The 270,003-nt window shown below is 41.9% G+C and overlaps 15 protein-coding genes, 1 long non-coding RNA gene and 1 pseudogene across 41 annotated transcripts; 6 read left to right on the top strand and 11 right to left on the bottom strand.

Moving 5' to 3' along the window:
- Positions 1 to 5,956: 5,956 nt before the first annotated feature.
- On the bottom strand, positions 5,957 to 11,742 carry LOC139559401 (small integral membrane protein 13-like). Its single transcript, XM_071375401.1, has 2 exons — positions 11,228 to 11,742; positions 5,957 to 9,720 (listed from the first exon to the last, which is right to left on the bottom strand). The coding sequence occupies exons 1-2, from the start codon at positions 11,301 to 11,303 to the stop codon at positions 9,530 to 9,532; spliced, it is 267 nt and encodes an 88-aa protein (XP_071231502.1). The 5' UTR covers positions 11,304 to 11,742; the 3' UTR covers positions 5,957 to 9,529.
- An 830-nt stretch (positions 11,743 to 12,572) lies between these two features.
- On the bottom strand, positions 12,573 to 19,517 carry LOC139558893 (sulfotransferase 2A1-like; the record flags this gene model as incomplete). The annotated part of the gene is made up of 2 exons (XM_071374406.1): positions 12,573 to 12,778; positions 19,319 to 19,517. Coding segments are annotated over 2 exons (405 nt in total), but the record flags the coding sequence as incomplete, so codon positions are not given.
- A 10,356-nt stretch (positions 19,518 to 29,873) lies between these two features.
- LOC139559400 (ribonuclease ZC3H12A-like) lies at positions 29,874 to 44,197 on the bottom strand. Its single transcript, XM_071375400.1, has 6 exons — positions 43,063 to 44,197; positions 41,141 to 41,765; positions 36,107 to 36,246; positions 34,159 to 34,393; positions 33,833 to 33,933; positions 29,874 to 33,649 (listed from the first exon to the last, which is right to left on the bottom strand). Exons 2-6 carry the CDS (start codon positions 41,506 to 41,508, stop codon positions 32,622 to 32,624), a joined length of 1,872 nt encoding a protein of 623 aa, XP_071231501.1. The 5' UTR covers positions 41,509 to 41,765; positions 43,063 to 44,197; the 3' UTR covers positions 29,874 to 32,621.
- An 18,252-nt stretch (positions 44,198 to 62,449) lies between these two features.
- On the bottom strand, positions 62,450 to 65,783 carry LOC139559399 (skin secretory protein xP2-like). Its single transcript, XM_071375399.1, has one exon. It carries the CDS (start codon positions 65,711 to 65,713, stop codon positions 64,157 to 64,159), a length of 1,557 nt encoding a protein of 518 aa, XP_071231500.1. The 5' UTR covers positions 65,714 to 65,783; the 3' UTR covers positions 62,450 to 64,156.
- A 4,795-nt stretch (positions 65,784 to 70,578) lies between these two features.
- Positions 70,579 to 79,405, top strand: LOC139559394 (protein OSCP1-like). Its single transcript, XM_071375394.1, has 10 exons — positions 70,579 to 70,895; positions 72,088 to 72,242; positions 75,577 to 75,744; positions 76,430 to 76,510; positions 76,655 to 76,758; positions 77,199 to 77,327; positions 77,459 to 77,513; positions 78,034 to 78,176; positions 78,321 to 78,381; positions 78,760 to 79,405. Exons 1-10 carry the CDS (start codon positions 70,784 to 70,786, stop codon positions 78,895 to 78,897), a joined length of 1,146 nt encoding a protein of 381 aa, XP_071231495.1. The 5' UTR covers positions 70,579 to 70,783; the 3' UTR covers positions 78,898 to 79,405.
- On the bottom strand, positions 79,404 to 81,351 carry LOC139559396 (glutathione S-transferase A-like). The gene has a single exon (XM_071375395.1). It carries the CDS (start codon positions 81,349 to 81,351, stop codon positions 80,662 to 80,664), a length of 690 nt encoding a protein of 229 aa, XP_071231496.1. The 3' UTR covers positions 79,404 to 80,661.
- Positions 81,352 to 82,089: 738 nt separating this feature from the next.
- Positions 82,090 to 83,382, top strand: lsm10 (LSM10, U7 small nuclear RNA associated). 2 transcript variants are annotated; one of them, XM_071375397.1, is made up of 2 exons: positions 82,090 to 82,242; positions 82,543 to 83,382. In XM_071375397.1, the coding sequence occupies exons 1-2, from the start codon at positions 82,090 to 82,092 to the stop codon at positions 82,741 to 82,743; spliced, it is 354 nt and encodes a 117-aa protein (XP_071231498.1). In that variant the 3' UTR covers positions 82,744 to 83,382. The 2 variants fall into 2 exon arrangements, with proteins under 2 accessions (XP_071231498.1, XP_071231497.1); XM_071375396.1 differs by having other exon boundaries at positions 82,090 to 82,257.
- A 2,331-nt stretch (positions 83,383 to 85,713) lies between these two features.
- Positions 85,714 to 90,010, top strand: LOC139559393 (protein eva-1 homolog B-like). 2 transcript variants are annotated; one of them, XM_071375393.1, is made up of 4 exons: positions 85,770 to 86,072; positions 86,373 to 86,466; positions 88,624 to 88,819; positions 89,319 to 90,010. In XM_071375393.1, exons 3-4 carry the CDS (start codon positions 88,753 to 88,755, stop codon positions 89,747 to 89,749), a joined length of 498 nt encoding a protein of 165 aa, XP_071231494.1. In that variant the 5' UTR covers positions 85,770 to 86,072; positions 86,373 to 86,466; positions 88,624 to 88,752; the 3' UTR covers positions 89,750 to 90,010. The 2 variants fall into 2 exon arrangements, with proteins under 2 accessions (XP_071231493.1, XP_071231494.1); XM_071375392.1 differs by lacking the exon at positions 86,373 to 86,466 and having other exon boundaries at positions 85,714 to 86,072.
- Positions 90,011 to 91,256: 1,246 nt separating this feature from the next.
- On the bottom strand, positions 91,257 to 137,928 carry thrap3b (thyroid hormone receptor associated protein 3b). Of its 8 annotated transcripts, XM_071375372.1 has the most exons (15): positions 122,095 to 122,411; positions 111,790 to 111,935; positions 102,977 to 103,828; positions 101,749 to 102,405; positions 101,388 to 101,563; positions 100,582 to 100,693; positions 99,217 to 99,292; positions 98,950 to 99,072; positions 96,145 to 96,329; positions 95,654 to 95,930; positions 94,780 to 94,941; positions 93,901 to 94,211; positions 93,576 to 93,633; positions 91,517 to 92,038; positions 91,257 to 91,477 (listed from the first exon to the last, which is right to left on the bottom strand). In XM_071375372.1, the coding sequence occupies exons 2-12, from the start codon at positions 111,903 to 111,905 to the stop codon at positions 93,978 to 93,980; spliced, it is 2,970 nt and encodes a 989-aa protein (XP_071231473.1). In that variant the 5' UTR covers positions 111,906 to 111,935; positions 122,095 to 122,411; the 3' UTR covers positions 91,257 to 91,477; positions 91,517 to 92,038; positions 93,576 to 93,633; positions 93,901 to 93,977. The 8 variants fall into 8 exon arrangements, with proteins under 8 accessions (XP_071231473.1, XP_071231475.1, XP_071231477.1 ...); XM_071375374.1 differs by lacking the exon at positions 122,095 to 122,411 and adding an exon at positions 137,894 to 137,928 and having other exon boundaries at positions 91,257 to 92,038; XM_071375376.1 differs by lacking the exon at positions 122,095 to 122,411 and adding an exon at positions 122,779 to 122,829 and having other exon boundaries at positions 91,257 to 92,038.
- LOC139559392 (uncharacterized) lies at positions 120,573 to 136,545 on the top strand. The gene is made up of 3 exons (XR_011671752.1): positions 120,573 to 120,653; positions 120,788 to 121,016; positions 136,086 to 136,545. It is a non-coding gene; the product is annotated as an uncharacterized lncRNA (long non-coding RNA).
- A 6,168-nt stretch (positions 137,929 to 144,096) lies between the features above and the next one.
- map7d1b (MAP7 domain containing 1b) lies at positions 144,097 to 196,151 on the bottom strand. 11 transcript variants are annotated; one of them, XM_071375380.1, is made up of 18 exons: positions 195,734 to 196,125; positions 168,624 to 168,842; positions 166,917 to 166,985; positions 166,485 to 166,505; positions 161,651 to 161,814; positions 161,255 to 161,363; positions 159,541 to 159,645; positions 154,176 to 154,304; positions 153,586 to 153,740; positions 153,324 to 153,463; positions 152,136 to 152,374; positions 151,221 to 151,524; positions 150,108 to 150,288; positions 146,759 to 146,863; positions 146,488 to 146,541; positions 146,015 to 146,084; positions 145,539 to 145,796; positions 144,097 to 144,691 (listed from the first exon to the last, which is right to left on the bottom strand). In XM_071375380.1, exons 1-18 carry the CDS (start codon positions 195,798 to 195,800, stop codon positions 144,681 to 144,683), a joined length of 2,400 nt encoding a protein of 799 aa, XP_071231481.1. In that variant the 5' UTR covers positions 195,801 to 196,125; the 3' UTR covers positions 144,097 to 144,680. The 11 variants fall into 11 exon arrangements, with proteins under 11 accessions (XP_071231481.1, XP_071231483.1, XP_071231482.1 ...); XM_071375382.1 differs by having other exon boundaries at positions 145,551 to 145,796; XM_071375381.1 differs by having other exon boundaries at positions 152,136 to 152,371.
- Positions 196,152 to 204,980: 8,829 nt separating this feature from the next.
- On the bottom strand, positions 204,981 to 211,026 carry stpg1 (sperm-tail PG-rich repeat containing 1). 3 transcript variants are annotated; one of them, XM_071375363.1, is made up of 9 exons: positions 210,778 to 210,828; positions 210,436 to 210,534; positions 210,226 to 210,347; positions 210,024 to 210,122; positions 209,593 to 209,772; positions 206,443 to 206,554; positions 206,144 to 206,312; positions 205,701 to 205,891; positions 204,981 to 205,520 (listed from the first exon to the last, which is right to left on the bottom strand). In XM_071375363.1, the coding sequence occupies exons 2-9, from the start codon at positions 210,467 to 210,469 to the stop codon at positions 205,447 to 205,449; spliced, it is 981 nt and encodes a 326-aa protein (XP_071231464.1). In that variant the 5' UTR covers positions 210,470 to 210,534; positions 210,778 to 210,828; the 3' UTR covers positions 204,981 to 205,446. The 3 variants fall into 3 exon arrangements, with proteins under 3 accessions (XP_071231464.1, XP_071231463.1, XP_071231465.1); XM_071375362.1 differs by lacking the exon at positions 210,778 to 210,828 and adding an exon at positions 210,933 to 211,026 and having other exon boundaries at positions 205,315 to 205,520; XM_071375364.1 differs by lacking the exon at positions 210,778 to 210,828 and having other exon boundaries at positions 205,315 to 205,520; positions 210,047 to 210,122.
- On the top strand, positions 210,795 to 216,113 carry LOC139559388 (chromatin modification-related protein MEAF6-like). 4 transcript variants are annotated; one of them, XM_071375367.1, is made up of 9 exons: positions 210,795 to 211,117; positions 211,618 to 211,733; positions 213,368 to 213,455; positions 213,577 to 213,622; positions 213,758 to 213,926; positions 214,696 to 214,725; positions 215,268 to 215,336; positions 215,526 to 215,559; positions 215,701 to 216,113. In XM_071375367.1, the coding sequence occupies exons 1-9, from the start codon at positions 211,028 to 211,030 to the stop codon at positions 215,713 to 215,715; spliced, it is 657 nt and encodes a 218-aa protein (XP_071231468.1). In that variant the 5' UTR covers positions 210,795 to 211,027; the 3' UTR covers positions 215,716 to 216,113. The 4 variants fall into 4 exon arrangements, with proteins under 4 accessions (XP_071231468.1, XP_071231469.1, XP_071231470.1 ...); XM_071375368.1 differs by lacking the exon at positions 214,696 to 214,725 and having other exon boundaries at positions 210,914 to 211,117; XM_071375369.1 differs by lacking the exon at positions 215,268 to 215,336 and having other exon boundaries at positions 210,918 to 211,117.
- A 3,952-nt stretch (positions 216,114 to 220,065) lies between these two features.
- On the bottom strand, positions 220,066 to 247,030 carry LOC139559387 (four and a half LIM domains protein 3-like). Its single transcript, XM_071375365.1, has 6 exons — positions 246,837 to 247,030; positions 225,002 to 225,181; positions 223,782 to 223,956; positions 221,891 to 222,060; positions 221,554 to 221,740; positions 220,066 to 220,938 (listed from the first exon to the last, which is right to left on the bottom strand). Exons 2-6 carry the CDS (start codon positions 225,155 to 225,157, stop codon positions 220,778 to 220,780), a joined length of 849 nt encoding a protein of 282 aa, XP_071231466.1. The 5' UTR covers positions 225,158 to 225,181; positions 246,837 to 247,030; the 3' UTR covers positions 220,066 to 220,777.
- A 1,903-nt stretch (positions 247,031 to 248,933) lies between these two features.
- Positions 248,934 to 255,872, bottom strand: LOC139559385 (ras-related GTP-binding protein C-like). 2 transcript variants are annotated; one of them, XM_071375360.1, is made up of 7 exons: positions 255,364 to 255,872; positions 254,948 to 255,151; positions 253,752 to 253,951; positions 253,120 to 253,234; positions 252,826 to 252,968; positions 251,984 to 252,132; positions 248,934 to 251,773 (listed from the first exon to the last, which is right to left on the bottom strand). In XM_071375360.1, exons 1-7 carry the CDS (start codon positions 255,547 to 255,549, stop codon positions 251,616 to 251,618), a joined length of 1,155 nt encoding a protein of 384 aa, XP_071231461.1. In that variant the 5' UTR covers positions 255,550 to 255,872; the 3' UTR covers positions 248,934 to 251,615. The 2 variants fall into 2 exon arrangements, with proteins under 2 accessions (XP_071231461.1, XP_071231462.1); XM_071375361.1 differs by having other exon boundaries at positions 251,468 to 251,773; positions 253,752 to 253,855; positions 255,364 to 255,695.
- A 4,218-nt stretch (positions 255,873 to 260,090) lies between these two features.
- On the top strand, positions 260,091 to 265,062 carry LOC139559383 (c-Myc-binding protein-like). Its single transcript, XM_071375359.1, has 5 exons — positions 260,091 to 260,311; positions 260,669 to 260,741; positions 260,940 to 260,988; positions 264,420 to 264,549; positions 264,800 to 265,062. The coding sequence occupies exons 1-5, from the start codon at positions 260,297 to 260,299 to the stop codon at positions 264,842 to 264,844; spliced, it is 312 nt and encodes a 103-aa protein (XP_071231460.1). The 5' UTR covers positions 260,091 to 260,296; the 3' UTR covers positions 264,845 to 265,062.
- Positions 265,063 to 266,818: 1,756 nt separating this feature from the next.
- On the bottom strand, positions 266,819 to 268,924 carry LOC139559384 (gap junction alpha-9 protein-like; annotated as a pseudogene).
- Positions 268,925 to 270,003: the final 1,079 nt, after the last annotated feature.

The following is a 270,003-nucleotide window of genomic DNA, read 5'->3' as shown; positions in this document are numbered from 1 at the left end:
GCTATAAGGGACTGGTAAAGGGGTATGGAGGAGATGCCTATGCCAAACCCCTATCAGCTCCCAATCAGAAAACTTAACTCACAGAGCCTGGGTCTTAACAGGCCATCAGTGGTTTTATCACCTGCTGCATTCCATTCACTGCTATCCCAGGGGACGAGAAGAGAAAACGGAATCCGCTATGGAATGGCTTTTAAAACGTTTTAATTTAACCCAGAATGCGAATTGACACGGTAAATCAGGAAGATGTGTCATTTCCCCCAAGTCTCAGGTCCCGGGTGACAAGACTCTGTACTGATTTATCGTCAGCTAATAATGGCATCCAGGCACATCTCGTGGTTGGCTCCGAAACAAACAATAGAAAGAAATGGCCCTTGGGAGACTGAGAGTCTTAGCTGAGTTAACACTGCAGATCCGGAGACTGGGAGCCTTGGCTGAGTTAACACTGCAGATCTGGAGACCGAGAGCGCTTGATGAATGAATGAGCTATTTCAGGACTGGAGGTCGGTCGGTGCTGTGTTGCTCGTCCCAAATGGCACCCTACTCCGTATATAATGCACTACTTTTGACCAGAGCCCTATGAGCCCTGGTCGCTCCTATCTGTGTCTGTGGAGAGAGAGGCTGCTTGCCAAACAACTTATAAATGCCTGCCTCTGGTTCACCACTAACCCACAGTGTAGGAAGAGTGGGTAACGCAGGCAAGCTAGGTGCTCATGAAGGCAGATATACTGAACAAAAATATAAACGCAACATGCAACAATTTCTAAGATTTTACTGAGTTACAGTTCATATAAGGAATTCCGTCAATTGAAATAAAAAAATTAGGCCCTAATCTATGGATTTCACAACTGGGAATACAGATATGCATCTGTTGGTCACAGATACCTTTAAAAAAGGTAGGGGTGTGGATCAGAAAACCAGTCAAGATCTGGTGTGACCACCATTTGCAGCGCGACACATCTCCTTCGCATAGAGTTGATCAGGCTGTTGATTGTGGCCTGTGGAATGCTGTCCCACTCCTCTTCAATGGCTGTGAGAAGTTGCTGGATATTGGCAGGAACTGGAACACGCTGTCGTACACGTCGATCCAGAGCATCCCAAACATGCTCAATGGGTGACATGTCTGGTGAGTATGCGGACCATGAAAGAACTGGGACACTTTCAGCTTCCAGGAATTGTGTACAGAACCTTGCTACATGGGGCTGTGCATTATCATGCTGAAACATGGAGATGGCAGCAGATGAATGGCACGTCAATGGGTCTCAGAATCTCGTCACGGTATCTCTGTGCATTCAAATTGCTATCAATAAAATGCAATTGTGTTCTATGTCCGGAGCTTATGCCTGCCCATACCAAAATCCCACCGCCACCATGGGTCACTCTGTTCATCATGTTGACATCAGCAAACCGCTTGCCCACACGACGCCATACACGTGGTCAGCGGTTGTGAGGCCGGTTGGACATACTGCCAAATTCTCGAAAATGACGTTGGAGGAAGCTTATGACAGAGAAATTGACATTAAATTCTCTGGCAACAGACATCTGTGGCATTGTGTTGTGTGACAAAGCTGTACATTTTAGTGGTCTTTTATTGTCCTCATCACAAGGTGCACCTGTGTATTTATCATGCTGTTCAATCAGTGTCTTGATATGCCACACCTGTCAGGTGGATGGATTATCTTGACAAAGGAGAAATGCTCACTAACAGGGATGTAAACAAATGTGTGCTCCAAATGTGAGAGAAAGAAGCTTGTTGTATTTATGGAACATTTCTGGGATATTTTATTTCAGCTCATGAACAATGGGACCAACACTTTACATGCTGTGTTTATATTGTTGTTCAGTATATATAGGGTTTCAAAAAATTTCAGGCATCTCTAATATTAAAATGTCTTCAAAATTATTTTTAAACCTAACCCTTTCCCCATTGGCCATATAACTGCCAGGGATGCTCATCTCTCCTCCAAGTGAAGCAAATGATAACTTTGTTGGCTTTTTTTCTCAACAACACACAGTCACTAATCAAATCAAATCGTAATAGTCACACGCGCCGAATACAACAGGTGTAGATCTTACAGTGAAATGCTTACTTACGAGCCCCTAACCAATAATGCAGTTAAAAAAACATATACAGTGGGGCAAAAAAGTATTTAGTCAGCCACCAATTGTGCAAGTTCTCCCACTTAAAAAGATGAGAGAGGCCTGTAATCTTCATCATAGGTACACTTCAACTATGACAGACAAAATGAGAAAAAAAAATCAGAAAATCACATTGTAGGATTTTTTATGAATTTATTTGCAAATTATGGTGGAAAATAAGTATTTGGTCAATAACAAAAGTTTATCTCGATACTTTGTTATATACCCTTTGTTGGCAATGACAGAGGTCAAACGTTTTCTGTAAGTCTTTACAAGGTTTTCACACACTGTTGCTGGTATTTTGGCCCATTCCTCCATGCAGATCTCCTCTAGAGCAGTGATGTTTTGGGGCTGTTGCTGGGCAACACGGACTTTCAACTCCCTCCAAAGATTTTCTATGGGGTTGAGATCTGGAGACTGGCTAGGCCACTCCAGGACCTTGAAATGCTTCTTACGAAGCCACTCCTTCGTTGCCCGGGCGGTGTGTTTGGGATCATTGTCATGCTGAAAGACCCAGCCACGTTTCATCTTCAATGCCCTTGCTGATGGAAGGAGGTTTTCACTCAAAATCTCACGATACATGGCCCCATTCATTCTTTCCTTTACACGGATCAGTCGTCCTGGTCCCTTTGCAGAAAAACAGCCCCAAAGCATGATGTTTCCACCCCCATGCTTCACAGTAGGTATGGTGTTCTTTGGATGCAACTCAGCATTCTTTGTCCTCCAAACACGACGAGTTGAGTTTTTACCAAAAAGTTATATTTTGGTTTCATCTGACCATATGACATTCTCCCAATCTTCTTCTGGATCATCCAAATGCTCTCTAGCAAACTTCAGACGGGCCTGGACATGTACTGGCTTAAGCAGGGGGACACGTCTGGCACTGCAGGATTTGAGTCCCTGGCGGCGTAGTGTGTTACTGATGGTAGGCTTTGTTACTTTGGTCCCAGCTCCCTGCAGGTCATTCACTAGGTCCCCCCGTGTGGTTCTGGGATTTTTGCTCACCGTTCTTGTGATCATTTTGACCCCACGGGGTGAGATCTTGCGTGGAGCCCCAGATCGAGGGAGATTATCAGTGGTCTTGTATGTCTTCCATTTCCTAATAATTGCTCCCACAGTTGATTTCTTCAAACCAAGCTGCTTACCTATTGCAGATTCAGTCTTCCCAGCCTGGTGCAGGTCTACAATTTTGTTTCTGGTGTCCTTTGACAGCTCTTTGGTCTTGGCCATAGTGGAGTTTGGAGTGTGACTGTTTGAGGTTGTGGACAGGTGTCTTTTATACTGATAACAAGTTCAAACAGGTGCCATTAATACAGGTAACGAGTGGAGGACAGAGGAGCCTCTTAAAGAAGAAGTTACAGGTCTGTGAGAGCCAGAAATCTTGCTTGTTTGTAGGTGACCAAATACTTATTTTCCACCATAATTTGCAAATAAATTCATAAAAAATCCTACAATGTGATTTTCTGGATTTTTTTTTCTAATTTTGTCTGTCATAGTTGAAGTGTACCTATGATGAAAATTACAGGCTTCTCTCATCTTTTTAAGTGGAAGAACTTGCACAATTGGTGGCTGACTAAATACTTTTTTGCCCCACTGTATGGATAAGAATAAGAAATAAAAGTAACAAGTAATTAAAGAGCAGCCGTAAAATAACAATAGCGAGACTATATACACAAAGGGGTACCGGTACAGAGTCAATGTGCGGGGGCACCGGTTAGTTGTGGTAACATGTACATGTGGGTAGAGTTATTAAAGTAACTATGCATAGATGATAACAACAGAGAGTAGCAGCTGTGTACAAAGGGGGAGGGGGGCAGTGTAAAAAGTCTGGGTAGCCATTTGATTAGGTGTTCAGGAGTCTTATGGCTTGGGGGTAGAAGCTGTTTAGAAGCCTCTTGGACCTAGACTTGGCACTCCGGTAGTGCTTGCCATGCGGTAGCAGAGAGAACAGTCTGTGACTAGCGTGGCTGGAGTCTTTGACAATTTTTAGGGCCTTCCTCTGACACCGCCTGGTATAGAGGTTCTGGATGGCAGGGAGCTTGGCCCCAGGGATGTATTGGGCCGTTTGCACTACCCTCTGTAGTGCCTTGCGGTCGGAGGCCGAGCAGTTGCCATACCAGGCAGTGACGCAACCAGCCAGGATGCTCTCGATGGTGCAGCTGTAGAACCTTTTGAGGATCTGAGGACCCATGCCAAATCTTTTCAGTCTCCTGAGGGGGAATAGGTTTTGTCGTGCCCTCTTCACAACTGTCTTGGGGTGCTTGGACCATGTTAGTTTGTTGGTGATGTGGACACCAAAGAACTTGAAGCTCTCAACCTGCTCCACTTCAGCCCTTTCGATGAGAATGGGGGCGTGCTTGGTTCTCTTTTTCCTGTAGTCCACAATCATCTCCTTTGTCTTGATCACGTTGAGATAGAGGATGTTGTCCTGGGACCACATGGCCAGGTATCTGACCTCCTCCCTATAGGCTGTCTCGTCGTTGTCGGTGATCAGGCCTACCACTATTGTGTCATCAGCAAACTTAATGGTGGTGTTGGAGTTGTGCCTGGCCATGCAGTCATGAGTGAACAGGGAGTACAGGAGGGGACTGAGCATGCACCTCTGAGGGGCCCCGTGTTGAGGATCAGCGTGGCGGATGTGTTGTTACCTACCCTTACCACCTGGGGGCGGCCCATCAGGAAGTCCAGGATCCAGTTACAGAGGGAGGTGTTTAGTCCCAGGGTCCTTAGCTTATTGATGAGCTTTGAGGGCACTATGGTGTTGAACGCTGAGCTGTAGTCAATGAATAGCATTCTCACATAGGTGTTCCTTTTGTCCATGTAGGCAAGGGCAGTGTGGAGTGCAATTGAGATTGCATCATCTGTGGATCTGTTGGGGCCGTTTGCAAATTGGAGTGGGTTTAGGGATTCTGGGATAATGGTGTTGATGTGAGCCATGACCAGCCTTTCAAAGCCCTTCATGGCTACAGATGCGAGTGCTACGGGACAGTAGTCATTTAGGCAGGTTACCTTAGTGTTCTTGGTCACAGGTACTATGGTGGTCTGCTTAAAACATGTTGGTATTACAGACTCGGCCACAGAGAGGTTGAAAATGTCAGTGAAGACACTTGCCAGTTGGTCAGCGCATGCTCGCAGTACACATCCTGGTAATCTGTCTGGCCCTACATCCTTGTGAATGTTGACTTGTTTAAAGGTCTTACATCGGCTGCGGTGAGCGTGATCACACAATCTTCTTGAACAGCTGGTGCTCTTATGCATGTTTTAGTGCCATTTGCCTCGAAGCGAGCATAGAAGTAGTTTATCTCGTCTGGTAGACTCGTGTCACTGGGCAGCTCTCGGCTGTGCTTCCATTTGTAATCTCTCATGGACAGACTACCAATCTGACTGAATTCTAGATTTTAGTTCTGAATTCTAGATTTTAGTTCTGGGTTAACTGGGATTACACAGTCACAACACATGGCTTGATAGACTTTAAATACAGCTACATCTGAAATATAAATTGACTGGTTTTAAACTCTTCAAATACTCCCTTTGACTACAGTTTGGAAAACAGTTATTTACTCCATCTGTTTCATGTTGGGCAACACTGCCCCCTGTTGTTCAGTCACTGTATGCAGATATGACAGAGTATGTGCAAAACAAAATAATACACTCAAAAAGCTGTACAAGTCTTAAAATGTGTCTGTGTTGTGACATGAAATTAAACATGCAGTTAAACATAGGCTTACAACCCCCCCCCCCATGTCAATTCTATATTCTTGAATAACCAGTTTCAGCTTTGAAACAATGCAATTCAAAGAAATGTATTTCTATACAGGAGTTAAGAAATATATTTATTCTGAATGTAAATTACAGCAATAGCCCAAAACAAACTTGAAATTTGGACAATCACACGTTAAACAATTACATAGAGAATTAACATGTTTTACAATGTCAGGCGGCTATAGGCTTATAGCTGGATCAGAGATAATGTAATGAACTACAGGGAAGATTGCCATCTTTATGACTACGGAAGCTAGTGACGACCCTTTAGCATGGGGTGTAGTCATTGGGGCACACCATAGCGAAATGCTTTACAACGGAAAACACAAATTATTATTTTTGGATAAGTTCAGGTTCTCCCAGTTTCAGCTTTTCGCTTCCATTTGGTAACTATTGAATACACCCCAGTTATCACCACCGGTAGGCTAGCAAGCCAGAGCAATGAGCTATAGCCTATTTATTTGATGCCTTAATAGGGAGTTCTGGGGCAGTATGGATCAAGCATATCAGAGTAGGAATGCTGACTTTAGGTCAGTTAAAATTTTTGATCACAATTAATAAGATTATTTGGACAGGGCAGAGCCTGATCCTAGATCACCACTCCTACTCTGAGATGCTTGATAGAGTTGAAGTCAGAAGTTTACATACACTTAGGTTGGAGTCATTAAAACTCATTTTTCAACCACTCCACAAAATTATTGCTAACAAACTAGTTTTGGCAAATCGGTTAGGACATCTACTTTGTGAATGACACAAATTAATTCACTGTATCACAATTCCAGTGGGTCAGATTACATACACTAAATTGACTGTGCCTTTAAACAGCTTGGAAAATTCCAGAAACTGATGTCATGGCGTTAGAAGCTTCCGATAGGCTAATTGACATCATTTGAGTCAATTGGAGGTGTACCTGTGGATGTATTTCAAGGCCTACCTTCAAACTCGGCACCTCTTCGCTTGACATCATGGGAAAATCAAAATAAATCAGCCAAGACATCAGAAAAAATCTGGTTCATCCTTGAGAGCAATTTCCAAACACCTGAAGGTACAACTTTCATCTGTACAAACAATAGTACGCAAGTATAAACACCATGCAGCCGTCATACCGCTCAGGAAGGAGACGCGTTCTGTCTCCTAGAGATGAACGTACTTTGGTGCAAAAAGTGCAAATCAATCCCAGAACAACAGCAAAGGACCTTGTGAAGATGCTGGAGGAAACAGATACAAAAGTATCTATATCCACAGTAAAACGAGTCCTATATCGACATAACCTGAAAGACTGCTAGGCAAGGAAGAAGCCACTGCTCCAAAACCGCCATAAAAAAGCCAGACTACGGTTTGCAACTGCACATGGGGACAAAGCTTGTACTTTTTGGAGAAATGTCCTCTGGTCTGATGAAACAAAAATAGAACTGTTTGGCCATAACGACCATCGTTATGTTTGGAAGAAAAAGGGGGACGCTTGCAAGCCGAAGAACACCATCCCGACCGGGAAGCACGGGGTGGCAGCATCATGTTGTGGGGGTGCATCGCTGCAGGAGGGACTGGTGCACTTCACAAAATACATGGCATCATGAGGTAGGAAAATTATGTGGATATATTGAAGCAACATCTCAAGACATCAGTCAGGAAGTTAAAGCTTGGTCACAAATGGGTCTTCCAAATTGACAATGACCCCAAGCATACTTCCAAAGTTGTGGAAAAATGGCTTAAGGACAACAAAGTCAAGGTATTGGAGTGATCATCACAAAGCCCTGACCTCAGTCCTATAGAAAATTTGTGGGCAGAACTGAAAAAGCGTGTGCGAGCAAGGAGGTCTACAAACCTGACTCAGTTACACCAGCTCTGTCAGGTGGAATGGGCCAAAATTCACCCCTTATTGTGGGAAGCTTGTGGAAGGCTACCCAAAACGTTTGACCCAGTTAAACTATTTAAAGGCAATGCTACCAAATACTAATTAAGTGTATGTAAGCTTATGACCCACTGGGAATGTGATGAAAGAAATAAAAGCTGAAATAAACCATTCTCTCTACTATTATTCTGACATTTCACATTCTTAAAATAAAGTGGTGATCCTAACTGACCTAAGACCGGGAATTTTTACTAGGATTAAATGTCAGGAATTGCGAAAAACTGAGTTTAAATGTATTTGGTTAAGGTGTATGTAAACTTCCGACTTCAACTGTACATACGGGGCCTGGATGCCTGGATATCGTCTTCGTTGTGTTATTGTAACCCCACCATTCCATAACAACCGTTATACAGTGCATTCGGAAAGTACTCAGACAACTTGACTTAACATTTTGTTACAGCCTTATACTAAAATGGATTACATTTTTAAAATCCTCATCTACACACAATACCCCATAATGACAAAGCAAAAACTGGTATTTAGACATTTTTGCAGATTGATTAAAGAGAAAAAACAGAAGTACCTTATTTACATAAGTATTCAGACCCTTCGCTATGAGACTCAAAATTGAGCTCAGGTGCATCCTGTTTCCATTGATTATCCTTGAGATGTTTCTACAACTTGGGAGTCCACCTGTGATAAATTCAATTGATTGGACATGATTTGGAAAGGCACACACCTGTCTATACAGTTGACAGTGCATGTCAGAGCAAAAACCAAGCCATGAGGTCAAAGGAATCGTCCGTAGAGCTCCGAGACAGGATTGTGTCGAGGCACAGATCAGGGGATCTGTGTTTCCCCTTGATGAGGGCAAAACATTTTTTGCCAATTTTAGAAAAAGGCTGTAACGTAACAAAATGTGGAAAAAGTCAAGGGGTCTGAATACTTTCTGAATGCACTGTATACATATTAATTACTGACCAACAATAAAATACCCACAAAAAATAAACATTCTTTCATTGCACTTTGGTTACAAATAAAGGTGAATGAACACGAGGAACTTTGTCAGTTAAACAAATTGTTTCATTACGTTTTTTTCCCTTCTAGTAGTTGTTTTGCTTCTGAAAGCAAATGCTAACAAATGAGCCTGTTTTATACAACAGTTTGTCTAGATTTGTCAGAATATAGGCTTTGCTATAAAAACATGTATGTTCAAATAATCAAACTCTCAAAACACACACATACACAGTCATGACAGAGAATTCACTTGTGTGATCATGGAGAAACAGATTCCCTGTGCAGGTGTTAGCAGCGATTCCCTGTGCAGGTGTTAGCAGCATGACAGCCAGTGGGAGCTGACCATATTGCAGTGTCAGCCAGTCAGAGCTGACCATGTTGCAGTGTCAGTTAAGGCCAGGTGAAGAGACTGGACGTGCTGCTCAGTACATATACTGTGAACAGCTAAAATACAAATTTGAAACGTGAACAAGTGGTACACAATGTCCCATGATTTGATGGCTTGTGCCTTTATAACATCAGCAGCTATGTGTAGTCTAGTAAGAGTGTCCAGGAGAGAAAAGTAGAGTATCAAGTGTCTACTAAGAGGACATCGTAAGGTAGCGGAAAAGGGAGTAGTATGCATGAACATGGGAATAGTATGACATTCGACATCATGCCATTTAGTAAGGGGTTTCATTTTGTTCACCACGGTTTCCTAGAGGGACGAGGGTTGGTGAATAGGGGGACAGGGTGAGACTGAAAGCGGATGGGTGTGGTTATCTATGTAGTGCTTTCAGGAGGAACGACCCTCTGGCGGGCAGTCTTGAGCCTCTGGCGTTGGGTTGGAGGAGAGGTACGCTTGCTCTTTGATTCGGACGGCTGGGTCTCTGTCTGTGGAGATCCGGTGTCGCCCAACATCTCACGCAGGAACTTGAACTTGGACAGGAAGAGCTGCCAGACAACATACCAACCTGAGGAGCCAAAAAGAACAAAAGTCCTCAATAGGAAGTCAACAGTGACCGTATATGAATCAAACAATTAATTTGTATACACACACACTGAACAACAATATAAACAACATGTAAAAAAGTGTTGGTCCCATGTTTCATGAGCTGAAATAAATAATCCCACAAATGTTTCATATGCACAAAAAGCTTCTCAAATTGTGTGCACTAATTTGTTTACGGCACTGTTAGTGAGCATTTCTCCTATGCCAAGATAATCCATTCACCTGACAGGTGTGGCATATCAAGAAGCGGATTAAACAGCAGGATCATTACACAGGTGCACCTTGTGCTGGGGACACTAAAACGCCACTAAAAAGTCCTGTCACACAACACAATGCCACAGATGTCTCAAGTTGAGGGAGCGTGCAATTGGCTTGCTGACTGCAGGAACGTCCACCAGTGCTGTTGCCAGATAATTACATTTCTCTACCATAAGCCGCCTCCAACGTCATTTAAGAGTTTGTCGGTACGTCCAACCGGACTCACAACCGCAGACTACGTGTTACCACACCAGCCCAGAACCTCCACATCCGGCTTCTTCACCTGCAGGATCATCTAAGACCAGCCACCCGGACATTTGATGAAACTGTGGTTTGGCACAACCGAAGGAGATGTGTCCGGCTGCATGAAGTAAATGGTGGCCACACCAGATACTGTTTTTTTTTTTTAAAGGTATTTATGACCAACAGATGCATATCTGTATTCCCAGGCTTGTGAAATCTATAGATTATGGCATAATTCATGTATTTCATTAACTGGATTTACATGAATTGTAACTCAGTAAAATCTTAAATTGTTGCATGTTGCATTTATATTTTTGTTCAGTGTATATACACAAGATAAAGTCCAAAACTTAACATCAAGTAAGTCATTGTTTTCCACACACAGGTATGCATAAATTAATGTAATTGGGCCTCAACAATTGATCCTCACACTTTGGGATTATTATAGACAGATAGGGTTATTATTATAGGTCAAATTAGATGTAGCCTACAAAGATATGATAATGAAACAGTGGCATTCCCCTTAGAGGAGACTGCCTGACTGGATGATGCTGCATTACAATCCTGTCGAACACTGCTCAAGCACAAAAAAACAGAGACTCAACTGATATGTATCAATTATTTAAACTGATCTAATTAATAACAACTATGAGGGACAAACCTCTAATAACATGATGTATTGAGGTCTTGAGAGATTATTCTTTGTATAGACAACTTTGACCTACCTACTCAACATTTTGAGAAGGAAAAAGGTCAAGACAGTCACTGATCACTAAAGAAAAAGATAGATGGCAGGTAGCTGGATATGCAACACCATGGCAAGCACTAAGTATAATCATGGCTGAATGCTAGCTAAATAGCTTACTGTACCTAACCGCTAATACGTTTCACAGCTGTGTCCGAGTTATGTCATATTTTCCATTACATTCAAGAAAACTGAAATTAAGGCAAAATATTATGTTACTTACCAAACACCATGAAGAGCAACGCGCACACGAGGGTGGCCACAATAACAAGCACAGTTAGACCAACGCTTTGCCACATGTTTGTCTTCTTGTCAGGGCTAACTAGCCAGCTAGCTTCTAGTTAGCTAACGCGTTACAAAGTCAAAGTTGTTGCCAGCTACGTTAACTCCCCAATTCGCTTTACCGTTCAGTCCATTAACTCATTCACCAGACTGACAGACAGTTTACAACTGTTGTTTGCCACAGAAATAACGTTACAACATAATTCCTTGCTTCAACATGGGTGGAGGATACCTAACTAGCTACTGCGGCGAAGGAAAAGAAACCCCTCGTTGCTGAGTGATGCGGTCTCGCCACCTGCAAAAATATCAACGTCAGTTTGCAGTGCCAAAATCATGGACGGATAAAGTACCGTTCATATCTAGCTGCATTATTGCAACCTGAACGACTACATTTGGAAAAGAACGTAGATATTACAAAATCGGTGATCGAAATGAGCATGCGCAGTAGGCTCAAGATACGCGTTGCATTTTGGGTACTGTAGTCAATAGAGTTCGCCAGCTTTTAGTTCTAAAACCCGGAAATGATTTTCGTTCAGCCGTTCCTATGTGAAAATGAATGGGGAAAGAATAGGGTTTTGGGATAAACGCCGAAAACAAGGTCTGAGGTTAACAAAAGCTTAGGAGATCTTATACGTTTTGTTCTATGCGATAATATCAAACATGACATTTATAAATTATGAAGCCTTTAAGTGCTTTTTAAAATTACATTTATTTTATATAACCTTTATTTAACTAGGCAAGTCAGTTAATTAAGAACAGATTCTTATTTACAATGACAGCCTAGGAACAGTGGGTTAACTGCCTTGTTCAGGGGGAAAACAATAGATTTTTACCTTGTCAGCTCGGGGATTCGATCTAGCAACCTTTCGGTTACTGACCCAACGCTAGGCTACCTGCCGACCCTACATAAATGCATCAGAATTTACTAAAAGGGACGTTAGCTGATGAAGATTATCTCATAGAACAAAACGTATACGATCTCCTAAACCTGTGTGTACCACAGACTTTATTTTTGGCCATTATACAAAAACGCCATTAATCTCCACAGGCATTGTCGAACAAACCATGGCTACTAAAGTACATTTTCTCGTAGCATATTATGTAGATATGAATTATGAAAGCATTTTAATAACAATGTATATGTATGTTAAACTTTTGCATGTGCTTCTTTTTACAACCATGGTGGCAGGGCAGTTATTTCTTCCAATCTAGTTAGACCTAGATCCCCCAAAAAGTGACATATTTAGAGTGATTCCCACAACTGGAGTACAATTTGACAAGTCAGATCAACAACAACAAGCATCTGGATCCGTTTTTCTGACATCTTCAACCAAGCTGATGAAAGCTTTCACTACCATTGTGTTCAGGACACGTCTCTTTTCACAGCTCCCAGTCAAATTCAAGGGAAGATCTTTCATTTTCTCCATGTAGATCTTGTCAAACATCTCACTCTGGGCCACTGTGAACATAGTCTTCCAGTCCCCCACCTTCCCTTATTAGAGACCTATCAGACAGTATGGTATCACTTTATAGGCCTTTTCACACTGCATTGGTCTTAGCCCAGGGCTATCTTAGCCCCAGGCTAGACTGGCCCTGGGCTAGCTTAGCCTGCGTTTGCACAAGCATTTATTAAGCCTGGACTAAGCTTTAGCCCTGGCTAAGGATTTAAGCTTGTATTCCAAAACCCTGAGCTAACGGACAAACAACATGCTACCAACATTCTTTCTCTGACACGCAACCAATGTTATAAGCAATAAGACATTTATTAGCACATTATTTGCTCTTGCTTTTAGCCTATCGTTTAGTTTCCAACAGTGATGGTTTGTTTCTATAAACATTGCTGTCTGCCTATCTGACCTCGGAAACAATCAATATGTTTCACTTTTGAAATTCGATCTGGCCCATTATTTATTAGATCTGGCCCGCTATGCACGTTATTTGGGTTTTTGTCCTCAGGGATGAAATAGTACCAATTTCCTTATCAAAATAGCATGCAGAACGCATTACAGGCATCCCGAGCATATGTAAATTAAGTAACAGTGCAGATTTTGTGATTGGACATTGAGCATTCTAGACGTAGAACAATCCAGTTTCACTGGATATTTTGGCACTGTGTTTCTGGGGCTAACCCCAAAAAGTTTGTACTAGCCAAGGGCTAAGGTTGGTGCTATCCCACTTTAGAATGTGCAAGAACACTTGCTTACCCCAGTGCTAAAATCTCCCTTAGCTCAGGGCTTGGAGGCTCTTAGCCCTGGGATAAGGTGCAGTGTGAATGCGCAGTATTTGGATAGTCCAAAATAGATTATTTGTATGTTCAGTAGTCAACTAACTGTCAACAACATTTCAACTAACTATCCACTAGTATTTTTATATTTTCTTTGGTGAATTTTTTATCATTAATTGAAATTAACTTAATGATTAACCCAAGCATGAGCATTATTAATATGAATATTGTCACGTTCTGACCTTAGTTCCTTTTTTATGTCTTTATTTTAGTTTGGTCAGGGCGTAAGTTGGGGTGGGCATTCTATGTTTTGTTCTGTATTTATATTTCTATGTGTTTGGCCTAGTATGGTTCTCAATCAGAGGCAGGTGTCAGTCGTTGTCTCTGATTGGGAGCCATATTTAGGTAGCCTGTTTTCTATTGTGTTTTGTGGGTGATTGTTTCCTGTGTTAGTACCATACGGGACTGTTTCGGTTTTCATTTATTCTCTTGTTCTTTTGTATTTTGTATTCATTCTCGATTAAATGATATTATTGTCAGGACCCGGTGCGAGAAACAGTCACTAAATCGGCAGAACCCAGAAGATGAGGCAGACACAGCAGTACTAGAGATGGTGGTTTAATAAAAAATAGATATCTTCCAAAATACAAAGAAAATCCACAAAGTGGTAAAAACAGCAAGGGAAAAACAAACCTCAAAAGACTAATCCAAAATACAAAAGAACAAAACCAGAGAACCTCTGGAAAATCCAACAAGAGAAAAATATATGTTCACAACAAGGCTTGGGCTGGGGCTGGGTGCTAACATACAAACACTGAGCAAGGAACTGAGGAACACACAGGGATTAAATACTAACAAGGGAACGACATACAGGTGCAAACAATAATTAGAGCAAGGGAAAAACAAAAGGTACAAAAAAGGTGCAATGGGGACATCTAGTGACAAAAAACCAGAACAGTCCTGGCCAAAACCTGACAGAATCCCCCTCCTAGGAACGGCTCCTGACGTTCCTACCAGCCTTCTCAGGGTGGAGGGCCCTGAACTGACGAATGAGGTCAGGGTCCAGTATGTCCTTGGCAGGAACCCAGGAGCGCTCCTCGGGACCGTAGCCTTCCCAGTCCACCAGATACTGCCAGGACCGCTGCACCCGGCGGGAGTCCAGTATCCGGTGGACGGTATAAGCCGACTGGCCTCCGATGACACGGGGCGGAGGGGGAGGTCTGCCTGCCGGAATAAGGGGAGAAAAAACAACAGGTTTTAATAAAGAAATGTGAAATGTGGGATTGATTTTAAGGGATCTGGGTAAGTGCAGGCGAAAAGTAACGGGATTGACTCTCCTGGCAATCTTAAAGGGTCCGATGAATCTCTGGGACAGCTTGCGAGACTCCACCCGTAGCGGTAAGTTTTTTGTTGAGAGCCATACTCTCTGGCCGGGGTACAGGGTAGGACCGGGACGGCGACGTCTGTTGGCTTGTCGTTGGTACTGCTGTGAGGAACGCAGAAGATTAAGACGGGCCTTCTTCCACGTAAGCCGACAGCGTCTGATGAACCTCGAGGCTGAAGGCACTCTGACTTCTGCCTCCTGGTCCGGGAACAATAGAGGAGCATAGCCAAACTGACACTCGTGCGGGGATATACCAGTGGAGGAGGAGCACAAGGTGTTGTGCGCGTACTCAGCCCAAACAATGAAGGATGACCATGTGGATGGGTTGTTGGAAACCATACATCTGAGGGTGGTTTCCAGCTCCTGATTCATCCTCTCAGTTTGGCCGTTGGACTCCGGATGGTACCCTGAAGATAAACTGGCCGTGGCCCCTATGAGTTGGCAGAAGGCCTTCCAAAACCTTGAGGCGAACTGGGGACCTCTGTCGGAAACCATATCTTGCGGGATGCCAAAGACTCGGAACACATGGTTAATCACCAACTCAGCTGTTTCCTTGGCAGAAGGTAATTTGGTCAAGGGAACAAACCTGGCCGCCTTAGAAAACCTGTCGATGATGACTAGGATCGTAGTATTACCATGGGACGGAGGAAGGCCAGTAATAAAGTCCAGCGAGATATGGGACCAGGGTCGGTGGGGAATAGATAAAGGGTGAAGGAGTCCTTGAGGGCGGAGGTGAGAAGATTTGCCCTGGCAGCACACGGAACAGGCCTTGACGAAAGTGGCAACGTCTTCTTTTATGGTGGGCCACCAGAACTTACGCTGGATGAACTCCAAGGTGCGACCTACGCCCGGGTGACAGGTGAGGCGAGAGGAGTGCCCCCACAGAAGGACTTGGGACCTTGCTGCCTTGGGAACAAACAACCGATTAGCAGGACCTCCTCCAGGGCCCGGTTCGATGGCTTGAGCTTGTTTCACGGTATCCTCCACTTGCCACGAGATCGGAGCCACGATCTTAGCGGCAGGAAGAACAGTCATGTCAGTATCTTCTCGAATGGCAGGAGAGTAGACTCGTGACAAGGCATCCGGTTTGAGATTCTTCGACCCGGGTCTATAGGTGAGAATAAACTGGAATCGGCTGAAGAAAAGAGACCATCGAGCTTGTCTGGAGTTCAACCGCTTCGCCTGCTGGATATACTCCAGATTTTTGTGGTCCGTAAGCACTTGAAACGGTTAAGAAGCCCCCTCGAGCCAGTGTCTCCATTCCTTCAATGCCATCTTAACCGCTAGGAGTTCACGATCCCCCACATCGTAATTCCTCTCGGCCGGGGTAAGCCGGTGAGAGAAGAAGGCGCAAGGATGAAGCCTCTTGTCTTCACCCCTCTGAGACAGGACAGCTCCAACACCAACCTCTGATGCGTCTACCTCCACCACAAAAGGTTCATCCGCCGTCGGTAGTGTCAGGATGGGAGCAGAGAGGATGCGCTGCTTGAGTCCTTGGAAGGCCGTCTCAGCTTCTCTTCCCCACAGAAACCTTGTGTTGCCACCCTTGGTTAAAGCTGAGAGAGGGGCTGCCACCGAGCTGAAGTTCTTGATGAACTTGCGGTAGAAGTTAGTGAAGCCCAGGAAACGCTGAACTTCCTTAACGGACTTGGGGGTGGGCCAATCTGCTACCGCCCCTACCTTCTTGGGGTCCATCTGGACTCGACTGGGTTCCACTACAAATCCCAGGAACTGTACTCGAGAGGAATGGAATTCACACTTTTCCGGCTTAACGTACAAATGGCTGTCTAGGAGGCGTTTGAGCACTTGTCTGACATGCTTAGTGTGTTCTTGAAGGGAGCTCGAAAAGATGAGGATGTCATCCAAGTAAACAAACACGAAAATGTTAAGCATATCCCTAAGCACATCGTTTATGAGCGCTTGGAACACAGCCGGGGCGTTGGTCAGGCCGAAGGGCATCACCAAGTATTCGTAGTGACCAGTAGGCGTGTTGAAAGCGGTCTTCCACTCGTCACCGGGTTTGATCCGCACAAGATGGTATGCGTTCCGCAGGTCAAGCTTAGTGAAGACCACTGCTTCATGGAGCAGCTCAAAGGCTGTGGCCATAAGGGGTAGCGGGTAGCGGTTACGGACGGTTATGGCATTAAGTCCCCGGTAGTCGATGCAAGGACGTAATCCCCCGTCTTTTTTGGCCACAAAGAAAAACCCTGCTCCCGCCGGCGAGGTGGATGGACGCATGAGGCCTGCTGCCAGAGCGTCCTTGATGTAGGTATCCATAGCAGCTCGTTCGGGAGGAGATAGGGAAAAGATCCGACCCCTGGGGGGGCAGGTGCCCGGAAACAGGTCGATGGGGCAATCGTAAGGTCTATGGGGTGGTAGTTTGGTGGCCCTCTGTTTGCTAAATACCGGTTTGAGGTCATGGTAACACTCGGGAACTCGGGACAGGTCGATGGATTCTAGAGACTCGGGAGGGGAACTCGGGGAACTTGGGAAGATACAAGTGGCTTGGCACGTAGGACCCCACTGCTTGATAGTGCCCACAGACCAGTCGATGTGAGGGTTATGGCTGTGAAGCCAGGGGTATCCAAGGACGAGAGGGAACTCGGAACACGAGGTCAGATGAAAGTTCATCACTTCCTGGTGTTGGGAAACTGAAAGACGCAAGGGGGTAGTGACACGAGTGACAAGTCCAGATCCCAAAGGGCTTCCATCCAACGTAGTAACCCTTATGGGGTCACTTAGAGGTTCAGAGGGAACGCCATTCTCCTTCGCCCAGACACCATCCATGAAGTTACCTGCGGCTCCAGAGTCTACCAAGGCTTGAAGGGGAAGCTCGTGGTTGTCCCAGGAAAGGGTAACTGGAATGAGCAGGCGGGAGTTGGATGGATGAGAGGAGGTTATGTTTCCCGTTACCGTCCTCCCAGGCCTGCACGGGAGAGTGCGTTTTCCCTGGAGCCCGGGACACGTGGAGAGGAAATGGCCCGGTTTGCCGCAATATAGACAGCATCGCTCCCTCATCCGGCGGTCTCTCTCAGCCTGGGAGATGCGTCCAACCTGCATGGGTTCCGGTGGAGTCAGCGGGGATAAAGGTGGAGACTCGGAGCTGGGACCGATAGGAGCTAGGGTGAGAGATCTACGGTTGAGCTCTCTCTCTCTCAGACGCTGGTCTATGCGTGAAGCCAACTTGATCAGGGACTCGAGGTTGTCCGGTGGTTCCCGAGTGACCAGTTCATCTTGGATGGTGTCGGAAAGACCCTTCAAAAAGCACACTGTGAGCGCCTCGTCATTCCAGCCACTCACTGCTGCCACCGTGCGGAACTGGATGGCATAGTCCGTCACGCTGCGCCGACCTTGGCGGAGAGTCAGGAGCTGTTTGGCTGAGTCAGGACCGCTGGTAGGACCTTGAAACACTCGCTTGAATTCTTCAGCAAAGGTAGAGTAGCTGGCACAGCAGGGACTTTGGGCATCCCACACAGCAGTAGCCCAGGCTAGGGCTTTTTCCGACAGCAGGGTGATGATATATGCTATCTTGGACCGGTCGGTGGGAAATGACGAGGGTTGCAGCTCGAAGGAGAGAGAACATTGGGTGAAAAACCCCTTACAACCACTCGGATCACCTGAGAACCGTTGGGGAGGCGGCAGACGAGGTTCAGCCAGGGGGTTAACTGCCACGGGCACTTGAATCTGATGAACTGGAGCAGAAGCGGTTGCAGGAGAAAGTTGATCAGAAATCTGCTTTATGGAAGTCATCATCTCCGACAGAAGTTGAGAATGTCCAGCCATTAAGGACTCTTGCTGAACCAGAGCAGCTTCGTGACGTTGGACAGTCCCCTCGTGGTGGGACAGCATGGGAAAAAAGTCCTGGGTACTGGCTGCCTCTGGGTTCATTTTAATGGCTCATTGTTTCTGTCAGGACCCGGTGCGAGAAACAGTCACTAAATCGGCAGAACCCAGAAGATGAGGCAGACACAGCAGTACTAGAGATGGTGGTTTAATAAAAAATAGATATCTTCCAAAATACAAAGAAAATCCACAAAGTGGTAAAAACAGCAAGGGAAAAACAAACCTCAAAAGACTAATCCAAAATACAAAAGAACAAAACCAGAGAACCTCTGGAAAATCCAACAAGAGAAAAATATATGTTCACAACAAGGCTTGGGCTGGGGCTGGGTGCTAACACACAAACACTGAGCAAGGAACTGAGGAACACACAGGGATTAAATACTAACAAGGGAACGACATACAGGTGCAAACAATAATTAGAGCAAGGGAAAAACAAGGTACAAAAAAGGTGCAATGGGGACATCTAGTGACAAAAAACCAGAACAGTCCTGGCCAAAACCTGACAATTATAGATACGTACCACGCTGCATTTTGGTCCTCCTCTCCTTCCACCAACGAAAGCCGTTACAAATATACCATACCTTTTCGAATCAAGGATCCACTTTGTTTAAAAAACGCAGGATGCTGTATATCATTTTGAGCCTGTGGGTTTTCTTTCATGTTATTGAAGGAGGATTTGTTCACTATTGTGTCAATGGTTTTGTCATCCAGGTTTTTACCCAAGAAGTTTGATATCCTAACAACTGCACCTCGTGTGTCCTGAAAGCAATTGTTGTTGTTTGATTAGTCTTACCAATATGCAATCCATTGTTTTGTGATCTTATCATTATGGAAATTAATTTACCTTGATCATATCCTCATATGTCAGTGAAAGGGTATCAAATTCATCTTTCTGAGCATACCAATCAGCAACATGGTCAAACCAAGAGCCCCCGAGAACTAAGAAATAAATATATTTAGGTTATTTCACAATGACACACTTATCATGTGCATTGAAGAGGCTATAGATGTGTTTGATCAATCAACTAAATCAATTGCATGCATTTTATTAAGCCCTTTTACATCAGCAGTTATCACAAAGTGCTTTACAGTTACTTGACTTAGACCCCAAAGAGCAAACAAAGCAGATGTGAAAGCACAGTGGCCAGGAAAAATGGAGATAACTGAAATTTTGAGTTATGATTGCCATTCCCCAAAAGAAAATGAATAACAAATGTATCAAAGTCAGGTTCGCTCTCAAGGGCTTTTGTGAAATTGTGGAGATGAAATAAGGACACTGCAACATCTTTTAGGTTCCTGGCTATGTAGACCACCTGAAACAATTTACACAGTTAAAATACAGTCTTATCAATAGACATTTAATACAACAATAAAACAAATATAGTAGATTTTCACTCACAAATACAATGTATTTTCACTCACAGATAAAGTAGATTGATGTAAATTAACTTGTTTCTTAAAGTCTTATTGTTAGCATGCAGGATTTTTTAAATTATGTCTCTCTGAAGATGTTTTTCAAACATAATCTGTGTACAGTTTTATACATTTTACACTACAGAAATAGGATATACACTAAACTGTATCATACCATGGATTTCACTGGCAGTTACCATTTTGCCTTCATTGCATGTGATCTCTCTCTCTCTCTTACCTTTCCCTTCTCTCTCAGTCCTTGAGGGATTGAAGACAAATGCAAGTGAGACGCAAACGTCCTTGGTGATGGCATGTTGTTGTAGTCCATTTATATTCTCCTCAAACCAAGGCACCAGTTGTTGGATTGATTGTTTGTTACATCCCTCTGTCATTTGATCGCCATGATACAATAGGGACAAAACATTCTGTATCCATGTAGTTCCTGTGTTTTGTAAAGAAATATAATCTGGGCATTTGTGAGATTATGTTGAACATTCACAGTACAATCCCTAAATTCATGCAGAATTTCATATGTTTTGTAGTGTAGCCTACATGTCGCTCTGTAGTAAGTACTGTATAGTTCTATAACCTACACTGTCAGATGCATGGTTTTACCTGACCGTGGGTAAGTAACAGCAAATATGTCATCATCATGTACTTCAAATGTCTCCAGAGACTCAAGGTGTTCAACTTGATGCACCCCTCTGATCAGGTTGATCCCCTTGTATGGGAAAAGCCCAAGGGCAGTCTTTTGAATCTTCTGTTCCTCTCCCATCCTTCAGTTAAAACAGGTATAACCACCTATTACGGCTGTTAGGTTCTAAATAAACAGAGTAAAAACGAACGTTGTCTCCACAAGTACATATATACCCTCTACTGGGCAGAGTCAACTCTTTGCACATCTCGACAGCCACTACATCTCTGTTGCTAGGCATTAACTTAAGTGATGTGTGTGATAAAACTGTCCTTCTCCCTTCAAGTGACCTGACCTCTGCCCACATTCCTCACTAATCCACAGCTATCCACCTTTATCAGTGACCACAACCATGTGATTGGCTTTTCCCTTAATTAGTAACTCTCCAAGCCCCTAGCTCTTATCCAACCTCCATTGACCCCACGATATACATTACTCATACATGTACCCATTAACTTCTAGTTTAGCAAGTATTTCAAACTAGAACCCAACGCGGCCTACAGAATGTTTCTGAGAAAATTCCACACTTTCAACAAAGATTTAAGATCAGTTTTGGAGGAATCTCTAATCTGGCCTTATTTCACCATGTACTAAAGTATAGAAGTTCTAGTAACTGATTACAGCAAGTCCAAGTGATTGGGAGTCTTCCTGGCTGCCTAACAAGCATGCATTGAGGTCGCACTGAGGTCATGGGAAACAATGGTCAATGTGAAGTTGATACAGGCAGAGACTATAATTTTGTATATATAATTACCCCTTCCCTCAAGACGTTGAATCATCAGTCATATTTGATACATTTCCGATTCATATGTAACAAAGTCATATATTTGCTCTTAAGGACTTTTGTGCAATTGTGGAGATGAAAGAACACTGCAACATGTTCGACACATACAGTCCCTCAGAGAGTCTTTCTGTCCAACAAGATCACATCATCTCACTGACGGGCTGCTGTCCATCTGTTTGTCCATCATCATCAGTCCCGCAGGGGGTGTTACATCCACATCTGAGATTGTTTGAGGCCCTATACTTTTTTCCCAAGCTTTACACGATACTACACTGTTCATGAAAACTTTGTTATTGCTTATGCTTCCTTCCTTATGACAGCGCAATTCGTGGGATGATGGCATGCAATATCTCTCTGTTGGTTTCTGTTACACCTCTGGTAGCTTTGTTATAACAAGACCTTAGATCAGTAATCCTGTAACCACCATACATTATAACAGTCATTAACATCATAACAGTTGACATCAGCTAAGCTTGTATCAACTGTGACGGACTGTCTTAAGTCAGTTTTCACTAGAAAAAAAGTTAATAACAGTATTAACTGTTTTTCTGTCAAGTCAACATTATGGCTTCGTCCCAAATTACATAATAATGACCACGGCCCATAGGGCTCTGGTCAAAAGTAGTGCACTATATAGGGAACAGCGTGCCATTTGAGACGTAACATTTATTCCCCAGTCAGTCCTCATGTGACCCTGCGGCAGTAAATATGTTTTAAACCTTTAAAACTGTAACAAACATCTCTCTGCCTTCTTTGGAAAAATGACAGGTCAAGTCTGGACGTGTGTTTGTTCAGGTGTACATCTGTGTGAAACCGGGTGTGTTTGGTGAATTCTAAACCTTGCATAAATGTTTGCCCATGGTAGAAGTGGTCAGAAAGGGATTGTTTTGGACCTGAGATTTGCCAAAACATTCAGGAGATGGTGCTCCATTTTGAATACCCCACCCTACCATGAGACATCCATGTCTTCATCACTGAAAAAGATGAACAGTTGAGTTTGATAAAAAAACACTCCTGGTCTAGCTTCTCGTCATGAGAAACAGTGTGTGTGTGTGTGTGTGTGTGTGTGTGTGTGTGTGTGTGTGTGTGTGTGTGTGTGTGTGTGTGTGTGTGTGTGTGTGTGTGTGTGTGTGTGTGTGTGTGTGTGTGTGTGTGTGTGTGTGTGTGTGTGTGTGTGTGTGTGTGTGTGTGTGTGTGTGTATTGACAAGCGACCTAGTCAATATTTTATTAGTGGAAGTACAACGTAAGCACACTGATGGCATTGTCTTATGTCAGATATAGCACAACTATTCCTCCTGCACTGATTGAGGGACGAGCGTTGCGAAGGAGTGACAACATAAAGTAAGACAATGCAATAATGGAGAAACTGTTTCCTCAAAATGAGACATGAATTTATTAAACCCCTGCTTCTCTCCACAACAGCAGTTTGGTGAATTTCCTCATTCTCAAAATAACCATTATATTTTCCCATCAGTAATAATAGCAGTGAATAGCACCTATGAACAGCTCACAGCACAGTGAGTCACAACAGAAGTATTGCAGTAGAAAGACAACTCCCCCAGAAGATGAAGGCTTATCAGTACCACTACCAAACTGTGACAAAACAAAATAACTTTCTTACATATTATCCATTGTCAAATCATGTTTCATCTGTAAAGGTTTGTCTAAAACATTATAAACATTTGGGGAGATAAACTATCACAGACTAATTTATAACATTTAATTCTGATACTCCACATCAGATTCCATCTGTTAAGGCTGTTTTGTTTCTTTCATCACCACTTCATGTCTCTGTGTTGCTACTTCCTGTCTCTGTGTTGCTATTGGGTCACACTGTGCTTGATCTAACCCATCTCACGTCTTGATACGAAAACTGCAATTATTATTATTATTTATAATAGGCTGTTACGTTACAGCCTTGTTCTAAAATGGATTAAATCGTTTTTTCCCCTCCTCATCAATCTACTGTACACAAAATACCCCATAACGCCAAAGCAAAAACTGTGTTTCAGAATTTTTGCAAACGTATTAAAAATACAAATGTTTACATCAGTATTCAGACCCTTTACTCTCTACTTTGTTGAAGCCCCTTTGGCAGTGATTACAGCCTCAAGTCATTATGGGTATGATGCTACAAGCTTGGCACACCTGTATTTGGTGAGTTTCTCCCATTTCTCTCTGCAGATCCTCTCAAAATCTGTCAGGTTGGATGGGGAGCGTCACTGCACAGCTATTTTCAGGTCTCTCCAGAGATATTCGATCTGGTTCAAGTCCAGGCTCTGGCTGGACCATTTAAGGACATTGAGACTTGTCCCGAAGCCAGTCCTGCGTTGTCTTGGCATTGTGCTTAGGGTCGTTGTCCTGTTGAAAGGTGAACCTTTGCCCCAGTCTGAGGTCCTGAGTGCTCTGGAGCAGGTTTTCATCAAGGATCTCTCTGTACTTTGCTCCGTTCATCTTTCTCAGGATCCTGACTAGTCTCCCAGTCCCTGCCTCTGAAAAACATCCCCACAGCATGATGCTCCCACCACGCTTCACCGTAGGGATGGTACCAGGATTCCTCCAGACGTGAAGCTTGGTATTCAGGCTAAAGACTTCAATCTTGGTTTCATCAGACCAGACAATCTTGTTTCTCATTGTCTGAGAGTCTTTAGGTGCCTTTTGGCAAACTCCAAGCGGGCTGCAATGTGCCTTTTACTGAGGAGTGGCTTGCGTCTGGCCACTCTACCATAAAGGCCTGCTTGGTGGAGTGCTACAGAGACGGTTGTCCTTCTGGAAGGTTCTCCCATCTCCACAGAGGAACTCTGTTAGAGTGACCATCGGGTTCTTGGTCACCTACCTGACCAAGGCCCTTCGCCCCCAATTGCTCAGTTTGACAGGGGCGACCTGCTCTAGAAACAGTCTTGGTGGTTCCAAAACTACTTCCATTGAAGAATGAAGGAGGACACTGTGTTCTTCTTCAATGCTGAAGACATTTTTTGGTACCCTTCCCTCGACACAATCCTGTCTCGGAACTCTATGGACAATTCCTTCGACCTCATGGTTTGGTTTTTTTTCGACCTCGTGCACTTTCAACTGTGGGACCTTATCTAGAGAAGTGTGTGCCCCAAATTACACTCTAATGACCACGGCCCATAGGGCTCTGGTCAAAAGTAGTGCACTATATAGGGAAAAGGGTGCCATTTGAGACGTAACCTTTGTTCCCCACTTTGTCCTCATAAGACCCTGCGGCAGTAATTATGTTTTAAACCTTTAAAACTGTAACAAACATCTCTCTGCCTACTTTGGAAAAATGACAGGTCAAGTCTGGACGTGTGTTTGTTCATGTGTACATCTGTGTGAAACCGGGTGTGTTTGGTGACATGAGAATGTTTGTTTGCATATTTGCATAGTGTGTGAGATCTAGACAGACAACCTCTCAGTGATGACTGTGTCTGAATGATGTTGAGTGGCATCTCATTGATGGTGAGAACACCTGTGTTAACAAAGCTTGAGGTTGGCATGACAGAACACAAAATGTTTCAGGTTGGCACGATTCAAACCATATCTTTCATCAGAGGGATGTAGCCACATTGGAGCCTGGCCAAAGTGTTCTATTGAAGTACCAGAATCAAACACTTACGGTAACACAGTAAAGTCCACTGTACAGTACATCTCACTTAGCGATACTACAGGTTCTTACCAGGAAACTGTAAAATTGGCAATTTTTTGGCTCAAATACCTACGAAAGATACAATATGTTTCAATTAGAAAAATAATCTTATTAGTTATTTTTCAAGTCAGTTTCCAAGAAACAGAGATAGAGATCTAGAACATTGGTGTTGATTTGCAACTAATCATGCTCACGACATCTTGTGCAGGAAACTCTAATTCGCTGCAAATTCTGATGAAGAGTATAGTGCCTTTTGTCACCTTGAATGTAATAACTTAATTTAAATGTAAAGTAGTGTAATTCATGCAAAAGTGATTTCATGCAAAAGTGATTTATTGTTAATCATGTAATAAGAAAATAAGCTTGTATACAAATTATGGTTTTATTGGCAGTACAATGTTTCAAAGCCAAGTTCTGCTGATAACAATCAGATGTGGGATACACAGGCCTGATAGTAAGCATTAAGTCGGTCTGAGGGTCAAATATTTTCATTTGGTAATCATTCTGGGTCCTTATTTTAAAAAGTCTATAGAAACGTGAAATGCTTATTAAAACAATGACTTCAAAAATATATTTTCTTCAGTTAAATGTTTCCAATGACAAGCTACCACAGATTTTGCCAAGACAGACATTTACCACTGAGGAGAAATGTTACTTAGGTGAGGGCTGAGATACGAACCATTGTAGGGATTGGTCTGAAGAAAGGACATTCACATGAGCACAACTATGCCTATTTCCATCATGCTCTACCAAGGTTTTCCAGCACACAGCTTTGACCTACTACAGTAGCTCTGTTGGTCTATTGTACTTCAAACAATGTACAGGTTGGTTGCTTAGGATTCAAACCTTCTCAAACAGCCTAATTCATACTCTTAGAGAAGGTGCTCCCACAATAATATTATTTGTACTGCATACAAGGTAACTTATTGGATTCTTCCCACCCCACACTAAGACATTATCCCATTCCACTACCTTTAAAAAAAATACTTAGTGGCCTGGGGTGATCTAGCTGTCTAAGCCACTGCCTTTAGATCACATGTACTGTGTGTACTGTTGCAAGCATGGGTTCAAATCCAATGATGTAGTGTATATAAACCCTGGATTGCTGATGCTATGTATGGGCCAAGGAGAAGCTTTGAAGCCACCTGACGACCATATTGGAACTACCCAGAAAAAGCAGTCCTCAATGGCATTGTTTCCCAATTCCAGTCCTCCAGTAACCGCAACAGCACACATTTTTGTTCTAGCCCCGGACAAGCACACCTGATTCAACTTGTCAACTAATCATCAAGCCCTCAATGAGTTGAATCAGGTGTTTTTGTCCAGGGCTACAACATAAATGTGTGCTGTTGGGGGTACTGGAGGACTGGAGTTGGGAAATACTGTGCCATCGGAATGAATGGAATTGAACAGCATTTCAATTACATTTTTTAAAATTACATGTATTTAAGTATTTTTGTTGTTGTAGTGGGGACAGTAACATTAGAACTTTCAAAAAAATATACTTTAAGGACATTTTTTTATGTTTCGCCCACATATAATTTAAAAGTATGCATTGAGGTGTCTGTAATAGAATAAACATGGCAAAAAAACAAATACAGACAATAAATGCATTCTTTTGCATATTTCTTCAAAGGTGGAGGAGTAGCAGGATGGCTTCAAAACAGTGCACCCTGTCAGGCATCTAGTGTATATACACTGCTCAAAAAAATAAAGGGAACACTAAAATAACACATCCTAGATCTGAATGAATGAAATATTCTTATTAAATACTTTTTTCTTTACATAGTTGAATGTGCTGACAACAAAATCACACAAAAATTATCAATGGAAATCAAATTTATCAACCCATGGAGGTCTGGATTTGGAGTCACACTCAAAATTAAAGTGGAAAACCACACTACAGGCTGATCCAACTTTGATGTAATGTCCTTAAAACAAGTCAAAATGAGGCTCAGTAGTGTGTGTGGCCTCCACGTGCCTGTATGACCTCCCTACAACGCCTGGGCATGCTCCTGATGAGGTGGCGGATGGTCTCCTGAGGGATCTCCTCCCAGACCTGGACTAAAGTATCCGCCAACTCCTGGACAGTCTGTGGTGCAACGTGGCGTTGGTGGATGGAGCGAGACATGATGTCCCAGATGTGCTCAATTGGATTCAGGTCTGGGGAACGGGTGGGCCAGTCCATATCATCAATGCCTTCCTCTTGCAGGAACTGCTGACACACTCCAGCCACATGAGGTCTAGTATTGTCTTGCATTAGGAGGAACCCAGGGCCAACCGCACCAGCATATGGTCTCACAAGGGGTCTGAGGATCTCATCTCGGTACCTAATGGCAGTCAGGCTACCTCTGGCGAGCACATGGAGGGCTGTGCGGCCCCCCAAAGAAATGCCACCCCACACCATGACTGACCCACCGCCAAACCGGTCATGATGGAGGATGTTGCAGGGAGCAGAACGTTCTCCACGGCGTCTCCAGACTCTGTCACGTCTGTCACATGTGCTCAGTGTGAACCTGTTTTCATCTGTGAAGAGCACAGGGCGCCAGTGGCGAATTTGCCAATCTTGGTGTTCTCTGGCAAATGCCAAACGTCCTGCACGGTGTTGGGCTGTAAGCACAACCCCCACCTGTGGACGTCGGGCCCTCATACCACCCTCATGGAGTCTGTTTCTGACCGTTTGAGCAGACACATGCACATTTGTGGCCTGCTGGAGGTCATTTTGCAGGGCTCTGGCAGTGCTCCTTCTGCTCCTCCTTGCACAAAGGCGGCGGTAGAGGTCCTCCTGCTGGGTTGTTGCACTCCTACGGCCTCCTCCACGTCTCCTGATGTACTGGCCTGTCTCCTGGTAGCGCCTCCATGCTCTGGACACTACGCTGACAGACACAGCAAACCTTCTTGCCACAGCTCGCATTGATGTGCCATCCTGGATGAGCTGCACTACCTGAGCCACTTGTGTGGGTTGTAGACTCCGTCTCATGCTACCATTAGAGTGAAAGCACCGCCAGCATTCAAAAGTGACCAAAACATCAGCCAGGAAGCATAGGAACTGAGAAGTGGTCTGTGGTCACCACCTGCAGAACCACTCCTTTATTGGGGGTGTCTTACAAATTGCCTATAATTTCCACCTGTTGTCTATTCCATTTGCACAACAGCATGTGAAATTTATTGTCAATCAGTGTTGCTTCCTAAGTGGACAGTTTGATTTCACAGAAGTGTGATTGACTTGGAGTTACATTGTGTTGTTTAAGTGTTCCCTTTATTTTTTTGAGCAGTGTATAAGTTATTGTTAGAATCTGACCTACTGCTCTTGCACCCTATCTTCTTCCAGGGCTGTGGTCAATTCGAATTGAAGGCAATCAATTCAGGAAGTGATATTAATTTTAAAAAATCTAAAATAGACAAACTTTTGAAATAAATAACTTCTACACATTCGTTTGAGAAGTTATTGAAAATATAGTTTCTGTCAAATTTGGAATTGTAATTTAAGTTTACTTCCTGTAGTAACTGACAGTCAAAGGTCAGGGAGTTATTAAGGGAACACATTCATTTTGTTTCATACTGTTATGGACCATGATGTCATAGGTATTGCCATTTCTGGAAGATGACATTTGAGGTTTTTCTCAGTTATCAAATAGAGGATGGTGGGTTTAGGGAGGGGAGGGATTTGTTTTTTTATAGAATTAGTATCAAGAAGAGAGAAGAAATTCTGACTGCCAGTGTTGGTCATATTTGAAATGACAGGATAATGTTTCCGAAGATCAAAGTTAATCATGAACATTGATGGTAATAGATGAGGGCCCATTTGTATTAAGAATCTCAGAGTAGGTCTAAGATCTGATCTAGGACCAAGTCTCCCCTGTCCATGTAATCTTATTCATTATGATCTAAAAGCCGAAAGTGATCCAAAGTCAGCACTCCTACACGGAGATGCTTGATCAATATGGCCCCGATCACAGTGAATCATTGTTTAGAGTTACAGATCAGACAATATATATGTAATTAAAGTGGGGTGTATTGAAGGATTGGAGAGAACAGTGGAGTCATTTCACTGTCAGAGATCTAATTCCTTCATTGTTTTTCCAAAAAACTAAAACACCCCTGGTGCCCCATTTAGATATTACACAAGGGGAAAAACTGGTTCACAATAGGGTCGTTACATATGTTTTCAATCATTTGACTGAACCTTTAATTTGAACTAAACCTTCCATAAATGTTTGCCCATGGTAGAAGTGGTCAGAAAGGGATTGTTTTGGACCTGAGATTTGCCAGAACATTCAGGAGATGGTGCTCCATTTTGAATACCCCACCCTACCATGAGACATCCATGTTTTCATCACTGAAAAAGATGAACAGTTGAGTTTGATTAAAAAAAACACACCTGGTCTAGCTCCTCGTCATGAGAAACAGTGTGTGTGTGTGTGTGTGTATTGACAAGCGACCTAGTCAATATTTTATTAGTGGAAGTACAACGTAAGCACACTGATGGCATTGTCTTATGTCAGATAGCACAACTATTCCTCCTGCACTGATTGAGGGACAAGCGTTGCGAAGGAGTGACAACATAGTAAGACAATGCAATAATGGAGAAACTGTTTCCTCAAAATGAGTCATGAATTTATTAAAGCCCTGCTTCTCTCCACAACAGCAGTTTGGTCAATTTCCTCATTCTCAAAATAACCATTATATTTTCCCATCAGTAATAATAGCAGTGAATAGCACCTATGAACAGCTCACAGCACAGTGAGTCACAACAGAAGTATTGCAGTAGAAAGACAACTCCCCCAGAAGATGAAGGCTTATCAGTACCACTACCAAACTGTGACAAAACAAAATAACTTTCTTACATATTATCCATTGTCAAATCATGTTATCTGTAAAGGTTTGTCTAAAACATTATAAACATTTGGGGAGATAAACTATCACAGACTAATTTATAACATTTAATTCTGATACTCCACATCAGATTCCAACTGTTTAGGCTGTTTTGTTTCTTTCATCACCACTTCATGTCTCTGTGTTGCTATTGGGTCACACTGTGCTTGATCTAACCCATCTCACGTCTTGATACGAAAAATGCAATTATTAATTGCCTGTATTCACACCATAACTCCATGCACACTGAAGAATATTTAAAAGACTACCTTGGCAGCTAATGAAGACCTACAATGCAATAAGAAAGTATTCAGACCCCACATTGTTACTTTACAGCCTTATTCTAAAGTGGATTAAATTGTTCCCCCCCTCATCAAACTACACAAAATACCCCATAATGACAAAGCAAAAATAGTGTTTCAGAATTTTTGCTAATGTATTAAAAATACAAATGTTACATAAGTATTCTGAAGCTTTACTCAGTACTTTGTTGAAGCACCTTTGGCAGTGATTACGACCTCAAGTCTTCTTTGGTATGACGCTACAAGCTTGGCACAACTGTATTTGGGGAGTTTCTCCCAATCTTCTCTGCAAATTCTCTCAAGCGCTGTTAGGTTGGATGCGGAGCATCGCTGCACAGCTATTTTCAGGTCTCTCCAGAGATGTTCGATCGGGTTCAAGTCCAGGCTCTGGCTGGGCCTCTTAAGGACATTGAGACTTGTCCCGAAGCCACTCCAGCGTGGCTTTGTGTTTAGGGTCGTTGTCCTGTTGGAAGGTGAACCTGAACCTCAGTCTGAGGTCCTGAGCACTATGGAGTAGGTTTTCATCAAGGATCACTCTATACTTTGCTTCATTCATTTTCCCCTGGATCCTGACTAGTCTCCCACCACGCTTCACCATAGGGATGGTGCCAGGTTTCCTCCAGTCGTGAAGCTTGGTATTCAGGCAAAAAGACTTCAATCTTGGTTTCATCAGACCAGAGAATCTTGTTTCTCATGGTCTGAGAGTCTTTAGATGCCTTTTGGCAAACTCCAAGAGGGCTGTCATGTGCCTTTTACTGAGGAGTGATTTGCATCTGGCCACTCTAACATAAAGACTTGATTGGTGGAGTGCTACAGAGATGGTTGTTCTATCTCCACAGAAGAACTATGTTAGAGTGACCATCAGGTTCTTGGTCACCTCCCTGACCAAGGCCCTTCTCCCCTGATTTTTCAGTTTGACAGGGGCAACCAGCTCTAGGAAGTCTTGGTGGTTCCAAACTACTTCCATTGAAGAATGATGGAGGCCACTGTGTTCTTGGGGACCTTTAATGCTGAAGACATTTTTTGGTACCCTTCCCCAGATCTGTGCCTCGACACAATCCTGTCTCGGAGCTCTACGGACAATTCCTTTGACCTCATGGCTTGGTTTTTGCTCTGACATGCACTGTCAACTGTGGGACCTTATATAGACAGGTGTGTGCCTTTCCAAATCATGTCCAATTAATTGAATTTACCACAGGTGGACTCCAATCAAGTTGTAGAAATATCAAGGATAATCAATGGAAACAGGATGCACCTGAGCTCAATTGCGAGTCTCATAGCAAAGGGTCTGAATACTGATGTAAATAAGGTATTTCTGCTTTTTTTGTCTAAAGAAATATTAAATTTGCACAATTTTCTAAAAACCTGTTGTCGATCTGTCATTATGGGGTATTGTGTGTAGATTTATAAGGAAAATATTTTATTTAATACATTTTAGAATAAGGCTGTAACGTAACAAAATGTGGAAAAGGGGAAGGGGTCTGAATACTTTCCGAATGCATTGTAGCAGGGCACTGAACGATCTGAAATTATAACAATAATACACAAGCCATCTGCTCTCACATTGCTGCACACAGTATGAATACAAAGTAGATAGTGGTAATGGCAAAAAATATTATACTGGTCTATTTCTATTGACTTTAATACAAAAACATACAAATAGATCTAGAGGTATTTTTTAAATTAAGAATGCAATTATACTTCTTCTCTGGACATTAATGTTCTTCAATGAACTTGACCCATAGAGCATCTACTTCACTACCGTACTAGACCGTACTAGACAGTTAGCTGTGACCACCATTATGGCACACTGTGCCGATAATACTCTTTATGCCATAATTCATCTTGATACATGTGTCTATATTAGTGCCCTAAGGCCTATGAACATGCATTCTGTAAGAATATTGCTCCTAGAAAGATTTATTAAATAGATACAACTTGCATCAACAATCATTTGCCTCCGGTTTTATGTTAGAGGCAATTTAAGCGACCTAGTTCCTGAAACACTTGGCAAAAACACATTTGGCAAAGCAAATACAGTAGGAAGATCAATGTTTCCCTAAAGTGGAAACACAGATCTTTACAGTAGCTTGGACAGTTTTTCAAGAGAGACTCTTTCAACTGAAAAAAAACTACAAATCCCTCCATCTCAGAGCAACGAGCCAATCACAGGCCCTGAGAGGATCTCAGGGTGAGGATCTCAGCAGCCAGTCTCTGTGGGTCCATGAGATGGGGGAACATGTCCATGGCCCTGTCCACCAGATGTCCGTTAAAGATGGCCAGCAGCTTCTTCCTGACATCCTCCCTCTCCCTGCCGTCCTCCCTCTCCCTGCCCTCCCCATGGGGGCTCGGGTGTGTCTGGGCAGGGGACCAGTGTCTCTGCTGCTCCACCTGAGCAATGCTATGGAGAGTCTGAGGATAAGTCCCGAACGGGTCCGACCAGAAGGTCTGCTGTGAACGGTGGACCCTGCCCTGCTGTTGGAAGTCACTGGGGTGGCTGTACTGATGCATACTAACTGGATACATTGGTGTTCCATAGTTGGGGTAACAAGGGGGGTAGTAGGTCATCATGTCTGGGTTGTGGGTGCTGGCTGGGCCCATGCTATGGTGTGGGCTGTGGTGTTGTTGGTATCCTGCACTGGGGCCCAGTGATTGCTGAGGAACATGGGAGCAGCAGCTACAAGGCAGGTTGCTAGGGAGAGAATAGCATTGTTGTTTCATACTGGGGGAGGACTTTGACTGGCAGTTCCTGTACCCAGCGTTGCCATAGTGATCACAGTGGTTTCTAGAGGGGTCAGATGCCTGGCTCTCGAAGGAGCCCAGCCCAGAATCTAGCCTCTCTTGAGAGCCACTGGCCAGGGCCGAGTCCAGGTCGGTCGGGGAATGTCGGTTGGTGCTGGCTTTCTTAGCTGGGGACCTCCAGCTGGAGCGATGGCCTCCCTTGAGAAGAAGAACATTCTCACTGGTGAGGCCTTTCTTCAAGGAGCCATTCCACTGTTCTAGGGTCAGTTTCTGAGCCATCTCCTCATCCAGGGAAAGGCCATAGGCAAGTCCAGGACCTGTGGTGGGGTGTTTCTGTTGTGACAAGGGCAGCTTGGCCTTCTCTCGCAGCTCGTCAGCCAAAGAGCGATTGGATTGATTGACTCGCTCCGGGTGGTAGAATTTACACTTTATTCCGTAAGTGCATTTCCTTCCTGGATTCATGAAATATAAACAAGAGTTAATTAGTACCGCTGAGTTTAAGCACATACAGTACAGTACATTTATTACATCCATTACAGTATTTGTGTCCGTTTGTTAATAATTATTTGGAAATGTTCCCCCCACCCATATGTAAGGTCAACCACAGGATGACCCCAGTAGAGATGTGATCTCACCGTAAGGACATGGCTGTTTGCGTGGTAACCGAGGAACCTTCCGTAGAAAGTTCTCCAGGGTGGGACCATGGCGACCCAGGGGGTCATCAGGGGGCATGAACCTGAGAGGGGGAGTAGAGTTTAGATTCATACTACACTGTGGCTAATGTATACTAAACAATAATGCATAATTTGCATATATTAATAGTTATAAACATTCATAAGCATTTATAATGTCTCATTCATGAAAGTTATAGAACTGTAACAACTGCATGATCAGTTATAACATGAGTTATTCATCCAGTGTGCGCATTTCAGGGTTAATAATAAGCTACCACAAGACTTACTTGTCATTGACGAACGAGTACATGAGCAGCCTCTCCTCGATGAAGCGCTTCCACTCCTGTCTCTCGCCCTGAAGGTCACGGTATGTGTCGTTGGATACGATGACACCGTCTGACTCGTACGCCAGCTTGACGATGAAGCGATCGTCGTAGCAGACCACACGTTTGCCCGCTACACGCCGCGAAGGGGTGAACACCATGATTTTCTTTCTCTCCAGCTCACGCAAAATGTGTTGATCTTTAGAATAGAGAAAAATATTAATGTTAGATAACCATTCAATTAGTTAATCATCAATTAAGTATTAAGATCAATCATGCATTCACATACTAATTCACTTGTTTCCCCCTGATCTTTGTGTAAGATTTTTTTTCACCAGGCAACAAATTCTTCACAACACTTTCTCTCATGTTCTCGCTCTCCTGGGGGAAACATGTCATCCTTTCTTGACAAACTTTATTGGAACTCGAGCAACTAAGATGCTCTGACAGTGTGCCGGCTATAGCATGTATGCTCAACGTTGATATGATATTTGGCACACACATATTAAAAGGACAAAGTTTAATTGAGGAGCCTCAGATATTTTACATCTTTCAATTAAACTCAGTTGAACACTATCTATATGTATATATAGATATATATACACATATATCTATATGTTTGAGACAAACATCATATAAACATTTGAGCATACAGGATATAGCTGGCTTTTGGCATAAATTGGCAATGGATAAGGCATGAGGATAATTGGCTATGGCAATAACAGTTACTGTAAGTCAGCCAAGTCAAGCATCCTGCCATCACAGCAGCAGCTCATCGTTAGAGGACAATTTTTATGTGCTACTGCAGGAAGTAATAAAGATGTTGAGAAAAGTCCCTAATTTAATCAGATGAATAAGAGGTGGTTTGGAGATAAAGTTCAGCACAGGTTGCAATTTGGAAACAGAAAAATACTGTATCTGTGTCAGGTTTTCCCCTCCCGCTCTCTACACTGCTCTCACCAAGAGTAGGGAAGTTGCGTCACATTGAACCCTAATCCATTTCGTGCCCAAGTTGTTTGCCTCAAGTTCCATAACTGACAAAGGCCAAGGCCAAATGGCAAATTGTTTCTTGCTCAAACACAAAAATGTTTTACCTTTCCAGACCAAAGAGACACTCTCTACTCAATCATTGAGATTGTATGCACATTTCCTGCAGTCAATATATCCCATAAGGTATTCAGTAGTAGTGAAGTACCCAATTGTCATACTTGAGTAAGAGTAAAAGATACCTTAATAGAAAAGTACTCAAGTAAAAGTCAACCAGTAAAAAACTACTCAGGTAAAAGTTTAAAAGTATTTGGTTTTAAATATACTTTAGTATCAAATGTAAATGTAATTGCTAAAATATACTTAACGATTCAAGGTAAAACATTATTTCACATTCCTTATATTAAGCAAACCAGACAGCACGATTTCCTTTATTTATTTATTTTTACAAATAGCCAGGGGCATACTCCAACATCATTTACAAACAAAGCATGTGTGTTTAGTGAGTCTGCCAGATCAGAAACAGTAGTGATGACCAGGCTCTTGATAAGTTTGTGAATTGGACCATTTTCCTGTCCTGCTAAGCATACAAAATGTAACAAATACTTTTGTGGGTCAGGGAAAATGTACAGAGTAAAAAGTACATCATTTTCTTTAAGAATGTAGGAGTTAAAGTAAGTTCTCAAAAATATAAATAGTACTTTACACCACTGAAGGTATTATATAATTTTCTCTATGTGCCATCTCTGATTTAAAAAAGCATATAAACTCAAAATTCCATTGAGTGCCTAAAACAAAATGTCCACCCACTATATGTATTGAGGAGGAAATCTACTGGATTACATAGGCTACAATGAGTGATGTTGTGTGATACAAAAAAGGAAGTAGACATTGGGCCCTGTGTGGTGTATTCCCGACATCGTACCTGTGATGGGGACATCTGGTCTGGGCTGCTCCTTCCTCCATGAGGGAACAAACACAGTGATATCAGTATGACCTCTGTCCAGGAAGAAGTTCACAGCCAGCTGGATTCCCAGGCAGGAAAACACTTCCCTGTTCCCGTGGCTACAACAGAGGCAATAAAAATAAATATTGCTGAGCAAGCAATCCAATCAAATCCTTCTTTGTACACTACACTTCCTTGTTCACGTGGCTACAACAGACGGGCAATAGAAATAAACTGTTGAGCAAGCAAACAAATCACGTTCGCAATGACTTATTTGTGTGGTCAGGGTAAGTGGCACCCTATAACCTACATAGTGCCTATGACTCTGGTCAATAATAAGTGCACTATACAGGGAATATGTTTAGACTGTTGTTGTTCATGTTTTGCTGGGTTCTAGTGTACTATGGAATATATTGCTTTCTTATTCTTGACACTTCTCCCAGTCATATTTAAGGTTAGAACTACCTTTAAGTGTTCTGATATTTCTAGCTTGGAGTTGTATTTTTATGATAACATAGCTACAGTACTTCACTTTTTAATGTGTATAGTATTGCTTACTAGGTGTGTCCAATCAATTGTGTAACCACTCCCTTTTCAAATTAGGGCTAATTGGAAAAGCTGTTTAAAAGAGGACATTGTATTATTTCTTTGTACTCCCTGACGAAGGCCATGCAGCCGAAACGCGTCGGATTTAAAAAATCTTGTTTCTATTGAACATGCCATACAAATAAAGGCATTTTAATTAATTATATGAAGAGTGCCTTGGTCCTTCTTTCTTTTTGATGACCAATATTTAAAAAATCTATTGAACTTAGTAGGGAAAATTTTTAAAGTTTATCATAAGACATGAACAGAATGCATCAGTGATCCGTATTTCCAAACTTTCTGAAGTGGCATAGGTGCTTCTACACCTGCATTGCTTGCTGTTTGGGGTTTTAGGCTGGGTTTCTGTACAGCACTTTGAGATATCAGCTGATGTAACAAGGGCTATATAAATACATTTGATTTGAATTCCCCCAGATGATGCTAATGAAAAGTATTCTAGTAGATGGAAAAGCTTTCCCAAAAACCTTCTCAATTAAATGTTAACTACAAAGTTGCCTATGCTTGCTTACCTAGCAGAATGATCATGATTATTTGTATCAATCCAGTGGGTATTTATTTGGCAAACCGTACCATATGTGCGCACATAAACACAGCTAAACAACAGCATCTTGCTAGGTGAGCACTGGAATTAAAGGGTAACTTTACCCAAAAATAAAAATTACATTATAATTTTTTTTTTTTAACCAGACTTCAAAAGTGGTCTCCTGATGTGGTAGAAGAATTGTGAACTTCAAAAAAGAACTAAATTGGAGTTTCTATTGATAAAGTGTAACCTTGAGAGCAAAAACCTGAAAACACAGGGGGAAACTTAAACCTGGAAAATTACAGAATCAGACAAAAAATATATTTTATAGGGCCCTACACTATGCCGTTTACTTTCTGCATCTACATCATATCGCTGAGTCTACCTTTAACAAAAACGTGTTATGGTAAAGATTTACTGTTGCACTGGTAAATGTATACAGTGCATTCTGAAAATATTCCTTATTCTAAAATGGATTAAATTGTAAAAAAAAAAAAAAAGCTATTCAGGCCCTTTACTCAGTACTTTGTTGAAGCACCTTTGGGAAAAGGAAAGGGTATACCTAGTCAGTTGTACAACTGAAATGTGTCTTCTGCCTTTGGCAGCAATTAAAGTGTTCTTGTGTATGACGCTACAAGCGTGGCACACCTATATTTGGTGAGTTTCTCCCATTGTTCTCTGCAGATCCTCTCAAGCTCTGTCAGGTTGAATGGGGAGCGTCTCAGCACAGATATTTTCAGGTCTCTCCAGAGATGTTTGAACGGGTTCAAGTCCAGGCTCTGGCTGGGCCACTTAATGACATTGGGACTTGTCCCGAAGCCCCTCCTGCGTTGTCTTGGTGGTGTGCTTAGGGTCAATGTCCTGAAGCAGGTTTTCATCGAGGATCTCTCTTTACTTTGCTCCGTTCATCTTTCCCTCGATCCTGACTAGCCTGACTGGCTTCCGTCTGGCCACTCTACCATGCAGGGCTTAATTGGTGGAGTACTGCAGAGATGGGAGGACCTTCCAGAAGGACAACCATCTCCACAGAGGAACTCTGGAGGTCTGTCAGAGTGACCATCGGGTTCTTGGACACCTCCCTGATCAAGGCCCTTCTCACCCAATTGCTCAGTCGCAGGGCGGCCGGCTCTAGGAAGAGTCTTGGTGGTTCCAAACTTCTTATATTTTAAGAATGATGGAGGCCACTGTTCTTGGGGAACTTCAATGCTACAGAAATTATATTTTTTGGTAACTTTCCCCAGATCTGTGCCTTGACACAATCCTGTCTCAGAGCTTGGTTTTTGCTCTGGCATGCAATGTCAACTGTGGGACTTTATATAGACAAGTGTGTGCCTTTCCAAATCAATTGAATTTACCACAGGTGGACTCCAATCAAGTTGTAGAAACAGCTCAAGGATGATCAGTGGAAATTGGATGCACCTGAGCTCAATTTCAAGTCTCATAGCATAGGGTCTGAACACATATGTAAATAAGGCATTTCATTTTATTTTTTTTATATACATTTGCAAACATTTCTAAAAACATGTTATTGTTTTGTCATCATGGGGTATTGTGTGTAGATTGATGAGGAAAACAATTTATGTCATCCATTTTAGAATAAGACTAACATAACAAAATGTGGGAAAAGTCAAGGGGTCTGAATACTTTCCGACTGCACTGTACATGTATTATCCTCATCAAAGGAGGACAGGCAGTAAATACAATGCAATCAAGCCTGTTCCTGTTAGACTGTGAACTGATTTGCATGCTCAGATTTGCATACCTGAGCAATAAGGGAGAGATGTGCCTGTACGGGTGTGAGTGTGTATCAAAGTGGGAAGGAGGCCAAAGAAGACCGTGGAGCAGTGGATGGGGGAGTGAGAGAAAAGGTTGAGGCTTCCTCCAGACTAACTCCAGCCACCCAAGTCATAAACTGTTCTCTCTGCTACCGCATGGCAAGCGGTACCAGAGTGCCAAGTCTGGGACCAAAAGGCTCCTGAACAGCTTTTACCCCCAAGCCATAAGACTGCTGAACAGTTAATCAAACGGCTACCATTACTACTTGCTTTGACCCCCTTTTTATTTGCACTGAGTCTCTTGCACCAGCTCTATGCACACTCACTGGACTCTACCCACACACACATACTACAGTAACACACCAACACGCAAACTACCTGCCCTCCAGGACACCTACAGCACCCGATGTCACAGGAAGGCCAAAAAGATCATCAAGGACAACAACCACCCGAGCCACTACCTGTTCACCCCGTTATCATCCAGAAGGTGAGGTCAGTACAGGTGCATCAAAGCTGGGACCGAGAGACTGAACAGCTTCTGTTTCAAGGCCATCACTAGCACTGAGAGGCTTCTGCCTACATACAGACTTGTAACCATTGACCACTTTAATAATGTTTACATATCTTGCATTACGCATCTCATATGTATATACTGTATTCTATCTATTGCATCTTAGCCTACGCCGGTCTGACATTGCTCATCCATATATTTATATATTCTTATTCCATTCCTTACTTAGATTTGCGTGTATTGGGTATTTGTTGTAGACGTGTTAGATACTACTTGTTAGATATTGCTGCACTGTCGGAACTAGAAGCACAAGCATTTCGCTACACTCGCAATAACATCTGTTAACCATGTGTGTGTGACCAATAAAATTTGATTTTGACTATGACTATATACACACACACATGCATATTGATGCCACACACACACTTTCACATATGCTGCTACTCTATTATTTATCCTGTTTGCCTATTCACTTTTACCCCTACCTATACGTACATATTACGTCAATTACATCATACCCCTGCACATTGACTCGGTACCGGTACTCTGTGTATATAGTCTCGTTACTGTTATTTTATTGTGTTACCATTTTATTTTTCTTACATTTTTAAGTCTGCATTGTTGGGAAAGGGCTTGTAAGGAACCATTTCCCGGTAAAGTCTGTTGTACCTGTTGTATTCAGTGCATATGACAAATACAATTTTATTTAATTTGACTGTGTCACCTGATAGTGACTGAGTATTGAGGGCTGAACCACCATCCCGACTTCTAGCTAGATCGTAATTATTAGGTCAGTGCAGGAGTTTAGCGTAATAAGGAAATGATCTGTTCATGAGGACAGGAGGGGGAATTCTGCCGGTACAGTACAAACCACAAGTTCCTTCCTAGAAACAGAGATTAGATTAAAGCTGGTCGAAGCCTGTATCTACGTGTTTTCCATGAACATTATCCGTTAAGAGTGATTATGTCTACATTATGTCCACCCCTCCATTTTCTGCAATTAGAGCACAGATCTGAGAGCACGACTGATTTGTTTGTAATGTTCACAACTGAAGAGCACTTTAATGCTGACTCAAAGACTTATTAGTAGTGGAGGTGGAGGTACGAGGAGTCCTGATGAGTGGGCAGTAATGTACATAACATGCAGATGTCACAGACCCGATACCTTCCTCAATGCTAACCAATTAGGTATCCTCAGGACCCTATCAAAACACAGCTGAATAATACATTCTGCTATAACTATCACCAGCAAACAGCAATTCAAGACACAAGTCGTTTCCCAGACACAGATTAAGCCTAGTCCAAGACTAAAAAGCACTTTCTTTGAAGAATCTCCATTGAGCATGCTTTTTACATTTAAGTAGACACTCTTATTCAGAGCGATTTACAGGAGCAATTAGGGTTAAGTGCCTTGTTCAAGGGCACTTCGGCAGATTTTTCATCTAGTCGCTCGGGGATTCGAACCAGCAACCTTTTGGTTACTGGCCCAACATTCTCAAATCGGTACGCTACCTGCCGTCCCTTTTAATCTAGGACTATGCTTAATCTGTGTCTGGGAAACCAGCCATCAGACCCACAGTATGTAATTCTCTACTCACCTCATAGCCATATTACTCCCATCGATCACTATGGGTTTCAGGTCATCTCCCTCCTCACTGGCTGCATCCTCCCAAATTGGTGGAGGGGTGAGGGGCAGGCTACTAAGGGTCTCCCCTCTGGCAATCAGGACAGACATGGTAGTTGGGGCTCCCTCCTTCTCCATCCCTTCTGGGCTGGCTCCAGTCTGCACCAGCTCCCCCAGAATCCTGTTAGTGTCTGTGTTCAGGCCAAACTTCTGCAGCACGGTCTGGACCTGCGCTGGGGAGTAGCCCAGTTTACGGTAGAAGTCCAGCTGAGCCTCTCCAGGGTCTGTGGCGGTCTTGCCGCTCTCCTCTGGGGCAGAGCATTGTGTGCCACTCGGGTGCATTCTCTCACAGATGGGATAGGGTGGATGATTGTGGAAGGCAGGCAGAGCGGAGAGCCATCCGTCTGTGTCGTGGGGCTCTGTGGGGCTCAGACGGGCTGTGTAGGAGAACTCATTCCATGGGAAGACCTCTGCGACTGGGCACAGCTTTGGGATGGGACTGACTCGCTCTGGATAAGAGCGTCTGCTAAATGACTTAAATGTAAATGTAAATGTAAATGTTCATCTCTCCCCCTTCGGGCAGTGCTCATATGTCACACCTGTTTAAAAAAAAACATAGTTTTGGTTGTGTGAAGTGGTATAAAAAAATGGTTTCCCCGATCATATCAATACCATTAGGTTTAAAAACACTACAATCTGATGACAGATCACATCTCACTTTAGTATTGAAATTGATGTCTGTATTAGTTCTCACCACAAATACCATGAATAATCAGTTCATTTTACAGTTGTCACAAAATACTCATGGTTATTTGGTTATAACCAAGGTTTAACAGCATGGTTTAACAGCATCCCCGCTCATGTCTGTCAGTATCATATAATGAAGCCTAAAGAATTTATTGTATTCTTTCATACACTGTACATTTACAGTAGCCTTATTTTGGTCAGAAAATACATGTCTGTTATTGATATAGTTCTACTGTATTATATTTCGACTGGGCTACACTCCTATTCAATGGATAATGGCGATTATTGATTAAGTCGGCCTATAGTGTCTTGGTTAATTTTGTCATTGCCTATAATGTCTATTGTCAACCACTCCAGTATTTTCAAGAAATTAAATACATTTCAGGTGTTCATTACCAGAGACATGTAAAATGTATCCTACCAACCGGAGTTCGCCTTCTTTGATTTGTTCTACAGGTTAGTTTTGGAAAATCTAAAAGTCTGACTTCATGAGATTTTGACACCGTTATCTAGCCCAATGTCGGACTGATAGGTTACTCCTTAGTCCAAAGACCGTACATGTTATGTTTAAAGGGCGAATTGGCTCTGAAACAGCCAAATACTCCATCTAAACGTGAATCGATTCTCAATTGCGGTACAATAAACAAATCCCTATATTTTCATATCAAATCGAAATAAATGTAACAAATACAAAATCTACACTTACTGTACCTTGTGTTAACCGATTTTAGCACAATTGTAGCAGATGGTATTTTTCAGTGACAACACGTCTGTGGCATCAGTCTTCCGTTTACACACAGGTGTTGGGAGTTGCAGATATCCAATTAACGTTAGCACAGGTAGGCGAGTCCACTCACTGTCTTCCGTGGACAAGCGCTGTAAAATGGCAGTGTCGGAACCCTAACCCTACAATAGGTGTGTATCAATTTAACGTTTTGTTTTTTGTAAATTATCTCTCGCCGATATGAAAGATAAGGTACTTATGCTTTCAAAACCGTACCCCAAGCGATGCGTCTTTATGTTCCGACCGACCGTCGCGCTTCTTAACAAAAGTCCCCCATACAGAAGACGCCTTTGCCCAATGATCAAGGGCTACATGTTCCCAAATAAGAAACGAAGTAAACCCGTTAACGTAGTTATCCTACTTACCAGTAATTTATAGTCCAACAGTTTCGGCCATTAATTGTATATGTTCGTGTTGCTATCCATGTGAAATATATTGTTCTCTATGAGCAGTTTCACGGTGGACAGTAGGCTACAACAGCATATTGGAGGCGGTGACGTCAATCATACGCTTCAAACTCTGAACAAGGAAATAGTGTTTTGTTTCGCTATACTTTTTTTGTACACGTTTATTTAACTCGGCGAGTCAGTTAAGAATAAATTCGTATTTACGATCCAGCAACCTTTCGGCCCAACGCTCTAACCACTAGGGCTACCTGCCGCCCCTATTTGATGTAGCAATGTAAATTGTTGATCATTTTGTTTTATGAATAAACGAAAAAAAAATGTCAACAATGAAATAGGGGGTTTTCCGTCTTATTTTATTTTGGTAAGGAAAGGAAACAGGCCAACTGCAGTTGATCATTTATTGTCTGACTAAACACTTGATTCAAAGCCTTTTACAAATAAGTTTCAAGGGCGCCTATATTGTTATCAACTGATCGATGATATGATAGAAAATGTATTTAGGCCAGAGGCTATTATTGCTACTGCCTATCCTATTTTTGTAGGCTAGGTTACCATAAGACATTTTGATTTATGCTTGTTTATTATAGGTTCACATCTTCCCTCTCTACCTGTATTTACCTCCTGGTAAAGGAACAGAGTCAATATGGGGTATTGAGCCAGTAGTGTCATCAGTTTTAAGATTGCCTAACTTTGATTACCATTGATGGGTAATTATGTTTTTGACTCACTTCATATAGTTAATCAAGCATTATTTTATATCTGAAGTGATCATTAGATGATACAATAAAGTATGATATCTTCTTATTTCTGTAATGTATAGAATATGGATGGATCTTCCTTTCTAAGACGTGTTGTTGTTGATGTAAAGGGCAAAGGCTGGTAGTATTGGTGAGTTTTTCCCTTTACACTGTCTGTAAACACTATTATAGGGCACTGTCTTTTCTACTGTCTATGGCCTACTGTACGGCTCACAATAAATACAGGAAATATGCGTTTGAGATTCCATTGACAACATTGGTAAATAACTGCTCTAAATTTTCCTTCAGCATAAAAGGAAGATAAAGGCCAACTGTATAAGCTTAGACCAGACAGAGAAACAGACAGAAATCAGCTGTGTGGTCTGATGACCTGTGACTGAACAATACACCCTTTTTCTGCACTTGTAGTTTTCCTAAAGCTCTTACCTGATTTAGGCATGTTCCTGAGCTGTTTTTCATACTCAAGAGAAACTCAGAAAGCCCTTTGTCATTATTTGCATACAGTTTAGTCTGAGGAGTAGGATAAGGAGAGGCCTGGTTGCATTGATGCTTGGGCTATTTTCTTATGGATCATACTTATGCATTAAAATGAATCATGTTTGTCTGCTTGCTTGCAATATGTAATTAGTTTTGCCTTACCTTAAGATATAAACATTTTAGAATCTGTGTCGTATAATTTTTATAAATTCTTTCCTGTTTCATCACAGCAAGGGAATATAAACCCAAAATCTTTGGATATACTAATTTAGACAGGGATGATCTGATCACCTTGAACTTAAGACTACACTTAAAGTAGTATTTCCAGTAGTACTATTACATTTAAACTTAGAGGACTCACTGACTGGGTTTAGTTCGGGTGGGCACTCCAGTCCTCGGGGGCCTGATTGGTGTCACAGTTTTGCCCCAGCTCCAGCTAACACACCTAACTCCAATAATCAACTAATCATGATCTTCAGTTTAGAATGCAATTAGTTGAATCAGCTGTGTTTGCTAGGGATGGAGAAAAAGTGTGACATCTATCAGGCCCCCGAGGACTGGAGTTGCCCACCCCTGCCCGGGCGGAACTAAACCCACAGTCAGTGACTCCTCTGAGGGGCTAAGCCCCCTTATGGAGCTGGGCCCGTGTGTAGTGGATAACAGAAAATAGGAAAACCTGTCAGTATTATTGATGTTTGACGAAGAATAATCTCCCTTCACATGTGAAGCTGGGTTATGTGAGATATATGGTGTGAGCTTTCGCATCCAAGCCGTTGTTTTTCTGGAATTGCAAAAAGTATGGCCATGTATCAAATGTGTGCTGAAGCAATGTTGAAGAATCTGAGGATGTACAGTGTTGCAATTGTGCTGGAAATCAAGTTCCCAATTCCCTGGAGTGCCCGGTTAGGGTAAAGGAGTATGAAGTGGCAAGGGTTTGGGCAGCAGGTCTCCTACACGGAGGCACACAAAATAGTTGAAAGAGCGAGTGGAGCTGAAGATATGGTGGTGGATACCCCGCAGCCTGTGGAAATTCAGTGTCCAACCGTTGAGGGAAACTGATATGCTGAACGGGAAGAAGGTGGATTTTGTGTCGTTTATTGCGCATGTGATTAATTGTACTGCCCAAACTAACAAGAATTAAAAGAAACTGGCCATAATTGAAACAATATGAGTAGTGTTCTGCTGGTTCAGGCTCCCCAGATTCTGCTCGTTCATGTTTTCATTCAGGCTCTGGTTCAGGCTCTGCTGGTTCAGACTACTGGTTTAGGCTCTGCAGGTTCAGACTCTACTGGTTTAGGCTCTGCAGGTTCAGGCTCTGCTGGTTCAGGTTTATCTTAAGGCTCTGATTCAGGCTGTACTGGTGATATAGGCTCCCCAGGCTCTGCTGGTTCAGGATCCTCAGGCTCTGCTGGTTCAGGCTCTACTGGTTGTTCAGATGAGCTGCTCTGTGGTAGTCTATTGTCTATCAATGATGTTCTGAATGTTCCAGACTGGGGAAATTTATACTGATTACCCCCAAGCAGTCTGAAAGTTCAACTATGAGCTTATTGAGCTGATCATTAACAACTCTGGCCACAGCTTCAGGGCCTTTTAAAATGCCTGTGGCAGAGGTGTCGGTCAGTAAAATTGCATGAGTACTTGTGATCTTCTTTGATTCTGGCTCTGGTTCAGGCTCTGCTCGTTCAGGTTTTGATTCGGGCTCTGGTGGTACAGTGAAATTGCATGAGCAAATTTTTATTTGTGCTTCTTTCAGATGTTTTATGATCTTCTTCATCTTGTGTTCAATGTCTTTGAACCAGCCATCCGTGTGACTAAAGTGTCAGTGTTTATTGATGGGCACAGTCACTCACATTTGATTCCATGTCATAGAGGTTTATAAGTCAGTATTTGTGAATTGGGTTGTGTTTTTCTGTGGATTCATTTTTTTGTATTGCTATTGAACTTTGAACATTAAAATCTGAGAGACCCTCAGATTAAGATAGTTGGGTGCACCCTAGTAAACTATAGGCAGGATATATGGCCGATATGTAAGTATTTTGTACTATTGATGTATTTCATTCATATTGAGCTCATTGTACAAATTTCACATCTCAATATTTACTCAAGGTGATACATTTTTTGTACGTTTTTATTTACAAAATACAAGCCGGCATTATTTTTCTAAAATATTCAGTTGTGCGATTTTCATTTAAGCTTAAACGTACAGTAGCCCATACTGTTAAGCAATTGTTACACGTTGGGTTCCCTACATGCGAGAGGCGAGAAGGAAGATAGTCTTTGTGCAGAGTACAAATTTCAATGTTGGAACCCTTAACCATGTAAGGTGTTTAAGTGTAGCATGTGCTTATAACAATCCCACAGCAATGTATGATGCAATGATGTCTTGCAAGAAAAATCCTACAACACCGTTGTATGGCAGTGCAAATTCGGTGTCCTCAAAGGAAAATAAATCTTTGCATGCAAATCTTCTTATTGATGTCCTGGGTTCGGTGGCTTGCCTTCCTTGGTGGAACTGAATCCATACTCAAAAATCCTGACCTGTTTTACAAACAGGATCACACTATATATATACCATGACTACCTTAAATATAACCATTAATATAGTGCTTAGCTTTAATCTCTTACAGGAATAAGAAAATAAAACTTAGTCAAAATGCTTTACACTTTAACTACAGCACTAGTCTCACATGGACTGAACAATAACTAGCCTGGGCAATGCAAAGGACTTTACACAACTAATGTACAGCACCAGGCTCACGTGGACTGAGCAATAGACTAGCCTGGGCAGTCTGAAAAGTACTGAAAAGTACTAGTGCTTACACCTACATGTCATTTCTTATAAAGTCATCTAAAACATAAGTGTACCAAAATGGATTATGATACTAGTTAATCACATTTTTAAAAAGTATGAAAACTAAAATAGTTTGCCATGCATGATTAGCATGATCACTAACGTTTGCTATTTCAATTGATCGATAACTGAGCTAGCCTAAATGTTAAAGGCTTGTGCGTATGCTTGGTTCAGTATAAACACGCACAAAATGCTAGCAATAGCTTAGCTAGCCTAATCTCTAGAAGCTCGTTTTCCTTATGAAAACTCACCAAATCCTGGCGTCAATCTTTCCCTCAATCCCTTCACAGCATGTTTGTATAGATTAGTGAGTGTTAATATCCAGTTCTCTCTTTTTAGTTCAGTTTTATACAACTTTTCAACAATTTGAAACTTAGTTTTTCTTCCTGGAATGGCGGTAGCTCTACACGTTCCGTTCTACCTGTTTTAGGAGAGGGACTAAGAGAATATTGCGTTTTGATTGGCTCAAAATAAACTGCTTGTCATGCAGCTTCTGACAGCTGATTTGTAATAGCTGTCAACTTAAACATATCAATACCAATATAGTATAATATGATTGGTGACTGGAATCTCACAAGTAAGATAAGTATTCAACATTAGTTGACCTGCGTTACAAACGACTTCAACCATACTTTTTCTTTGGATTCCTTAATCAATTCCTTGATAGATTTTTCCAGCTTTCTTCATGCTTGTCCCTTGCAGTGTCACTCTGAAAAGCACAGTCTCACTGTCATGTTTGCTCAAGAACTCCCACAGAATGTTCAGGACCTCATGGAAATTGGTATGTTTTATATGCCCATCCATGACATCAAGGAGGTCGGAACATACTGGCCTCTACACGTATATCGAAGTATCGCAATCCTGCTTTCAGCTTGTTCTCCAAGGTCCAAGCCTGACACTGTATAAGTGGTCCACCGTACAGAGTTAGGCTCTCATGAGTTCCGGGGATAGTGAGAAATTGAAGGAGTTTGTCATCAAGTATATATGTCACGATGAACCACAAGCAGTTGTGAAAATCCTGAAAGGTAAGAGACAGAAAATCACATTTCTATCAACCGACATTAATATCATGATGATGTCATTTTATTTTATATAACTAACTCCATGTGGAAAAAGAAAAGTATGCAAGTAGGTAACTCTGACTTACAAAGAGAGAAGACATAGGCATAGAGGGAAGCCCATGGTTGTGGTATTTCCAAAAAAGCCAGTCTGGGAAAGGAAAGAGTGGATATGGTGTTGTGAAAATTCTTACACAGGGACACTCAAAGTCAATCTTAAATTAATCATAATCATCCAGCGCGCTGGAGAGGATCCAACAAACGTGATGCACCTCTGTCTGTCAGGAGCTCTAACGTGGCAGTCCCGTTTACATCTCTTTTATAAACTGGGTGGTTGGAGCCCTGAATTCTGATTGTCTGAAAGCCATGGTATATCAGACCGTATACCACGTACAGTTGAAGTCGGAAGTTTACATACACTTAGGTTGGAGTCATTAAAACTCGTTTGTCAACCACTCCACAAATTTCTTGTTAACAAACTATAGTTTTGGCAAGTCGATTAGGACATCTACTTTGTGCATAACACAAGTAGTTTTTCCAACAATTGTTCACAGACAGATTATTTCACTTATAATTCACTGTATCACAATTCCAGTGGGTCAGAAGTTTACATACACTAAATTGGATGTGCCTTTAAACAGCTTGGAAAATTCCAGAAAATTCTGTCATGGCTTTAGAAGCTTCTGATAGGCTAATTGACATATTTTGAGTCAATTGGAGGTGTACCTGTGTATGTATTTCAAGGCCTACTTTCAAACTCAGTGTCTCTTTGCTTGACATCATGGGAAAATCAAAAGAAATCAGCCAAGACCTCAGAAAACAAATTGTAGACCTCCACAAGTCTGGTTCATCCTTGGGATCAATTTCCAAACGCCTGAAGGTACCACTTTCATCTGTACAAACAATAGTACGCAAGTATAAACACCATGGGACCACGCAACCGTCATACCGCTCAGGAAGAAGACGCGTTCTGTCTGCTAGAGATGAACGTACTTTGGAGTGAAAAGTGCAAATCAATCCCAGAACAACAGCAAAGGACCCTGTGAAGATGCTGGAGGAAACAGGTACAAAAGTATCTATATCCACAGTAAAACAAGTCCTATATCGACATAACCTGAAAGGCCGGTCAGCAAGGAAGAAGCCACTGCTCCAAAACCGCCATAAAAAAGCCAGACTACGGTTTGCAACTGCACATGGGGACAAATATTGTACTTTTTGGAGAAATGTACTCTGGTCTGATGAAACAAATACAGAACTATTTGGCCATAATAACCATCGTCATGTTTGGAGGAAAAAGGGGGTCGCTTGCAAGCCGAAGAACACCATCCCAACCGCGATACACGGGGGGTGGCAGCATCCACCCCCCGTGATGTCCTAACTGATGTCCTGACTGACTTGCCAAAACTATAGTTTGTTAACAAGAAATTTGTGGAGTGGTTGAAAACGAGTTTTAATGACTCCAACCTAAGTGTATGTAAACTTCCGACTTCAATTGTATATACTGTATCTTAAACTATCTATTGCATCTTGCCTATGCCGCTCGGCCATCGCTCCTCCATACATTTATATGTACATATTCTTATTAAATCCCTTTAGATTTGTGTGTATTAGGCAGTTGTTGGGGAATTGTTAGGTTACTTTTTAGATATTACTGCACTGTCGGAACTAGAAGCACAAGCATTTCCCCACACTCGCATTAACATCTGCTAACCATGTGTATGTGACCAATAAAATTTGATTTGATTTGACGTTATAGCTACTCCCCCTCAGTAATTTATAGCTTATTTTCAATCTTTTTATCCATATTTCAATTAGTTGAATATCCAAATTCCAATCTTAATAGTAATAATTTCAATCCATTTATTATCCAAATTTCAATCAGCCAAATTTCAATCAGCTTAATTTGTCATATCTCACAATCACACAACTTTCACATCCACATTCACTTAGTACTATTCCCAAAGACACTCGGTAATCTCCCTCATTACCCCATGTGTATCTTCAACGATTCTCTTGTCGTTACTTGCTATGCACCATATGTATTGTCAACGGTTCTCTTGCCGCTACTTGCTATACATATAAATAACACCCCGTATTCAAAAATACCATGTGTTATTTTGTAGTGGCTGCAGACCATTTAGACGTTTTTTATAAATGCCTACAGACAGCTGTCAGCTGGGCTTTCCATGGTACCGTTACACCCTCGCTCTAGTCCTCTCATAAAACTACTGAATAGTCTCTTGGTACCTTTTTTTATACGTTACTCGCCTTGATTTTATTTTTATTATACAAATTAATTTAAATTGACTTACTAAAATCAGTTGCCGTCTCTCAATTGTTTGCGTATGATGTGTCTCCTCCTGGGCAGCTCACAGTAAGGGTCTGTTCTTGGCGGGTCTCGACGTCTTATGGTCAGACGGGAATTTCCCTCCCGCTTCATAAAATGAGTCACTGGTTTTCCTTGCAGAACCCCACTGGAAAGCTCCACAGGCTGAATCAATCATCCTGTTCGTTGACGCTAAATTGTTGTGGAAATTCTTACACAAGGACACTCAGTCGATCTTAAATGAATAATTGTTTATTGTCAGCGCGCTGGAGAGGTTCCGACAAACTTGATGCACCTGTCTGTAAGGAGCTCTAACGGTCCAGTCCCATTTAGTTCTCTTATATACTGCAGACAAGTCATATTTGCATGATTTAGCTTATTCATAATTAATTAATCATTAACGTTTGCTTCATTCATGTGACCGACCAATACTTGGTCATGCATGTGACAGACCAATACCTCACGAGGCTTCTTCTCTCTAAGCTGAGACCTTGAAACTGAGATATCCCTTTCTCTAAACAAGGTTCTGGGCGTACTGCTAAATTGCAGACACTGATAGAGACGATTTGTTCAATCAGTCACTTGCATGAACATGGAAATAGAAAAGCACCAACATAACATTTTTGATCACAATGGAAATACAGTACACTCATCTTCTTTACTGTATAACAATGACTACCATACATACTAAACTCCTTTACTGTATAACAATGACAACATTCTAAACTTCTTTACTGTTTAACATACTAAACTTACAAAACCATGAAATGCAATAGCTCAAACTCAGATTGTGACAATTGTTTTAGCTATTTTAAACGCAAACCATATCCCCCTCAAAAGCTACAAGGCCAAATAATCACAGAATGTAAAGTGATCTGAGTGCTATCAAAATATTCTCAACACTAATGTAGAATCAATTCCATTATATTTCCTTACCTGTAAGGTTGTTGTATAGTTGTCAAATTTTCCAGTTGGTAGAAAAGGTTGACTATGATCCTGTTTGTGGAACCATCTCTTGGATAACTATGACTGTAAGACACTGCTATGTGTCTTACAAATGCACATACAAGATTGATGCAAATTCCTTATTTCTCAAACCCATTCACACACTACATCCCATAATAACACATAAGAAGGTATACACTTCTCATGTAGATTTCAAAGAATGTGGAAAATTTGCTGCTGATGATGATGATGATAGTTGAGTTATGGGACACTATCACTTTGGAAGGTTTCCTTTCAACAGTACAGAGTTGATAAGTAGACACCCTAAGTAAACTGTAATGTTTGAGTGCTGATCAGTGATATCTATGTTTACGGTCATGGAAATAGGAGCCATTCATACTATACAATTTTATTTTCATATTGTAACAGCCATCAGAGGCATGAAAGGAACTATTCATTTCAGTTTTTGGTTTTCAGGTTATAACACTTTACAGGTTATTCTCATGACTCCTTTCCTGGGGAAGAGACATGAGAGGGATCATCTAATGTTGAAACATCTACAATTACTACCATGCTTATATTAGACTTTTTTATTTACATTTTATTTTGAATACTCACAATATTTAACCTCAAAGTCTAAACCAAAGGGGGGTACTAAGTTAACATATGGAATGGTTTTAAGATGGTTATACCATGGATCTTTATATATTTGATTTTGAATTTTAGGACACCTTTAGGTATATAAAAATAAATGTATTAAATATTGAATTTGGCCTTTACTACAATTGCCCATAGAAATGCATTGAATAACACAACTCATAAATGGCAAAAACAACCGTCAAAAAATAAATCATATTGAATAACGTTTTGAAGTGTCTGTCCTATTGAGAGCATCCTGTCGGGCTGTATCACCGCCTGGTATGGCAACTGCACCTCCATCAACTGCAAGACTCTTCAGAGGGTGGAGCGGTCTGCACAACGCATCACCCGGAGGCAAACTACCTGCCTTCCAGGACACCTACAGCACCCGATGTCACAGGAAGGCCAAAAAGATCATCAAGAACAAAAACCACCCGAGCCACTGCATGTTCACCCTGCTACCATCTAGAAGGTGAGGTCAGTACAGGTGCATCAAAGCTGGGACCGAGAGACTGAAAAACAGCTTCTATCTCAAGGCCATTAGACTGTTAAACAGCCACCACTAACACAGAGAAGCTGCTGCCTACATACAGACTCAAATCATTGGCCACTTTAATAAATGGATCACTAGTCACTTTAAATAATGCCACTTTAATAATGTTTACATGTCTTACATTACTCATCTCATATGTATATACTGTATTTTATACCATCTATTGCATCTTGCCTATGCCGCTCGGCCATTGCTCATCCATGTATTTATATGTACATATTCTAATTCCATCCCTTGACATTGTGTGTATAAGGTAGTTGTTGTGGAATTGTTAGAATACTTGTTAGATATTACTGCACCGTCGGAACTAGAAGCACATGCATTTCGCTACAGTCGCATTAACATCTGCTTACTTTTTGTCTGTGACCAATAAAATTTTATTTGATATATCTAGGAGATATAAGAAAGCTTAGGAAATATTTTTTTTTTTTTGGACACATATTTAACCCCTTATTGTTGGCCTCTGTTGGCACAGAACTATCTCCACACTGCCATTTGTTTGTATGGGTTACCTTAGCTGGAAATGTTTCCTTAAAAGAATCAGAAGAAGAAGCATGCCTTTTAAAAATATATATTTTGTCTTTTCTCTTCCTTGAGATTTTTGGTAACCTGAGATATACTGTTTATGAATAGCAATATTAGCAACTTGGTTAGCCTGGTCTCTTGGAACGTGAAAGTTCTCAACCATCTATTTAAAAGGAATAAGGTTCTTACCCATCTCAAGCACCTGAAAGCAGGAATAGCCTTACAAGAAACTCACTTTAAAAAATGTGATAGAAATAGGATTCTTAAAGGTTGGGTGCATTAGTTTTACCATTCCAGTTTCAATGGTAAAGCATGAGGTGTTGCAATTTTGATTGCTAAAAATATCCCTTTTGTTACATCAGAAACCATTGTACACCCTAATCGTATTCATGTTATTGTTAAAGGTACTTTACAGGGTAACCAATTTACTCTAGCTAACATACAGTATGGGATGATCATATATTTAAATCTAGAATAATCCCTTTATTGTCTGATCCACCTTCAAGTAATCTTATTCTGGGTGTAGACTTTAACTGCATTTTGGATCCAGTACATGACAGATCAAGCAAGCTACATCGAGTAAATCATCACTGACCCATGGCGATTCTTACATCCAACAAGTAATGAATACTCTTTTTTTTCTTCACTTATTCGCCAATTGACTTTGTCTAATAAAAATATTGACTCCTATCCAACCTTCAGGCATGTTTATATGAGGCCATTGTGATTTTGGACCATGCCCCTCTGTCAGAGCAGCTCACAGATTACTGCACCTGTACATAGCCCATCTATAATTTAGCCCAAACAACTACCTCTTCCCCTACTGTATTTATTTATTTATTTAGCTCCTTTGCACCCCATTATTTATATTTCTACTTTGCACATACTTTGCACATATCTCACCTCATTTGCTCACATTGTATATAGACTTATTTTTCTACTGTATTATTGACTGTATGTTTGTTTTACTCCATGTGTAACTGTGTTGTTGTATGTGTCGAACTGCTTTGCTTTATCTTGGCCAGGTAGCAAATGTAAATGAGAACTTGTTCTCAACTTGCCTACCTGGTTAAATAAAGGTGAAATTAAATAAATAAAATGTAAAAAAATTATGACCTCAAGTTGCTTAGACCGAGCAGTCCCTCTAATTCATGGCGTGTTAACCCTCTGACCTTAGCAGATGCTGAATTTGTAAAAGTGGTCTCTGAAAAAAGTATTTCTTTTTTTGAAAATAAACACCTCTCAATATCTCCTATGGAACCCTGTGGGAGGAAGGAATCCGAAAAACAAATACTGAAATCTAGATATAAACCTTAGGAATCTGGAGAAAAAGACAGCAAAATACTAGCTCACCAACTACTGTCGATCTTCCATATCGCATACAATTGGACAAATAAATGACAGTGATGGTATGCCCACCTGTGACCATAATGAAATAAACAGTGTTCAAAAATGTATATTCTAATTCATATCAGTCAGAATCCATTGGAGACACTCCCCTAATTGAATCATTCTTTAACAACCTCCCATTACCCACTCTGTAATATCATTAGATGCCAAAAAGGTATTTGATCATGTGTAGTGGGATTACCTCTTTGCAATGTGAGACATTTGGAGTTGGCTGCAATTTAATTTCCTGGGTAAAATTATTGTATGCTTTACCATGTGCTTCAGTAAGAACGAATGGCCACAAATCACAATATTTCTAGGCAAGGGTGTCCCCTCTGAGGGCTCTTATTTACCATTGCGATAGAACCCCTGACCAGTGGTGGAAAAGTACCAAATTGTCATACTTGAGTAAAAGTAAAGATACCTTAATAGAAAATTACTCAAGTAAAAGGGAAAGTCACCCAGTAAAATACTACTTGAGTAAAAGTATTTGGTTTTAAATATACTTAAGTATCAAAAGTAAATGTAACTGCTAAAATATACTGAAGAATCAAAAGTAAATTGTAAATAATTTCAAATTCCTTATATTAAGCAAACCAGACGGCACAATTTTCTTGTTTTTTTAGCCAGGGGAACATTCCAACAAAACATCATTTACAAATAGCCAAGCGCACACTCCATCACTCAGACATGATTTACAGATAGCCAGGGGCACACTCCATCACTCAGACATGATTTACAGATAGCCAGGGGCACACTCCAACACTCAGACATGATTTACAGACAGCCAGGGGCACACTCCAACACTCAGACATGATTTACAGATAGCCAGGGGCACACTCCATCACTCAGACATGATTTACAGATAGCCAGGGGCACACGCCATCACTCAGACATGATTTACAGATAGCCAGGGGCACACGCCATCACTCAGACATGATTTACAGATAGCCAGGGGCACACTCCATCACTCAGACATGATTTACAGATAGCCAGGGGCACACTCCAACACTCAGACATGATTTACAGATAGCCAGGGGCACACTCCAACACTCAGACATGATTTACAGATAGCCAGGGGCACACTCCATCACTCAGACATGATTTACAGATAGCCAGGGGCACACTCCAACACTCAGACATGATTTACAGATAGCCAGGGGCACACTCCATCACTCAGACATGATTTACAGATAGCCAGGGGCACACTCCAACACTCAGACATGATTTACAGATAGCCAGGGGCACACTCCAACACTCAGCCATGATTTACAGATAGCCAGGGGCACACTCCAACACTCAGACATGATTTACAGATAGCCAGGGGCACACTCCATCACTCAGACACAACTTACAAACGAAGCATGTGTGTTTAGTGAGTCCACCAGATCAGAGGCAGTAGTAATGTTCTCTTGATAAGTCTGAATTGGACCATTTTCCTGTTCTGCTAAGCATTCAAAATGTAATGAGTACTTTTGGTTGTCAGGGAAAATGTATGAAGTAAAAAGTACATTATTTTCCTTAGAAACGTAGTGAAGTAAAAGTAGTTCAAAATAATAAATAGTTAAGTACAGATACCCCTAAAAACTACTTAAGTAGTTCTTAAGTACTTTGCACCACTGCCCCTGACCATCTCAATCAGAGCAAATGAAAATATTAGTGGAGTGAAAAGAGAAGAAAACAGAAAGTGTCTCTATGCAGGCTGTCACATTAGTCATATGAATCGGACCAAGGTGCAGCGTGCTATGCGTACATTCTTCTTTATTAAATAAAGAACACTGAACAAACTAAGAAAACAACAAAACGAACGAAACGTGAAGCTATATGAAATAGTGCAGACAGGCAACTAAACATAGAATAAGAACCCACAAACACCAAAGGGGAAATGGCTACCTAAATGTGATTCCCAATCAGAGACAACGATAAATAGCTGCCTCCGATTGGGAACCATATCAGGCCACCATAAACATACAAATACCTAGACCTACAAAACCCTAGACATTCAAAAACCCTAGACAATACAAAACCCCTAGACAATACAAAATCTAACGTAATCCACCCTAGTCACACCCTGACCTAACCAAAATATAAAGAAAACAGAGATATCTCATGTCAGGGCGTGACACAGGCAACTTGCTTTTATACATTTCAGACCCGGTTGCTTCCATTCTTCTGGTGTTTAATATTTTAACTCAATTTGGGAACTCAGGATACAAACTAAATTACAGCAAAAGTGTACCCAATTACAAAGACTGCTCTGTCTAATACTACTCCTAATTTCTCATTCAAAATTGTTACAGATCTTTTCGATATTGCTGTTAGGAATTACTGTTACGCACTCCCCGTAATTCTTTCCTGGTGTATCCCAATTGCTATACCTAAAACTTTTTGTAAGGTGCAGGACACAATGATTTCAGAGTTTATATGGTATAATAAAAGGTCAGGGATCTGTAAAGCCATACTGCAAAAAAACTAAAGAACTAGGGGGTTTGCTGAACCCTCATTTTCAGAAATATTATTGGGCTGCAAACATTTGTAATATCATGTTGTGGATTCAGCCCCATGACTCTAACTCCAGAGCGGGCAATCATAGAATCCAAATGCCCACATCTTTAAGAGCTATCGTATGCTCTCCCCTTCTAGCTCATTTTACTACCTTCAGTAAGAATTACCTGGTCATACAGATATGGAGAAACCTAAGGCTGAACCTACACTGAACAAAAATAAAAATGCAACATGCAACAATTTCAAAGATTTTACTGAGGTACAGTTCATATAAGGAAATAAGTAAATTCATAAGGCCCTAATCTATGGATTTCACATGACTGGGAATACAGATATGCATCTGTTGGTCACAGATACCTTAAAAAAAGGTAGGGAGGTGGATCAGAAAACCAGTCAGGATCTGGTGGGACCACCATTTGCCTCAAGCAGCGTGACACATCTCCTTCACATAGAGTTGACCAGGCTGTTGATTGTGGCCTGTGGAATGTTGTCCCACTCCTCCTCAATGGCTGTGCAAAGTTGCTGGATATTGGCGCGAACTGGAACACGCTGTCGTACACATCGATCAAGAGCATCCCAAACATGCTCAAAGGGTGACATGTTTGGTGAGTATGCAGGCCATGGAAGAACTAGGCCATTTTCAGCTTCCAGGAATTGTGTACAGATTCTTGCGACATGGGGCCGTGCATTATCATGCTGTCTGTCATCTACTCGCTAAGGTTTTAACCGTGATTCATCCGTGAAGAAGTGAGAATTTGCCCACTTAAGTCGGTTATGATGCCGAACTACAGTCAGTCCAAGACCCTGGTGAGGATGACAAGCACGCAGATGAGCTTCCCTGAAATTACACATATGGAATCATGTAGAAACCAAAGAAGTGTTAAACAAATCAAGATTTAAGATTCTTCAATGTAACCACCCTTTGCCTTGATGACAGCTTTGCACACTCTTGGCATTCTCTCAACCAGCTTCATGAACACATTTCCAACAGTCTTGAAGTAGTTTCCACATATGCTGTGGAGGCCAGGGCATCTGATGCAGCACTCCATCACTCTCCTTCTTGGTCAAATTACACAGCCTGGAGGTGGGTTTGGGGTAATTGTCCTGTTGAAAAACATATGATAGTCCCACTAAGCGCAAACCAGATGGGATGGCGTATCACTGCAGAATGCTATGGTAGCCATGCTGGTTAATTGTGCCTTGAATTCTAAATAAATCACAGACAGTGTCACCAGCAAAGCACCCCCAAACCATCACACCTCTTCCTCCAAACTTTACGGTGGGAACCACACATGCGGAGATCATGCATTCACCTACTCTGCGTCTCACAAAGACACGGCGGTTGGAACCAAAAATCTCAAATTTGGATCGAATCAACAAACAGTGGTCGAAAAAGTACCCAATTTTCATACCTTAATAGAAAGTTACTCAAGAGAAAGTCACCCAGTAAAATACTACTTGAGTAAAAGTCTAAAAGTATTTGGTTTTAAATATACTTAAGTATCAAAAGTAAAGTATAAATAATTTCAAATCCTTATATTAACCAAAGCAGACGGCACCATTTTCTTGTTTTTAAAGTGTATGTATAGCCAGGGGCACACTCCAACACTCATTATTAACAGAAGATGCAATTGTGTTTAGTGAGTCCGCCAGGCCAGAGGCAGTAGGAACGACCATGTGTTCTGTTGATAAGTGCGTGAATTTGACACTGTTCCTGTCCTGCGAAGCATTCAAAATGTAACAAGTACTTTTGGTTGTCAGGGAAAATGTATGGAGTAAAAAGTACAGTATTTTCTTTTGGAATGTAGTGAAGTAAAAGTTGTCAAAAATATCGACACCCCAAAAAATTACTTAAGTAGTATTTTTACTTAAGTACTTCACACCACTGTCAACAAACTATGTTTAATAGTTACCCGATTTAAATGAATCATGTAACAATTAACTCATTAGGATATGGGGCACCACGAGAGCGGTGGTCACATCCATAAAACAGTCAATGTATTAAATCATAAACTCTTATCATATTATCATTCTGAACAGTCGTAACCTTCTTGGATCTGCAAAAAACCCAATCTTAGTCATGATTCAGCCTGTAATCGAACCCACAAATGCTGATGCTCCAGATACTCAACTAGTCTGAAGAAGGACAGTTTTATTGCTTCTTTAATGAGAACAAAAGTTTTCAGCTGTGTTAACATAATTGTAAAAGCGTTTTCTAATGATCAATTAGCCTTTTAAAATTATAAACTTGGATTAGCTAACACAACGTGCCATTGAAACACAGGAATAATGGTTGCTGATAATGGGCCTCTGTACGCGTATTTAGATACTCCATAAAAAAAAATCTGCCGTTTCCAGCTACAATAGTCATTTACAACATTAACAATGTCTACACTGTATTTCAGATCAATTTGATGTTATTGTAATGGACAAAAAAAGTTGCTTTTACTTCAAAAACAAGGACATTTCTAAGTGTCCCCAAACTTTTGAACAGTAGTGTGTGTGTGTGTATGAATGTATGTATGTATGTATGTATGTATGCGTATGTGTATGTGTATGTATATATATATATATGTATGTGTAAAGGTGCCTTCAGAAAGTATTCACACCCCTTGACTTTTTCCACATTTTGTTACGTTACAACCTTATTCGAAAATGGATTACATTTATGTTTTGCCTCATCAGTCTACACACAATACCCCATAATGACAAAGCGAAAACATTATTATTATTATTATTTTTTTTTTACATTTGAGCAAATTCATTAAAAATAAAAAACATACCTTATTACATAAGTATTCAGACCCTTTGCTATGAGTCTAGAAATTTTAGCTCAGGTGCATCCTGTTTCCATTGATCATCCTTGAGACGTTTCTTCAACTTGGAGTCCAACTGTGGTAAATTCAATTGATTTTACCTGTCTATATAAGGTCCCACAGTTGCCAGTGCATGTCAGAGCAAAAACCAAGCCATGAGGTCGAAGGAATTGTCCGTTGAGCTCCGAGATAGGATTGTGTCGAGGCACAGATCTGGGGAAGGGTAATAGAATATGTCTGCAGCATTGAAGGTCCCCAAGAACACAATGGCCTTCATCATTCTTAAATGGAAGTAGTTTGGAAACACCAAGACTCTTCCTAGAGATGGCCGCCCGGCCAAACTGAGCAATCGGGGGAGAAGGGCCTTGATCACGGGGGTGACCAAGAACCCGATGGTCACTCTGACAGAGCCTCAGAGTTCCTCTGTGGAGATGGGAGAACCTTCCAGACGGACAACCTCCTCTGCAGCACTCCACCAATCAGGCCATTATAGTAGAGTGGCCAAACAGAAGCCACTCCTCAGTAAAAGGCACATGACAGCTCACTTGGAATTTGCCGAAAGGCACCTAAAGGACTCTGACCATGAGAAACAAGATTCTCTGGTCTGATGAAACCAAGATTGAACTCTTTGGCCTGAATAACCAAGCGTCACATCTGGAGGAAACCTGTCACCATCCCTACGTTGAAGCATGGTGGTGGCAGCATCATGCAGTGGGGATGTTTTTCAGCGGCAGGGACTGGGAGACTAATCAGGATCAAGGGAAAGATGAACAGAGCAAAGTATAGAAAGATCCTTGATGAAAACCTGCTCCAGAGCGCTCAGGACCTCAGACTGGGGCTAAGGTTAATCTTCCAACAGGACAACAAAATTAGGAAAAAGTCAAGGGGTTTGAATACTAATTTTATCGTGTTTAGGCCTACATTTTAAATTGACTGCATTTAGATTTGTTTGTCACTGGCCTACACACAATACCCCATAATGTCAAAGAGGAATTCTGTTTTTCATTATTTTTTTATAAACTGAAATATCTTCAATCAATAAGTATTCAACCCCTTTGTTATGGCAAGCCTCTTAAACACTTCTTAAGTATAGGGGGCAGTATTTTCGTTTTTGGCTAAAAAACGTACCCATTTGAAACTGCCTATTTCTCAGCCCCCGAAACTAGAATATGCATATAATTGTCAGATTAGGATAGAAAACAAAGTTTTCAAAACTGTCAAAATATTGTCTGTGAGTTTAACAGAACTGATATTGCAAGCGAAAACCTGAGGAAAATCCAATCAGGAAGTGCCTCTTTTTTTGAAACCTCTCTGTTCTTATGCATCCCTATCACCCATTTAAAGGGATATCAACCAGATTCCCTTTTCTATGGCTTCCCTAAGGTGTCAACAGCCTTTAGACATAGTTTCAGGCTTTTGAAAAATTAGCGAGAAGGATCACATTGCGTAAGTGGATAGGTGGGGGCTCTCAGAGTGAGTTTTGCGCAACAGAGAAAGGCGGCCATTGTTTCACCCGGTCCTATTGAAAAACCAACACTCCCGGTTGATATATTATCGAATAGATATTTGAAAAACAACCTGAGGATTGATTATAAAAAACGTTTGACATGTTTCTGTGGACATTATGGATATTATCTGGAATTTTCGTCTGCGTTGTCGTGACCGCTCTTTCCTGTGGATTTCTGAGGATAACGCGCAAAACGAACGGAGGTATTTGGATATAAAAATAATCTTTATGGAACAAAAGGAACATTTGTTGTCTAACTGGGAGTCTCGTGAGTGAAAATATCCGAAGATCATCAAAGGTAAACTATTATTTTGATTGCTTTTCTGATTTTCGTGACCAAGTTACCTGATGCTAAGTGTACTTAATGTTTTGTCGAGCGATCGATAAACTTACACAAACGCTTGTATTGCTTTCGCTGTAAAGCATAATTTCAAAATCTGAGACGACAGGTGGATTAACAAAAGGCTAAGCTGTGTTTTGCAATATTGCACTTGTGATTTCATGAATATGAATATTTTTTTGTGATATTATTTGACTGTGGCGCTCTGCTATTCAGCGTTGCTGATGACAATTATCCCGATACCGGGATGGGTGGTTCAGAAAGGTTAACAAGTCACATAATAAGTTGCATGGACTCACTCTGTGTGCAATAATAGTGTTAAACATGATTTTTGAACGACTATCTCATCTCTGTACCCCACACATACAATTATTTGTAAGATCCCTCAGTTGAGCAGTGAATTTCAAAGACAGATTCAACTGCAAAGACTAGGGAGATTTTCCAAAGCCTCGCAAAGAAGGGCACCTATTGGTAGATGGGTAAATATAAAAAAACAGACATTGAATATCCCTTTGATCATGGTAAAGTTATTAATTAGACTTTGGATGGTGTGTCAATACACCCAGTCACTATAAAGATACAGGCCGTCCTTCCTAACTCAGTTGCCAGAGAGGAAGGAAACCGCTCAGAGATTTCACTATGAGGCCAATGGTGACTTTAAAACAGTTACAGAGTTTAATGGCTGTGATGGGAGAAAACTGAGGATGGATCAACAACATTGTAGTTCCTCCACAATACTAACCTAATTGATAGAGTGAAAAGAAGGGATCCTGTATTCCAAAACATGCATCCTGTTTTCAACATAGCACTGAAGTAATACTGCAAGAAATGTGGCAAAGCAATACATTTTTTTTGTCCTGAATACAAAGTTTTATGTTGGGGGAAATCCAATACAACACATTACTGAGTACCACTTTCCTTATTTTCAAGCATAGTGGTGGCTGCATCATGTTACGGGTATGCTTGTAGTCGTTAAAGACTGGGGAGTTTTTCAGGATAAAAAATCCTGGAGGAAAACCTGTTTCAATCTACTTTACACCAGATACTGGGAGATGCAATCACCTTTCAGTAGGACAATAGCCTAAAACACAAGGCCAAATCTACACTGGAGTTGCTTGCCAAGAAGACAGTGGCCGAGTTACATTTTTTACTTAAATCTACTTGAAAAATCTAAGGCAAGACCGGAAAATTGTTGTCTAGCAATGATCACCAACCAATTTGACAAAGCTTGAATAATTCTGAAAAGAATAATGGGCAAATGTTGCACAATCCAGGTGTGGAAAGCTCTTAGAGACTTACCCATAAAGACTCCCAGCTGTAATCGCTGCCAAGATGCTTCTAAAAAGTATTGACTTAATGGTGTGAATACTTATGTAAGTGGGAGGGAAGGATTTGGACACATGGTGAAAAAAAAAAAAAATTTTTTTATTACTATTATGTTATATTAGATTAAGGCTCTGCCATAAGTGACTATCCTTTTTTCTCTTTCATTTTTTGAATTCTAAGCCATCTTAGAACACTTCAGTTTGGCTGCGTTTGGACGGGCGGCACGATTCTGGTCTTTTTTCACTGGTTGGTCTTTTGACCAATCTGATCAGCTCTGAGAAAGATCTGGTTTGAAAATGTCTGGTATGGTTGGTCTGGGGATCCATTGGTGGGAAGGGATATCAGAATTGGGCTACCTATGTAAACGCAACCTTTGTATCTAACTATTTATGTTGACATTATAAGCTGTTTTAGATACATTCTTTGAAGCAGCTCTTCTACATGCATATAAGAGAGATTTTTTTTAGAAAACATTTTAAACTGAAAGGTTACATGCATACATTTTTAAGAGGGTGTAAGTGATTGCCTTAGAGACTTGAAATCATTTACATGGCCAGATGAATCACCATCAAAACAAGCAGTAATATGCATTGTAACCTGTAGGTGTCACTGTGGGTTTAGATACAGGTTTCTGAAAGGCCCTGTGCTATTTTATTAAACGTATTGATGGGAAACATACCCTCAGACAGATCTCAGCACAGATGGGTTAATTTTAAAGTAACTATCAGATTTGTATATTCCAACTGCAACATGGAACAGTTGGTCTTTCCTAGTTAAGCATACAGTTAATATACAAAATACCACATAGTAGACAATTGTTTTACTGTTTGAAGGGAGGATTTGATTTTGTATTTTTCGTTTTAGATGTGATTCTTCTTTACTGAGGTTAATTGGACAATAATTGTGTTTTTTAATCTGTTCAATGTTTCTCATGGCATCACTTCTTCCTTGGTTATTCCATTAGGCTCCTTGGGCTCCCCTGGGGGTTCAGGCCCAGGTTCTGCTGGTTCAGGCTCTGCTGGTTAAGCCTCTACTGGTTAAGCCTCTGCTGGTTCAGGCTCTACTGGTTCTGGCTCTGCTGGTTCAGGCTCTGCTGGCTCGTGCTCTACTGGTTCTGGCTCTGCTGGTTCAGGCTCTGCTGGTTCAGGCTCTGCTGGTTCAGATCCTGCTGGTTCAGCCTCTGCTGGCTCAGCCTCTGCTGGCTCAGCCTCTGCTGGCTCAGCCTCTGCTGGCTCTGGCTCTACTGGTTCAGGCTCTGCTGGTTCAGGCTCTTCTGGTGGTTCTTCTGCAAGCTGGGGCTCTGCTGGTTCAGCCTCTGCTGGCTCTACTGGTTCAGGATCTACTGGTTCAGGCTCTGCTGGTTCAGGCTCTGCTGACTCTGGCTCTACTGGTTCAGGCTCTGCTGGTTCAGGCTCTACTGGTTCAGGCTCTGCTGGCTCTACTGGTTCAGGCTCTACTGGCTCAGGTCCTGCTGGCTCAGCCTCTGCTGGCTCTGGCTCTGCTGGTTCAGGCTCTGCTGGTTCAGGCTCTGCTGGTTCAGGCTCTTCTGCTGGCTGAGGTTCTGCTGGTTCAGGCTTTTCTACTGGTTCAGGCTCTGCTGGTTCAGCCTCTGCTGGCTCTGGCTCTACTGGTTCAGGCTCTGCTGGTTCAGGCTCTTCTACTGGCTGAGTTTCTGCTGATTCAGGCTCCGCTGGCTCGGGCTCTACTGATTCAGGCCCGGCTGTTTCAGGCTGTGCCGGTTCAGGCTGTACTGATTCAGGCTCTTCGGCTGGCTGAGGCTTTGCAGGTTCCGGCTCTACTGGTTCAGGCTGTTCTGGTTGTTCAGATGAACCACTTCCTGGATTTCTGTTTATCTCAATGATGTTCTGGATGAGGTCTGGACTGGGGAAGTCCATGCTGATTACTCCCAAGCAGTCTGGTTTGTTAGAGCCTGTCTGTAGTTCAACTATGAGCTTACTGAGCTGACCATTAACCACTTTGGCCACAGTTTTAGGGCCTTTGAAAATGGCTGTGGCGGAGGAATCGGTCAGTGCCAATGCATGACCACAATTCTCTTCAGCTTCTTTCAGATGTTTTGTGATCTTCTTCATCATGTTTTCAATGTCTTTGAATGTGTCGTCGCCTGTGACAAAAGTGTCATGGTTAAGTGTTCCAACATTGAAATTGGTACTCTGCACGAAGATGATCTTCCCCCTTGCTTCTTGCATTTTGGGGACAAATATCTTTGTCCATACTCTATCTTCAGAATTCTCAATCAATGTTTTGATACATTTTCCAGCTTTTTTCATGCTCATTCCTTGCAGTGTCACTCTCAAAAGCACAGACTCACTTCCATGTTTGTCCAAGAACTCCCATAGAATGTTCAGCACCTCATGGAACTTGGTGTGTATTAAATGCCCATCCATGACATCAAGGATGTCGTGGAACATACTGGCCTCTACACGTATATCAAAGTACCGCAATCCTGCTTTCAGCTGGTTCTCCAAGGTCCAAGCCTGACACTGTATAAGTGGTCCACCGTACAGAGTTAGGCTCTCATGAGTTCCGGGGATAGTAACAGCCGAAAGGAGTTTGTCATCAGGTATAGACTCCATCCACTTTTCCTTATAAGAGTTTTCATTAAGTGTTGAGTCGTCACTAAAACCTGAACCACAAGCAGTTGTGAAAATCCTAAAAGGGAAGAGACATGACATCACATTTCTGTCAACCTACATTAACTAAATGATCATGTAATTTTTCTTTCTATAAACAACTCCAGTACCATGTGGCAAACGAGCCTAATGCAAGCAAATAACTCTTACTTACAAAGAGAGAAGACATAGGCATAGAGGGAAGCCCATGGTTGTAGTATTTCCAATGAAGCCAATCTGGGAATGAAAAGAGTGGATGCACTTGTCCCATGAACTGTATAGTAATGACACACACAATACAAAAAGTGAACTTACAAAACTTTTTAATAACAATATCCCATGTTAAAATCCAAGCTGTATCCTATTCAAAAGCTATGTTACAAATACTGCTCAGTAATTTTCAATCAGCCAATTAGTCCATGATATATACTGAGTGTACAAAACATTAGGAACATCTTCCTTATATTGAGTTGCACCCTCTTTTGCTCTCAGAACAGCCTCAATTCGTCAGGGCATGGACTACAAGGTGTCAAGTGTTCCAAAGGGATCATGTTGACTCCAATGCTTCCCAAAGTTGTGTCAAGTTGAACCATTCTTGACACACATGGGAAACTGTTGAGCGTGAAAACCCCAGCAGCGTTGCAGTTCTTGACACACTCAAACCGGTGCGCCTGGGACCTACTACCATACCCCGTTCAAAGGCACTTAAATATTTTATCTTGCCCATTTACCTTGTGAATGGCACACATACATATTCCATGTCTCAATTGTCTCAGGTTAAAGAAGGATTTTTATTCCTTGTCTCCTCCCCTTCATCTACACAAGTGGATTTAACAGGTGACATCAACAAGGGAACATAGCTTTCACCTGGATTCACCTAATGTTTTGTACACTCAGTGTATATATATTATAATTTTTCCCCCCATGATATTTCCTTACCTCTACAGGTGTTTAAGAGTCTTCTAATCCCCCAGTTTGTATCAAAGGTTGACAATGATCCTGTTCGTGGAACTGTCGATTGGATAACTGACTGTAAGACTATTAGGACTACACCCACACTGCTCTGTGGCTCACAAATGTACATAAAAGATATTAGGAATTTGCATCTTTCACTGTACCTGTCCTAAGTCACACACTAATACATCCCATGATACTGTACTGCAATAAGTTAATATCGATTCCAAAGAATGCATAAAAGATGACGATGAGAGAGTTGTGGGACAATATGGCCTTGGAATGGTTCCTTTTAGCAATACAGAAACATGATGAGTAGACATAATAATTAAACTGTAATGTTTGAGTGCTGATCTACCCTTTGATGATCATGGAAATACGAGCCAGTCATGAATGGGAATATTTTCATATTGTAACACAGCCATCAGTGGCATGAAAGAAGCTATTCATTGCAATGTTTGATTTCAGGTTATACAACTTTTCAGGTCATTCTTATCGACTCCTCAACAACAGGTACCAACCATGCTTACATTCAACTTTTATTTTATATTTTGAATAGTCACTATTTATAAGCAACAAGTTTTTTTTAGGTTTGGCTTGATCATCCCCTACCAGATATGAGATGAGATGTCCTGTCAAAAAAGTATCTCAGAGGACAAATTTGTTTCAAAGGGCATCAGTGGCGACCCATCATTCAGGGCAGGTGGGGCACCTGTTTTTTTTGGGGGGGGGCTTTCCTGTTTTGCATGTTATTTTGGCATTAATACATGTCACATATCAGTTTGCAAATAATGTAAAAAAATATATCATTGAGTTAATAAAGCCGCATACAAAGATGGTCTCTTTTGTTTTCTTGAGTAAGGGAGCTCCAAATTGCAGGTGTTTCAACCTAGCTCAGTGCTTTCTGTGATGGTGCGGCAAGCTAGCAGAAAACCCGGAGAGTTGGGCCGTGATTGGCTCAGTGTTCTGTCACTCATGGGGACACAAATGTCACTGCCAAGTCTAAGCGTAGACTTAGAAAATTCTAGCCACTTGAATGCTGCCACAGAGTTACATTAGAAGTGCCCATCCAAGAATGCTCAAGGATAAAATGATGTCAAATCACATTATCTACAGTGGCTTTGATTGGACTGATCATGTCAGTCCAATTAATTTTTTTTTGCTAGCAGTCATCATCATGAATCAAGTCGACAATCTACTGGCAAATCCTTTTTAATCGTTGTCATTTGAAGAGAAATAAGGAATTGAAATTATAGATAAAACGTATCGGTGCTCATCGGCCATTGGACATAAACATTACACAACAAGTGGGAAATCGCAAATTCAACACTGAGTGGTTTGGAAGGAATCAGTGGCTAACTGTGAGTTCAAGACAACTGGGAACTCGGGGAGAAACGAGCTATGACTGGGAAAATACGTTTTGAACTTTCATCCAACTCGGAATTGTAAATCGGGTACTTAGGCCTCTTTCTAGAGCTACGACCTGAAGATCACTGACGTCATCATGATTCTACCTTTTTTTATTAATTTTTTGAGGTCCCTCTTGTCTTGAAAGCACCATAAATCCAGAGAATGCCAGACTTTGATGACAATGTTTGATAACAAAATTTGCCCACGAAGGACCTCCGCGCCACCTTCCTGTTCAAGTAAGTACAGCACAACAAGATGAGTCCAAAAATGTCTTGTATGTTGCTGCATAAATTATGTGATATGCCAGGGAGATATGCATACTGTAGCTAAGAAAGTAATACTAAGTGTATGTTGTGTAGCAAGCTGTTAGTAGCCCATGTGCCTCACCACACAATCAACCTGATTGTAAGAGATGCTCTGAAGTGGATGAAGCCCACCGTGGACAAAGTGAAAGCAGCTGTGGAATACTTCCACAGGAGCACAGTAGGTGTTGAAAAATTAAAGTCTACACAACGCCATATGGGGATGTCTGAGCTAAGGCCTAAACAAGACTGCACTACAAGGTGGAATTCAACATTTTATATGTTGAAGCGGTTTCTTGAGTCAAAGGATGCCATCATCTCTACCTGGCCATTGTCAATGCACCTGTTGATGCTCTGACCCAAGAGAAATGGGAGGAGGTGTGCAGAGTCCTGGAACCCTTTGAGCAGGTCACTGTGGAGATCAGTGGAGAGAGGTAGAGTAAGCAGTTATTACTACATCATTATTTAATCTAGTATTATATATGTATATGAGCAGTAGATGAGAATGTAGTATCAGTAGACAAAACATGAACCTGAACTAAGTTACTCTTCTCTCTTTTCAGCTATGTGACAGCCTCAAAAATGATACTCCTGTGTAAGGGTCTGCAGCGAATCACAGCCAGCCGCCAGAGAGAAGCAAATGTAACCACAGGACAGAGTTGACACCCTATGTTCATCAATGGACAGAAAGTTCCACAGAATGGAATATAATCACGTGCTATCAGAAACCGCTGCACTTGACCCCAGGTTTAAGAAGTTAGCCTTCAGTGATGCCAGAGCGATTGATGAGGCTCTTCAAAGAATAACCTCAGCAGCAGGGAGGGACAGCCCCAGCAGTCAGCTGGCTCAAGCACCAGGGCAACAGGAAGAAGAGGGAGCAGAAGCACCAGCAGTAGTGCCACAAACGTCTGCTGTTTGGTTGCTGTTTGACGAGAGAGCAACTGGGGATGCAGCGTGAAGGAATCCCTCAGCAGATGCCATAATGGAGGTCCGGTCCTATTTGGAGGAGCCGCTCCTCCAAAGATCTGCAGATCCTCTGAGCTGGTGGAAGAACAAGGCCTCTGTCTACCCACGGATTACTAAAGTCATGACAGGGAAACTTGAAAACAGGACAAATAATTACTGAAAGAAGAAACTGTATCAGCCCCTTGAAAGTGAAGCAGCTTGCAATTCTGGATGCAAATCTCTCATAAAAGCTAAATATGGTCAGCATTGCTGTGTGTTGCTGGTTATAACATGGCAATAAAGAAGAGAGAGAAAAGAGGGACCAGTTTAATGTTTTAAGTGGGATGCTGCAGTTTTGCACATTGTTATTTATCTTTCTTTGATATGGTGCAATATTCTATTATTATGTTGTTCAGATTGTATTCGTTTTGAATTGTTACATTTATATGCACTTTGTTTATATACATTAAAAAAGTTATACTTTAAATGCACATGTGTAATATCATCCTTTTTTACATTTATTTCAATTTGTGGGATGCTGCAGTTTTGCAAATTGTCATTCATTTTCCTTTGATATGGTGCAATATTCTATTATGCTGTTCAGATCCTATTCGTTTTGAATGGTTAAATATATATGCACTTCGTTTATATACTATAACGACCCTGGGTTTATAAGCGGGGATATCGACTCTGCCGCTCGAGCACGCTTTTCTGGCACAGTCGATAGCACGCTGGACTTCGGGCTAGAAGGTCGAGGGTTCGAGACCTGCCCCCTGCTTGTTTCATTACAATATATTATAGAATTATACTTTAAATGCAAATGTTTAATAGCATTACTTTTCATAACAAACCAATGCATTTTTAAATACATTGTGGTTAAGGTAGAGTATGATTTCATTTAATAATTTAATTCGAATTGTTTTAACACCAATCATAGTCAAACTATCGCAAACTGTTTGACTTGAAAAAAAAATATATATATTTTTTTTAAGAGCCGTTTGGGAGCCAAAATAGTTGGCTCTTTTTGGTGAGCTGAGCAGAACGAGCCGGCTCACTGAAAAGAGCCGGAATGCCCATCACTACTGGAAAGATAGAGGTTGGTCTATGATGTGGTTCAATTTGTCTGATTGGTTGTGTTCTGCTGTGCCACGTGACTTTGAGCGAATCAACTAGCCACCTGTCATGCGCAACTGTTGCACTTGTCCACTTTGTGATTGAAGAGCGGAGCAGAGGTTGAAGAACCCATCGACTAACTGTTACCTGGACTAGGCTAATTTAAACGGTGTAGTTGAGCATTTTGACATTATGCATTTACTACAAGGTTAGCAGATAAAGGTAGTTATCCACAGTCTCAGTACAGCACGGTCCACAAATACAGCAAGTGAGCTAACTAGCTTGCTAGCTAATCCTCTGGTTCTACAAGATGTCTATGAGAACACTTCCTCTAGTTTTTATTAACCTCGGCGGAGAAATGCTCTATATTCTGGACCAACGTCTTCAAACTCAGAATACCGCCAATGATAATACACAGAAAGGTAGTCTGTAACTAGATTAGCATAGCTAGCTACTGAAGGCAGGTTAGCTGCGCACACAGTAGACTCCCAATTAATCCTAATAGCCCTTTCTAATTAGCCTAACTAGTTAGATGACTAACCTCAGTCACACATGAATAGGGGAAACCTATTCATCTGGGCCAGGGGTAGACAGCCCTCGTCCTGGAGTGCAACTTCATGTTTTGGAAGACCAGGTGTTGAATTCAGGCAATCATTGAACTGATCAATTAGCTCAGTTGGTCAGGTGTGGTGCCTAGTTGAAACTAAATCCTGCGGTACCTGCGGCACTCCAGGAACAGGGTTGCCTACCCCTGATCTGGGCAATTCTATGGTAACGGAGTGATGCTGATACTCAGATTTTTTTAGCTTTAAAATGTATGTCAAACAAAAACCAATGATTGCAAAGTTAAACAAACAACAAAGCACTATGCTCAATGACTACTGTTAACAATTTCAACAGAATATTTTACAAAAACACACTTACTTGAAGAACAGTGCAGATGTAAAGTTTGGTAACAGAATGACTGTTTGTGCTGTCATTTTGTTACCAAACTTTGCATCTGCACAGTTCAAGTTTTAAAAAAAGTCTCAGCATCACTCTGTTACTTTGCCAATCTTTAAATGTATGAGTTAATTGCAAGTATCTTTGGTGTAGTAGCAGTTTGAATTTAACCATCTTACCCCCCCCCCCCCTCAACATATTATATTTTTGCCCTCCTTGACATATGTATTTCCCTAAACATCACTTTATTGCAGGTGTATGGTCAGATGACGACAGAAAAAGAGGTATCTTCCTAGCCAGTCAGATCCCTCTCCCATGTATCCTAGCTGTAGCCTATATTCTGTACTACTGTACTATTAGTCAGTGTAGCCCTAGGTCCAATACATTAGTGAAAAATGGGACTGGTTCAGAAAGCTTGTTATACAAGACAGCACTGCAATTCTATGATGTTCAACAATCTTATATATTGGGCATGTGTTGAATTTATCAAATTAATTATTGCTGTCACATTTGCAAAATTTTTGGATTCCTTTCTGTACCTCCATTTTATCACCTTTATTTTGTATCACCTAAAATGCATTCCTAACCAAAATGTATGACTTTTTTAACATTTTTGTTTTGTTCAAGTGCTTAATAAATTAACTGTTTCTGTCTGTCCTATCATGTCTATAGTTATGAATGACATCATAGCCACCATGTTCAGTAAGGCCTTTATGGAGGAACTGCTGAAGCCTCAGGACCTCTACAGTAATAGGGCTCTGAGAACAGTGCTAACACGACTAGCCCATGCCTCCATCATGAGGCTCAACCCCGCCAGCATGGATAGGGTAGGCAACATACAGTAGACTAGAGGCCCTAATTCAAATAATCCAAGCTTAGAAATTACTTTATTATTTAAAGCCTCCATGTAGTCTGTTTACTGTAAATCATTACTGCTAATACATCACTTTATTTCATGAAAATAACTCAAAATATATTTTTTGCCAGTGAATTTACATACACAGCCATGATTGGCGGATTGAATCAACCCTACCCCGCTTACTCCTTCAAAGTAGGAGGATACATATGCAAATACAGATGACTGGTCATTGGTCAGAATAATCAGATCAGATTGTGATGTCATGCTATGCGCCAAAAACTCCATCCCACCTGAGCAGGCTGAAATTCTAGGAATTCTTTTCAAAAAGCTCTTGCACTAAAGGGCATTATCATCATTTTCACAATTTCAGAGTGTTACGTCAACCTCATAGGGTGAAGAAAGAAAAAAAGGGAAAATACGTTTTTGACTGCACTGCCCCTTTCAATCTGCCCCTTTAAATCAGCTGTGTAGTGCTAGGGGGAAAACTAAAGCTGTGTTCGAATACCCATACTAACATACTGTGTACTATACTTAATGAGTATATACGACATACTATATTAGTTCATTTTAGTATACTGTAAACGAACGGTATCATTTCAGTTGAGCGTACTAGGGCTTCGCCTGTCTACTGGAAGTTGATACGGTTGCTATGAAACCTCTTGCTAGCTTGTTAGCATAACAAATGACTAGCTGAACATTTTATGATTTCGATTGTGTTTGTAAATTCAATCCGGAGTGCCAGAGTGCGCTCTAGGCGTTCGTAAATCTAGAGTGTTGTCAGATTCTGTTCATAAATTCGTAGCATTCAGAGCGCACACTGGAAGCTCTGGCCAAGGGTTGATCCGAGCGTTCAACGGCAGTCAAGCACCCAAGCTAACTGGCTAACATTGGCTAGCTACTTCCAGACACAAATGAGACTGAGAACACCTCACTCTGACTATTTTACTCGCCCTAGCAGAGCTGGTTAGGCTGTTTTCATGTTGTCTAGAGCGTTGATGACTAACTATGCTGCTGGCAAATTTTTTATTATGATTTTTTCCCCCCAACGTTTACTGACACCGGCCATATTCAACGGGTGTTGAGTGTTCGTAAATTCATCAGTTATTCGGGCCGAGAGTGCTCTGAAATCGGAGTAGAATGATGTGAATAATCAAGTCAATAAACGTTGGGTAGTTAGTTAGATAGCAGATAGCTAATAATACTGCCTGGCAAGTTCGATGTATTAGTAGCCAACTAACGTTAGGTACCTACTGCTGTAATGCTATGCGGTTCGTAAGAATAGCGTAGCTAACAAATTGTCAGCCAACACAACGTGTAACGTAACTTATTTGAAAAGTCATTATTTTTTACATTGCTCAACAATTTTTCATAATTGGTTAAAACAATGAATTTGTATCCGCTTTTGTAGGAATTCGACTGCATATTTTCCGCCATTTTCTTCAAATCTGAAAACGTGAAGCCATGACCATTTTTGGAAGAATTGCATTATGGGCCATAAAAGCACGGCAATAGTGTCCACTGCATGTATACTTCGAATTTTGGCGAATTTAGTACGACATCCAGGAACTTTTGGCATACTAGCTATATCCATACTATGACCAATAAGCATACTAAACTCAGCAAAAAAAGAAACATCCTCTCACTTTCAACTGCGTTTATTTTCAGCAAACTTAACATGTGTAAATATTTGTATGAACATAACAAGATTCAACAACTGAGACATAAACTGAACAAGTTCCACAGACATGGAATAATGTGTCCCTGAACGAAGGGGCAAAGTAGCAGTCAGTGTCTGGTGTGGCCACCAGCTGCATTCAGTACTGCAGTGTATCTCCTACTCATGGACTGCACCAGATTTGCCAGTTCTTGCTGTGAGATGTTACCCCACTCTTCCACCAAGGCACCTGCAAGTTCTCTGACATTTCTGGAGGGAATGGCCCTAGCCCTCACCCTCCAATCCAACAGGTCCCAGATGTGCTCATTGGGATTGAGATCTGGGCTCTTCGCTGGCCATGGCAGAACACTGACATTCCTGTCTTGCAGGAAATCACGCACAGAACGAGCAGTATGGCTGGTGGCATTGTCATGCTAGAGGGTCATGTCAGGATGAGCCTGCAGGAAGGGTACCACATGAGGGAGGAGGATGTCTTCCCTGTAACGCACAGCGTTGAGATTGCCTGCAATGACAACAAGCTCAGTCCGATGATGCTGTGACACACCGCCCCAAACCATGATGGACCCTCCACCTCCAAATTGATCCCGCTCCAGAGTACAGGCCTTGGTGTAACGCTCATTCCTTCGACGATAAACGCGAATCCGACCATCACCCCTGGTGAGAGAAAACCGCGACTCGTCAGTGAAGAGCACTTTTTGCCAGTCCTGTCTGGTCCAGCGACGGTGGGTTTGTGCCCATAGGCAACGTAGTTGCCGGTGATGTCTGGTGAGGACCTGCCTTACAACAGGCCTACAAGCCCTCAGTCCAGCCTCTCTCAGCCTATTGAGGACAGTCTGAGCACTGATGGAGGGATTGTGCGTTCCTGGTGTAACTCGGGCAGTTGTTGTTGCCATCCTGTAACTGTCCCGCAGGTGTGATGTTCGGATGTACCGATCCTGTGCAGGTGTTGTTACACGTGGTCTGCCACTGCGAGGACGATCAGCTGTCCGTCCTGTCTCTCTGTAGGGCTGTCTTCGTCGTCTCACAGTACGGACATTGCAATTTATTGCCCTGGCCACATCTGCAGTCCTCATGCCTCCTTGCAGCATGCCTAAGGCACGTTCACGCAGATGAGCAGGGACCCTGGGCATCTTTCTTTTGGTGTTTTTCAGAGTCAGTAGAAAGGCCTCTTTAGTGTCCTAAGTTTTCATAACTGTGACCTTAATTGCCTACCGTCTGTAAGCTGTTAGTGTCTTAACAACCGTTCCACAGGTGCATGTTCATGAATTATTTATGGTTCATTGAACAAGCATGGGAAACAGTGTTTAAACCCTTTACAATGAAGATCTGTGAAGTTCTTTGGATTTTTTAAAAATTATCTTTGAAAGACAGGGTCCTGAAAAAGGGATGTTTCTTTTTTTGCTGGGTTTATATACTCAATTCACGTCACTAATAGTGAGGTTAGTATGAGTATTCGAACACAGCTTAAATGTGAAACACTGCGGCCTATCCCTTTTAGCCTCAACCACTAGGCCCGTCAACAGGCCCCTTTCAAATATGAGTAGATTAGAAAATACTGGTCATGCCATCTTATTTTGCATTTAACGTACTGTAATTTGTTTTCTTTTGTCTGCTGTTTTCTGTATAGCTTTATGAATTGATGGTGATGGCTTTCAAATACCAACTCCTGCTATGTCCACGTCCCAGAGACCTGCTGATTATTTCATACAATCACATAGACGCCATCCGGGAGTTTGTGAGAGACACCCCCAGTGTTCTCAACCAAGTGGACGAGACACACCGAAAGATCATTGAGGTAGGGGCCTGTCACTGGCACTCTATTCCCTATATAGTGCACTACTTTTGATGTATGGCAATTATTTTTTTTATTTACAAAAAAGTATCATGTTCGAGTGATCCGTGTACATGCTCGCAACAAAAAGCCCTGTAGCAGAGAGCTATACACTGATGTCGGGACCTTGACAAACTTAGCACTGAGTAAGTGTTGACCATGAGAACACAAGATTGATGGCTATAGCTCAACTCAACAAGTATATTATTCCTCTGGCTTATTCTATCTAGCTCTATTTGTAATATTTATGCCTCTTTAGCTTGCTAGGTAATCAATCGTCTGACACCTGTGATGATGTAGACAATAGCCATCTGATTACATGTTTCCTAATTTACATGAGCTGCATCTGGAGTCAGATGTGATCTTATTTACTTCTATGTAAACAAAACGGTTTCTGATTCGGAACTGCACACACAACTTTTCATGACATGATTGGGAAATGGGTTTATAGGGCTCTGGTCAAAAGTAGTGCAATTTTGTAGGGAATTGGGTGCCATTTGGGACGCAGCCTGATTCATTGTGACAGATTACATGCATGCTTTACCTAAACTACAAAACGATGGCCTTAATCTGCTGTCTCGCCCACATCCTGCTTGTAATGCCAAGCTAAGTCTGATGTACCCTTTTCGACTCTTCCTGTTTGCTAAAGGTGTACACACCCTTGTCTGATGGGGAATTTCAACTCCTCCGACAAACGCTTCTCATATTTCTTCAAGACATGCATGTCAGGGTAAGTCCCTTTTTATCTTTATCGGCTGTTAAAAACGTAATGTTTCTGTATAATAAAAATAAAAAATCCATACAAATAAATCGTATTTTGACCGATTCTGCTGTTGACAAAAACAAAAACAAATATGAATGCTGTCTCTGACAGGTATCACTTTTCCTCAAGGATAAAGTGCAGAATCCCAATGGACGCTTTTCTCTCTCGACCACAGGCCCAGTGCCCCATGGGACAGAAGTCCCGGGGTTAATCAGGTAAAATACTTGGCAGTAGCCAATGTGGAGTCGCCAGAAAACGCTAAGATCTGGTTTTTAGGGATATAGAATTTTCAACCTAACTTCCATTTCCCCTGAAAACACTGAAGTGGGAACTCCGCTCAGGCATCTTTCTATGCCTGCTACGTTAGGTTAACTTGGCAGTAACGCGACGGAGGTGTTAAACATATTTGAACCGCTATATAACGGATCAACTACCTGGTCTCCATGAGTAGTGACTGAGAGGTCATATAGAAATGCATTGTAAAGGCCAAGAGGAATTGTATTGATGGTCATGCATCACATGCTACAGTTAGTGGTAGTATTTTGCTAGTCTGTTCCTTTTTTTACTAGTTCCCTTTTAGATGCGTTTCAACCTGAAGACATCAATGTAACCAATCTGAATTCAGGGTTTCATCTCTGACTTCCTGTTATCACAGGATGTTTAGTAGCAATGGGAAGGAGTGGAAGAGATGGGAGTTCCCCACTGGAGGCAGGTACACCAGCTCCATCCGAGTGGGCTCCTTTGAGCGGTTTGGAGATAGAGTCATCCGAATTGGGACAAATATGTAAGTAGCTACCTACTGCACCTGGCATGGAGGCTCGACCATTAAAATGGCAAAAAAATCCTGGAAAGGGAGTCGTAAATCTATATTAGCTGTTTGTTTTAAATCGATATGTATCTGTTGAATTCTAACAGGTACAGTGTGACTCAACCAGAAGAAACTCACACATCCAAGAACTACTCTCAAAAGGTAGAACTCTGAACACACTTCATTCCACTTAAAGTGCCCTCATTTTTGTCATCAGGCAGTATGTATCATGCATCTCAAAGTAGGGGTGCTGATTTAGGATCAGTTTAGCCTTTTAGATTACATTGAATAAGACTACATGGACAGGTAGGACCTGATCCTAGCACTCCTACTCTGAGAGACTTGATCCATACAACCCCAGGTGTGCATGCTTACAAGCACAGTAAAGACTGCCCTCTTGAGGCACTAGCACTTACTGTACATTTGAGTCATTTAGCAGACACTGTTATCCAGGCAACTTACATGATTTTTAAAAACTTTTTCATAATGGTCCACCGTGGGAATTGAACCCACAACCCTAGCGTTGCAAGCGCCATGCTCTACCAACTGATCCACACAGGACTTACTCTCCATGGGGGGGCAGTAAACCCAAGTAACCCAATCTGTAACCCAAATGGCACCCTATTCCCTATATAGTGCCATTTGGGATGCATCCCCACTATATATACTTATTGTTCCACAGGCGAACTCTGAACCCAACCCCCTGGCCAAAGAGGAGCTGAACCTGCTGGCTCGACTGCTGGGTGGAATGAAGGTTCAGAACCGAAACACTGAAACAGGGTTCCGGGTCAACCTCTTTGCCACAGATCAAGAAGAAGAGGAGGCGTGAGTTCTCTTTCACTACTAGTGCCTTAGTTCTTTGTTTAACAGTGATTGTGATGCACATTGCAGCATCTTGATCATCTATAATTTGGTTTGATCAGAGCAAGTAATTGGTATGTGTGAAGGAATGATCTTTGTCTTCTACAGTGGAGCATCAGGAGGGAATGGGGATCAGTCATTCCAAGTGATTAATATTCAAGCAACACAGGTATGATGGTATTGAGTAATTTCATAGCAATTACACATACCAAATGCGATCTGCCGTTCATCTGGCGTTTGTTCGCCGCAGTGTGTTTTAGGGACCGTCTGACTGCTGACATTTTCAAGCGTTTCTACATGTAGATCGGTTTGCAAATTACGGCTGGCACTCTGTTCAGAGGTGCTAAGTACTCTCGGCAGGCAACCTAGCATCAGACTGACAAACCAAAGATCACCATGTCATTGGTGTGTATTCCTGCTCAGCTCTCTTTTACAATCTCCACTAAACCCCCTTTAAGCTCAACAGCATATCTGTATCAAGCAACAATTGTAGTTCATTATTGTACTGATTATGCATCTAATGAAGTGGGGGTTTTTTCCCTCTCAGGACGTGCAAGTCAACACAGAACTGTCTCGGATCGCGGGAGAGTTTACCGGGGAGCCTGAACAGACTGAATCGCCAGCGGGACCAAGCAACAAGGGGGATGACCTGCTAGCCATGATGGATGAACTTATTGAACTATGATGTTGATTATGTTGAGGTTTTGGTGGGTAGAGCTGTACAATCAGTATTGTAGTTTGGGCAAGATGCCTATTGTAGTTTGGGTACCTAATGTTACTGTGGTTATCCACTATACTGGAGCTGGTCAATCAATGCTTACATACACAAACTCAACATTACCTCTTAGGCTCGTTTGTTGGACAAAAGTTGAATCACGTATTACTTTAGTCAATCTTTTCATCCCTCTGGTGGTGTTATTCTGGTTTGTAGATTACATCTTAAAACGAGTGCAAAAAGTGAAGTATAAGACTGTAAAAATAAATGAAAATTATTGTAGATATGAATAGCTGTTATGTTGTATATTTGTAATGTAGATGATTCATTGAAGAAAATCTTGTGTATATAGAGAATATTTATATATAGTATGTATGAGTTTTATTTTTGTACTCGGTGGCACTTCATATTTTGGTAAATGATCTACCAGTCATTGAATATAAGAAGCAGTTGTCTTCAATAAACCAACACTCAAGCATCTTTTTCCACATTTGTATTTTTGTAGATTTGCACAGATCATGCTTTTTTTCTGAAGGATCCTCAGATCGCCAGCAGGGGGAGTAGTAACAACATGCCAGCAGAGCCATGTATTTCTAAAAACATGTTTTCTTGTTAAGTCATGTTCTTACAAACAGATGGTGTTACAGTACAAAACAGCCTTTGTTTGTTACAAAAACAAATGTGTAAATGCTTAAAATTATGTTTGCTTGGTGAATGTAAAACTACTCATCTGTTAGGAAACCAACAATAAAAGCAACTTTTCTGTTTCATGAGGTGTGCAACAAAGGGAAGCTACACCACATAACTAAAAGTATATGGACACCTGCTTGTCAAACATCTCATTCCAAAATTATGGGCATTCATATGGAGTTGGTCCCCTTCCTTTGCTGCTATAACAGCCTCCACTCTTCTGGGAAGGCTTTCCACTAGATGTTGGAACATTGTTGCGGGGACTTTGCTTCCATTCAGCCACAGGAGCATTATTGAGGTCGGGCACTGATGTGGGCGATTAGGCTTGGCTTGCAGTTGGTGTTCCAATTCATCCCAAAGTTCTTCAATGGGGTTGAGGTCAGGACTCTGCGAGATGGTGAAGCGTGATTCATCACACCAGAGAACGAGTTTCCACTGCTTCCGAGTCCAATGGCAGCGAGCTTTACACCACTCCAGCCGACGGTTGGCATTGCGCATGGTGATCTTAGGCATGTGTGCGGCTGCTCGGCCATGGAAACCTATTTCATGAAGCTCTCAACGAACAGTTCTTATGCTGACATTGCTTCCAGAGGCAGTTTGGAACTCGGTAGTGAGTGTTGCAACCGAGGACTAATGATTATTACGCGCTTCAGCACTCGGCGGTCCTGTTCTATGAGCTTGTGTGGCCTACTACTGCTTGACTAAGCCGTTGTTGCTCCTAGACGTTTCACTTCACAATAACCACTTATAGTTGACCAGGGCAGCTCTAGCAGGGAAGAAACTTGACGAACTGACTTGCTGGAAAGGTGGCATCCTATGACGGCACCACACTGAAAGTCACTAAGCTTTTCAGTAAGGCCATTCTACTGCCAATGTTTGTCTATGGAGATTGCATGGATGTGTGCTCGATTTTATACACCTGTCAGCCGAATCCACTAACTTGAAGGGGTGTCCACATACTTGTGTATATATAGTGTACATAGATTTTAAGTGCCTATAAATACTTTAAAAATTGTGTGTGTGTTCCTTAAGTAGGTGTGAGTCTCAGAGCTCTTTGAGAAAGTCACCCCACTGAGGTTTTTCCTGGTCTTCCAGCCAGTGTGGGGGCCAGGTAGTTTTGACACTTGGTCTGTCCTTCATCATAGAGTAGTATGCTCTCAGTTTGGGGTAACGCTCTGCTGACAGCCCAGAGCGGAAGGCGTAGGCAATGGTGGGGAAGACAAGGACATCAGCCAACGAGAAGGCTTTTCCTGCCAGGTAAGAGCCTGCCTCCATCTTCTGAAAGTATCCCTCCCACAGTTTAATTTCAATCGCAAGGTTATCTTTGTTCCTCTTGATAGCAGAGTCATGTCTCTCTCCCTGAGGGACATAATACTCATAGTAGACCACATCACTAAGTTTCTCGTAGAAGGTTTGGCCCTCAAACATGCGTTGGTACATCAGGGCTTGTTCGGCTAGACCCTCAGGGATCATCTGGGTCCCCTGGGACCTGAACTGGTTTTCCAAATACATGCATGCTCCATAGGACTCGTTCACTATGCAGTCCCCGTGTTTGAATGTAGGGAGCTGTGCCCGGGGGTTGAGGTCCATGACTATTGTAGATTTGTGCTCTTCTTTATCGAAGTCCAACAGCGTCTGGTTGTATCCCTGCAACATTTTCTCCTCCAGAGCGATCATAACCCGCCAGCACGGAACCGAGAAGGTGCACCAGAGAAGTGTCATGTTATTGGCCATGATTGTAGACACCGCAGAGAAAGAAGCGAGGAGTAGTCGACTTGGTATTGTTGTTCAAGACGTTGGCAAGTTTCGAAATACATGGGCCCTGCGTGGCAGTTGGCGGTGACGTAGACGACACAGTTGTGAAACGTCATCAAACTGCTCCGGCGGTTTACTTTCATCCTCAAGTTTGCTCCGTTGACATGATTAGCTGCGAGGTTCTTCTCTAAGTACACTTAACCTTGGTTTCTCCTGAATGTAAACGAATCAACCAAAATGTACGCTCGCGTCTTAGCTTTGACAAGCTTTGTGTAAAGTCTATGTTATCTAGCTTCTGTTGTTGTACCTCTAGTCCATCGCGCCACTACAACGAGTAATCTAGCTTTGTCGCCTTCCATTGATCCTTTAGGAGATTCTTTCTCTATGCTTATTGACTTGACTTATATATATACTTTAGTAACCCACCAAAGTAAAGATGTTGTGCTGTACCGTGAGAACATATTTATTTGTGCGCACGGTGTCGCGTTTTTCCAAAATAGTAGCTCTGGTCCATGCGTCAGATGGGAATGCAGATCCAACGCGTGCACCAGAGCCTTCTATTTAGAAATATAATGTATGATAGCTCTACCCATAATGCCGTTTTTGCAAGAAACGTTTTGGAAACGAATTAATATCAAGTTCTTACATTTTATACACAGACCCTTTCCTCCCTCTCCATAGTCTTCCCTGGCTGTATCCTCAATTTAAGCAGGACCAATGGAGGTGTCCCATTCGATCAGGGAGCGCACCATAGCAGAGAACAGCCTAGTGATCCTTCTCCAGGGGCTTCAAGGGGAGGTGACCACCGTGGACCTGAGGGATGAGAGCACGGCGAGGGGACGTGTGGTCAACGTGGACGCCTTCATGAACGTGCGTTTGGAGGAGGTGAATGATTGGTTGATTTTTGGGTGAAACTGTTTTTGACATTTAGAAACAATAATGTGAAAGTACAAATAACTCCAGAGGATGACACATGGATGTGTTAAATACACGTTTTTCCAATGTTAACTCATAGTGATGATGATAATGATATGTGTTGCACGATTAGATTTTATGTATTTATTTATTCTATGTGGAAGCAGCAGCACATTCTTTAATTGTCCAAGACGATTTTCCCCTTTGGTGACAATAAGTATATCCTAATCCTTCCAATGTGGTCCTCGACCACAGGTGCTGTACCGGGACCGCCGCGGCCGGCTCAGTCAGCTGGCCGATCTGTTTATCACGGCCAGGAACGTGCGCTACGTCCACATCCCCGACCACGTGGACATCATGGAGACCATACAGACCCAGCTGACCAGGATCAGACGCGTTCGCAACTTTGCCGGCGAGAAAAGGGGCAGGAAGGAGTATCTAAAGAAAAAGAACTGAACTTGGAATGGTGGAGGACGTTGTGTTGGCCCCAAGGGGCTGACCTTTTCTGACCTGAGTTTCAGCTCCTTGTCACTCATGGTCATCCCAAACGTGTGGCTTGACAATGAGCAATGGAGTTGGCAAGAGGACAAACAGATCTGGGACCAGACTGAATTATAAAATAATTGAACTTGAAGAGTGTTATTCTCATCCACCAGTTGGCTTTCTCTCTGTCTGTATGTGGTTGGCTAGCAATTGAACCAGGGGACGAGGTTAGAAGGGTGGAGGTTGTGTTGCCCCAAGGAGCCTTCCATCACCGCTCATTTCAAATTGTGCAATTTCTCCTTGTTTCATTAATGAAATTGTGACTCCAGAACAGAAGAATATGAATTTGAATTGATTCTCACAAGTTACAGGTGTCATCCTTGAGTCTTTATGTTCATAATGCTTTAACATTATAATTCACAGAGGGTGACAGGTTCTCCTCTTATCCAAGGAAAGAAAACAACTAAAGTTTAAGAATGTCAATAGTTGGCATTGTAAAAACTTTTCTTTGGTAAATAAGACTATTCTTTTTGATGCTTAAGTGTTTTTGATTCTCGTTTTGCTCCACCTCTTGTTGAAATACTTTGAATAAACATTCCTTTTTTAAAGAAATCATTGCATTTTCAGAAAACAAAACTAATTGAGTAATTCCAAGCCATGCAATCTTAAGTGCTGTTTGGTAAGATGACAAGATGTGTGATTGCTATATTTTGTTGGTTAGATTGTCCTTTTGTCTTGGGGAAAACTGGTTTTGATATAGGCACAATGCAATTTGGTTTATTGTGAATCAATCAAATGTATTTATAAAGCCCTTTTTACACCAGCAGATGTCACAGTGCTGTACAGAAACCCAGCCTAAAACCCCAAACAGCAAGCAATGCAGATGTAAAAGCACGCCATGTAGGTTACGCCTATGTATACCATTATTTCATTACGTATACCTTTCGTCCCTTCCTTGAAGTGATCACAGACGGTTGATCCTGTAAGCTATGTATTGGAGTCCTTGCTTTCACCTATCCAACTGTGTTAGATCTGTACTTATGAATTCAAGGAAGCAAGGAAATGTTTTAATTATATAGAATTTGAACAGGAACCAATACATACACTACACTACAGTGAGGGTGTGTTTGTGTGGGGGCAGTGTTTTCTCTACTGGACATGAACATGTCTGTGACCCAAATGGCACCCTATTCCCTATGTATTGCACTGAGGTGCAATATCCCTATGAGCTCTGATGAAAAGTAGTGCACTATAAAGGGAATAGGGTGTCATTTGGGACGCAAACATGGCCAGGAGCCTCGGCTAGGATAGACCACAATGCCCATCTGTGAGTTCACGACTAGGCCGGTCTACCTCCCTGCCCACAGGCCAGCCAGGGAAAAGATGACATGATCAATACCAGTCTGAATGAGGGGGAAAAAACAGGGCTGTTTCCAAAGCTTAGCTCTCCCTCTCCCAAACAGAACCCACTCATAAAAGCCTTTTGGTTCACTCTTGAACGTGATTGGTGGACTGGCAGTCACGGAACCAGGATGGAACTTCTTGGGGCCAATGGCATTGAGCAGAGAAACTAAGAGGAAGAAAGAAGTGCTTCCCTTGGAAATGGCTATCCTAAATGTTCCGATGGTGTTTGGGATTTAGAGGAATTTCTAAATGGGTATGTTATTTCTTAGCAGTGTCAGGAAGAGGACAGGTCTGACATAACATGTGTTGGCTGGAGAAGAAGATTAACGCTTGATTTCAGATAGAGTTTCACCATTATCAGTCAGTTACATGTATAGAGTGTACTACAAAGGGGAGGAGTTGAATTCACCTGGGATCAATATGTCCCTACAGAATGTGGTATATAGGGAAAGGGGGATACCTAGTCAGTTGTACAACTGAATACAACTGAAATGTGTCTTCTGCATTTAACCCAACCCCTCTGAATCAGAGAGGTGGGGGGGGGCTGCCATAATCGACATCCACACGTCTTCTGCGCCCGAGGAACAGTGGGTTAACTGCCTTGCTCTGACAGAACGACAGATTTTTACCTTGGTCAGCTCAGAGATTCGATCCAGCAACCTTTCGGTTACCTGCCCAATGCTCTAACCACTAGATAAAGAATGAAGTTACAAACCACTGGATCTCAGGAATTTCCCGATGCCGTTCCATTATTGTTAGTCGGGGACCTGTGGTCTGACCTGTGGTATGATTTTGGTTTTGAACCTTCTTTTAAAAAAACAAATGTTTTCTCTAAGACCAACCTTGAGAAACCTCTGTGACAACAACCACATAACTGCTTTTGAAAGCCACTGGACTGACTGCCACATCAACACTGTTTAGCTCAGAATAGTTCTTTACAGAGGAATTCAAAATAAACATTTTGGTTGTAAAAGCCCCTTGGAATAATAAGAAACAATGGTTGTTTACCTCATCAATCTGAAATCCCTAAAACCATGTGCCTATCTTAAATGGCACCCTATACCCTACATAGTGCACTACTTTTGACCAGGGCCCATAGGGCTTATGTCAAAAGTAGTTCCCTATATAGGGAATAGGGTGCCATTTGGAATGTAACCCTGAGATCACAACACAAAAAGTTGAATTAATCCCGTCAGTCCCTCCTTTAGCACCACACCAGAGCCCTCCTGGGTTAACACTGAACAGAGCTTCCTCACTGTGGCATGGCCTAGAGCTGGAGATAGCCCACACACACACAGAGGCCAGGTTAACAGGACACTCACTACAGCACAAGTATACCTCAGACTGAGTGTAAGTATGTATGTATGAAGATCTGGAGAAGGCAACTAATGTTGTTTGGGGATTTTTGGTAAATGCTAATCAAGCTAATTTCTCTCTGGGTTTTTTGGAAAATGCTAATCAAGCTCATCTCTCACTCTCCTCTCTCTCTCTTCTTTTCTCTCTCAACACTTCCCTTTTGACAGCCTCTCTTGGCCCAGGTTTGGCCAGTCCTCCCTCTCTCTGAGTAGAGGCAGTGGTGGTGGAGCACAGCTGATGTTGAGGAGAGAGGCAGCACGTGTGAAGGCTGTTCTCTAATAGACTATCTTCAGCTTTACAGAGAGGCCAGGTCAAGCACCCCTGAGCCTTGGATCATTCCTCATCTTAACCAGCAGTATAACAGCCCGATGGGACTAACTGCTCCTACTCCTCTATGCCTCTGAGATCCTCTGATTTCTCCTCCACTTTTTTTCACAGCCTTACACAGAGATGGACAACTGCTCAGTCTAGACTTAGAATCATTGTTGGATCTGTGGATTGACTGTGAAGCCACAAATTCAACTGACTTTATCAAGATTAAGGTGAGTGAGTGGTTTCAGTTCACTTGTGTTGTTGAATAGTGTTGTCACTATTTCTGTATGTAGGACCGACTGTTGATGTCCTCACAAGTGATAAGGATGTATTCTCTTGCCTTTTATATGTTATGTTTTCTATGGAAGAGATTGATTTCCTAACAATTTAGGAAAACACTCTGAGTTTACCTAAAAAAGTGATCCTGTACTCTGGAAGTAACATGACATGGAGGTTTATTAGTAGAGACTGTTGTTAACTATTATTAATGTCTGTACTTCATAATGCCACATCTATAAAACTCTTTATAGGCACTGTAGCAGCAACAGAAGCAGAGACCCAAACCGCCTCTACATCCTCACCTAAACATGATCAGAGCAGTCTGTCTCCCAGCCTGTCACACATGTATGTTGTTAAAGACCACTTGTGCTTTTGGCAGTTTTGTTGTCTCTATGTTTGTTGTATTATGACAACAACCTTATCCATTAAAGTTACTGTGTTGTTGGATGATATCTGTTTTAAGGCACCAGTGACAAGAATAATACTTACGGGAAATTCCACGACAACAGAGTGATATTGAGATTTTAACAGAATAACGGTTTGTGCTTTTGATGCCGTCATTCTGTTACCAAACTTTGCATCTGCACTGTTCTTCAAGTAAATGTGTTTTTGTAAAATTCTGTGGAAATTGTTAAAAGTTGTCCTTGTACATAGTTGTATGGTTTGTTTAACTTTGCAGTCATTGGTTTTTGTTTGGCATACATTTTAAAGTGAAAAATCTGAGTCTGTGTTACCGTAGAATTTCCCTTAGGTATTCAAAGGTTTAAAATGTAATTGTTTGAATCTGATTGGTTTATCCAAGCAGGAAATGTGTAGGGTTGAAGGCAGAGGGTTTAATGAGGTATATAAACACGCACGCCCACAGTTGATTCCAGGAGTTATTGAACTTGTCTGGTAGGTGTTAATGCTGTCTGTCTTAGAATTTGTTGACTAGAACTGTGTAACTTAAAGAGCCATCACCAGTTACCGCCGGTATGTAGCCTGCAGATATTTTGAGACTTTGAGAGAAACTTCTATGACGGTAACATTTCTTGTTTGTTGTAATAAAGTTTTATGGTTGTTTGTGATAAAACTGCTTGGAGTGCCTTGATATACATGGCTATTCAAAGAGAGGGAGGGAGGGGAAGGAGAATGCACAGGGAGGAGAATGTGCTTGAAAGGGATTACATTTCGAGATGCCAAGAAGTAGACTATAAACACACAAAAAAGTACAGAAATGTGTCTGGTGCATTTTTCAAATGAAGAGAGCTTTTGTGCCTCTTTTTTTAAAAGAGTCTTCCTAACCTTGATCCTTTTCAATCTGCCTGACTCATGGGGATGAAACACCATCCTGGTAATTTGTATGATTTGGGAAATTAAAATTGAGGCCAAGCAAGGCCTAATTAAATGAAAATATTGTTTGTCTTTAAATGAACTGAAAACAAAATTACTCACAGCACTTGTCATTAAAGCCTGAAAAAAAAACGAGGATGAAGTTGGTGAGCTATTTCCTTCCAAAAGTCAAATCAATTACCTAGCCAAGAGAACTAAAGCAGAGAACCCAGGGCCCTGATGGGGCAAGGCGGCAAGTCCCACCATCTCCCATGAGCCTGTGGGCCAACAAAGCAGCAATGCTGCCAATTGCGGCCACCATTTAATTGGCAAAATGTACTTTGAGAGCGAACAAGGTCAGGGTCTGCTGCCAAGAGTCGGCGGGATAAAGATCAGGGTGGGAAAACACAGGGTCCTGATGGGCCTGATGATAGCTGGCATGATTTTAAACTCCCAGAGGAAAGACGCAGCGAAAGAGCAACATTCTGCCAGTGCCTCAACTGTTGTTGAATTGCATGCAAGCAATGAGGGAGGAAATCAGTCAGCAGTCATTGGATTTCATCAACACTTTGTTGTCCTATTCCCTCCCCCTATCCCCAGATTCACTCTCAACCTCTGTAACACTGTATAGTGTTATTTGTCTTTTAGATCTCTCCTTCCCTTTCTCTTTGGCTCCTCCTCGCTGTGAGACTCCACACAGACAGACTGTTAGCGTGCATGTGAAACACGTGTTTCTGTGGGAAAAGTGAACCCCCCCACTCTGAGCACACAGGAAAGGGATAGCTGGGTCACTGCTACGGAAATACCAGAAATACGAAGTAATTAGTGGTTAAGCAAGCACACTGACTGACTCTGTGTTTATGGTGTCCTCTGTGGGGCACTCGTGACGAACTACCAGGAACACAATGTGTACATCCCAGTGACCTCTGACACCTCATTGAATTGTAGTGATGATGGTTGGGTGGGAAATAGGTGGAGGCATTATGTTACACTCTCCTCTAAGCCTTATGAGACTCCTAAGGACCAGAGAATGAGCTCAGACAGTTAGACACTGAGTGCTGGCTGTCCAAAATGACAGTCTGTTCCTCCCATTGGAAATTACACATGGCGTCATAGTAGAAGAGGAAATGTTGATTGTTTCCTGTTTGTGGGGGCAGTTCTGACGGCATATTAATTATTTTTTAACAACAGGTCCTTGTATTGGAGACAGGCCCGGAACTGACACCATAGAGACCTAGAGATGTGATGACCAGAGAAGTCGTCTAAACAGAAGAACTCGTAATATTGTTGGTGAATGGTGTCAACCAAACAGAGGTCAAAATGGAACCAATTAGAAAAGACATGGAGCTGCTAAGTAACAGCATGGCGAGCTATGCTCACATCAAAGGTGAGACATCCGTGTTTGTTCTTCTTATAGTTCTAGGATAAAGCAACCCTTTATTAATTCTGATGCTTTAAGGTAGCTTTCCGAAAGATCTGTAACCTCTGAGTAGAACCACAATCCTTTCCAGGGACTTTTGTGTTCTGTTAGCTTTGGCTTGACACCCCTGTACCGTGAAAGTGTCTGCATGCTTGACCTCTCAAATATTGTGTAAAGTTCCTCATTTCCTGCACTCATATTACAGCCAAAGGAAAGTGGCTTATACAGTAAGACCAGTCAGGAGCCCTTTGTGAAGAGATTTGCCAAGAACTGATAACAAACAATGCATTGTTAAAGTCAATTCACATGCTGTTGTATTTAGTTTAAATGAAATGAAGAATTGGCTGAACCCCTTGCAATGTAGCTGATAGCATCAAAATGAACCCGATCTTGCAAGCTCACACAATCTGTTTTCACAAGGCTATGTAAGTGAGTGATCTAAACTGTTTTTCCTAAACCCATCTAGCCAACCCAGAGAGCTTGGCTTTGTACTTCATGATGGGTGTGTGTTTTGGCCTGCTCCTGGCCCTGTGCCCCCTGGTCACTGGCATCGCCTGTAGCACACGTCGTGGTCGCACCAAGAACAAGAACACTCCCCACTCCCTAGAGAGGAGACAACTGAAGTCTAGCGAAGAAGATGAGGAACAGGAGAAAGTGGATGTGGAAGAAGGGGAGGAGGTTGAGATCCCTAAATTAACTGCGGTGCCTATGAGCAACCGCAGCAGCCAATCAAATGGTACTTTGAGGAGCGTGAACGTGTTCGCGTCGGCGGATGAGCTGGAGAGGGCGAGGCAACTGGAGGAGAGGGAGCGCATCATCAGAGATATCTGGAGAAACGGGCAGCCTGATATACTGGCCACTGGGACAGGGACCATCGAACGGGTACACTACCTCTAGAGGACCTAAAGTGACTCAATGACCTATTAACATTTTATTAACCCTGAACTTTGTCTACTTCAGACAGAGACTGTAGATGACTTTACTGGGCAGGCACAGATTCACCTTCATCTTTTCATTCAATGTGTATTTTCAACATTTTTCATTAATGTATGACTATGGCAAATGTGTTGCACAATACAATGTACGCTTTTATGTTTATACTTCAATGAGTATCCATATACATTTTTTATTTTGGTAATAAAAAGTATAATTTCATGACCACTGGACATTTACACATTGATTTACAATGCAGACAGCTTAGAGAAACAACCAACCACTATCGCTGTCTCATGTATGTTAACATTTGCTTATTGACTTACATGGTTGTTAGGCTGCTCCAAGCTCCAACACTCCATGTTAATCTTAGCCGGCTACAAGTCTTCCCACAGAATCCCCCATCCTTTAACCCCTCGTTAGCCACCATCTCTGACCAGTAACTTCCTGTTTTCCTTTCCACAGTCCCAGCAGTCTCTGTTACAGCAGCAGCAACACTGTGGATGCGTAAATGGCACCCTACTCCCTACATGGTGCACTACTTTTGACCAAATTCCTAAATGATTCCATTTGGGATGCACACCAGATTTCCTTTTCCACACTCCCTGCAGCCTCTCTCTCTCCTGAAGAGGTTGTTCAGGACTTATGAAAAGGTAATTTGTCCCCAGGCAAAATACCTGTTTTGTGCCCCGAATGGCAACCTATTTCCTACCAAGTGCACCACTTTTGACCAGGGCACTGGACATGAACACTCCAGTCATAACAAGCAACCTTTTCATTAAGCATAGAACAGTTTGGGTTTGGAGGGAAAAACTCACCCAGGGAAGCCAAAAATAGAGGATCCCCTGGGACATAGCTGGGATGCACTGGACTTTTCACAAGGGAAGTAGTGCCTTGGTAAGATATACAGTACAAGTACAGCACAGGGTATTTCCAAAATGACACCCTATTCCCTATTAGTGCACTACTTTTGACCAGGACCTTGGGCTCAGGGCTTGGGTTAAGTAGTGCACTATGGGATAGGGTGACATTTGGGCTGGCATTTATTCCTTGAATATAGCTTGAGTGAGTGACTCGTGTTTGCTTTTGAGGTTATGTAACTTCAGTCTGCACTAGTGATGGATGGGTTATTAGCAATTGCAGGTGAACAAACAGCTGACCCGCGCACAACTAGTCTGCAGTCACATATCAAGTATGTGCTCATTACCAAATTCCACAGCTAAATTCCTGCAGTCCTTATCAAATTGTCCTAAGCAGGCACTCATGTCTAAAATTAGTTAGACATGTTGCAATATATCCTGTCAAGTCCAAAGAATTGCAATATAACAAATACCGTGGATGTGTACACTTTTTAGAGCTAATTACTTTCCATTAGACATTTGATATCACAGGTCAAGCTTAAGAATGTTGAAACTCTGAACTTTAAATGAGGAGTGCAGAAGGAAAAGGCAAGTAGTACATGACAAAACAATTCAAGTGAACCAGAGAAAATATTTATTGGAAATTAATGACAAGTACTTAAAATCTCTGAGAGAACAGTAGAAAAGATGTCAGCTTCTGTTTCGAGTAAGAGCGTAAAAACAAAGAATAGAGTCCTACAGTTACGGTATGCTCAATACATACAGTATGGACACAATGCAGTCTTGGGGTAGACTGCACAAAGCAGCAGTCTTGCACTGTAGCTGACTAAACCTGCTCGAAGCAGCAGTCTTGCACTGTAGCTGACTAAACCTGCTCCTCGACGTCTACTCACCTGTGTTCGTGCTCCACCAACAAGTATAGTTTGACAGTATTTATTTGCCACATACAGGGAAAAGTTATACTTATGTCATCTTGTGCCATAACCTCAATAGTATAGGTTTACCTTTTGATGTAGAACATTATGGAAGGACGAAAATGATGAAGCCCATAAACTGCTATTCTAGACTGAACAAAAATATAAAAACGCAACAATCTCACTTATTTTACTGAGTTACAGTTCATAAGGAAAATCAGTCAATTGAAATAAGTTCATTAAGCCCTAATCTATGTATTTCACATGGAACCACTGGGGAACCAGGCCCAGCCAATCAGACTGAGTCTTTCCCCACAAAAGGGCTTTATTACAGACAGAACTACTCCTCAGTTTCATCAGCTGTCTGGTGGCTAGTCTCAGATGATTCCACAGGTGAAGAAGCCGGATGTGGAGGTCCAGGTCTGGCATGGTTACACGTGGTCTGCTGTTGTAAGGCCTGTTGGACGTACTGCCAAATTCTGTAAAACGACGTTGGAGGCGGCTTATGGTAGAGAAATGAACATTACATTCACTGGCAACAGCTCTGGTGGACATTCCTGCAGTCAGCATGCCAATTGTACACTCCCTCAACTTGAGACATGTTGTGACCTTTTATAGTCCACAGCACAAGGTGCACATGTGTAATGATCATGCTGTTTAATCAGCTTCTTGATATGTCGCACATGTCAGGTGGATGGATTATCTTGGCAAATGACCAATGTTGAGTAACAGGGTTGTAAACAAATGTATGCACAAAATGAGAAATAAGCTTTTTGTGCGTATGGAAAATTGTGATCTTTTATTTCAGCTCATGAAACATGGGACCAACACATTACATGTTGCGTTTATATTTTTGTTCAGTATATTCAAAACATTTAAACTCCCAATATAAAGGCCTCAATATCAATAATTTTGTTTGTTACATAACTACTTATTTTTCCTATAATTATATTAATTTACCTAAAATTATATGACACAGGCACGAACATACACCTGCTATTTGTCAGCTGTGAAACAAAATAATTTTGTCACAGACCTTTCATTTTACACAGTGAAAGTCCTCTTGATGCTTAAAAACAGGAAGTATCAATGGGAACAAACCACACAGAAACAACCTCAACCCCCCAACAAGTAGAAGACCAGAAGTATTGGTGGTAATGAGAATGCTTTATGTAGCATATGATGGAGAATTCTCAACGTGGCAGGACATACTGGTATGTGAGCAATAGCTGGGACGATAAACCGAAAATTAAATCGCAGGCATTTTGCTGGTATCGTTCAATACGATAAGTAGCCTATAGTAGAGAAATGTGAACCTTTAAATAAAGTTTGCTAATATGGGTGATTGTTAATGGGATAATTGATGGCTAAACCATCAAACTAGTAGTAGTTAAAAGTATAATAATAAAAAAAAAAAAGATTTAACTGTGGTGCACATTGTTAGAAATGTATTGTTCTCGCATCAATTCAGGCAATTTATCGTGATATGGATTTTTGTCCACGTCGCCCAGTTCTAGTATGAGCCCAGTTCCCACAGTAGAGATTGGACTCTAACCTTACCACCCCATGGGACCAAAGTGTCATGCAAAACACCATCAAAAATCTAGCACTGCCCATACAACTGTTTAGCTAAAGGCTTGCTTTAGCTAGTACAGCAGAAAAGCTGTACGACAAAAGTATATAGAGCAATGCATATCACTATGAATATCAATTTTAAGGCACAAATCCATTTGTCATTTTTATGTCTTGAGGAAAGTTACTTTGCTTTAAATCAACGTAGCTACAATAACATTTCAGAGGACCCAGAGGGGTTTACTACAAAGCAAGATCAATGAGTTAGCCAACCAGAAATAACTACAGATATTCTGGTTCATTAAGAAAGCTAAACTTACATATGCATTTTTGGTTGTTGAGTCAATTAGACCATACCTATTTCAATCTGGGCATGGTCTAATTGACTCCAAAAATAAATAACTTTTTTATTTCATAATATTTACTGTAGGCAAGTTAGCTTACCAACTCCTTTATCCTGTTTTGTAGTATATCCCACAGGAGACGATCGGAAACCAGTCTGCTATTGTTCGTAACAAACAAGCAAATACAGATAAAAATACAAACAAAGCACATCTTTACATATCAAACACCCAGAAACAAATACAAATTACTGGTAGTAATTTAAAAAAATTAAGAAGTAGCTCGCCCCTTAATTCAAGTTCAATTAAACATTTTCTCCCATATAACCCTTACTGAAAGTGGCTTGAGTCAATGATAGGAAAACAACCGTGTACATTCTGATGCTGTGACTGACTAGGTAGCCAGAGTTTAGGCTCTTCAAGCTTACACAGAGATGACGGCAGATAATCAGATGACCTCAAACAGATGGACAGAAAGCTCTGGAGGAAGGAAGAGGAGGGTCTACTACAGCTTGGAAGCTGAGGGGTCTCCGGACTGGATGTTGTCTTTATGGTCCATCTCTGTGTGGTGCTCCTCCCCATGCTCACCCCCCTCCTCCCCATCCCCCTGGAACTTGTCATGAGTCCACTTGTTGGGGCTGCTGCCGCCCTTGCGGTAGATGAAGCGTCCCCTGCTGCGGGGGAAGGCCCCTCGGCCGCGGCTCTCCAGCCACGTCTTCTCTCCCTCTCGGTCATCATGCTGCCAAATAAGTAAACAGTCAGATCAGTGAAAAGGATTCCAAGACAACATCAGCAAATTAAAATATGTTAACATGTATTAATGTTCATTATTAAAACCTTGATCCACATTTGGTGAAACAGTGCCACTGGTCGCCCCAAGCACATTTGTTATTGTTTTCTTTTGAAACGAGGCAGAAGAGCATTCTACATCATGGTAAAAAAATATCATAGAACATACTCTGCTGTTCTATCGCGCGTGCAATGCTGTCCGAGGGAAAACTACGTCTTTGTTGTAATATCGCAAACAGACGTGGCAGTTTCACCGCTACCGATTCCAGATTTAACATGTATACATCTTGTATTAATGTCACTAAGAGCTAAGATGATCACCTATCACAATACTGAAAACAGAATCAAGACCATGTTTTCATATTCTAATCTGGAAAACACAGAACCAAAATCAGCTCCGAATGTTAGGAGAGACTAATTGGATTCAAATCCACTAGGAGGGATATTGTGCAGAGAAGTGCTCACACAAAAAAAGTAATTATGGTATACTCAAATAAAGAGTAAGTGCTGAAACTTACAAAGTAATATTTCCTGCTCTTAGGAGTGTACTCTGGGTCCCACTCCTCGTCTGGTGGGCGCTCTGGGGGGGCGTTGCTCATATTAGGAGGGGGGTTGCTGTTGTTATTTCCTTGGTAATTGCCCCTGTTCCAGCCCCTTCCACCTCCTCTCACTCTGGGGAGCTGAAACCAAAACAAACAGGGTCAGACTGGGGGTGTAGAGTGAAGTTGCCCATAAACACTGATCTAGCATTTCCCCTACTAATGGTTAAGGTTAGGATTGAGGGAGGGGAAGCTGATCCTAGATATGTACCTAGGAGAAACTTGGTCTGAGCACAATCAACTATTATAATTTCCAATATTTGCAGGGCTTGGACTGAGGGCTTGGACTGAGGGCTTGGACTGAGGGCTTGGACTGAGGGCTTGGACTGAGGGCTTGGACTGAGGGCTTGGACTGAGGGCTTGGACCTGAATAAAAAATTATAGCTGCAGGAAAGCAGTCCCGATGTAAAGATCAAATACATCAGAGATGGAGAGCGAGAGAGCGAGCAAGCGAAAGAGAACACCAGGGGCTCTCAGTTGGCTGTGGAGAGAAGGAGGAGTCAGGCTTCTGCTTTGAGTATTGTGTTTCTGAATGTCACATGAGTATTACTTTACCTTTAGTAATCAGGTATGGATTAAGTGTGAAATAGTATCATCATCCTCCTCATTCTCCTTATCATCATCATCATCATCATTAGGAGGAAGGAACAGAGCAGAGAAGCACAGTCTATAGCGAAGTTATAAAGATAGAAAATTACAAGACAATCAAAGTCATTCCATAGTGCACTCCAGTCCATACAGTAGGCTGGCTAGGTGAAACAGTAGAATACATCACACAGAGAGCAGAACTTACAAATCCTCCTCCACGTCCTCGGCCCCTATCCATGTGGCCCTCGTAATCCCGGGGGGGACCCCTCTCCATGTGGCCCTCATAATCCCGGGGGAGACCCCTATCCATGGGGCCTCCGTAGTCCCGGGGCCCGAAGCGAGGTTTACTGTAGCCCTGGTCCATGTGCTCCATCTCCTCCCCCATCATGTGGTCTTTACCTCTGAACCCTCCTCTGAAGGGAGAGGGAGAGGAGGAGGAAGAGGAGGAGGATGGAGAGCGATCACGCTTCTTCTTGGTTTTTCTGTGAGCGAGAGGGGTAAAAGGGGAAATTACAATTAGACTCCATTTTAACTGGATCTATATTTTAAGTGCTGAACATTAAATCGCAAAGAAACCCTGGGGTGGAGAAAATGACATGCATATAGTTTATATAACCACATTTCAATGAAAGAAACAATTCAGGGACGGAGGAGACTATAGGGAGGTGATTTTAAAGTAAACTATAATAAGCCTACTTGGATTTCTTGTGGTGTTTGGCAGATTTCTCTGAGGATCTCTCTTGGCTGGGTCCTCGGGAGCCTCCGGAGCCCTTGCCCCCGTCCCGTTTATGCTGCCCAGGCTCCTTCCCAGAAAACCTTTTACGGCGCTCTATATCCAGACGCAGGTCCATTGGGTCACCTTTAGGTTTTTTACCCTGATCCTGTGGAGATATGGAAGTGCTGTCTATGTTATTTGCCACTTCCGATACCACAACTTAGAAGTGGGCAACATAATGAAGTAATGATTCCTTTCCATTTCATGGGTTGCACGTTTTGTCACAATATTGTTTTGAACATTTGTTTTAGGACTTATGCCTTACTGAGCATTCTATTCAATGCATTGTCAATGAGCGCTGATGAAGATTTATTCAAAAGTGCATTACAGTGTCTTGGAAATACAAAAATAATTAGTAAGAAAACAGTCATCATTGTGATGTCGCCAGATTGACTTTAGATGCAGTATAACATTAGCTAGCTAGCTAAGATTGAGGGAAGACCACCAGTTTTTAGCTGGCTAACATTAGCATTGCTAGCTATTTTTGAGAAACTTTGCAAGATAATGACATTTCCATCTGTCTAAAGTAAATTTGACAGCATGATAATGATGGCAAAGTTGCTACCTACAAAATATTTGCCTACTTTAGCAATGTCAAATTTCCAGGTCACAATCGTATAATTTAAACAAAACAGTCATTAGCCTCCGTTCAGAATAACTGGGCTTATCACGAGGGCATCTTGAGAACGTTCATAACAATGGCATGGCGTGACAGTGACTGAGGTACAACCTATGAATATATATCAAAGATTAAGTAAAAAAAAAAAATGTTTTAAACATGCAGTGAAAAAAAGATGGTGTGTGTTTGTAGTATTGCACCCCATCTGCTGGTGATTGCACAATAAATGCATCCCTCCAGAGAGCTAAGGCCATCTTGAAATGTTCTCTTCCAAATAACTTAAGCTCTATATCAAAGTATTTTGAATTGATGTACTCAAGTAAACAGATCAATCACGTGTGTTAATGTAATCTTAGTTCATTTTCTAAGGCTTTATTAAACGGAGTAACTTGGCCAAGTAACAGACATTCACATCAACAGACATATACACACTCATGGGAAACAGGAGCATGCTTTTAAGATACAGTGGGGAGAACAAGTATTTGATACACTGCCGATTTTGCAGGTTTTCCTACTTACAAAGCATGTAGAGGTCTGTAATTTTTTATCATAGGTACACTTCAACTGTGAGAGGCGGAATCTAAAACAAAAATCCAGAAAATCACATTGTATGATTTTTAAGTAATTAATTAGCATTTTATTGCATGACATAAGTATTTGATACATCAGAAAAGGAGAACTTAATATTTGGTACAGAAACCTTTGTTTGCAATTACAGAGATCATACGTTTCCTGTAGTTCTTGACCAGGTTTGCACACATGGCAGCAGGGATTTTGGCCCACTCCTCCATACAGACCTTCTCCAGATCCTTCAGGTTTCGGGGCTGTCACTGGGCAATACGGACTTTCAGCTCCCTCCAAAGATTTTCTATTGGGTTCAGGTCTGGAGACTGGCTAGGCCACTCCAGGACCTTGAGATGCTTCTTACCGAGCCACTCCTTAGTTGCCCTGGCTGTGTGTTTCGGGTCGTTGTCATGCTGGAAGACCCAGCCACGACCCATCTTCAATGCTCTTACTGAGGGAAGGAGGTTGTTGGCCAAGATCTCGCGATACATGGCCACATCTATCCTCCCCTCAATACGGTGCAGTCGTCCTGTCCCCTTTGCAGAAAAGCATCCCCAAAGAATGATGTTTCCACCTCCATGCTTCACGGTTGGGATGGTGTTCTTGGGGTTGTACTCATCCTTCTTCTTCCTCCAAACACGGCGAGTGGAGTTTAGACCAAAAAGCTCTATTTTTGTCTCATCAGACCACATGACCTTCTCCCATTCCTCCTCTGGATCATCCAGATGGTCATTGGCAAACTTCAGACGGGCCTGGACATGCGCTGGCTTGAGCAGGGGGACCTTGCGTGCGCTGCAGGATTTTAATCCATGACGGCGTAGTGTGTTACTAATGGTTTTCTTTGAGACTGTGGTCCCAGCTCTCTTCAGGTCATTGACCAGGTCCTGCTGTGTAGTTCTGGGCTGATCCCTCACCTTCCTCATGATCATTGATGCCCCACGAGGTGAGATCTTGCATGGAGCCCCAGACCGAGGGTGATTGACCGTCATCTTGAACTTCTTCCATTTTCTAATAATTGCGCCAACAGTTGTTGCCTTCTCACCAAGCTGCTTGCCTATTGTCCTGTAGCCCATCCCAGCCTTGTGCAGGTCTACAATTTTATCCCTGATGTCCTTACACAGCTCTCTGGTCTTGGCCATTGTGGAGAGGTTGGAGTCTGTTTGATTGAGTGTGTGGACAGGTGTCTTTTATACAGGTAATGAGTGGAGAACAGGAGGGCTCCTAAAAGAAAAACTAACAGGTCTGTGAGAGCCGGAATTCTTACTGGTTGGTAGGTGATCAAATACTTATGTCATGCAATAAAATGCAAATTAATTACTTAAAAATCATACAATGTGATTTTCTGGATTTTTGTTTTAGATTCCGTCTCTCACAGTTGAAGTGTACCTATGATAACAATTACAGACCTCTACATGCTTTGTAAGTAGGAAAACCTGCAAAATCGGCAGTGTATCAAATACTTGTTCTCCCCACTGTATCCTTTAAACTAAATCATTTTTACTGAACTTGAAAACATGTTGCTTGTTTGAGGAGAAATACTTACGATGGCATTGCTTAGGGTCCCATGAGAGGCTTGGACACAGCATCTTAAGTCACCTCCTTTTAGCTTTTTCTTGGGTACGTACATACGTACCCAAGAACCATATCTCATAGGCTGGGGGGCTCGCTTGGGATTACAATACACAAATTGGGCTCTTTTGATTTAGACTTATGCATCTCCTTTAAAAGAAAAGCACAAGCTGAACACTGCTGCTTTGGATCGTCTCAATCACCTTACATTTTTACATCAAATGTCAAAAAGGCCGGTCACCTTGTAGCTGCAGTCCTCCAGCTCCTCTAGCAGGTGAGAGTGTCTCTTAAACGCACTGGGGGAGACATCGATTCTCCTGGAGGAGAACACAAAAGGAAAACACAAGGTGAGTTGGATATGACTTCATCAAAGCATGTACTTAACACACTATAGTGTCAACGTATTTGAGAGTATTTAATTTGTTGAACACACACCTTTGCAGCTACAGTCGTATGAAAAAGTTTGGGCACCCCTGACAATTTCCATGATTTCCATTTATAAATAATTGGGTGTTTGGATCAGCAATTTCATTTTGATCTATCAAATAACTGATGGACACAGTAATATTTCAGTAGTGAAATGAGGTTTATTGGATTAACAGAAAATGTGCAATATGCATCAAAACAAAATTAGACAGGTGCATAAATTTGGGCACCCCAATAGAAAAATCACATCAATATTTAGTAGAGACTCCTTTTGCTAAAATAACAGCCTCTAGACGCTTCCCATAGCCTCTAATGAGTGTCTGGATTCTGGATGAAGGTATTTTGGACCATTCCTCCTTACAAAACATCTCCAGTTCAGTTAGGTTTGATGGTTGCCGAGCATGGACAGCCCACTTCAAATCATCCCACAGATTCTCAATGATATTCAGGTCTGTGGGCTGTTTTTGACCGTTCTCACAATCCTTCGCCTTTGCCTCTCCGATATTTTACTTGGCCTGCCACTTCTGGCCTGAACAAGAACTGTGCCTGTGGTCTTCCATTTCCTCACTATGTTCCTCACAGTGGACACTGACAGCTTAAATCTCTGCGATAGCTTTTTGTAGCCTTCTTCTAAACCATAATGTTGAACAATCTTTGTTTTCAGGTCATTTGAGAGTTGTTTTGAGGCCCCCATGTTGCCACTCTTCAGAGGAGAGTCAAAGAGAACAACAACTTGCAATTGGCCACCTTAAATAACTTTTCTCATGATTGGATGCACTTGTCTATGAAGTTCAAGGCTTAATGAGCTCACCAAACCAATTGTGTGTTCCAGTTATTCAGTGCTAAGTAGTTACAGGTATTCAAATCAACAGAATGACAAGGGTGCCCACATTTTTGCATAGCCTATTTTTCACATCTGATTTAATTCCATACAACTTAATATTGCTACACTAAAAATCTTTGTCTGGACAATACCCCAGTACTCAGCTTTTATTAGAAAATGAATGGCATGCCACTGTGATCATTTTCTGTGACGACAGAGTAAATTATTATGCAGCCCCAGAGGGGTGCCCAAACTTTTTCATACGACTGTATATTGAATGCTTGACGTAAACTCATAGCAATCTGAAAAGAAGGCAGCCAATACTGGCTGACACAGTTATGAGAAAGACTGCCTTACCTATGGATTTCTGGACTCTTCCTTGGCTTCATCAATTCCATCTCAGCGGTTTTTCTTTGGTACATGGCAAATCGCTCACTTAAAGTCATGCTTGAAGAGCTGAAATGTTGGGCTGCAAATGGAGGACAGATACAATATTTATATAGTCTTTCTAGTCAATGGACATCTCTAACAGACCAGAGCCTAATATTAGACTTTGGCGGGTAAGATATCTATTTCACCAGCCACGTTGGCGGGTGTTCAGGGCTCCACTGTGCAAACATTTCACTTGCCTTTTTGTGAATAAAAGAAATAACAAAAAAGTCAAGTATGACCACATTTATTGTAAAATCGTCAAAGAACTACAAATCCTATATAGCCCATTCCACCTTGTGCTGCAACACTACCCGGCTGGGCTGTGCACACATGAAGAACTGAGTGAAAGATTCATTTTTAGAAACGCTGCATACAGGCATGAAAGTTTACTTGAAGCTAAAGTCTACTGAAGTGAGACTTTGTCCTTGTTTTGTTCACAAGCTAGGTTGTTTTTCTATGTATGAGTTTCAAATGCTAAGGAAGAGAAGATAACGCTCCTACCAAAAATGTTTATAGCTAACCCAAGATAGTGTCATTTTAGCAGAAAATATATATTTTGGCTGGTAAATAATCTGAGTGGCTGGTAGATTTACATCAAATCCTACAAAGGGACAAGTGATTGAACAGTCCATGGAACTAGTGAATATTTCAAAAGCTAAACCCCACTGCTGTCCTTGTTGTGTCTGTGGCTTCATAGACAGCACTTTATGGTCCCCAATAAGAGACCTTACCTTTGATGTAGTGCACAATGGTGACAATGTGCTGCGCAAACAGCTCCGAGGGGCTGCGTCTGAGCTGAGCCGCCTGAATATGCTGGAAGATGGAACGGAACTCTCCGTGATCTTTCTTAGCGGGATGCACCAGATCCCTGGACATACCACGCTCCTTGGTCAGACCTCCAGAGGAGCTGAGAAAGAGAGACCAGGTGGATCAAGCAGATACAAAACTGTTTTGTTCAAGACCGTGATGAGTTCCATAACATTTTTAACTTTCAGGCAGATCAAAAACTATCCAGTGTTAAAAATTATATTTTCAGAAAACATTAACCCTCCAAGCAGTCTGTTGATGAACAATAATGGTAATGCTGCTTACCTGGGCATCTTGTCAAAGGAGTTGATACTAAGCTCAAAGTCATCCCTCTTTCCAGAGGGCCTGAGTAGGGGTGACTCCACCCTAGAGACGGGGAATAGGGCCAGGGGCCTGTCCTTCTCCCTGCTACCTGAACCCCTAAGGGCCACGGTTACTATGGCTGGGGATGTACTGCTCTTCTCCTTGTCTTTCTTCTCCTTCTTCTTGGACTTCTCTTCTTTCTTGGAGGCCTGCTTGCGGCTGCGGTAGAGCTCCTCTTCCATGTGCTCCAGGTCTTCCACCACGTCGTCGGCCGTGTCTCTCAGTCTCTCCTCGTCCTTCCCTGGGGGGTAGTAATGGGGCTCGTCTTCCCACTTCCCAAACACGTCCCGTGTCGTCAGGGTGGCTCCTTTGGGCTTGGCCTCCTCTTCCGCCTCCCTCTCCCACTCCCTCCCTGCAGCCTGAGACTTGAGGAAGGCCTCTTCAGCTTTGTCCAGGAAGGGCAGGGACTTATCGGCCTTGGAGCTGAAGGAAGCTGCTGTTATGTTTAAGAGGCCACTGCTAGTCCTGCTCTTGCCTTTCTCTCTGCCGTCTCCGTCCGTGGTGCTTTGGTCCCTGTCCCGGCCATTCTCCCACTCTGCCGCCGCCTGCTGCTTTTTGCTCTTGTTTTCTGCCAAGAACCTGGACAATCAGACAGAGAAGTAAATGGACCTTTACAACATGTTATACAAAGGAGAATGTCTAGTTGTGTTACAGAATCCCAGTTTTCTAACAGGGCACTGATTAAATTCAAATGCATTTCGTCACAAGGGGTACAAATATTGGATGATCAACAAACAGAAAAGAAAACAAACAAGACAGCACAACCATAGAGGTGACAACACCACAGAATGACATGTAACACTTACAATAGCATAGGTCTGGTATTGTAATAATTATACTTAATCACCACCTCCAAAATTAGGGGGATTTCATACAACTGAACCTACTTTCAATGCATAGCAGAGGACAACAGCCAGTGACTTTTTAAACGTTGTCACTTGCATTTGAAATGCGAAGAGGACTGCCATTGACAATGGCATACAGTTTTAGCTGTATTCAGGTAACTGAGCACAGACTGAACAATTTTAAAATAATAATTACAATCACAAACTGGGATGAAGAAAACTCAACAAAAATTAAATAAAACAAAACAAAACAGGTATGATAAAAGACAAATGTAGCAGAATATAATGGGAAGTATGGAACATACTTTTTGAAAGCAGAGGAAATGGCACTCTTATCGTCTGCCCTGGTGGGATCCTCCTTGCCAAGGAAGCCAAACCCGCTGAAGGAGGCGGTTGGCCCGGCCTTGGTGGAGCCCGGTGGGCTGTGGGTGGAGGGAGCACTGCCAGTGTTGCCGATGGTTCTCCACAACGGCCCTTTGGGTTCTGATTTTCCCTGGTTGGCAGCAACAGCAGGACTGCTGCGTTTGGGGCTGGTGTCATAGTCACTCAGACCCTGCCATTTCCCAGCAGAATCCTTATCATGACTACTGGCCTCTCCCCCCTGTCCTTCTGCCTGCTCCCCAGCCCCTCCTCCGCTCTCCCCCTTGGCCTCTGCTGGCGTAGGCGTGTCCTTTACATCCTTGGAGCCGGGCTTCCCCGAGCTAGGGCTGCTGCGGCGTTGCCGCGGGGACGAGGAGCGGGAGCGAGACGAGCTGTGGCGCCCCCGAGACCACCGAGAACCCCTGGAGGACGAGCGGTCAGAGTATCGAGACCGAGAGTGGCTGCGGCTGCCCGAGCGTTTCCTAGGAGTGCGGGAGCGTGAGCGGCCTCTCCTGGGGCTATGCGGACCGTGGTGATCCTGGTCGCGGTGTGGCCCGTCCCGGTAGCCACCCCCCCGCCAGTTGTTGGCTCTGTAGCCATAGCTGTTCCCTCCTCTCTGGTAACCACGACGAGGGTAGAAGCCCCGGGTTCTACCGCGGAAGTAGAAGGGTCTGCGGAAGCCGCGGTTGTAGCCTCTCTGGTAACCCTGGTAACCCTGGTTGTTCTGGTAGTCTCTGGTGGGATAGTTCCTGCCGTGGGACGGAGAGTGAGATCTGGAGCGGGAGCGAGACCTGGAACTAGGAGAAGAGAAGAAAACAGAAGAGGTATGTTAAAAGATATTGTGTAATCAACGCCCATACAAGTTTCAGGAGGTAGCCTAAAACATTGTAAACCATAAACACATGTTGAGATCCAGTCTGGTGTATTCAGACAGAGAGGAAAAGTGTTTTGTTTCGCCAGCCTGCACTTTGCCAACTCAGGTGTGCGTTTGCCCGTCTCCAGACAATTCACTCACAGAGAACATGGAATAAACCCCACAGGGATTGACATTAAGTTCTCAAAAAGGCACTTGCCCATTCCTCCAGTCAGGAGCAGTTTTTACTTGCCTGGAGATTATGGTCGCTTGACCAGAAAATGTAGTTGGCTAAACAGTAACACAACATTAACAGATCCAGAAATTTTTTAAAATAATCAGGTCAGAGCCCTATACTACGAATGTAGTTTGAGTTGGCGGAGTAAATTTGGTCAACTGAGTTCAACTTGGGATAACCGGTACCATGAATGTGGCTCACCTTTTAGCCAGGTAAATGTCTATGGCAATGAATCTTTCAGATCTAACCTGCTCCAGGGCAGGCTAAATCAGGGCTAACTACATTTATCCTAAATGAAGTCTCTGAGCCATGAGTTGAGGATCAATTTAAACCTGATTCCCTCCCTCTCGCAAATATTTAGTCATCATCTACTTCATTTGAGGAAGACAACAGATAAAATACTTTTCTAATCAAAATGTGTTTGTGTGCAAAAAAAAATTGTTAAAATAACTAGCACATTACCAATTTAGTAATGACAAATGCATTTGAAATTACTTAACACAATTATTTTATCATAGGAGTGTGAAAAAAAGGTGATCGTGCATTGATAACCACACCAAAGTAACACAATAAAAGACAGCACTTCTAAAAGTATATTTCACACCATACCCGGCTGAATTTGAAAGATATCTAAATTAAAGAAATGTTTTCGGTTCAAATGAAAGTGACTTGCCCATGGATTGATGTTTCAGCACTGTCTCAATGAAGAGTTTGGCATTCAACGAGCCATGTCAGACATGCATGCGCAGTTACAAGCCTGCTAGAGGCAGATGAGCAATATCCACCTTCGTAGTACGGATTGTTTGTAAATGATGTCTGAGTGTTGGAGTGTGCCCTTGGCTATCCATAAATAAGATGGAATGTGAAGCTAACTTCAGTTTTTAAAAAAGAAGAAAAAAAGAAAAGAAAACTGAGTAGACCTAGCTTGCTTCTTAGTATACCCATCAGCAATGGTAGAAAAAGTACTCAAATGTCATTCTTGAGTAAAAGTAAAGATACCTTAATAGATAATGATTCACGTAAAAGAGAAAGCCTCCCAGTAAAATACTACTTGAGTAAAAGTATTTGGTTTGAAATATAATTAAGTATCAATAGTAAATGCAATTGCTAAAATATACTTAAGTATCAAAAGTGAAAGTATAAATAATTTCAAATTCCTTATATTAAGCAAACCGGACCACACAATTTGCTAGACTTATTTATTCATGGATAGCCACGGGCACACTCCAACACTCAGACATCATTTACAAACAAAGTATTTGTGATTAGCGAGTCTGCAAGATCAGAGGCAGTAGGGATGACCAGGGATGTTCTCTTGAGAAGTGTGTGAATTGGACAATTTTCCTGTCCAAATGTAACGAGTACTTTTGGGTGTCAGGGAAAATGGAGTAAAAAGTACATTATTTTCTTTAGGAATGTAGAAGTAAAAGTTGGCAAAAATATAAATAGTAAAGTAAAGTACAGATGCCAAAAAAAAAACGACTTAAGTAGTACTTTAAAGTGTTTTTACTTAAGTACTTTACACAACTGCCCCTCAGGTGTATTCAATAGCTGGGAGTGAATTAAGCAAACAGCACAGACTATCAGGCAAAAAAAAAGAGACTGTAAATTAACTGGTTGTGCTCCAAGTGGATGGGACTGAGGGACTGTGTTAATGGAGTATTCTGTCCACTCGGGGGAGCTACAAAACCATACACTACATCACCAATTACAACTCAGCCAGAGTTCAACTCAGCAAATATACTACTGCTGCCATTTTCCTCTGGAGTCTCAACATTCAAACATCTTCACTTCAAGGTGCCCTTTGACCAGATGGAAAGAGCAGGAGAAGTGCCCATTCTAGCATTATATGGAATAAAATAGCCAGCGTTTCTTACGAAAACAAATCAAATGTAGGCCTATTCATGCAAATGTAGCCACAAGCCAATGCATTTGGTTAAATCCTGGAGCATAAAAGTCTGCTATCTAGGTCTAACACCTTTCGAAAAGTTTAAGATCATGTCTTGCCTGTTACACACACAGGGAGAAGATTCTTACATCTGTCTTAAATCAATGGAAATAATGTACAAAGAATGAAATGGAAAACCCCATTGTGGTAGCAGTAGAAGTACAATAACATTGAAAGTACCGTGCCTACAGTACATCAGCACACCTTACATATCATGGAAAATACTAACTAGCAGGCAAATTTTTTAAATGACGAATGCAAATTGGGGCCTCACAACAAAACCCAAATTAGAACCCATGCAGCAAGCAAACCGGAGATTAGTTTCTACCCATCAAATCAAGTTTTATTGGTCACATACACGTGTTTAGCAGATGTTATTGCGGGTGTAGCGAAATTCTTGTGCTTCTAGCTCAGACAGTGCAGTAATATCTAACAAGTAATATCTAATAATTACACAACACACCATGTACAGCAGAGGGGTTGGGGGGAACCCCCAAACAGCCAAATCCGTCATGTAAGCCTCTAATAAAATCCCCCATAACTTACCGCTTGCGCCTTTTCATTGGAATATTCTGGAGGTGATGTGCTAAGCAGTGAGCAACATATAACACTCACAGTAGTGAGGGACTCCCCATGTCTGGTGAGGGTGCATGTGGAGGGACTGGAGCAGTGGAAAGAGGCGGTACACATTGGGCCAAAACAGGAAGCATTTTCACTCTAATCCTTGAAGGGAGTGGGGAGAAGGGGGTTTGGCCTGGGTTCTCCCCCCCACACCTCCCTTCTGCCAATTCCTTCTCTCTTTATAAAAGTATGCACTTCCAGCCATTACTTTTCCTTCTCTCTTTATAAAAGTATGCACTTCCAGCCATTACTTTCCCCTTGGACAAATCACTCAAATGTATGTCACTTGTCTTATGCATTGTTGACCATTAAACTGACAGAGCGTCCTGTTTTGAGCCTAAAGCATGGCATAAAAACAACATCTCCTGCCAGAGTGGGATCAAACTTTAACAATAGCCTACTTAATATCAATATGTATTTTTTTAATTACAAAGCTCAGTCATGAAAAACTAAGTTGTGACGTAACTGACGCCGGGCCCATATAATTCCTCATTAAAGTCCTAACAGCTGAAAACGTACCGACAAAGTGCTGAACGCTGTCTGGCAACCCTTCAACTTCAGAGCAAAGAACCAACCGAAATTATGAGTCAAATCAAAAGGATTTAAGTATTCCTCTGAAACAAAAGGCTGACTAAATCATTTATCAAAACTGATGGCGTCACTCCCTGCATGTTATGTAAGTGCACTATTTTATTATGTCACTCACAAAATGTACAACTCAACAGAAGACTGGAGCGAGGTTTTGTAACAGGCCCTATAATGTGTCATCTGGAAAAGAGGCTGTAGACTGTACCAGAGCATTGATACTAGGGCCAGGATGATACCAGTATCACAATACTCATTAGTATTGTGGCAAGGAAACAAAACACTAAGCGGATTTAACTTCTTTAGGAAAACAGCCCTCATGTTGGAAATAAACATCATCATGGTGTCATTGAGTCACATTTATTTATTTTCCTAGCTATAGCACACAATATTTAGCATACAGGAGGTTAAAGAGTAACTTTCACGGAGAAACATTTTAGGCTTAGTTATACTAACACACTTCAATTCTGGTTTTCATTTTGACAGTTCGTTGCAAAAGTGATATACACCGACTGTACAAATCATTAGGGGCACCTTCTTAATATTGAGTTGGACCCCGCTTTGCCCTCAGAACAGCCTCAGTTCGTTGGGGCATGAACTCTACAAGGTGTCGAAAGTATTCCACAGGGGTGCTGGCCCATGTTGACTCCAATGCTTCCCACAGTTGTGTCAAGTTGGCTGGATGTCCTTTGGGTGGTGGACCATTCTTGATACACACGGGAAACTGTTGACCAGCAGCGGTGCAGCTCTTGACACTCAAACCGGTGTGCCTGGCACCTACCACACCCCATTCAAAGGCACTTAAATATTTTGTCTTTCCCATTCACAATCTGAATGACACACATACACAATACATGACCCAATTGTCTCAAGGCGTAAAAAAAAAAAAATCCTTCTTTAACCCGTCTCCTCTCCATCTACACTGATTGAAGTGAATTTAACAAGTGACATCGACAAGGGATCATAGCTTTCACCTGGATTCACCTTGTCAGTGTATTTTGGTCTTTTGGTAGTAAATCTAGTTCGTAGGCTACACTCCCTTCTAGATGTGCTGAGTGGTACCACCTCAAGGCAAGAAAATCCACCCCATGGGATTTGAACTTACACCTCAAGTAGCAATAGATGTCAGGAACTCGGCGCCTTACCACCGTGAGCTAACTGTCCAGAGCCGTATTTGCTTACAATGCACATATTTTTATTATCAGAGTGTGCCAGTGCACTTCTGGTAAGTATGCTTTAGTGAGAATGTGTTGGGATCAGGTACAACTACATTTACCCACCACCAAAATAAATATTTGAGCAATTCCCACAACTTCTCACTTGAATGCATTTTTTTACAAATTTAAAGTGTAGGGCAAAGGCTCAAATTGGAGTTGAGAGTTACCCTTTAAAAAGGACCAAAGAGTTTGTCGGCTTCGTGTTTTCATTTTGCTACAAAAAAAAAAATTTAAAACGTTTTTAAATGTGTGATACTGGTATTGTCACAGCCTCAATGGATACAGCACATCAGCCTTAATATGAAGAGAGGTTAGTCTTCTAGTAGCAAAAGAAGAGCAAGCGATAAACATACATTAATTGAAAGTTTGTTTTACCAAAATATTCTAAGAATCGATATAGCCCAACTCAAGGCTGAAGAACAGGAGATACACATATTCAAATCTCATAGTGGGTAGGCTTTCCATCCCAGTAATCCTATGAGAAACAGGACTGGATTACAACTTCATACAGTAAGGCAGTGGTCCCCAAACTTTGAGTCGAGATCACAGAGTCAAAATGAAGGCCAAGATCTACCGCTCAGAATTCTTTTAAACATAACATTTAAAAAAAACGTAAGTCTGTGCAACACTAACCTATTAAAACAGTTCTGTAACAATGAGGTTTGTAGTAGGCTATAGGCCAAATACATTATCACTGCATATTGGTTATGCTCAAACTGTCCTGCCAATGTTCTTCTCAGACCATAAAAATATATATATTTTAAAACTTGAGGAATATGATCACACTGGTTATAGATCATCACTTGTGGTATTACTTGTGAGGCACAGCTGAGCGAGCATACATTTAAATAAATATGTTTTTATTTTATTTTACTGGACTGATTGTGCATGCATCTGATGGTCTGTCTCAGTGGAGGGAGAGCATCAGAAGTTCAGCCTCCCACCGTCAGACAGTCCCTTAGCCCTCCAATGTAGACTGACCAAAAAGGGGACAGTCTTCCAGCTGATAGCAAAAATCAAGTCATACCACATTATTTCTGCCTCATGCACAAATTCATGTTGTTACTCCTATGACCAGAGAAAGTGATATTCCTCTATATTAAAAAACACATCTACCAATAATAACTCCAGCCTTTTGCTACTAATTTATTGAAGCTGCAATGCTGGTTGCAGCGCGAGTGGCGAAGCACATTTCATGGCTTATAAACGTGTTGAATAAAAACGTAAACATGAACTCACTCAAAAACAGGAGCTCTGTTGTATTTGTTGATACTCTCTCTTTAGTCATGGTTTTAGACATTTTGAAATCACAGTATCAACTTACTTTTCTGTGCGTTTGAGGAAGCTGCAGACAGACACAGAGGGGTCAATTGGTGGGAAAAACAAGTTCACATTGGTTATACCAGAACTGTGATTAGGTGCATGTCATTTTTCTTATTTAAATTGTTACTAAGCCACAAACAATGTCATTAAATCATTGTTCAAAACAAAAAAACAGTATTAGGCCTAGTTATTAAAAAAAAATATATATAGTCTATAGAATGATTTTCAAATTGGTATGTTTCTCTTATCCATAAAAATACTCTGATATCAGTTATTAGCTTACCTTTTAAAAACAAATATTATAGCCATATCAAGTGTAGGCCATTGTTATTTCATCTTGATCATCTAGGTCCACCAGACGCAAACTGTGTTCCGGCGGAAGTCATTCATTGTCAATGGAGCAGTCCGCAACGCTAACTTTTAGCTAGTTGAAAAGTGAAGCACTTGGACATCAAGTACGGAAAATGCTGGCTAGACATCCAGAAAAAAAATGCATCTGGTGGACATCGGGCATTAGGCTACATTTGCTTTTTGGTCGCAATTTAAGGTTAGGAATAAGGTTAGTAGTGTGGTTAAGGTTAAAATCAAATTTTATGAAGAGAAATTGCAGAAATAAGCTGGCTTTGACTTTGTGGCTGTGGTAACTAGTGACGAACGCTACTTTCCGACATAAAAAGGAAGTGATGGGATTTCACTTATAGTATAGCCTGCCTTATGCTAAATCAGAAGGGGGAAAACGATGGCTGACTTGGTGGAAAAGAAAGCAGGTCTTCGCTTTCAGGCCGAATGATAAAGGTGAGGGATCAGCAGCAGACCTGACCGAAGTCAATTGCAGAATATGCAAAAAAAATTATCAGGTCAAAGGACCTCCGTCAACATTAACAAGTGAATCATCCTGTTGAGTGCGCTACTCTGGGGTAGAAAAGGTGAACATGTTTGTGCTCCTTGCCAGAAACCTTTAGGCCTACCTAAGACTTGGCAACAAAAACAAATAGACCTAATGGTTCCACATTGCACTTAAATTTTTAAATGGAGCCTATATTCAAAATACATATCGTATAGGCAAAAATACTCTGTCAAATCTTGAAAGACTTATTTGCAGCATTTTTTTTTTTTTTACTATTTTATTTTGTATGCCTATATTTAGGATTTGTACAGTTTGCTAGGCAAAAGGCATAGCCTGGATAATAGGCCTATTCGTTTTAAGCCTAAAACAATGTTCATGCAAGTGTTAATAGCTTTCTGACTGTTGTCAACTTTTATATAAAAAGTTATTCAAAATAAAGTTGTTTTTCCAGACAACTATGACACCAACTCATCATCGATTAATTTAAAGATTGATTAATTGAAAGTTCTGCTACGGGAGCTTATATGCCCAGTTTACGGACATTAATAAACACTTCGCAAATATTAGTTTAACTTTTATTGATAGTAGCCTATGTGTAGGTCTATAGCCTATTGTTAGTTTGGTTTGCAAGGAGAGAGTGTCTCTCTGAGTAGGCTAGGCCAACAAGTCACATTCAAATCAAATGGGGAGAAAAAGGGGAAATTAATATTTTTAAAACAATAAGCCAGACAGTGTCTGCTGTAAAAGGCCCATGATCATCATCCAACATTGGAGAAGGGAGGGAAAAACAACAAAAAACACGTTAGGCCCCATCTGACATTTTGCGCTGCTTTGGTGCCCTCCATTCTTTCTACATTGTTCTCTTGCATTAGCAACTACCACACATGTATTGAACATTTTAGGTTATGGCAAATAGGGAATAGGCCATTTGGCATGTCGCCCTGCTGTGTGCTTGCTGCCCTGCCAGACTCAAATATGCTAAAACATAGTTTGTGACATCACAACGTCATCATCATCGACGATGGCTGAAAAACATTGTTGATAGAAGATGCAATCGTAAAAAAAATTACAGAAATGTTTCACAATTGACCGCCAAATAGGGGAAGGAAGTTCAAATAAACCTCACCTGTAGCGGTGCTTCCTGGATCTGGAGCGGCTTCTCGAGCGAGACCGCGTGTAAGACCGGGATCTGGACTTTGATCTGGAGCGGGACCGTGCAGGGGAATCTGGAGCCTTGGACATCTCCGCAGTCACAACTGTCTAGAGGTTTACCTGTCCAACAACAGGGTGATGTTAGTATGCACTGGGTAATACACTTGTGCTTTAGACAGTTCTCAACTTTCCTGCCTGTTGAACAAAATTGATACGCCTAAAACCAGGAAGTTGCCATCCTTGAAATAAGCACAGATCTACAATAAAACTAGTTTATTTGCAAAGATATACAGTACTAGTTTGGACACACCTACTCATTCAAGTGTTTTTCTTCATTTTACTATTTTCTACATTGTAGAATAATAGTGAACACATCAAATCTATGAGATAACACATACGGAATCATGTAGTAACCAAAAAAAGTGTTAAACAAATCAAATTTTCTATTTGAGATTCTTCAAAGTAGCTACCCTTCGCCTTGATGACAGCTTTGCACACTCTTGGCATTCTCTCAACCAGCTTCATGTCACCTGGAATGCATTTCAATTAACAGGTGTGTCTTGTTAAAAGTACATTTGGAATTTCTTTCCTTCTTAATGCATTTGAGCCAATCAGTTGTGTTGTGATAACATAGGGGTGGTATACAGAAGCTAGCCCTATTTGGTAAAAGACCAAGTCCATATTATGGCAAGAACAGCTCAAATAAGCAAAGAGAAACTACAGTCCATCATTACTTTAAGACATGAAGGTCAGTCAATGCGAAAAATTCCAAGAACTTTGGACATTTCTTCAAGTGCAGTCGCAAAAACCATCCAGCGCTATGATGAAACTGGCTCTCATGAGCACCGCCACAGGAAAGGAAGACCCAGAGTTACCTCTGCTGCAGAGGATACGTTCATTAGAGTAACCAGCTTCAGAAATTGCAGCCCAAATAAATGCGTCACTGAGTTCTAGTAACAGACATCTCAACATCCACTGTTCAGAGGAGACTGAATCAGGCCTTCATGGTCAAATTGCTGCAAATAAACCACTACTAAAAGGACACCAATAAAGAAGAAGATACTTGTTTGGGCCAAGAAACACGATTAATGGACATTAGACCGGTGGAAATCTGTCCTTTGGTCTGATGAGTCCAAATTTGAGATTTTTGGCTCCAACCGCTGTGTCTTTGTGAGACGCAGAGTATGTTAACGAATGATCTCTGCATGTGTGGTTCCCACCGTGAAGCATGGAGTAGGAGGTGTGATGGTGCTTTGCTGGTGACACTGTCAGTGATTTATTTCGATTTCAAGGCACACTTAACCAGCATGGCTACCACAGTATTCTGCAGTGATACGCCATCCCACCTGGTTTGCGCTTAGTGGGACAATCGTTTGTTTTTTAACAGGACAATGACCTGAAACACACCTCCAGGCTATGTAAGGGCTATTTGACCAAGAAGGAGAGTGATTCAAGTGCTGCATCAGACTACCTGGCCTTCACAATCACCCGACCTCAACCCAATTGAGATGGTTTGGGATGAGTTGGACCGCAGAGTGAAGGAAAAGCAGCCAACAAGTGCTCAGCATATGTGGGAACCCCTTCAAGACTGTTGGAAAAGCATTCCTCATGAAGCGGGTTGAGAGAATGCCAAGAGTGTGCAAAGCTGTCATCAAGGTAAAGGGTGGCTACTTTGAATAATCTCAAATATAAAACACTTTTTTGGTTACTACATGATTCAATGTGTTATTCCATAGTTTTGATGTCTGCACTATTATTCTACAATGTAGAAAATAAAAACTTGAATGAGTAGGTGTCCAAAATGTTGACAAATACTGTATATAAATCACATCACTACACAACTTAAAAACAATGTCCAAGAAAATCAACTCTACAAATTCAAAATCATGGCCCCCAGAGAATATTGGAGCCTATCAGCAACCAGGGGCCTGTCTGACTATGTCCCAAATGCCACCCTATACCTACAGACCATGGTCAAAAGTAGTGCACTATATAAGGCAGGGGTTGTCAGACGAATCTAGTTGATTTAGGGAATAGGTGCCATTTGAGACAGCCTATTTCTAGAGCTGTTGTGACCTCAGGTCTGAAACAATGGCTTGACACCTTGTCCCCTGTCTACAAGACCCACTGCCTAGCGGCCCTCACCTGCTTAACCCCTGCCTGTCACCGGCAGTACCGCCAAAAGCCCCCCACGACCTTCACGGCGAGTGTGGAAAAAGGCTAAACCTGGCACTGGCTAAAAATAGAAACTACACTGTCCGAATATATAACAAGACGGTGGAGAGAATGACGAGGAATGCTTTTAGCGCCAGCTTTATCCTGCAGCCATATCCATAGTGCATGATAGTGCAGGTGGGGGCTGGGAATAGAGCAGCACTATTTCGGACACAAGATACACAGCCTCTGGCAACTCCATGGGGATAATGGCTGGCTCTGCTTCAGATACACATAAGCTTAATATTCAGCCCAAAGGACAGGTGCCTCAAACAGAAAGGAGGGATGGGGACGTAGTCCAAGATCAGACATAACACGAAGGATTTGAACATAGCTTTTAAAAGCCTGACAGAAATCTAGTGCTCCGGCCTAAACAACATCCTTCTGAATATCAGGCAGCACAAACGTGTTTTATATTGTTTTCCTTGTTATCTTTTCTCGTAACTTCACGTCTACCTTCCAGCCACCCAAGCATCTCAGGGGTGTCAAACTCATTCCATGGAGGGCATAATATCTGCTGGTTTTTGTTTCTCTTTCAAATAAGACCTACAAAACCAGGTGAGGGGAATTGCTTACTAATCAGCTACCTTAATTCATCAAACAAGTACAAGGGAGGAGTGAAAAGCCAGACACTCGGCCCTCTGTGGAATGAGTTTGACATGTGATCTAGGACAAGTCAAAAGCAACTGGCTTCCTCACACGTGTATCAATATAAAATTGGACACAATGTACCATCATTTAACAGTGCAGTCTTCTCTGGAATAGCACAGGAGGAAGACAAGTAAACAAAATTATGCAACTGGGTACTTATTGTAGGGTTAGGATGTCAAATTTGGTATTCAAATGTATTTTGGAAACACTTTTTCCCAATAATACACAAGTATTACAATTATTTTTTATTCTTCTGTAGTACTGTTAGCGATGGAGAAAAATTGACAGTAGAGGACACTATGGCCCAAATGGGCCAGGAGAGTGGCAGAAGTCAGGGGTCAAGTGCTCTGCATTTTTCTATTTCATTGCTAACAAAACATTATTTCAAATATTTAGAGGAGTTAACTTTAAGGTAGTCCACATACATAACACTAACTAGCAATGCATAAAGACGCTGTTAAACAATTAGGCCTAACCTTTGCATTTGCTCATAGCGAATAAGGATGCACTGCACACACCATCAAAAGGTAGGCGGCGTAAATCATTTATCAATAAAAAACGATTGCAAGCATTTCACGGCACCTGCAATAACATCTGCAAATCTGTGTATGCGACTAATGAACTTAGATTTTGATTTCTTGTCCAAGCAGTATTTCAACCACAAACAAATGTTTTTCTTCAATCAACTGCCTAAATTTGATTAACTTGTTCTCACAGGTTGTATCTATACATTGCAATCAACACAATGATGAGCATTTGCAATTTTGCACTTGTAGGCCTATTTCTTGCCTATTGTTCTCACCAAACCAGTTAGAGCCTAATGTTGGGACATAGGCTATAATGAGTAGCCTAATACAGAAAAGACAGAGTTAGACCTATGATAAACAAGGCTGTCTACTGGTTAATAATTAGCAACGGAAGGTTTGTATGCAAATCCTCACTGTCTGATGCTCCTTTCCTCATTCCCATGGCTGTGCAGTGCATCCTGCAGAGTGCATGTTACAAGCACTGTATTGTATTTACTCCGCAATGCCTTCCTTCACTTTCCCTGGCCCGCGTTATCAACCTTATTCATCAAAACTGGCTTTCTCTGTCTGCATCCCAAATAGCACCCTATTCCCTACATAGTGCACTACTTTTGACCAGATCCTTAAAAGTAGTGCGCTATGTAGTGAATAAGGTGCCATTTGGGACAAACCCTTACCCCCTCTCGAACTTAAGTCAAGAAATCAGAACAGAGAATTAAATATTTCACAATGTGTTGTTCTTCCACTTCTTGAACAGTATGCTGGTAAGGGGTTGTAGTGTGCAAACGAGACAAGGGCGGTGGGGTCACGGGAAGTGTTGACACATCATGTACAACACAGGAAATCTGACAGAATGTTCCTTTACAACCTAGGTATCTAGATCCTCAGCTTTCAGATTCTGAAGAACATGGCTTTTTGACTTCGCTATGTTACTCATTCAGACCTAAAAGTTTACACTTCAACTAAGCAGTAGTCTCTCACAGAGAGTAGTGCAAGTCACATAACCTGAACTTTAGCTGGGTATTTCACAGTAAGAGGCTTCTAATTCTGGTCAACATACAGGCAGACAAAAAGAGCCTGTGGTTACTAAATGTGGGACCTATCCTAGTGCACACGCAGGCCTAGCATATACACTACCGTTTAAAAGTTTGGGGTCACTAATACCCTGACTACATCGCATGCGCGAGCGTTGCAAAATAAATTTAGAAATCTATATTATTCAATTATTGCGCGCTCGCCAACGAGAAGTCAGTTCTATTTGTGACGCAGATCGCGCAGCAAGTCCTGCCTCTCCCATCTCCTCATTGGTTTATAGAAGCAGGTACTAGAGGTCGACCGATTATGATTTTTCAACGCCGATACCGATTATTGGAGGACCAAAAAAAGCAGACACCGATTAAATCGGACAATTATATTTATTTATTTATTTGTAAAAATCACAATTACAACAATACTGAATGAACACTTTTATTTTAACTTAATATAATACATCAATTTAGCCTAAAATAAATAATGAAACATGTTCAATTTGGTTTAAATAATGTAAAAACAAAGTGTTGGAGAAGAAAGTAAAAGTGCAATATGTGCCATGTAAAAAAGCTAACGTTTAAGTTCCTTGCTCAGAACATGAGAACATATGAAAGCTGGTGGTTCCTTTTAACATGAGTCTTCAATATTCCCAGGTAAGAAGTTTTAGGTTGTAGTTAATATAGGACTATTCATCTCTATACTATTTGTATTTCATATACCTTTGACTATTGGATGTTCTTATAGGCACTTTAGTATTGCCAGTGTAACAGTATAGCTTCCGTCCCTCTCCTCGCCCCTACCTGGGCTCGAACCAGGAACACATCGAAAACAGCCACCCTCGAAGCATCGTTATGCATTTCTCCACAAACGCCGCGGCCCTTGCAAAGCAAGGGGAACAACTACTTCAAGGTTTCAGAGCGAGTGCCGTCACCGATTGAAACGCTATTAGCGCACACCCCGCTAACTAGCTAGCCATTTCACATCGGTTACACCAGCCTAATCTTGGGAGTTGATAGGCTTGAAGTCATAAACAGCTCAATGCTTGAAGCACAACGAAGAGCTGCTGGCAAATGCACAAAAGTGCTGTTTGAATGAATGCTTACGAGCCTGCTGCTGCCTACCACCACTCAGTCAGACTGCTCTATCAAATATCAAATCATAGACTTAATTATAACATAATAACACACAGAAATACGAGCCTTAGGTCATTAATATGGTCAAATCCGGAAACTATCATTTCGAAAACAAAACGTTTATTCTTAGTGAAGTACGGAACCATTCTGTATTTTATCTAACGGGTGGCATCCCTAAGTATAAATATTGCACAACCTTCAATGTTATGTCATAATTATGTACAATTCTGGAAAATTAATTACGGTCTTTGTTAGGAATAAATGGTTTTCATACAGTTCGCAACGAGCCAGGCGGCCCAAACTGCTGCATATACCTTGACTGCTTGCACGGAACGCAAGAGAAGTGACACAATTTCCCTAGTTAAAAGTTAGTCATGTTAGCAGGCAATATTAACTAAATATGCAGGTTAAAAATCTATACTTGTGTATTGATTTTAAAGAAAGGCATTGATGTTTATGGTTAGGTACACATTGGTGCAATGACAGTGCTTTTTTCGCGAATGCGCTTGTTAAATCCTCACCCGTTTGGAAAAGTAGGCTGTGATTAGATGAGAAAATAACAGGCACCGCATCGATTATATGCAACGCAGGACACGCTAGATAAACTAGTAATATCATCATCCATGTGTAGTTAACTAGTGATTATGTAAAGGTTGATTGTTTTTTTATAAGATAAGTTTAATGCTCGCTAGCAACTTACCTTGGCTTCTTGCTGCACTCGCGTATGGTTAGAGCGTTGGACTAGTAACCGGAAGGTTGCAAGATCTAATCCCCGAGCTGACAAGTTAAAAATCTGTCGTTCTGCCCATAAACAAGGCAGTTAATCCACCATTCCTAGGCCGTCATTGAAAATAAGAATGTGTTCTTAACTGACTTGCCTAGTTAAATTAAAGGTAAAAAAAATATAAAAAAATGTTTTTGTTTTTTTAATCGGCCACAATCGGTGTCCAAAAATGCCGATTACCGATTGTTATGAAAACTTGAAATCGTCCCTAATTAATCGGCCATTCCGATTAATCGGTTGACCTCTAGCAGGTACCCACGTGCCATCTCCTCATTGGTTATACCCACATGGGTGACTGAAAGACGAACAAGGTCAGTGGAGGTAATGCACCATAATTTATGAAAGTTGCCAATCGCAATATAAAGTCCAGGGAATAGAAAGCCTGGAAGGAGGATAGATGACTAGAAACGAGTCGGTTGACCGTTTTATGTGTGGATTAATTGTCGGAGTAGAGGACCTTGTGCATTTCAGGTAAAATAACAACTCAATGTTTATATCCCAGGACACATTAGCTAGCAACAGCAAGCTAGCTAAATATGACACATTAGCTACCAAGTGCAAGCTAGCTAGCTAAATTGCCATAAATGTTTAATGCTTTTCGACCTGTGCCCAAATTAATGTAATTGGTTCAGAGTTTGTTCTGATATTTTAACCTGCGTGTCGTGATCGCGTTTGGTGTGGGGGGACAAAATAAATTTATGCACGATGGCGCATGCGTGCAGCCGGTTTGGGTTCTGTGTTAGAAACGTTCTTGTTTTTGAAAGAAAAGCACTTTTTGTCCATTAAAATAACTTCAAATTGATCAGAAATACAGTGTAGACATTGTTAATGTTGTAAATTACTATTGTAGCAGGAAGATTGGAAAAAAGTGTTATGGACAGACGAATCTAAGTTTGAGGTGTTCGGATCACAAAGAACATTTGTGAGACGCAGAAAAAATGAAAAGATGCTGGAGGAGTGCTTGACGCCATCTGTCAAGTATATTGGAGGCAATGGGATGGTCTGGAGCTGCTTTGATGGTGGTAAAGTGGAAGATTTGTACAGCGTTAAAGGGATCTTGAAGAAGGAAGGCTATCACTCCATTTTGCAACGCCATGCCATACCCTGTGGACGCCGCTTAATTGGAGCCAATTTCCTCCTACAACAGGACAATGACCCAAAGCACAGCTCCAAACTATACAATAACTATTTAGGGAAGAAGCAGTCAGCTGGTATTCTGTCTATAATAGAGTGGCCAGCACAGTCATCGGATCTCAACCATATTGAGCTGTTGTGGGAGCAACTTGTCCGTATGGTACGTAAGAAGTGCCCATCAAGCCAATCCAATTTGTGGGAGGTGCTTCAGGAAGCATGGGGTGAAATCTCTTCAGATTACCTCAACAAATTGACAACTAGAATGCCAAAGGTCTGCAAGGCTGTAATTGCTGCAAATGGAGGATTCTTTGACAAAAGCAAAATTTGAAGGACACAATTATTATTTAAATTAAAAATCATTATTTATAACCTTGTCAACATCTTGACTATATTTCCTATTAATTTTGCAACTCATTTCATGTATTTTACATTTCTATGTGACCCAAAACTTTTTAACAGTAGTGTATATACACAGATTTTTCTTTAAAAGGTGCAATATGCATAAATCACTGACATTTCCTGGTTGCTAAAATTCTAATAGTTCAACTAATTTCAGTGTATGTGACAAAACAAGGAAGTATAGTGTAGAGAATCATCGTACCATCTAAACAGCTGTGAAATATATTTTCAATAACCACATATTGTATTTTTCAGCTGTTTGAAGCTGGTGTACAAAACCGAAAGTAAAAACGAAACTTAACTGGAAGCATTGAAATGGAGCACAGAACAGATCTACCCCTTCTTAGACTTGCTTTCAATGAGAATTACATATCTATAATCCCATTTCTATCTAAATTTGGTCAGGTCGCCAAAAAAAGTTACATATTGAAGCTTTAAATTATGACATAGCCTATACAGCCTAAGCCCTATGGTTGAACATATTCGGTAAATAATGATATTAAGAGTTGTAAGCCTCGGTTTCTTGTTACTGAGTATTGAATCCCGAGTCGGGTCCTCACTAGTCACCACAAAGTCATAATTATGACTAATCACAACCTAACTCGTCACTGGAAATAACACTATCATATTTCATAACACTTTTAAAACAATGAAATGCACTCCAGATCGCCACAGCAGCCAATAGATGGTATGGGCATAATTGTCTAGAACACATCCATCCGTTTATATCGTCATGAAAAATGAAATATTTCACTTCGATGTGCTTTATCTAAACAGTGTCCAAAATTATTCAACTCTGTTTCTCCTTCAAGTACCATGTCGCAATGCGCCCTGTCTGTGAAACAGAGATATTAAATAAAGGAATGGAGAAACGCCCCACCCAACTGACTGTCGACCCATCACATTCACGTCGTCATGCTAAATCACGTAGAGTAAGAGTCGAGAAAGTTGCCTATTTTCCTCAAAAGTACGTAATGTCATGATTCCAAAGCTATATGATATTACAGCGAACAAGTTAATTATCTCACACCTTGGAAATGGTTTGCAACGTTGTACTTCTTGTTTCTCGAAATTCATGCTAATGTTTGGTTTTTGAGCTAGGGTTCAATTGACTCCCATTCCCTACTTGAAGGAGAGCTCTCATTGACAGGGAATGCAATGCACCGCGCGGCTCATGGACGATTTACGGGCAATGTTCACAATGGGCGTTAATACGATTTGAATGGAGTACCCCATCTCCTCAAAAGTATCTCTGTGGGAAAGCAACGTTGCTCTGGGTAGAGACGCCGTTTATAGCTCAGTGGCAGAAACGAACTGGAAGTTGAACTCGGTGAGTAAGACTTCTAAATTGATAGTGCTGTTTGTTTAGGCGATTTTACAGCTAGCTAGTTACTTCACATGCTTATATTGACTGCTACTATTGTGTGTAGCTATGTTTTCTAGCTACCTAGCCCAGCGAGAGAGACTTGCATTGTGGGTTTTGTAGTAGATTTGAGCTGCAACAGATTTCCTTAACGACAAAATGAAACATTTGTTCAAATAATTTTTTACATTAGTGTTATTTACCACTCATGAATTTCTGTTTTGGAATGGATGATCCCTTAAAGCAAATTTGTTTTCATACATTTTTATGATATAGCAATTTTCACTGGCTAGTGACAACCGCGGAGTCGTCTAATCTAGAGCAATCTCATTTAAATATTGACATTGATTGGGAGCATTCTAGTCCCTGAAATGTTGCCCGATTGACATGTGATCGGTCTGCTTTTGGTCCATCAAGAAGACGCACATAAGCTTATATTTCAAGGATGTATTGCTACTCACATGATTAATGCTGGTGGAGTATAATTTAAAATTCTGGCTACAATACTGTAGGCTATTGTTGATTTCACATGAGGCTACATTATACAACCCCAAAAAACAGATGACAGCAACCGTTTGATGCCCGACGTTAGTTAGGTCATTAACAGTTGGTGAATACATCTGTTTTTGCACTCATTTAGCTGTTTAATTATCCTAATGTGCTTGGCAAACATAGCTATGTTTACAGAGGCAAACAGCTGCTCTAGCTACTAGTGGAGTAATGGACATGACAACAGTCAGTGTACACATTGTGGCTAGTTAGTTAGCTAAAGTCAAGGCTAATAATGAACCAGATTAACTATATAAAATCAGGTAGCTAGTTAGAATTGCGTTTTCTAACTAGCTAGCGAGTAAATTTTTACAGTAAACTGTGATAAACTTTAATTGGTTAACAAGCTAACTACACGATTTTAGTATTCAAGTGACTAGTTACCTGGCTGGAGAGCAGGGGGTGGGTAGCTAACGTTAGCTAGCTAACTAGCTTCACTGGCAGACGTCAACAGGTAAAATAACTGGTTTATAAAACAACATGCCCTTTCACTTACCTCAGACTGGTTTCACACGGCTAAGTTAGCGAGCTTGTTTGTTAATTCAAATAAAATGTTAACAGTTAGCTAAATTGTGTTGCTAGCCAAACCAGACCAATACGCTCCTGCTGCTTTCCGATAAAGCAACTGAATAACGTTACCCCTGACAAGGAGGACGCAGTTGCACGGTCGGTATTTAACTTAACTACCCGAAGTCATAAATGTAATTTTCTGCTAAATACATACATATTTCTGAGATATCGTAGCTAATGTATATCCACAAGTACCGTACGCTAGCTACCAAATGTATTGAGCCATTTGGTCCCCTCACCAGTGAGTCGTAAGGTACAGTACGCAGCAGCAGTAGGCTAGTGAGGCAGAGATCGGTATATAACGACGAGATGCTCATATCTCCGCCCCAACAATGGAGTCGTTGTCCCAAAGGCAGGAAGGCAGGTGATTAGGTCAAAAATAAGCCCATAGGAACAAATTCTGCTTATTTTAGACATTTTGGCGAGAGTGAAACATCTTGCTATGCCTCTTCCTCTTTGACTGAGGTCAAATTTCCTTCCTAGATTTCCCTGTCAAATCTTTAATTAAGGCTTGCCCCCCCATCTCATTTGATTATTATTTGGATTATTCAAATCATGCTGCCAATCAGTCATCCAGTAGCTACTGTAGGCTACTACTGTAAAATATTACCTGAACCTGCAGTGTATTGTGCTTTCCTGATGAGACGCATTTTCTTGGGCTCGAAATAGACTACAGGATGCACTGTTTCCTCTACCAGTATTGACCTCAATGAACATGCGCTCAACCCCCTTTTTCTTCATCATACTCTAAAATGTTTCATACATTTTACAAGCAGTTGGCTACCTGTCCAAACTATCTGTCCCTAATGAAAAGGAAAGTGTGACTTAATTGACCATACTTTTTACTTAGCATAAAAATTTATATACTGTTTTAATCATGCAAATCACTTAATGTATTTACTCTATCAATCCAATTACAAGCTCTACAAATGGGGTCATTGCAGCGACGGATGTGAGCATTCAGCCTGGTCTCATAGACTAGGTGTAAAATAGTACACATTAATATGGGTCGGGACACTCAAATTGATATGTTGTTTGGTATGGTTACATAAGACAGAAGGTTACTTAAAGGGATACCTTGGGATTTTGGCAATGAGGCCCTTGATCTACTTTCCCAGAGTGAGATGAACTTGTGGATACAATTTTCTCTGGGTGCAGTTTGAAGGAAGTTGCTAACTAGCATTAGTGCAATGACTGGAAGTCTTGCACATTAGTTAGCATTGGCTCTCAACTATCTCCTAAGGGATGGATAGACATTTAAATAATGGTTACCTGGAGGAAAATGGGTGAGGGTTTAATATTTTTTTTAAAATTTAGTCCAGGGGAGGGTCATGTAATTTGTAATTTATGAAATGTCAATATTTCTCAGTGTTTTAAATTAGTTGCTTTTTAGGCTATATATCAATGTGTGCCCGATGCCGCCCCTCATCTCTGATTCTCCACCGGGCGCACAATATCAAGTGTACTTATAGGCTATTTAGTGTGGTCTCAATCAAATGATCCATAGCCTATAGACTAAAGGCTAAGAAGTGCATGCCCGGAGAACAGTGGCGGTTGGTGCCGTTTTAAAATGAGGGAGGACAATTTTTTATATATATATATGAGCATGCCGTTATTTCTATTACAGTAATCCATTCACCCAGCTCAATGTAACATTGATAGGTTTAAGATAGTATTTGATATTAACATTTTCCCTATACCCATCATGAGGTTGCTACAACCTAGCCTATGAATGAAAGTTTACAACATAGCTGCACAGATCGAGAGAATTTGAGTAACCAAGGTGACAGACATTGGCACATTTAATCTTGGGTGTAATCATTAGTTCAACAGTTGCAAACAAGAGTTTCTATTGGAAAAATTGAGTTATGTTTATCCCCGCTTTGTTCTGTTTGTTTCAGTTTAAGAAACGTTTTTCAACAGAATCGGCTGAATGAATACATCCCTGATCTCACGCAAACACAGTTCACTTTCATAGCAGACACATTCAAACAGCATGATCACTACTTGTTGTATAATTCCTTCTCGCATCTACGCACTCTCCTCCTCTCACCTTTTCCCTTTGCTTGTGGACTTCAGTGCACAATCACCGAGCGAAAAAACCTTTCCAACCCAAACCTACATATTCTAACTGCTAACCACTACCCACAACCTACATCATTGTCAGCATATTAGCAACGTCATAGTCAACATAGCTACTAGAACTAACACGTTAGTAAACCCGCTACAATCATGTAGTACAGTGTACACTCAGCAAGCAGTTTAGCAGTTACAACAGCGGGTCCCGGTGGCAATACATGAATAAAACCAAAAGCTTACCTTAACTTGGAAGAGTTCCAGTGTTGGATAGACATAGCCAACCAGCTAACATAGCATCCCTCTCTGTTTAAGCCGGGTGTTTGATCAGGGTAAACTAGCTAGCTGCATTCACTAGCTAAGTAAGTGAAAGTGAAAAAAATACAACAAAATATAGCTATCTCTCTCTCCCTGTTGCTTCTCCTTCATTTTTTAAGAAATCAATTTTTTGAAAACTGTTCAACTATTGTCTTTCTCTCTCTGAGTCAACTACCCACCACAGGTTATGCACTGCAATGCTAGCTAGCTGTAGCTTATGCTTTCAGTACTAGATTCATTCTCTTTTCCTTTGATTGGGTGTACAACATGTCAGTTCATGCTGCAAGAGATCTGATAGGTTGGAGGACGTCCCAACATTGTCATAATTAATGTGTAAGTCTATGGAAGTGGGTGAGAACCATGAGCCTCCTAGGTTTTGTTTTGAAGTCAATGTACCCCGAGGAGGAAGGAAACAAGATGGCCTCTGGCTACACAATGGTGCTACCCTACAGAGTGCTGTTGAGGCTACTGTAGACCTTCCTTGCAAAACAGTGTGTTTTAATCTTTAAGAGTCTATTGAAGCACCCGTACGTCAATCCTAAGTAAAATAATTTTAAAAATCCCCATCAAAATCCGTCAGTTTAAGCTGGAGATATCAGTTTTTTTGCATGGGCTGAGTGCATCCGCCTATGTCGACCTTCTGCATCTGCAGTGGAAGGTGGCCGAGCTACAGCGTTTTTGTCAGACCATGAGACATCCCAATCAGTCTTCTCCCGAAAACGTCTGTAGCGTCCGAACGGTTTCGCCTACAAACTATTATGGAAAGGGGAGACTCTCACGAACACAATGGTGTTCTCCGTTTTGCTTTTACGACCCCCACAATTCTCAAGTCTGAAGGTAACTCATACAAACGAAAGGAGGTAGTTTTTTGCCAACAAAAATATTTCTTATACCTCCTAGATATAGGACAGACACTTCAAAACCTTACTCCTTATGATTTATTTTTTGAATGTCTTTTTTTTACCATTTATGAATGTGTAATTCAATGCGTTTCTATTGGCTATAGTAGTAAAGGCCAAATTCAATATTTTATCAAATCATTTTTCAATAATTGTTTTAAATACCTAAAGGAGTCCTAAAATTCTAAATCAAATAGCTAAATGATCCATGATATTTAGTATAGTTTTATCTGAAATGGATAACATTTTTAAAGTTTTTTTTATTTTTCTGAAATTCACTGAGGAAGATTGTCCTCTGAGGAGTCTCCACTGTCAGAGAAGAACAGAAACAAAGTTGTTTTTCTAAGATAGCTGCTGGGATGGTGTAAATAAAACTAGGCTGCACTACACACTGCAATGGCTATTTCAACCCTGAGCCACGGCCTGCTCTGCTCTTGCTGATCAAAATAGTTTTTGTGTGCTGCCTAACCAATGGCTGTGCTGTGTAGGCCTACAGTGGCAGTTCAGGAGGAGAGTCAAAGGCTTTTTACGGAAATGTTTTTTTATTAGGCCTAGTCCAAAAAAGTCACTGTCTTGCGTGTAGACTAGCCTATAGCCTAGTTCTGTTCAGATTGAGAAGGAGAGCGTGAAGATAAGGAGGACTGGAGTTCAACTTTGATAGTTTCTTGTCCATGATGTATTTATCAGAATTATTGATCTCACAATAAAGCCAGATTCAAGTAACTTATATTGTGGAGCTGAAACTTGAAGCAGCACCCTCGGCACAATCAATCAGAAATAGACAGCTCGTGCTGCTGAAAGTAGGCAAATTCGAGTAGGCATAATTCATTTCAACCTTCATTTTAGACTTTACTATCAAGAGACCCTGTGTTGGAGCCTGTTTCTTCCTATTTAAGAAATAACAGGTAGGCCTACCTGTTTGACAGACATGTTGGTCAATTCCTCCACCCACCATGCACTCGTTAAATGGCTTACATCCATGTCAGTGAAGGGCTGTTAAGTTAAAACCAAGACTCAAATTGAGGGGGTATGAGAGGGTATGCCATAGTTCTACCTTTTTTATTAAAGAGCTTAAGACTTTGAAAAAAATAAAACGGCTCAGATTATACAGCATAAAGTGATCTATAACAGCGCTTTGGTCTGCGATGCTTTATGCTAGAAACAATCTGTAAATACCCGGAAAAGACCTGACTCCAATGCATATGGGGATATCATTGTTTTGTTCCTTTGACATTGAGGCTGAGCTACAACTTTCTATAGCCGAGGAGACAAAAAATGGACTTTACTTGGGAAGTAATCTAGTTCTGTCACTGCCAATTGATTAAGCTATTCACTTTCTGTACAGTAGATGTTGAAACGGCGACAGCATTTTGGGAAACACTTGTGACCTTCACTCATTGGCTTAAGCCACGGAAGAAGACTAGCCAGCAGTTAAAACTAAACATTTTCTGTGTTGGTAGGTCTACTCTATCTGAAGTAAAAAGATAGGCCTAACTTTGAAAGTACCATGCTCAGATTCCTAATGACTTCTCAGATTGAATTATTTGCAAACAGGGTCAGTTTTGGTATTTTATTAGGATCCCATTAGCTGTTGCAAAAGCAGCAGCTACTCTTCCTGGGGTCCACAAACAACATGAAACATGACATAATACAGAACATTTAATAGACAAGAGCAGCTCAAGGACAGAACTACATCAATATGAAAAAGGCACACAGCCTACATATCATTTGAGCAACACAAACTATCTAGGTCAAATAGGGGAAAGATGTTCCGTGAGGTGTTGCTTTATCTGTTTTTTTTAAACCAGGTTTCCTGTTCATTTGAGCAATGTGAGATGGAACGGCTCTATATAATACTGTACGCTTTCGTGAATTTGTTCTGGATTTGGGGACTGTGAAAAGACCCCTGGTGGCATGTCTGGTGGGGAAGTGTATATGTGTGTCAGAGCTGTGTAAATTGAATATGCAAACAATGTGGGGTTTTTAACACATGAATGTTTCTTATAAAAAGAAGTGATGCATTTTGTCCCTCAACTCTTAGCCAAGAGCGACTGGCATGCGTAGTATTGATTACAATGAAGAGCAAGACATGCCGCTCTGTTCTGGGCCAACTGCAGCTTAACTAGGTCTTTCCTTGCGGGAATCGACCACACGACTGGACAATAATCAAGATGCACTGATTTGGCATTGGAGAAATATGATAAGATGAACACATCCCTCTGTCCATTCTTGCCCTGTAATTTGTGTGGTTTAAAAAAATATTCTGCTAATATGTAAAATTATGTAGAATTGCATGAAATGTTTATAAAGGCCATTTTTCTCTCTGACCTGCAAATACAATGATAGATTCATGCAGTGCTTTTACTATAAAGGAGATCTTTCCACCCCTGCTCTTGTCCACAGTGGCCTAATAAACCCACAACCTTCTGGCTATTTGATTTGGAATTTTAAGACTCTTTGAACTATAAACATAAATATATAAAACAATTATTAGATAAATCATTTTTGACCTTACTGTTGTTAGCCCATACAAACACAATGAATAACAGATTCACTACATGGAACAGATGGCGACATAACATCTAAAATAAGTTTGTTCTGAATTGTCTGTACCAGTCAAAAGTTCGGAAACTATGAAATAACATAGTGGGGAGAACAAGTATTTGATACACTGCCGATTTTGCAGGTTTTCCTACTTACAAAGCATGTAGAGGTCTGTAATTTGTATCATAGGTACACTTCAACTGTGAGAGACGGAATCTAAAACAAAAATCCAGAAAATCACATTGTATGATTTTTAAGTAATTAATTTGCATTTTATTGCATGACATAAGTATTTGATCACCTACCAACCAGTAAGAATTCCGGCTCTCACAGACCTGTTAGTTTTTCTTTAAGAAGCCCTCCTGTTCTCCACTCATTACCTGTATTAACTGCACCTGTTTGAACTCGTTACCTGTATAAAAGACACCTGTCCACACACTCAATCAAACAGACTCCAACCTCTCCACAATGGCCAAGACCAGAGAGCTGTGTAAGGACATCAGGGATAAAATTGTAGACCTGCACAAGGCTGGGATGGGCTACAGGACAATAGGCAAGCAGCTTGGTGAGAAGGCAACAACTGTTGGCGCAATTATTAGAAAATGGAAGAAGTTCAAGATGACGGTCAATCACCCTCGGTCTGGGGCTCCATGCAAGATCTCACCTCGTGGGGCATCAATGATCATGAGGAAGGTGAGGGATCAGCCCAGAACTACACGGCAGGACCTGGTCAATGACCTGAAGAGAGCTGGGACCACAGTCTCAAAGAAAACCTTTAGTAACACACTACGCCGTCATGGATCAAAATCCTGCAGCGCACGCAAGGTCCCCCTGCTCAAGCCAGCGCATGTCCAGGCCCGTCTGAAGTTTGCCAATGACCATCTGGATGATCCAGAGGAGGAATGGGAGAAGGTCATGTGGTCTGATGAGACAAAAATAGAGCTTTTTGGTCTAAACTCCACTCGCCGTGTTTGGAGGAAGAAGAAGGATGAGTACAACCCAAGAACACCATCCCAACCGTGAAGCATGGAGGTGGAAACATCATTCTTTGGGGATGCTTTTCTGCAAAGGGTACAGGACGACTGCACCGTGTTGAGGGGAGGATGGATGGGGCCATGTATCGCGAGATCTTGGCCAACAACCTCCTTCCCTCAGTAAGAGCATTGAAGATGGGTCGTGGCTGGGTCTTCCAGCATGACAACGACCCGAAACACACAGCCAGGGCAACTAAGGAGTGGCTCGGTAAGAAGCATCTCAAGGTCCTGGAGTGGCCTAGCCAGTCTTCAGACCTGAACCCAATAGAAAATCTTTGGAGGGAGCTGAAAGTCCGTATTGCCCAGCGACAGCCCCGAAACCTGAAGGATCTGGAGAAGGTCTGTATGGAGGAGTGGGCCAAAAATGCTGCTGCAGTGTGTGCAAACCTGGTCAAGAACTACAGGAAACGTATGATCTCTGTAATTGCAAACAAAGGTTTCTGTACCAAATATTAAGTTCTGCTTTTCTGATGTATCAAATACTTATGTCATGCAATAAAATGCTAATTAATTACTTAAAAATCATACAATGTGATTTTCTGGATTTTTGTTTTAGATTCCGTCTCTCACAGTTGAAGTGTACCTATGATAAAAATTACAGCCCTCTACATGCTTTGTAAGTAGGAAACACTGCCGATTTTGCAGGTTATCAAATACTTGTTCTCCCCACTGTATATGGAATCATGTAGTAACCAAAAAAGTGCTAAACAAATCAAAATCTATTTTATATTCTTCAAAGTAGCAATCCTTTGCCTTGATGACAGCTTTGCACACTATTGGCATTCTCTCAAACAGCTTAATCTGAAACACTTTTCCAACAGTCTTGAAGGAGTTCCCACATGCTGAGCACTTGTGGGCTGCTTTTCCTTCACTCTGCGGTCCAACTCATCCCAAACCATCTCATTTGGGATGAGGTTGGGTGATTGTGGAGGCCAGGTCATTTGATGCAGCACTTGATCACTCTCCTTGGTCAAATAGCCCTTACACAGCCTGGAGGTGTGTTGGGTCATTGTCCTGTTGAAAAACAAATGATAGTCCCACTAAGAGCAAACCAGATGGGATGGTGTATCGCTGCAGAATGCTGTGGTAGCCATGCTGGTTAAGTGTGCCTAGAATTCTAAATCACAGACAGTGTCACCAGCAAAGCACCCCCACATCATCACACCTCCTCCTCCATGCTTCATAGTTGGAAACACACATGTGAAGATCATCCGTTCACCTACTCTCTGTCTCATAGACACGGTGGTTGGAACCAAAAATCTAAAATTTTGGACTCATCAGACCAAAAGACTGGTGGAAATCTGTCCAATGTCCATTGCTTGTGTTTCTTGGCCCAAGCAAGTCTCTTCTTATTATTGGTGTCCTTTAGTAGTAGTTTATTTGCAGCAATTTGACCATGAAGGCCTGATTCACACAGTCCCCTCTGAACAGTTGATGTTGAGATGTGTGTGTCAATTGAAATCTGAAGCATTTATTTGGGGCTGGTAACTAATGAACTTATCCTCTGCAGCAGAGGTAACTCTGGGTCTTTCTTTCCTGTGGCGGTGCTCATGAGAGCCAGTTTCATCATAGCGCTGGATGGTTTTTGCGACTACACTTGAAGAAATGTTCAAAGTTCTTGAAATTTTCCGCATTGACTGACCTTCATGTCTTAAAGTAATGATGGACTGTAGTTTCTCTTTGCTTATTTGAGCTGTTCTTGCCATAATATGGACTTGGTCTTTTACCAAATAGGGCTATTTTCTGTATACCACCCCTACCTTGTCACAACACAACTGATTGGCTCAAACAAATTAAGAAGGAAAGAAATTCCACAAATCAACTTTTAACAAGGCACACCTGTTAAAATGCATTCCAGGTGACTACCTCATGAAGCTGGATGAGATAATACAAAGAGTGTGCGAAGCTGTCATTAAGGCAAAGGGTGGCTACTATATACAATATATTTTGATTTGTTTAACACTTTGGGGTTATTACATGATTCTGTATGTGTTATTTCATAGTTTTGATAGTCTTCACTATTCTACAATATAGAAAATGGTAAAAATAAAGAAAAACCCTTGAATGTGTAGGTGTCCAGACTTTTGACTGGTACTGTATCTGAGAGATATAAGGATTTATTTTTTTACATGCATTTAACCCATTATTTTTGGTACTAAACAATTTCCATATTTTTTTTAATGTTTTATTTAACCAGGTAGGCCAGTTGAGAACAAGTTCTCATTTACAACTGTGACCTGGCCAAGATAAAGCAAAGCAACAAAAACAACAGAGCTACAAACAAACGTACAGTCAATAACACAATAGAAAAATCTATGTACAGTGTGTGCAAATGTAGAAGAGTTAGGAGGTAAGGCAATGAATAGGCCATAGAGGAGAAATAATTACAATTTAGCAATTAACACTGGAGTGATAGATGTGCAAGTAGAGATACTGGGGTGCAAGAGGGTAAGTAATAATATGGGGATGAGGTAGTTGGGTGTGCTATTTACAGATTGGCTGTGTACAGTGATTGGTAAGCTGCTCTGACAGCTGCTAATTAAAGTTAGAGAGGGAGATATAAGAGATACTTCCATTCATAAAAAAATAAACTGGTACTGGGGGGCCTTCAGAAGAGTCTTGTGAGGCCTGTGGGCGTCCTAGAGCAAAACAACCGACATGTACCTGTTCAAGAGTCTCAGAAGTTGGCAGATCGGCTGTACCGACATCATACGAGTCCCAAGACGTTTGTGGGGGTTGTAGAGCCAACCGGAGACTGACATATTAGTGAGAGTCTCACCTTTTCATAGAGGGGTCATAATAGTTTGTAGGCCAACCCGTTCGGACGCTAAAGACGTAAGACCGATTTTTGGGATGTCTCATGGTCTGACAAACACTGCTCTAGCTCTGTCACCTTTCATGGCAAGATGCGGAAGTGCGACATCGGCGGATACGGTGGTGAAATGTTTTGTTGAATTCGCACTAGTTGACAGCTCAACCGAATGTACATTTAAAAAAATAGACATTGAACTGACGTCTGTGCCCAGTAGGCGCCCCTCGACGAGGCCAACAGGAAGCTTAATCTGATTTGTGTCTAGTTCATATCTGTAAATAACTTGCACAAAGCAACACTCTAGTGTTGGCGTCATAGTGCCCCTCAACCCAATTTGTGTGTGAGGAGGAGATGAAGGCCATCTGTTGGGGGCCTATGTTGATGTTGTGATGTAAGGTTGTAATTGAATAGTAAAATCATTAAAAAAAGAAAATTGAGGCAGAGCACCCAGTGCCATTTTTAATTGGGGAGGACGGGCTCGTGGTAATGGCTGGAGTGGAATGCTATCAAATGCATCAGACACATGGTTTCCATGTGTTTACTGCCATTCCATTCGCTCTGTTCCGGCCATTATTATGAGCTGTCCTCCCCTCAGCAGCCTCCTGTGGTGTCAGCTATGATATGATACCTTGAGTTTGAAAAAATCTCTTGGTTATTGAGCTACAGTAAGTGAAGTGGATCAACACTCGGATGACGATAACATAATTACATCATTGGTCCATGATCTGTACTAAACATACTGGAAATGCATCATTTAGTTATGTAATTCTCTTCATGTTGATGTATCCTGAAATATGTACACAAAGGTATAAACATTTCATATCCTCCATTTCATGTTTGGGTCTTATTCTACACACTGGCTATTGTTCTAACAAGCTCCTCCCCCAAACAAGACCAAATGTGTTAGTCTAGACCTGACCAAATCTGTTCCAGTCATATGTTTAGACATCACAGTATGGTAAAGAAAAGTATAGTTCAGTACAGTAGACTACTGTCCAGTAAAGTAGAGCATATTACATTATACTGTACTCTACTCGTGTGCTCTACGGTACTGTACTACACTATACTCTACTGTGCTGTACTGTATTTTACTGCTCTGTACTGTGCTCTACTGCAACTAGTTTGACTACTATGATTTCCCATTGTGACCAATTCAATTGCAGCTATTCTGTTACAGATTTTTCGGGTCACTGTTTAGCAATTTGATAACAGAGTGACGTGTTTTAAATACTTAGTAATTCATAAACAAAATTGTTAGCAGTAAAAACACTAACTAATTAGTAGGTCTACCTTTACTTCTGTGAACTTTCAGAATTTTCCCTCATGAGGGAGAGAAATGTGAAAATATCTTAAAGATATGGGGTTTTTGGTAACAGAATGTCAAGACCCTAGACAATATTTCTTAAACTTACAGAAGGCAAATCATTTCTGCAAAACTAAATATAAATGTTGATATTAGTTGGCAGGGGCCTTAACTTCAATGTAATTGTGCTTTAATATATTTCAAATACATTTTAAGACTTTTTGTAGTAGATGTTTTTAAGACCTCTTTTAAGTCTTTGCTTATTCTTAATTGTTACGATGTAAAACATTTTTGTAAACGTATCTATGCCTTAATTTCCACAAAATATAGACTCTACGCTTTCATTTGACACAATTTGATATGCACCTATAAACTTCCCATGTTGGTGCTCATGGGTCCTTTTTACATAGAAATTACCATAGAATACTGTATCCCATGAATGGGTTTACATGGCTGTGTGTGTGGGATTAGTCATCTGTAGAGGATTGTATTAGCCAGTAGTAAATGTGTAACAGATTTTGGTAACACTTTATTTGGATAGTCCCTAGTAGATGTTCAATAACCGTCAACAACATTTCAACTAACTATCCTCTGCCCTACCCTAAACTTAACCCTTAGCCTAACCTTAACCCTAATCCTTATTCTAAACCTCCCCTTAGCAAGTATTTGCTCATCAACAGATAGTTTGTTGATAGTATGACCATCTGTACATCCTCTATATGGGACTATCCAAATAAAGTGTGACACATATTTTTATAATCATTGTCCATTCACAGAGAGAGCACATTGTGGGAATCTGCAGTCATTTCACAGTTGGACATGTTATTCCCCCCTGAAGTGTTTAAAACAAAAATCTTTGTATTCAATGGAATACACTGCCAATCTTTATCCAAACCCAAGCCAAGGCCTAGCCAGCCAATTCAGTAAAACCCCAGATGTGTTATGGAAGAAAACAGCACTTTTCCATTCAGAAGAAGGCAGATAAAGGCATTATTTTTGCACTCGGGAGGAAATCCCCATTAAAATCCAAATGAATAAGAATCATATTAATCCAGCAAGAATTACTGCATGAACTTTAATAATGCGATTGTATTTTTGTGCTCTTGTAAAAAAGAGCTGATTTGTGTAGTAATGCACCTCTGTAGTCCCCTTTTTGTTCTGTGCCATGTGTAGACCCCAGCAGCAGTTATGCATTTCCATTACCTTCCATTTAACAGGGTGGTAGCAAGGTGGTAGCATGCAGCTTGTTGGCAGACGATGCCTTTGTTTTGATGGTCTCATAAACCAGCATCTTTGCTCCCTGCAGAGAAGTCACGTCGTGTTGACTATATCACTGCTACCATGCAGTTGGGGTTTGAACAGTGCCTGGCTGCAGGCTCCTGAAAGAGAACCTGATGAGATCAGGTGTGTTTGATCCAAAGCATAAATTAACACACGTCATTTCTCTGGAAACTAAATAGTGAGATATGTCATGCCCTGAGAGACTTGAGCAGGAAAAATGGGCTCGACTTCAACTCCGTGCAGTGACAGTGACTCCCTTTCTATTCACTGTGTTCTTATCATGCTACGTTGACATGTGTCCCATACTTGATAGTCTTTAAATAGGCTAACTGCACCACATACATACAGGGTATCATCATAATGGTTGTGGAAAGGAGACAAACCCGGCTGTTCTCTAAAACCATCTCCAGGACAGAGGAACTGCCTATCCAGATAGTTTCTAAAACTATCTCTCTCCTACTGCATATATAATATAGTCTACTTTACTGTATAACATATCATAACTAACCACTACCAGCTCCAAGATGCATCCTTTATCATTTTTACAAGCACGTCTCACATCTGTGGTAGTAAATTCACCCCCTTTTGACCTTAGAGGCTGCAGAGACAGTGACAAACACTTTTTTTTTCTCACTCTCCCTTCCTTCCAGGTGCTTTTGGAATGCAGGTGTCCCTAGACCTGGTGGTGCCAAGATTAAATTTAGCCCATGCCCAATGTCCTGTCTACACATTGTGTAATGCCACATGCCTCCTAGACCTGTCAATCACTATTATAGACTGTTTATGGTCTCACTTGGGCTTTACGTTCCATGAGGGATGGGACTAAACAGGCAAAAGGTGGGTGACAATGAAAATTGTTGCCTCAAAGGTTTTGACCCTGTAAAAGAAACACTAACCTATAAGATGAAGATATGGCAAGGATTGTTGTAAACCTTAGGACATGTCTGCCGTAACATCCCTTTGACAACTCACTTACTAGTTTCTGAAGTTTCATATGTCTAACGTCTTGATATTCTGTGCGGTTTTATGACTCTAGACCTACAACCAGTCAACTAAAGCCTTGGCCTATGTGAAAAAATCTTGGCGCTCTGCTTTAAATGCACAATCCTTCAGGAAATATGCTCTTTTATGTTCATGAAATTGTTGTACACCACATAACTGCAAGCATAAACTAAATGGGTAAAGTTTTTATGCCAGTACTTGAGTCATCTAGTCATAGGCTTTCCAGGTTACGGGATTAGTATACTTGATGTCTTCATCCCACAAAAAGGCTAAACCAATAGCACATGTCAACACTAGGCCCATAGGACAATGAAGTAAGTCAACTCAAAAAGAAGGAAAACAACCAATGTTGCATAATTTGGTGAGATAGGTAGTCTGTCCACGACAGGACTCTAAACCAACAGAACAAACACAAGGTCATGCTGCAATTCATTCGAGTTTTTATCAAATGTGTTTTGTGGTTTTATCTGTGTGATTCCCAGTTTACTGCATTCCCATTGTAGGAATGCCAGTTTATATCTGGAGTGTGTTGTAGTGAGTGACTGGCTGGCCACCATAAACTCAACCAAACACTGAAGTGGAAGACAACATCTTTTGTCAGTACCTGTTTCTATGTAAAGCCTTGATCATTGCCCTTCACTTTCACAGGAAGAAGACTGGAGGTACATATTCTGTGGGAATAAGATGGCTGCTGCTACAGCGGTGATGCAAACGATTTTGTGCTGTGACCTATTTCCTGCTTCTGGCTGAGAGCTGTCCACAGTAGCATGTGTACCAAATGGCACTCTATTCCCTATATAATGCACTACCTTTTACCAGGGCCCATAGGACTATGTAGGGAATAGGGTGCCATTTGGGACTCAGCCGATGTGGCTCTAGTTATGCAGAAACACACTGTCAAGTTTGAGGGTAATTCTGCTGAGTATGCTATGGGATAAAGGTATGTCCCCTTTACTTGGGCCTCATTGCACAGAGTGGCGTGTAAGGCCTCCACAAGGTCTCTCCATCTCTTTCTGTCCCCCTTAGCTTTAACTGGGGTTAACTGTGCACCATGTCAAAAGCTTTAAACCCCTCAACAGCTTAATAAAAATGCCTCAACAGCTTCAAACGCTTCCTATTATTTTGTTGGTAGACATAATTGCCTCTCCTCGGTGTTGGTCACTTAACTCTGTTTACAAGAGGTTTATTTTTTTACATAGGGTCATGATTGATTATATAGATATACAGTCGGGTATTATATTCAAAACAATTATATTGTTCTAAGTATTAAAACATAATTATTGGCACCCCTGTTTTTAATACTCCGGCACCCTCTCCTTGCATTTTCCTGTCGACGCCAAACCCACCACTGGTGTGCGTGATCAAAGGGCTCGATTTTTGTGTCATCTGATCATAGCACTGGTTCCAATCCAAGTGCCAATGCTGTTTTAGCAAACTCCAGGCATTTACATTTGTTGGATGACATGAAAATATAGTTCTTTGGCCACGCACACCCAGTGGTGGGTTTGGCCTTGAAAGAAATATGCATATGCAGAAAAGTACATCATACCTACGGTAAAATGTGGTGGTGCATCTTTGATGTTATGGGGCTTTTTTTGCTTCCACTGGTCATGGAGCCCTTGTTAAGGTCAACGGCATCAAACTCTACCAGGTACCAGGACATTTTAGCCCAAAACCTGGTTGCCTGTGACAGGAGGCTGAAACTTAGCCACAAGTGGATCTTCTACCAAGACAATAACCCCGAGCACACATCAAAATCCACAAAGAAATGGTTCATTGACCTCAACATTTTGCAAAGGTCTTCTCAGTCTCCAGACTTGAACCCCAATACATGCGTGTTTTGAATTCTGTATATAGAAATTGTCTAAGATCCCTCCCAATGTGTTCTGCAATCTCATAAAACATTTTAGATAAAAGTGCAGGAGTATTGACAACAGGAGTGCCAATTATTTTGACTGTCTTTTTTTTTAGAATAGTTTTTTATTTGTTAAACAAAGCAATTGTATTAGTATAAAATATAATTTTCACCCCAAAAATAGCATTGTATTACTTTATACAGTCTTTTTTTGCTCATCTTTCTGTTAACTGTTGACACACGGCATGTTACACAGCTATTACCAAATCTAATACAGAGCTTAAGATAATATTTGGAGCACAGTAAGGTTTACATCAATGTTGTATCTTTCTTTTATATAGTCGACAGTTGTTTCCACGTCATTTCAATGAATTGACTATGAACAAATGTGGAATAGACGTTGAATTGACGTCTGTGCCCAGTGGGTCATTGTATGTCCATTTTACTCATTATAATGGCTGATCTACTCTCAAATTATTCCAAAAACGTTTAAATAATTAGTTTCAGACCTGCATACCTACCATCACACAAGATCTGTCTCAAAACAAGGGCTAGGTCAGCATGTAAAAGTAAGAAATCCTAACATAAAAAGAGAACTCACCTCGAAGTCTGGCAGCGTGAAAAAGAAAGTAAAAATAAGAGCAGGAAGCCCAATGAACCACGGGGGAGGAATACAAACCCTGGTTCTTATCTGGCATGTGCTTGATAAAAACTTCAACGGTAAACAATCTGTATACTGCACACGTTGTTAGTTTTATTTAGTGCAATCTGTAGTTATGTGGGATTATGTGTTTGTATATGATATGTCTTCAGCCTCAAGGAAACCATGTGTTCAGCAGGTGGAGTTGACTTTAAAAACAATTAAATGGTAGATTTTATGAGGACCGAGACCGAGGCAAGGGTCAAAAGTTCAATGTTATTCATGTCTAAAGGATGGCCTCCCTAGATGCTAGTTCATTCCAGTAGACTCGGTGTTGTTTAGTCTGTAGGAAAGGGAAACACAGTGTTGTGGAAAATGTGTCCTGTAGTGTTTTGGTAAAGTAGTGTTTTGGTAAGGCCCAAGGTAAAGTTAAGCAGAAGACCTGCCTCGCCCTTTCCAGATGACGGACATTTTAAAATGCAACACGCCGTCCATACCACTGTGGCCAACGTGGGACCAGAGAGGAAAGGGCCCTGACATACAGGTTTCAAATACCTGTCGTCATTTTTCAAAATGGCAGAAAGACTAACACATCAGTCACTAGAAATAATGTAGCATACATGGTCGAAACATTTGCATAATTGTAGAAGATTCAAACTATCCATTGTCAAAGGTGTGATACCACATCGCAATGTACAGACGGTTATGCAAATAGTCCACCCTAGCTAGCTATCCAGTAACCAAAGGGAAATGGTTCTGTGTATTATCATATAGAGCAGTAGGCAGCTCTTGACCTAGCTACAATACCATAGAGATCCTATTAAATTACAAATGTGCTAAATTACTAGTATTCCTAATTCTATGACGCCTACACTATAGACATCATAACCTAGATTTTTCCCAGAACACGTGACATGAGCAGCTGGGACCCTGGTGACATCACCTGGTTCCAGTGAGAACACTCAAGGAGAACATAGAAAATAAGCGACGGGAAGGCTCTTCGTCTACCTCAATGCATTGTACAAGGGAAACAATGGGAATAAACCTTTTAATATACAGTATGTATTGCTGTCTTCAGCTGGAGTGCCTTTGTCTTTTTTATTGTCAAATAAGTCACATCAATTTATTGTAGTACTGAGGAACTGCACTGAGGACTACAAGCGTTGCTAAAGACACAGAAAAAGCTTTCCTCTCCAACAGAGAGTAAACCAATACAGAGGGCATAGTGAGTACTTTCTGTGAGGAATTACATCTCAGTACCAGTTAGCCGTTATGGCTGCTGTTTCAGTAGGCCCAGTTTATTTAGCTGGATATTCAATATGTTAGCCAGGGCATGAAATAAGCACCATGACCATAGCCTAGGGGAATTTGTTGTGATAAAGGATTCTATTAAAAGTTAGTGGGCTGCCCAGGGATGCTGAAAAAAGAGTGACCACAAGGCATATTATGTTTGATTGCAAAGGGATGGTGAACACACAGGCACATACGTACACACACCTGTTGTAGTGTCTGCTTTCATTACAAGGGTCAATCATCATGGGGTTGCAACCCAGAGCAACAGCTAAACAAATACAGCCTGTCCTGCACAGATAGCAGGTGTCTGACTCTTATAAAGCACAAAAAGATTGCTGCACTATCGACCGTCTAATGTCCAATGAATAAAGTCAAATTTGCTATCACAGTTCATTGACCTTTTTTAAGTTAAAATTTTACCCACAGTAAAAACCTGAGATGTATAACAACACAACTTGAACACAATGAATGCCCACCAAAGATCAATAGTTTTAGCCATAGCAACCAAAACCCTGAAATATTTACTGTAAATATGTTAGAATGAGGATTAGACATCTATAACAGCAACCAACAGGGTTGTTGGGTAGGTTATTTTCTAAATGTAATCTGTTAGTTACTACCTGTCAAATTGTAATCAGTAGTGTAACTTTTGGATTACCTTAACTCAGTAACGTAATCTGATTACTTTCAGTTACTTTTGGATCACTTTCCCTTTTAGAGTCATTAGAGGAAGACAAAACGGATCCATCATACGCAGTGTCACAGTGGTCTCTGACTTGTGGTCAGAGTCACTCTGGTGAACAAATTTGAAATTGCGCTTTTCAATGCTGAATTGAATGTAATTGAGAAAAAAGAAAGGTGTCAATGTATTTTTTCGCGAACATCCTTTTCTGAATTTAAGTGAACCAAGAAGTAATAATCAAGTGTTTTTAATACATGTATTCAGTTACTCCCCAACCCTGGCAACCAATCAACACCACAATAAACTATCTGTAATGTCATGAATCAAATCAATTCTCTTCAGTTGCCACTTTGTGAACCTTCAGCGTTTCAAATGGAGGCAGAGGCGGCTCATCATAATGGATCCTGTCCCACATTCCCAATGAATCAAGTCCTTGCTTGTGTCCCAAATAACACCCTATTCCCTACATAGTGCACTACTTTTGACCAGAGCCCTATGAGCTGTGGTCAAAAGACACAGACCCTCTTGGCATAGACCATGACTGAAGCCCATATGTCATTGGACTGTCAACACTCTCCTATAAATAGATAGATAGATAAGAGAGAGCGAAGCTCCTTTCTTCAGTGATTTCATCAGCTGCAGATGATCCATCACGTGGATCAGACCTGTTCTGGAAACGCTGGTGGTGCCTGGATGATGATGAGAGATGAGTCATGTTTTGGTATTTTTGAGGGAATAATAACAGCAAAAATCTTAGTTGCTTTGTTTTGTTTTTGGATGTGGTAAAATCATTGTATTGTGCACAAGGCATTTGGGAAACACGTGGCATTTTCTATCCACAACAAGACCTTTCACTATCCTTTGGACCTTTTGATGATTTAATCCGATCCTAATGATCTTTCTTCTACTCACTGGAGTATCTGTGATAAAGATAAATACGGACGCCATTATAAAAGACCAGCAGGAGAAAGTTGAACGATCCTCTTGGATCATGTTTGTAAACAAGTGCTGCCACCTTCTGACATAATGAGCTTATGCCTCTGCCTCAAATGGCAGCCCATTCCCTATATAGTGCACTCCTTCAAAAGTAGTGCACTATAAAGGGAATAGACAAACCTACTCACAATTACCATTGTCCACTGAAGCACTGGTGTGTTTCTCTCTTGAGAAAATAATAAGTAATTATTGTCTGTAATGGAGGTTTGAACCTGACTCAATGATTTGCATCACCAGCTGCTACTCTGGGTAAACAGGCTGCCAATCCTACCCCAGTGATTTCTAGTGAAGTGTGTTGTGATCAGAGAGAGCAGCTGTAATGCTGCACTTAACAGATCTATCCATCTCTCTTTCCATCCCTCCATTTTTCACTCTTGGTCCCTTGATCTGACAAAATCCATCTCTCGCTCTGTCGCTCTGTCTCTCTGCCAGATCAAGGGACAGAGAGTCTCTTAACCTCCGTCCATCTCCCTCCTCTCATTCACCACTTTAACATTTGGAGAGTTTGGGACTGACGGTCTATCTGCATTTTTGTCAAAATATAGTTATTGATGTAGCCTTGTTCTGTTCAATGTTCTCTACCTATATAGTACTCTAAATACCAAAATTAATGTTGTTAAGTTCAAAAGAATACTAGATAAAAATTGCTGACACCATTCAACCCAACGATGGTTCGGAATTCGAAAGAAAATTCTCAGAATCATCTTTTTGCAGATAGAGCCTTTTTAAAACCAGCAGTGACATCGAACAGCGGACAGATACGGTACTGTGTCCTGATAGACCCTTATAGAACCAGCCGTGACATCGAACAGCAGACAGATACTGTACTGTGTCCTGATAGAACCTTATAGAACCAGCAGTGACATCGAACAGCGGACAGATACTGTACTGTGTCCTGATAGAACCTTATAGAACCAGCAGTGACATCGAACAGCGGACAGATACTGTACTGTGTCCTGATAGAGCCTTATAGAACCAGCCGTGACATCGAACAGCGGACAGATACTGTACTGTGTCCTGATAGAACCTTATAGAACCAGCCGTGACATCGAACAGTGGACAGATACTGTACTGTGTCCTGATAGACCCTTATAGAACCAGCAGTGACATCGAACAGCGGACAGATACTGTACTGTGTCCTGATAGAGCCTTATAGAACCAGCCGTGACATCGAACAGTGGACAGATACTGTACTGTGTCCTGATAGAACCTTATAGAACCAGCCGTGACATCGAACAGCGGACAGATACTGTACTGTGTCCTGATAGAACCTTATAGAACCAGCAGTGACATCGAACAGCGGACAGATACTGTACTGTGTCCTGATAGAACCTTATAGAACCAGCAGTGACATCGAACAGCGGACAGATACTGTACTGTGTCCTGATAGAACCTTATAGAACCAGCCGTGACATCGAACAGCGGACAGATACTGTACTGTGTCCTGATAGAACCTTATAGAACCAGCAGTGACATCGAACAGCGGACAGATACTGTACTGTGTCCTGATAGAACCTTATAGAACCAGCAGTGACATCGAACAGCAGACAGATACTGTACTGTGTCCTGATAGAACCTTATAGAACCAGCAGTGACATCGAACAGCGGACAGATACTGCACTGTGTCCTGATAGAACCTTATAGAACCAGCAGTGACATCGAACAGCGGACAGATACTGTACTGTGTCCTGATAGAACCTTATAGAACCAGCAGTGACATCGAACAGCGGACAGATACTGTACTGTGTCCTGATAGAACCTTATAGAACCAGCAGTGACATCGAACAGCGGACAGATACTGTACTGTGTCCTGATAGAACCTTATAGAACCAGCCGTGACATCGAACAGCGGACAGATACTGTACTGTGTCCTGATAGAACCTTATAGAACCAGCCGTGACATCGAACAGCGGACAGATACTGTACTGTGTCCTGATAGAACCTTATAGAACCAGCAGTGACATCGAACAGCGGACAGATACTGTACTGTGTCCTGATAGAACCTTATAGAACCAGCCGTGACATCGAACAGCGGACAGATACTGTACTGTGTCCTGATAGAACCTTATAGAACCAGCCGTGACATCGAACAGCGGACAGATACTGTACTGTGTCCTGATAGAACCTTATAGAACCAGCCGTGACATCGAACAGCGGACAGATACTGTACTGTGTCCTGATAGAACCTTATAGAACCAGCAGTGACATCGAACAGCGGACAGATACTGTACTGTGTCCTGATAGAACCTTATAGAACCAGCAGTGACATCGAACAGCGGACAGATACTGTACTGTGTCCTGATAGAACCTTATAGAACCAGCCGTGACATCGAACAGTGGACAGATACTGTACTGTGTCCTGATAGAACCTTATAGAACCAGCAGTGACATCGAACAGCGGACAGATACTGTACTGTGTCCTGATAGAACCTTATAGAACCAGCAGTGACATCGAACAGCGGACAGATACTGCACTGTGTCCTGATAGAACCTTATAGAACCAGCAGTGACATCGAACAGCGGACAGATACTGTACTGTGTCCTGATAGAACCTTATAGAACCAGCAGTGACATCGAACAGCGGACAGATACTGTACTGTGTCCTGATAGAACCTTATAGAACCAGCAGTGACATCGAACAGCGGACAGATACTGTACTGTGTCCTGATAGAACCTTATAGAACCAGCCGTGACATCGAACAGCGGACAGATACTGTACTGTGTCCTGATAGAACCTTATAGAACCAGCCGTGACATCGGACAGATACTGTACTGTGTCCTGATAGAACCTTATAGAACCAGCAGCAACATGGAACAGCAGACAGATACTGTACTGTGTCCTGATAGAACCAGCAGCGACATGGAACAGCAGACAGATACTGTGTCCTGATTCTCCTCTCTGTATTCATGTGATTCAAATGCGACATGGAAAAACACTGAAGAAACCAACCATAACAGATTATGTTTAACAACCGCTGATCAAACTCCTGGCAAATGTAAGACTGTGACAATGTTAGACTCACGTCCCATACATTCATGTTTCACTTATCAGACATTGAGCCAACAGAAATGTACTACTTAGTCTGTATCATACCATACTTAAACAATAGACGAGAGTGACACACACAGGCGCACACACAGGCGCACAGACAGACAGACAGACAGACAGACAGAGAAAGAAAGACAGGGACTCTCCATTTCATGAAGCTTTATCCCACAGCTCCCCCATGGCAGGAGGCCTAGGCAGCCAGGCTCATATACATTTACACACTGCTCTGCTACCTCCCCTAGTTCAATAACTCAATTATTCAAGACAAAAAGAACCAACACACACTTTGTTCAACTTAAGATAACAATAGCAATAGAATAACAACAATGATGATGATGATGATAATAATAATTACAACCATAGTCAAATATTGTATATTTCCAGGTCTTACAATTCTCAAAAATTCCTAATATTACACTGTCAGTCGTTTTAAGGTGCACCATAACCTCTGCATGTGACATTTTCAATAAAGCTCAACACATGTTGCACTATAACACACCGTGAAGAAGACAGACATCATTTTTTGCTTTTTTTGTTGTTCATTTTTCAACTAGTATTTCTTCGCAGAGTTTTCTTCCTCCTTCTCAACCTCTGCGGCATTAGATATATGTTTTTAGTGATTTAAAAGCAGTCCATAGTTTTTCTGTTTGGCACACTTTTTATTTATAAGCTGTTGTGTCGTGTGGCACCAATGGATTGGATCGACCGGTGGTGTAAGGCCTGGTGTCTCAGAGGACTTCTGGAGGGAGACGAAAGGGGGGGAGAGAGAGAGAGAGCGAATCATTAATTTGTGCTTCAATTGGGAATATGAGCTATATTCTACAGTACATAATGGCCTACTGTGTATGAATCCTTGAGGACATAATATAAGATGTAATTGGTCCTATTGCTTTCTTTGTTTGCTTTGCTTGGTTTAGGCTGTCTTCCAGACTGGCTGTGGGTTCTTGACATGATGATTGGGGACTCGCTTCCCAACCCAAGGGGCCTGCCCAAACAGGACTGGGACCCTATCCCACATAGGGCATGTTGCCCAAGCTCACTGAGGCTGAGACCCAGGCTTGGGGATAGTGGTAGAGGTTTGGAGCCCCCTCTCTGCATACTGTAGTAATAGTTCTAGTCTAATTATGCTGTAATTAGCCTGCCTTTCAGGCTGCCTTTAAGTTCTAGTTAATTACAGCATAATTAGACCTGCCTTTCAGGCTGCCTTTAAATTCTAGCTAATTACAGGATAATTAGACCTACATTGTAGTCATTTAGCAGACACTCTTATCCAGAGCGACTTAGTTAGTGCATTCATCTTAAGATAGCTAGGTGGGACAACCACATATCACAGGCATATAAAGTCCATTTTTCCTCAATGTAGTCGTCAGTGCTAGAAAGGGGGGGGGGGGGGGGGATGGGTTGAGGCCTGCCTTTATGGTTGCCTTTATGTTCTAGCTAATTACAACTAGAACTGTGCTGAGCTATACACATGCTGGTATTTTGGTTATAGAGCAATGGATTGCTTACAGTGATAAAACACTTTATTTGTAATGTTGAAATAAGCATTTTGATCATAAGGCATGTATGTAGGAATTAATCCTGACCTGCATAGCTACCTGCAGCAAGCTGAGGCTTCATTGGACCTGTTTTCATGAGGAAGGGCTCCAGGATTGGGTCACTGACTATGTCACTCCCCAGTTGCCCCGGCCCACCTTTGGTGCTCCCGCTGTGATTGGGCATCTGAATGATCTGCTCAAAGTCAGCAGCCTCGCCATTGGCTGAGAGACCGTTCTGGTGCTTGGCTGGCTGGACACCGTTCAGCACAGGGGCAGACTCTGCTGCACTCTGCTGGCTCTCAGGAGCTGCAGAAAAAAAGTTACAAGTTAGTCAAGGACCGTTTTCCATTGTTGACTGGCTTCTTTTTTTTCACATGTTGGATAGTCAGCAGAGTGACACTCTACAAATGTAATGGATATAATTTACTCATAAACAAATACTGTACATAGCCCTTCACAGGCTGTGTTTTCAAGGATGGAGGGAGAACAAAGTGACGTTGCAAGTTACATTGCAGCCAACTTACCTTTACTTCTGTCCGTAGTGTCCTTGCCATTGGCCTGTGCTGGGGAATTGGAATCCTTCGGCAGTGTAGGCTAGAAGAACATAAAATGGCACAAATGGTTGCCATGCATCAACCAAGGCTGCTACACATTGGTGGTGCTTTGAGCATCTGGAAGAACACTATATAAATGCAATCAAATCAACGTAGGTCTATAAGAAAATGTATACACTCACTACTGTAAGTGGCTCTGGTTAAGAGCGTCTGCTAAATGACTAAAATGTAAATGTATTAAGGTCTATAAAGCACTATATAAATATAATGTATTATTATTATAAGGGTTTTAATATGAAGCATAGGCCTTACACTACTCACCTTTTCGCCAGCATCACGACTCACCCTACTCCAGCATCACGACTCACCTTTTTCTCCAGCATCACAACTCACCTTTTTATCCAGCATCACGACTCACCTTTTTATCCAGCATCACGACTCACCTTTTCTCCAGCATCACTACTCTTACGTGTCCTCTTCATGATCTCCTCAAGGCGCTGTGAAATTCAACCGCAGAGGCAGATTAAGTCATCATCATTTCATTTCTTACAACTAATGTATTGTATTTCAACAGATTTTACATAGACCGAGATATTTTCCTTGTAAGGATACATGATAGTTATTTTGATACACACTAAAAACTACAGACACGTTTGACTTCTCCACTTTGCTTCCCCCTCCATCCCTCTGTCTCATCCCTCCATCCTTCTCTACCTTCTTTCTCTCCAGGCGCGCCTGTTCCTCCTTCTGGAAGTGCTTCTCTCTCTCCAAGCGCTGACGCTCCGCCTCCTCACGAGCTCTGACATCAGCCTCTTCCCTCTGACACAGACAGACAGGGGAAAACAACATGATCAATAGATGATCAATAGTATGATTGAATAGGCCTACTATATGTGCTGTTATTATGATAACAAGGAAATTGCTTGACAAAGAAATGGAACCATGTCCATCTTAACCATCTTGTCCACCATTAACGAAAAATAGAATTAGGATACATTCTTTCAAGGTTATTTGTTCCAATTGGCAAAATTATACATTTTACATCTAGGCAATTGATTAATAAATAAATTCCCTAACCACTAGGTGGCAGTATAAGTCTACACTGCAACAGGCACTGTAGGGCAGGGCTTGATGTCTCAAATAATAATAACCTTACATGGCTCACAGGGTAGTTAGATTTTTTTTAACATTTATTTAACTAAGCAAGTCAGTTAAGAACAAATTCTTATTTACAATGACAGCCTAGGAACAGTGGGTTAACTGCCTTGTTCAGGGGCAGAACGACAGATTTTTACCTTGTCAGCTCAGGAATTTGATCTAGCAAACTTTTGCTTACTGGCCCAACACTCTAACTACTAGGCTACCTGCCGCCCCTTTATTACTGAGTAATCAGTAATAAACAGATTTTGTGAATGGAGGGATGAAAACCAAGCTCTGATATGTCAGAATCACATCTGTCATTAATTAGACCAACCGAGGGGATTTTTTTTATGTATTTATTATTTTACCTCTTATTTAACTAGGCAAGTCAGTTAAGAACAAATTCTTATTTTCAATGACGGCCTAGGAACAGTGGGTTAACTGCCTTGTTCAGGGGCAGAACGACATATTTTTACTTTCAGCTCTGGGATAAGATCTTGCAACCTTTCGGTTACAAGTCCGACGCTCTAACCTTGGTCGGATATACCGCAGGCAGCAAGGAAGTAAATGACAACATCAATTACATGTTATGCTTCACAAATAGTGCAAAAAACTAAACTACCTACAGTTGAAGTCGGAAGTTTACATGCACTTAGGTTGGAGTCATTAACTTGTTTTTCAACCACTCCACAAATTTATTGTTAACAAACTATAGTTTTGGCAAGTCGGTTAGGACATCTACTTTGTGCATGACAAGTCATTTTTCCAACAATTGTTTGCAGACAGATTATTTCACTTATAATTCACTGTATCACAATTCCAGTGGGTCAGAAGTTTACATATACTAAGTTGACTGTGCCTTTTTAAACAGCTTGGGAAATTCAAGAAAATTATGTCATGGCTTTAGAAGCTTCTGGGAGGGTAATTGATATCTTTTGAGTCAGTCGGAGGTTGACCTGTGGATGTATTTCAAGGCCTACCTTCAAACTCAGTGCCTCTTTGCTTGACATCATGGGAAAATCAAAACAAATCAGCCAAGACCTCAGAAAAAAATGGTAGACCTCCACAAGTCTGGTTCATCCTTGGGAGCAATTTCCAAACAACTGAAGGTACCACGTTCATCTGTACAAACAATAGTACGCAAGTATAAACACCATGGGACCACGCAGCCGTCATACCGCTCAGGAAGGAGACACGTTCTGTCTCCTAGAAATGAACGTACTTTGGTACGAAAAGTGCAAATAAATCCCAGAACAACAGCAAAGGACCTTGTGAAGATGCTGGAGGAAACGGGTAAAAAAGTCTCTATATCCACAGTAAAACAAGTCCTATATCGACATAACCTGAAAGGCCGCTCAGCAAGGAAGAAGCCACTGCTCCAAAACTGCCATTAAAAAAATCCAGACTACGGTTTGCAACTGCACATGGGGACAAAGATTGTACTTTTTGGAGAAATATCCTCTGGTCTGATGAAACAAAAATAGAACTGTTTGGCCATAATGACCATTGTTATGTTTGGAGGAAAAAGGGTGATGCTTGCAAGCCAAAGAACACCATCCCAACCGTGAATAACGGGGGTGGTAGCAGCATGTTGTGGGGGTGATCTTCTGCAGGAGTGACTGGTGCACTTCACAAACTAGATGGCATCATGAGGCAGGAAAATTATGTGGATATATTGAAACATCTCAAGACATCAGTCAGGAAGTTAAAGCTTGGTCACAAATGGGTCTTCCAAATGGACAATGACCCCAAGCATACTTCCAAAGTTGTGGCAAAATGGCTTAAGGACAACAAAGTCAGGGTATTGGAGTGACCATCACAAAGCTCTGACCTCAATCCTATAGAAAATTTGTGGGCAGAACTGAAAAAGCGTGTGCGAGCAAGGAGGCCTACAAACCTGACCCAGTTACACCAGCTCTGTCAGGAGGAATGGGCCAAAATGCACCCACCTTATTGTGGGAAGCTTGTGGAAGGCTACCTGAAATGTTTGACCCAAGTTAAACAATTTAAAGGCAATGCTACCAAATACTAATTGAGTGTATGTAAACTTCTGACCCACTGGGAATGTGATGAAAGAAATAAAAACTGAAATAAATAATTTTCTCTACTATTATTCTGACATTTCACATTCTTAAAATAAAGTGGTGATCCTAACTGACCTAAGACAGGGAATTTTTACTAGGGTTAAATGTCAGGAATTGTGAAAAACTGAGTTTAAATGTGTTTGGCTAAGGTGTATGTAAACTTCCGACTTCAACTGTATGTTTGCTATGGCATTTCAATGTTCAAAGTTGCCTGGAATATAAAACCTGCTTAGTCATGGTTCATGAGAGAGCTTAAACTACTGTCTGATGCCTGACTATCTTGACACACTGCTGTCAGCTCACTGCAGATGGCTGGCAGTGTTAGACAAATGGCAAATTGAACTGGGCTTCCCTAGGGGGAGAAGGGACTCGAGTGCGTGTGAATGCTACAAACATGGGTAGTGGGTAAACTGTCGCTCCCTATCCCGTCAGCTCACTGCAGTGCGCAGACAGAGGGAGGACAGAGCTGTCACTATCTGACAGTCACTACGGCCCTCTCAGCTCCACTAAATGCTGGGCCAACACTATTATGAAGGTCAACAGCTGGCATCTGCCTAGACTGGGCATGGAGGCTGTTACATGCTGATGGTACACCTCACAGTAACACACATTCCCTCACATACCTAGACGTGCTTAGATGATAGGGCTTCAGAGGATAGGTTTCAGAGTTGGAAATTGGACGATTCAGTTTATGTATTTTAATAAGCTGAGAATCCTTTTATTTGTGGTTATCAGGTGGCTGGCCTGATAAGATGTGGACTATGCAGAAACCAACTTTGAAGGCTGCCTGTGTCATATCTTCTATGTCAAGACTCCGTTACCCATAATGCTGCTCTCACCTGTTTCTGCAGGCGTTCATTCTGCTCCTGTTCAGCCCTGGCTCTCTCCCGCACCACCTCCTCCTCCTCCAGACGCTGCGCCTCGTCTCTCAGACGCTGGTCCTCTGCCATGAGGTGCGCCTCCTCCTCCCTGCGCCTCCTCTCCTCCGCCTCCCGAGCCATGCCCTCCTCTCGAGCAATCCTGCATGGGGAGCACGCTCCGTTAGGTCTGCACATGCTAAGATACGCTCATACTGGACAGTATTCTCATATCAACACACACAATGGTTCATGCCAATGCTACACACTTATATTCGTCGCCAGACCCACTTGCTCCAGGTCATCTATAAGTCTATGCTAGGTAAAGCTCCGCCTACTCTCAGCTCACTGGTCACGATAACAACACCCACCCGTAGCACGCGCTCCAGCAGGTATATCTCACTGGTCATCCCCAAAGCCAACACGTCCTTTGGCCGCCTTTCCTTCCAGTTCTCTGCTGCCAATGACTGGAACGAATTGCAAAAATCGCTGAAGCTGGAGACTTATATTTCCCTCACTAACTTTAAACAGCAGCTATCTGAGCAGCTAACCGATCGCTGCAGCTGTACATAGCCCATCTGTAAATAGCCCACCCAATCTACCTACCTCATCCCCATATTGTTTTTATTAACTTTTCTGCTCTTTTGCACACCAGTATTTCTACTTGCACATCATCATCTGCTCATCAATCACTCCAGTGTTAATTTTCTAAACTGTAATGACTTTGCTACTATGGCCTATTTATTGCCTTACCTCCTCACGCCATTTGCACACACTGTATATAGACTTTATTTTTTTCTATTGTGTTATTGACTGTACGCTTGTTTATTCTATGTGTAACTGTATTGTTGTTTGTGTCGCACTGCTTTGCTTTATCTTGGCCAGGTCGCAGAAGTTGTTCTCAACTAGCTTACCTGGTTAAATAAAGGTGAAATAAATAAAAAAAATTAAACTTGTCTTGTACATTCAGTAAACCCTTCACGTCTATAGACAGACATATAAATACACTCCAGTCTATAATACTTAATCATTAAACAGTGCTATAAAATTAACACAATGACATGTTTAATCAACTCCAGACAGTTTTAGACTGACCTTAACCTCTGCTCCTGCTCAAGGCGCTCCTGCTCTTCTCTCTCCCGTTGCTCTCTGGCCTGTCTGCGTTTCTCAGCCAGCACTCGTGCTGCTTCCTCTGGGTCGTTGGTGCCGGCTGAGTGCCTAGAAGCTGGAGTAGATGATGTAGCCGGGGAAGCTGAGGCAGCCATGGCAATTGGGGCAGTTGGGGTAGCCAGCTCAAGGGTTGAGGCAGGAGTGGAGGTGACCACTGTGACTGGTGCACTCAGAGATGGGGGTGTCACCGGCGCCGAAGACACCATAATGGCAGGAACGTTACTGGCGCCTGTAAGAGCAAGAGGGACAGGAGAGGCCTCTGTTTCAGATAAGAAGCCACATGATAGACCATGACCCTGGAAAATGCTTCAGGGCTCATCTGAAGTAAACATCATAAAGTCTAAACAATCTGCGTGTTTTCTCCAGGCAGAGAAGAAAGACTAAGTAGCAGCTGAAGAGAAACATGAGACCCACCTGATCTTGGACAGTGGGACCGCAGTAATAATGTATGGCCTTTACGGTAGAGTAACTCTGGATAATAAAAGATACATGAACTCCAGAGAAACAAATAGATCATGGAATGTCAGAATATACAGTATGTGCTTGTGCTGAAGGCCACACTCAACCACAGGAGGTTGGTGGCACCTTAATTGTGGAGAACGGGCTCGTGGTAATGACGAACAGAATAAGTGGAATGGTATCAAATACATCAAACATGGTTTCCAGGTGTTTGATGCCATTCCATTTGCACCGTTACAGTTATTTATTATGAGCAGTCCTTCCCTCAGCAGCCTCCACTCAACGTGTGCGCTCCAGTAACACTACTGGTGTGGCTGTTGGCCAAAACATTTAAAAGACACCCTGGCGCTTGGATACAGTAACTATGGTGAACACACTTACTCTTTGTCTCAGGAGTGTCTGGCTGATGGGGCTCGCTGGTTGTTTCCACGGTGACAGCGGCGACCGGCTGGGGCTGTACCCTGGCAGGTGTCTGGGCTCGTTTGGGGCGGGTTTTGGTGCCCGAGGGGGTCTTCTTGTCTGTGGAGGGTTTCTTGGGGGCCATTGGAGGGCAGGGGGACAACGGTCTGCTTTTGGGCGCCGCAGGCGACGGAGGTCTGTTTTTCGGTTTGGGGGTACTGCTGCAGGAAGAGAGAAAGGAGAGGCAAAGATGGAAAAAGGAATGGAAAAGAGAGGGGACTGTAAAAAAAAAAAACAGCAGTAGAAATCATAATATCTGTAGTTTTCCTTTGACAGGTTGCAGGTTATTTTATTTAATATTTCAACATCACTCATCAACTCTGTAGTCTAGAACGAGGTCAGAAAAAGTATTGAGAATGACTGAATCTCTACGTAAACGTTCAACGCTCAATAACGCTGCCATGGTCCCATGGCCCTGTTGTAGTCAGACGTGAGATGAGACCATGGTTGATTCCTAAATAGCACCCTATTCCCTATGTAGGGCACTACACGGGCTTTGGACAAAAGTAGTGCACTATATAGAGAATAGGGTGCCACTTGGGACGTAACCCATGGTTCTTCTCGGTTTCCCAGCGCTGAGCAGCACCAGCATCACTCAGGGAAACCCCATTCTGTCTGAGTGCTGCTGCCTCCCTCCTGCTCCTGGTCTTGGCAGACAGAGCCCTCAGCTGAATGGTGTCCAGCAGCTCTTTGGGCCCAGTTAAAACAGTCTGGACCATCTGTCAGTGAGAAAGACCATTTAACCTGGCCCGGGGCTGAACCTCAATCCCTCTGCTAAGCACTAAGCTAACCCGATGCGGATCTCTCCTCACAAACACTCTATTAGCATCTAATACATAAAGGTCAAATACAAGATGGCTGTCTTGTCTTGGTCAATGATTATAGAGAGAGATAATGTAGCAGAGAGGAAAATAAAACAGTTTGACAGTATATATAAACCGTAGATCAATACCTTTTTTTAACAAACAAATAGGATTTCTAACTTGAAAGGCTGACAGTATAAGGAAGACTATAGGGACATGTGGTATAGGACAGTTTAGAGTAGTTGTGCTGTTAAGTCTAAGACAGATTCTGGGCTCTGATCTGGGTCTGATCTGTATCTAACAACACCTTGACGCCGGCCTGGATCTGGTGGTGGTCGAGGTCGTTGTTGGGGTCTTCTTCTTCAGCACGATCTCTTTGGAAAGAGCATTCTTCTCTTTTTCGTTCTCCCTCTCCTTGTCTTTCTTCTCTTTCTTTTTCTTATCCAACTTTGAGAAACAGAGAGAAAGGGGTGACCAGTTAGTGCTAATGACATGGTGTTGGGAGACCGGAGGAGGGTAGAATACATGTAACTACACATCAGTGTGTGTGTGTGAGGATGTAAGCTAACCGGCGTTGAGCTCCGTCGGCGTTGGCGCTGTGTGATGTCAGGCGTGCTGGCGGACACTCCTCCCCTCCAGCGCTCGGAGGGGTTCCGGTGAGGGTGGTGGTGGGAGCAGGCGTCCAGGGGGCTGGCTGAGGCTGAACGGGAGCAGTGGTGAGAGTCTGAGTACAACACAGAGATGAAGAGAAACAGGCTGGATGGACTAGGTCAGGTCGAGACTCCTATTACAGTTATGATAATGATAGGCCACTTAGGCCAGCTACTGTGAACGTAATGGTGGCAGATACAACCATTCAGGGTGGCTGTCTGGCAATATTAGGTTCTGCAGGATTTAACCACTGTTTGTGGCTGAGGTGAGTTTACTTCCTATGGCTGAAATAAGGCATGAAATCATGATACTGTAACTAGTGGGAGTATGGTGCATATCATACATGCTGTATGTTTTTCTCTGAAAGAGAAGGAAAACACTAGAATACCCAAGCTTCAACCCTGTAATTGTAAGTTAGCAACAAACAAAAGGAGAGAAGGTACATTTCCTGTAATGTTAAGTTCTATAATGAAAATAGAGTAAAGGGTCCTAGAGAGGGGTGACTCACGGAGGTCCCGGGAGTCGCTGGGGTTGAGCAGGGTCACAGCACTGCGGCTGCGGGCCAAAAAGGACAGGGTGGGAGTCATGAGCCTCTCCACGATGCGGCTCTCCCACGGGCTTAGACGCAGACTGCGAGCTGGGAGACACAAGAGGGTGCTGTTAGTACCTGGGTGCTCTTACCCCCCCCACACACACACACACACACACTGCAGACTCCCCTAAACCAGACACTGCACCACCACCAGGTTCAGCCACTGTTCCTCAGTCACTCACTGACGACACTGCAGCACAGCTTTTCATCCCCCAACACAAACAGGCCTCTGTCTGACCATACTCTCTCTAACTGCACCAACCTCACTCTGACCACACAGAGACAGTCACAGACTTCTCTCCAGTTGTACATTATGATGTGAAGAAATCCGGAGTTGTTTCACCTACAGTTACATGTCATTAATACAACTTTACCAATCATACATATTAACAAACCGACTCAACTGCTTCATTTTGAAAATGTTACTTCTTTCTAGATGACTTACCATTACAAAACACACCACCCAAAAGCCATGGCTATTTAGTAGGCCATGCAAAGGCAGGTTAAAGTTTCTGATCAATTCAACATTGTAAACTGGGTGGTTCGAGACCTGAATGCTGATTTGGCTGACAGCCATGGTATATCAGACCGTATACTACGGGTATGGCAAAACATTTATTTTTACTGCTCTAATTACGTTGGTAACCAGTTTATAATAGCAATAAGGCACCTCGGGGGTTTGTGATATATGGCCAATATACCATGGCTTTGCGTCGTGTCTAAGAACAGCCCTTAGTCGTGGTATATACCACCCCCCCACCGGGCCTTATTGCTTAATTATAGCCTACACTACCCGGATGCTACGAGTAAGTCTCACTCTTATGTCATTAGGTCAGTATCATATGTTTGTCTGTCATATGATGTTAAGTGTTACATTAGTGTCATAAGATGAAGACTGATCCATATGAAGTTCAACAACAGGAGGATGTGTTTGATGTATTGTGATGGGCTGCTACACAGACATTGGTTGGCACCCAATTCCATATATAGTGCATTCGTTTTGACCAGGGCCCATAGGGCTCTGGACAAAAATTGTGCACTACATGGGGAATAGGGTGGCATTTGGGATGCAGATTTTGACAAACACTCTCAAGAACAATCATAACTGGAACAAATGTAATGTCAGAGCAAATGTGTTTTGAACATTGTGAGAGCATGAAATCATTTGTCCCTAAAACTACACCAATATAAGAAATGAAGAACATTTCAAACACAGCATATAAGACAAAAAAACACAGAACTGGCGTTGTAGTGAAAGAACCAGACTGGTGGATTTGTTAGAGGCCTCTTTGAGAGTTCTGTGTGGAGGGGAATTTGGAGGAGAAATGAAACCTTTTGAAGATGAGTTGAAATAGGGACACTGTGCAATGCAGCGTTGCGTAATACTGTAACATACATAATACAGTACCTCCCGTTCCTCTCAAACTGGGGTAACGAGTCTGACCCTCCCCCTGAGTCTAATGGTGTCTCGTAAACTTCTTTCTAAGTAATTGGCAATTATCTGACTACAGAGTTTCAGCATCTTCAATGGGCCATTCATAGTATCTCACAATAGAATATTTACATGGGCTTCTCAAGTTCAACTCCATCACAAGGACAATTTGACAGTGGAATGTCCACAATGAGATGACCAAAACGATAAATAGCTGTTAATATCTGTTAAGAGACTTCCTGTACATTGCTTCGCTGCTGTACATTTTAGCAGACATTATTATCCAAAACGACTTACAGGAGCAATTAGGGTTAAGTGACTTGCTAAAGGGCACATCGACAGATTTTTCCCCTAGTCGGCTCAAGGATTTGAACCAGCAACCTTTCAGATACTGGCCCAACACTCCTAACCGCTACGTTACCTGCCGCCTACTGGTTTATTGTGTGGCCCCGAGTCTTTAGATCAAGTCGGCTATGCTAATGAGCATCCTAAATGGCACCCTATCCACTATTTGTATTTTTTTATTTAACCTTTATTTAACTAGGTAAGTCAGTTAAAAACAAATTCTTATTTACAATGACTGCCTACACCGGCTAAACCCAGACAACGCTGGGCCAATTGTGCTCCACCCTATGGGACTCCCAATCACGGCCAGTTGTGATACAGCCTGTGCACTACTTTTGACCAGGGCCCATAGGGTGCCATTTGGGATGCGACCTTGATACGTCTCCTTAGGTCAAGTCAGCTATGCTTGTGTAGATCACTCAGCTCTCTCTGCATGCTTTAACTAATCACATACGTACATAGGTACATACATACAGTCACACACACATTCACCCATGTAAGGTAAGCTCATAACAGCAACACATAGAAGCTGATGATAAGCGTGATGTGTCATTTCTGTAGATGCATGTAAAGCACATTTAGGATGTCACCTGTCAGTAAATGGAAAATCCTGAAAAGCATAAACAGATATACTAAGTTGCTAATATAATTGATTGGTTCATATTATCTAATGGACCTGGGGTTACCTTGGCTATATTTTTGGACAGATAATTTTCACAAAGTATTTTATGGTTGATAACCCAACTAGGCCCTGGCCTTGTTGCTAAGCAACAGTCAGGAGGATTTTTTTTCTCCTTCAATGCGTTAAGACATTTGCTTGGCTGCTGTTTGATCAAATGTACACCTGGTAGTTGGGATCCTGGGTCTATAAACGCATCTTTCTGTTATAGGCATACTTACTGTATATCCTGAAGCCAGAACATTTGTAGCTGCTAAATCGACTGCATTTTATATGGAAGCTTCTGGAAGATATAAGTCTGCTGAGGGAGGACATTCTGTGATCCTCATGCAAGAATTGACTATTGACGTCTGAATATTGCATTTTAACAACCATTACAGTGGTGTGGTATTGGAGATCAATAAAAGTTGGTTATGAGAGACATGTCAACATCTAAAAGTGTGGATGACAATAAAGCTGAATATTAATATTGTAGCAACTTTTAAACATGATGACCTCTCTATCTGAGATCTCCTATCCACATAATGTAATAAGTCAATAAAGAGTTCAGCCATGACTATCTGACCATGCACTTGTACATTTGTACCACCTCACCACCACTACTGACACCACACCACCATCACTGACATACCACCACCACTACTGACACCACACCACCATCACTGACATACCACCACCACTACTGACATACCACCACCACTACTGACACCACACCACCATCACTGACATACCACCACCACTACTGACATACCACCACCACTACTGACACCACACCACCACTACTGACACCACACCACCACCACTACTGACACCACAGCACCACTACTGACACCACACCACCAACACTACTGACACCACACCACCATCACTGACATACCACCACCACTACTGACATACCACCACCACTACTGACATACCACCACCACTACTGACATACCACCACCACTACTGACATACCACCACCACTACTGACACCACACCACCATCACTGACATACCACCACCACCACTACTACTGACACCACACCACCATCACTGACATACCACCACCACTACTGACATACCACCACCACTACTGACACCACACCACCACTACTGACACCACACCACCACTACTGACACCACACCACCACTACTGACATACCACCACCATCACTGACACCACACCACCACTACTGACACCACACCACCATCACTGACATACCACCACCACTACTGACACCACACCACCATCACTGACACCACACCACCACTACTGACACCACACCACCATCACTGACATACCACCACCACTACTGACACCACACCACCACCACTACTGACATACCACCACCACTACTGACACCACACCACCACTACTGATATACCACCACCACTACTGACACCACACCACCACTACTGACATACCACCACCACTACTGACACCACACCACCACTACTGGCATACCACCACCACTACTGACACCACACCACCACTACTGACACCACACCACCATCACTGACATACCACCACCACTACTGACACCACACCACCATCACTGACATACCACCACCACTACTGACACCACACCACCACTACTGACATACCACCACCACTACTGACACCACACCACCATCACTGACATACCACCACCACTACTGACACCACACCACCATCACTGACATACCACCACCACTACTGACACCACACCACCACTACTGACACCACACCACCACTACTGACACCACACCACCATCACTGACACCACACCACCATCACTGACACCACACTACCATCACTGACACTACACCACCATCACTGACACCACACCACCACTACTGACACCACACCACCATCACTGACACCACACCACCATCACTGACACCACACCACCATCACTGACACTACACCACCATCACTGACACCACACCACCACCACTACTGACACCAACACCACACCACCATCGCTGACACCACACCAACACTACTGACACCACACAACCACTACTGACGACACCACTACTGACACCACACAACCACTACTTACATCACACCACCACTACTGACGACACCATCACTACTGACACCACAATACCACACCACCATCACTGACATCACACTACCACAACACCACACCACCATCACTAACACCACACAACCACTACTGACGACACGACCACAACACCACCACTACTGAAACCACAACACCATTACTGACACCACACAACCACTACTGACGACACCACCACTACTGACACCACAATACCACAACACCACCACTACTGACACCACAATACCACAACACCACCACTACTGACACCACCATTACTGACACCACACCACTACTGACATCACTACACCACAACACCATACCATTGACACCACACCACCACCCCTGACACCGCACCACCACCAACACAGCATATCACCACAGCAGAGTGGAGGACAACCAAAGAGTGTGGAAGAGGAGGGTGTTGGGACCGAAGTGACAGAAACCTATATGCACCATTATAAAAAATTATCACAAAATATGGGATAGAAATGTCAGGGCTGATCAAAAATGCAAAGAGAAGGTAAATCAATCAACAACAACATCAACAAAACCACGATGCACACGAGACTGGGGGTGTGAGGGAGGTGATGTAGTGTTTTAGGGATAGGAAATGACCGGTCACCAAGCAACAGGCAGGCAGGCAGGCAGGCCACCAGCAACAACAGTTAAAAGAAAAACCAAACACCAGATCGGGGTAAGGTAAGGAGATCTGAGAGGGAGGGGGTGGGCAGAGGGGAGGAGGGGGGTTTATATAGAGGCCTGGTGGACATTGACGCGGGTCGGTCGTCCTTACTTCTGTTGGGGGAGTTCCAGAGGGTGGCAGAGGACTTGGACAGCCTGTTGTTAATGACAGGGTCCACCTGTCTCGGCAAGTTGACGGTGGAGGCCGAGCATCTGCCTGCACCGGAGAGAACGCAACAGACAACAACTGTTCACAAGGTTGGCGGGGTGGGGACCCGACGAGGCTGTGCTGGAGTCGTAGGGGAGAGGAGGGTCCGAGATCGCTGAGCTCAGATATATAAGACCCCTCTTCAAATGAAATCCCAAGTTCATGTCATTGTGATACCTAAATGCTATTTATCAAGTTTAATCTGCTGATCTGTTTATTTGTACATGTATGTGTATATAGTAACAATTGTTGGTTCACTAATGTTTTTATTACCATCCTCACACAGGTGTGGGCAATTGTAATTATCTGCTAGGCACCTGCATATAAAAAAAAAACTATGGCTTTGGCACATCTCTTGATGATCTGATGAAGGCATAAATGCCGAAACGCGTTAGCCTGCCCGGCCGAAAATAAAAAGGTGAAATAAGGTGACGTCTTTTTTGTCCCTTAAAATTTTTGGGGGAGTGCCACCATTTCTCAATGTTCTTGAACTTGGGATTTAATTTGAAGTCATTGTCATATATGGCAGAGCACCCAGCTATTAAAGCGAGATAGCGCACCTGTTACCCACTCCCCAATGCAAGACCCTTCTGTCTGTCTCTCTCCCTGAACCATGCAGCTGATAGAGCTAGACCTACAGGAGAGTAGGACCACTTCACCATGTTTCATTTTAGGCTGTCGGCTCAGACAGACCTGATCCACTCTATTTAGACAGGGCTAACTCTTTGATTCACCTCATTCATTATTAAGCAGTCCACTCAGACAGGACAGATTCAGAGTGCTTTTAATCCTGGGAAGGGGTTAGGGTACTGGAAAAAGGTTGGGGAAAAATTGGGAAAGTTAAATGACTGGGTTTATGAATAGCATCTAGAACCCAGAAACAAATCTTTGTATATAAAGCAACAACCGGAAAAGTGGAAAAATAGATTGTCTTTGTTGCTCAAACCAAAACACATCCACACACACTCATTTTCATTTACACTTCAGAGAGGAGAGAAGGTTCTTGACCTCAAGGTCACAATCAAAGAGATAGCCTTTCACAAGCTTGCGTCATTGTTGGACTGAGCAGCATAGGAGAGAGTTGGCACACTGAACACTGAGTCAATTCCTCACAGCTCTGATCAACTCAACACCTTGCAGTTCACGCAGCAAGTCTAATGAAACGTATACATGACACCTTTTCCCTTCTACCTCCTATTTCTGGACTCTACTGAACAGTGAGAATCTGGAGTGAGAGAAACGGTACGTTAAGAAGGATCAATACAAATCCAGTCTAAATCATAATGGTACTCAGTGATTCAGTGAAACATGAAGTCAAGTAGAAATAGTGAGCCAATGTTAGGCAAAATAATGTTAGTAAACATGAATTATACTGTAGAATGACTAATCTAGCTATTCTAATGGTACTCAGAACATTACCACCCCAACCAAATTACAGTGGCTAACAATGGCCTAACAAAACCTTAGGACACTGTAAATAATTAACATCAGTTAGACTAGAAAGTTAAGTTTCTGTCCTGTACTATGAAGGTACTCTGTACAAGCAATTCATTGAAGTTCTGGGTGGTTCATGTCTATACGGTTCTATGAGGTTCTACGTGGTTCCAGTGCGACTCACTTTGTCTGCGGGAGGTCTGGTTGAGGCCGCCAGCCCAGGACCATCTCTGCTGACGAATCTCAGCCCAGGTCTTTTTGGTTGACTTCTTGATGGCCGCCTCGTAGCGTTCCTGTGGTGGGGACATTGGGAGACAAAAACTCTCTCAAGAAGCTACACTTAGCTGAGAACAGTGATATGTAATATTTACAAAATTACCAAACCACCGTGTATGTGCCCTGTACACCCAAAGCAACCGCATAGAATTGAATATTATTCCTAAAATAATAATTAATGAAAGCTTAGATCATTGGCTGTATGTGTACCCTAGACTAACCAAGCTGATAACAAAACTGCACATAACACTTGAGCAAGAGAGAGATATTGAACGTGACCCTCCTCCAGGCCTCTACTCCCCACCTTGTTCTTTTCAAGTTTCTGCCTCTGTTTCTCCTCCAGGAGGGCTCTTCGTTTCTCAAGCTTCAGTCTCTGGTCCTCCAGCCTCTTCCTGCGCTCCTCCAGCTGGCTCTCCCTCAGACGCCTCGCCTTCTCCTCCTTCTCCAGCCACTGGGCCTTCTTAGCCGCTATGCAACGGGAGACAGCGGGTACAGGTTTAGTTTAGTTTTATATACTCATGGTTTAATTGATTCATTTCAATATACAGAACCAGTCAAAAGTTTGGACACCTACTCATTCAAGGGTTTTTCTTTATTTTTACTATTTTCTACATTATATAAAAATATAAAATATATCAAAACTATGAAATAACACATATGGAATCATGTAGTAACCAAGAAAGTGTTAAACAAATCAAAGTATATTTTATATTTGAGATTCTTCAAAGTAGCCAAACTTTGCCTTGATGATAGCTTTGCACTCTCTTGGCATTCTCTCAACCAGCTTCATAAGGGAGTCCCCTGGAATGCATTTCAATTAACAGGTGTGCCTTGTTAAAAGTTAATTTGTGGAATTTCTTTCCTTCTTAATGCATTTCAGACAATCAGTTGTGTTGTGACAAGGTAGGTGTGTTATACAGAAGATAGCCCTATTTGGTAAAATACCAAGTCCATATTATGGCAAGAACAGCTCAAATAAGCAAAGAGAAACAACAGGCCATCATTACTTTAAGACATGAAGGTCAGTTAATGCAGAAGTTTCTTCAAGTCCAGTCGCAAAAACCATCAAGCGCTATGATGGACCGTCACAGAAAAGGAAGACCCAGAGTTGCCTCTGCTGCAGAGGATAAGTTCATTAGATTTACCAGCTTCAACAATTGCAGTTCAAATAAATGCTTCACAGAGTTCAAGTAACAGACACATCTCACTATCAACTGTTCAGAGGAGACTGCGTGAATCAGGCCTTCATGGTCAAATTGCTGCAAAGAAACCACTACTAAAGGACACCAATAAGAAGAAGAGACTTGTTTGGGCCAAGAAACACAAGCAATGGACATTAGACCGGTGAAATCTGTCCTTTGGTCTGATGAGTCCAAATTTGAGATTTTTGGTTCAACCACCGTGTCTTTGTGAGACGTAGAGTAGGTGAACGGATGATCTCCGCATTTGTGGTTCCCACCGTGAAGCATGGAGGAGGAGGTGTTATGGTGTGGGGGTACTTTGCTGGTTACACTTTCAGTGATTTATTTAGAATTCAATGCACTCTTAACCAGCATGGCTACCACAGCATTCTGCAGCGATATGCAATCCCATCTGGTTTGTGCTTAGTGGGACAATCATTTGTTTTTCAACAGGACAATGACCTAAGACACCTCCAGGCTGTGTAAGGGCTATTTCACCAAGAAGGAGAGTGATGGAGTGCTGCATCAGATGACCTGGCCTCCACAATCACACGACCTCAACCCAATTGAGATGGTTTGGGATGAGTTGGACCGCAGAGTGAAGGAAAAGCAGCCAACAAGTGCTCAGCATATGTGGGAACTCCTTCAAGACTGTTGGAAAAGTGTTCCAGGTGAAGCTGGTTGAGAGAATGCCAAGAGTGTGCAAAGCTGTTATCAAGGCAAAGGGTGGCTACTTTGAAGAATTTAAAACTTGTTTGGTTACTACATGATTCCACATGTGTTATTTCATAGTGTTGATGTCTTCACTATTATTCTACAATGTAGAAAATAGTAAATATAAAGAAAAACCCTTGAATGAGTAGGTGTGTCCAAACTTTTGACTGGTACATGGCAGCTATACAAAAAAAAACATAAATAAATGTGGTACAGTTAGCTAATCAAGAAAGTTCAGAAGTCATGGATGGGATCATGCACCATTCAGGGTTGTGGAAGCACTTGGGGATAGTGAGCAGAGGAAACATCAGGGTTACATAGCTAATACCTTAGACCTGTTCTCTGTTACCAGCCTATTACCTAACTGGGATATAATCTCTCCATCTCTTTCTATTTATTTCTGCCCTACCTGGTCATAAACAACTCTGAATGACTGAGCAGTACATAATTTGCTGTTTGTTCACTGAGAGGATTTCTGGCCTGGTGATCTGTTAAAGACTTTTTAGAGGCACAAAAGTCTCATGGCTTCCTGGAACCAGATTGGTAAAGGAAGAAAAATAGAATGGGAAGATGAAGACATATTGTTGTTTACATCCTGCAAGAGTTGTAATCCTATTAGAATAATTCTAATAACAGTAAACAAGTAGTTGTTGTAGTAGCATCCTACTGTGTTTTACTAGTGCTTTCTAGCAGATACTGAGTTTCACGCCACAGATTCTGTGGCTCATTCCTGACAGACACGATTAAAATGCAATCATTCGGCTTTGTTTAAAATCCAAGCATACTGTGCACCAGCTGTGTCCTCTCAGCTCATTAAGCCTTCTCTGAGGTAGACGCCACATGTGTACTGTGTCTCAGAGTGGCATTTCCTGTTCTGCAGTCCCTTGCATGTGGGCCCACTTCCACAACACACATGTTGTTTAGCATGGTGGGGGCAAGCTACTTTTGAAGAGTTTTTGGGGGGCTCATAGTTTTTTGGTGCCCAATTCCACTGCACATGTTTTGTTTAGCCCTAAAATGGTGGGGTCTGGATACTCTTGAAGAGATTATTTTTTTCAAGATAATGTCTCAGTGCTGAATGTGAGATGTCCTCACTCCAGGCTGTGTAAGGGCTATTTCACCAAGAAGGAGAGTGATGGAGTGATGCAATCCTCACTCTGAAATATTTAAAACATTAAAACGATTTGGTCCAAATCTGAAATGCATGAGTGTTTGATGTTCTAAGTTAAGTACCTGATTTGTATTCTGTTAACATTCCCCAGCCCTTCTCTATAAATAAGTAAAAGGCTAGAATACTCTAGTCCAGGGGTTCTCAAACATTTTCGGTCCGGGGACCCCTTTTGTGATAGCAAAATAATCATGGACTTCCTCATAATCAGAACACAACTTGCATATAAGGAGATTTACTATGACTTCGGCAGTGCATGGCCGGACGAACCAAGTCTCCGGCCCTGGGAAGGAACATTTTCAAGTCCCACCTCTTGGCATCGGAGAGAAAATCTTCCAGTCCTCAAGCTAATTTCCTGCAATTCTAACCATTTTATCATGGGGAAGAGAGAGAACTTTGCAGTTTTAAAGGTTAAATTACAGTGCATTTATGTTTTCAAAAGATCTATTGTTTTTGGGGAATACAAGAAGTATTGAGTGGGAAAATGTCCAATTGCTGGAGTACTGTGAATACCAATATTCCTGTGAGCCTCCCAGGCCCATGTTGTTCAGGGTTAGGAACATAAACTGTAGCTTAAACGTATTCCACCAATCCCTTGGCCAAAATGTATCTGTTGTTGTTAGTAATATTCATAAAAAAATATTTAAAAATCAGATCTGGCCACAGACCCCTGCTCTAGTCTGCACCCACAAAGAAAACACTAGCTCGTTTCTCCATCATGAATCAAAATTAATTATAGCAATTTTCAGCATCTGAGTGGCAGAAATACAATTAGCTAAATACGTTGAGTGCATGCACTTTAACATTGTAATGCCATTACTGTGGCTTTATATACAATGTCCCTTACATAACAACCCTGCACTTTAATATATGTTGTAAATAAACATGTTTGATGTTTTATTGTCACATACACCAGATATGTGCAGTGAAATGTGTTGTTTTACAGGGTCAGCCATAGTAGTACGGTGCCCCTTGAGCAAATTAGGGTTCAGGGTATTGCACAAGGACACATCAACAGATTTTTCATCTTGTCAGCTCAGGTATTTGAACCAGCTACCATTTGGTTACTGGTCCACCGCTCTAACAACTAGGCTACCTGCCACCCTAAAGTGATAAGTACAAAAGATAATCACATTTAACTTTTTTTGTATGTCATCACCAGTATAGTATATATATGGCCATAAACTTTAGAACATCTAACCATAAAAGCTTGATTCATATCTTACATCTGGACCGACAGAGGTCAGCCAAAGGTTTGCCATTGTCAGTCAAATAAAAGGCTCTGTACGCTGGCTGGCTGGTTGGCTGGCTGGCTGGTTGGCTGGCTGGCTGCAGAAACGATTCCTTGGCATGGCGATTATAATGAAATAAGTAATTACATCTAATCTGTCTGAGAGGCACGTCACGGTCGATTCACGGTAATGACTACACATTTTTCACGCCGCGCCCCAGGGGGATTATGGGACGGCTCAGTGGGATACGCCCGCCAAGTCCTTCTCTGATTGGTTGCTCAGGATTTGGCCTCAGTGCAGAGAAAGGGGGGCTTAGGCCAATGTTGTGGGAGAATAGGGTTGGGGAAAATACTAGTCTACTGCATGTCTCTGAGTTGATAATAAGATCAGAATACAATATCATGAAAAATAGACCCTGAAAACATCTGTAGAGAAAAATCGATATTGGAAAGATATTACTAATGCCCCATCAAATTAATGCAAAGTATACATGCAAAAATTGATGGGGGATTTGAACAAATATGGTGAAAGAAAAATATCTGCAAAATGAGAACTTGAAAGAAAAAACATCATGATGGGGTCATATAACTGAACTATCTAATCGTTTCGACCTTCAGAGAAAAACAAGACATTCTAAGGTTCCCAGTGAAAAACGAGGACAACAAACAGAAGACAAAACAACTGATTCATGGAGGAGGTAGAAAAAGGAAAGAACTGTTGAGAAGCATACAGATTGAAATAAAAAGACATTGCATCACCATCACAAGGTGGAGATGTGGAAAATAATAGCATGACTGTTGCTGCTAACAAGTGATGTTACCAGTGCTGTTCTTATAGCCTTACCTTGCAGCTGAGTTTGCTGTTCTGAAGCAGCAATACGAGAGGGAAGACAACAGCAAGTGTCAACAAGCATCAATCATGCAAAAGCAGAACCCATGGCAGAGTATTTCAAATGTAAGACAGGAGATCAGTTAAGGGTTGCGTAATTCAACATATTGAAGGCTACAGTGTCTAATGGGTTAATAATCCCTACATTCTGTATCACTGTCTAGAGTCAGAAACGTTGGTGCATCCCAAATGATAGCCTATTCCCTTTATAGTGCACTACCTTTGACCAGGGCCCATATGACTATGTAGGGAATAGGGTGCCATTTGGTACGCATCCGTAGACAAGACTAGATACGTCTCTTTGCCCTCCACAACAGGCAAACCCAACATTTCACATAGGATACAATGATATAATTTCTCTATAGCATCTTTTCCTTTAGGGCTTACCAATGTATTTGGCCCTCTCCTCCCTCCGCTCCTTGGCCTGCTTCTGTCGTTGCTCTGTGCTCAACCCATCTAGGCAGAGAAAGATACACTAAGCATACCAAACATTAAGAACACCTTCCTAATATTGAGTTGCACCCCACCCTCAGAGCAGCCTCAATTCGTTGGGGGATGGACTCTACAAGGTGTTGAAAACGTTCCGCAGGGATGCTGGCACATGTTGACTCCAACACTTCCTACAGTTGTGTCAAGTTGGCTGGATGTCCTTTGGATGGTGGACCATTCTTGATACACACGGGAAACTGTTGAGCATGAAAAACTCAGCAGCGTTGCAGTTGACACAAAAGCCTGTCACCTACTACCATACCCTGTTCAAAGGCACTTACATGTTTTGTCTTGCTCATTCACCCTCTGAATGGTACACATACACAATTCATGTCTCAATTGTCTCAATGTTTAAAAATCCTTCTTTAACCTGTCTCCTCCCCTTCATCTACACTGATTGAAGTGGATTTAACAAGTGACATCAATAAGGGATCATAGCTTTCACCTGGATTCACCTGGTCACTCTATTTCAAGGAAAGAGCAGGTGTTCCTAATGATTTGTATACACATTGTACATTTATTTTGACCTAAAATATCAATGCAATGCAGAGTCCCAGTGCACAGAACAGCTGATCGCACCTGTCATGTAGAGTACAATAGCATAGCAGAGGTCATGTACTTGAAACAATTATTGTACAAATTCTAAACTACAGTGTGTATTCATATATTCAAGATGAAGGTCTACGTGTGCGTTCCAAATGGCACCCTATTGCCTATATAGAGCATTAATTTTGACCAGAGCCCTATTGACCATGGTGGAAAGCAGTGCACTACATAGGGAATAGGGTGTAATTTGGGACGCAGCCTACATCTCCCGCTGCGATGCTATAATGTTATTCACTCTACAGTTAAACAGTTTGTGTGAACCCGAATGGAACTCATGTGATCATATATTTTGCACCCTTTCCTGTCTGCAGCAATTATCAATGTTAACTCTGACCCACTTTGATAAATGCAAACAGCATCAGAGGAAGGATTTTTGTATGCATTTCAAATCCTGTTTCAGCCTAGGCACAGATGTACTGTATTTTGGTGGCTGTGGCTGTGGACCGGGCTCTGTTTTGATAAAGCTGTATGTATTGGAAACGGAGCCTTAGGGTAACGCCAATCTCTTTCTGAGGAGCTCAAACTTCATGCTATGTAATATGTATGCCCCGGCCGTAACTATAGCAACCGCTCTTTCCTCCCACCACCATCAAAGGGTGAATTTCTGTACTGGAGTCTTATAAGGCTGGAGTCTGAAGAGACAGGCTGGAGAGTGTTCAGGAAAACTCCCTGAGCCTGAGGTCCTCCTGTCCCAACACAGGGCTTCAGTACTCCCCCCTCTTCCTCAAACCCCACCTCCTTATTCCTGCATACCGTACCATCCACAACAAACGATTTGGGGTTCAGCCATTGCCATCTGTCTGATTGGGTATGTAATGACTAAAGATCAATTCGATCACCAGAATCATTGGATGGTTCTGCCCTCTGTGGACAGGTAGACCAGCTTCAATAGCTCCCTTACTCTACACATTACACTGTATATCTAACCCCAGGCTATTTCCTTATCCTCCTGCTTCTCTCTCTCTCTGGTGCTCAGAGGTGAGACGTTGTATACCGTACCTCCTTTTTTAGGCTGGGGGCTGGTACTAGACCCAGGGGTGCCAGGTCTGGCATCTGTCTTGGTGGAGGACTCTGTCTTTGAGGTGGGCTCTGTTTTGGGACAGATCTCTGTGTTTGGTGAGAGGTCTGAAATGTCTGAGTCATCTGGTGTCAGTAGGTCCTTGATTATCTCCTTGTCTTCATTCTGGATGGGCCGAGGCTCTGGTGTGGAGGGGAGACCTGGAACACAGAGATAACGTTCATCAATGAACGGAAATAAAACACTATACATAAAGGGTAGGTTTGAAGACGATATATATATATATACTACTGTTCAAAAATTTGGGGTCACTTAAAAATGTCCTTGTTTTTTGAAAGAAAAGCTAATTTTTTGTCCATTAAAATAACATAAAATTGATCAGAAATACAGTGTAGACATTGTTAATGTTGTAAATGACTATTGTAGCTGGAAACGGCAGATTTTTTATGGAATATCTACATAGGCATATAGAGGCCCATTATCAGCAACCATCACTCCTGTGTTCCAATGGCACGTTGTCTGAGTTAATCCAATTTTATCATTTTAAAAGGCTAATTGATCATTAGAAAACACTTTTGTAATTATGTTAGCAAAGCTGAAAACTGTTGTCCTGATTAAAGAAGCAATAAAACTGGCTTTCTTTAGACTAGTTGAGTATCTGGAGCATCAGCATTTGTGGGTTCAATTACAGGCTCAAAATGGCCAGAAACAAAGAACTTTCTTCTGAAACTCGTCAGTCTATTCTTTTTCTGAAAAATGAAGGCTATTCCTTTCGAGAAATTGCCAAGAAACTGAAGATCTCGTACAACACTGTGTACTACTCCCTTCACAGAACAGCGAACACTGGCTCTAACCAGAATAGAAAGAGGAGTGGGAGGCCCCGGTGCACAACTGAGCAAGAGGACAAGTATATTAGAGTGTCTAGTTTGAGAAACAGACGCCTCACAAGTCCTCAACTGCCAGCTTCATTAAATAGTACCCGCAAAACCCCAGTCTCAACGTCAACAGTGAAGAGGCGACCCTGGGATGCTGGCCTTCAAGGCAGAGTAGCAAAGAAAAAGCCATATCTCAGACTGGCCAATAAAAATGTTGATGTTGAGACTGGTGTTTTGCAGGTACTATTCAATGAAGCTGCCAGTTGAGGACTTGTGAGGCGTCTGTTTCTCAAACGTTTTGGCCCACAGTGAGAAGAAGACAAGGCTCAGCCTAGCTTTAGCAAAAATAATAAGCAAGACACAGTCAAAGGCAAGGAAAGTTAGGGAATACGTAGATTTTTACAATAGATTGAGAGAGGGGGGGGGGGGGGTAGACTGATAAAAAGAAAGAGACAGAGATGTCAAATTGGCTTTTTACCAAATTATCATACGACAGACCACGTATTCACCCTAATTGACAACAAACAAACAAACCAAAACAAAGGCAAAGTCTTCTCATGCTTTGTTGATTTCAAAAAAGGCTTCGACTCAATTTGGCATGAGGGTCTGCTATACAAATTGATGTAAAGTGGTGTTGTGGGAAAAACGTACAACATTATAAAATCTATGTACACAAACAATAAGTGTGCAGATAAAATTGGCAAAAAACATACATTTCTTCCCACAGGGCCTAAGGGTGAGACAGGGATGCAGCTTAAGCCCCACCCTCTTCAACATATATATCAACAAATTGGTGAGGGCACTAGAAAAGTCTGCAGCACCCGGCCTCATCCTACTAGAATCTGAAGTGAAATGTCTACTGTTTGCTGATGATCTAGTGCTTCTGTCACCAACCAAGGAGGGCCTAGAGCAGCACCTAGATATTCTGCATAGATTCTGCCAGACCTGGGCCCTGACAGTAAATCTCAGTAAGACCAAAATAATGGTGTTCCAAAAAATGTCCAGTCGCCAGGACCACAAATACAGTCATGGCCAAAAGTTTTGAGAATGACACAAATATTAATTTTCACAAAGTTTGCTGCTTCAGTGTCTTTAGATATTTTTGTCAGATGTTACTATGGAATACTGAAGTATAATTACAAGCATTTCATAGGTGTCAAAGGCTTTTATTGACAATTACATGAAGTTGATGCAAAGAGTCAATATTTGCAGTGTTGACCATTCTTTTTCAAGACCTCTGTAATCCGCCCTGGCATGCTGTCAATTAACTTCTGGGCCTCATCCTGACTGATGGCAGCCCATTCTTGCATAATCAATGCTTGGAGTTTGTCAGAATTTGTGGGTTTTTGTTTGTCCACCCGCCTCTTGAGGATTGACCACAAGTTCTCAATGGGATTAAGGTCTGGGGAGTTTCCTGGCCATGGACCCAAAATATCAATGTTTTGTTCCTCAAGCCACTTAGTTATCACGTTTGCCTTATGGCAAGGTACTCCATCGTGCTGGAAAAGGCATTGTTCGTCACCCAACTGTTCCTGGATGGTTGGGAGAAGTTGCTCTCGGAGGATGTGTTGGTACCATTCTTTATTCATGGCTGTGTTCTTTGTGAGTGAGCAAAATTGTGAGTGAGCCCACTCCCTTGGCTGAGAAGCAACCCCACACATGAATGGTCTAAGGATGCTTTACTGTTGGCATGCCACAGGACTGATGTTAGCGCTCCCCTTGTCTTCTCCAGACAAGCTTTTTTCCGGATGCCCAAAACAATCGGAAAGGGGATTCATCAGAGAAAATGACTTTACCCCAGTCCTCAGCAGTCCAATCCCTGTACCTTTTGCAGAATATCAGTTATCCCTGATGTTTTTCCTGGAGAGAAGTGGCTTCTTTGCTGGCCTTCTTGACACCAGGCCATTCTCCAAAAGTCTTCGCCTCACTGTGCGTGCAGATGCATCACACCTGCCTGCTGCCATTCCTGAGCAAGCTCTGTACTGGTGGTGCCCCGATCCCGCAGCTGAATCAACTTTAGGAGACGGTCCTGGCGCTTGCTGGACTTTCTTGGGCGCCCTGAAGCCTTCTCCACAACTATTCAACCGCTCTCCTTGAAGTTCTTGATCATCCGATAAATGGTTGATTTAGGTGCAATCTTACTGGCAGCAATATCCTTGCCTGTGAAGCCCTTTTTGTGCAAAGCAATGATGATGGCACGTGTTTCCTTGCAGGTAACCATGGTTGACAGAGGAAGAACAATGATTCCAAGCACCACGCTCCTTTTGAAGCTTCCAGTCTGTTATTCGAACTCAATCAGTATGACAGAGTGATCTCCAGCCTTGTCCTCGTCAACACTCACACCTGTGTTATTAACGAGAGAATCACTGACATGATGTCAGCTGGTCCTTTTGTGGCAGGGCTGAAATGCAGTGGAAATGTTTTTTGGGGGTGATTCAGTTCATTTGCATGGCAAAGAGGGACTTTGCAAATAATTGCAATTCATCTGATCACTCTTCATAACATTCTGGAGTATATGAAAATTGCCATCATACAAACTGAGGCAGCAGACTTTGTGAAAATTAATATTTGTGTAATTCTCAAAACTTTTGGCCACGACTGTACAAATTCCATCTAGACACAGTTGCCCTAGAGCACATAAAAAACTATACATACCTTGGCCTAAACATCAGCGCCACAGGTAACTTCCACAAAGCTGTGAACGATCTGAGAGACAAGGCATTCTATGCCATCAAAAGGAACATAAAATCCGACATACCAATTAGGATCTGGCTAAAAATACTTGAATCAGTTATAGAACCCATTGCCCTTTATGGTTGAGAGGTCTGTGGTCTGCTCACCAACCAAGAATTCACGAAATGGGACAAACACCAAATTAATACCCGCTAATTATCAAAATCCAGAAAAGAGAAGTTAAATTCTACTTCCACCTAAAAGGAAGCGATTCCCAAACCTTCCATAACAAAGCCATCACCTACAGAGAGATGTATCTGGATTAGAGTCCCCTAAGCAAGCTGGTCCTGGGGCTCTGTTCACAAACACAAACACACCCCACAGAGCCCCAGGACAGCAACACAATTGGACCCAACCAAATCATGAGAAAACAAAAAGATAATTACTTGACACATTGGAAAGAATTAACAAAAAAACAGAGCAAACTAGAATGCTATTTGGCCCTAAACAGAGAGTACACAGTGGCAGAATACCTGACCACTGTGACTCACCCAAACTTAAGGAAAGCTTTGACCGTGTACAGACTCAGTGAGCATAGCCTTGCTATTGAGAAAGGCCGCCATAGGCAGACCTGGCTCTCAAGAGAAGACAGGCTATGTGCACACTGCCCACAAAATGAGGTGGAAACTGAGCTGCACTTCCTAACCTCCTACCCAATGTATGACCATGTTAGAGACACATATTTCTCTCAGATTACACAGAGCCACAAAGAATTCGAAAACAACCCCAATTTTGATAAACTCCCATATCTACTGGGTGAAATACCACAGTGTGCCATCACAGCAGCAAGGTTTGTGACCTGTTGCCACAAGAAAAGGTCAACCAGTGAAGAACAAACACCATTGTAAATACAAACCATATTTTTGCTTATTTATTTTACCTTTTGTACTTTAACCATTTGTACATCGTTACAACACTGTATATATACATAATATGACATTTGTAATGTCTTTATTCTTTTGGAATTTCTGTGAGTGTAATGTTTACTGTTCATTTTATTGTTTATTTCACTTTTGTATATTATCTACTTCACTTGCTTTGGCAATGTTAACATGCCAATAAAGCACCTTGAATTGAATTGAGAGAGAGGGAGAGAGTACAGAGAAAAAGAAATAGAGAGATGGTATCAGAAAAATAAGAGCGTGAGAGAGAAAGGGGGGGAGGGAGTAGATTAAGAAAAAGAATGGGAGAGAGTAGACTGAGAAAAAGAAAGAGAGAGAGTAGATTGAGAGGGAGGGAGGGAGACTAAAAATATAGGCTATATTTCCATCAAGCACTATCAACAAATGCAGAGAAAAGGCTCAGCCGTAGAGCGCCATTTTGAGGGGCAAACAGGCCAATTTCAATACAGGCCTTTTTGAAAAGGAAAGTGCTGATGTAACATTTAGAATGGCTAATTAATGATGTGCCAACCTCTGCAAAAGCTCTTAAAATGCTAAATATGCTGCTGGTTACTCAAGCTCTGTTCTGGAACTGCAACATGATCCCTCTGAGTGGGGGATGCAGTGTTTCCCCTAGGATGTTTTTCAGCAGTGGTAGCAAACGTTTGCGTGGGAGGGGGGATTTCCTTTTGCTGGGGGGGTCCGGGGTCATGCACCCCCATTTTAACATTTCCAAGATTTCTAAAAACATGTTTTTACTTAGTCATAATGGGTTATTGTGTGTACATGGGTGATAAAATAAAATAAAAGATTTAATCCATTTTGAATTGAGGCTGTAACACAACAAAATGTGGAATAAATCACAGGGTATGAATACTTTCTGAAGGCACTGTACCTAATTTAAAACCACCTAAAGACTCAAAGCATCAAATGCTACAAATATACATTGCAACTTGTCATTCCAGGGTTTTTTTCTGGAACAAAAGGGGGCTTAGGAGGTGGGTGTGGTGGGGGCATGGTAGTGGACATGGCCTGCTGCTGCTAAATTAATATAGGGTAAACACTGGGATGTATGAGTCGACAGAATGTGACGTGTGCACATCGACCATTGGAATGAAATACCATACCATCAGGCAGATACTTTTCAGTAACACATAATCAGTAGCATTCAAAGTCAAGTTACAGTACATATCATATTCTCTATAGGATTCACTAACAAAAGCATGATAAAGCATAATCAGTCTTTGCTCTGATCTTCAGTCCTTGGACCAAGCTTCTTAACAACTGACCTTTGGACAGGTGACAGACAGGTCACAGGAAGCCAAAACATATCCTGTATTAATACCTCATCAGACGTTGTTTTTACACTTGGCTCTCCTGCTGACTGTGTCTGCGTCCCAGATGGAACCCTATTCCCTATATAATGCACTACTTTTGACCAGATTCCTATGAGCAGGCCCATCCTCAGACCCTTTGATGGGTCTGAGGAGAGGGATACGCTCCATCTGCCCACTGTGAGCTTAATGTGAGTCAGAGAGCAGGCTGGATGCCTTCACACCTATATCACACAACAATATCCTTCTCTTTCTTTGTCTCGCTCTTTCTTTTCCTCTCTCTCTCTCTCCCTCTCCCCTTCTGTTCCTTTTTTGTCTCTCTTTCTTTCTTTTGTTGCCCTTTGAATCATTGTAGAGATGCACAATTTATCTTCTCCCTTGTTCTACTGAAACTCCCCCTCTCTCTATCAATCTCTGTCTCTCTCTCTCTTCTCCTCCCTCGCTGTTCTCCATCGGTCTTTGTAGAGGTGTGCAATTTTTCTTCACCCTCCCCCCAACGCTCTCTCCCTCTTTCTCTCCTTTTCTCTCTCCCCCACCATGCGTCATTATGTCGTAGTGCAGTTTGTCACTGTGAGCACCAGTGTTGCTGTTACAGCTAGGCCCAGACAGCAGCTGAATAGCACAGTCTACAGACAGACACAGAGACCTAGGTCCTGGTCAAAAGTAGTGCACTATATAGGGAATAGGGTGCCATTTGGGACAGAGAACAAACACTTACCGAACCCCATAAATCACATATTAACACTGGGCCTCTCTCCAGCTGCCTCTATTTACAGTACACACATCCAGCCAGGGATGGCAACACAGAGGCGAAATCATAGCAGGTTAATGGGAGGATAATTAAGAAATAAGAATTGAGGGGGTGTGGTATATGGCCAATATACCACGGCTAATGGCTGTTCTTACCACAACGCAACGCAGAGTGCCTGGATACAACCCTTAGCCGTGGTATATTGGGCATATACCACAAACCCCCGAGGTGCCTTAGTGCTATTATAAACTGGTTACTAACGTAATTAGAAGAGTAAAAATAAATGTTTTGTCATACACGTGGTATATGGCTTTCAGCTTATCAGCATTCATGGCTCGAACCACCCAGTTTATAATGTGCATTGAATCATCTGTCAAGATGACAGAACAACTGCAGGTTTCTGCAAAGAGAATCACTCCACTTGTAACTGCCAGAAAATACAATGTGATTTGGCAAGAATAGTACGATAAACCTTCCCAGAGAGTAAACTTGGAATATTTGAACATTACATCACAAGAACCGCAAAATATGACCTAAATAAGAGTGCCATACATTGAGAGGGAAAAGGTGAAGAAACACCCCACAGTACTACATTGACAGTGTGAAGGACTATCATGAGTTCAAGAAGCATATCCAGGTCTGTTGGATAACTGGGAGGAAAAGGTTGAAGACACCCTTCAGCTATTATAGTGTCATGAGAGAAAGGTGAGAGAGCCCACCTCTGTCACTGAACTATAAACCCTCACACAACTGGGAAAGACATGAAAAGGTAAAATGTCCAACTTCCCAAAAGCTAAAATAGAAGCTATTGTGAACTCTCTGCATAGAAACAGGAACTTAGCTAAAACCACACAACAGAGGGAGAGAGGATGACAGAGTCTGACTTCATCCCAAGTCAAATTTGGGGGTGGTTTTGAAACTGTGCTATGGGGTTATTACAGTAATAAGTATGTTTGTGTGGGTGTGGTCCTGTGTTTTCATCTCTGGGCTTTAATGATGTTGAGGGAAGGAACCAAAAGTGGAAGGAGGGGCAGGACAAGAGGGAAGGAGAGAACAGAAACAAACTCCAAAAGGAACAGACTGTGTGGAAGGAACATTGTGGAACGTTCTGTTAGAAAAACACTAAAGTTGTTTTCATTCGTGAGTCAATCTGTGAGTCTGGTATGGTTGGGTTGTTTATAGGAAGAGTATAAGCAAGTCCAAAATAGTTTCAGTTCATATTTGATCACTCTGATCATTTTGTAGCAAAATACTGTACATTATAATTTCATAGGGACGTAGTCAAACACAATTCATCTTAGTAACTATAAGGAGCTCCGGCTCCATGTCTTAAAGGCCCTTCAGATATGTTCCTAGTCCACTCAACATGTGTAGGTCTCATCAACTAGGCCTATTCATGTGACAGGCCCCCAATGAACACACAAACACAGATCCAGCAGATTCACCCTCCTCCACCCTCCTCCGCTCCGTCCCTTCTTCCGCTCTGCTCCCCTCTACCGCAGCCGGCCATCTCAGGTTTCTGTGCCACTCTGACAGACACAGGAGTTAAAAATAGTGACAAGCAGCTCAGAGCACGGTGCACCCTACGCAGAATGTCAACCATACATGGGACTGGGCTTCTGCTGTGGCACCTTTGGAAAATCACAGAGGCTGGAAGCATGCTCCGACGGTAAGTATAAGACAGTAAAAATCCCAAAGAAAAATAAAGTAATACGTAAGTAGGTGGAAATTATAAGCAAATTAGAGTATTAACAAATCTATGTGAGAACTGCTTTACACAGGCCAGGACAAGATCATTGTTGTTACATAAGAATTGTGATCAAGTCAAGAGAAGTCCATTCTGGGTATGTTACACACTGCATTAGCCTAAGTACTGTAAGTGGAGCCTGCAATGGGGGCTGCGTTTGACAGAGGCAGTGTGTGTGCAGTTTAGGGTCTGTCTGCCGAGGGAGGGAGGGAGGGAGGGAGGGAGGGAGGGAGGGAGGGAGGGAGGGAGGGAGGGGCACCAGCATACTGGATCTGGGTCAGGCTGACCTCAGGAATCCCTGGTATGTGCACTTCCCCTGTGTCTCGGTGTTTGTGTCTCAGTGATTGTGTCTCAGTGTGTGTGTCTCAGTGTGTGTGTCACAGTGTGTGTGTACAGTGTTTGTGGCTGGATGGCAACATGGTAAGAGTGACAGTGACCCAGAGTGAGGAGAGAGAGAGACAAAGGTAGACAGTCATAATAAACAATATATCAACAACAACTCAACCGGGACAAGAGACAACATGGCTCCAATGAGGCCTACATTCAACAGTCTTTCTTCTACAATCACTCTCCCAGCTCCATCAGTGGCAGACAACACAGTCTCTGACCACTATAAAACCAAGTAAACCAGAAGGTCAGGGAGTCCAGTCATTCACGCAGCAACCTGCCCCATAACCATCCTCTCTGGGCCCATCCATGACTCTCAGACATCAATAACACCTTAAGCATCTTAGAACTCCCTCACAAGCATCTACAATGGGAACGGAGCAATAAAACAAACATTGGCTGAACCTTTGAACTTTTATAATTATCACCCAGCCACCTCAGTAGCTATTTAAAGATGCCACCAGATGGTCAGTCCTTGCATCCATTGCTCTGTCTATGAATTTGAGAGAGGTTACCTTTCTCCAACCCTATCCCTCAGCTGTTTAACCAAAAACAGTGGAGGGGTATCCACTTGGTTGTTGTTTGAACTGCAGACTGCCCCTGTAGAGAGGCCACCAGATGAACACAGCCATAGCAGTCCTAGAGAGCCCAGAAAGACCAACAACTGTAACGAATCACTGTCTCTCTTGGAAAAACACTACTTTAAGTTTAGTTCAATGAAAGGGCGCTTTCAGAAAATATTTTATATTCTAAAGCAGCCTTTCAATTACAGGGCGCTTGCGCTCAAAGATATGCTCACTATGTGCAGCACCTCACAATCTTTCATACATTTCTGTCTTCATTAAGTTTCAACTAACTTCCATGGTCCATGGTGCATTTAGGCTAACTCAGACATTTGGATTATGTTAAAACAGTAACGAGAAGAAATTAAAATATTGTTTTTCACAGAGTTAATTCTGCTGTATAGTTTCTTTCAACAGCCATATGTTGTTGTATTGGCGCCGAAAAACATGGCTGATGTTTACATTCTCCCAACCAATTGTGCTATTTTGTAAGATTTTTGGGGTTTTGTGTAAGATGCAGGAAAAGGGGCCGCAGATCGGGCAGCCTTCTGAGAGGCCGGAGGAGAGCGAGTAAACTCCCACTGCCTGTCACGTTCTGACCATAGTTCTTATGTGTTTTGCTTGTTTTAGTGTTGGTCAGGACGTGAGCTGGGTGGGCATTCTATGTTGTGTGTCTTGTTTGTCCGTTTCTATGTTTGGCCTAATATGGTTCTCAATCAGAGGCAGATGTTTTGTGTTGTCTCTGATTGGGAATCATATATAGGTGGCTTGTTTTGTGTTGGGGATTTGTGGGTGGTTGTTTCCTGTGTCAGTGTTTGTGCCACACGGGACTGTGACGGTTAGTTGGTTTGTTATTTTGTTGTGATTGTGGGTGGTTGTTTCCTGTCTTTGTGTTTTCTCTGCACCAGCTAGGACTGTATCGGTTTGCCACATTTGTTATTTTGTATTTGTTTAGTGTTCACAGTATTTTCGTAATTAAATATGTTGAGCACAAACTACGCTGCGTCTTGGTCCGATCCCTGTTACACCTCCTCTTCAGACGAAGAGGAGGAAGGCTGCCGTTACACTGCCATCCGTTCTTTTGCTAATGTGCAATCGTTAGAAAATAAAATTGATGACCTACTATTAAGATTATCCTACCAACGGGACATTAAAAACTGTAACATCTTATGTTTCACCGAGACGTCGCTGAACGACAATACGGACAATATAGAGCAAGCAGGATTTCCCATGCACCGGCAGAACAGAGACGCTACCTCTGGTAAGACGAGAGGTGGGGGTGTGTGTCTTTTTGTCAATAACAGCTGGTGCGCGATGTCTAATATTAAAGAAGTCTCGAGGTATTGCTCGCCTGAGGTAGAGTACCTTATGATAAGCTGTAGACCACACTATCTACCAAGAGAGTTCTCATCTGTATTATTTGTAGCCATCTATTTACCACCACAGAACGAAGCTGGCACTAAGACCACTCTCAACCAACTCTATCAGGCCATAAGCAAAGAAGAAAATGCTCACCCAGAAGCGGCGCTCCTAGTGGCCGGGGCCTTTAATACAGGCAAACTTAAATCAGTTTTACCAAATTTTTACCAGCATGTCACATGCAACTAGAGGGAAAAGAAATCCTAGACCACCTTTACTCCACACACAGAGATGCGTACAAAGCTCTCCCCCGCCCTCCATTTGGCAAATCTGACCATAATTCTATCCTCCTCATTCCTGCTTAGAAGCAAAAACTAAAGCAGGGAGTACCAGTGACTCGCTCAATGTGGAAGTGGTCAGATGACGCGGATGCTACACTACAGGACTGTTTTGCTAGCACAGACTGGAATTTGTTCCGGGATTCATCCAATGGCATTGAGCACTACACCACCTCAGTCACCGGCTTCATCAAAAAATGCATCGACAACGTCGTCCCCACAGTGACTGTACATACATATTCCAACCAGAAGCCATGGATTACAGGCAACATCCGCATTGAGCTAAAGGCTAGAGCTGCCGCTTTCAAGGAGCAAGAGACTAATCCGGACACTTATAAGAAATCCCGCTATGCCCTCAGACGAACCATCAAACAAGCAAAGCGTCAATACAGGATTAAGATTCATCCTACTACACCGGCTCTGACGCTCATCGGATGTGGCAGGGCTTGAAAACTATTACGGACTACAAAGGGAAACCCAGACGTGAGCTGCCCAGTGACGCGAGCCTACCAGATGAGCTAAATGCCTTTTATGCTCGCTTCGAGGCAAGCAACACTGAAGCATGCACAAGAGCACCAGCTGTTCTGGATGACTGTGTGATAACGATCTCAGTAGCCGATGTGAATAAAACCTTTAAACAGGTTAACATTCACAAAGCCACTGGGCCAGACGGATTACCAGGACGCGTACTCCAAAGCATGTGCGGACCAAGTGTCAACCTCTCCCTGACCGAGTCTGTAATACCTACATGTTTCAAGCAGACCACCATAGTCCCTGTGCCCAAGGAAACGAAGGTAACCTGCCTAAATGATTACCACCCCGTCGGTAGCCATGAAGTTCTTTGAAAGGCTGGTCATGGATCACATCAACAGCATCCTCCCGGACACCCTAGACCCACTCCAATTCGCATACCACCCCAACAGATCCACAGATGACGCAATCTCAACCGCACTCCACACTGCCCTTTCTCACCTGGACAAAAGGAACACCTATGTAAGAATGCTGTTCATTGACTACAGCTCAGCGTTCAACACCATAGTGCCCACGAAGCTCATCCCTAAGCTAAGAACTCTGGGACTAAACACCTCCCTCTGCAACTGGATCCTGGACTTCCTGACAGGCCAACCCCAGGTGGTAAGAGTAGGCAACAACACGTCTGCCATGCTGATCCTTAACACTGGGGCCCCTCAGGGGTGTGTACTTAGTCCTCTCCTGTATTCCATGTTCACCGAAAACAGCGTGGCCAAACACGACTCCAACACCATCATTATGTTTGCTGACGACCGCCTGACGACACAAAAGTGGTAGGCCTGATCACCGACAACGATAAGACGGCCTATGGGGAGGAGGTCAGAGAACTGGCAGTGTGGTGCCAGGACAACAACCTCTCCCTCAATGTGAGCATGACAAAGGAGCTGATCGTGGACTACAGGAAAAGGTGGCCGAACAGGCCCCCCATTAACATCAATGGGGCTGTAGATGAGCACATCACCAACGAACTGTCATGGTCCAAACACACCAAGACAGTCGTGAAGAGGGCACAACAACACCTTTTCTCCCTCAGGAGACTGAAAATATTTGGCATGGGTCCCCAGATCCTCAAAAGGTTCTACAGCTGCACCATTGAGAGCATCCTAACCGGTTGCATCACCGCCTGGTATGGCAACTGCTCGGACCGTAAGGCGCTACAGAGGGTAGTGCGAACGGCCCAGTACATCACTGGGGCCAAGCTTCCTGCTATCCAGGACCTAAATAATAGGCGGTGTCAGAGGAAAGCTCATAAAATTGTCAGAGACTCCAGTCACCCAAGTTATAGACTGTTTTATCTGCTACCGCACGGCAAGCGGCTCCTCATCAGCTTCTACCCCCAAGCCATAAGACTGCTGAACAATTAATAAAATCGCCACTGGACAATTTACATTGACCCTCTCCCTTTTGTACACTGCTGCTACTTGCTGTTTATTATCTATAAATAGTTTACTTCACCCCCACCTACATGTACAAATGATCTCAACTAACCTGTACCTCCGCACACTGACTCGGTACCAGTGCCCCCTGTATATAGCCTTGTTATTGTTATTCTTATTGTGTTACTTTTTATTATTACTTTTTACTTTAGTCTACTTGGTAAATATTTTCTTAACTCTTCTTGAACTGCACTGTTGGTTAAGGGCTTGTAAGTAAGCATTTCACGGTAAGGTCTACAGTTGTTGTATTCGGCGCATGTGACAAATAAAGTTTGATTTGATTTGACTGTCTATGGCACAGCCTTGAGGCTGTGTATGCAAGTCTAGCCTGCTCATTCTGTTTCATGGCCTAGACTACTGCTAGAGTGCAGCAATCCAGGTGCCTTTACTGACAATCATGGCTAATGGCTCCTCCAGCGAGCTTCGTTTTGGTATCATCACATTAACTATATCAGCGCTGGAGATGCTGCTGTGGGACCAACACTTTACATCAATATGGAATATGGAAGCCCAATATGGAATACCCCCATCCGTCCCATCCATCCCCTGCCATTAAAAGAGTTAGAGAGCCAGAGCAGTTATAGGGACTCATGTGAGGGAATCAGCTGAATGCTAAGGTTAGACTGCCTGCCAAGGATCTCTACTGATGGTAGGAAACTCCTCATCCCTATCCCCTGCCATTAAGAACCAGAGAGGTTACAGAGATTCATGTGAGTGCTAAGGTTAGAATAGACTGCCTGCCATGGATCTCTATCTAGAGGGAATGGATCCGAAGGCAACTATAAGAGGAAACTGTAGACGGCAGCTGGCTGAGGAACGTGCCTCGTCAGTCCTCCTGTGGAACGAACAAGGGCAATCTGACTCCAACTCTGCTGAGGCTTTCAGTCAGCATGAACTGGGTTACACACTCACACAGATAGACAATATAGAGAAAAGCATGAATCATAAATGGAATCATCAATGATTCAACATGTTCCTGCTCTGCATTCACGAGATGAAGTATGGTTAGAATAGAAGTTCTGGAAGTGTTGGCAAACATTAACAGACAGAGATAGAGAAAAGAGGTGAGGCGTTAAGATGGACGGAGCTTTTACAGGAGCGTTCATCCCAAATGGCACCCTATTCCCTTTATAGTGCACTACTTTTGACCAGGGCCGGTGCAATATGTAGGGAATATGGGGCCATTTGGGAGGAAGACAGGGAGAACATAGACTGGGTGTGGTGACTGTAGAGGAGCCATGGAGGCTGACAGACCATGACCTCATCGTTATGTCACACATCCTCTATAGATGGGATGTCATTAGTGCAGTGCATGATGGGAATGAAAACAAGGGTTGCTGCATGATCTTAATACTGGAGAGAGATGTGATTTAAATAGAGAAATATGGGACTTCAAGTGTGTTTGGTGTTAGAGAGACAGAAAGAGAGAGAGAGACAGAGAAAGACAGAGAGAAACAGAGAGAGACAAAGAGAGAGATACTGAAGTGTATATTTTCATCAAAATGAAAGCACTATTAACAGAGGAAGAGATGAGTCAGTTCCTGCTGACATGCTATCAGGTCATGGGACGCATTCCAGAGCAGTTGCTCCAGCTAGCTCCTATTTGTTTTCATATGAACAACATTAGCCTTATTACAAATAAAAATTGCCTCAGCATGGCTTGTCCCTACTGACACAAACCCACACATTCAAACACATATACACACACATCCACACCCACACACACACACACACAACACAAAGACCAAACTGCAGCAGGGGAGGGGAAGGGGCCATAGACAGTTTAAGGAGGGAACATCTGGAGTGGTGGGGTTCAGTCCTGCAGAATCAGCAACATACATACAGTAAAGCCTCCACACATACTCATACCACCACTTCCTAGCTCCGTCTGGGAGCCCTCACTCACCGCAGGTGTAAAAAGCTGTGATATATGTGTATACTGTAAATATGCTATGCAAGCACATATGACATAGCTTATCACAGCCCACTTCACATAGCTTATCACAGCCCACTTCACATAGCTTATCACAGCCCACTTCACATAGCTTATCACAGCCCACTTCACAGTCATGACTAATAGAACATGCCATGTGAGAAACACAACCCTGGACAATGAGAAACCTTGAGAAACTGTCTTAGGTCTCATAAACACAGGCAATATACAGTAGACAACCTGCTTCATAGAGACTAGCTACAGCTGATACTCCCTAGAGTAATGCAATCAACGCTGTTGTGTTTTTGGACTCATGAAGTCGGTCATCCTGTAGAGAACAGAGAGAAGAGCTAGCTAGCTTTTTTTAAATTTCACCTTTATTTAACCAGGTAGGCCAGCTGAGAACAAGTTCTTATGTATAACTGCGACCTGGCCAAGATAAAGCAAAGCAGTGTGACACAAACAACACAGAGTTACACTTGGAATGAACAAACGTATAGTCAATAACACAATAGAAAAGTATATATACAGTGTGTGCAAATTAAGTAAGATTAGGGAGGTAAGGCAATATATAGGCCATAGTGGCGAAATAATTACAATTTAGCAATTAAACACTGGAGTGATAGATGTGCAGAAGATGAATGTGCAAGTACAGATACTGGGGTGCAAAGGAGCAAAAAAAATATTTAACAATATGGGGATGAGGTAGTTGCCTGGGCTATTTACAGATGGGCTATGTACAGATGCAATGATCTGTAAGCTTCTCTGACAGCTGATGCTTAAAGTTAGTGAGGGAGATATGAGTCTCCAGCTTCAGTGATTTTTGCAATTCGTTCAGGTCATTGGCAGCAGAGAACTGGAAGGAAAGGCAGCCAAAGGAGGAGTTCGCTTTGGGGATGACCAATGAAATATACCTGCTGGAGCGAGTGCTACGGGTGGGTGCTGCTATGGTGACCAGTGAGCTGAGATAAGGCGGAGCTTTACCTAGCAAAGACTTATAGATGACCTGGAGCCAGTGGGTTTGGCAACGAATATGAAGCGAGGGCCAGCCAACAAAAGCATACAGGTCGCAGTGGTGGGTAGTATATGGGGCTTTGGTGACAAAATAGATGGCACTGTGATAGACTGCATCCAATTTGCTGAGTAGAGTGTTGGAGGCTCTTTTGTAAATGACATGACGAAGTCAAGGATCGGTAGGATAGTCAGTTTCACGAGGGTATGTTTGGCAGCATGAGTGAAGGATGCTTTGTTGCGAAATAGGAAGCTGATTCTAGATTTAATTTTGGATTGGAGATGCTTAATGTGAGTCTGGAAGGAGAGTTTACAGTCTAACCAGACGCCTAGGTATTTGTAGTTGTAGTGATGCAAGACTGGCGGGCAGGTGCGGGCAGCGATCGGTTCAAGAGCATGCATTTAGTTTTACTTGCATTTAAGAGCAGTTGGAAGCCACGGAAGGAGAGTTGTATGGCAATGAAGCTCATCTGGAGGTTTGTTAACACAGTGTCCAAAGAAGGGCCAGAAGTATACAGCTAGCAGAGTGACTGTGAATTGGCAGAGTGTGGACAGTGAAAGGTGATGGGACATTTTTCATGGTATCAAGTGAGGCCATATTGGGCCAGGCCAGCAGGGCATGCCAGTCTCACTGCTTAACATGGCTGTCTGTCTGATCACACAGTGTTGTCTCAACCTAACTAGGGAGCTAAGTATGATTCAATCAGCACTTTATCAAGGTTTCCATCTTTTATGCCAAAAAGAGGTGATATTCAACATAATAAAAACAGCCAAGGTAAGACTTTTAATATTAAAACAGACCACCGAGATGTAATATTAAACATCAGACAGATACTAAATACTAATTATTTAAATAAGATGAGAGGCCCCTAGTTGAGAATTGACATTCAATCAATTCAAATGGGAAATTCAACTCAACCTCCGTTTACCTGTGTGTGTGTGTGTGTGTGTGTGTGTGTGTGTGTGTGTGTGTGTGTGTGTGTGTGTGTGTGTGTGTGTGTGTGTGTGTGTGTGTGTGTGTGTGTGTGTGTGTGTGTGTGTGTGTGTGTGTGTGTGTGTGTGTGTGTGTGTGTGTGTGTGTGTGACCAGTGGTGTGAAGTACTTAAGTACAAAAACTTTCAAGTATTACTTAAGTCGTTTTTTGGGGTATATGTACATTACTTTACTATTTATATTTTTTACTACTTTTTTACTTTTATGTACACCCAAAAGTACTCATTACATTTTGCACGCTTAGCAGGACAGAAATGGTCCAATTCACACACTTCTCAAGAGAACATCCCTGGTCATCCCCACTGCCTCTGATCTGGCGGACTCACTAAACACAAATGCTTTGTTTGTAAATGATGTCGGAGTGTTGGAGAATGACCCTGGCTATCTGTCTGGTTTGCTTAATATAAGGAATTTTTTATTATTCGTAGTTTTACTTTTATTTTTGATACTTAAGTATAGTTTAGCAACTACATTTACTTTTGATACTTAAGTATATTTAAAAACAAATACTTTAAGACTTTTACTCAAGTAGTATTTTACCGGGTGACTCACTTTAACCTGAGTCATTTTCTATTAAGGTATATTTCTTTTTACTCAAGTATGATAATTTAGTACTTTTTCCACCACTGTGTGTGACTGTGTGTGTGACTGTGTGTATGTGTGTGCTTGCGAAACGTGCAAGTGTGTTTAAAACGATAACATTGACAAGACTGTTAGGCACATGAAGATTAGCACACACCTGAGGGGAAGGTGTCAGGAGTCAACACAACACAACACAGCAGAGCCCATATGATTCACTGCAGAGATGATCAGATCTAACAGATACTGTATCTCTTCAAAGGAGGCCACATAAGGCGTCCAGCGAGTGTTTTACTGTTTTCCTGGAACACAGACAGGATGTAACCTTGTTCCTGAGACTGCCAGGGAAAATAAGTACCAGGAAGGAAAGAGACAAAGGCTGTGCATCCCAAATGGCACGCTATTCCCTATGTAGTGCACTACTTTGACCAGGGCCCATTGGGCTCTGATCAAAAGTAGTGCACTATATAGGGAATGGAATAGGGTGCCATTTGGGACGCATAAACCACAGAGACACAGGAGGCTAACCTAGCAGTCACAGTTCAATCATTGTAATGGGGGACGCATCGTGGCATCATTAAGAGACTAAGGAATCGATCGAACTTATGGAACGGAACGGAAGGATGTTTCAGTAGCTCTCTGTATCAGTGGTGAAGCCTGCCTGCTATTCGGTTGTGATTGAGGAGAGAAGAACATGTTATCTATAGTAAGTGGGGTTTCTTTCAATATCAGGAAGGATCTAAATAAATGTGGGGGAAGAAAAGTCAATTCAAACGTCAGTGACATGAATTATAAACAATACAATAGTAAACATGTCGTCCCCCACGAATGATGCGCCCCCCCTTGGGCCAATTGAGATAACACATTTAAGTTAATTACTATAGCTCCCACCTTGGGCCAATCAGTGTAATTGTGTAAATGCCGTATATCTATGGCAAGACGCATCATTCAACCAAGTTTCGTAACAATCGGGCCAGTACTGTCTGAGATATCACGTGTGACTAACGTATTAACGGACTGTGACAGATCCTGACACTACACAGTCACAGGTCAAGATAACTATCAAGACAAACGATCCTCTCCCTGTGCTGTCTAGTCCTGGTGGGAATAGAGCTGTAGACATACAGTCTGTTAGGCCCAAGCCTAACCCTTCAGCTGTACGCTAATATTAGTGCCCTGAGTCCTGTGACCAAGAGCGGTGTGTGTGTGTGTGTGTGTGTGTGTGTGTGTGTGTGTGTGTGTGTGTGTGTGTGTGTGTGTGTGTGTGTGTGTGTGTGTGTGTGTGTGTGTGTGTGTGTGTGTGTGTGTGTGTGTGTGTGTGTGTGTGTGTGTGTGTGTGTGTGTGTGTGTGTGTGTGCTTTAATTCAGACACAGATAATGGTCTGCGGGGTGGATAGCCTAAATCTGGAGTTCATGTGCACACTTCCAAAACACACACATGCCTTACTTCAAAGATAAAAGAGGCTGCAGCTACTGGTGACTCCACTGGGGCTGAGGCAACAATACTTCAACAATAACCACCACAGAGAAATGCAACATGGCTACAGAGGAGCGGGACAACAGGAAGTAGTGCTCTGCTTCACAGCTGGATAGCACTTACACAGAGCAACACTACAAAGCTCTAATAAGACTGTGTCGACCATATATGGAATGGGGTTAAAAAGACAATTGACTTGCGTAGAACTTAAAAAATATGTGTCATATTTCTGTATTTCACTGTTATTTATGCATATATCAGTAGCTGTGTTAAACATGATAGAAAACGGCCTGCTTGTTGTAACAAAGACTATTCACGTTTAATGCGAGGTCAATAGACACCATCCTACCAGTGTGCACGGCAAGAAATTAAGTACTTAACACATAAGATGGAATAAATTGCATTAAAATTACCTAATTAAAGTGTACTGTAAAACTGTGTGTGCTGCGGAAAAGCAGCAGAAGGATAGAAAGTCCTCTGGTTGATGTATAAAAGTTAGTCATGAGGGACTTCAGTAACTAATAGTGTCAACAGGTTCTATATAGCCTTATTTCCTGGATTCTATATCGCCTTACTTCCTGGATCTACATCTAAAATACAGAATCCAGGTAGAAGAGGATTGGTTATTTCACCAATAGAGTGCCTTTTGGGTAGTGTAATTTGGTAAAATAAAAAAAACTCACTAAAGTTTTACATTCTGTAATAAAGAGCACATGTTCAACTTCAGAAAATATATATTTTCTAGATAATGATAAGATTAAATAAAACTAGGTCAGATTGAACACTGTTGTATCAAAAGTAAAACAGAGGGCCAGAAACACAAGGACAAAATTGGGAATTATGAAACTAACGAAAATATTAAATAACTAGGCCTGCAGTATGCTTGTACAGTAGCTAAAGTTAAATCCTGCAAATGAAACGCTGTACTGTGTATTTAACAGCACTAATTAGTGAGTAATCTGTATAGATAAGCAAGGAACCACAGTTTAAAAGAAAATTAACATGATAAGCATGGAGTAGATCAAATGCATTTCTTGTTAAGCATTGTCTTTCCATCATAGTTATCCAAATTGTGACCCCCTTTCTCCTGCTACCTCGGATTACACACACCCTGTTATTAACTCAAAATAAATTAACTTTAAATCAAAATCTATTACAGTTTTCTGTTTAAAAATGTAATTGAACACACACACCCTTATCTGTTAAAATCCACCACATGTATGTATTTTGTAACTTAGATACATAACCAATCAAAAAAGTGTGATCAGGGTAATGACATATAAACTCAGCAAAAAATGTGTAAAAATCCAAATAACTTCACAGATCTTCATTGTAAAGGGTTTAAACACTGTTTCCCATGCTTGTTCAATGAACCATAAACAATTAATGAACATGCACCTGTGGAACGGTCGTTAAGACACTAACAGCTTACAGACGATAAGCAATTAAGGTCACAGTTATGAAAATGTAGGACACTAAAGAGGCCTTTCTACTGAGTCTGAAAAACACCAAAAGAAAGATGCCCAGGGTCCCTGCTCATCTGTGTGAACGTGCCTTAGGTATGCTGCAAGAAGGCATGAGGACTGCAGATGTGGCCAGGGCAATAAATTGTAATGCCCATACTGTGAGACGCCTAAGACAGCGCTACAGTGAGACAGGACGGACAGCTGATCGTCCTCGCAGTGGCAGACCACGTGTAACAACACCTGCACAGGATCGGTACATCCGAACATCACACCTGCGGGACAGGTACAGGATGGCAACAACAACTGCCTGAGTTACACCAGGAAAGCACAATTCCTCCATCAGTGCTCAGACTGTCCGCAATAGGCTGAGAGAGGCTGGACTGAGGGCTTGTAAGCCTGTTGTAAGGCAGGTCCTAACCAGACATCACCGGCAACAACGTCGTCTATGGGCACAAACCCACTGCCGCTGGACCAGACAGGACTGGCAAAAAGTGCTCTTCACTGACGAGTCGCGGTTTTGTCTCACCAGGGGTGATGGTTGGATTCGCCTTTATCGTCGATGGAATGAGCGTTACACCAAGGCCTGTACTTTGGAGCGGAATCGATTTGGAGGTGGAGGGTCCGTCATGGTGTGAGGTGGTGTGTCACAGCATTATCGGACTGAGCTTGTTATCATTGCAGGCCATCTCAACGCTGTGCGTTACAGGGAAGACATCCTCCTCCCTCATGTGGTACCCTTCCTGCAGGCTCATCCTGACATGACCCTCCAGCATGACAATGCCACCAGCCATACTGCTCGTTCTGTGTGTGATTTCCTGCAAGACAGGAATGTCAGTGTTCTGCCATGGCCAGCGAAGAGCCCGGATCTCATTGAGCATGTCTGGGACCTGTTGGATCGGAGGGTGAGGGCTAGGCCCATTCCTTCCAGAAATGTCTGGGAACTTGCAGGTGCCTTGGTGGAAGAGTGGGGTAACATCTCACAGCAAGAACTGGCAAATCTGGTGCAGTCCATGAGGAGGAGATGCACTGCAGTACTTAATACAGCTTGTGGCCACACTAGATACTGACTGTTACTTTTGATTTTGACCCCCCCCCCCATTGTTCAGGGACACATTATTCCATTTCTGTTAGTCACATGTCTGTGGAACTTGTTCAGTTTATGTCTCAGTTGTTGAATCTTGTTATGTTCATACAAATATTTACACATGTTAAGTTTGCTGAAAATAAACGCAGTTGACAGTGAGAGGACATTTCTTTTTTTGCTGAGTTTATATTGTTTCTCCCTTCCTGTACAGTGGAAACACGTGAGCAATTTTTGAATTTCTTTCCACAGTAAAATTAATCTGATTAGAAAATGTGAGAGGACTACAGACATGAGTTAGATTCTCAGTCACACATTCGTCAATAAGGCCATAATAATTGAAAAAGGTCTTAGATTAGTCATCAATGACTTCAGTGTTTTACTATCGCAACGAAGTGGAATGGGAATAGAAACTGAGCCAGTCTCTGGATCTAGGATCTACTATACTAATTTGCATCCCAAAAGGCACCATATTCCCTACATAGTGCACTACTTTGGCCTACGGTGGTCTAGACCAGGGCCCATAGGCCATTTGGGACGTATCCTAAGGCGATGACCTCGTCCATCTCTATACGCTACAGGATGGAGCACTTCCTCTAGTTCCGGTGTGAGTGGTCAGTGGCCCTGATTTATACCAGCTGGATCTGCACGCAGTGAGGTAAGGCTCTGGGTGTGTGTGTGTGTGTGTTAGTGTGTGTGTGTGTGTGTGTGTGTGTGTGTGTGTGTGTGTGTGTGTGTGTGTGTGTGTGTGTGTGTGTGTGTGTGTGTGTGTGTGTGTGTGTGTGTGTGTCTGAGGCTGCTCCTGCTTGCTGACGTGGAGCGCTCTGGTTGGTCTGCCTAAGAATCACTGCAGACACCGCCCTTCCTTCCTCCCTCCATCCCTCACTCCCTTCCTCCGACACCCATGGCCCAGCTCAAACCCCAATAAAACCCCTCGATACCCTCCTAACCCCTCACCCCTCCTGCTCGCACGCTGCAGATACGGGCCTTTGGAAAAGAATGCCTCACATTCTAACCAGGGCCTTCCACACCCATCCCAACCCCTACTCTCCTCTCTCCACCCGCATGTACAAACTGAACACACAGTCCAGCTGGCCATAAGGGAGAGACATTAGGAAAAGCTGTCAGAACTTCAACATGTCTGACTAAGGAGAAATGGGAGACGGTGCTTTCTTCTTATCTATTCTCACTCAGTCCCCCTTCTACTTCTGACCCTCTTTTTAGCAGTAAATCTTATGAAGTCCAAGGAATAAGTACAGAGTAATCACAGCAGGTTATCCAGGATGTGAGCCTCATTACGTGTGGATTAGTAGTGCATTTTAATTAACCACACATGATGACGAAGAAGTAACCTGTTTTTCAACTGTTTTCATGAGAGAGAATGGGGAAACTTCTGTGGAAATGGATCGTGCTGGGGCCAAAATCTACATCATATGCATCCCAAATGGCACTCTATTCCCTATAGTGCACTACTTTTGACCGGGGCACATAGGGCTCTGATCAAAAGTAGTGCACAATATAGGGGATAGGGTGCCATTTGGGGTGCAGCCTACACTTCCAAGCTTACTGTAATCTTGAATGTGGGCCAGGAACATTACATTAGGAAAACTTTGGGGGAGTGGAAGAGAGTCCACGTCAGTCCACGTCCAATGATTACTTCCACAGAAGAAGAAGACTTTTAGCAAAATCTCCAGTTTAAAGCTGATTTGCAACCAAGAAGTTAAACCTAGGGCTGGATTCAATCCGTATTACCGAAGATCAGCGTTGTAGCGTGGGGGGAATTTAAAGGTGTTTTCCGATTGAGCCAACATATGCAGCGTTTACTGTGAATACAGTCTCCACGAACGCAGAAACATTGCCTTTAAATTTCAATCATGCTACAACGTTGATCTTCAGCACTACGGATTGAATCCAGACTCTAGTTCTTCAAGGATTTATGTTTTTACATTTGAGTAGGTCCCTATATGACATGACACACACTTACAAACATTTGCAGTGTACTACCAGCCCTCAGGATGTCAAAGATAATATAAAGAATCACACAAGTTCAAACAATTTCTGTCTGCATTAAACAAAAATAAATGGGTGCCTCACTTCCTTTTGTAAGCTGCAAACAGAGCTCCTTTGAACATGTTATATCTTGGAGAGGGGCTTGGCTGCCTCGTCAACTACAAAGCCACTAATGTTGCTCTACAACAGGACTCTGGGGCTTGTATCTCTGTCTCTGTCTTTGTACCATGGTGACCCGCTAGCCCCAGCTCCTTCACACTTCAAGCCAGAGGAGCACTATCCCTGAAGTGTCCAGTCTACACGGCATCATGGTTACATCCCAAATGCCAACCTATTCCCAAAATAGTGCACTGCTTTTAACCAGAGCCCTATGCACCCAGGTCAAAAAGTAGTGCACTATGTAGGGAATAGGGTACAATGTGGGATGCATACCATGTCACTGGTTTCAAGGGGTATGAGAGGTGACAGAGGGTCAATGGGGTAGTCTAACTGCATTAGGCCTCAGCCAGCACTCTGCTAGCCGTTATACCAGCCTCACCTCTGTCTGAATGCATCACATTACAACACAAAGATCTGGGATTAAAATCTCTTCTCATAGAACCATGTCAGACCAGGCCAGGCATGTGAGTCTGTAGGAGCAAAACAAACCTTTACAAGGCAGAGTCTGTCTTCAGAAGAGTCAGAGACAAGGAATGTGTCTGTTTATTTAACATCTCTGCTTGTCCGACACGGACATTCCTGATAACGTCATACCGTCCAATCAACACTGTGTATTAGCTGACGGTCCCGAGCCCACTTCAGTATCGTTGAAAAAAGCTCCAGAACCACCTCACAGTAATGTGCTGGTTGAGGAAAATGGTGGTCACACCAGATACTGACTGGTTTTCTGATTCACGCCCCTACCTTTTTTTAAAGGTATCTGTAACCAAAAGATACATATTTGCATTCCCAGTCATGTGAAATCCATAGATTTGGGCCTAAGGAAATTATTTAAATTGACAGATTTCCATATATGAACTGTAACACTGTAAAATCTTTTATATTTTTGTTCAGTATAATATTACTAGGGTGGCAGGTAGCCTAGCAGGTAAGAGCGTTGGGTCAGTAATCGAATCCCCGAGCCGACTAGGTGAAAAATCTGTTGATATGCCTTTGAGCAAGGCTCTTAACCCTATGATATAGTGGCTCTTGCCACTGTAATGTACAGGCCCAAGGTCAAGACAATAAGAAGACACAGTGGCTGAATAAATTCAACAACACCTTCGTTCATCACAAAACCTTAGAGCAACATCTGTCCGGTGGAGTCCACAAAGCATATTGCATGTAACAAACAATTACATAACCTACAGCATGGTCAGTCAAGTTAATATTTCCGACATATTCAAACTACTAAACAACTATTGATTTAGAACCACAGAGTTACCGCAAGTCAGGAGCTGCCTCCACTATTCCAGCACAATTTCAACTTTAACATTTCCACATCATCAAATCACCTCTGCTTAGTCTAATACAGTGACAACTAAAAGATGGCAAAAAACTGTTTAGTCCAATCAACGTAAGCTAAATATGATGTGGCTGTCCATAGTACTGATTTCTGTGTGTGTGCGTAAGTAGAAAAAACATGTTGTCTCACCCTACTTGTAGAGAAATGCCAATTCCATCCTCCTCTCTTTCATGTTGCTCAAACAGTCTATGACTTTGTCATACATTTACTGTAGTAGCTACACACTTTTAGTTTTTGTTGTCCTAGGCTACCTGGCTAAAATGTTTGCTCGCTAGCCTAACTTCCTTTCATGAGCAATGATGCGCCAGCTAGTTAATGTTAGCCTACTACATATATCTATCTACATGTTGAACCTCCATCCTTTCAGGCCAGAGGCACAATGTATGAATTTATGGTTGGATCAGAATCGCCATTGTAATCATTGGCCAGTACAGAGAATTAAGTAAAACCACAAGTCCAAATCCTTATCTCTATCCATGGCTAATTTAGGAAAGGGACGATTTTAACAAGCTAGCTAGCCACTGGATGACAACGACAACACAACGTGATGCAACAATGCAAGTTTTTGTCTGTCAAATAATTTGGCTTCTGATGTGATGTGATACAGTAGGTGTGACTGGCTTCCCTTTGCACTTTTTTTTGATGTGCAAGGACCATTCACAGTTGAGCTCAGTCATTTTAGCTCGACGCTGATTGGCTATTATTATTTATTTTTTATCAAGGGAGGCCAAATGCTCACTGGCTTCCCTTGCATTCAATGCTACAGGTGGCAACAATGTCATACTCTTTTTGACCACTGACCAGAAAGCATCAGATAGATATCCTACACATATTAAGACAGAGGGGCGCTGTTTCGTTCGCCTGGCTTTCTCTGGTGAGTTACATTCAGCCTCTTGCGAATTGAAGGGACATTTATGAAACACAGAGTCGAAAGATACATTGTTTTGTTTATTTTTTTCTTGGTACATTTTTGGGGAAGTGTGGCATCCATGAATACACTCCTCTGCATTAGATAGAGAGAAAAACATGGATACGTAGAGACACATCACACATGCACACAAGGCGAGGGCTATGACAGCCAGATTGTGTGCTTCTGGAATGATAAAGAGCTGCAGTGGTTCTCTTCTCCCTCCATCAAGTGCCTTGTTCACCAAAGGAGGGGGAGGGTTACCAGCCTCAGCCTCCAGTGACCAAACCATGTCAACATGGCTGGAGGAGGGGTAGACTAGAGGAATACCGCAGTGGATTACTGTACATCTCAATATGATAGCCTATTGTTTACACCATCAAATCAGATTCGTACACAAGTGTTATTATTACAAAGCAGTATGATGACCCAGATAACATCAGTCACTGCTATAAGCTGGTTTATAACTAGATGGTGTAGTCAGACCAGACTAGACCACAGCATGTGCCAGGTTTGCTGATGGAATATTATTGTGGTTGTTACCATGCTGGTTCGCAATGCAATGGTCATCTATTTTGAGGTATAGGGTTTGACACTGACAGCAGCTGGACACTGTAGAGTCAACGCCAGCAGATTTCCAATGTCAGGATAAATTTGATTACTGCCATGTTTGTTGTGCCTGGTGCGGTGGGCCATTTAACCCTTCCTGTGCAGGATTGGTTGGTAATGGAGAAAATAGGACAGGCTGCAGTATTTTCCAGCTCTCTGGTCAAGGAAAACTGTCAGAGCCTTTTAAAATATTATGAACATGCATATTTCTGGTCATTTAATTGGAATAGCAGTTTGCCAAAAGGCAGCAAAAACCCTCATAGGCTCTTTGGGGTAAAGAATGTGATGCGCCAGTCTGGTGATTCCGTTAAGAACAGTAGGCTATCAATGACGTTTTTTGCAGTCATGTTCTTGTGAATGGATTTTCAAATAGAACATAAAACAGAACGCTTTGGCACGCGCACACTGCACAGCCACCCTTACTTCATTAACACGTCGATGAATACCGACACATTCACTCCAAGCCTTCGATCCCCCACTGTTAAAATGTTGAATGTGCATTTGATCATTTAGCAACAAGAACATGATTAATCCTCTATCTGTTGCTTATTTCTTGTCTTATGTAGGCTATAATAAAATAACTTACATTTCTCTGTTAATGTCAGTTTCTCATCAAAGTCGTTCTCAAGATCGTTGTATTCCATTTTTTCCATTCAAGCGATTCGCAGTCCTTTTCCAGTTGCAGTCATTCCTCAAATATATCGAAGAACAGGATAACAAACTCCCGGTACAGTCTGACCACCAATACGCCCTTCGTAAATCCAAAAGGGAACGGTAGGGATAAAAAGATAATAGAATAACTGGACAGAAATCCAGTGAAAAAAGGGTGTGAAAAATTACAATGACAAGTAGTCGATAAAAGCCTCTGTTATTTCCTCTTGGGGTAGAGAACCTGTCAGATGCTATTCTATTGCAAATTCTAATAGATCAACTACGAAATCGAGAAGTCGGGGCTGGGCACAGGGACTTGCCCGTAGCAATAGAACTGCTTGACGAATATTTATGAGCTACAGCCGCTGCCTGCCTCTCTGATAGACTCTACCATCTGGGCTACCGGGGGTAACCAAAACGCGGTGCGCCTACTCATATCAAATATTTTATGGATAACATGCTATCACATCTAGAAATGTTAAACACGTCTAGATCACTTGTTCAACATTTGCATTTGTGTACTATAATGTGTTTTCTTTTTACGGGGAAAATAGGAGAATATATTGAGTTTTGCGAAAGGTTGACCCCCATGTTAGAAATGGTTATATCCATCAATAATCTATCCTGAACACTCCAAGCAAGGTGGACTATCTATCCAAGGAGCCCACAGAAATCTGTGCTATGACCATAATAACACTTAGTCTATTACAACCTTATAAACAGGTCATTCATCAAAGGGGGGAACACGGTCACTTGAACTCATATCAAATGTGTCATTGCTTTTTGTCTGTCTTTTTTGTATTGCTCTTTATTCCCTAACTAAGAGGCAAACAGTGAATGGAAACAGCCTGCAACATAGGCTACAGGGGAATTCATGTTTTAATTAAAACAGTCTGTAGTGTGACACAGTGAGAGAATAGTGGTGTTGATTAAGTAATTAATAATTAATACGACCTTCCTTTCACTGTAGGGGACACATTTATCTTGCAGAGGATGGAGTCTGGTGTCTATTCCAATTAGATGAGGCAGGGCGAGCATTAAGCCTGCTGGACCGGGCCTGTTACACAAAGCCAATGCGAGTGTATATTCTATTAGGTTCACTAACTTTTGTGAATAGTTATATACCTACAATTTAGTGAAATTATATTTTCAGGATATTGTTTTAAAAAACAATGTCCCCATGTGGTTTGGTCAGTCTGTGTGTGGATAATTCATTTAAAAATAGCTTTAACCTGATTCTCACCTCCACCCCTTGCCCTTAGGACATTTTTTATTTAAAATCAGATAAATAATACGTGTCAAGATAATCTGCTTCATACAGTATAGTAACTCTCTGAGAAAGTTGAAGAAACCAAACACAGATAGGATAGCAAATGCCTATATGACATATTTTAATATTCTTAGGCTAATGTAAATAATAAACCAGTACAAATTAATGCTATAAACCGCATGGGAAGTACATTTCAAAACCAAATAGAATGATTTACCTTCGCTTTTCTAAAACATTCAGTATTTCGCATCAACATCATGCAGTACATTCTGCCTGGTATTTTTTTTAATACATTTTTATTTAACTTAGCAAGTCAGTTATGAACAAATTCTTATTTACAATGACAGCCTACCCCGGCCAAACCCAGACGATGCTGGGCCAATTGTGCGCCGCCCTATGGGACTCTCAATCACGGCCAGATGTGATACAGCCTGGATTTGAACCAGGAACTGTAGTGACACCTCTTGCACTGAGATGCAGTGCCTTAGACCGCTGCACCACTCGGTAGCCTGGTATACTGGGTCTACTGGAGATCAGGGAATCAGGACATTCATGTAACATGATGTCAGGATGCTTTGAAAACGAAAGGCAAAATTAATTTCTAGGTGTTGAGACAAATTTAAAAAATGCATGAGCCACTTAGGACAGTAGAAACAGCAATTCAAATATTCCAGAAAGTTTTTACAAGTTTTATCGCAACTGAAGGTCTCATCTCCAGTTTGAACGCTAGAATCTCTTTATTTTTCAAGTTCTTCTGACACTCTTTTAAACCATTGCACTCTATTGAATCAAGACAGTTCAAAATCATACTCTTCCAAGACTGCAGAATGACAGAAAATACTGACAAATCCTGCGGGAGATATAAATATCTTTCAACAGTGTCAGCACTGACGAGTGTCAGCACTGACGAGCATGGGAGCCTATGACATGGATCAAAATACACCAACAAGATGAGTTATTGTCACGTCCTGACCATAGTTCTTATGTTTTGCTTGTTTTAGTGTTGGTCAGGACGTGAGCTGGGTGGGCATTCTATGTTGTGTGTCTAGTTTGTCTGTTCGGCCTAATATGGTTCTCAATCAGAGGCAGCTGTCAATCGTTGTCCCTGATTGAGAATCATATATAGGTGGCTTGTTTTGTGTTGGGGATTTGTGGGTGGTTGTTTCCTGTGTCAGTGTTTGTGCCACACGGGACTGTGACGGTTAGTTCGTTTGTTATTTTGTATTGTGTATTGTGTATTGTTTTCGTGTATATTAAATCATGGAAACTTACCACGCTGTACATTGGTCCTCCGATCCTTCTCGCCTCTCCTCGTCCGAGGAGGAGGAAGAGCTAGACTGCCGTTACAGTTATGATGTCAGTGAGGGTACTGTTGCTTGTCGATGTACTGTAGTGCACTGTACTGCCTCTCGAACACACCAACAGCCTCTCTTAAACCCAAGACTAGCAGCAACAGCATCCCTAATGGAATTGTTTTTTATTAGTTTGAATTGCACTACAGTGCCTGTGAAGGAGAAATTACTCTGGGTAGTAGTAATCTACAGTGATGTGGAGTCTGGAGGATCTCCTGTTAAGTAATGAGATTTTGAGAAGCAAGGACAGGAAGTAGGGGGTGGGGGAATGGTAGAGGACATTCAATCACCCACACCCATCCAAGATGAGGTAGGGTTTGATTGGAAAAAGGTCTCTCTCTATGATGCACACACAATGAAATGTTATCTGCAAAGCTCATAAAAACTTTCCCATACACTAAAAGGCACTCATACATACTGTATGTATAGCCAGTTAAACCCAAACATTATGCAACAGTTATTCAGGTTAATCAAAACACTGTTTAATATCCTTCACTCTACTCGTATTTCTTGCTCGCTGAAAGTTCCTGGTTTGAGAATACTGAATACTCAACAATGCAGTGCAATCAACCAGGCTCCAACTCATGTTTGTACTATTTTCAATATGAAAATAGAATGGATAAGTCATGATTCCCGGGGGCTTGTGTCCCCTGCTGATACAAACAGCCATTACTAAGCCTATTCTTCCACAAATCATTCAAGTTATGTTTTACAGCTATACAGAAGGAAGCAGGATCAGTAAAGAGGCTTTGTTGAGCTGATGACGATTTTTGGTCACAGTCAGTCTGTTTGTCATCTATTCTATCCATCCACTCTTCTATCCCTCCAGTCATCTACCTATCCATCATTCATCTCATCCATCAATCCATACATCCACAGTTATTGCTTGAGGTTATTTTTCACAGAGCATTTTAATTTCTGTGGTATTGTCTGTAGGCTATTACATATTCATAATTAAAAGCACAGCTTCCTAATTCAACCAATCAAAGGCTCTCACAATCCCACCAAGAGGCAACAAAACAGAGGTTCTAATATTGTTCTATTTTTGAACTATCTTTTGTCACATGGTCCCTTGAAGCAATCTGAGATTGTCTCCACACTCCTGTAAATATCTCTGGCAGTTTTTAAACGTCTTATGCAATCTTTATGAAACAATAGCACCATATTCTGCCCCTAATCCCCTGATGTACTGCCAAATCAGAGAAATAAGCTTAGGTCGACACAATTAGCTCTACCATAAATTTGATTTAAGATGCCCTTAGCCACCCCAACACTTTAGCAGCGTTCTGTGGATACTCCAAATGATAAATCCCAAAATTCAATTGGATCTCTCATTCCTTTATTTTCCAGATGATTATCAGTAAGTTCAGAGCAAAATATAATTAATGGAGTTATTGCTCTTTTATTTGATAAATAAAATGTTTTATTCAAGAAAGAGTGATAAATGGCTTATGTTGAATATGTAGCATGCCTGTCGGTGCACCAATGATTATTTAGATTGGCTAAGAAGTGTGACAATAAAGAGATTACAGATATCAGTGTTAAATCATAAATATTTTAAGGGTCAGGCAGGTTTCTCACTACACAGCTAATCACTATACAGTACATGGGGAAAGGGGAAAAGAAACATTTTGATCTCACAATACACACAAATGCAAAACGTTGCAGAAACATATCTTCTCTCACAACAAAAGGCTGTATCAAGGGAGGGCTCTTTTGAATGAACACGCTTAAACTTGCTCAAATCTGAGTACAAACTGTAATAAACCTCAGACAGCTCCCATAAAACCACAGAGGTATGTGTTTCAGTGTCTCTGCCCCCTGTAGAACTACAATTACAACACCCGTGGCCTCAGACAAGAGCAGTTAGTTGAGCCAATAGTTTAAATGGAAATTCAGTCACCGGGAGCTAGCTCCATAACACAAAGCTTCCTAAAGGCTTAAAGCAGGGGTGTCAAACTAATCTAGCCCCCCGGGCTGCATTCGGCCTTCAATGAGGTCTGGCTATATTTCCTCGCCGTCAAAATCGACCTAAAGTACTTGCTGTATGAATGTAGGTCCATTATGATTTCTACACAGTTTCGATTTGATTTTAGTCATTTAAAACTATAGAGTATGTTTCCCCCCCAACCAATTATATTATTTTAATATTTTTTAAATACAATGATTTTAACTCAAATCGGGCCAAATTGGACCACCTCCGCGAGAGCCGGATCTGGCCTGCGGGCAGCATGTTTGACACCCCTGGTCTAAAGCCTACTCTGAATATTTTTTATTTTACAGGATGTAACAGTCTTCCTAGCAGTTTCCCAGACCAGTGGAAGACCAGAGGAGTAAAAAAAACACGTTCATTTCTCAAAACTAAAGGGAGCTCAGACAGAAGCTTTGTTTGGGAGTGAAAGCCTTATAAACTGTTATTTGGTTTTACAAGGAGTGCTTCTGCAGACAGAATATTGAAGTCAGGGTCTGAATATATATGCAGCTGTTAAAGCGTGGGAGTCAACCAAGTCTACAGTTGCCGTGGTATCAGTAGAGGAGAATGCAGAGTGGCCAGGAAAAATCGTCAACTGATAACTCACTAGCAGATGGTCCGCTGGAAGCCATATTAAAGTGCTTGCTTTCATCAATATGTATATACAGTACCAGTCAAAAGTTTGGATACACCCACCTTTTCAAGGGTTTATAGAATAATAGTGAAGACATCAAAACTATGAAATAACACATATGGAATCATGTAGTAACAGAAAAAAGTGTTAAACAAATCAAAATATATTTTATATTTGAGATTATTCAAAGTAGCCAAACTTTGCCTTGATGACAGCTTTGCACACTCTTGGCATACACTCAACCAGCTTCATGAGGCAGTAACCTGGAATGTATTTCAATTAACAGGTGTGCCTTGTTAAAAGTACATTTGTGGAATTTCTTTCCTTCTTAATGCATTTGAGCATATCAGTTGTGTTGTGACAAGGTAGGGATGGTATACAGAAGATAGCCCTATTTGGTAAAAGACCAAGTCTATATTATGGGAAAAACAGCTCAAATAAGCAAAGACAAACGACAGTCCATCATTACTTTAAGACATGAAGGTCAGTCAATGCGGAAAATTTCTACAATTGCAGTCGCAAAAAACATCAGGCGCTATCATGAGGACCCTGTATATAGCCTCGTTATTGTTATTTTATTGTGTTACATTTAATAATTTTTTACTTTAGTTTATTTGGTAAATATTTTCTTAACTCTTTCTTGAACTGCACTGTTGATTAAGGGCTTGTAAGTAAGCATTTCACGGTAAAGTCTACACATGTTGTATTCGGCGTATGTGACAAATAAAGTTTGATTTGATTTTAACTCTTCAGAGGGGACTCCGTGAATCAGGCCTTCATGGTCGAATTGCTGCAAAGAAGCCACTATTTAAGGACACCAACAAGATGAAGACGCTTGCTTGGGCCAAGAAACACAAGCAATGGACATTAGACGAGTGGAAATCTGTCCTTTGGTCTGATAAATCCAAATTAGAGATTTTTGGTTCCAACCGCAGTGTCTTTGTGAGATGCAGAGAAGGTGAATGGATGATGTCCACATGTGTGGTTCCCACTGTGAAGCATGGAGGAGGAGGTGTGATGGTGTGGGGGTGCTTTGCTGGTGACACTATCAGTGATTTATTTAGAATTTGGGGCACATTTAGCCAGCATGGCTACCACAGCATTCTGCAGCGATACACCATCCCATCTGGTTTGTGCTTAGTGGGACTATCATTTGTTTTTCAACAGGACAGTGACCAAACACACCTCCAGGCTGTGTAAGGGCTATTTCGCCAAGAAGGAGAGTGATGGAGTGCTGCATCAGATGACCTGGCCTCCACAATCACCTGACCTCAACCCAATTGAGATGGTTTGGGATGAGTTGGACCACAGAGTGAAGGAAAAGCAGCCAACAAGTGCTCAGCATATGCGGGAACTCCTTCAAGACTGTTGGAAAAGCATTCCAGGTGAAGCTGGTTGAGAGAATGCAGAGAGTGTAAAAAGCTGTCATCAAGGCAAAGGGTGGCTACTTTTCCAGAATGTAAAATATATTTTGATTTGCTTAACACTTTTTTGGGTACTACATGATTCCATGTGTTATTTCATAGTTTTGATGTCTTCACTATTATTCTACAATGTAGAAAATAGTATAATAAAGAAAAACCCTGGAATGAATCGGTGTGTCCAAACTTTGACTGGTACTGTATATGTAACCACAATTTTAAAGTTCTGTTGCAGTATGACCCACTGGACACAGACGTCAATTCAGCGTCTATTCCGCGTTGGTTCAACGTAATTTCATTGAAATGATGTGAAAACAATGTTGATTCACCAGTGTGTGCCCAGTGGGGACTGTGTATAAAATAGAGTTTGACATATTTGTTCAGTGGTCAAGTGTCCCAAGTGTAACTCAATCTGGCAGACAAAACAGGCTGAGATGTAACTCATTATGATGGTCAAAACTGCTTTGGCAGGCAGAACCTGATCTGGGCCACTGATGATGTAAATGCCCTGAAATATGCACCAGAGGCATAACCACACAGATGTTCCGGGCATAATACTGAGAACATGAGACTACTTGTCAAAGGGACTGGCACATGCTAATTTCTCATGTAAACCAACCACTAATGGGGACTACTAACTGATATACAGGAGACAAGGGATAAGGGGGGTATGGGTTGTCGTGCCACTGTGTACTAACATTTCAATGAAGTGAGAGAGGGGATAAGGGAGTGACTGACTGACACAGCCATTTGTCTTTTGGTTTAAAAGTTATCCCTGTCTCATGCTCAGGCACATTGTTCACATACAGACCCCCTCCTCAGTGTCCCATCCCTCATACAGACCCACTCCCAAGTGTCCCACCCCACAGCACGTCCCCAACAGTTGCTTTGACTATGTTGTCTCGTGTGCCCAGCTGTTATTGGGGTGTACCGCTGACAATGATAGCACTAGCAGTTGTCACGGACTACCATTACTGTCCATCATCTCTACATTACTGGACACAAAACATGCTTACACATGTTTCTTCTTAAGGATACAATGCCTTCAGAAAGTATTCATGTTGTTCTGTTACAGCCTGAATTCAAAATCAATTAATTAAAATAAAAAAATGTAAAAGGGATTCAATTGAGATGTTTCGTCACTGGCCTACACACAATACCCCATAATGCCAAAGTGGAATTATGTTTTTAGAACTGTTTACGAAAATGAAAAGCTGAAATGCCTTGAGTCAATAAGTATTCAACCGTTTTGTTATGGCAAGCCTAAATATGTCCCAGAGTAAAAATGTACTTAACAAGTCACATAAGTTGCATGGACTCACTCTGTGCAATAATAGTGTTTAACATGATTTTTGACTGACTACCTCATTTCTGTTCCCCACACATACAATTATCTGCAAGGTCCCGCAGTCAAGCAGTGAATTTCAAACACAGATTCAACCACAAAGACCAGGGAGATTTTCCAACGCCTCACAAAAAGGGCACCTATTGGTAGATGGGTTTAAAAAAGCAGACATTGAATATCCCTTTGAGCATGGTGAAGTTATTAATTACACGTTGGGTGGTGTATCAATACACCCATTCACTACAAAGATACAGGCATCCTTCCTAATTTAGTTGCCAGAGAGGAAGGAAACCACTCAGGGATTTCACCAATGGTGACTTTGAAACAGTTACAGAGTTTAATGGCTGTGATAGGAGAAAACTGAGGATGGATCAACAACATTGTAGTTACTCAACAATACTAACCGAATTTACAAAGTGAAGAAAAAAAAGAATACAAATATTCCAAAATATGCATCCTGTTTGCAACAAGGCCCTAATGTAATACTGCAAAACATGAATACAAAGTGTTATGTTTGGGGCAAATCCAATACAACACATTACTGAGTACCACTTTCCATATTGTCAAGCATAGTGGTGGCTGCATCATGTATGGGTATGCTTGTAATCGTTAGGGACTGGGGAGTTTTTCAGGGGGGAAGAGAAATGGAATGGAGAAGCACAGACAAAATCGTAGAGAAAAATCTGGTTCAGTCGGTTGGTTCAGTCTTGCAGCAGGTAGTCTAGCAGTAAAGAAAGTTGGGTCAATAACCGAAAGATTGCTGGTTTGAATCCCTGAGCCAACTTGGTGAAAAATCTGTCGATGTGCCTTTGAGCAAGGCATTTAACCCTAATTTCTCTGGATAAGAGAGTCCGCTAAATGACTGAAATGTAAACCACTGGGAAATGAATTCACCTTTCAGCAGGACAATAAACTACACTTGAGTTCCTTACTAAGAAGACAGTGAATGTTCCTTAGTGGCCGAGTTAAAGTTTTGATTCAAATCTACTTTAAAATCTATGGCAAGACCTGAAAATGGTTGTTTAGCTATGTTCAACAACCAATTAGACAGAGCTTCAATAGTTTTGAAAATAATAAATGGGCAAATGTTGCACAATCCAGTTGTTGAAAGCTCTTAAAGACTTACCCAGAATGACTCAGCTGTAATTGCTGCCAAAGGTGCTTCTACAAATTATTGACTCAGGGGTGTGAATATTGAGATATTTCTGTATTTCATTTTCAATACATTTGGTAAAATTTCTAAAAACATGGTTTCAATTTGTCATTATGGGGTATTGTGTGTAGATGGGAGTGGGAAAAAATTTATGTAATCCATTTTGAATTGAGGCTGTAACACAACAAAATGTGGAATAAGTCAAGGGGTATGAATGCTTTCTGAAGACACTGTATTGGAAATACAATTACTGAATAGATGGAAATATGAAGTGATTTGTATCCTTCTCTTTAGTCACAGTGAAACACATGCGTACAGTACATGGAATGCACATGAAAACATTGTACAAAACCTTCCTCACATGCAGAAACAAACTCCCACACCAAGCCACTCAACCACAATACAATTTCACATAAAGTACACTAGTAAATATATGCACAGTGTGGTGTGAACACATGCAAAAACACCCACACAAAAGCAATGTGAGTTGCCTCAAGTGCTTCATGCTGGAATCCAGTTGTTGGAGTAATTGTATAAGAAAGACCGCTTTGATGATGTGTCTGGTTCATAGTAACCTATAAACAAAAAGTGACATTAAGTTCAATCAATATCCTCTGCAGTGAAATGAAAGTTAAACATACATTTATTCTTTTAAGAATACCAATAACAATAGTAAAAAATAATATAGTGTAACAGAAAACGAAAAATGGCCACTATAACCGTTAGTGTGATAAGAAGGGTCATTAATACAGCACCTGGCCCTGGAACTCCTTGGCCGCGCACATCCTGGGTCCAACGGCTTGTCCCAGAAACAAACACGGCACTGGACATGAAGTGCTTGGTTGGGTCTCCATAGTTCACTAAATCATACTGCCCAGGGCCAGGCAGGGGAGGGTTCTTCAGAAGAATCAGAGGGGGAGCTGATATTCCCAGGTAATGTCTCCTCCTTGGACAAGGGTTAAAGGGCATGGGAGAGCAGTTTAAGACCAGAGAGACGTTATCAGAGAAACAATTACCCTGCTAGTCCTGGATCCGTACTCATAAAGCGTCTCCCAGTAGGAGTGCTGATCTAGAATCAGGCCCCCCCCCCCCCGTCCATGCAATCTAAAACATTCTGATCAAAAAGGCAAAACGTCATCTAAATCAGCACTCCTACTCTAAGATGGTTCATGAATATGGACCCTGTGCTTTTACTCACGGTAGGATGGTTCTCCTGACTGGCTCTGGGGCCAGGTAGGCACTATAGGTGCCTGGGCCTGGGACATGGTTATTCACAGGGGACTGGATCCTCACAGAGTTGGACTTGAAGCAGGAGAGGGGAACCTTGGGGCATTTCTGAGTTATGGCATCATTGACTTTGTAGTGACCTTGAACAAGCAAAGATAAACAGTATCATATATAAAATCCTGTAGAGGAGTCAATGTAATGCAGTATCGATTAAAATGATATTCCCAATTAGCAAAAATTGACTGCTTTAATAAAAAGTGTAATACTTACATGGCGATGGTCCTTTTAGAGTGTTTGAGCACATAGAACTCCGTCCAGTTTTTGACAGAAATACTGATTGAGCGGACACTAACGTGTTTGGCTTTACCCCATCTAAAGACACCTAAAGCAATACGAATAAAGGCAAGTCTTTAAACAAAAACACTACAGTCATGGCCAAAAGTTTTGAGAATGACACGAATATTCATTTTCACAAAGTCTGCTGCCTCAGTTTGTATGATGGCAATTTGCATATACTCCAGAATGTTATGAAGAGTGATTAGATGAATTGCAATTAATTGCAAAGTCCCTCTTTGCCATGCAAATGAACTGAATCCACCCCAAAAAACATTTCCACTGCAATTCAGCCCTGCCACAAAAGGACCAGCTGACATCATGTCAGTGATTCTCTCGTTAATAACACAGGTGTGAGTGTTGACGAGGACAAGGCTGGAGATCACTCTGTCATGCTGATTGAGTTTGAATAACAGACTGGAAGCTTCAAAAGGAGGGTGGTGCTTGGAATCATTGTTCTTCCTCTGTCAACCATGGTTACCTGCAAGGAAACACGTGCCGTCATCATTGCTTTGAACAAAAAGGGCTTCACAGGCAAGGATATTGCTGCCAGTAAGATTGCACCTAAATCAACCATTTATTGGATCATCAAGAACTTCAAGGAGAGCGGTTCAATTGTTGTGGAGAAGGCTTCAGGGCGCCCAAGAAAGTCCAGCAAGCGCCAGGACCGTCTCCTAAAGTTGATTCAGCTGCGGGATCGGGGCACCACCAGTACAGAACTTGCTCAGGAATTGTAGTAGGCAGGTGTGATGCATCTGCACGCACAGTGAGGCGAAGACTTTTGGAGGATGGCCTGGTGTCAAGAAGGCCAGCAAAGAAGCCACTTCTCTCCAGGAAAAACATCAAGGACATACTGATATTCTGCAAAAGGTACAGGGATTGGAATGCTGAGGACTGGGGTAAAGTAATTTTCTCTGATGAATCCCCTTTCCGATTGTTTGGGGCATCCGGAAAAAAGCTTGTCCGGAGAAGACAAGTGGAGCGCTACCATCAGTCCTGTGTCATGCCAACAGTAAAGCATCCTGAGACCATTCATGTGTGGAGTTGCTTCTCAGCCAAGGAAGTGGGCTCACTCACAATTTTGCCTAAGAACACAGCCATGAATAAAGAATGGTACCAACACATCCTCCGAGAGCAACTTCTCCCAACCATCCAGGAACAGTTGGGTGATGAACAATGCCTTTTCCAGCACGATGGAGCACCTTGCCATAAGGCAAAAGTGATAACTAAGTGGCTCGGGGAACAAAACATCGATATTTTGGGTCCATGGCCAGGAAACTCCCCAGACCTTAATCCCATTGAGAACTTGTGGTCAATCCTCAAGAGGCGGGTGGACAAACAAAAACCCACAAATTCTGACAAGCTCCAAGCATTGATTATGCAAGAATGGGCTGCCATCAGTCAGGATGTGGCCCAGAGGTTAATTGAAAGCATGCCAGGGCGGATTGCAGAGGTCTTGAAAAAGAATGGTCAACACTGCAAATATTGACTCTTTGCATCAACTTCATGTAATTGTCAATAAAAGCCTTTGACACTTATGAAATGCTTGTAATTATACTTCAGTATTCCATAGTAACATCTGACAAAAATATCTAAAGGCACTGAAGCAGCAAACTTTGTGAAAATGTATATTTGTGTCATTCTCAAAACTTTTGGCCACGACTGTACTTTAATAGCAACATCTTTTGAGTAAAATGTTCAGTACACAAATATGTAAGCCTATTGTATACAGGAAATAAACGTACAGTATTTCATATTTCACATTCCAATATGGATCTAAAACATGGCTTCCCTCTTCTTATCAAATCAAATTAAATGTTATTTGTCACATGTGCCGAATACAGTAGACCTTACCGTGAAATGCTTACAAGCCCTTAACCAACAATGCAGTTCAATAAATAGAGTTAAGAAAATATTTACTAAATGAACTAAAGTAAAACATAAAATAAAAGTAACACAATAAAATAACAATAACGAGGCTATATACAGGGGGTACCGGTACAGAGTCAATGTGCAGGGGTACAGGTTAGTCGAGGTCATTTGTACATGTAGGTAGGGGTAAAGTGACTATGCATAGATAATAAACAGCAAGTAGCAGCAGTGAAAAAACAAAGGGGGGGGTCAATGTAAATAGTCTAGGTGGCCATTTGATTAATTGTTCAGCAGTCTTATGGCTTGGGGGTAGAAGCTGTTAAGGAGCCTTTGGACCTAGACTTGGTGCTCCGGTACCGCTTGCCGTGTGGTAGCAGAGAGAACAGTCTATGACTTGGGTGACAGGAGTCTTTGACAATTTTTGGGGCCTTCCTCTGACACTCCCTAGTATATAGGTCCTGGATGGCAGGAAGCTTGGCACCTGTGGTGTACTGAGCCGTAGGCACTACCCTCTGTAGTGCTTTACGGTCGGATGCCAGGCAGTTGCCATACCAGGCGGTGATGCAAACAATCAGGATGCTCTCAATGGTGCAGCTGTAGAACTTTTTGAGGATCTGGGGACCAATACCAAATCTTTTCAGTCTCCTGAGGGGGAAAAGGTGTTGTCGTGCCCTTTTCATGACTGTCTTGGTGTGATAGTTTGGACCATGATAGTTTGTTGATGATGTGGACACCAAGGAACTGGAAATTCTCGACCCGCTCCACTACAGTCCCGTCGATGTGAATGGGAGCGTGTTCGTCCCTCCTTTTCCTGTAGTCCACAATCAGCTCCTTTGTCTTGCTCACGTTGAGGGAGAAGTTGTTGTCCAGGGTCTAGGGTTTCCGGGATGATGGTGTTGATGTGAGCCATGACAAGCCTTTCAAAGGACTTCATGGCTACCGATGTGAGTTTTACAGGGCGGTAGTCATTTATGCAGGTTACCTTTACTTTTTTGGGCACATGGACTATGGTGGTCTGCTTGAAACATGTAGATATTACAGACTCGGTCAGAGAGAGGGTAAAAATGTCAGTGAAGACACTTGCCAGTTGGTCCACGCATGCTCTGAGTATACGTCCTGGTAATCCGTCAGGCCCAACGGCTTTGTGAATGTTGACCTGTTTAAAGGTATTCTCATATAACCTAGGTTGTGAATAACCTTGAATACTGCACTTACATGATATTGATTAGGGGCTGGTGTCTTGTTCTTAGGGCCATCATGTTGTACAGCCACTGGCAGTCGGAAAGTTCTGGAGCCTCCCCTGCCGAAGCTGTGTTTGTGGATCAGAGAGGACTGCAGGTTATAGGCATTTGGTCCTGGGATACCTCTCTGAGGGTTACGGGGAACTCTGACAGCCTAGTGGAGAAGAGAAGATGCCCTAGGTAAGCATTGTAAGTATGGCAGCGGACCGGGTTTTAAGAGAGTATAGACCTACCTAATAATCTATAACATAAGCTTCATTGGGTTTCTGAGATCCTAAGGACACTTGATTTGATCCCTATTATCGGTAAAGTTTGAGAATACATTTAATTAAAATCTCATGATGATTCTACTGATGAGAACAAAGAGATTGAGGTTGTGAGTAGGGTACCATTAACATGTCTGACCTGGGATGCAAAGCCTCCTGTACCTTTCTTTGAAAAGGAGGGGCTGCTGATTTCAGCAGGCCTGTGAGACATATATGTGCCTGGCCCTGGGTTTTCATTCTGAAACCACATTTTAAAATCATATCATAATTGGACAATTAATGTGTTGGTTGATTTATTGATTAGCTGGAGGACTGATTGATTAACTGGTTGACATATCTACCTGACTGTCTTCTGAAAGGAACCTCTTAGCTTGTGACAAGAACCCTTTCTTATCCTCATTGCTTATCACCACTGTTTGGTATTTGGTGGGTATTGATGATATGTATCCTGGAAGTTTGCAGCCTAGATGAACATAAAAAGAGATATCTGAAGTCTGAGCAGATCGTTATTTAGGTCTACAAAGGATGAAAGGCAAAAAAATTACACTTACTGTCATTCAATCCTTTGTGTATTTTGCCCATCATTAGCTAAGAGACATTCAACACAACTGGAGGGACAGGTGCTCGATGCATTTGTACCACCTGACAATCTGTTTAGAAGGGAAGAGAGTTTGTAATGGCACTGACACTGCAACATCTAACGTTAGCATGTTAACTTTTAGCTGACGACTAGTAGCCACAAGCTAGCGATTTGCACGGTAAATGTAGCTCGATGATCATGATAAAACAAAAGTAAAAAAATTTATTGAAATAATTTCAGGATTTAGACTTTTGTTATGATAATCGAGGTACATTTACTAAGTGATCATAGGATGCGACAATTTATCTCTTACCAAACTGCTGTCACAGTAGCCAGAAACACATTTCTGAGTGAGGATACAATGTTTCCGCATATGATATGTTGCCATGACAGCGAGTAAACGTTCTTGGCGGAAAGCAAAGAGGGCGAGAGAATTAAACGTATTTGGCTCTTTGCACGCAACCTTACCTGTCATCTAGCGCCTACACGTGGCGAATGTTTTTACTGCTTATTTTGATTCATCATTGAAGACGCGCCACTGTTTTGTTTTTCGAAGATTCATCATGGCAATGCATGCAAAAGCGACACCACCACAGATTCCCGACACACGTCGGGAACTCTCGGAGCTGGTCAAGAGGAAACAAGAACTTGCGGTAAGTGAATTAGTTAGCTACGTTTCCATTTCGCTAAATATCTTGCTATATGCGTATCTTGCTGCATCTTATGCTTTATTTGGAAGTTAGCTTGCTAGCTAGCTAACTAACGTTAGGCCGCGCTAGTTACTACGACTAGGCCTCGGCTTTCTACCAACATATTTGTGGCTTTCTCGTTAGCTAGCTACCATACTAATTGAGTTATCGAACATTAGATCAAATGTAACATGCCTTTATTGAGCATGGTGGGTATAGATTATTTTACTCCTGACTCGATGTTTATGTACAATGTGTCGCTGGCGCTAGTTACTATGTAGTAACTTATTTTGCCCACAAGGAGCAGCCAAAACCTACTATGCGCATACCCTCATACATCATGGCTCTGGTACCAAAAGTTTCCCTTTTTATCTGTGCTGGTACAGTATCTGGCTATATTGTAATAACACATTCTGTCCGTTTCATAAACCACAAATGCAAAGTCTAATGCCTTTTGCACACAGGAGACGTTGGTGAACTTGGAGAGACAGATCTATGCATTTGAGGGCAGCTACTTGGAAGATACCCAGATGTATGGGAACATCATCAGAGGATGGGACAGATATCTCACCAACCAAAAGTAAGCAGGACATGGTACAGCACACTTAGACATGAAAAGTGAACAGTTGATATTGAATCATCAAGCCTGTGTTTGCAGTCTACAGTTGAAGTCGGAGGTTTACGTACACTTAGGTTGGAGTCATTATAACTCGTTTTTCAGTCACTCCACACATTTCTTGTTAACAAACTATAGTTTTGGCAAGTCGGTTAGGACATCTACTTTGTGCATGACACAAGTAATTTTTCCAACAATTGTTTACAGATTACTTCACTTATAATTCACTGTATCACAATTCCAGTGGGTCAGAAGTTTACATACACTAAGTTGACTGTGCCTTTAAACAGCTTAGAAAATTCCAGAAAATTATGTCATAGGCTAATTGACATTATATGAGTCAATTGGAGGTGTACCTGTGGATGTATTTCAAGGCCTACCTTCAAACTCAGTGCCTCTTTGCTTGACATCATGGGAAAATCAAAAGAAATCAGACAACAATTCTATACTTCCACAAGTCTGCTTCATCCTTGGGAGCAATTTCCAAATGCTTGAAGGTACCACGTTCATCTGTACAAACAAAAGTACGCAAGTATAAACACCATGGGACCATGCAACCGTCATACCGCTCAGGAAGGAGACACGTTCTGTCTCCTAGAGTTGAGCGTACTTTGGTGCGAAAAGTGCAAATCAATCCCAGAACAACAGCAAAGGACCTTGTGAAGATGCTGGAGAAAACCGGTACAAAAGTATCTATATCCACAGTAAAACAAGTCCTATATCGACATAACCTGAAAGGCCGCTCAGCAAGGAAGAAACCACTGCTCCAAAACCGCCATAAAAAAGACAGACTATGGTTTGCAACTGCACATGTGGGCAAAGATCGTACTTTTTGGAGAAATGTCCTCTGGTCTGATGGAACAAAAATAGAACTGTTTCGCCATAATGACCATCGTTATGTTTGGAGGAAAAGGCTTGCAAGCAATGTTTTGCTTCTGGAGGGACTGGTGCACTTCACAAAATAGATGGCATCATGAGGAGGGGAAATTATGTGGATATATTGAAGCAACATCTCAAGACATCAGTCAGGAAGTTAAAGCTTGGTCGCAAATGGGTCTTCCAAATGGAAAATGACCCCAAGCATAATTCCAAAGTTGTGGCAAAATGGCTTAAGGACAACAAAGTCAGGGTATTGGAGTGGCCATCACAAAGCCCTGACCTCAATCCTATAGAAAAGTTGTGGGCAGAACTGAAAAAGCGTGTGTGAGCAAGGAGGCCTACAAACCTGACTCCGTTACACCAGCTCTGTCAGGAGGAATGGGCCAAAATTCACCCACCTTATTGTGGGAAGCTTGTGGAAGGGTAGCCGAAAACGTTTGACCTAAGTTAAACAATTTAAAGGCAATGCTACCAAATACTAATTGAGTGCATGTAAACTTCTGACCCACTGGGAATGCGATGAAAGAAATAAAAGCTGAAATCTATTATTTCACATTCTTAAAATAAAGTGTTGGTCCTATCTGACCTAAGACAGGGAATGTTTACTTGGATTAAATGTCAGGAATTGTGAAACACCTTAGCCAAGTACATTTAAACTCAGTTTATGTAAACTTTCGACTTCAACTGTATTTACCCTGTTCTGTATTGTTCCGTTATAGAAATTCCAACAGCAAGACGGACAGAAGAAACCGAAAGTTCAAGGAGGCAGAGCGTCTGTTCAGCAAGTCCTCCGTCACTTCTGTAGCAGTGAGTGCTTCACCTCACTCTATCCTCTGCCTGTCCTCTCAATATGTTCATGCTAGATCGTGTATGATTGCAAAAATGTGTAAATGCTGAGTCTGACCAACTTTTCGCCTTTGTTGAACAGGCTGTCTGTGCACTCGGTGGGATACCAGATCACATGAATGAAAAGCGTAGGTATTTGGTTCAGAACAACTGCATGGCAACTTGTTTTATTATTATTTTTATTTTTTCTTACCACAGTGCATATGTCTGTGTGAGATACTGATAGATGTGAGTGTGACATACTGCTCCATTGTGTGGGACAGAGAGCGACACGTCCCCAGACCTCCAAAACCAGGAGAATGAGCCCAGTCAGGAGGACACCGAGGATGCAGACGGGGCCCTGCAGGACCTCAAACCTCAGAAGGCTGTATCCTCTTCCTCAGGCAGTCACCACGGAAGCCACAAGAAGAGGAAGAACAAAAACAGACACAGGTACTTGACCCTAAACACAGCCCCCTGGTCTAGGCTAACTCCTAAATACATCCCCCCTGGTCTAGGCTAACTCCTAAATACATCCCCCCTGGTCTAGGCTAACTCCTAAACACATCCCCCCTGGTCTAGGCTAACTCCTAAACACAGCCCCCTGGTCTAGGCTAACTCCTAAACACAGCCCCCTGGTCTAGGCTAACTCCTAGGGGGCTTTCAGTAGGACACATTGTTGTGGAACGTTCAGGTGGAAGGTAGCCTAGCGGTTAATGCTAAATGAGTGAAATGTAAGATTAACTGAACATGGCCTTACTGTCGAGTCTGAAATCTGTGCTGTGCTCTCAGTCTTTTTGATTGCTATGGATAATGCATGTTGTCTCTGACTCTGGAGTTTCTTTGGCCAAGCTGCTAAGCTTGTACTGCTTTTGTTTTTCTTGGGTCAGCAACACACCATTTTAAAGTTGTCCGGGTCAGTTTGATTGGGTGTACTAGTGTATAAACATCTGGTTTATAGCAAGTGGATAGTCTTTGTTTGTGTTGGAGCTGGAATGTGAGGAATAGTAAGCTTATCACACCTGTTCCTGGCCACATTATTATATGTTGTATGTAGCTTAATATATTTAGCGCCAGATCTGCTCAATAAGATATGCTTCATTTTGTGAAAAGACAAAATATTGTTGTAGGTTAATTTTACAGATATGTAGGCATCCCTTTAGAGTGAGTCAGGCCGTTGTACTAACTACTGCTGCTCTTTCCTCCCCTAACGCTGCCCCAGCCCTTCTGCCATGTTTGATTATGACTTTGAGTAAGTCTCCAATTTTACTTCCTGCTTCCTGTGGTGATGCATCCTGGCTACGTACCAAATGTCACCCTATTCCCTACATAGCGCACTGCTCTTGGGCTCTGGTCAAAGGTAGTGCACTATGTAGGGAATATGGTTCCATTTGGGATACAACCCCTGCCTTCTCTGACCCCATCCTGACTTTCCCACTCTCTCCATCCCTCAGCTCTCTGTTTCGCTTTTGTCGCTCTAGCTCTGTCGATTCATGCGTCCTCATAGTGAATCTATCATTATTGCATGTCCAAATCTTCAACGATGTCCCAAATGATACCCAATTCCCTATTTAGTGCACTACTTTTGACCAGGCCCCATACAAGGAATAGGGTGCCATTTGGGGATGCACCCTTCATTTCTCAAATCATGTGTTGTTTATAATAAGGTATTAGCACCTTGCTTCTGTAGACTCAACACTAGATTATTAAGTGTTAATGAATCATAGGGGCTTAAACACTTCTTCTATAGAAGTTCAGTGTATTTCTTGACCCTTCATGGTTTCATTCCAAAAGGTCAAGTTCCCCTAATCCAGTTATGAAAAAAGCTGCTCTTCCTGCCAAAATGAGATGGGGAGGTCAAAGGTTGAGTACAAACAAACATATTTCGCTGCACCCCAGGTGTTCATATGGTGCTCTGGTAGTCTTGTTGTGGTTTGGTCTCTTAGCTTGAGTAACTGTAGTGGTGCTTGTTGTCCCCCCTAGTTACCGTTGTATTTAGTCAAACCTGAAATAGGCCTACCTAACACAACTCTTGCATTGTTTTGTTTTTAGATTTGACATGAAAGTGAACAAAAAACCCAGAGTGGTAAGCTATTCATTTGTAGGACAACATAACATTTAAATGTCTGCTCATTGCTTGCATTGAGCTATCAATAAAGACATTTGTTATTAGAAAGATTTAGGTTCTGCTTTTAATTCTGTTGTCTATGTTGTCCTTGTTCCACAGGATTATTCGACTTGATCAGGTGGCCAGACAGAAAAGGTCTACTGTGAAGCAGAGAGCCCCTCTGAACTTTAACTGTCTTTACGTACATTGTGTACATTGCATGAAACATTGCCTCTCACCTGCTATCAGAAATATTTATGTTTCATGATTTTCCTGCAGACAAGGTGTGTTATTGCATGTTACTCAAGACGCGGGTGGGGGTTGGATAACACACCTTATTGTATAGGGTTGAAAATTCACTATTTATTATGTAACTCCCACCATTTTTCTCTCCTTGTATCAAAAAGTTGTTTTACTTCGTATTAGTCATTGTGTAGTTTTGTAGCTCTAGAATATCCCAGCTTCTTTTTAATATTTTGTTTTATTTTGAAATTTGTTTTGCATAAGATTGTAATAAAACCTTGAAATTACAATACATTTGTTGTTTATTGCTAAAATCTACGCTTTAGTAAATCATTAGTCACCATCTGTCTTTACCCTGTATTCTTCAGTAATAATACAGCGGGAAAATCCACACAGAAGCTAGTTTATTACCATCAGATTTCCCCTTGTCTGACAGCAATTACTGCCTGGTTTCTTTGTGGCGTCTTCATGGCTCATTTACGTACCAATTACAGGCCAATGAGCTTAGACGAGCCTCGGGATCCTAGGATGTCTCCAAAGTACCCCCTCTTATTGGATCAGTCCTAAATAGCATCACCATTACCTTTATAGTGCACTACTTTTGACCAGGGCCAATAGGGCTTAGGGTGCCATTTTGGATGTAACCATTCACATTTGTCAGTAATTCCCTCATCCCGCAGAAGATGTGAGATTCTGGAAATGGTATCAAAACAATGTTCACATTTAAACAGTTTTATTCTGACTCCCAGGTATGATTAAAAGAACACTGTTTACACAAAGATATGAAGTCATTATGGCATTCCTGTGGGGCAGTTCTCATCGACAGTTTGTTTTATGAAAATAGTGACAGTTTGAGTGAACCAGGGGACTACACAATGACAGCCTATCCCATGCTATTTCTAGAATGTTCCCTTGTTTATAAAGATCAAACATGATGGGTACTGCACAGTATTGAAACAGGTTGGTGAATACAGACTCCTGTTTTGAAATGCCAGATGAAAAGGTAGTAGTAACATTTTTAAATTAGATATGCAGGTTTGTTAGTGAATGTCGTTGTACTGCCATTGTGCAACACCACATTCGTTCACTAGGTAGTGCTACTTCATAATGCATGTTCAAAAGACCTCAAAGAATTGCCTTAACTGCCTTTCAACCACAGGATTTCCATATCATAACCAAAACGTCTTAACCCTGTTCCACATTTGGCTACTATGAGTCATAAGTGTTTACATCTGCCATCAAGCTATCAAATGTATGGTTCATGCTGTTCTTAAATTCTCTGTATTGCCTAAGATCTTATTGATTAGGGTGTCCTCCCACCAATATTCTGCCATGTCAACTGTATTATGTCATCATGGCACACCCTGCACTTCAAAGTCCTTTGCGACCACGGCTTCTGGGCTTGGCTCACGGGTCTCTATGCATCCCAAATGACACCCTATTCCCTATTTACTGCACTACTTTTGATTAGAACCCATATGGATCTGGTCAAAAGTAGTGCACCACATAAGGAATATGGTGCCATTTGGGACAGCCTGTACCACCTCAATCTTGACTCAGAACAGAAGCATTCAACAGTGTTCAAGTCATATACAGTATCCCTCAGTTCTGTCATGTGCATTACATCAGTGAGGTTAGTTAGAACACTGACCCATTAGGATGTAGTGACTTCCACATTAGTCACAGGTTGAGTCCCCAATGGCACTCTATTCCCTACATAGTGCACTACTTTTGACCAAAGCCCTATGAGCCCTGGTCAAAAGTAGTTGCCCTATATAGGGAATAGTGTGACATTTGGGGCATGGTATGAATGGTTCCAAGCATCATCTCTCTGGAGACACCCAGGCAAAGCTAAACTGCTGACATTAATGATGGAGAGGCTGTCTGGAATAAATCAATCCCTAGAATGCATTCTTCGGTTTTATGCTATTCTCCCTCCACACCATGTTAGTCACGTTTCATTTGGAATGTACTATAGAATTACTATATTTATTTTTAGCTGCTGCTACTTTCCAAGGTTAGGCCTACAGCTATTCTTGCTTTGGGTATTATTGTTGGTGTAGAGACTTGGGGGAGAAAGATTTGGGTTTTTCTCTAACAAATGGGTTTCATTTTATCCTCTAGCTTTTACCTCACTCATAATCCCTCATGAAGAATGATGGTGTATTTCAAATGACATACTTCTTTCCCTTCTCTATCCAAACCACACTGTCTAGTCCAAATACATGTCCTCCCCTCCCTGTCACTTCCCATGTCTGCAGCCATGGAGTCTGACATGATAAGTTTGTGGTTAGAGCAGGTCACATTTCAGTCCATGACTCAATCATGTGTCATAGATACAAATGTTACTCTGTGTTCTATTGTAGCAATATGATCTGTCAGTTGTTGTTTTATGCTCCATCCAAAACATTCTGATCGGAACAATAGATTGTGCGAAGCAGCTTGAAAAATACAATTACTACAGGGTCGGGCCATTTCTATTTTGATTCCAGCCAGTACAGGAAATTCATAAACTAAAGACTAATGTTCCGGAACAACTGGATTCCTCGAAATGGCACTAGTTGTATAACTGGTTCCAGTATGTACTCTCTTGTGACAGACTTTTAACATAAATGTTAACCAAATCAAGTAGCTGGCCAGCATTCTCATGAGATTTGGTTCTGTGTTCTGAGATTACTTGTAGTATAACCCTGTCCCCAGGCTCAATTGTAGAGAGCGCCTACTGGGGACAAGAGTACTTCTAGCACAGTATATTGTGTTGTGAATGTATCCTGTTACAGACCCTAGTGCATCATGTGAGGCCTATATCTCAGTGATGGCCTGTAGGGGGTCACATTATGTGAACCTGATTTATTTTGCAGCTGCCACCGGCAGAACTGTTGAATAGGTTTCGGTGGGGCCTGTTGACTGCATCCCCAGCCCCAGTCTGTGTCCCAATTGGCATCCTATTCCCTATATAGTAAACTCCTTTTGACCAGAGCCCTATAGGGACAAAGCCCCAGATCAACTAGTCTATGATGCTCAGATCTCTTTGGGTGTTGTGGCCACAACCCTGGCTGATAGTCCTTGTGGGACCAAACAAGGCCACTTTTAAAAGTCTCCGCAAACAGGGTCAGCCATATTCCAGGAGAAGTCATGGGAAAAAAATATTTAAAAACGCACAACAACATTGCCCTTGATTTTTTTGATAGATTGTTGATCTCATCTGATAGGCTTTTGTTGTGATGAGAATCAAGCTTGTGTCGCAGTTAGTATTTAAAATGTGGGCTCTTCGACATGGGTCAGTAAGCATGGACACAAAACACACATGTACTGTTTTGAACAAGAGATACATTTTAATCTATTACTATTATTTGTCATTTCCAGTTCCTGGAAATCATGCATATAGGAATCATGCACATGTAAGTCTTTATCAGCCCCATTCTTGACTGATGCATACACACTGCATTGACCTGGGTGTTGACACTGGTCCCAGAGGGGTGGCTCCTCAAGCACATGCACTTGCGACTTCAGAGGCTAGGCCCCTCACTTCCTGTCAACTTCAGTTGAACTTACTACACACATGGGGTTGTCAACCCTGTATGAATGTGTGAACAGTCTTGTGTCTCGCTTTCGACCCACGTGACCCAACATATCTGTTTTTACCTGTAGAAACAACTTGGTTTAAAAGGCCAGCTACTTTTTGTTCTCTGTGTAGTCTTGTGAGCTACATATGGAGGGAATGGGCTTTTCTTCATAGTGCTATGAAGTTGCCATAGTGCCATGCTTAGTATATTCAAAGTCTACGCAAACGGAGCTACAGACCACAACAGTACGTAGAACTGTTGGATCCATTGCGTAGACCGTGTAAAGCTTTTTACAGCCCATTATCAAAAAGTGGCTTTAGCAAGTCATTGGGTATTTTGAAGAAAACTACATTCCACATTGAATAAAGATTCAATCAGCCTTTTTTGGACAGTTTGTACCTCTGCTACAATGTGTTTTGTGTTGGTCTGCCGGAACCCTCACTGGATTCCAGGGAGTGGCCACTGGGCACCACCACCCTGGCACAATCAATGTAAAAATGATCAAATCTGTTCACACCCAGGGTTGAGTAAGGAAAGTCATGTGTAATGTACGCAGAAGTCTGAAGGCTGTTCTCATCAGAAGACAGTTGGGAAGCCTTATGAAGGGTTTCTTTTGGCCCATTTGAGAAATAGAATATATTCATCTTTACAAATACAGTATTCTGATCCAGTTGTGTTATTATTACAGTAAATAAATTACGCTTTATTTCTTTAGAGTAGTAACACTACACAATAGTTACAATACAGCATACAAAAACAAGGCAAGAAAGGCAATCTTGGTTTATATAAAATAATACAAAGGTGGGGGGAAAAAAGTTAAATATTATTGACAAGCTGAGCTCTGACAACATTTGGATCATTTTTTATATTGCTGCAATAAAATACAGCTGTTAAGGCACTTCAAAAATGTAGGTCACACTATATGTGCATCACTAACACCATATTTCAGCAGAGCCCAGGTCAGGTGCATTAATATGTACGATACTTTCAGATCGTACGATACTTTCGGATACTTTCGGATTTAATGTATTTGTGTGCAAAAATATATTACAAATTACAAGAGGAAAAGCTTTAGTTACATCATACTTGTGTTATTTGCTGACTTTAAACATACATTTCAATGTGCTTTATGTTGTAAAGGCAGTTTAACAACATAGAATACATGCAACGCTGATTTAATTAAAAAAATATATTTATATAAATATATTTAAGGTGATGTAGTATAAAATGTAGTGTTTGCTTTAATATGTTGAGGTTTAGATGCTCTCTGTACTGTACTGTAGATGTTAACAAACCTGGAAGTGGACACCACTGTGTTACAAACTTGTTAGCTATTACTGTACATTTGTGATTGGTCAGGTGCAGTTGAAGGACGAAGACAGTGATTCTCATTGGTCTTCTTGGTCGTTGTTGCAGTCTCCACACAGGATCTGGTCACGGTCGGGGAAGAAGCCAGCCCCAACCAGAGAGACAGAGCAGCGGGAGCACTTGAAGCAGGGCTGGTGCCATTGACGATCCTGGAAAGAAATATACTTCCCCTCGCCAAACCCTGGAGGGAAATAAAACACACTCGTTAGCATCTATAATAGAATACGGTTGCGTTTCAAATGGCACCTTATTTCCTATATAGCCCTATGGGCCCTAGTCAAAAGTAGTTCACTATAAAGTGAATAGGGTGCCATTTGGGACATAGTCTACGTCTGCAAAGAGACCTTTGACTCTCACCTGGATTGACAGTTGGGCAGTAAGAGAGACATTACATAACACAAAGAAATGACATTCTGAACATTAAGTTCTGTGGGTTATTCTATGGTTGGCTACAATAATAGCCCTGCTGAGGATCTGCCAGGTCTTAGAGGGACTCTCCTGCTGAGGATCTGCCAGGTCTTAGAGGTCCCTGTGTTTAATTGAAACATTGGCATTCTAAACATAGCCACAAGCCTTCCTAGTATATTTACAGTATGTCTGTGCTCTGGCATTTGCCTGGGTTGGTACAAAGTGACATAATGGGGAAGACATTGAGTGCATCCCAAATGGCACTCTATTACCTCTATAGTGCATTCATTTTGAACAGAGCTCTATGGGCTATGTAAGGTTCCATTAAAGGACAAAACAGTGTCTCAAATCAATCCATATTATCTAGTCGAATGGAGAATGTACTAACCTGTGATGGGCGAGTTACAGGAGGCACACTTCTGTGCGTAGATGCTGCTGAAGCACTTGACGCAGTAGGGCGTGTCTCCCTGGGAGGTGAAGGGCTGGCCGGCCAGTGGGATCTTGCATCCTGTGCACACGAAACACTCTTTGTGCCACGTCTCATCCTTGTAGCTCACACCCCCTGTTGCCAGTGCCTACGGAGGATACATACCCATCAACCTCACCCACTTGATCTAGCAAGTCTTTTTCACAAGGAACCTATCAACTACTGTGAGCATGTCACTAACAGTGACAGGGAGAGGATAATGAAGGTTTGCAGTTGATTTGAGGAGACCCTGGTTCACCTTTTTGCAGTGGCTGCACCGCGGGGCGAACCTGCCCTCGTAGCACGGTACACAGTAGTAGTGGTCTTTGTCTGGGATGAAGGACTGGGCACCGATGGGCTTCTCACAGCCATGGCACACAAAGCAGTTCTCGTGCCATGCAGAGCCCTCATACTCTAACTTCTTTGAGCCTGACAGAGGGAGGAGGGAGAGGGGGGATAGATAGGGAGGAGAGAGAGAGAAAGAAGAGAGAGAGAGAGAGCAAGAGAGACAAAGAGAAAGAGACACAGACAGGTTTTGTATAATTCAGTCTGTCTGCAAGAGTCATCATCTGAGTAGTCATCCCAAGTTTGTGTGCCATGTCAGCCACTTTAGTTCTGGGTTAGATTGTCCAACCTCAGCATTGCATAATCTCCAAGTGCTCGCACTACTGCTATTGCCAAAACAGGATGATTCAGTAATAACTGAACCTGTTTGTACACAGACTCAATATATCTCCCAGTCATCTCATAAAGTATAAATAATATTACAAGATTTTACCATCAAGAACGCTTGTGTGGTGTTACATCCAGTCAGGGCCGAATGGCTCTGGAGGTATTTCAGAATTATGGTTTATGGGTGACTGTTATTGGAACTTCTGACTTTAAGCGTGTGCAGTTTGGTCTTCCACAAATACACACTTCCTCCAAGTAGGTAATAAAAGTAGCCAAAATAAAAAAGCGAGCCATTCCTATGAAAATTAACATCAGACCTCTTAATCATTGCTCTTGTTTTACGAGCTTTGGGACCTGAAATGCGCACGTGGGGAGGTCGGCCAGTGGAACGTGTAACCGCCTGAATTTTTTAAAAGGGCGAGGGCACAGTGTAGTGTTTAACTGCGTTCCACTACAGAAACCTAACAAAACGACTGCTCAGTTCTGCAGAAACTGTGGAGAAATAACACCCCACCCCACCCTGTCCAGATTAAACCCTATGTAATTTGCAGTCATCTGACACCCACACCCGCTGATAGCGTAATGCTGCCATGCAGTCACAAAGACCCTGGGGCCAGAATTCAACAGTAAGGCACTTTCAGTCGAGAGAGCAGACAATTGCAATGTCACATCTAAGCTGTGTCACACCCTAGCTGCTCAACAACAAAAATGCATTCGCCTTTTTATGGTAATGTCCCAAATGGCAAACTATTCCCTACGTAGTGCACTACTTTTGACCAGGGCCCTGAAGGTAGTGCACTACATAGGGAATAGGGTGCGATTTGGGACACATGCGATGCCGTCCACGACTGGATGTGAGAACCCATACGTTTTCCCTTTAGTGACACTGACTGAAGCAGTGCTGCTTACTCTGTAATACCCATGACAGAGGTTTCCCAGGTATTACACACCTGGCATTGATACAGATATAGGATCTTAATTTGAGCCAGTTTGCTACAACAGGAAACTAAATTACAAACTTTAGAAGCCTTTTTAAACCTCAAATACACTACAAGTTCTAATATCCTGCATTGCGGAAAAGTTCTCTTGCAACAGTGTGATCAAATTAAGATCCAACATCTGTAGGTGTGAGAACAGGAGTTGAGTAACCACAGGCCAAAGCATCACCAGTAAGGTCTTTTTAATGCACTTTTATGCCACAGCAACTATGATGGATGTGTAACCAGCCTAGCGCAGTACAGCTCAGCTCGACTCAGCTCAATAATGTCAAAGGGTGTTGTGCACAGGAGGAAGGGCTCGTGGTAATGGTACTGGAATGTTGTCAAATATATCAAACACATGATTTGATGCCATTCCATTTGCTTCCCTCAGCAGCCTCCACTGGTGTTGTGTTATGTTGTCATGTATCCCTGCACGTTTTTGAGAGTTTCGATTAGTACCTCCTACTAATCATGGTAAACAGTATCAGGTTTGTGTACCTGGCATGACGGTCTTGTCGCAGGCCACACACTTGGAGGAGAACTCATTGCAGTAGCAGTCGTTGCACAGGAGCGCCTCCTCCTGGCTGGTGAAGGGCTCGTCTGCCAGGGAGCGGTCGCAGCGAAAACAACGGAAACAGTGTTCATGGTAATGTCTGTCCTCATAGAACAGCTCCTGGAGAGGGAGAGGAGGAGTGAGAGGGATGGACCCAGGCAAGACAGGTCAGAGTCCGAAATATTTGGATTGAAAGACCATTCATGTTAATGGTAGCTGGTGGGCCGAGGCTCATTGTAATAGCTGGAGTGGAAATGGAAACCATGTGTTTGATGTGTTTGATACCTTTTCTTTCCGTTCCTTCCATTCCAGCCATTACGATGAGCCCGTCCTTCTACATCTCCACCCACCAGCCTTCTCTGGTTCACATTCATCATTTATGTTTATATGACAATGAGCTAGATTAGATCTGTTAACAAGGAGGTTTTAGTGAATAACTCTAACTTCAATCTAAACCATTTGAGTAAATATTGAAACAGTGTCCACAAAGAGATTTTTTTATAATCCACCTCTTATATTCCAGATCAACTGTAGTGCAAGCAAACACTGTTAACACACATCACATGATTAATGTCTCGCTTTATGTTTGGGGTGAAAACAATAATAATCCATTTTATTTGACACGTTGGTGGGTTTTCACAGTGTTAGTAAAAGGGAATTGGACAGAGAGGGAGGAGTGCTGTTATTATTGTGTGGAGGAGGAGGAGGGCCAAAGCTAACAGGAGATTTATTTACTGCCAGTCCCTCTGAGAGAGTCCATAACTCAGGGGTCACCCATGCCCCGTGGCGTCTAAGGGTGTTCCCTTCAGCCCTGTGTTTTCATTTGACTCTAACCAAAAGGCCTTAATGTCAGCCTGGAGCAGCTCAAAGGGGATTTTCAGATGTCTTGGTACTAGCCAAAAGAGCAGGAAAGTTGTGTTTTCCAAGAACTCCAGCTCTTTAGAAGCCATTATAACCGAACAGATGGACAAGGACACGCACACATACACACACGCACACACTCGTGTACGTACACAGAAGTAAAACCTCAGAAGTGAGCACACATTCAAACAACTGTAGACAGAAAACACCCACTTGCCACATGTAAACACATTCATACACACAACATATGCTAAACACATTTACACCCACACACACAAAGACAGATCATACAGTTTATGCTTACCCGTGCATTGTGTGCGATGAGCTCCTTGCACTCCTGACATGTGTTGGCATACAGGCGGTCATAGCAGGGAATGCAGTGGGGAACGTCCTCCACTTGGATGTATTTGCGTCCGTACAGGGACTCCTTGCACTCGCCACAGTCAAAACGGTCACTCATGTTGTCTTATCCCTGATTCACCTCCTGAAAGGAAACATCACAACCACAGTGAGTGAACGTTTGCTGAGCAAAGGAGGAGGGGAAGGAGGACAGCGCTGTGAACGTGTGAGGGGGGAGGGGCAGTGAGGGGAGTGAGAGAGAGGAGAGAGAAAGAAATCATTAATACAGACATTGTCATCCTACAAGAAACATGCTAATTTGGTATAGAGCAGGCCTAATTCACTCTATTAAATTCATCAAAACAGGAAGATTTTACATTTGGCTAGAAACTGAGAAAAATGTCCTCCTGTGTGCTACCCCCACTAGAATCCCCATCCCCTTTACAGCTTCTCCATCCTGTAGGGGGAAATTAATAATTTCCATGCCCATGGACATGTACTAGTCTGTGGCGACCTACATTCCAGAACTGGACAAGAACCTGACATCCTCAGCACAAACAGACAAACACATACCTGGAGGTGACAGCATTCCCTCCCACATATTCCCCCTAGGCGCAACTACGACAACGTAACCAACAAAAACCGGTCACAACTCCTGCAGCTCTTTCGCACACTGGGTATGTATATAGTCAATGGTAGGCTTCGAGGGGACTTCTATGGTAGTTACACGTATAGCTCATCTCTTGGCAGTAGTACTGTAGACTACTTTATCACTGACCTCAACTCAGAGTCTCTCAGAGCGTTCACAGTCAGCCCACTGACACCCCTATCAGATCACAGCAAAATCACAGTCTACTTGAACAGAGCAATATTCAATCATGAGGCATCAAAGCCAAAGGAACGGAATAATATTAAGAAATGCTATAGATGGAAGGAAAGTAGTGTGGAAACCTACCAAAAAACAATTAGGCAACAACAAATTGTAACCCTTTTAGACAACTTCCTGGTCAAAACATTCCACTGCAATAGTGAAGGTGTAAACCTCGAAGTAAAAAACCTAAACAGTACATTTCAGCTTTCAGCTTCCCTATCAAATCAAAAAAATTCAAACAAAAAACGGAAGAAAATTAGCAACAATGACAAATGGTTTGATGAAGAATGCAAAAATCTAAGAAAGAAATTGAGAAACCTATCCAACCAAAAACACAGAGACCCAGAAAACCTGAGCCTACGCCTTCACTATGGTGGATCACTAAAACAATACAGAAATACACTACGGAAAAAGAAGGAACAGCACGTCAGAAATCAGCTCAATGTAATTAAAAATCCATAGACTTTAACCACGTCTGGGAAAATTGGAAAACACTAAACAAACAACAACACGAAGAGTTAGCTATCCAAAACAGAGATGTATGGGTAAACCACTTCTCAAATCTTTTTGGCCCTATAACAAAGAACAAACAGCAAAAACATATACATGATCAAATACAAATCTTAGAATCAACTATTAAACACTACCAGAACCCACTGGATTCTCCAATTACATTGAATGAACTACAGGACAAAATACAAACCCTCCAACCCCAAAAGGCCTGTGGTGTTGATGGTATCATCAATGAAATAATAAAATATACAGACCACACATTTTAATTGGCTATACTTAAAGTCTAACATCATCATTGGCTCTGGCATCTTCTCCAATATTTGTAACCAAGGATTGATCACCCCAATCCACAAAACCGGGGACATATTTGACCCCAATAACTACCATGGGATATGCGTCACAGCAACCTTGGGAAAATCCTTGGCATTATCATTAATAGCAGACTCATACATTTCCTCAGTGAACACAATGTATTGAGCAAATGTCAAATTGGCATTTTACCAAATTACCATACGACAGACCACGTACTGCACACCCTAATTGACAAACAAACAAAACAAAGGCAAAGTCTTCTCATGCTTTGTTGATTTCAAAAAAGCTTTTGACTCAATTTGGCATGAGGGTCTGCTATACAAATTGATGGAAAGTGGTGTTGGGGGAAAAACATACAACATTATAAAATCCATGTACGCAAACAACGAGTGTGCGGTTAAAATTGGCAAAAAACACACATTTCTTTCTACAGGGCCGTGGGATGAGACAGGGATGCAGCTTAAGCCCCACCCTCTTCAACATATACAGTGGGGAGAACAAGTATTTGATACACTGCCGATTTTGCAGGTTTTCCTACTTACAAAGCATGTAGAGGTCTGTAATTTTTATCATAGGTACACTTCAACTGTGAGAGACGGAATCTAAAACAAAAATCCAGAAAATCACATTGTATGATTTTTAAGTAATTCATTTGCATTTTATTGCATGACATAAGTATTTGATCACCTACCAACCAGTAAGAATTCCGGCTCACACAGACCTGTTAGTTTTTCTTTAAGAAGCCCTCCTGTTCTCCACTCATTACCTGTATTAACTGCACCTGTTTGAACTCGTTACCTGTATAAAAGACACCTGTCCACACACTCAATCAAACAGACTCCAACCTCTCCACAATGGCCAAGACCAGAGAGCTGTGTAAGGACATCAGGGATAAAATTGTAGACCTGCACAAGGCTGGGATGGGCTACAGGACAATAGGCAAGCAGCTTGGTGAGAAGGCAACAACTGTTGGCGCAATTATTAGAAAATAGAAGAAAATAGAAGAAGTTCAAGATGATGGTCAATCACCCTCGGTCTGGGGCTCCATGCAAGATCTCACCTCGTGGGGCATCAATGATCATGAGGAAGGTGAGGGATCAGCCCAGAACTACACGGCAGGACCTGGTCAATGACCTGAAGAGAGCTGGGACCACAGTCTCAAAGAAAACCATTAGTAACACACTACGCCGTCATGGATTAAAATCCTGCAGCGCACACAAGGTCCCCCTGCTCAAGCAGGCGCATGTCCAGGCCCGTCTGAAGTTTGCCAATGACCATCTGGATGATCCAGAGGAGGAATGGGAGAAGGTCATGTGGTCTGATGATTCAAAAATAGAGCTTTTTGGTCTAAACTCCACTCGCCGTGTTTGGAGGAAGAAGAAGGATGAGTACAACCCCAAGAACACCATCCCAACCGTGAAGCATGGAGGTGGAAACATCATTCTTTGGGGATGCTTTTCTGCAAAGGGGACAGGACGACTGCACCGTATTGAGGGGAGGATGGATGGGGCCATGTATTGCGAGATCTTAGCCAACAACCTCCTTCCCTCAGTAAGAGCATTGATGATGGGTCGTGGCTGGGTCTTCCAGCATGACAACGACCCGAAACACACAGCCAGGGCAACTAAGGAGTGGCTCCGTAAGAAGTATCTCAAGGTCCTGGAGTGGCCTAGCCAGTCTCCAGACCTGAACCCAATAGAAAATCTTTGGAGGGAGCTGAAAGTCCGTATTGCCCAGCGACAGCCCCGAAACCTGAAGGATCTGGAGAAGGTCTGTATGGAGGAGTGGGCCAAAATCCCTGCTGCAGTGTGTGCAAACCTGGTCAAGAACTACAGGAAACGTATGATCTCTGTAATTGCAAACAAAGGTTTCTGTACCAAATATTAAGTTCTGCTTTTCTGATGTATCAAATACTTATGTCATGCAATAAAATGCTAATTAATTACTTAAAAATCATACAATGTGATTTTCTGGATTTTTGTTTTAGATTCCGTCTCTCACAGTTGAAGTGTACCTATGATAAAAATTACAGCCCTCTACATGCTTTGTAAGTAGGAAACACTGCCGATTTTGCAGGTTATCAAATACTTGTTCTCCCCACTGTATATGGAATCATGTAGTAACCAAAAAAGTGCTAAACAAATCAAAATCTATTTTATATTCTTCAAAGTAGCAATCCTTTGCCTTGATGACAGCTTTGCACACTATTGGCATTCTCTCAAACAGCTTAATCTGAAACACTTTTCCAACAGTCTTGAAGGAGTTCCCACATGCTGAGCACTTGTGGGCTGCTTTTCCTTCACTCTGCGGTCCAACTCATCCCAAACCATCTCATTTGGGATGAGGTTGGGTGATTGTGGAGGCCAGGTCATTTGATGCAGCACTTGATCACTCTCCTTGGTCAAATAGCCCTTACACAGGATTCTGTACCAAATATTAAGTTCTGCTTTTCTGATGTATCAAATACTTATGTCATGCAATAAAATGCTAATTAATTACTTAAAAATCATACAATGTGATTTTCGGGATTTTTGTTTTAGATTCCGTCTCTCACAGTTGAAGTGTACCTATGATAAAAATTACAGACCTCTACATGCTTTTTAAGTAGGAAAATCTGCAAAATCGGCAGTGTATCAAATACTTGTTCTCCCCACTGTATATCAATGAATTGGTGAGGGCACAAGAACTGTCTGCAGCACCCGGCCTCACCCTACTAGAATCTGAAGTCAAATGTCTACTGTTTCAAATCAAATCAAACTTTATTTGTCACATGCGCCGAATACAACAAGTGTAGACTTTATGCTTACTTACAAGCCCTTAACCAACAGTGCAGTTCAAGAAGAAGAAAATATTTACCAAGTAGACTAAAATAAAAAGTAACACAATAAGAATAACAATAACGAGGCTATATACAAGGGGAACCGGTACCGAGTCAGTGTGCGGGGGTACAGGCTAGTTGAGGTAATCTGTACCTGTAGGTGGGGGAGAAATGACTATGCATAGGTAACAAACAAACAGCGAGTAGCAGCAGTGTACACAAGGGAAGGGAGGGGAGGGGAGGTTAATGTAAATTGTCCGGTGGTGACTTTATGAATTTTTCAGCAGTCTTATGGCTTGGGGGTAGAAGCTGTTGAGGAACCTTTTGATCCTAGACTTGGCGCGGAGAATACAGTCTATAACTTGGGTGACTGGAGTCTCTGACAATTTTATGGGCTTTCCTCTGACACCGCCTATTATATAGGTCCTGGATGGCAGGAAGCTTGGCCCCAGTGATGTACTGGGCCGTTCGCACTACCCTCTGTAGCACCTTACGGTCAGATGCCGAGCAGTTGCCAGACCATACGGTGATGCAACCGGTCAGGATGCTCTCGATGGTGCAGCTGTAGAACCTTTTGAGGATCTGGGGACCCATGCCAAATCTTTTCAGTCTCCTGAGGGGGAAAAGGTTTTGTCGTGCCCTCTTCACGACTGGCTTGGTATGTTCAGACCATGATCGTTTGTGGGTGATGTGGACACCAAGGAACTTGAAACTCTCGACCCGCTCCACTACAGCCCCATCGATGTTAATGGGGGCCTGTTCGGCCCGCCTTTTCCTGTAGTCTACGATCAGCTCCTTTGTCTTGCTCACATTCAGGGAGAGGTTGTTGTCCTGGCACCAAACTGCCAGTTCTCTGACCTCTTCCCTATAGGCCGTCTCATCGTTGTCAGTGATCAGGCTGTTGTGTCGTCAGCAAACTTAATGATGGTGTTGGAGTCGTGTTTGGCCATGCAGTCGTGGGTGAACAGGGAATAAAGGAGGGGACTAAGTACACACCCCTGAGGGGCCCCAGTGTTAAGGATCAGCGTGGCAGACGTGTTGTTGCCTACTCTTACCACCTGGGGACGGCCCGTCAGGAAGTCCAGGATCCAGTTGCAGAGGGAGGTGTTTAGTCCCAGAGTCCTTAGCTTAGTGATGAGCTTCGTAGGCACTATGGTGTTGAATGCTGAGCTGTAGTCAATGAACAGCATTCTCACATAGGTGTTCCTTTTGTCCAGGTGAGAAAGGGCAGTGTGGAGTGCGATTGAGATTGCGTCATCTGTGGATCTGTTGGGGCGGTTTGCGAATTGGAGTGGGTCTAGGGTGTCTAGGATGTGAGCCATGACCAGCCTTTCAAAGCACTTCAGGCTACCGACGTGAGTGCCACGGGGCGGTAATCATTTAGGCAGGTTACATTGGCTTCCTTGGGCACAGGCACTATGGTGGTTTGCTTGAAACATGTAGGTATTACAGACTCGGTCAGGGAGAGGTTGAAAATGTCAGTGAAGACACTTGACAGTTGGTCCGCGCATGCTCTGAATACACATCCTGGTAATCCGTCTGGCCCAGCGTCTTTGTGAATGTTCACCTGTTTAAAGGTTTTGTTCACATCGGCTACCGAGAGCGTTATCACACAGTCATCCAGAACAGCTGGTGCGCTCGTGCATGCTTCAGTGTTGCTTGCCTCGAAGCGAGCATAAAAGGCATTTGCTCGTCTGGTAGGCTCGCGTCACTGGGCAGCTCGCGTCTGGGTTTCCCTTTGTAGTCCGTAATAGTTTTCAAGCCTTGCCACATCCGGTGAGTGTCAGAGTCAGTGTAGTAGGATTCAATCTTAATCCTGTATTGACGCTTTGCTTGTTTGATGGTTCGTCTGAGGGCACAGCGTGATTTCTTATAAGCGTCCGGATTAGTCTTCCGCTCCTTGAAAGCGGCAGCTCTAGCAATTAGCTCAATGCAGATTTTGCCTGTAATCCATGGCTTCTGGTTGGGATATGTACGTACAGTCACTGTAGGGACAACGTCATCAATGCACTTATTGATGAAGCCGATGACTGAGGTGATGTATTCCTCGATGCCGTTGGATGAATCACGGAACATATTCCAGTCTGTGCTAGCAAAACAGTCCTGTAGTGTAGCATCCACGTCATGTTTGCTAATAATCTGGTGCTTCTGTCCCCAACCAAGCAGGGCCTACAGCAGCACCTAGATCTTCTGCACAGATTCTGTCAGACCTGACAGTAAATCTCAGTAAGACAAAAATAATGGTGTTCCAAAAAAGGTCCAGTTATCAAGACCACCAATACAAATTCCATCTAGGGCACCGTTGCCCTACAGCACACAAAAAACTGTACATAACTCGGCCTAAACATCAGCACCACAGGTAACTTCCACAAACCTGTGAACATGCTGAGAGACAAGGCAAGAAGGGCCTTCTATGCCTTTAAAAGGAACATAAAATTCGACATACCAATTAGGATCTGGCAAAAAATACTTGAATCAGTTATAGAACCCATTTCTTTAATGGTTGTGAGGTCTGGGGTCCGCTCACCAACCAAACATTCACAAAATGGGACAAACACCAAATTGAGACTTTGCATGCAGAATTCTGAAAAAAAATATCCTCTGTGTACAACGTAGAACACCAAATAATGCATGCAGAGCAGAATTAGGACGATACCCGCTAACTATCAAAATCCAGAAAAGAGCAGGTAAATTCTACAACCACCTTTAAAGGAAGCGATTCCCAAACCTTCCATTACAAAGCCATCACCTACAGAGAGATGAACCTGGAGAAGAGCCCCCTAAGCAAGCTGGTCCTGGGGCTCTGTTCACAAACACAAACAGACCCCGCAGAGCCCCAGGACAGCAACACAATTAGACAATTAGACCAAATCATGAGAAAACAAAAAGATAATTACTTGACACATTGGAAAGAATTTACAAAAATACAGAGCAAACTAGAATGCTATTTGGCCCTAAACAGTCACAGTGGCAGAATACATGACCACTGTGACTGAACCAAACTTAAGGAAAGCTTTGCCTATGTACAGATTCAGTGAGCATAGCCTTGCTATTGAGAAAGGCCGCAGTAGGCAGACCTGGCTCTTGAGAAAACAGTACACACTGCCCACAAAATGAGGTGGAAACTGAGCTGCACTTCCTAACATCCTGCCAAATGTATGACCATATTAGAGACACATATTTCCCTCAGATTACACAAATCCACAAAGAATTCAAAAACAAACCCAATTCTGATAAACTCCCATATCTATTGGGTGAAATACCAGTGTGCAATCACAGCAGCAATATTAGTGACCTGTTGCCAGAAGAAAAGGGCAACCAGTGAGGAACAAATGCCATTGTAAAAACAACCCATATTTATGTTTATTTATTTTCCCTTTTGTACTTTAACTATTTGCACGTAATATGACATTTGTAATGTCTTAATTATTTTTTGTCACTCACTTTTGTGAATGTAATGTTTACTGTTAATTTTTATTGTTTATTTCATTTTGTTTATTATCTAGCTCACTTGCTTTGGCAATGTTAACATAGGTTTTCCATGCCAAAAACGCCCTTAAAATGAAATTGAGAGAGAGAGAGAGAGAGAGAGAGAGAGAGAGAGAGAGAGAGAGAGAGAGAGAGAGAGAGAGAGAGAGAGAGAGAGAGAGAGAGAAGAGCGAGAGATAGATTCCCATGCAACAAAAAAAATGTATGTACCTACAAGTAAGTATCCAAGGCAACCAGTCAACAGTAGGATAGGATGACCTTTAATGCCCCAGAGGGGGAAATTGTCTACTGCTGTATACAAAATTGACACTGTACAAAACACACACAACATACAGTGCATTCGGAAAGTATTCAGACCCCTTGACTTTTTCCAAATTTTGTTACATTACAGCCTTATTCTAAATTGTATTAATTACAAATTGTTCCTCATCAATCTACACACAATAGCCCATAATGAAAACAGTTTTTTATAAATGTTTACAAATGTATAAAAAAAACAAAAACAGAAATACCTTATTTACATAAGTATTCAGACCCTTTACTATGAGACTCGAAATTGAGCTCAGGTGCATCCTGTTTCCATTGATCATCCTTGAGATCTTTCTACAACTTCATTTGAATCCACCTATGGTAAATTCAATTGATTGGACATCATTTGGAAAGGCACACACCTGTCTATATAAGGTCCAACAGTTGACAGTGCATGTCAGAGCAAAAACCAAGCAATGAGGTCGAAGGAATTGTCCGTAGAGCTCCGAGACAGGATTATGTCGAGGCACAGATCTGGGGAAGGGTACCAAAAAAATTCTGCAGCATTGAAGGCCCCCAAGATCCCAGTGGCCTCCATCATTCTTAAATGGAAGAAGTTTGGAACCACCAAAACTCTTCCTAGAGCTGGCCAAACTGAGCATTTGGGGGAGAAGGGCCTTGGTCAGGGAGGTGAACAAGAACCCAATGGTCACTCTGACAGAGCTCCAGTGTTCCTCTGTGGAGATGGGAGAACCTTCTAGAAGGACAACCACCTCTGCAGCACTCCACCAATCAGGCCTTTATGGTAGAGTGGCCAGATGGAAGCCACTCCTCACTAATAGGCACATGACAACCCGCTTGGAATTTGCCAAAAGGCACCTAAAGGACTCTCAGACCATGATAAACAAGATTCTCTAGTCTGATGAAACAAGATTGAACACTTTGGCCTGAATGCCAAACATCACATCTGGAGGAAACATTCCCTATGGTGAAGCATGGGGGTGGCAACATCAAGCTGTGGGGATGTTTTTCAGTGGCAGGGACTAGGAGATTAGTCAGGATTGAGGGAAAGATGAACGATGCAAAGTACAGAGAGATCCTTGATGAAAACCTGCTCCAGAGCGCTCAGGACCTCAGACTGGGGTGAAGGTTCACCTTCAGACAAGACAGCGACCCTAAGCACATAGCCAAGACAATGCAGGAGTGGCTTCGGGACAAGTCTCGGAATGACCTTGAGTGGCCCAGCCAGAGCCCGGACTTGAACCCGATCGAACATCTCTGGAAAGACCTGAAAATAGCTGTGCAGCGACGCTCCCCATCCAAATTGACAGAGCTTGAGAGAATCTGCAGAGAAGAATGGGAGGAACTCCCCAAATTCAGGTGTGCCAAGCTTGTGGTGTCATACCCAATAAGACTTGAGGCTGTAATCACTGCCAAAGGTGCTTCAACTAAGTACTGAGTAAATGGTCTGAATACTTATGTAATATTTCAGTTGTTTGTTTTTTACAAATGTGCAACATTTTCTAAAATACTGTTTTTGCTTCGTCATTATGGTATATTGTGTGTAGATTTATAAGAGGGGGAAAACCATTTCATCAATTTTCGAATAAGGCTGTAACAAAATGTGGAAAAAGTCAAGAGGTCTGAATACTTTCCAAATGCACTGTAGTACATACATTGCACGTTACCCATGTCATACATGTTGTACACGTCTCGTACAACCAAATACATAATACATATTGCACACACTGCCCTTGCACATTCTGTCAGCGGCATACTAACAGATCAGCTTAACTTATTGCTGTTTAGACACCATGAACCTCCAAGGTTCCAGATCTGTGATTTTGAACACTTAATTTTTATTGTCAAGCCAAACAAGGTTTTGCATTACAATTCCATAAGAAGTTGACAAGAGAACATAAACAGATCTGGCACCCAGGCTGCCAAGGCCCCTGATTCACCCTGGGAAACATTCCCGATTACATGTTCTAATCAGGTGATTGACATCTCATATGGTGAATAGGGAGGACGGGGTGGAAATACGCCTGACAGCTCTACTATACTGAGACAATCATAACACCCTCTGGCTACTTCTTAAGTCTGTAGGGAGCTGCTAGAGTATGTGACACGAGGTCAGATACATGTACCCCAGTAGCTTTCCTATGGAACGGGAAGGGCAAATAGGGTCCAACAGGGTACATATGGGCTGTGTCTCAAATGGCACCCTATTTCCTACATAGTACACTACTTTGACCAGAACCATATGGGCCCTGATCAAAAGTAGTGCACTATATAGGGAATAGGGTGCCATTTGGGAAGCATACATAGTGTAGAGTAGCAAAAGTGGGGGGATAAAGGTTGGAATTACATGAGTGGAGAAAAGTCTCAAGAGTTCAGGTAAAACAGGCTCAAGAAAACATTGTCAGGAACATGGCATTGACAGAGACTCTAAAGGCAGACACATAAATGTTTCTCTTGGAAGACATTTTGTTTATTATATTTTCCCTCTTTTCAAGGAAAAGAACACCCTTGAAATGCTTTCAGAATGTCAAAAAGCAAGGAGCGCGGAGAAGGGTTGTGGGTTCAATGATGTGCACCGGAGATTCAGGCGGTAGGTTTTAAAGGGGGAGTGAATGGAAGGGAAAGCTCTGGGGTGAAGGGTTTAGCAGCTCCCACTCAGCAGACAGAGCTGAAGTCACAGCCTCACAGGCTCCATGTCCTAGTGGTGATTGAACCCAAGAACTGGGTTGCATCCCAAATGGCACCCTATTCCCTATACCTGTATAATGCACTACTTTTGACCAGGACCCAAAGGACTCTGGCCAAATGTAGTGCACTTTATAGGGAATTGGGTCCCATTTGGCACGCAGACATGGAGTTCCTAATGAAGCAGACCTCATTTCTTGGAAATGCATTTTGCACACACAGGGTTGGCTTGATATAAAACAGGGGGGAATCAGCCATTGCTCATGAAAGGAATTCCATCCCACAGTTGCGGTTGTTTTTTACAGGTATTGAGTTAAATGTACTAGAACCCACAAGTTATTTGCGTCTGGTCAATTAAGGAGTCGGCTTAGCAGTGGGGTGTACGTGCCATTCAAATGACTAGCCTCAGACTTTATTTACCATTATTGCCACCATTTATACACGATGGCAAGCACACAAGACAGAAGACTTGGCGAAAGAACAACTTCTGTTTTATCCACCCTATTTGTCTCTTTTGTTTATAATCAAGCAACTGAAAACTTGGCTAACCTCCACAAAATGTCATAGCAGCAGAGCATTTGTAATGGGAACATTCAGCCATATCCTCCTCCCCCATCAGCTAGGCTGCATCAGCCTGAAGAGGTTTGAGGCTTTACAAGGTCAAAGACACTTGGACGGAACACAAAACAGACAAGTCCATCAAACTCCATATCTGTTTCATGTCCGTTTATTGTGAGAGCGGTGGAAATCAGCTTGACTTCCCCTGCTAATGTCTCTCAAGAGGTTAGGCTTCTAGCTATTCTAGTTCATCCATCCCTAAAACCACTGCACTGATACAACAATGGCCTTCCTTCCGGGCATAGTCCCCACACAGCATGACATCTGCAAATACGTTATACTTGTGTCGACAAGTATAAGCATTATGACATTCCTTTCTATCTTTTGAAAGTGATAAAAATGTTAACCATAAAAATGTATATGTCTGACCAAAATCAAAATACAAACCACGCCCTTTCTGTTGGATAATTTTTTATCTATTGCGTCTATCCACCCACGGACAATATTTATATCTTTGTTTAAACTCAATTTCGGCTCATTTATGCAATGTCCAGACCGTTCTGTTATTGTAAGAGCTACTGAACTACAAAGAGCTATTCCCAAACAGCATGTCCTTTCCAGCTGTAGAGGAGATGACTGACCCTGAATGAGCCACGTCGGCATGGATACACTCCCTCTGTGGTTCCTCATCCTTATGACTGATGGTCGTGTTACACATGAACATGACCCGGGTATAGAAACGATTTAGAGGGAATGCCTCAAAAATAGAGCAAGGAGTAAAAGAATGAACAGCAGGATGGGCACATACAAATACACGTACACACACGTACACATATCGTAACACAGAGTAGCTGGCTAGCATCATTGTTTTCGGAGCCACAGATGGATTGGACCTACCCTTCACTGAACAGAAATATAAACGTAACATGTAAAGTGTTGGTCCCATGTTTCATGAGCTGAAATAAAAGATCCCAGAAATGTTATGTATCCACAAAATGTTATGTATCCACTTATTTTTCCACTTATTTCTCTCATATTTTGTGCACAAATTTGTTTACATCCCTATTAGTTAGTGGGCCTGGCTGCCAAGTGGGTGGGCCTATGCCCACCCAGGCCCATCCATGGCTGCACCCCTGCCCAGTCAGTTGAAATGCATAGCTTGTGACCTAATGAGTTTATTTAAATGTACTGATTTCCTTATATGAACTGGAACTCAGTAAAATCTTGGAAATTGTTGCATGTTGCGTTTATATTTTTGTTCAGTATATATAAATGTATCTGTGTCTCTGCGTCCTGCTCCCAGTGAGTGGTTAAGTCAAACAGAAATCCATCAGTGGGACACGTGTTTTTCTCTCCTAGCACACTTCTGTTATAACTCTGCATTTCGCACCTCCAGCCACAGCGGACACCTGGATATTCTTCAGATATATTGTCCACGCTGGTGAAAGATTAATCGGAGTCATCAACTCTGAAGGCTTTGCACTGTGAGCCAGACAGCAAAACATACTCCCCCTCTTCGTCTCCCACATGGCCCAACAACAGACCAGGCCACTCTCTGTCCCTTCAAGGTTCTCTGAAGTTATTTTCTTTCTAACCTGACATTTTCTTCAGAGTGCGGAGCCAGTTGTAACTGCATGAGCCATGTGAGTTCTACTGCAGGACCAATGGGGCTCTGGTCAAAAGTAGTGTACTATAAAGGGAATAGGGATCCATTTGGGATGCACCCTGTGTGTTTATTTTCCCAGCAGAGGAGTCTAGTGTGCCCTATGCTTTACAAACCAGAATGTTCCATGATGAAACCCCATGACACCTAGGAGCAAGAGCTAAGAGAAAGGAGTCTTTGTATGAAATGGAACAATCCTACAGTAGTGTGTAGGTAGCCTATGATAACATTACCAGTTTCTTCCTAGGATTCAAAAAAAGACTCCTCAGCTGGTTGTGCTTGTTGACATGTGCTGGGTGATGTATTGCGCTTTCCACTGACATTCAAATTCGAGCCCTGCACAAGCATTAATTTTATGCCTGAGTCCTACATGCAACGTTCAGGCCCAACCCTACACAGGCCAGATTGCTTTTGCCAAATTTAAGGCTCTGCCCGAAATCAGAAAAACCTTTCTTTGTTAGTATCCATTAGCTGCTCGTCTCTGTCTGTCCCTCGCTCCCTACGCTTTTCGCGCTGCATTCATTCTGTTGCTGGTCTCAATGATGAGACTTGAGAGAGCAGTTAGCTGTTAGCTAGCTATTTTTCGTCACTCTAAACTCAACAAAACTGAAGGAACAATATTATTTTATAGGGATGGGCATGAGTATCGAGTACTTGAGCACTCGAACGGACGTCCAAACTTGATCTTTAACCAGATATATATATTTTTTCAAATACTGTAAAACTATTGGGTAAAACTTTTGTCTTGAAGACAACATTCATTTGCTTTGACTTTAATGTTCCATTTGTACATGTGTATTTGTGGGGTAAAACAATAAAGAAACCAAGCCATGAATCAAACATGACTTATTATTAATTAAACTCCCTTTCACCTCCGTGTCTCGCTCACTCAGTTGCGTTCTGATCACTCCCTCTACACCAGTGGCATGTATTCATGGATGCCAAGGGGAAGCCAGGCTTCCCCAAAAAATTGACCAAGAAAAAAAGAAACAACGTTATTTATCTTTCGACTCTCTGTGTTTCATACATTTCCTGCCATTCACAAGAGGCTGAATGTACCTCACCGGAGAAAGGATTCGATTGAACAAAACTGCGCCCCTTTGTCTCAGTATGTGCAGAATATCTGATGCTGTCTTGTCAGAAAGAGTTCAGACCAATCACATCACAAGTCAAATGTCATTCTTGACAGAAAGAAAATGCATCTTGTTGTGTTGTTGTCCTCTGGTGGCTAGCTAGCTAGAATCGGCGCTTTCCTAAATTAACCATCGATAGAGATAGGAATTTGGACTTGTGGTTTTACTTAATTCTCCGTTCTGGCCAGTGATTATACCAGTGATTCTGATCCAACCCTAAATTCATACAGTACCAGTCAAAAGCTTGGACACACCTACTAATTCAAGGGGTTTTCTTTATTATCTTGGCATTCTCACAACCAGCTTCATGAGGTAGTCACCTGAAATTCATTTCAATTAACAGGTATGCCTTGTTAAAAGTTAAATTGTGGAATTTATTTTCTTCTTAATGTGCTTAAGCCAATCAGTTGTGTCGTGACAAGGTAGGGGTGGTATACAGAAGATAGCCCTATTTGGTAAAAGACCAAGTACATATTATGTAAAGAACAGCTCAAATAAGCAAAGACGACAGTCCATCATTACTTTAAGACATGAAGGTCAGTCAATGCGGAAAATTTCACTTTGAAAGTTTCTTCAAGTGCAGTCGCAAAAACCATCAGGCGCTATCATGAGGACCGCCACAGGAAAGGAAGACCCAGAGTTACCTCTGCTGCGGAGGATAAGTTCATTAGTGTTACCTGCCTCAGAAATTGCAGCCCAAATAAATGCTTCACGGAGTTCAAGTAACAGACACATCTCAACATAAACTACAGTATGCGAATCAGGTCTCCATGGTCGAATTGCTGCATCAACAACAAAAACACTACTAAAGGACATCAATAAGAAGAAGACTTGCTTGGGCCAAGAAACACGAGCAATCAGTGGTGTACAGTACTTAAATAAAAAATACTTTAAAGTACTACTTAAGTAGTTCTTGTGGGTATCTGTACTTTATTATTTATATTTTTGACAACTTTTACTTTTACTCCACTACATTCCTAAAGAAAATAATGTACTTTTTACTCCTTACATTTTCCCTGACACCCAAAAGTACTCGTTACATTGTGAATGCTTAGCAGGACACAAAAATGGTCTCATTCACGCACTTATCAAGAGAACATCCCTGGTTATCCCCACTGCTTCTGATCTGGCAGACTCACTATATACAAATGCTTCGTTTGTAAATTATGTCTGACTGTTGAAGTGTGCCCCTGGCTATCCGTAAATTTAAAAAACAAGAAAATCATGCCGTTTGGGTTGCATAATATAAGGAATTTGAAATGATTTATACTTTTACTTTTGATACTTAAGTATATTTTAGTGATTACATTTACTTTTGATGCTTAAGTATATTTAAAACCAAATACTTTTAGACTTTTACTCAAGTAGTATTTTACTGGGTGACTTTCACTTTGACTTGAGTCATTTTCTTTTAAGGTATCTTTACTTTTACTCAAATATGACAATTGGGTACTTTTTCCACCACTGCAAGCAATGGACATTAGACCGGTGGAAATCTGTCCTTTGGTCTGATGAGTCCAAATTTAAGATTTTTGTTTCCAACTGCCGTGTCTTTGTGAGACTCAGAGTAGGTGAACGGATGATCTCCGCATGTGTGTTTCCCACCGTGAAGCATGGAGGAGGAGGTGTGATGTTGTGGGAGTGCTTTGCTGGTGACACTGTTGGTGATGTAGTTATAATTCAATGTACACTTAACCAGCATGGCTTCCACAGCATTCTGCAGCAATACGCCATCCCATCTGGTTAGCGCTTAGTGGGACTATCATTAGGACAATGACCCAAAACACACCTCCAGGCTCCAGATATTTGACCAAGTAGAGTGATGGAGTGCTGCATCAGATGACCTGGCCTCCACAATCACCCGACCTCAACCCAATTGAGATGGTTTGGGATGAGTCAGACCGCAGAGTGAAGGAAAAGCAGCCAACAAGTGCTCAGCATATGTGGGAACTCCTTCAAGACTGTTGGAAAATCATTCCTCATTAAGCTGGTTGAGAGAATGCCAAGAGTAAGCAAAGCTGTCATCAAGGCAAAGGGTGCCTACTTTGAAGAATGTCAAATATATTTTGATTTGTTTAACACTTTTTTGGTTACTGCATGATTCCATATGTGATATTTCATAGTTTTGAAGTCTTCACTAATATTCTACAATGTAGAAAAATAGTAAAAATAAATAAAAACCCTGGAATGAGTAGGTATCCAAACTTTTGACTGTGCTGTATGTGATGAGTCCAACAAAGTTGGTGGAAAACAGGTCAATGTAGATAGTCTGCGTATCGATTTGTTTAATTATTTAGAAGTCTTATGGCTTGGTGTTAGAAGCTCAGGGTCCTGTTGGTTCCAGACTTCGTGAATTGGTACTGCTTGCCATGCGGTAGCAGAGAGAAGAGTCTATGACTTGGGTGGCTGGAGTCTTTGACCATTCATAGGGCCTTCCTCTGTCACCACATGGATGGCAGGGAGCTCGGACCCAGTGATGTACTGGGTCATACGCATTACTCTCTGTAGCGCCTTTGCGTACGGATGCCAAGCAGTAGCCATAACAAGCTGTGATGCAGCCAGTCAAGATGGTCTCAATGGTGCAGCTGTAGAACCTTTTGAGGCTCTGAGGGCCCATGCCAAATCTTTTCAGCCTTTTGAGAGGGAAGAAGCGTTGTTGTGCCCTCTTTACGACTGTGTTGGTGTGTGTGGACCATGATAGATCCTTAGTGATGTGGACACCAAGGTACTTGAAGCTCTCGACCCGCTCCACTACAGCCCCGTTAATGTGAATGGGGGAGTGCTCGGCCCTCCGTTTCCCATAGTTCATGATGAGCTCCTTTGTCTTACTGATGTTGAGGGAGAGGTTGTTGTCCTGGCACCACACTACCAGGTCTCTGACCCCCTACCTATATCGTTGTCGGCGATGATCAGGCCTACCACCGTCATGTCGTCAGAAAACTTAATGATGGCGTTGGAGATGTGCGGGCCACGCAGTCGTGGGTGAACAGGGTGTACAGGAGGGGAGTAAGCACGTACCCCTGAGGGGCCCCTGTGTTGAGGGTCAGCGTGGCAGATGTGTGGTTGCCTACTCTCACCACCTGGGGCGGCCCGTCAGGAAGTCCAGGATCCAGTTGCAGAGGGAGGTGTTCAACCTCAGGGTCCTTAGCTTAGTGATGAGCTTGGAAGGCACTATGGTGTTGGACGCTGAGCTGTATTAACTGAACAGCATTCTCACACAGGTGTTCCTCTTGTCCAGGTGGGAGAGGGCAGTGTGGAGTACAATAGAGATAGCGTAATATGTGGATCTGTTGGGGCGGTATGCGATTTGGAGTGGGTACAGGGTGTCTGGGATGATGGTGTTGATGTGAGCCATGACCATCCTTTCAAAGCATTTCATGGCTACAGAAGTGAATGTTAAGGGCTAATAATAATTTACCTTGGCTTTCCTGGGCACAGGGACTACGTTGGTCTTTACATTTACATTTAAGTCATTTAGCAGACGCTCTTATCCAGAGCGACTTACAAATTGGTGCATTCACCTTATGACATCCAGTGGAACAGCCACTTCTTGGTCTTCTTGAAACACGTAGGTATTACAGACTGGGTCAGGGAATGACTGGGTCAAGTGAATGTTAACCTGTTTAAAGGTCGTACTCACATGGGCTACAGAGAGAGTGATCACACTGTCAGCTGTCATTTAATAGTTACCCCACTTTACTTTTATATTTATTTATCATGAAACCGGATTAGTCTATGTTTAATAATGTTCCTGCCCAGAACAGTTCACATTTTGTCAGACTTTTTTGGGTCACACAACACAGCTCACAGAGAATGATATTGATGGGCTTTAAAAGGTGCTATAAACACATTAAAAGCTCCTGTAGCTTTAGTAAAATGTTCATGGTTGGGGCAGTAAATTCTGCCAGAAAAAAAGGAAAGGCTTGTCCCTTACAGCCATCGGTCGGATGACTGCTCCCTCTCTCTTTTATCCCAGTACAAAGAGACCCAATGTGAAGTGACTGACTTCCTGCCGGATCAGAAAGCACTGTTAGCTGCCTGCACGCACACACAAACCAAAATGAACAGAGGTAGCTCTCATCAAGTTGATATGCAATGTCTGTCTGTATCAACATTCCAAACGGGATGTTTTGAGACACAGTTTGCAAAACATCTCGTTTTGGATAATTGAACATCGACCAAGTCCAACATTCCTTTACCAATGTCCTTGGGAGATCACTTGAATCAATGTGTTGAAAAGAGACAAAATTGCACTGGGAAACACAGACTGGGCGATGATGACAATATCAACTCAAGACAAGTGAAGACTTTACCTAATCTTCATTCTTATCTGAATTTAATGACAAACACGGACTCCACCTGCTCCGCAGGGTAGTAATTAAAAAATCCCTTGCTGACATTAACACAGAAAAACTGAGCCTGTAATCTTTTACCTGCCCTTTGAGGAACAATAAAAGCAAAATGAATGAGAGGGTACGTGCTTGGCTGTGTTTAGCTTTGGGCCCCCAGCTGGCTGTTTATGCCCCGTAGGGAACAACGCAAGATGCAGCTGAAAACCTTCTTAGAACTACATCCCTCCCGCACCACCTCTGGTGTGTACTAAAACAAAAGGCCAAATCTGACAACAAATAAAAAGACGTCACTGTGCCAAGGCCTTCTTCGCTCTGTGTGGTAGACCTATGCTATCTTCATGAACAAAGAAAAGGAAAGGCCTGAGTATGACATGGTGTAGAAGTCAGTCTAGTAAAGATAACAACAAATATGTGCTTTAAATTAGAAGATAAACTGATGAAAATCAATTGAAAGGGGGAATACATATAATCTCCTATATCTATTAAAAGGTAGTCATGGAGATAAGAAGGCAGGAAACGTCACTAGCATCCTCTTCTGAAGCAAAGTTGCTTTTGGCAACAGGCTATGTTTCATTTGGATTATTTTGCAGTGGGAATTCGGCCAAAGAATAAATAAATAAAGTTTGCTTGATGTGCACAATCAGCAGTCAGTCATTATCCAAAACAAATATGCATGTAAACATATTTTCCCAGCATCAGATGCTGGTAGCCAGTAGAGCGAGCATCCATCCAACCCCAGGCCCCGGGTGTTAATAGTATCAACGGCGTTTATTTTCCCAGAGCCCCTGGCGACCCTACAGCCTGTTGCCTTTGTTTCATGAATGCTGTAAGATTTATTTGTCTTTGTTTTTGAGTAACATCTACATGTGTAAGCACTTTAGGACTGTTGAGACAAATGGTTCTAGACCCCAAACAGAATTTTGTTGGGAGAGAGGGAGTTTGAGGAAGTATGAGATGGAGTGGAATGCACATGTTTCTGGAGACAATGAATGAATGGGACCAAATCCATTAGAAAGAGAAAGAGAAAGAGAAAGAGAAAGAGAAAGAGAAAGAGAAAGAGAAAAAGAAAGAGAAAGAGAGAGAGAGAAAGAAGGGGGAAAGAGACAGGAGGGCATAACTCTGAGCTCACATCCCAACTCCTTTTAAATCTTCCATTGCTGCTGTTCATGGTGGGAAAAGTGACACTCTAGAACCAGCCAGGCAAGGAGGAAATGGAAACACAAACAACAGTGTGATAATGATAATGAATCATTTACAACCTATGGGTCAATGTCCCTAATTATGGCCTGAGCCCGTACCAGGGTATGTCCCAAATGGCACTATTCCAAAAGTAGTGCACTATATGGGGAATACGTTGCTATTAACAATGTATTCCCAGCCTGGGAAAGACTTGTCCATCTCCAGAAGTCCTGGAAACCGTTTGGCTCTGCTCCAATGATTGTACACAGACCCAACCTTCCCCAATGAGAAGAATGTCAGAGGAATGAGACTGTGGTCAGAATGTGGCAGAATCATGTGGTGGGTCCAATGTTGGGATTGAAAAAAACAGCAAATGCATTTTTCTTCCATCCTCCCTCTGTTCTAAAAACGGCAAATTCCTCCTTTTCTAAAAATAATGAAGCAGTTCTTTTTGGTTGCCACCACATTGCTGGTTACTCACAGGGAAAGACTCCTCATAAAAAGCCAATTGTTGAAGTAATCAAAGAGCTATGTTAATTACACCCAAAGTGCGTCGAACTCACATGATGACATGGATATAGAGTTTGCTGAATACATGCAGAAACTATTCCATTTGGTGCCAACGATGGTGAGTGTCTGGGAAAATAATACTTGCAATCTTAAGTATAAGACATGACATTACTCTTAAGGATGTTGGCTAATTGAGATGGCTGCATAGGTGTCCTACACAGCATTTGTCCTACCAGTTTTTATTGCGATGCCGATAAGGCCAGAAAATCACACAAAAGTAAAACAGTTGAAAACAACAGTGTATATTAAACTGTCTTCTTCCTGTTATACAGTGTCTCCCCCCACCATATCAAGACACTGTTAATCAAGCTCTTAGTTTGAATGTGTGAGCAAATAATATGTTATGTGTGTTATTGTTCAACATTAATGTGTCAGAATCCATGAAATTCAAACAGAGAGATTGACTTGGGGGCAACTGTTACAGAGAGGCTCGTCTCTTCAAAAGACTCCCTGTTCTCTCTTTAAATCATACCGGTTCAAAATGGTCTGCAGGTATTGTTGTGGTGTGGTCTTAGGTATCAATTATAAACTTGTGTGCCTCTGTCCAAGGCAACTAACCCCAACCCCCAACATCCCTCAGTTAGTTTCCTCATTCTAAAGTAAAATTAGGCTACATCCTACGATATATCCTGTCAGTCCAGTTCCTTGGGAGAGAAGGGACAGATGCTAAGAATCTGTGCAACAGGATGTATAAAGTGTAAAGAGAGTTAAAGAGGACAAATAACCGAGAGAGAGCATGAGAGAGCATGAGAGAGAGAGAAGACAAATTCCATTCTCTGTCCGTGGTTTGTGTCAACAACAAAAAACAACAATAAATGTGTTTGTGCATCTGCTTCATGTCGAATCGTGTGTGTATGATAGAATATCAAAGGGTTTCTCAGCTCGAATACTGTACTCTCTGAGACACAGGTGAGTTGTGTGAAAGATCTCTCGAGCTGTGACCTGTCTTGTGGATGTCGAGTGTCCATATATCTTGACCTAAAACGTCACGCGAATTTCTGTTCCCTTGATAAAAATAAGCATAAATACCTTTCTCAATTTATGACAATAGTTAACATATAACACATTTTATCAGATAAAATAGTCAGTAGGCTAGAACTGAAGGGTCTAATAACGGACGATTCGACAGGTGACTCGATTCGCATCACCAACTGTATTATCCAGGTGCTTTATTGACTAAAATGTAGACAAGTAAAAGTAAGAATAAACAAGACTGTTCACTTAATCTCGTTTTCAATCAAATATTGATCTTATCGGCTCTCATAATTTTGTTATTATTTGTTATAAAACTCATACAAATGATTGTAAAATATCATACCACCAATTTACAGCTACTTTCGTGTCAGGGAACTTTGTCAAATGTAGTTTATTTGTTTCAGTCACCAACCTGTAGCTTGCAGCTTTTCTCTGGCAGCAAAATTGACTCCAAATATTGACAAGTCAAGATCCGACGCAGTGCTGAATCCTTCTCAACTTCAACGAATGTGAAATGCATTGTGTAGCCTACTACCTCCCGTGCGCAACAGCATCAGGCAAGCGCGTAAAAACACGCCCTACAGAAATTTCGCTTCTCGCTTTACTGCGGAGGCACAGCCGCACAGGTAATTTCAAGTGGCACAGACAAAAACATTTTTACTGAGCTATTCATTTACTTTGGAAGTCTAAGTCTATCACAGACGACTGACTCATCAACCTGTATCTTTTTGTTCTTCATACCTGTGTTATGTTAGTGCCAGTCTGTACTACCGTGTTAACTCCTTGTCACCCATTATTGTCATGCTGTGCTTGGCTTGACAATTACCAATGGAGTTGAGAAGAGAACAAGCAGATCTGGAAGCAGGTCGTGTATCTCACTAACCAGTGTAAAGAAGTAGTGAACTACAAGTAGTTCAACTAGTTCAACTAGTAATTTAACTACATTTTGCATTAGCTTGGTGGTAGTTTAACTAAATTCAAATCTAGGTAGTGTTTTCACTAGTTAATTACTTTTTTGCCATGTAGTGGTGTAGATAACTACTGGAAGTACACTCTACTACTCTTTTTGCAAAAATAAAATAAAATATGGGTGAAATAGGCAATCATTTCCTTTCTTTTTCGGCATCAGACCTGCGTAATTCTCTCACTTGTGTTTAATAGGCTAAATATGACTTTGGGGTCAAATGTTAACATATGACCCCAAAATGATCTGTTCTTGTAATTATAGTCTATAACATTTCAGATTGACATATGCATTTTTTTTTTTGCCTAACCATTTTCAGTGAAAGGAAATTGGTAGCTTGGTAAACTATATTTTCAGAGTAGCTTCCCAAACACTGTCACTAACATTGGGTGATAAGAGGCTGATGGAGGTAAAAACTTAAGCAATTAACTACCATAAGGCTTCACTTTTGTGTTGTCATTCCTTCAGACTTGATTAAGGTTCCTTACCAACTCATTCAGCAGAGTAAATACTCTGAGAAACTGCTGGGTTCCTGAAAAAAGCCCTGGCAAGCAAGATATTATTTTCCTTTTTTTTTTACTTCCATTTTCCACCAGTCTAAACTGGAGGTCTGGGGTTGATTAAAGAGTTACGTTGTGGCTCCATCCTGCCACTACCCATTAGGCATGAAAATGTATGAGCACATGCGTAGTATGAACAGTTTCATTACACATGTAACTGACTTAACTATTTCAACCTATTTATCTTGTTAGTGTTGTTCACCCTGTACTGTTAAAAGGCTTATAAGATGCCTCAGCGGTCCTATGTTTCAATTATGTACAACATTGGGGGGGGGGGGGGGTCAATTATGCAATGGAGTAATGGAACATTCTTTTTGGGTGATAGCAACCACCTGAGCTGATCATTCCCAACTGCATGGGGTCTACCTTAAAGACTACAATGCATAGACCATACAGACACATGTATACACAGTTCAAGTCAGGTCACCAATGTAGAGACAGTCACTGGTACTACAGTAGAGTAACACTGACTCCAGGTATTTCATATAATAATAAATACCATACAGCAATCTAGGTCTGCATTACATTACATTTGTGGTTAGGTCAGTGGTCTTGAACCTCTGATATGTATCATTGTATTAATGCAGTCACAGACATCATACTCCACTTTTCTGATTATTTTCATTAGTAGATCAATAGTGCCATCTACTGCCCACTGCAATACAGCAGCAGTGCCATGATGAGCCAAGACTAGGGTTGCAAAATTCTAGGAACTGGCAATAAATTCACTGGTTTTCCCAGAATGAGGGGGGAATAAGGAGGAAAGCTCCAACCAGGATTTCTGGAAAACCAGGGAATGTATTGAAAGTTCCCGGAATTTTGCAACCCTAGCCAAGAAACACACGTCTAGCCTCGATTTAGGCAAGTTACTTGTTTCAACCTCGGAAGCATTTTTTGTTTTGTTCAAGACAATACATTTACTGTATAGGATCCAAAATGGTAGGTAGACTGGATGTTCAGAACAGTACAGTTATGAGTGACAATATTCAAATGAAAAAATATCTTTAATGCTTCACACAATTTCAGATAAAATAGTGGGAGACACTCAAATTTCCCTTCTAATTCAAGTGCTTTAAATGCTTAATTATACTCAACAAAAAAATACATTTATAACCTTATGGCATCTGACAACATATTCGATATGATTCACCTCCCTTTGCACCCAAAAGCAGAACAAAGACCAATGGAAATATTATCTCACAATGGAATCATAGAATCATCCCAATTGGTTGTCAGAGTAACAAACACTTTCATCATAAAGGTTATATCCCGAATGGCACCCTATCCCCTTTATAGTCCACTACTTTTGACTGGGCCCTGGTAAAAAAAAAATTATAGTACACTATATAGGGAATAGTGTGCCACTTTGGAGGCATGCTGAGAGTCAGTCACTACAGCGCCCTGGAACCAATAAGACTAACATCCTGTAATACTCCATTTGAAACGCTGGTAATTTATTAAGTTATTATAACTTGCACAGTTGGGGTCTAAGGAGACCTCAAGCATTCCCTTTATAGTGCAGTACTTTAGACCAGGGCCCATAGGGAAACCCATAGGGCTCTGGTCAAAAGTAGTTGCCTGACGACTCATCCTGAATTGAATTCCGCTGCTCTATCGATCACTCCATACAAGAAATGCTAGTGGGTGTGGCATATGGCCAGAGTGATGAGGATGGGTAGTCAGACTACAAAAGTATTGCACTATGTAGGGATGCAGTCTGAATGATTACCTCTACATACCACAAGGGTTGTTGGTACTCACTACTAAAAACATAATGTAAGTACTGTACTGACTTTTCAGATAGCTTACCATGTCAGAGAGAGAGAAATACATTTACACACACCAGTCATAATTGTGTAATTGAAAGATTAAATTAATTAATACATTATGTAAAAAAATGTTGGACCCAGGTATTTGTAACACAGAGACCTTTCAGCAAACATTCACATATTTTGTCATTAGTATAGTTCAATATATATGTTTTTATGCAGCACAGGGCACTGACTGGCCCAAAAGTAAACTCATTTTATAGTGACTTTGGCTACAGTTTGAAACTGACAACTGCATGAGAGTAGTAGGTACAGTATCATAGTTTACAACCACAAGTACTTTTCGAGGTGGTTTTCTTCCCAGATGGGGAAATGTTATCTTTGAGGAACAAGGCCTAGTTTTTAGCTAGGCTCCAAAACAATCAAAACAACTAAGTTGAAATACATATAGCAATAGTCCCAGATCTATAGTTGCATGCTTACAAATAGACCGCTTTGCACCGTAGTAACCAATGTCCAGTGCGATAACACTAACATGTACTCTACCGATCAAAAGTTTGGGGTCACTAAGAAATGTCCTTGTTTTTGAAAGAAAAGTACATTTTTTGTCCATTAAAATAACATAAAATTGATCAGAAATACAGTGTAGACATGGTTAATGTTGTAAATGACTATTGTAGCTGGACACAGCAGATTTTTTATGGAATATCTACATAGGCGTACAGAGGCCCATTATCAGCAACCATCAATCTTGTGTTCCAAGGGCACGTTGTGTTAGCTAATCCAAGTATATCATTTTAAAAGGCTAATTGATCATTAGAAAACACTTTTGCAATTATGTTAGCACAGCTGAAAACTGTTGTTCTGGTTAAAGATACAATAAAACTGTCCTTCTTTAGACTAGTTGAGTACCTGGAGCATCAGCATTTTGGGTTCGATTACAGGCTCAAAATGGCCAAAAACAAATAACTTTCTTCTGAAACTCGTCGGTCTATTCTTGTTCTGAGAAATGAAGGCTATTCCATGCGAGAAATCGGCAAGAAACTGAAGATCTCGTACAACGCTGTGTAATACTCCCTGAACAGAACAGAACTGGCTCTAACCAGAATAGAAAGAGGAGCAGAAGGCCCCGGTACAGAACTGAGCAAGAGGACAAGTACATTAGAGTGTCTAGTTTGAGAAACAGACGCCTCACAAGTCCTCAACTGGCAGCTTCATTAAATAGTACCCGCAAAACACCAGTCTCAATGTCAACAGTGAAGAGGCGACTCCGGGATGCTGGCCTTCTAGGCAGAGTTCCTTAGCTAACACAACGTGCCATTGAAACACAGGAGTGATGGTTGCTGATAATGGGCCTCTGTACGCCTATGTAGATATTCCATTAAAAATCAGCCGTTTCCAGATACAATAGTCATTTATAACATTAACAATGTCTACACTGTATTTCTGATCAATTTTATGTTATTTTAATGGACAAAAAAAAGTGCTTTTCTTTCAAAAACAAGGAAATTTCAATTTGTGCTGACTTGTGCTGAGGAAGACCACAATGACGACATTGTCATCTCGATACTCGTAAAACTGTTTGTAGCAAAAATAATCATTATTGTCAAATAAGTGGTTAGACGCAACCCAAAAACATTGAGGTGCTTAAAATAGATGTGCTTGCTGGCTTCAACTCTGTTCAGTGTTTAGTCCATTGCAGCGTTTTTTTTACCCTTTTCAATCCTTGCACAGAACAGCACCCCCCCCATCCCAAGTGTTATTTTTCAAGGTTTTTCCTGCTTTTTCCCTGTGTCACCTTTGATCGTTCATAGCCTTCCAAGTAAAATACACAATTACTACTTGTCCATTCTCAGTGGCTAAGGCATTCCAAACCTCTTTGCTTTTCTTACATTCCTCTAAACAGCACTTCCGTTTAATACACCAAGTTTTACGCTGGACAAGCTGTTGTTGGACGAGCTTGGCTGTAGTCTGCCTGTCCTCTGTGTCAAGGACCCCACTTCAAACACCTCCTGGATGGCTTTGCGGAAACAATGGAAGTTATAGTCTATTAAACCTGAAAGAAAACATCAGAAAATAAATCACGCAATATGAATTTATTTCAAAACAAATTGGGCTAGTAACTTCCAGCACTACAAATGAGATAAGCATGGTAGTGCAGCGTGTTAAACTTCTTCTAAAAGCTATATGCATGTCGGTCAAATCAACAATAGGCTGCTAAGATAAATGGTTAAATCCTATAAATGGTGCCAGACTTTTGTCTTACCTTTCTTTTCAAAGCTCTCCTCTCTAAGGATGCAAACGAGGGCTAGGAACTTGGTGACCTCTTTCAGGTAGAGTATGGTGGTATTGTTGAGCTTAATGATGGCCAAAGACTCCTTATCATATGCACTGCCATTTCCATCTTCCCTCAGGCTGCAATGGAAGAACACAAAGCTATTCACTTTTTACAATCACAAAATAAACTCAAAGCTCTCCACAATAGCTTTTCACAATCACAGCGATCTACGATTCCATGTCAACCTTTGCAATCACAAAAGCATCCTTACCACATGCTTCAACCGAATACAGTGCCAGAGGAATGCGTATTCACTGCATTGTTCATTTCAAATGATTTTCACATAAATCCCAAGCATGTACAATGTAATTTATTGAAGAGACAGTTAAATAGGATGTCCAATTCACACATTTTTAAATGGCATGGCAGGGATCATCAACTAGATTCAGACGAGGGGTGATTGTTTTCTTGAGCAGATGGTCGGGGGGCCGGAAAATAATTACAAATTATTTGTAGACTGCAAATTGACGACAAGAAGCCCAAACACATAATAGTTGACTAAAACATAATAATTTCAAACCTTGCTTACATTTGTAAACGATCATGTCTCTATTATGCGTGGAAATACTTGGGAACAGATTTCCAAAATTAAAAGTACTTGGAGCTGATTTCCTGGTGTTTTTGTAGTCTTATGTCAAACAATGATTTATTATTATTATTTGCATTTATTTTGGGGGGGTTTTTGCTTATAAAACTTGGGAGGCCAAATAAAACCACCTGCGGGACAAATTCTGCCAGTTGGGGAACCCTGGCATATGATTTTCTCTCACCCATAGATACAAGAGACGTCAATGACAACATCGATCATGTCACAACAAAGCTCGTATGACTGCATGTCCACAGGGGAGCTGTCGGTGGCGATGTAAATCTTACTGACCACGTCAAACAGGAAGGCTTTCTCAATCCCAGAGTTCTGTCCAAAAATAAAAACACGGGCAATGTTTTGACATATGAAACATTATCGAAAGGACTAAAACATTGCAAAAAATCTGTTGTGATTTGTGTAGAAGTACAGAAAAACAAGCATCAGTTCAAATCAGCTTATTGGTCAAAACAATACGTACTGATATGAAAATGTTCACAAGGTTTTCCAATGTTGGTAGCTGAGGAATGAGCTTCTGGACAACTTTACTGAAAGCCTCAAATATAGAGTGGTCATAGATGCTGGTCAAATAAAAGCTGAAACATAGAGAGAGGAGGAAGAGGGAGAGAGAATTGAGATCGCAGTTATATTTCCTGTGTTTCTAACAGTTCCTCTCCCAACATGTTAGGTCAAAAACAAGCTGATCCCTCTGAGTAACATTCAGCCACATACCTAACCTACCACCAGTTAAGGACAAAACAGACCGAGGCCAACAAATGGTTAAAAGCAAGTGTGTGGCCTTCACATCTCCTCTGACCACAGAATATCAGCTGACATTTACTACTGTTCATTTCCCTAAGATTCTTCATGTTGAATAGCCACAGTTGGTCCAGACCCAGCAGGTGATCTACTGCGCACGGCCGACGTTCATTATGTTGTGTCTTATCCTTTATACTAAAGGCCGTTACACACGTCATGCAAACAGAACGACGGATCGCTGTATACTGTCCGTTCCAAATTTTGAGCCACACAAAAGTACATAGAACTACATGTGAAAATGACACTCCGTTACTGTGTTTGCATAGTTTGAGTGAAGTGTGTAGGGCCCTTAACCTGAGATGAAGCTTCTCCAGGCTGGCATCTGCCAGGTCATCGTTGGCTCTCTGATGGACGTCTCTTTGGGTTTCTATCTTGTGGTCGTCTGACAGGCCATCAACCTTATGGATAAACACCTCAAAGTTGATCTCTGGGTTGACCCTGTAGGCTCGGGACACTGTGAGATGTAGCCTCCCCAAGGCTTCAACATAATCATCCTGATGAAACCAATAGAGAACAAAGGCATAAGACGTGCTACCTGTCCCAGACCTGCTGTTTTCAACTCTCTAGAGACCGCAGGAGCGGTAGAGATACTCTTAATGATCGGCTATGAAAAGCCAACTGACATTTACTCCTGAGGTGCTAGCTTGCTGCACCCGCGACAACTACTGTGATTATTATTATTATTTGACCATGCTGGTCATTAATGAAGATTTGAACATCTTGGCCATGTTCTGTTATAATCTACCCGGCACAGCCAGAAGAGGACTGGCCACCCCTCATAGCCTGGTTCCTCTCTAGGTTTCTTCCTAGGTTTTGGCCTTTCTAGGGAGTTTTTCCTAGCCACTGTGCTTCTACACCTGCATTGCTTGCTGTTAGGGGTTTTAGGCTGGGTTTCTGTACAGCACTTTAAGATATCAGCTGATGTACGAAGGGCTATATAAATACATTTGATTTGATTTAGAGCAGACACAATGCAGCAGTCTATTTTTTTTTTTTATAAATAAAGATCAGTGGAACTGTAGGCTGTACAGTCAGTCTCCCAGGACTGCTGTAGAAAAGAAGAGCCTTCTCAATGTTTGCCATGGGTAGTGGGTAATTCCATGGTAACGGAATTATGCTGAGACTCATTTTTTCACTTTCAAATGTATACCTAACAAAAAACGATTGATTTTAGAGTTAAACAAACCATACATCTCTATGCACAAGGACTACTTTTAACAATTTCCACTGAACATAAAAAAAAAAAACATTAACAGGAAGAACTGTGCAGATACAAAGTTCAGTAACAGAATAAATCTGAGGGAGATTTGACCATTATTCTGTTATCAAATTGTGCATCTGCAGTTTTTCTAAGTAGTCATTAGAGTTGTATGGTTTGTTAATCTTTGAAATCAATGGTTTTTGTTTGGCATACATTTTAAAGCATAATTCAAGTGTGTTACCTTGGAATTGCCCTAGTACAATGTCTAACATTCCTCTAGTATTCTCACCTGAGCATCAATGACGAATATCAAAGCCCCCGTGCCCCTGAAGATCATCTCATAGTCGAAGGTAGGGTCAAAGAAGTCCACCTGACCAGGGAAGTCCCAGATTTGAAAATTGACGAAAGAGCTGCTGGAGATGTCATCCTTGTAGATTTTGTTGGTGCTCTCCAAGAACAGTGTCTCGTTGGGCGACATCTTGTGGAATACAACCTGGATATAGCACAATAGATTTTTAAAATTAGACAAATACAATCAGTGTAAATTACTACTTGACTAACTAGTTAGGTAATCAATAACTTGAGTAGTGTACTATTCATAAACACTATGGTGCATACACATTATAAACATTGTAGTGATGCACAGAAGAACTGACCAGCAGCAACTTATTGGAGAACTAAACTAATAGAAGTATAGCAACACACCTTTTGAATAGATGACTTTCCACTTCTCCGCAATCCCATCAGCAGGATCCTTGGTTTACTGTCACCTGACGTCGTGCTCTCCTCCTCGATATCTGGTTCCTCCACTCCGTAGCCAAAATCCTTTGGGAAAGAGTCCACAACACCATAACTCCGAGCCAATGCAGGCTCCTCGTACTGAATCGACATTTTGCCTCAACTCTACCAAACAAATCAACGTTAGCGATTGTTAAATCTACTGGTCAAATCCAACCCTGTTTTGAGATAGCGTTAGCACTAACTAGCCTAGCTAACTACTCAGATAGCTTGCTAGCTACTGGTTTTGCTTGGTTGTTCACAACCTAGTCGTGATTTGAAAACAGACGATAGGTAGTGCTGTTATAGGGTGTATTCACTACGAACTAAATACCAGCATTTTAGTACCAAACAACATTATTGTATACTATACTTCCGCTACCCAACACCCCCGGTTTTAGCTTATCAACTAGCCAATTTTGTCTCACTTCCGCCATAACCTGTATTTTCCCGCCCCCTTACTCTCATTGGTTCTCTCTACGCACAGCAGTGTTAGAACATTGGCCCGTTGTCTTTCCTACTTCTCGAATTTTCAGCGCAACTCAAGCAATTTCTCCAACCGTCAACACATTCAGATGAATAGAGGACACGTACCTGGACACGCGTTGGTTGGGAATTGTGTGTGTTGGGGGGGCTAAGGGCTGTTCTTTTCACGAAGCAACACTGAGTGCCTGGATACAGCCCTTAGCCGTGGTATATTGGCCATATACCACAAACCCCAGAGGTGGTGCCTTATTACCATTATAAATGGGTTACCAACGTAATTAGAGCAGTACAAATAAATGTTTTGTCATACCCGTGGTATGTGGTCTGATATACCACGGCTGTCAGCCAATCAGGGCTCGAGCCACCCAGTTTATAATTTTGCTTATACAAGGGGTGGGTCTAATCCTGAATGCTGATTGGTTAAAAGCCAATTCCAGCCGGTGTCTATTTCACAAATTACCACCAGCTAAATCTATGACATTAAAATGCCTATTTACTCCACTGACTGCTCAATCCACTGTCTCATCAGCCCAGCTATTAATTTTTATTTAACTAGGCAAGTCAATTAAGAACAAATTCTTATTTACATTGATTGCCTACCGGGGAACAGTGGGTTAACTGCCTTGTTCAGAGGCAGAATGACAGATTTTTACCTTGTCAGATCGGGGATTTGATCCAGCAACCTTTCGGTTACCTGCCAAAAGCTCTAACCACTAGGCTACCTGCCTTGAACGCCACAATAAAAAGCATGTTATATCACATTTCTTTTAGACTAACATTTTATTTTCAACAGAGGAGATTTGTATAAAACCTTGCTGTCAGGACACTGTTGTTCAGAGGAGCAAGAACGTTGCCAGCCAGTATGGCAATCCAACAATTAGAACTATCGGAGTTATTGGAAACTCAATAGTAGACTGTTGGAAGATGCTAATTTCAAGATCGTTGCCTAAGATATTATACAACAAAATTTGAGGAAAGCCCAACCATTTTAGTCTTATGGGAAATATTGGTACTTAATGGAGTATGAAATAAGACAAACAGCCATGAAGAGAGGTAAAGAAATTGCTGAACTTAAAAGACTGAGGTAAAATAAACTTAAGGAAATACTTTCTCTAATCTCTATGGAGGACCTTGATGAAGAAGGAAAGGGTCAGTTATTCTCTTTACAACTAGAAATGGACCCAATGTATGAAGAGAGAGCAAAAGTGGCATTTGTAAGATCAAGAAGGAGATGGTTGGAGGAAGGTAAAAATACACAAAATACTTTTACAATTTCGTGAGAAAATCTGAATTTACCTCTATTCATGAGTTTAATATAGATGGTAAAGAAAATGAAAACCCCAAAGATATTTCAAAATATGTTTCAGAATTCTATGGTAATATTTACACCAGAAATGCCTGTCCTACTAGTGACATATCTGCTTTCTAGATGAAGACTTCCAAAAGTCTTGTGATTAATTAATTTATATTAATGAAATAAAAAAACTGTATCAGCAAGATAAAAGAGAACAAATCTCCAGGGAATGATGGCCTTTTTAATGAATTCTATAAATATTTTCAGGAGGATATTGTTGAATTTATATTTAAAGTTTTTAAGAAGGCAATTGATTTAGGGGTCCTGCCTGTTTCTGCAACACAAGGCCTTATTTCTGTAATCCCCAAACCAAACAAAGATCCTATGATGTTAGAAAATTGGAGACCAATCACATTAATTAACAATAATGGAAAGCTGCTTGCATGCATCTTTGTAGAAAGACTTATAAAAGGTCTTGACGAAATCATTGATGATACCCAGTCTGGTTTTATGAAGGGGAGACATATATGTAATAATATTTGACTAGTATTGGACTTGATAGACTACAATGAGCACATTATGGAAGATAGCTTTATTTTATTTGTAGACTTTTACAAGGCTTTGATACAGTAGAACATTATTTTATTTTTGAGACTTCGATTTTTTGGTTTTGGTCAATATTTTCAAAGTGTAATTAAGACACTTTACAATAATAGTAATGCTCTGTTAAATTATCCCATGGAACTTCACAGAGATTCGACATTAGAAGCGGAATTAAACAAGGATGCCCAATTTCTCCTTTCTTATTTTTATTGGTCACACAAGTTATGGCACTTCATATCTATACGGATAGATATAGGGGTATTCAGATACAAGATAAAGAGATAAAATGTTCATTATTGTCTGATGACACCACCATTTTAAAAAAAAGATCATAATGAAGCCAGGAAAGCTATTGAGTGTAATAATGCCTGCTCACATGTATCTGGTTTATCTCTGAATATTAGGGAATGTGAATTATTTGTGTTGAAAAGATGTGACTTAAACTCAGTATGTAATATCCCTGTAAAAGATGTGATCACATATCTTGGTATTAAAGTTAGCAAAGATCCGAAAGAAAGGGCCAACTTAAATGTATCTCTTATTGTAGATACAATTGGAAAGAGATTTAACTCATGGTTATTATGAGATTTTTCTTTATCTGGATGTGTACTTTTGTCAAAATCTGAAAGTCTGTCCAGATTAGTTTATACCTCCCTTGCCTTGGATGGTCCTCTGTCAGTAACTAAAATGGTTGATTCTAAATTATTTAACTTCATGTGGAGGAATAAACCTCATTATTTAAGAGAAGCAGTAATATGTAGCACCCAAAGTGGGGAAGGGTTGAATGCTCTGGATTTTAAAACCTCTAATATAATCTTTAAGATCAAATGGATACAAAACTATTTAAGAAATAAGGATTGCATTTGAAATATAATCCCTAATTTAATATTCCAATAGATTGGTGGTCTACAATTCTTACTCAAATACAACTTTGATGTGGGTAAGATCCCAATTAAGCTTGCTAACTTTCATAAAAAAGCACTTCTAACTTGGAACCTCATGTAAAAACATAATTTCCCCCCACATAGATCTACAATCTGGAATAATAAAGACATAAAATACAAAAACAAGTCTTTGTTTTTCCAGAACTGGTTTTACAACAGCATTATCTGGGTTAAACACTTATTGAATAATGATGGACAAATGTATGATTATCCAGAATACATTAGAACACACAATGTTACATTCACTCCTGAGGATTTTCAAATAGTTGTTATAGCTGTCCCTAAAGGTGCCATTCTTCTTTTAGGAGAATATAACAGTACTCCAAGTTCAACTGTTGAGGATTTTGTAGCCTCAATACAACTAGAAGGAATTGACATTTTAAACTATTAATGTAGTAACATGTATATAAGAAAACTATGTCAAGATGTTACTATCCCCTCTGCTAAAATATACTGGAATGCAGCCCTAGGACAAGTGAACTGGAACAAAGTCTCACTGTTGTCTGGCAAATATTGTATATCTAATAAGGTGAAAGAAGTATTATACAAACTCATTCATAGAATCTACCCTGTAAAGACCTTTATTATACACAGATTCAAAACAGCTATTGATAACAAATGTGTATTTTGTGGTTGTGACCCAGAAACTCTTTTGGGACTGTTCTTATGTCAGAATATTTTGGAAGTGCGTTATAGTATTTTATTTTAAAAGAAACTGCCATTGATATTAATTTGTGAGACTCTGATATTATGTTTTATTTTTATCCAAATTATATGGACCCTGATTTAACTTTCATTGTTAATTTGTTTATTTTTCATACCAGATTCTTTATTCATAAAATGAAGTGGGCGGAGAACAAACCTATCTTCACATTGTTTGAGATAGAATTGAAATATTATTTAGAAATTATCAGTAAGTGTAAAAACAAAAAAGCAATATGTACACTTTTTGACAAATTGAAAATGTATCTCGATATGTAACACCCCTGTCTGTTTATGTACTCTTGTTTGTATATTTCTGTTTTTGTATTTGTTTTGTTCATAATAATAATTTATGAAAAAAGTGACAAAATGACCAGCCGGCTTGGGCAGCAACCCTAGATTTATGTCGGGACTATATCTTGTGGAATAATTATATGGTATGAGTAAATAAATAAAAAATGTAATTAAATTAATCATAGTTATAGCAATCGTAATGTTACCACGGTGGAAGAGAGCAGTCAGGGGTGTATTCATTACGTCTCGCAACGGAAACCGTTTACCGTTTAAGAACCAAACGGAAGCAAACAGAGAAACGGAACAAAACGGGGAGGATCCTACCAGAATTTGTCCAATAGAAACACTCGTTTTCGTTGTAAAACGTTTTCCCTTTGGAGTGAACGGTTTCTGTTGCAAAACGTTATGCAACAGACGAGAAATTTTGCAACAGAATCTGCGTAATGAATACAACACAGGCTTAGTCGTTTGATAAATATTTCCAGCTGTAGATAGTTTACTTATCTTCATAACGCAACATATTTGGTCGCCAGGCATAATGTCCTATTACAGAGTAAGTATACGAAACCTTTCTTCAATTAACTTCATACGAGTGGTTTGAAGATATCGCTTTCATATCCTGCGTTTTCACTTGTTAGCGTAGTTTTAGCTAACGTTACCTCACTAACTGAATTCATTTATTACTTTAACTTTCACTCAGCGGCTACACATAATCAGCAGCATGACTGTATTGGCTAGCTTGTTTAGTAGTTCGTTTTCAAACTTCATGGTCAACCAAACATATTTGTATTCTGCTTGCTTACTGCCCGGAAACAGTCAAGTAACTGAAGTAGTAAGCTAGTTGCTGCACATGGACAACGTTTGTTTTGTTACAGCCTTTTTGATTTATTTTCTTTATTGTTTCTTTCAGGGTTCTGAATCAAAGAGGGAACAATTTCGAAGGTATCTCGAAAAAGCGGGTGTTCTTGACACTCTCACCAATGGTAGGTCTTTCAGAAATTCAAGGACATTACTGCCACAATGAATAGACTATGTATGCATATAGCCATTGTCTGTGTGAGAAACTTTGTTTCATTTTTCTTTTAACCGTAACCACTTGCATAGGCTAGTGTAAATGTAGTATCTTTGAGTGCTATACACATCACCACCAATGTCCATAACCACAGTCCTGCTGTTTGCAGTGTTGGTGGCCCTATATGAAGAGACAGAGAAACCTAATAATGCTTTGGAGTATCCTTTTGTCTTGGTTTGGTAATACTCCAAATTGATATGATAACAGAAGCGTCTTAAACTAACTTATCTTATTGATGGTTCCTGTCATTTTTTATTTAATTTGTGGTGAGAGATGCATGTATGTAGAACAAACATGCATCTCTGACAGGCTCTATTTGCGGTATTTCTGTCTGCACAGGTCAAGAATGTTTTCGTACTGAACATGGCCCATGTAGACCTAGTCAGTCATTGGGCGGGGAAATTACCTTGACCAAAATCTGGTGACTACAGCCCCCCCGGCAACTCGGTCAAGGGTAGAGTTTGTCTACATCACAAAATCCGCATCTACAATTGTGGTTGTGCATGTGATGTCTTTAAAATCTCCATCCCAAACTATACAATTTTCTGACAAGATAGAACTGCCAAAGGGGGTGTAGATAGCTTGCAGAGTTCTGTCATACTATCCAGGTCTGTGCCCAAACAATTCGAGCTTCAACTTTAAAAAATACACCTTTCCAGAAACAATTCTCTCACCGTTGCCGCTTGTTATAGACCCACTTCAGCCCCCAGCTGTGCCCTGGACACCATATGTGAATTGATCGGTCCCCCATCTATCTTCAGAGTTCGTACGGTTAGGTGACCGACACTGGGACATGCTTAACACCACGGCCGTCCTACAATCTAAACTAGATGCCCTCAATCTCACACAAATTATCATGGAACCTACCAGGTACAACCCTAAATCCGTAACCATGGGCACCCTCTTAGATGTCATCCTGACCAACTTGCCCTCCAAATACACCTCTGCTGTCTTCAACCAGGATCTCAGCGATCACTGCCTCATTGCCTGCGTGTGTAATGGGTCCGCTGTCAAACGACCACCCCTCATCACTGTCAAACGCTCCCTAAAACACTTCAGCGAGCAGGCCTTTCTAATCAACCTGGCCAGGGTATCCTGGAAGGATATTGACCTCATCCCGTCAGTAGAGGATGCCTGGGTTCTCTTCAAAAGTGCTTTCCTCACCATCTTAAATAAGCACGCCACATTCAAAAAATGTAGAACTAAGAACAGATATAGCCCATGGTTCACCCCAGACTTGACTGCCCTTGACCAGCACGAAAACATCCTGTGGCATTCTGCATTAGCATTGAATAGCCCCCACAATATGCAACATTTCAGGGAAGTCAGGAACCAATATACTCAGTCAGTTAAGAAAGCTAAGGCTAGCTTTTTCAAACAGAAATTTGCTTCCTGTAGAACTGATTCCAAAAAGTTTTGGGACATTATAAAGTCCATGGAGAATAAGAGCACCTCCTCCCAGCTGCCCACTGCACTGAGGATAGGAAACACTCACTACCGATAAATCTACGATAATCCATAATTTCAATTAGCATTTTTCTACGGCTGGCCATGCTTTCCACCTGGCTACCCCTACCCCGGCCAACATCTCAGCACCCCCTGCAGCAACTTGCCCAAGCCCCCCTGCTTCTCCTTCACCCAAATCCAGACAGCTGATGTTCTGAAAGAGTGGAAAAATCTGGATCCCTACAAATCAGCTGGGCTAGACAATCTGGACCCTCTCTTTCTAAAATGATCCACCGGTCATCCCCCTCTTCAAAGGGGGAGACACTCTAGACCCAAACTGTTATAGACCTATATCCATCCTGCCCTGCCTTTTCTAAAATCTTTTCCATTTCGAATCCCCACCGTACCTTCTCCACTATGCAATTTGGTTTCCGAGCTAGTCATGGGTGCACATCAGCCACTCTCAAGGTCCTAAACGATATAACCGCCATCGATAAAAGACAGTATGGTGCTTCATCGACCTGGCCAAGGCTTTCGACTCTGTCAATCACCGCATTCTTATTGGCAGACTCCATAGCCTTGGCTTCTCAAATGACTGCCTTGCCAATTTCACCAACTACTTCTCAGACACAGTTCAGTGTGTCATTGGAGGGCCTGTTGTCCGGACCTCTTGCAGTCTCTATGGGGGTGCCACAGGGTTCAATTCTCGGGCCTACTCTTTTCTCTGTATATATCAATGATGTCGCTCTTGCTGCTGGTGATTCTCTGATCCACCTCTACGCAGACGACACCATTCTGTATACATCTGGCCCTTCTTTGGACACTGTGTTAACTAACCTCCAGACAAGCTTCTAAGCCATACAACTTTCCTTCCGTGGCCTCTAATTGCTTTTAAATGCTAGTAAAACTAAGTGCATGCTCTTCAACCGATTGCTGCCCGCACCCTTCCGCCCGACTAGCATCACTACTCTGGACAATTCTGACCTGGAATTTGTGGACAACTACAAATACCTGGGTGTCTGGTTAGACTGTAAAATCTCCTTCCAGACTCACATTAAACATCTCCAATCCAAAATTAAATCTAGAATCGGCGTCCTATTTCGGAACAAAGCCTCCTTCACTCATGCTGCCAAACATACCCTTGTAAAACTGACTATCCTACCGATCCTTCACTTCGGCGATGTGATTTACAAAATAGCCTCCACCACTCTACTCAGACTACATCCAATTTGCTATCACAGTACCATCCGTTTTGTCACCAAAGCCCCATATACTACCCACCACTGCGACCTATATACTCTCGTTGGCTGGCCCTCACTACATATTCATCGCCAAACCCACTGGCTCCAGGTCATCTATAATTCTTTGCTAGGTAAAGCCCCGCCTTATCTCAGCTCACTGGTCACCATAACACCCACCCGTAGCACGCGCTCCAGCAGGTATATTTCACTGGTCATCCCCAAAGCCAACACCTCTTTGGCTGCCTTTCCTTCCAGTTCTCTGCTGCCAATGACTGGAACGAATTGCAAAAATCACTGAAGATGGAGTCTTATATCTCCCTCTCTAACTTTAAGCATCAGCTGTCAGAGCAGCTTACCGATCACTGCAGCTGTACACAGCCAATCTGTAAATAGCACCCTCAACTACCTCATCCCCATGTTATTACTTACCCTCTTGCTCTTTTGCACCCCAGTATCTCTATTTGCACATCATCTGCACAGCTATCACTCCAGTGTTAATGCTAAATTGTAATTATTTTGCCTCTATGGCATATTTATTCCCTTACCTCCCTACACGTCTACATTTGCACACACTGTACATATATTTCTATTGTGTTATTGACTGTATGTTTGTAACTCTTGTTTTTGTCGCTTTGCTTTATCTTGGCCAGGTCACAGTTGTAAATGAGAACTTGTTCTCAACTCGCCTACTTGGTAAAAAAAAGGTGAAATAAAAAAATAAGAGTTTAGGATGTGCCAGTGGCTGGTCTAGTGGTAGTGCTGCTGCCCCTAGACCACACATTGCCTCTGGAAGAGAACTGTCACATTCCATTCTATGCACCATCAGCTCTATCTCATCTCAATAACTTATTCACTGTATCTAACAACAAGAAAGAGTTAGAATAGCCTTCACCTAAACACAGCTTTCTAAAGCATCACCTTGGTGTCACTGGTGTGGAGACAGCAGATGCCGAGGCCCTCCGTTTGGGGGTGTCTGAGCTACAGCAGAAGTGTGATCTGCTCATGGAGGAAAACAAAGAACTCAGAAAGAGGGTCAGCAGCATGGCTGGATAATTAAATATTTTTCCTAAATTGCAAGGGGTGGTTTCCAAGACACTGATTAAGCCTAGGCTTGGACTAGAAAGCACTTTCAATCGAGTTTAAAACCACATTTCTTTTATTGTCCCTGCTTTTAAGTCCAGTCCTACGCTTAATCTTTGTCTGGGAAGCCATCCCAAATGCCTGAAAATGTCAAATCTCGGTACCTTGCAAATAGCTGAATTTGCTCTACCTTGTTTTATAGCTTCTGCAGTATGAACCAACACCTGAGGATGGAGCAGCGAAGTAATGTAGTTGGTTGAATTGTTATATTTTTTCACTGTTTGGAAGGGGCGCTTAATGTAAAGCCATCATTTCTTTATTGTGTGTGTGATATATATATATATATAACACTTCATTATTAAGGCAATGTAATTTTGTTTAAGTAGTAAATGTGGCTTCTGTGTACAGGCACTTCCTTTGTTACCATTATCTCCAATTTAAGTCAATAAATACTCTTGCAGGAAATATTTCTCATGGAATTTCTTTTCGTTGATTTACATTTTACAGTATCTATACTGAACAAAAATATAAATGTAATGATTTGACTTAGTTATAGTTCATATAAGGAAATCCGTCAATTGAAATTCATTAGGCCCTAATCTATGGATTTCACTTGACTCAGAAGGGGCGTGTGCCCACACATGGCTGCGCTCCAATCAGAATGAGTTTTTCCCCACAAAAGGGCTTTATTACAGACAGACATACTCCTCACCACCCCTCTCAGACGATCCCGCAGGTGACTAAGCCGGATGCAAGGTCCTGGCCTGGCGTAGTTACATGTGGTCTGCGGTTGTGAGGCCGGTTGGATGTACTGCCAAATTCTCTAAATGAACATTAAATTCACTGGCAACAGCTCTGGTGGACATTCCTGCAGTCAGCATGCCAATTGCACTTGAGACATCTGTGGCATTTTTTGTCCCCAGCACAAGGTGCACTGGTGTAATGATCATGCTCACTAACAGGGATGTAAACCAACTTATGTTAAACATTTGAGCGAAATAAGCTTTTTGTGCATTTGGAAAATTTCTGGGATTTTTAAACATTTCAGTTCATGAAACACAGGACCAACACTACATGCTGCGTTTTATATTTTTGTTCAGTTTAGATGGAATTCCCAACAACTGATACTTGCCCCTTATTTCAATGCCAAAAAAACAGGGTTTAAAAATGTGTTACTTAAAGTCAATGTTCTTGTCTGTTTCTGTTTGGATTGATATTTTAACCCATACCTTAGGGAAATTATTAAATTAATTAATTAAATAAGAAATTGAAGAATATTTGTACTTTATTTTATAAAGGAAGTTATACAATTGTGAAAACAAATCAATGTTCAGTAAAAATACAGTTTTCATATAATCCCCTACCACAGCACCATAAATATATATAATTTACATTGTCAAATGACCAGTGGGCTTTGGGCCACAATATCAATGCTATTTGAGGACGGAGGACATCTGCAGTAATCCGACCTGGGGGGGAAAAAACTAGTTGAGTAATTTGCAACTGGTTTATTACTCCTTAGCCAAAGTCCTTGTAGTAGTGGGTTTTCAATTACAGTTAAACTCCAACTGTATTTTGTTATTATAGTGGATAGTATTGAATACATTTGACCAGTACATCATGAGCAAAGAAACTATTAATTGGACTGATACTAAAATGGATCGTAATGTCGCTGACAAAATATCCTCTGATTAGTTTGGTAGCTAGTGAACTCCAGCCACCAATTTCAACTGGGGAAAGTAAATTTCTGAATGGAATTTTAAAAAGTGCAATACCACAGACTAAAATGAGAATGTTGCTAAACAGGTCTCTTATTTTCCTTGTTAACAAATGCTGGCTTTATCCAATGAATAACATTGATTCAGTTTTGGATTACATAATTGCAAATTACTGCCTAAAGGATATAGATGTTCTGATTCTGCTTTCCATTGCTCTTTGTTCATTACTACAAAATGCACCTTTTTTTATGGTACAGTATATAAGACAAAAAAGTAATGCTGTAAACATGACACTGGCATTGCTATACTTTTTCTCTCAAACATAGTTTTACCCTTTTGTCCTGCTTCAAGGAGTAGTTCACTATTTTACAACTTGATGTTAGGTAGTTCTTCACCCTGAAAGTAGTGGGTCAAGAGAAACTGTAATTCTTTAAACAGCCATTACAAACCTCAACTAATTTTAGCCATCAAAAGCTAACAATCAATGGAAGTGATGGGGGAATGTGAGCATAGCCTAACACTGTAACAGTTTCTTGTGACATGAGTTTAATACCCTAACTCTTAGATCTGCAGGTCGCCTGGAGCTCGTCTGCTTGTGGCTTTACTTGCCAATGACATTCGGCGGTTGGGAGAGCAGACAGGAGGACTGTTGCCATCGTGGCTGTGCCGGGATGCAGACCTCAGCTCTCCTATTGAGTCCGGGCTATGAGGTCTGCTCATTCTCTTGAGGTCCGGCTTAGAGAAGGCCCTGGCTCGGCTGGCAGCAAAGCTGCAGCGTGGCTTCATTCTTATTGTTCCAGGGTAGGAGTCCCCACTATTTGAGCCATTCCCTTCCACCACTGTGGAACAGTTCCATGGGGCACTGACCCGTCGTGGTTTCCTCACAATGACCGAAAGGGTCGGACATGAGGAGGCATCTACCCCGGGGTACTCAGAGCCCCGTGAATTGAAGCCCACATGGTGGGGGAGATGGGCGAGAGGATCTACGTGGCAGGGTAGAAGATCCATGTGATAGGGTAGAGGGTGCATGACAAGGACCTCTGGCTCATCCACAGAGGGAGACCGAGTCGTCTCACTGCTGGTGTTTGAGTTGCTGTTGTGCTCAGTAGGACTTGGCAACACTCCCTCCTTACTGTCTGTATTGTGGCTGTCAGTACCTGGCTTGACTCCAGGGTACCCCTGAATGGGAACAAAGGCAGAGGAGGCATTGAGGAGGGGATTTATTTATTTTATTTTTATTTCACCTTTATTTAACCAGGTAGGCTAGTTGAGAACAAGTTCTCATTTGCAACTGCGACCTGGCCAAGATAAAGCATAGCAGTGTGAACAGACAACACAGAGTTACACATGGAGTAAACAATAAACAAGTCAATAAATAACATGGTAGAAAAAAAAGAGAATCTATATACAATGTGTGCAAAAGGCATGAGGTAGGCAATAAATCGAATAATTACAATTTAGCAGATTAACACGAGTGATAAATCATCAGATGATCATGTGCAAGAAGAGATACTGGTGTGCAAAAGAGCAGAAAAGTAAATAAATAAAAGCAGTATGGGGGGTGAGGTAGGTAAATTGGGTGGGTAGTTTACAGATGGACTAGTTTACAGATGGACTATGTACAGCTGCAGCGATCGGTTAGCTGCTCGGATAGCAGATTTTTAAAGTTGTTGAGGGAGATAAAAGTCTCCAACTTCAGAGATACGTGGGTCCATTACCCTGCTTCTCCAGCAGGAATGTGTACCCACTCGGTGCTGTGTGGATAGTAGGCTTGGGGCCCACAGAGGTGCCCCCCATGTTAACCTGTTGCACAACAGAGTTTCTTTTGGACTTACTAACATAGTAGTCATCCAGGTCATCCTTAAGATGTGGTTGGTCGGCCAGGATGCCCTTCTTGAGCTTCTTGTAGCTCAGGTGCATGATCTCCAAGAGGCTGAGGAAGAGGGACACGGCGGCGATGCCCTGCATGAACATCATGAAGATGTTTTTTTCCGTGGGCCTGGAGACAAAGCAGTCCACCACATTTGGGCAGGGCGCCCTCTTGTACTTAAATAGAGGGTCCAGGTGGTGGCCATAAAGGAGGTACTGGCACAGCATGAAGCCCACCTCCACCACAGACCGAGTGATGATGTGGGCCACGTAGGTCTGTAGCAGGGACCCCCTCAGCGGGGCCTTGTTGAGCTTCCCCAGATCCAGTTGTCTCATCTCTCTCTCGATACGTCTCCGCACCTCGATCAGCGCCACGTCCACTGCCTCCAGCTCCCGACGCAGAGCCGCCTTTTTAGTGTGACGCGTCTTCTCCAGAGCTCGCAGCTGGTAGATGGCGTGACCATGTAAACCAGAGAGGGCGAGGAGACGAAGATGACCTGGAGAACCCAGTAGCGGATGAGCGAGATGGGGAAGGCTCGGTCGTAGCACACATTGCGGCACCCTGGCTGTTCTGTGTTGCAGATGAAGTCGGCCTGCTCGTCGTTCCACACCCCTTCTGCAGCAACGCCAAGTGCTAGCATCCGGAAGATGAAGAGGATGGTCAGCCAGGTCTTTCCCACCATGGTAGAGTGGATATGCACTTCCTCCAAGATCCCACCCAGGAAGTTCCAATCTCCCATCTTCACACGGGTTTTGCTTATTGACGGGAAAAGGTCTTTGTTACTTAAAAAGCAAAGACAATATGGAAATGGAATGTCAAAGTTAAGTGTATGGGGAGGTCAATAATAATACATGGCACAATGTGTAAACAATGTTCAAAGAATTCCAGGCTTCATTTGATTATGAATTAGTATTGATGATGATGACGATCATTACAATGATTGGTAATTGGAGAAAAAATATAGAATATTAATAATTAGCCTACCATTGATCCAGGTTTATTGGACAAAAAAAATATTGGGACGTGTAATGGATATAGGAGACGATAGCAGCGGGAAGTAGTTTGGGGGTGCATGCGCTGAAGACTTCTATATCGGTCCACTAATATAAGACTAGTAAAGGCTTAGTGCATTACTTTTATTTTATACAACTAAATACATTTGAGTGTTTACCAGCATTTGTAACTTGAGTCTGATAACTATCTGTACAAAACAATTTGTCTGATAATACTTGTGGAATATGAAAGTACTTGCTTAAGATGTGTTCCAGTTTCTTGAATTACTTTGCAAATGCAAATTATTTCTATGTGGAAACTGAAATGGTCTATTCATTCCTTTTCCATTTTAGTAGCTGCTCTTATCCAGAGCAACTTACAGTTGTTAGTGCATACATGTTCATGCTGGTCGCCCATGGGAATCGAACCCACAGCCCTAGCATTGCAAGTGCTCTGCTCTACCAACTGAGCCACATCACATCAAAAACAATTCGTTTTACTTCATGCTCAGGGAAAGTCTACAGGTACAATCCTAGATGAACAGCCTATTAATTGGTTTGTAAGGATGGTAAATTAATACTGCTCAAAGTGGTTGTTTTCCATGTTATTTGATCAAGAAAAATATTTAATTTGATGTGAATGTTTTGTCTGTCCATAATTTTGCACCTTTTGATGTAAATGTTTGAGGACAGGGTTTTGTTGTTTCTGGAATCCAATAGAATGACAATCGCAGAGAAAGGGACAGGGCAAAAATTATTAGAATATGGCAAATATCAGTAAATTTTTGCATTCTATTCATGCTTGCTTTCCCGTGCTAGATGAGAC

This window comes from Salvelinus alpinus, chromosome 29, assembly GCF_045679555.1.
Source record: "Salvelinus alpinus chromosome 29, SLU_Salpinus.1, whole genome shotgun sequence".
Classification (NCBI taxonomy): Eukaryota; Metazoa; Chordata; class Actinopteri; order Salmoniformes; family Salmonidae; genus Salvelinus; species Salvelinus alpinus.
This window is presented reverse-complemented; position numbering and strand designations above follow the sequence as displayed.

Excerpts from the sequence above, each read along its gene's own strand:
- LOC139559385 (XM_071375360.1), bottom strand. The coding sequence starts at position 255,549 with ATGTCGATTCAGTACGAGGAGCCTGCATTGGCTCGGAGTTATGGTGTT. Across the intron at positions 253,952-254,947 it reads TATTCGTCATTGATGCTCAG|GATGATTATGTTGAAGCCTT; the intron begins GTGAGAATACTA and ends TGGTTTCATCAG. Across the intron at positions 251,774-251,983 it reads GGAGAGCTTTGAAAAGAAAG|GTTTAATAGACTATAACTTC; the intron begins GTAAGACAAAAG and ends GTTTTCTTTCAG.
- LOC139559401 (XM_071375401.1), bottom strand. The coding sequence starts at position 11,303 with ATGTGGCAAAGCGTTGGTCTAACTGTGCTTGTTATTGTGGCCACCCTC. Across the intron at positions 9,721-11,227 it reads GTTGCTCTTCATGGTGTTTG|GTTGGTATGTTGTCTGGCAG; the intron begins GTAAGTAACATA and ends TTGGCTCCTCAG.
- LOC139559387 (XM_071375365.1), bottom strand. The coding sequence starts at position 225,157 with ATGAGTGACCGTTTTGACTGTGGCGAGTGCAAGGAGTCCCTGTACGGA. Across the intron at positions 222,061-223,781 it reads CGACAAGACCGTCATGCCAG|GCTCAAAGAAGTTAGAGTAT; the intron begins GTACACAAACCT and ends TCCCTCTGTCAG. Across the intron at positions 221,741-221,890 it reads GGTGCAGCCACTGCAAAAAG|GCACTGGCAACAGGGGGTGT; the intron begins GTGAACCAGGGT and ends TATCCTCCGTAG.
- LOC139559400 (XM_071375400.1), bottom strand. The coding sequence starts at position 41,508 with ATGCACCCGAGTGGCACACAATGCTCTGCCCCAGAGGAGAGCGGCAAG. Across the intron at positions 36,247-41,140 it reads GGGAGTAATATGGCTATGAG|CCACGGGAACAGGGAAGTGT; the intron begins GTGAGTAGAGAA and ends CCTCTGTTGTAG. Across the intron at positions 33,934-34,158 it reads TACTCGTTCGTCAATGACAA|GTTCATGCCCCCTGATGACC; the intron begins GTAAGTCTTGTG and ends TCCCCCTCTCAG.
- thrap3b (XM_071375374.1), bottom strand. The coding sequence starts at position 111,905 with ATGTCCAAGGCTCCAGATTCCCCTGCACGGTCCCGCTCCAGATCAAAG. Across the intron at positions 99,073-99,216 it reads TGGAGGACTGCAGCTACAAG|CGAGCCCCCCAGCCTATGAG; the intron begins GTGACCGGCCTT and ends TGTAATCCCAAG. Across the intron at positions 95,931-96,144 it reads AAACACCACAAGAAATCCAA|AAAAACCAAGAAGAAGCGTG; the intron begins GTAGGCTTATTA and ends TCTCGCTCACAG.
- lsm10 (XM_071375396.1), top strand. The coding sequence starts at position 82,090 with ATGGAGGTGTCCCATTCGATCAGGGAGCGCACCATAGCAGAGAACAGC. Across the intron at positions 82,258-82,542 it reads TGAACGTGCGTTTGGAGGAG|GTGCTGTACCGGGACCGCCG; the intron begins GTGAATGATTGG and ends CCTCGACCACAG.
- LOC139559393 (XM_071375392.1), top strand. The coding sequence starts at position 88,753 with ATGGAACCAATTAGAAAAGACATGGAGCTGCTAAGTAACAGCATGGCG. Across the intron at positions 88,820-89,318 it reads GAGCTATGCTCACATCAAAG|CCAACCCAGAGAGCTTGGCT; the intron begins GTGAGACATCCG and ends AAACCCATCTAG.
- LOC139559399 (XM_071375399.1), bottom strand. The coding sequence starts at position 65,713 with ATGGAGTCTATACCTGATGACAAACTCCTTTCGGCTGTTACTATCCCC.
- LOC139559394 (XM_071375394.1), top strand. The coding sequence starts at position 70,784 with ATGTCTATGAGAACACTTCCTCTAGTTTTTATTAACCTCGGCGGAGAA. Across the intron at positions 76,759-77,198 it reads GAAGTCCCGGGGTTAATCAG|GATGTTTAGTAGCAATGGGA; the intron begins GTAAAATACTTG and ends CTGTTATCACAG. Across the intron at positions 78,382-78,759 it reads TTAATATTCAAGCAACACAG|GACGTGCAAGTCAACACAGA; the intron begins GTATGATGGTAT and ends TTTCCCTCTCAG.
- stpg1 (XM_071375362.1), bottom strand. The coding sequence starts at position 210,469 with ATGATGGGCAAAATACACAAAGGATTGAATGACA. Across the intron at positions 205,892-206,143 it reads GTCAGGAGAACCATCCTACC|GAGGAGACATTACCTGGGAA; the intron begins GTGAGTAAAAGC and ends CCCTTGTCCAAG. Across the intron at positions 205,521-205,700 it reads CCAAGGAGTTCCAGGGCCAG|GTTACTATGAACCAGACACA; the intron begins GTGCTGTATTAA and ends TTTTGTTTATAG.
- LOC139559388 (XM_071375367.1), top strand. The coding sequence starts at position 211,028 with ATGGCAATGCATGCAAAAGCGACACCACCACAGATTCCCGACACACGT. Across the intron at positions 214,726-215,267 it reads ATGTTTGATTATGACTTTGA|GTCAAGTTCCCCTAATCCAG; the intron begins GTAAGTCTCCAA and ends TCATTCCAAAAG. Across the intron at positions 215,337-215,525 it reads ATGAGATGGGGAGGTCAAAG|ATTTGACATGAAAGTGAACA; the intron begins GTTGAGTACAAA and ends TTTTGTTTTTAG.
- LOC139559383 (XM_071375359.1), top strand. Across the intron at positions 260,989-264,419 it reads AAACCTAATAATGCTTTGGA|CTTTCTAAAGCATCACCTTG; the intron begins GTATCCTTTTGT and ends ACCTAAACACAG. Across the intron at positions 264,550-264,799 it reads ACAAAGAACTCAGAAAGAGG|CTTCTGCAGTATGAACCAAC; the intron begins GTCAGCAGCATG and ends CTTGTTTTATAG.
- map7d1b (XM_071375380.1), bottom strand. The coding sequence starts at position 195,800 with ATGGAAAAAATGGAATACAACGATCTTGAGAACGACTTTGATGAGAAA. Across the intron at positions 153,741-154,175 it reads CAGCGACTCCCGGGACCTCC|ACTCTCACCACTGCTCCCGT; the intron begins GTGAGTCACCCC and ends TGTTGTACTCAG. Across the intron at positions 146,085-146,487 it reads GTAGTGATGCTGGAGAAAAG|CCTACACTGCCGAAGGATTC; the intron begins GTGAGTCGTGAT and ends ATGTTCTTCTAG.
- LOC139559396 (XM_071375395.1), bottom strand. The coding sequence starts at position 81,351 with ATGGCCAATAACATGACACTTCTCTGGTGCACCTTCTCGGTTCCGTGC.